General features: G+C 49.1%; 2 protein-coding genes, 1 long non-coding RNA gene and 1 other non-coding gene across 4 annotated transcripts; 2 read left to right on the top strand and 2 right to left on the bottom strand.

Moving 5' to 3' along the window:
• Nucleotides 1–61,874: 61,874 nt before the first annotated feature.
• Nucleotides 61,875–97,192, bottom strand: CD9 (CD9 molecule). Its single transcript, XM_006065777.4, has 8 exons — nt 96,988–97,192; nt 74,919–75,021; nt 66,947–67,044; nt 66,119–66,193; nt 64,703–64,801; nt 64,505–64,594; nt 63,585–63,668; nt 61,875–62,389 (listed from the first exon to the last, which is right to left on the bottom strand). Exons 1-8 carry the CDS (start codon nt 97,051–97,053, stop codon nt 62,324–62,326), a joined length of 681 nt encoding a protein of 226 aa, XP_006065839.1. The 5' UTR covers nt 97,054–97,192; the 3' UTR covers nt 61,875–62,323.
• Nucleotides 80,448–80,520, top strand: TRNAG-CCC. The gene has a single exon. It is a non-coding gene; the product is annotated as a tRNA-Gly (tRNA).
• A 59,728-nt stretch (nt 97,193–156,920) lies between the features above and the next one.
• Nucleotides 156,921–279,278, top strand: VWF (von Willebrand factor). The gene is made up of 52 exons (XM_006065776.4): nt 156,921–157,102; nt 158,943–158,997; nt 160,494–160,658; nt 167,551–167,653; nt 167,929–168,137; nt 168,995–169,116; nt 186,973–187,189; nt 188,875–188,997; nt 189,857–189,968; nt 190,928–190,974; nt 195,271–195,407; nt 195,726–195,864; nt 196,828–196,928; nt 201,628–201,823; nt 202,440–202,655; nt 208,723–208,963; nt 210,496–210,590; nt 213,547–213,707; nt 217,893–217,996; nt 219,040–219,178; nt 222,382–222,516; nt 223,848–223,994; nt 227,257–227,397; nt 227,533–227,646; nt 229,216–229,372; nt 230,135–230,293; nt 230,940–231,075; nt 232,925–234,303; nt 235,819–235,935; nt 236,018–236,158; nt 236,446–236,589; nt 236,857–237,021; nt 238,559–238,602; nt 239,250–239,427; nt 242,753–242,973; nt 244,306–244,498; nt 244,685–245,026; nt 247,994–248,193; nt 255,627–255,729; nt 256,086–256,160; nt 258,560–258,664; nt 260,040–260,245; nt 261,642–261,791; nt 265,035–265,145; nt 267,166–267,346; nt 268,290–268,330; nt 268,811–268,927; nt 274,325–274,423; nt 275,092–275,220; nt 275,737–275,776; nt 278,382–278,479; nt 278,959–279,278. The coding sequence occupies exons 2-52, from the start codon at nt 158,943–158,945 to the stop codon at nt 279,145–279,147; spliced, it is 8,439 nt and encodes a 2,812-aa protein (XP_006065838.4). The 5' UTR covers nt 156,921–157,102; the 3' UTR covers nt 279,148–279,278.
• LOC112584467 lies at nt 186,161–187,686 on the bottom strand. Its single transcript, XR_003108649.2, has 2 exons — nt 187,497–187,686; nt 186,161–186,975 (listed from the first exon to the last, which is right to left on the bottom strand). It is a non-coding gene; the product is annotated as an uncharacterized LOC112584467 (long non-coding RNA).
• Nucleotides 279,279–287,354: the final 8,076 nt, after the last annotated feature.

The raw sequence follows: 287,354 nt of genomic DNA, 5'->3' as shown, positions 1-287,354 counted from the left end.
TCAGCGTTTCCTCAGTCGCGCTCATCTAAAGGCTCCTGGCTCCTTAAGACAACCACTTCACGTAGGTTTTACCTCACATACCAATTCTGATGGATTAATAGTGGAGTCTTCTAGAATATTTTGTCCAGGGCTTCCCTGGTGGCTCAATGATAAAGAATATGCATGCTAATGCAGGAGACATGGGTTTGATCCCTGAGTTGGGAGGATCCCCTGGAGAAGGAAATGGCAAACGACTCCAGTATTCTTGCCTGGAAGATTCCATGGCCAGAGGAGGCTGATGGGCTACAGTCCATGGGGTCGCAGAGCTGGACACATCTGATCACGCAGATGATCTGATCACATCTGAGCACACCGCACGCACCTGTCCCCAGAGGGCCCTGGTCTCCCCTAGTGGCAACCCTTGGAAGTGCAGTTAGATTTTACTTGGTCTGCGGGGCCAGGAGTGGCCAGGCCCCCAAGCCCTGGCCTTTCTCAGTGAGATGGCAGCTGTGTGGTCTCACAACTCCGAGCAGGAAGGCTGCCTAACGTCCTTGGCAGATGGTCCTCGCTGCTGCCCGATGACCGCCAGCAAGGCTGCTGCCCAGGTTGTCCCTTTGTTCCCGCAGCTCTGATCAGTGACCACCCCTTCCTCCAAGTAGTCATTTGATTTCCTTCCTCAGGTCTGCACTGACAGTGGGTGTCCATCTGCTCAGCCCCAGTGACTCAGAAGCACACAGAATGAAGAATTTTAAGCTTCTGGGTCAGTCTTTGCAAAAGTTTTCAAAGTGAGTGTAGCTCACGACCCCCAACCTCGGTCAGCTTCTATGAGCACTATGGCCCTTGTCACAAGTCCAGGCTCACAGCCAGCTCTTCCTTGTGAAATACACAAAATGTATGTGTGCTTTGAGGTTCATTTGCCCAGGGAGATTGACTGTCGGCCCATCTCCTCATGACGCATCTTGCCCAGCCTGGGAAGGTGGGCGGCTCTTTCACTCCTAAAGCAGATGCTAGCACAAGAGTCCTAAATCAGTATTTATAATTTGATTTGACAACCCTGAATTTCAGGAAGTTCTTTCTCATCTCTGACCCAAATACCTCCTGCTCAAGCTTAAAGTAATTTCCTCATGTTCAGGGGAATACCTGTCTCTGTATCATGGGCCCCTTTTAGGATAATTGAGCCACAATTTGGGTCACAGTTTGTGGCTTCCTAGGTGTCGCTAGTGTTAAAGAATCCACCTGCTAGTGCAGGAGACTTAAAAGACCCTGGTTTGATCCCTGGGTCGGGAAAATCTCCTGGAGAAGGAAATGGCAACCCACTCCAGTATTCTTGCCTGGAAAATTCCATAGACAGAAGAGCCTGGCGGGCTACAGTGCATAGAGTCACAAAGAGTTGGACACGACTGAAGCGACTTAGCAAGCACACCCGGGTCATTGTAGCAGCATCCCGAAGCCTTGGATCCACTCCCCATCCTTCAGAGACTTAGATTCTCAGTTTGGGGTCGTGTGGGCAGCCCCTAGGTCTCAAGAACCCTCCTGTGTGCCTGGAACTGTGTTCAGTGGAGACAAGTTAGCTCTCTTCCCTGCATAACCCAGTGGAGTGGGGCTGCCTGTATTAGCCCATTTGATGGATACAAAAACAAATCTCAGGTAAAGCCCCTTGGCCAAGGACATGGAGCCACTATGTGGAGCAGCACATGGAACATCCAACAAGGCTTCAGGGCGGGCATTGGTCCAAGCACTAGCCTCACAGGAGATCTCTGTGAGCATTCTGGAGAGATGTCTTCTCTGACCTAGCCCTCATTTCATCCCCATTTTATGCTTTCCCATATGGCACTTGTGGTAAAGAACCGTCTGCCAATGCAGGAGACTTAAGAGACACAGACTTGATCCTGGGTCAGGAGGACCCCCTGGAGGAGGAAATGGCAACCCACTCCAGTGTTCTTGCCTGGACAATCCCATGGACAGAGACTTGTGGGCTGCAGTCCATGGGGTTGCAGAGAATTGGACACGACCGGGCACACAAGCGTTATGTTCATCTCTACCCTGATTCTGTATTGATCCTTTGCATCTGCCTAGATGACCTTCAGTCATGGCCCCATGCGTTCCTTACTGTCTTTGTTCAAAGACAGGCCCTTCACAAGGGCTTCTGGGGCAGCTGAATTTGACTTCTCCAAGTCTCCATCCTTGTACATAAAATGAGGATAATAATACTAATTTTTGGATCATTATGATAATAACAGCTAACTTTTTATTAAAGCAATTACTAGGTGAAGGCATAATTTAGCACTTGACATATGTCATTTCATTTAATCCTCACCAAAACCCTTCGAGTTAGATATTAACCTTATTATAACAGATGAGGAAACAGGCTTGGAGAGGTTACATAACATGCTCACGAGGACAAAGTTAGCAAGAGGAGAAGCCAGGATTTGAACTCAAGTTGTCTGGCCCCCAAGCCTGTACCTCTCACCTCTCGCCTGTAGAAAACAAATGGGTTACTGTGGGCAAGCCTGTCGTGAGATGGTGAAGGACAGGGAAGCCATGGGGTTGCAAAGAGTCGGGCGTGACTTAGTGACTGAACTGAACTTAACAGAAAGCCTGCCGTGGGGCTAGGAAACCAGAGGAAACTGCCTGCCTAGTTTTCATCTGAAAGGTTGTCTCAGCATTCAGAGAGACAGAAGTCTCATTCCTGAAGCCTTGAGAAGTGATGCTGGCCTTTGCTCAGGGCTGTCCTGTGGCACAGGGCCCTGCAGCTCACCACCAACACTGCTTCCTTAAAAAAAAAAAAAATCGTCTTCACGGGATTTTGCTGTCAGTCTAGGGGTTAAGACTCCACACTTCCACTGCTGGGGAAATGGGTTCAATCCCTGGTTGGGGAACTAAGATCCTGTGTGCTGAGTGGTGCAGCCAAAAATCATCTTCATATATCACCCCATCCCCCAAATATTACTCCTCACATCTGTTCAGCCTCTCCGTTCTGTCTCCCCGAAAGCCCTCTTCCTGATCATCTGTCCCGAAGCTGCATCTTCTTGCCATTAGAAAGCCACTTGCCCTGGTCCTCTGGCAGATTTTTCTGGGAAGCCACTGTGCTCAAAAGCAGGTAGTCAACTCCCATGAGGACGGAAGATGCTTGTCTTGGTATCCGGACTCTGGGTGTGTCCGAGGCTGATGGGAAACCCTAACGGGCTGAGGGGCCAACCAAGAGGGGATTTAGAGAACTACCTTCCTCATGGGCCTCTGTCCCATCCCTCTTTTCCTTCCCCTCCTCCAGTCCCCAGGGGAGGGATGAATGGGGAGTCATTCGACCTTACTGACTCATCCAGTTCTGCACATTCTGCACAACTCAGATTGATTCCTGCCCAACCATCAGACCCCTCCAGTCCCTGCGCCCTCTCCCAGCTTTGGGTCCTGTTGCTTTCGCCACCCCCGCCTCTCGCCCTGCATTCACTGTTACTAAACTTTCCACGGTGGGTGTGCATCTCCTTAACTAGGCTGTGTACTCCTTCAGAGAGGCAGCAACAGCACAGCTGTCTAGCTCAGGTGTGGAGTCAGGCAGCCTTGGTTTGAATCCTAATTCTGACTCTTTGGCTATGTGGCCTGGGCAAGTTATTTAATCTCTGTGTCTCTGACTCTTCGCAACGGAAGCATCTATCTCATATGATTGTATGAGGACCAACCAAAAGTGTTGAAAAAGCAAAAGTGTAAGTCGCTCAGTTGTGTCTGACTCTTTGCAACCTCATGCACTGTAGCCCACCAGGCTCCTCTGTCCATGGGGATTCTCCAGGCAAGAATACTGGAGTGGGTTGCCATACTCTCCCCCAGAGGGTCTTCCCAACCCAGGGATTGAACCCAGACCTCCTGCATTGCAGGCAGATTCTTTACCATCTGAGTCACCAGGGACCAAGTGAGTTAATATTAAAAAGCACTTGGAATGTGACCTGACACTGTATGCTCAATACAAATTTATAATATAAATAAAATGCAGCAATGGACAAATAATTAATTACTGTTGGAATAATTAGGCTTCAGAGCAAATTAACAACAAGAAGAGAAGATACTACAATACTAGTAAGTGCCAGGCTTGCAAAATATGTATTTAACGATTGTTGTTAAATGCATTCTTTATAGGAGAATATTTACATCACAGTGCTGTTAAAAGTTAATCTAACAAGGACACGGTAGGAATAAACAAATGCGCTGAGAAATGACTGACGATTGACCGGCAGGAGATGATCCAGCAAGGAGGAGACATGTATCCAAGTTAAAAAAAAGAAAAAGAATGATTTTCCATTATCCAATACTTTAGGGGCCAAAGTTAGTGAAAAAATTTTCTATAAGTCATTAAATGTTTGTAAAAATATAAAACACTGAAATGCCTCTGATACATGTCCCTTTAATTGAAAGACCTCAAGTAATAGCTCAGTTGGTAAAGAATCCACGTGCAAGGCAAGAGACCTCGGTTCGATTCCTGGCTCGGGAAGAGCCGCTGGAGAAGGGAAAGGCTATCCACGCCAGTATTCTGGCCTGGAGAATTCCATGGACTCTATAGTCTATGGGGTCACAAAGAGTCGGACACGACTGAGTGACTTTCAGTTTTACTTTCTTTAGGATTCAGCTGTTGAAAGTAAATGTGAAACTTCTCACTTCCTCCTCCTGGAAGTCGTGTAAATATGCAGAGGAGAACAGACCCAGACAACACGGCTGAGGGTACCTGCCAAGCTCTTGAAGGCTGAGAACAGCCAGGGCGCAGGTGTGCCTCAGAGCAGAAAGCCTCCATTGCCCAGATGCTCTTTAAGAATCATGAATAGTTTTAAGATAGACGGATAAGGCATGGTGTTGCGCCACTGGTTCATCACCCACATCATGTACAGTACCATCACCCTTGGAATTTCACCTGTTTTGTGCTCAGGGATTCGCCCTCAGGAATCAGGCATTCTTGGACAATGGGGGGCAAATGGAAATGAATAGCATCATGGGGACTTCCCAGTGGTCCAGTGGTTAAGATCCTGTGCTTTCTTGGCAGGGGATTTGGGTTTGATCGGTCTAGGGAGTTCTGCCTGCCTCAAGGTGCGGCCCCCCTGTGATATATCCAAGTCTAGAACACTCCAACGGGGCCCAAGTATGTTTTTATTTATTATTATTTATGGACTCATTTTCTAATAAATCCTCAAAAAAGTTTTTATTGCAGTATGTGCTGTACTTAGTCACTCAGTCGTGTCTTTCTCTTTGTGACCCCATGGACTGTAGCCCACAAGGCTCCTCAGTCCACGGGATTCTCCAAGCAAGAATACTAGAGTGGGTTGCCATGCCCTCTTCCAGGGGATCTTCCTGACCCAGGGATCAGACCTGCATCTCTTATGTCTCCTGCATTGGTGGGTGGATTCTTTACCACTAACGGCACCTGGGAAGCCCCAGTTGCTGGGGTAGAGCAAATTAAATCAGTTATACATATATCCCCTCTTTTTTAGATTTTTTCCCCCATATAGATCATCAACGGAATATTGAGTAGACTTCCCTGTGCTATACGGCACGTTCTTATTATCTATTTTATATACGGTAGTGTGTGCATATCAATTCCAGTCTCTCCACCCCCCTGCCCCTTACTGCCTGATAACCATAGGTTTGTTTTCTGCATCTGTAACTCTATTTCTGTTTTGTAAATAAGTTCATTTGCACCTTTTTAGATTCCACATGTAAGCACTATCATGCTATATTTATCCTTCCCTAAGATAAATATTTATCATGCTATATTTATCTAAGTGAAGTGACTTACTTCACTCTGTGTGACAATCTCTAGGTCCATCCACAAATTATCTTCTTCTTAATGTCACATTGGAGAAAGGCATGACAACCCACTCCAGTATTCTTGCCTGGAGAATTCCACGGACAGAGGAGCCTGGTGGGCCACAATCCATGGGGTCGCAAAGAGGCAGACACACACGACTGAGAGACTAACACTTGTGCCCAAAACAAAAAGATATATGTCACAGAGAAGACATGAAGCTGGGTCACAGGCTTGTGGTGATTCGATTAAAAGAGGACTCATCAAAATTGATATTTTGGTGTCATATTGTTTGGGGTCACAAACCTTTTGCATTCCAAGCATTAATAAAATCAATTCAGTTCAGTTGCTCAGTAGTGTCTGACTCTTTGAGACCCCATGAATCACAGCACACCAGGCCTCCCTGTCCATCACCATCTCCCGGAGTTCACCCAAACTCATGTCCATTGAGTCAGTGATGTCATCCAGCCATCTCATCCTCTGTCGTCCCCTTCTCCTCCTGCCCCCAATCCCTCCCAGCATCAGGGTCTTTTCCAATGAGTCGACTTTTCTCATGAGGTGGCCAAAGTATTGGAGTTTCAGTTTTAGCATCAGTCCTTCCAAAGAACACCCAGGACTGATCTCCTTTAGGATGGACTGATTGGATCTCCTTGCAGTCCAAGGAACTCTCAAGAGTCTTCTCCAACACCACAGTTCAAAAGCTTCAATTATTCGGCGCTCAGCTTTCTTCACAGTCCAACTCTCACATCCATACATGACCATACTAGATGGACCTTTGTTGGCAAAGTAATGTCTCTGCTTTTCAATATGCTATCTAGATTGGTCATAACTTTCCTTCCAAGGAGTAAGCGTCTTTTAATTTCATGGCTGCAGTCACCATCTGCAGTGATTTTGGAGCCCCCCAAAATAAAGTCTGACACTGTTTCCACTGTTTCCCCATCTATTTCCCATGAAGTGATGGGACCGGATGCCATGATCTTCATTTTCTGAATGTTGAGCTTTAAGCCAACTTTTTCATTCTCCTCTTTCACTTTCATCAAGAGGCTTTTTAGTTCCTCTTCACTTTCTGCCATAAGGGTGGTGTCATCTGCATATCTGAGGTTATTGATATTTCTCCCGGCAATATTGATTCCAGCCCAGCATTTCTCATGATGTACTCTGCATATAAGTTAAATAAGCAGGGTGACAATATGCAGCCTTGATGTACTCCTTTCCCAATTTGGAACCAGTCTGTTGTTCCATGTCCAGTTCTAACTGTTGCTTCCTGACCTGCATATAGGTTTCTCAAGAGGCAAGTCAGGTGGTCTGGTATTCCCATCTCTTTCAGAATTTTCCACAGTTTATTGTGATCCACACAGTCAAAGGCTTTGACATAGTCAAGAAAGCAGAAATAGATATTTTTTTCTGGAACTCCCTTCCTTTTTCCATGATCCAGCGGATGTTGGCAATTTGATCTCTGGTTCCTGTGCCTTTCCTAAAACCAGTTTGAACATCTGGAAGTTCACGGTTCACATATTGCTGAAGCCTGGCTTGGAGAATTTTGAGAATTACTTTACTAGCGTGGGAGATGAGTGCAATTGTGCGGTAGCTTGAGCATTCTTTGGCATTGCCTTTCTTTGGGATTGGAAGGAAAACTGACCTTTTCCAGTCCTGTGGCCACTGCTGAGTTTCCCAAATTTGCTGGCATATTGAGTGCAGCACTTTCACAGCATCATCTTTCAGGATTTGAAATAGCGCAACTGGAGTTCCATCACCTCCACTAACTTTGTTCATAGTGATGCTTTCTAAGGCCCATTTGACTTCACATTCCAGGATGTCTGGCTCTAGGTGAGTGATCACACCATTGTGATTATCTGGGTCGTGAGCATTGCAGGCAAATGCTTTAACCTCTGAGCCACCTGGAAAGCTATTAATAATAATAATCAGTAACAAAAGTCTAGGAGGGGTGAGAGGCTGAGGCACACCTGAAGTTTCTCATGTGGTGTGTATTATTTTTTACCTCCTCCCTCCCTTCCCTATTAGACAAAATTATTTTCAGCAATAATCATGAAAAGAAATAATGTCATTTCATATTTGTCCTGACTCAATGAGAAACGTTTAACGTGTGATTTTTCTCTCTTTTTCGCTGTTTAAAAACAGAAAACACCTATTTGTCCTTTAGATCTCAGGCCCCTTAAATGTTGGGGCCTTCTCTGACCCCTGGAAGTGTCCTCCGTAAGTGTCAAAAACCCCATGAAATGTTAGTAGCAAGATGAGGGAAGAACATTTCATAGAGTAAGGACTTCAGGTAGGAAAGTCAAGAGCCCAGACTTTCCAGCGTAGGGAGTTGAGGAACAGAAATAAACTCAGGATGGGGGGCTCAGGGTCAAGTGGATGCTGGCGGTTGTGAGCAGGAACTCCAGAATGGCCCATGGTTTATCTGTGTTTGCTGGCCTTGCCAAATGTCACGGTCTGCTGTTCCAGGAGGTTCTCAGAGACCAATCCAGAAATCCAGGGCCCTGCCCTCCCAGGGTTGCCCAGGCAACCTCTGTTGGTAAAGAGTCCTGTTTACTACCTTCTGACTCATGCTTACCTGTGGTTTCTATGACTGCCACCAACAATGAAGCATAAATCCATTCCTGGAGGGTGGGGTCCGCAGGGTGGGGCTGCCCTCTTCCTTTTTCTGGCTCAGAACCCAGCAGAATTTCCCAGACTATAGCAGAGATAATGGGGGTTGGGGGAGAGTCTTTGTCTATGGAATTTCAAGCGTGGGTGTCCTTGGGAGGGGATTCAGAGAGGCAGGGGGCAGGAGCCGAGCAGGGTAGAGGCACAGGTCTCTGCATTGGGGCCTGGAGTTCATGCAGAAAGAACAGTGTGGCCCCAAGCTTATCAGAAGCCCTCTGTGCCTAAATCGTTATGGAGAGAGAGTCTTCGGGTATAGAAGAGTTAGAGCAATGAGACTTCCCTGATGGTTCAGTGGTTAAGCCTGCCACCAATGCAGGGGGCTTGGGTTCAAACCCTGGGCAGGGAACTAAGATCCCACATGCTGCAGTGTGGTCAAAAAAAAAAAAGCATTAGAGCAAGATTCAGGAGACCTGGGTACTTTCTTCACCAGAGACAAACAGGCTCTGGTCCTCAGGATGGTGGTGGGGATGATAGACTGGATTTATAAACACAAAGCTGGGGGCGGGGTGTGGGAACAGGCTGATGACAGCTGGTAAGGACACACACAAAGGAACCAAAAGAAAGGCAGCCAAAGGGACAGAGGGTCTTTTTAAAAGACCATTTCATACTGACTCACATTGCTATACACCTGAAACGAACACAACATTGCAAATCAACTATACTCCAGTAAAAATTAAAAAACAAAACAAAAAAAACACACCATCTCATCGCACACATTTGCACAGTCCTAGAGGTTACAAAGCACCTGCGTGTCCATTTTCTCATTTGCTTTCCATAGAGCCATGTGAGGAAGCCAGAGCAGGAAATACAGTCTACCCTAGAACGGGGAGACTAAGGCTTATCGAAGTTGACTAACTTAGTCAAGGTCAAAACCAAGACTAAGATCTAGACATCCTGGCTCCCAGTCCAGTGCCCTTGAAAAACCAGTGCTTTTCCAGCTTCAGCATCTACAGACCACTTTAGTGGGTGTCCAGCACACACAAAGTGCCAAAATTTTGGACACATTTAAAAAATGATCACAAACTCTAAAATAGAATAAAAGAACACTTAAAAAGGTAACAAATCAATGAGAAAGATATATACGAAGCCTTCACTAAAGAATTTATATTGAGGTCGATGTCAGACAGTTTGAGTCATGTCTCATGTTTGAGTCATATCCAGCCAGTTTTTTTTGTTGTTCTGTTTCCACTCAATTAGGACAAGTTAAGGAATGAGCTTGAGTGCTTCGTGAGACAGGCCTGGATAACAGATGAAACTTACATTCAGAACTGTGCAGAGCATCCTCAGGGAAGATGGTTTGCTGAACAATTAGGACCAAAGTCTACAAGTTGAAAGACTATTTTAACTGGATGGTGGTTTAGTCACTTAGCTGTGTTCAACTCTTATGACCCTGTAGACTGCAGCCCACCAGTCTCTTCTGTCCACGGGGATTTTCCAGGCAAGAATACTGGAGTGGGTTGTCATTTCCTTTTCCAGGGGATCTTTCCCACCCAGGGATTGAACCCAGGTCTCCTGCATTGCAGGTAGATTCTTTACCTTCTGAGCCATCAGGGAAGGTGGGGGCAATTGGGGATTCCTTATCCAATCCTTGACTTGGCTCAGCTTTGGAAAGTACTTCTTATTCTGAAGGGCTTCCCTGATAGCTCAGTTGGTAAAGAATCTGTCTGCAATGCAGGAGACCCTGGTTTGATTCCTGGGTTGGCAAGATCCCCTGGAGAAGAGAAAGTCTACCCATTCCAGTATTCTGGCCTAGAGAATTGCATGGACTGTACAGTCCATGGGATCGCAAAGAGTCGGGCACAACTGAGCAACTTTCATTTCACTTTCTCATTCTGATGTAGAATTACAAGTTGTGTGTGTGTGTGTTTGTTTACCATTTTATCAAAGTAGTTTTAAAATTCTCCTAATTATATGTTTTTAATTTCTTTTTCAAAGAAATCAAATTTTGGGACATAGTAAAACTTTGATGAGGCAACTGTGCCAGAGTTTTAGCTTTAAGAAATCCTGATGTTTTATGCCAATGTTCAGTTCAGTTCATTCACTCAGTTGTGTCCAACTCTTTGCAACCCCATGAATCTCAGCACGCCAGACCTCCCTGTCCATCACCAACTCCTGGAGTTCGCTCAAACTCATGTCCATCGAGTCAGTGATGCCATCCAGCCATCTCATCCTCTGTCGTCCCCTTTTCCTCCTAACCCCCAATCCCTCCCAGCATCAGGGTCTTTTACACTGAGTCAACTCTTCTCATGAGGTGGCCAAAGTATTGGAGTTTCAGCTTTAGCATCAGTCCTTCCAATGAACATTCAGGACTGATTTACTTTAGGATGGACTGGTTGGATCTCCTTGCAGTCCAAGAGACTCTCAAGAGTCTTCTCCAACACCACAGTTCAAAAGCATCAATTCTTCAGCACTCAGCTTTCTTTATATGCAATTGGAGCAATTCTCTTTATTGGTATTCTTATTTATTGTCATCCCACATTTCATGTTTTTTTTTTTTTTTTTTGGTTGTGAGGCATGTGGGATCTTAGCTCTGTGACCAGGGATCAAACCCATGCCCCCTTACATTGTAAAGCAAAGTCTTAATCACTGGACCACCAGGGAAGTCCCCACATTTCAAAAATTCATATAGTGAAAAGGAAGAAATAAAACTTTTTATTTTCAGATGATATGGTCTTATTTATTTAAAAAAAAAATCCCCTGAAGAACTGATGAAAAAAGAAACCCAAACAAAAAACAAAAACCCAATCCTGATTAGAGATAATAAGTAAGTTCAGCAAACCTGAGGGATATAAGATCAATATAAACATCAGTTTCATTTCTATTTGCCAGCAATGAGCAATCTGAAATGAAGAAAGCAATTCCATTTATAATAGCATCAAAAAGAATAAAATACTTAGGAATAATTTAACCAAATAAGTGCAAGTCTTGTACACTTTGAAACATCGAAAGAAATTAAGGACATTTAGACACATCTAAAAACATCCTTATTCATTGTTTAGAATACTTAATATTATTAAGATGGCAATGCTCACCAAATCAATCTACAGATTCAATGAAATCTCTGTTAATACTGCTTTTCTTTCTTTTTTTTTTTTTTTTCAGAAATGGACAGGCTAATCCTAAATTGCATACAAAATTGCAAGGAACCAGGAATAACCAGTACAGTCTTGAAAACAGAAGGACAAGGTTGAAGGACTCACACTTGCCAATTTTAAAACTTGTGACAAAGCTACAGTAATTAAGACAGTGTGAAATTAGCATAAGGACAGACATAGATGCTGCTGCTGCTGCTGCTGCTGCTAAGTTGCTTCAGTCATGTCCGACTCTGTGCGACCCCATAGACGGCAGCCCACCAGGCTCCCCCGTCCCTGGGATTCTCCAGGCAAGAACAATGGAGCGGGTTGCCATTTCCTTCTCCAATGCATGAAAGTGAAAAGTGAAAGTGAAGTCGCTCAGTCGCGTCTGACTCTTAGCAACCCCATGGACTGTAGCCTACCAGGCTCCTCCGTCCATGGGATTTTCCAGACATAGATGAATGGGATTGAATTGAGAGTCCGGAGACAAACTCATACATTTATGATCAATAAAGGTGCCAAGACGATTAAATGGGGGAAAGATTAGCTTTTTCAACAAAAGATGCTGGTAAAAGTAGATATCCACATACAAAAGAATGAATTTGAACCCTTCCTTCATACCAGAAACAAAACTTAACTCCAGGGACTTTCCTGGTGGTCCAGTGATTAAAGCTTCATCTTCCAATGCAGGAGGTGCAGGTTCCATCCCTTGTTGGGGAGCTAAAAACCCACATATCTTGAGGCCAAAAAACCAAAACAGAAAACAGAAACAGTATTGTATATAATAAATTCAATAAAGACTTTAAAATGGTCTACATTAAAAAAAATCTTTAAAAAAAGAACTGAACTCAAAAGAGATCAAAGACCTAAATGTAAGAGCTAAAACTATAAAACTATAGAAGAAAACATATGGGATTTTGTGTGACCTTTGATTAGGCAATGGATTCTTAGAAATGAGAACAAAAACACAAGCAATCAAGGAGGAAAAAATACAAATCAATTGGACCTCATCAAAAATAAAACTTTTGCAGTCAAAGAACACTAATAAGAACATGTAAATACAGCTCACAGGATGGGAGAAAATATTTGCAAATCATATATAAGATAGGGAGCTAGTGTCCAGACTATGAAAAGAACTCTTACAACTCAATATTAAAAAGATCACCTAGTTAAAAAACTGGGCAAAGGGTTTGAATAGATATTTCTGCAAAGAAGGTAAACAAATGGCCAAAAATCACATGGAAAGATGTTTTTAACATTATTAGTTACTGGGGAAATGTAAATCAAAACGATAATGAGATGCTACTTCACATCCACTAGGATAGTTATAATAATTATAATTCATAATATATAATTATAATATAACAGCATCGACAAGTGTTGATGAGAATGTAGAGAAAGTAGAATCCTCATACATCGCTCCTGGGACTGTAAAATATTTCAGCTGCTGTGGGAAGCAGTTTGGCAGTTCCTCAAGAGGTAAAATACAGAATTACCATCTGACTCAGCAATTTCATTCACGTATCCCTGAGAAAATTGAAAACATTCATTCACACACATGCTTTTGCATGAATGTTCATAGCAGCGTTACTCAAAATAGCCCCAAACCAGAAAGAAGCCAATGTCCATCTACCGATGAATAAATAAACAAACGGGGTCTGTCCGTACAGCAGAATATTATTCAGCTGTAAAGAGGAGTCAAGGACTATTATGTGCCACAACATGCATGAACTTTGAGAATATGGTGCTAAGTGAAGGAAATCAGACAGAAAAGACCACATAGTGTAAGGAGCCATTTATATGGAAATATCCAGAACAGGCAAAGCCATAGAAGATAGAAAGTAGATTAGCAGTTGCCAGTGATTGGGGGAAGAAGAGAATTTAGACTAACAGCTAATAGGTATGGGGTTTCTTTTTAGGGTGATAGGAATGTTCTGGAAATTAGACAGCATTGATGGTTGTACAACAGAGTGAATATACTAAAAATATACACTTCAAAATGGTGAATTTTGGGACTTACCTAGTTGTCCAGTGGTTAGGATTCCACACTTCTATTGCAGGGGCATGCGTTTGATCCCCTGTCAGGGAACTAAGACCCTGTATGCCATGCGATGTGGCCAATAAAAAACCCACTAAATTAAAAAAAAAGTGAATTTTATGCTATGTGAATTGTATCTCAGTAAAAATGCTAAAACAAAACAGAATTGATGTGAACTCCTCTGCCCTCCAGCATCTATGTACTTCCCAGGGCTTGGCAGAAGGAAGCAGGTTCCTGTACTTCTATTTCTATGACCATGTTGAAAAGAATGTATCCTTCGTGACTGCAGCTTGACTCACGATGAAAATGTTTTCTATTTCCTCCAACACTGAATTAGGTTCAGGACACGTATTGAAGACTGCCAATGGTTCTCTGAATTAAGCAGTGTTCAAACCAGTGTTCATGTAATGAGAATAATAACTCACCTTTATTGAGTACTTCCTTAATTGCTGGATGTTTGATCTTCGTGGCAGCACGAGGGATCTTTAGTTGTGACGTGCAAACTCTTAGTTGCGGCATGTGGGATCTAGTTCCTTAAACAGGGATTGAACCCAGGCCCCCTGCACTGGGAGCCCGAGTCTTAGCCACTGCACCACCAGGGAAGTCCCCACCAAGTGTTTTCGATATGCCAGACATTGCTTTATGTGTAGTTCCTCACTAATCTTAAGCACCTCTGTAGCAAACAGGCATTGTTATTACTGTTAACAGCATCATTCCCAGTTTTCAGAGGGAGAAACTGAAACACAGAGTCGGAAAATCCCCTTTGTTAGAATTCCAAGGTATCTTTTTCATTTACCAAATAACCTCTAATAAAACAAAATATTTTCCTCTGGCAGTAGAAAATTTTAGAGATAAGTGGAACAAAAATTCAGTGACTACTTTGCCATCGTCTATGTTTTCCCCTTTCTAAAAGCTATCGCATAGTCTGGATGTGAAAATTTTCACCAGGAGACTTGAATGTTGACATCTGTACCTAATGGCGATTGCTCGTGAACTTGGCGTGCCATTGTTCTATGACATCCAGCAGTGGCATTTCATCAAACTGCTTTCTTGCCAAGTAGTTATATCACTAACTCCACAACTGGTTTGTCTGTCTTTTCTGTTGTGTCTTTTCTGTTCTGTTGCTCTGAAGAGTGAGGGCAACTAGAAGTGATGTGCTCTATTTGGGGGCCTTTTTCTATCTCTATAATGAAATTAAATTTTTATTCTGCGAAATGCTATATTGGGCTTATTCTGGAAAAAAAATCAGTAGGCTTTATCTGTGACCAGTACACAGGTTTTGATGACTGAGCCTTGATTTGACATTTTAGAGTTGATAATGCACTGGTGACAGGGTGAATCATCAACAAAACCCCGTTTCTAGGACTTCCTTGGTGATCCAGTGGTTAAGACTCCATGCTTCCATTCCAGGCTTCCACTGGTTTGGTTCCTGGTCAGAGAACCAAGATCCCACATGCCACATAGTATGGCCAAAAAAAAAAAAAAAAAAGACTCCCAAACCCTCCAGTTTCCAGATAATGTTTATGGCAGTTTCTATTTGCAGTTTCTTTTTTTCTTATTGTGCGAAATAATCGCTCATATTTTCCTTTATCCCAGCCCCTTTGGACATATTATACCCCACTGAATGCTGTTCGCACTTTATGGATGGTATTGTTCTGAGCTGTCAGATCCCTATTATTACCTTCATCGCCGCTTTTATGAGTCAAGGAAGCACTTTTGAGGCATTGGTGATTTTTTTCTAATTTGGGGCTGAACAGCAGGGCAATAGGGACATACAAGGCACATTCTACAAGGTAAACAAAAATGTGCATACAAAAGGAAAATGATTTGCCAGTGTCGACTACTCCCATTGACAAAATATTTAAGAACATGAAATATTTAAGATTGCAATACCTATTAACATAATGAGACGCAGTGATAGCTGTAATCAATGCCACATTTCAAATTTGTAAAAAGTGGTGAACTAGGGTGCTTATTGGGCTTCCCAGGTGGTGCTAGCGGTAAAGAACCCATCTGCCAATTCAGGAGACCTGAGACACAGGTTCAGTCCCTGAGACACAGGCTCAGACCTGAGACACAGGTTCAGTTGGGGAGATCCCCTGGAGGAGGGCACAGCAACCCACTCCAGTATTCTTGCCTGGAGAATCCCATGGACAGAGGAGCCTGGTGGGCTACAGTCCATGGGTCGCAAAGAGTCGGAGACGACTGAAGTGACTTAGCACACACGCAGGGTGCTGATTACCTCTTCCCCTAAAACTACCCCCAGTCTACCTGTGGGCTCAGTGATACAACTTGCCTTGGAAACATTTCAAAGGCACAAGAGATTTTAAGTTCCTCAGAGATAGGCTGTGGGGAAGATGACGGAAGAAAGTAGACAAAGGCCATCCGAGGTGCTGAGAGAGCCTGGTAGCCGGGACTCGGAATCGTGCAATTCTCCCCTTTGGCCTGGGAATCCTATGCAACAGTTCTGTTACCACCAGAGGGCGCTGTAAAACTAGAGTTGGTAGCCTTGAACCTGCTGAGTCGCTTTAGTTATTCCCCAGGCATTATTGATCTTTTTAAACTTTCTTTCTTTCTTTTTTAAGACAAAATCTTCCATGAAATGGTCTAGATGTTCTTTCATTTTGTTCTTTTCTTTCACAGTTCATCCCACAGCCAGCTTAAATCCCTTGAATATCCAAAGATGAGTTATGGCTGTATTGGGTCTTCGTTACTGCAAGGGCTTTTCTCTAGTTGCAGCAAGCTGGAACTACTCTGTAGCTGCAGTGCTCAGGCTTCTCATTGGAGTGGCTTCTCTTGTTGCAGAGCGCCAGCTCTAGAGCACAGGTTCAGTAGCTGTGGTGCACGGCTTAGTTGCTCTGAGGCATGTGGGATCCTCTGGGATCGGGGATCAAACCCATGTCCCTTGCATTGGCAGGTGGATTCTTTAGCACTGAGCCACCAGGGAAGCCCCTGCCCCAGGCATTCTAGACAGCTAACTTCTAGCTTTGTTTTTCTCCCTTATACTCAGGGCTCTTAACCTGGTGACCCTGGTCAGTCATCTAGTCATCAGTGACCATCCAATATTTATGTGTAAAATATGTATGCCTGTGTTTAGCTTCATTATTGTATCTAGAGAAGGCAATGGCACCCCACTCCAGTACTCTTGCCTGGAAAATCCCATGGGCGGAGGAGCCTGGTAGGCTGCCGTCTATGGGTCGCGAAGAGTCGGACACGAAAGAAGCGACTTAGCAGTAGCAGCAGCAGAGAGAAGGTTTTTTTTTTTTTTAAAGCTGTTCTGGGTATTAGTTGCCATTCTTGGGATCTAGTGCCCTGACTAGATGGAACCCAGGCCCCGCTGTATTGGCGCAGAGAGTCTTATTACTCACTGGACCATCAAGGAGGTACCTAGAGGTAGGTCTTCTTATAATTTTTCTTTTTTTGGTTTTATAGTTTTAAATCAAACTCTCAAAGGGATTTGTGAGCTTCCCATCCCCCCAAAGCAACAGCATCTCCTTGAGAGTGCAGAATGCAATGATGTTAGGTACTGTTGACATCTATCAGTAGTAAGCACTTGTTATATGTAATGTAACAGAGGCTGAGTACATGTTCAGTCATGTCTGGCTCTCTGTGGTCCCATGAACTGTAGCCCAACAGACTCCTCTGTCCATGGGGTATTCCAGACAAGAATACTGGAGCAGGTTGCCATATCCTCCTTCAGGGGATCTTCCCAACCCAGGGATTGAACCCGCATCTTCTACATTGCTGGTGGATTCTTTACCCCTGAGCCATTGGGGAAACCCAACATAACAATCTCTAAAATTTCCTTGCAAAATGTCCCCATTTTTCAGAAAACCAAAAAAAGACTTACAAAACCCCCTGAAGTTCAAAGAGATGAAAGTACTTTGCCTCATATCACACAGTTAATAAATGGCAAGGCTGAATTTAATTCCAGGAATGGTTGGCTTGAACTGCACTCTTGCTACACTGAGAAATAAAAGAAGCCAGAGACTCATCTCGTTCACCAGTGAAGACTGAGTGTGTCCAGCACCCTGAGCTGGGTGCTGGGATAGAGGGGGAACAGGACAACCCTGCTTCCAACCTTCTTGGAGCTTAGTGCCTGGAGGTGATGGTGGCGATGGTGGTCATGTCAGCAGGAAACAGGCAATAAACAATAAGCCTGTAATTGCAAATCGAGAAAGGCATTCTGAAGGAAACAACAGGAACAGAGACAAAGAAAAATGGGGAAATTTATAGATAGTTGGAGCTGAAGCTGCAATACTTTAGCCATCTGATGTAAAGAGCAGAATCTTTGGAAAAGACCCTGATGCTGGGAAAGATTGAAGGCAGGAGGAGAAGGGGGCGACAGAGCATGAGATGGTTGGATGGCATCACCGACTCAATGGACAGGAGCTTGAGCAAACCCTGGGAGATGCTGAAGGATAGGGAAGCCTGGTGTGCTGCAGTCCACGGGGTTGCAAAGGGTCGGACACGACTCAGCAAGTGAATAACAGCAACAGATAACTGGGCCGGGGAAACCTGAGCATGCTAGCTCAGAGTAAAGGGTGGAGGTTGCTGTGAGAAGAGGTAGAGACAGAGTCTCTCAGGGAGGGACAAGCCTGGTCTGGGTACACATATGAGAAGCGTCCGACATGGCTGAGCAGGGGACCCAGAGCAGAGGTGAGGGTGACAGAGAAGCAGAAGTCATCCGGGCTTTCTAGACCAGATAAGGAATTCAGATCCTATTCTTAGAGAACTAGGAAGCCATTCTAGGGAAGAAATACCAGCTAATTTGTTTTTTCTTATTTTATTTTTATTTTATATACATATATGTTTTAATTAGAGGATAATTACTTTATAATATTGTGATGGTTTTTGCCATACATCAACATGAATCAGCATTAGAAAAGTGAAAGTGAAGTCGCTCAGTCATGTCTGACTCTTTGCGACCATGGACTGTAGCCGACTAGGCTCCTCTGTCTGTGGGATTTTCCAGGCTAGAGTACTGGAGTGGGTTGCTGTTTCCTTCTCTAGAGGATCTTCCCAACCCAGGGATCAAACCCGGGTCTCCCGAATTGCAGGCAGACGCTTTACCGTCTGAGCCAGCAGGGAAGCCCTGAATCAGCATTAGGTATACATATGTCTCCTCCCTCTTGAGCCCCTCTCCCACCTCCCTCCTCATCCCACCCCTCGAGGCTGTCACAGAGCACAGACTTTGGGCTCCCTGCATCATACATCAAACCCCCACTGGCCATCTGTTTTACATATAGTGATGTATTTGTTTCAGTGCTATTCTCGCAAATCATCTCACCCTCTCCTTCCCCCAGTGTCCAAAATGTCTGTGTCTCCTTTACTACCTTGCAAGTTGGATCGTCAGTACCATCTTTCTAGATTTCATATATATGCATTAATATATGATATTTGTCTTTCTGACTAACTTCACTCTGTATAATAGGTTCCAGTTTCATCCAGCTCAGTAGAACTGACTCGAATGTGTTCCTTTTCATAGCTGAGTAATGTGTGTATGTACTACAACTTCCTTATCCATTCATCTGTTGATGGACATCATGTTCTAGCTGTTGTAAATAGTGCTGCAGTGAACATTGGGGTACAAGTGTCTTTTTCAATTTTGGTTTCCTCAGAGTATATGCCCAGTAGTGGGATTGCTGGGTCATATGGTAGCTTTATTTCTAGTCTTTTAAAGAATCTCCATGCCATTCTCCACAGTGGCTGTATCAATTTGCATTCCCACAGACAGTGTAAGAGGGTTCCCTGTTCTCCACACCCTCTCCAGCATTTATTGTTTGTAGACTTCGATGATGGACATTCTGACCGGTGTGAGATGATACCCCATCGTAATTTTCATTTGCATTTCTCTAATAATGAGAGATGTTTTTAAGTGTAAAAAACTCCCACACAATGCCAAATTTATCATCTGAACCATCTTTTTAGGCTTACAGTTCAATAGTGTTAAGTACCTTCATATAGCTGTGCAATCAATTTCCAAAACTCTTCATTTTGTAAAACGAAAATTATGTACCCATCAAACAACAACCTCCCATGTCGCCCTGCCCCCACCTCCTGCAGCCCTTGGCAACCAGCCTTCGTCTCCTTCTGTCTCTGTGGATGTGACCACTGTAGGGACCTCATGTAGGTGGAATCATACAGTATATGTGTGTGACTGGCTTATTTCTGGTAACATGTCCTCAAGGTTCATCTGTGTTGTAGCCTGAATCAGAATTTTCATCACCGGGGAAGAAGAGGACCCGGATCAGAGGCCACGGTGATGGGTGGGTCTTTCCCATGGATGCTGCCTGGTAGAGTGAGTAGTTTCTGGGAAGAGCAAGCCTGGAGCCAGAAGTCCGGTCTTCAGGGAAGGAGGGGGAGTGGCCAAGAGGCCAGAGGACGACAGTAAGCATTTACCTTTCCTGATACTTTTCCTGTTAGCTGACATGTAAAGGGGTGGGAGGGGGGGATAATCTCTCATTCCCCAATTGTTGTGGAATTAACGTGTTGCTTAAATAAGTGGTCTACAAATTGTCATTATACAATGACCTGAGTCTTCCTTTCCTTCTCTGAGTTTGGGTGCATAATGGCACCTGCCTCCCCCAGGGTGGCTGTGAGTGTGAAATAAACGCATAATCTAAGCACAGAGTTGCTCAGTCGTGTCTGGCTCTTTATGACCCCATGGACTATACAGTCCATGGAATTCTCCAGGCCAGAAAACTGGAATGGGTAGCCTTTCCCTTCTCCAGGGGATCTTCCAAACCCAGGGATAGAACCCAGGTCTCCCACATTGCAGGCAAATTCTTTACCAGCTGAGCCACCAGAAAACTAAGATCATGGCATATGGTCTCATCACTTCATGGCAAATAGATGGGAAAACAACGGAAACAGTGGTAGACTTTATTTTGAGAGGCTCCAAAATCACTGCAGATGGTAACTGCAGCCATGAAATTAAAAGACACTTACTCCTTGGAAGGAAAGTTATGACCAACCTAGATAGCATATTCAAAAGCAGAGACATTACTTTGCCAACAAAGGTCCGACTAGTCAAAGCTATGGTTTTTCCAGTGGTCATGTATGGATGTGAGAGTTGGACCATAAAGAAAGCTGAGCGCAGAAGAACTGATGTGAACTGTGGTGCTGAAGAAGACTCTTGAGGGTCCATTGGACTGCAAGAAGATCAAACCAGTCCATCCTAAAGGAGATCAGTCCTGAATATTCACTGAAAGGACTGACGCTGAAGCTGAAACTCCAATACTTTGGCTACCTGATGTAAAAAACTGACTCATTTGAAAAGACCCTGATGCTGGGAAAGATTGAGGGCAGGAGGAGAAGGGGCGACGGAAGATGAGATGGCTGGATGGCATCACCGACTCAGTGGATATCAGTACAGTTCAGTCGCTCAGTCGTGTCCGACTCTTTGCGACCCCATGAACTGCAGCACTCCAGGCCTCCCTGTCCATCACCAACTCCTGGAGTTCACTCAAACACACGTCCATCGAGTCAGTGATGCCATCCAGCCATCTCATCCTCTGTTGTCCCCTTCTCCTCCTGCCCCCAATTCCTCCCAGCATCAGAGCATTTTCCAATGAGTCAGCTCTTTGCATGAGGTGGCCAAAGTATTGGAGTTTCAGCTTTAGCATCAGTCCTTCCAAAGAACACCCAGGACTGATCTCCTTTAGAATGGACTGATTGGATCTCCTTGCAGTCCAAGGGACTCTCAAGAGTCTTCTCCAATACCACAGTTCAAAAGCATCAATTCTTCGGCACTCAGCTTTCTTCGCAGTCCAACTCTCACATCCATACCTGACTACTGGAAAAACCATAGCCTTGACTAGATGGACTTTTGTTGGCAAAGAAATGTCTCTGCTTTTGAATATGCTATCTAGGTTGGTCATAACTTTCCTTCCAAGGAGTAAGCATCTTTTAATTTCATGGCTGCAGTCACCAGCTGCAGTGATTTTGGAGCCCCCCAAAATAAAGTCTGACACTGTTTCCACTGTTTCCCCATCTATTTTCCATGAAGTGATGAGAACAGATGCCATGATCTTTGTTTTCTGAATGTTGAGCTTAAGCCAACTTTTTCACTCTCCTCTTTCACTTTCATCAAGAGGCTTTTTAGTTCCTCTTCACTTTCTGCCATAAGGGTGGTGTCATCTGCATATCTGGAGTTATTGATATTTCTCCCGGAAATCTTGATTCCAGCTTGTGCTTCTTCCATCCCAGCGTTTCTCATGATGTACTCTGCATATAAGTTAAATAAGCAGGGTGACAATATACAGCCTTGACGGACTCCTTTTCCTATTTGAAACCAGTCTGTTGTTCCATGTCCAGTTCTAACTGTTGCTTCCTGACCTGCATATAGGTTTCTCAAGAGGCAGGTCAGGTGGTCTGGTATTCCCATGCATATAAGTTTGAGTAAATTCCGGGAGTTGGTGATGGATAGGGAGGGCCTGCAGTCCGTGGGGTCGCAAAGAGTGGACACGACTGAGCGGTTGAACTGAACTGAACTGGCACAGAGGGCTTCTGGTGGAGACGCCTAGGGTGAGGAGGGGCGGGGCAGGGGCTGGGAGTGGGCGGGGCGCAGAGCGCAGAGTGGGGAGAAGGGGCCGCAGGGCTTCCCGGTGGCCACGAGGGGGCGCCGCGGGGGCGGAGGGAGCGGGTCTCCGGGCGGGCGGGTGACTCACGGCGGCGGGAGGCAGGGGGGGAAGATGAGTTGCCCGTCCTCCGGCTTCCCGCTCCCGCCGCGCCCCGGCAGCCGCCCGGAGCTGACCCTAGGGAGGGGCCCCGGGGGCGCCGCCCTGCAAGCGGCAGGGCCCGCGCCTCCCAGAAGCGGGGGCGCTCTGGGCCTAGCTCTCGTCGTCTTCTCCTTCGGGGCTGGGGCTTCGGGAGGAGACTCCGCGCGCGACCGGGGCTGATGATCCAGGGCGGCGGGCGCCAGCTTGGGAGCCGCAGAGGCGCTGCCCCCGGGCTCGGGGTGGGCGGTGGTATTTCCTGCGGGGCCGGAGGAGGGGGCTTCCCTGGGGAGCCGCTCCCGCCAGGCCGGTGGGGTCCGCTAGGATGCTCTGGGTGCGGTGGGCTGCAGGCGGCGGCGCAGAGAACCGGGTCACCCCGCCCTGCCGCCAAAGCCGCACGCAGTAAACCTGCCCTGTTCCTTGGCGCGCAGGCTGTTTTCACCTCTTTAACCTGGTGCCCGATGCCCGGTGCCCGGAGAGGGTCTGACTCAGACCTTGGGGGTCAGAGCTGCCCAAGACCTCGCGGAGCCTGGGCCAAGGCCTCGCGTGGGCGATCCAGCCCAGGCAGGGAGGTGGCTTGTCCAAAGGCCCCAGAGGGGAGACCGAGCTCCTGAATCGGGACCTCCTACTCACCAGCCCGTGGAAAGTGCTTAAAACAGTTCCTGGCACCTAGTCAGCCATTATGTATAATAAATAATATATATGCCTAATAGCTCATCTTTGTGGGGTACTTACTGTGTGCCCCTACGTGTTCTTCATGGATTGCTTGATTCTCACAACTGCACTAAGACATGAACACTATTCTTATCCTTATATGGGGGCTTGGGAAACATGCTCAGAGAAGTTAGGTAACTTGCCCAAGATCACACAGCTAGGAAGTAGTGTGTGGGAGTTAAATCCAGACCTCTTGAATTCAGAGGCTGTGTGCATGAGACTGACTTCAAATATTGGTGAGGTGCAGGTGTTAACACAAAAATTAACTAGTCGATCTAAGAAAGAAATGGGAGATTTTTATTGGCGCCAAACTGCGGGGTTATAACCTGAGAACAGCCTCTCAGAAAGCTTTGAGAACTGTTTGGCCTGTTAGGGGCTTCCCTGGTGGCTCAGATGGTAAAGAGTCTGCATGTAATGTGGGAGACCTGGGTTCAATTCCTGGGTGGGGAAGATCCCCTGGAGAAGGAAATGGCAACCCACTCCAGTACTCTTGCCTGGAAAATCCCATGGACAGGAGACCTGGTAGGCTCTAGTTCGTGGGTTGCAAAGAGTTGGACACGACTGAGCGACTTCACTTCACTTGGCCTGTTAGAGGTCAACACGTGGTTGTGTAACAAGGTTTGAGAGAGGGGGCTGTACATTAAATGACAGGTTATTGACAGTTTACATGATCCAGATCCACAGGCGCAAAGCACAGTCATGGATTATCATCTTACAAGATTAAGAAAGAAGTTTATCTCTTAAGGAATTGCGACCCTTTATGAGATTAAGAAAGATCATGATCGAAGAGGAGGTTGGGTTAATGCAGAGACATCACACATGTACGCACACACACATATGCAAAGAGGGGAGGAAGGAACCGAAAACGACAAAGAAAAAACTAATGTTTAAATTATGACTTGCCTTAGAATTTGAATTTTATTTCATCGCAGGACTATGCTGCAGGTGGTTTGCTTCTCAGGGTGTCTGAAGAACAATAGTGTTAAGCTGAGAGCTAGCTAGATGCTAAGGGTGGGGGTCTGGTGAGCTCTGTCCCTCCAACCAGGGGCCCAAGTTCTGCAGTTTCCCAGGTGCCACAGGACAGAAGAGAAGCACTGGGTGTCATCTCATCTGGTCACTGGCTAGCCCTCTGCTCCCTGGTCTCTGGCCCCCACTTCTGGCTCCTTTGGTGGCCCACACTCACTGCTTGGGGGAACATTGCCTTTAGCAGAGTTTCCCAAATACCTGCCAACAGAGAGAGACTGACTTGAGGATGTTAGACACATAGATCCCAGCCCCTGGCAGAGGCAGAGGGGTGATTCTCAGCCTTGATTTTACATTGGTGCTCAGTGGACTTTATGCCTAGGTCCTCCCACCTGGAGATTCTAATTAGAAAGATCTGGGGATCCCCCTGAGTCTTGGGGTGATCCTTGAGTGCAGCTGAGATTGAGCGTGGTTGCTCCAGTGCTTGAGTCCGGAGGGTGGAGGTGGCCTTAGCAATCTCTATGTTTAAGAAGCTGCTCCTGTGATTTTCAGGTTGCTCCCCGGTTTGCCAACCTCTGGTGTAGAACACACTTTCTTCTAATTGTCTTTGAAGACTGCCCCAGATTCTTACAACTGAACTATCTGCCTTATGCGTGTGAACTGCCTCACTGGTTGTCTCAGAAACTTTGCATCAATTCTCCCATGCAAGAAAGGGAGCAGGGTCCCTGCTTAGCTTCTCCTAAGCCCCTACCTTAGTTTATAGGAGTTCTCTCCTTACCAAAGACCAGCATTCTCACCCATCCTGTCAGCTTCATTGCTCAAAAGTTCTGGGCAGGGTGGTGAGCTCCTCTGAGCTGGTGGTCACCTGGAGGCGGAACTCTTGCACCCCGAGGGCTCAGCCCTGTTGACAGCCCAAGGACCTCAGGGACCCTCACGCCCATCCTCTTTCTCCAGGTCTCAGTAGACAGTGTTGTCATGACAAGTGAGCTGGCTCTAGGGACTGCTCCCCCCTTCCTCTGGGATGTGTTTTTAGCCCTCTTTTTTCAGTGTTGTCCTCTGCCCTGGGGGCTTCCCAGATGGCTCAGTGGTAAAGAATCCACTTGCCAATGCGGGGGAGACTCGAGTTGGATCCCTGGGTCTGGAAGATCCCCTGAAAAAGGAAATGGCAACCCACTCCATTATTCTTGTCTGGGAAATTCCATGGGCAGAGGAGCCTGGTGGGCTATAGTCCATGGGGTCATAAAGAGTCTGACATGACTTAGCAACTAAACAACAACAATAAAATAACAACTTCTGCCCTGGAGTAAAGTTACATCTATCATCCCCCAGCTTGATAGCCAACCTGTGAATCTGGCTACTGTGAGTTCTTCTGGTTTCTTGGTGCTCATGTTAGGTGTGAGGCTAGGAGTCTAGGGACCTGTGTTCTGGACTGTGTGCCCCCAGGGCATATTACCACCGCCTGTAATCCTCTGCCCATCACTCCCGGTCCTCTGGCACCCCTGTGCCATCTCAGTCAGATCACCCCCTCCCCGATCTCTGTCCCTGCCTGCGTGCTCCACCCTCCACCCAGAGCTGCCATCCATTGTTCTCCTTGGGAGTGGGTGCATCATGGGAAATCACTGTTTGGGGCCAAGGAGGAAGGAAGGAGGGACGGGACTGGAAGGGGCGGATGATGGAAAAAGTGACTGCCAGCCATTGCCTGGACGTGAGCCTGGAAGGCAGGGCAGGGCGGTTGCCCTGGTGATGATCAGAAAAGCAGGCCACCACTGGTTCCCTGTCCTCGGCATTGAAGGCTACTTGCGTGTCTTTCCTGTCCTCCTCTGATAGCTTTAGGCTGCCTCCTGGGACAGGGTCCAGACCCCTAGATTTAACTCTTGTGCCTCAGGTTCCCAGTCTGGCCAAAGGAAGGTAAAGAGCATGTGCTGAGTATTCCATCTGCCCCTGCAGACCTTCCAGCCTTCTCCACACGCTCTGTGCCCCAGCTGGCTCACCTTTGTGGGCCCCTCCTCCTGGGCTCTCTTGCTCTCTGGCTTTGGGTCAGAAGCCCAGGGGGCCTCACCATCCCTAGCTGGTCTCCCTCAACCCCCACCTACCCCTCTGTGATTAGCCCCTCCCTGGGCACCCCTTTCTCTCCATCTGCTGCTGGGATCCTGGCTGCTGGAGGGATCCTGTTAACAAGGAGGGAGGGATGAAAGAGGCCAGGCACTTCAGGACTCCTTTCTCTGATCAGGCTCTGGCAGGCTGGCTGTGTGGGCGGGGTAGCCTTGAAGGTGTAATCTGAGCTGTACCCAGAAGCCTGCCCTGCCCAGAAATAGCTCGGCTGAAATCCTGAAGTCCAAGGGTCATTCTCTGGATTAAAGAGTTTCTCTGTATTTCTCTATTGCATATAGGGTTATCGTTACCATCTTTCTAAATTCCATATATATGTGTTAGTATACTGTGTTGGTGTTTTCCTTTCTGGCTTACTTCACTCTGTATAATAGGCTCCAGTTTCATCCACCTCATTAGAACTGATTCAAATGTATTCTTTTTAATGGCTGAGTAATATTCCATTGTGTATATGTACCACAGCTTTCTTATCCATTCATCTGCTGATGGACATCTAGGTTGCTTCCATGTCCTGGCTATTATAAACAGCGCAGCGATGAACATTGGGGTACATGTGTCTCTTTAAATTCTGGTTTCCTTAGTGTGTATGCCCAGCAGTGGGATTGCTGGGTCATATGGCAGTTCTATTTCCAGTTTTTTAAGGAATCTCCACACTGTTCTCCATAGTGGCTGTACTAGTTTGCATTCCCACCAACAGATGTATCGAACAGTCTTTTGGACTCTGTGGGAAAAGGTGAGGGTGGGATGATCTGAGAGAATAGCATTGAAAGATGTATATTATCATATGTGAAACAGATCACCAGTCCAGGTTAGATGCTTGAGACAGGTGCTCAAGGCTGGTGCACTGGGATGACCCAGAGGGATGAGATGGGGAGGGAGGTGGGAGGGGGGGTTCAGGATGGGGACCACATGTAAACCCATGGCTGATTCATATCAGTGTATGGCAAAAACCACTGCAATATTGTAAAGTAATTAGCCTCCAACTAAAATTAAAAAAAAAAAAGTTTTTCTGTAAAGATTCCATATTCCCTGGGAAGGTGAGTACATTACTTTCATTCATTTCTCAATGTATTTTGTAATAGTTTTAGCAGATAAGAAGCTTGACCATAAGCTTCAAGATACGAAGACTATCTTCTTTGTGTAGACATGGGTGGCATGGGGTCTGGTGAAAAGTCGGCTTAAAAACAATCTGCTGAATAGATTCATTCCCCATTCAATAAATGTTTCTTGAGCGCCTACTGTGTTCCAGGTGTTCTAGATGCTTGGGATACATTAATGAACAAACAGATAAAGAACCCATTCAGGCAGAGAGATGAACAGTATATTTTATATACATATATATATGTGTGGCGCTTCCTCGGTGGCTCAAAGGTAAAGAATCTGCCTGCAGTGCAGGAGCCGTGGGAGATGCACGTTTGATTTTTGGGTCAGGAAGATCTACTGGAGGAGGTCATGGCAACCCACTCCAGTATTCTTGCCTGGAGAATCCCACGGACAGAGGAGCCTGGTGGGCTACAGTCCATAGCGTTGCAGAGTTGGACACGACTTAAGTGACTTAGCACGCATACATGTATATGTGTGTGTGTGTCCAAAGCCTGCTACCTCCTCTGAAGAACGTCACTGAGCCCCACAGTCCCATCCAGACTTCCTCTGTCCCCTTTGCTATAAGCAGACTGTGCCAAGTTGCTCTTTGTGACCATCATGGACTATAGCTGCCAGGCTCCTCTGTCCATGGCATTCTCCAGGCAAGAATACTGGAGTGAGTTGCCATTCCTTTCTCCAGGGGATCTTCCTGGCCCAGGGATTGAACCCGAGTCTCTTATGTCTCCTGCTTTGGTGGGTGGGTTCTTTACCACTAGCACCACCTGGGCTAAGCAGACCAGTCTCTTCAAGTTTCCTTGGTGTATCTTATTTCAGAGACAGTTGACAAGGAAAGCAGAGGCTTCTAACAAAGGAGATACTTGAGGCTACTAGGGAGTTTTTACGGTTGTATGTTGTATAATAAACCCCACACTGGTGAAACTTAATGCTGTGTAAATGACTGTATTAAAAGCAATCAAGTACTGCTTGATCCAAGAAGGTGACGTAGGAGGTTCCTGAACTCACTTTCTCCTATGAGCACAGCAAATCTATAGCAACATGTGGAGAAATTCCATCAAAAAATCCAGAAATCAGTTGAGTGAATTCTATACATTGGATGAATGTATAGAATTTGTTGAATCCACATCAAAATGAGTAGAAAGGCTGAGACATAAACCCCATCCTACACAGTGCTATGCAGTCAGGAGGGGACTCAACTCCCAGTGTCTCCCTGGGGAGCCAAGGCTTTGGACCTAATATCTTGTGCTCTAGCTTTTAGGACTTCCACTTTTGGGGATGGGCCTGAGACAGGAGATAGATGGGCCCTAGGCTGAACAGTTTCTCCCCTCTGGACAGAAACTCCATGATAGCAGATACTCTATAAGTGCAGGATGATGGAGGCTGGGCCCTGCCCAGATAAGAGATAAAAGGCCACATATTCCTCATTCTTGAAGTTAAGGAGACCTCTTCAGCTGCATATGCCCAGAAAGGCTCCTTGGAGGTTTAAAAGGGAGGGAGTGCCATGTGATATCAACTACCCATAGGCCTCTTCACTAGACTCCATCTTGGCTAAGAGATGAGCATGGACACATGGGAGGACCCTGAAATGTACCAAGTATGGACTCAGAACCAGGCCAATCAAAATGACTGGCCAAAGGAAACCAGGAAGAAATGTCCTATATACGTGATTCAAACTTCCATGAGGGTGCGACTCAGCGACTGTCTCTCTGAGGCTGGACAAGTGGTCACTGACAAGGCCCTGGCTCCTCAGCTTTGCAGAAAAGAATTACCACAAAGACAGAAAGTAGTGAAACAAGTGAAGCACTTATTAGGAGGAGAAGAGTACAGTATGCAAGGATAGACACATGGTCACCACTGTGACCTGGCTTCCATATCTGGCTGGGAACTGAAGCCCTATTTCAAGCCACTGCAGGCTGAGGCCACCTGAGATCAGCCCCCCAAAACACCTAGCTCTGAAAGTCAATGGGGCTTGCATCCATAGGATCCACAAGACTATAGCAAATGAAGAAATAGTTCTTAATGAGCTACCTACATCCAAGCTTAGTGGAGACGGAGCAGACAGAAATGTTCTTTTCTCAGTCTTTTCCTGAAGGAGTCCTATGTGCATAACTTAAAAACTGTTGCTTCAGAGTCTGGCTTCCAATCTGTCTGCATCTAGATTGAGATCAGACAGATATCTTTGACTTTAGGACACTGACAGGTCTCTGCATATCCTCAACTACTGGGAGCCATGGAGAACAAAGAATGCAGCGTGGACGATCACAGAGGCTTGAAAGATAATCAAGAACCAGCCTGTCAAGAGCTGAGCTGAGCTGAATGATAAAGTGCATCTGCTACTTGAGACCAGCCTGTCAAGATTGGGACAGGTGACTTTTTTGTCTATTGCACAGAAAACAACATGGAAAGTAAAGGAAAAAGAAGAAACAGAAGCATATGCTTCAAAAAAGAAAGAAAACAAGATAAAGAAATGGACATAAATTACTTACTAGATAAAGAGTTCAAGATAATGGTCATAAAGATGCTCACTGAGGTCAGGAGAGCAATGCATGAACAAAGTAAGGGTTTCAACAGAGTTAGAAAAATATAAGGAGGTACCAAACAGAAATCACAGAGCTGAAGAATTCAGTTACTGAACTGAAAAATTCAATAACGGGGATCAATAGCAAACTAGATCAAGTGGGAGAAAGGATTAGTGAACTTGAAGACACGATAGTGGAATTCATCCAATTAGAGGAGCAAAGAGAAAAAAAAAAGGGTAAAGATAGCTTGTGAAAGTGAAAGTTGCTCAGTTCTGTCTGACTCTTTGTGATCCCATGGGACCCCATGGGCTATAGTCTATGGAATTCTCCAGGCCAGAATACTGGAGTGGGTAGCCATTCTCTTCTCCAGGGCATCTTCCCAATCCAGAGATAGAATCCAGGCCTCCCACGTTGCAGGTGGATTCTTTACCTGTTGAGCCACCAGGGAAGCCCAAGAATACTGGAGTGGGTAGCCTATCCCTTCTCCAGTGGATCTTCCAGATCCAGGAATCAAACTGGGGTCTTCTGCATTGCAGGTGGATTCTTTACCAGCTGAGCTACCAGGGAAACCCTAAAGATAGCTTGGGAGATGCCATTAAGTGGAGCAATATTCACATTATAGGAGTTCCATGAGGAGAATAGAGGGAGAAAAGGACAGAAAGTTTATTCAAAAAAGTAATGGCTGGGACTTCCCTGGTGGTTCAGTGGTTAAGAATCCATCTGCCAGTGCAGAGGACATGGATTCGAACCCTGGTAAGGGAACTAAGGTCCCACATGTCTCAGAGTGACTAAGTCCACGTGCTGCAACAGCTGAGCCTATGCTCGCTGGTGAGCCCACGTGCCACACCTAAGACCCAACAGAGCCAAATAAATAAGAAAATTTTTTTAAAAGAAGACTCTGAGTTTTCAATGCAGGGATTGTGGATTCAATCTCTAGCTGGGGAAGTTCTGTGTACTATGCACCCGGCCTCCTCCACCAAAAAACCCCAATATGTCATTATGAGAATTAGTATGAAGTTTACTCAGAAAACTAAAAATAGAACTACCATATAATCCAGCAGCCCCACTTCTGGGTGTTTATCCAAAGGAAAGGAAAACAACATCTCAGAGAAATATTAATATATGCAGCCCCATGTTGGTTGCAGCATACTCACAACAGCATGATACAGATACAACCTAAATGTCCCTCAACGGATGAATAGATAAAGAAGATATATACACAATGAAATACTCTTCAGCCATGAGAAAGATGGAAATTCTATGGTTTGTGATGACATGGACAAAACTTGAGGGCTTTATGCTAAATGAAATAAGCCAGACAAAGACAAATATTCCATGTTATCTCTTATAGGTAGAATTTTAGAAAGTTAAACTCATAGGGACAGAATGTAGAAAATTAATTGTCAGGGCCTGGGTGTGTGTGGTGGGGTGGGGGAAATAGGGAGAGGTTGGTAAAAGCTTGCAAACTTTCAGATGAATAAGATCTGAGGATCTAATGTAAACATGGTGCCTTTCAGTTCAGTTCAGTCACCCAGTTGTGTCTGACTCTTTGCGACCCCACAGACTGCAGCACGCCAGGCCTCCCTGTCTATCACCAATACCCAGAGTTTATTCAAACTCATGTCCATTGAGTCGGTGATGCCATCCAACCATCTCATTCTCTGTCGTCCCCTTCTCCTCCCGCCTTCAATCTTTCCCAGCATCAGGGTCTTTTCAAATGAGTCAGTTCTTCGCATCAGGTGGCCAAAGTATTGGAGTTTCAGCTTCAGCATCAGTCCTTCCAATGAATATTCAGGACTGATTTCCTTTAGGATGGACTGGTTGAATCTCCTTGCAGTCCAAGGGACTCTCAAGAGTCTTCTCCAACACCACAGTTCAAAAGCATCAATTCTTTGGTGCTCAGCTTTCTTTATAGTCCAACTCTCACATCCATACGTGACTACTGGAAAAACCATAGCTTTGACTAGATGGACCTTTGTTGGCAAAGTAATGTCTCTGCTTTTTAATAAGCTATGACTTAATGGTGACTTTAGATGATAACGATGCATTGTAAGGCTTCCTTGGTGGCTCAGATGGTAAAGAATCCACCTGCAATGTGGGAGACCTGGGTTCGATCCCTGGGTCAGGAAGATCTCTTGGAGAAAGGAATGGCAACCCACTCCAGTATTCTTGCCTGGAGAATTCCATGAACAGTGGAGCCTGGCGGGCTATAGTCCTTGGGGTCGCAGAGAATCAGACACAACTAAGCAACTAACACTTCACTTCAATGTAGTGTATAATTGCAATTGTCAAGACAGTAGAACTTAAATGTTATTGCAAAGAAAGCCCCTAAAACAAAAGATAGGTATATGAGGTGATGGATATGTTAATAAATTGGATGGGGTAACCCTTTCATAATGCATATGTCCATCAAATAACCACAATATACACCTTAAATATCTTACAATTTTGTATGTCAATTATACTTCATTAACTCTGAAATACAATAAATCAGGTAGCTTCTGTGAGTGTGTGTATCAGCATTTGTAGCTGCAAAATATAAAACTCTTGGTCAGAAAAGTAATTTATTTTAAGATATTTGATCCCCAGGAAACTTCCAGGAATAGCAAAGAGAACAGCTTGCAAGCCACACAGACCTATTACTAGGCCAGCGAAGGCGCCCCCATCCCTAGTCATGGGCAGTGCATCTCATATGGCCAACATGGGTCCCCTAGACACAGGAGCCTCATGTCCTCAAGCGTCAGACGTCCATGCCTCCGTCTCCTCCGTTGCCAGGAGATGTAGCCCTACTGGGGTAGCCGTACCTGCCTTCTCACACTCTTTCTTCATTCACAGTTTTAAACCTCAGTTGGTTGCCTTGGGTGGGTGGAGCTTAGGTCACATGCCTGCTCCCTGGCTTAAAATGAGCCTGGGAAAGCAACTTTTCTGGCTTCTACCGGGTTCTGTCAGTGCGTGTTCTTGGTTTTAGCCAACAGAAACTGACTCTGGTTGACTTAAGTGGAGGGAATTTACTGCAAGAAAGGTAGGAGGAAAGCAGGGGGGGGGAGTCAGTCTTTTAAGAGGCATCTACTATGTGCTTAGTCATTCACATTCTTTCTTTTAATCCTCCTGTCAACCTTGTGAATTAGGTATTGTTACTCCCACTTCATAGATGAAGAAGCTGAGGCTCAGTGACTTTAAGGGACTTGCCTAAGATTGTATAGCTGGTAAGCAGCAGATACAGAAATAAAATCTAGAACGTTTCGATTTAAAATTCCATGCTGCTTCTGGAGTTTATTTTTCTCTTTTTATGTGCATGGATTGCCCCAAAGCTCCAAATATTTTCACCACTGGAGTCCTGGCAGCATCAGCCAGTGGGGTGGCTGCCAGGGGCTGTGGCAGCAGAGGAGACTGGGAGGCGGGGTATGCCTGTGTGGGTCCTTTGTGTCAGGTATTTATAAACCTGGATCTTCTCCCTCACAACAAACATCAGAGGTATTTCTTCTGGCTCTCAGATTCAGGTAAGGTCTCCTCCCCTCTGTTCACAAGAACACTTCCAGCAGAGGCAGTACCCAGAGGTCAGGTGAGGCCAGGACAGCTGGGGGTAAACTATGGCTCCCAGATTATAGGTACCCTGGGGACTTGGGGTGCCATAGAGTCCCTTGGACAGTAAGGAGATCAAACCAATCAATCTTAAAGGAAATCAACCAGGAATATTCATCAGAAGGACCGATGTTGATGCTAAAGCTCCAATCCTTTGGCCACCTGATATGGAGCCGATTCATTGGAGAAGACCCTGATGCTGAGAAAGACTGAAGGCAGGAGGAGCAGGAGGCAACAGAGGATGAGATGGTTGGATGGCATCACTGACTCAATGGACATGAATTTGCGTAAACTCTGGAAGATGGTGAAGGACAAGGAAGCCTGGCATGCTGCAGTTCATGGGATCACAAAGAGTTGGACGCAATTGAACAACTGAACAACAACATGGGACCAAAGGCCCGAAACCTGGTCTGCAGGATTTTGTCCCAAACCACGTTGCCTTGCCTCCTTCGGCCACGAATGGTTGGTTCAGCCTGAGCACTACAGGCTGACCAGGGCCCATGATGGGCTTTGGTGTCAGGGCTGTGGCTATATCAGAGCGCTGGGGATGGGCTGGGCCTTATGGTTGAGGGGCAGAAGCAGGAAGAGGCCCAGAAAGAGCAGAAAAAGAGGCGGCCCACCTGAGAGGTGATCGCACCCTGGGTCCTGGGCACTGTTCCCTTCCTGTTACATGGCTTCCTGTAGGGTGGTCATTCCCAGGGCCTAGAATCCTTCAAGCCTTCTTGCTGTGAATTCCTTACAGTTATATTTTTAGACCTAACGGAGTGAGAGAGATTGTGGTGACCCAATGAGATCAATGAGGAAAGACCCGGATCACACACCCTGATGTGGTCTGCCCACCATATTCTTGTTGGCCGTCCTTGGGAAGCTGTCATTGCCCACACTCGGGTTCCTGGTTCCTGCAGTTCAGAGTCACAGGAATGCCTCAGGACCAGAGCCTGACAAGGGGGTAAGATGTGGACTAGAAGCCCAGGGGGAGAGAGAGAAAGGGCCAGAGGGACCGGGGGTGCACCGTGGCTTCCACTCACGACATCATCACGGAGCTCGGCCACGGGGTGTGTTGTAAATAGTGTGTTCCTCATGGGGCCAAAGCACGGGTTTGTATTTTAACGTGTGTACTGACTCATTTAACTGTTTCAAAATTCAGAAGACACAGAAGGGAGTGCACTGAAAGTCTCCCTCCTTCCCAGCCGGCAGCTCCCCTCCCCTGGCAACCACTGGAGAGTTTTCTCACCCTTCCGGAAAGTTCCACGCACACAGAAGCAAACTCACTCACACGGCGCCCTGATGACACAGATGTTAGCCCACGATTCCCTTTGTCCTGTGCCTGGTTTTCTTCATTGTGAATAAGTGACTAATGTTCTCCTGAGTGAGGGGAGATTAGACGCCATCCTGGAACAGGTAACAGAGCTGCAGTCTGCCTGGAAGGTGGACACAGTGGGCGGCAGCCTGTTCTGGGCAAGCCCTCAGGGAGGTTGTGTGTGTGTGACTGTGTATGTGTGTGAGAGTGTGTATGTGTGTGAGGGTGTGTGTGAGTGTGTATGTGTGTGTGAGTGTGTGTGTGTGAGGGTGTGTGAGTATATGTTTTTGTATGTGTGAGAGTGTGTATGTGTGAGGGTGTGTGACTGTGTATGTGTATGAGGGTGTGTGAGTGTGTATGTGTATGTGTGTATGTGTGTGAGGGTGTATGAGTGTGTATGTGTGTGAGAATGTGTGAGTGTGCATGTGACTATGTATATATGTGTGAGGGTGTATGTGTGTGTGTATGTGTGTGAGAGTATGTATGTATGTGTGAATGTATATGCATGTGAGGGTGTATGTGTGTGTGTGTGTATGTGTGTGAGGATGTGTGAGTGTGTATGTATGTGTGTGTATATGTTTGTGAGGGTGTATGTGTGTGAGTGTGTGTGTGTGTATGTGTGTGAGAGTGTGTTAGGGTTTGTGAATGTGTATGTGTGTGTGTGTGAGAGTATGTATGTATGTGTGAGGCTGTATGTGTGTGAGGGTGTATGTGTGTGAGGGTGTGTGTGTATGTGTGTGAGGGTGTGTGTATGTGTGTGTGTGTGTGTGTGAGGGTGTGTGAGTGTGTATGTATGTGAAAGTGTGTGTGAATGTGTGAGGGTGTGTGTATGTATGTGTGTGAGTGTGTATGTGTGTGTGAGGGTGTGTGTGTGTGTATGTGTGTGAGAATGTGTATGTGTGTGTGTGTGAATGTGTGTATATGTTTGTGAGTGTCTGTGTATGTGTGTGAGTGTGTGTGTGTATGTATGTGAGAGAGTGTGTGAGTGTGTGTGTGTATATGTGTGTGAGGGTGTGTGAGTGTGTATGTATGTGAGAGTGTGTATATGTGTGTGAGGGTGTGTGTGTGTGTATGTGTGTGTGTGAGGGTGTGTGTGTGTGTGTGAGGGTGTGTGTGTGTATATGTGTGTGAGAGTGTGTATGTGTGTATGAGGGTGTGTGAGTGTGTATGTGTATGTGTGTATGTGTGTGAGGGTGTGTGAGTGTGTATGTGTGTGAGGGTGTGTGAGTATGTATGTGTATGTGTGTATGTGTGTGAGGGTGTGTGAGTGTGTGTGTGACTATGTATATATGTGTGAGGGTGTATGTGTGTGAGAGTATGTATGTATGTGTGAATGTATATGTGTGTGAGGGTGTATGTGTGTGAGTGTGTGTGTGTATGTGTGTGAGGATGTGTGAGTGTGTATGTATGTGTGTGTGTATGTGAGGGTGTATGTGTGTGAGGGTGTGTGAGTGTGTATGTATGTGAGAGAGAGTGTGTGTGTGTGTGAGGGTGTATGTATGTGTGTGAGAGTGTGTATGTGTGTGAGAGTGTGTTAGGGTGTGTGAATGTGTATGTGTGTGTGTGTGTGAGAGTATGTATGTATGTGTGAGGGTGTATGTGTGTGAGGGTGTATGTGTGTGAGGGTGTGTGTGTATGTGTGTGAGTGTGTGTGTATGTGTGTGTGTGTGAGGGTGTGTGAGTGTGTATGTATGTGAGAGTGTGTGTGAATGTGTGTGTGAGGGTGTGTGTGTGCGTGTGTATGTATGTGTGTGAGAGTGTGTGTGTGTGTGTGTGAATGTGTGTGTATGTTTGTGAGTGTCTGTGTATGTGTGTGTGTGTGTGAGTGTGTATGTATGTGTGTGAGAATGTGTATGTGTGTGTGTATGTGTGTGAGGGTGTGTGTGTGTGAGTGTGTATGTGTGTGTGAGTGTGTATGTATGTGTGTGAGAATGTGTGTGTGTGTGAATGTGTGTGTTTGTGAGTGTCTGTGTATGTGTGTGTGTGTGAGTGTGTATGTATGTGAGAGAGAGTGTGTGAGTGTGTGTGTATGTGTGTGTGAGGGTGAGTGTGTATGTGAGTGTGTGTGAGTATGTGTGAGAGTGTGTATATGTGTGTGAGGGTGTGTGTGTATATGTGTGTGAGGGTGTGTGTGTGTGTGTGAGAGGGTGTGTGTGTATGTGTGTGTGAGAGTGTGTATGTGTGTGAGAGTGTGTGAGTGTGTCTGTGTGTGAGAGTGTGTGTGTATGTGTGTGAGTGTGTGTGTGTATGTGTGTGAGGGTGTGTGTGTATATGTGTGTGAGGGTGTGTGTGAGGGTGTGTATATGTGTGAGGGTGTGTGTGTGTATGTGTGTGAGAGTGTGTATGTGTGTGAGGGTGTGTGAGTGTGTATGTGTGTGAGAGTGTGTGTGTGCGCGTGTCTCCAGGAAGCCTTTGGGAAAGCCCTAGTGCAGAGCTCCACACTGCACTTGGTTCTAGGTCTGCTGTCTTAACCCTCAGACTGGGTTTCCTCCCGACAAGGGGGAGTGACAAGAATATCCCTTGGGGCTGTTAGGAGGGTGGGACAAGGATGTGCTGGGAAACCATCCTGCCAGGTGAGGGGTTATTCTCAGCTGGTCAGACTGGAAGAGGTTCTCCATTTCCCCGCAAGGGCATCTTGACCTTCTCTGCTGGCCTCCCGCCCACTGCCTCCTTCTCCGGAACCGACATCATCTCACCCTGGGGAGTCAACAGAAGCCTTTGCCCCAGCCTCTCACCCCCCACCTTCCTGCCCACAGATTGGCTTTAGCCCCACCTCACCTCTCTCCCGCCCTCTCTTGGAACCTGAAACATTCTATCTCCGCCCTCTACCCCCACGTCTTCCACCTTCCACTCATTCCTGGTTCCCTTCAGCCCCTATTCCAACATGCTCAGATTTTTCCATCTGGAATAGTAAACTTGGGCTCCCCTGGGGCTCAGATGGTTAGAATCTGCCTGCAATGCAGGAGACCTGCGTTCAAACCCTGGGTGGGGAAGATCCCCTGGAGAAGGGAATGGCTACCCACTCCAGTATTCTTGCTTGGAAAATGCCATGGACAGAGGAGCCTGGCAGGCTACAGTCCATGGGGTTATAAAGAGTTGGATACGACTGAGCGACTAACATTCACTCAGTCATAGCAAACCCTCCCCTGACCCCACATCACCCTAAACTGCTGTTTTTCTTCCCCACTGCAAAGTCAAATTCCTTGAAAGATGAGCTTAGCCTCAAACCATGAACCCTACTCTTTCCTTCACTTCTTAGCCAGTCTCACAATTAAAAAAATTTTTTTGGCCATGCTGCGTAACATGTAGGATCTTAGTTCCCTGACTAGGGACAGAACCCATGCCCTGTGTAGAGGAAGTGTGGACTCCTGAGCACTGAACCACCAGGGAATTCCCCTGTCATATTTTTTAATAGAATATTTATGGAGCTCTACCTGTCAGGTGCTCTTCTAAGCACTTGTATGTAGTGACCCACTGAATACCCGGAACAACAAGTCAAAGAGGTAGGTACTGTTACTAGTCCATTTGACAGATGAGGAAACCAAGGGGGAGAGATTGAGTGTGGTCACGCTGAGTACAGTCCACACCCAGGGAGTGAGTGGTTGCAAAATCAGGCTTTCTGTCTAGCTCTCATGTGCATGGATCCAGGAAGCAGATTCATGCCAGGTCAGCAACCAGCTCTTTGTCCAAACAATGGCACCTGTCAGTGATTGGAACACTTGGCTTGGCTTGGAACACTTTGATTTCTTCAGTCTTGGTGTTCCTCTTTCTCTTCCCCTTTCTTCTCCCTTTCCTTGGGTGAATCCACCCATTCCAGGGGTTGCTGGGTGCTCACTGATCTCCTAAGCTATAATCTGCCAGGCTCCTCCTGTCCATGGGATTTCCCAGGCAAGAATACTAGAGTGTGTTGCCATTTCTTCCTCCAGGGGATCTTCCCAACCCAGGGATAGAACTTGTGTCTCCTGCATTAGCAGGCAGATTCTTTACCACTTAGCCCCCTGGGAAGCCCCTTGATTCCATTAGGGGTTTACAAAGACTCCAGTCCTGCGCTGTTTGCCGCGGTCAGTTAACCACTGGGATCTCAGCTTACAGGTCACTTTCTCAGGAGGCTTCCAAAGACCATCTCTCTGTATGCTCTTTACATCCACATCTGGCACTGTCAGATCGCTTCTTATTCTGGACTGCAATCGTCTATTTCCTGGTTTGAGGGCCCTGTCCCCCACCACGACTGGGGAGTGTGTTTCCTTTTAGATCTGATGGCTCCATGCCTTGCCTGTTGAGAGCACTCCATGAATGTGTGCTGAGTGACATTTCAATGATGCGGATCTGGCTGGAGCTGTGGGAGGGAAAGGAATTGCAAAGTGGTGGTTTGGTTCAAGAGAAATCAAAGAGAGGGAGGTTCAAGAGGGAGGGGACATATGTATACCTATGGCTGATTCATGTTGATGTATGGCAGAAACCAAGGCAGAATTGTTAATAGGAAGTTAGGGACTTTGGGAAAGTCATGCCCACACAGCTATGTTTAAAATGGATATCCAACAAAGACCTATTGTTAAGCACAAAGAACTCTGCTCAATGTCAAGTGCCAGCCTGAATGGGAGGGGGGTTTGGGGGAGAATGGATCCATGTATATGGATGGCTGAGTCCCTTCTCTGTTTACCTGAAACTATCCCAACACTGCTAGTCGGCTATACCCCGATAGAAAATAAAAAGTTGAAAAAATAATGTAAAGCAATTATCCTTAAATGTTAAAAAAAGGTAATTTAAAGAGAGGAGGAATAAAGTAGGAGTTTGGAATGAACGTATACACATATTATACATAAAAGAGAAAACCCAAAGGACCTGCTGAATAGCACAGGAAACTCTACTCAGTATTCTAGAATAACCTGAATGGGGAAAGAATTTGAAAAAGAATATCTATATCTATATCTATATCTATATCTATATATATAACTGAATCTCCGTGCTACACACCTAAAACTGCTGCTGCTGCTGCTAAGTCGCTTCAGTCGTGTCTGACTCTGTGTGACCCCATAGACGGCAGCCCACTAGGCTCCCCCGTCCCTGGGATTCTCCAGGCAAGAACACCGGAGTGGGTTGCCATTTCCTTCTCCAATGCGTGAAAGTGAAAAGTGAAAGTGAAGTTGCTCAGTCGTGACCAACTCTTAGCGACCCCATGGACTGCAGCCTACCAGGCTCCTCCGCCCATGGGATTTTCCTGGCAAGAGCACTGGAGTGGGGTGCCATTGCCTTCTCCAACACCTGAAACTAACACATTGTAAATCCACTATCTTTCAATTAGAGTAAAATAAAATGAATGCGAAAAAAGATAAGAAATATCTAAATAGATGCTGTCCATAGAAATTCACTGAACTGTAGGAAAATAAAGTATGACTAAAAATATGTGTGCCAATTTGGCAAGATTGAAAAAAGAAAGAGAAGAATCAAAAAGAGAAGCACAGAAGCATGGAAATGCACATAGCCGGGCAGGCTTGTCTGGGCCCCGCTTCTCTCATCTTCCCCTCCAAGGGCGGCGGGAAGAGCCTAGGTTCAAATGGGGAGGATCTGTGTTCATGTCCTGCCCCACCACCTGCTGCAGTGTGATCTAGAGAAAGTTCCTCAACCGGTTTGTTTGTTTCTTATTGACAGAAGCCACCCGCACCCACAGGGCAGTGGGCCAGGGTTCTGCTCTTTCTCTGTCCCCAGGTATCCTTGTGCAAATGGCCCCAGTCTCCATACCTCTGTTGTCCAACTTAGAGTTGAGAGCCTGGGCCAGACCCTTTCCAAACACATTCCCATGTTCAAACCCCCTTACCTCTGTGTATACTTAGATTTTACTTCTGAAAGTTCAACCCAGCAAAGAACATTTCTCCCAGAGGAAGGAGGTGATGACATTTTACCTGGCTGTCCTACACCCACAAGATGGCACAGCCCTGCCCACCTGGAGGAGCAGTTATAGAAGCTGTTTATGCAGATGGAACAGCCCGTACCACAGGGCTGCTTGGGAAATACACTGACTCTGGGTGCCTAAACACGAAGAGCTAAGACCCGCAGCTGACAAAAAAAAAAAAAAAAAAACCGCACAGTTTTCATGCAAAGCTTATCTCTTTCAACTTCACAACAGCCCTGGGTGGGGAGGGGTATAGTCTTGAGTAGAGGGTAGGCTGCCAACCTGGAGCCCCAGGAAGAGCTGATGCTGTGGATCAAGTTCAGAGGTTGCCTGCTGCAGAATGTCTTCTTGCTCAGAGAAGGGCAATCTTGCCTTCCACTCAGGTCTTCAACTGATTGAATGAGGGCTGTGTCCCCGCCACATTATGGAGGGCAGTCTCTTCACTCAAGTCCATAGATTTAAGATCTCATCCAAACACAACCCTATAGAAACACCCAGAATAATGTTTGTTTGCATGTCTGGGCACCAGGGTCTAGACACAGTGACATATCACATTAACCATCACAAGGGCTTTTTGTTTAATCCCTACAACCTGGGAGGTAGGTCTTGGGGTCTCCACTGATGATTAGGAAAGGGAGGCTCAGAGCAGTGATGAAGTTGACTCAGGGCTGTAGTGCATACCATCACCAAGGGGCATCTCCCACTACTACACAGAGAGTGCTCCCTGGGTGTTACTCAAAAACCAGCACCCAGGGGCCCAAAGCAGGGACCTATGAGGTCATGATCAGGACCCAATGGAAATGGATAGCCATTTCAGTTTTTCTTCATAACTCTGTTCCTTCTAGGATTGACAAGGGTCTGTGCTTGGGAATCATGAATCAACTAGACAACCCATTGATAATAATAATATCTCCATTTTATTTTGCTTTGATGCCTTATAGTGTTACAGCTTCATAGTGCATTAAAGCTGAGCATCCACAGTGAAGAGGGGAAAAGAGCTCTTTGTGTTGCAGGCTTCCCTGGTGGCTGAGTTACGGTAAAGAATCCGCCTGCCAATGTGGGAGATGAGGAGATGTGGGTTCGATCCCTGGGTCGGGAAGATTCCCCTGGGAAGGAGATGGCAACCCACTCTGGTATTCCTGCCTGGAGAATCCCATGGACGGAGGAGCCTGGCGGGCTATAGTCTGTGGGGTCGCAAAGAGTAGAACACGACTGAGCACACAGGCTTCATGTTATCCTTCATCGGGAGGACTCTGCATGTCAAAAAGCTAAGCACATCAAGACCACTTACACTGCTGGAAATTTTCCCAGTGGAAATAAGGATGAATACTTCCTATTTACGTAACAAGTTTTCCCAGGTTTCATTGGCTTGTGGGTATTAGAGACAGTCACAGTTATGTTAGTTACTAAAGAAAAAAAAAAAGACGAACAGAAGGGAGACACTGGGCAGCTGGGAGTGCACACCTCTCACCATCTAGATAAGATTGCCTCATTTCTTCATACCTTACTGTGGAAAGTCTAGCATCTTCCTCCCCATGCTTCTCTTGGTCAATTGGCCCTGACTTCCTGCTTCAGGCCAACAGCAATCTTATCACCACTCCCCGCGACGTTCCTGTTTGCCAACCTAGCAAGCTTTTCCGTTATTTCAAAATCCACCTCCTCTGCCCCCGCTGAGAGGCATCGGTGCTTGTGGCCGGCTTTCCAGGTGCCTGGCGGGGGTGATGGAGGGAACGCACAGAGTGGGGGCTCCGGCTGGACAGGAGCCCACCTGTTCTTTCCAAACGAACTTCTCGAGGCCTTTCTGCAGCCCAGTTCCGGCTCCTGGTTGCTTGTCCCTCCCTATTTCCTCACCTTCCTTCCTCTGCCTTCTCATCACTATCCTCTTTCTCTCAGAAAAGAACGTTAAATTCCTCCTGGTTTCCTTCATGGGGAAATTCCATCTTTTGTCATCCAGAGTGGTTGTCTTGGCTCCGGGCCTCACCCTGGTTGTCCTGGGAGTGGGCAGAGGCCTTCTGAGAATTCTTCATGAGAGAGGCGGGCCTCCTCCCTTCCCGGTCTGACTCCTCCCGCCACGGGAGCCTGTGCTGCCGCTCCCAGGGCCAGCCAGTTGAGACCAGCACAGGTCCCCATGGATCCCAGCTGGAGGCCCCCTGGGTCTGACCCACATGGCTTTGTGATTCATCCACCCCTGTGGCTTGTCCACAGTGAGTGGGCACCCTGGGCTGATGGCAGAAGGGTCTGGTCTGGAAATTGCCCTTGACTTCCTGGTGTCTGGACAACTCTGTGCTCAGGTGGACACCCAGGACAGTGTTCACAGGATTCATGTCTCCCCCCCGGCCTCTCCCCAACTCACTGGGAATACTCCAGGCTCTTGTATTCAGGGACCTTCCTCTGCCTCGCAGGAATCTACGTACCCAGTTCTCTATGGTGGGTATCGAAGGCTGGACGTCCAGCCCCAGGGAGTTCTGATGCCCAGGCTCTGGAGTCCTCTGCAATCCTGAGATGTTCTATGCTGCTGAAGCAGTTCCCTGTTGCTCAGCTGAACCCTTGGGGTCCTGAAAGCTCATTCATGCAAGTCAAGATGCTCTGTTTCCCTGAATAATGCCTCCAGATGACCCAGCCTTGGGCACACAGGGACACCGCTACTGTTCTCAGAGCCTTCCTTTCTGTGTGACCTGGTAAATTGCATGCTGAGGTGGACAGCCTTGGTTTAAGTGAATTCTTGTGGTCTCTTAGCCAGAGCTTGGACAGGAGAGGATTGAAAAAGGAAAAAAAAAAAGTCAAGCTCAGTGTATTTTCACAATAATTTTTTGTGATAACTTCAGTGCTACCTTTAGAATGGAGCTGGGTCCCCATTTCCCCACTCCCCGCTCAGTGGGATCTCTGATCCTGTACCCTCTGCCTGAACTTGACCCAGGAGCTCTGGGTCCTGTGGCCTGGCCTCAGTTCCAGAAGTCAGCTTGTGCCACTGGCTGGTGTGGGATCACGGAAGATTGAGCTGTGGGAATGACACTGACATGCTGATTTAATGTGACTGTAATTGTCTATCTAGACAGGAGATCAGAAAAAGAATATCTGGGCAGGGGCTTGGCCATCCTGGTGGTGGCCTTGGTGGCAGGACAACCAGACAATGTTTGGCCACCTGATGTGAAGGGCCAACTCAGTAGGAAAGACCCTGAAGGCAGGAGGAGAAGGGGATGACAGAAGATGAGATGGATGGATGGTATCACTGATTCAACGGACGTGAGTTTGAGCAAGGTCCGGGAGTTGGTGATGGACAGGGAAAGCTGGCGAGCTGCAGTCCATGGGGTTGCAAAGAGTCAGACATGACTGAGTAACTGAACAACAACTGCCCTCCAGGAGCCTGTGTTCTCCTCGGGGGAGACAAGTTGGGGTGCTCTGGCTGGGGAAAGAAGGCAAGCAGGTGAAGGGGGTAGACAACAATGAGGAGGCCAGCTGGGGAGTCCTCACTGATAGGATGGCACCTTAAGAGCAGTGAGAAACACGTCTGGGTGTATATGGGGGAGAGTTTCTCAGACAGGAGAACAGGAAGGTGGCTGCCTGCTTGGATTCAGCCACAAGGAAAACCATGAGGACAGAGAGCTCATGGAGACCAGATCGGGCAGACAGCTTGCAAGCCCTTGTAAAGATTGGCTTTCAGGGACTTCTCTGGTGGTCCCGTGGTTAAGAATCTGCTTGGCAATGCAGGAGACATGAGTTCGATCCCTGGTCCAGGAAGATTCCACATGCCTCAGAGCAACTAAGCCTCTGTGGCACAGCTACTTAAGCCTGCGTGCTCTAGAGCCTGTGCACCGCAACTAGAGAGCTGCCCCGGCTCGCCGCAACTGAAGCCCGCGTGTAGCAGTGAAGATCCAGCACAGCCATAAATAAATAAAAAATTTTAAAATAATATAAAAAAAAAGAGACTGGTTTTCCATTCAAGGAAGATACAAAGCCCTTGAGGGGGTTGAGCAGAGGAGTACATGATCTGACTTACCTTTTTCCAAGGATGAAAGTAAAGGTGTTAGTCACTCAGTAGTGTCCGACTCTTTGCAGCCCCATGGACTGTAGCCCACCAGGCTCCCCTGTCCATGGGATTCTCCAGGCAGGAACACTGAGTGGGTTGCCATTCTTCTCCAGGGGATTTTCCCAACCCAGGGATCTAGTCTGGGTCTCCTGCATTGCAAGCAGATTCTTTACCATCTGAGCCACCAGGGTTCATGTTCAGTGCTATATAGTACTTCATCATGTGTATATGTGTGTGTGGGGGAAATAAACAACAATTTACTTGTCCACTCTCCTTCCATAAGCTCCTGGCCTGCTCTTTGCAATAATAAGCTGTTACTAACAGCTGTTACAAACAGTTTTCACATCTCCTAGTGTTCGTGGGTGAGCATTTCCATTGGGTGGGGGTACTTACGAGATGAATCACTGGGATGAACATCATCTTGAACTTCTGACCACGTATTGGATTTCCACCTCCACTTGGATTTCTGACTGGTGGATGTAAAATCTGACTTCTGATTTCCTCACTAGCAAGTCTCGTCCTAAAGTCTCCACGTTATCAGTAAAAGGCAACTCCATACTTTCTGCTGCTCAGGTCAACACCTTCGTGTCCTCCTGACTCTAAACTGTCACCGAATCCTATTAGACTGACTTTACCCTTTCTAATTAGATCCTCCTTGCCTACTACCCTGGTCTAAAGCACCATCATCTCTCACCAGGATTAATCCAATAGTATCTTTTTAAATACAACTCTTTAAAAATTTTTTTATTTATTTTTGGCCACCCTGGGTCTTTGCTGTGTGTAGCCTTTCTCCAGTTGCGGTGAGCAGGGGCTACTCTCCAGTTGCTGTGCTTGGTCTTCTCGTTGCGGTGGCTTCTCTTGTTTTGGAGCACAGGTTCCAGAGCCGTGGCACGCGGGCTTTGTTGCCCCGAAGCTTGTGGAATCTTCCCAGAGCAGGGGTTGAACCCATGTTCCTTGCATGGGCAGGTAGGACTCCCACCACAGGACCACCAGGGAAGACTTAAACTGCATCCTCTTCCTTGCTTTCCCTACAGAGGGAGCTTTTGGAGACCCAGGTCAGGTCAGGACCCTTCCTCTCTCCACACCCTGCGACGGCAGCACCTCCTTCAGAGGAAAACCCTTGGAATGTCCTCGGAATGGCCTATGAGACCATCTGTCTCTTGTTTCCTGTCTGATCTGCTCTCTGTGACTCTCTTGCTCTCGCTGGCTTCTGCTCTGTCCCTGGGACCTGCCGACACCCTGCTGCCTCAGGCCTTTGCACTGGTTTCTATACTAAAATAGCTTCAGTGTTCTGCTTTATTCAGTGTTTATTGTCTGTGTCCCTTAATAAAAAGCGCTTCACAGGCAGGGCGTTTGTATCTCCAGCACCTAGAATGGTGCTTGGCACAATGTGGGTCCTGGGTGGCTGTTTATTGGATGAATCAATGAGCGGATGAACGTTCTGAGCTATGTAACCTAAGCCAGACAAAGAAGAGGTGACGTCAGGAGGGGCGAGAAGTAGGGAGCAGGTGGCAGGGTCAAGGGACAGAAGGCCCTGGGTAGAGTGGGAAGATGGTTGGGTTTGGGGTTCTAGAGGAAGGAGAGACAGGAGGGGATGAGAGGGTGTGTACGTGGGTCGAGTGATGAAGACGCTTTCTGTTCTCCTGCCTCATTGGCTGCTGCTTCTCAGGAAACTTTGCTGGTTCCTCCTCTCTAGACCTGGAGTGAAGTCACGAAAACTTGTAAAATTAAGTTAGTGAAAGTGTTAGTTTCTCAGTCGTGTTTGACTCTTTGCGACCACACAGACTGCAGTCTGCCAGGTTCCTCTGTCCTTGGAATTCTCCAGGCAAGAGTACTGGAGTGAATAGCCATTCCCTTCTCCAGGGGATCTTCCAACCAGGGGTTGGACCTGGGCCTCCTGCATTGCAGGCAGATTCTTTACCATCTCAACCTCTGGTGAAGGTCCCAAACTAAGTTAGTACATCTATTAAAATAAAATAGAACAGAATAGGAAATAGCAGAGCTCAACGTGTGTAGGAAGGGTAAGTGTCATGACAAAGCTTTATTTCACTGAGGTTGTATACATGGTGCACGTGTGTCCTGAGTCACACATAGACAAACAAATTTAAAGCCACTGGTTCTGAGTGTGGGTGAGGAAGTGGAAGAGCTCAGGGGCCAGGCCATTAGAAGGATTTTGTTGTGAATCTTGAAATCATCAATGCTTCCTAGAGGGTAGTGCTAGAGAGGATAGTTTACCAAGGTCAAAACTCTTCAAGAAATGCCCATGGGTCTGAAAGTGGTCTTTCCTCCTTGTCCAAGATTTCTTATTCTAAATCTTTCCAGTGGTCCTCCAGCCCAGAGCAGCTGGTGGCTTCTTGCCCACCAGTGATTCCAACCTGCCTCAGTATCCGAGCAACCTGCCTCCGATGCTGGGTCATGGTCCTGGGCTGGGTTTCCTCACTCATACTTCTCACTCTTTCCAAGTGTGCTCATCAAGAAAACAGAAGCACAATGTTGAAATGGAGTAGGACCCTATGGCTCTTACCACCCGCCACCCCATATCCTCTGCCTGCCTTTTGTCTATGGAAAAACTTTAGCCAAACAATAAGTTTAATCAGAGAAGTGAGAAAATGCAAACACAGGAAAACAATCAAAGGAGACCAAATAACAATAATTAGTCATTAAGCATAGTCAAAGGATCTTAGTTCCTCCTCCAGGTTTATAGATAATATTCTGAGCCATATCCTGTGACCTGTCTTGTAGATACTGAAATCCCCACAGGGTGGAATAATTTAACTACATGATGACCAGGCTGTTGCCATGACATAAGCTGCCACAATTCCGAGAATTGGCCTCAAGGAAATGAAAACAAACTGACTATGGAACTGAAGATTAACTGTACTTAAAACAATCTGGATGATGCTCATCAGACCACTGACGACCAATTTCAAGAGGACAGTCGAGCTGACTATGCTGTTTCTGCACGGAGCCCCCTCCCTCTGTCTATAAAAGCTCTAGCCCCTTGATTGTCAGAACCAGGAGTCACCTTTAGACAGGAGTCTGCTCTCCCCCAACTGCCTCTGGTTGCTGGCATCCAAAACAAAGCAAACTTCCCTTTTGAGTTTGAGTGGTGAGCAGGCCCCACTTTTGGTCACAGTGTCAAGGTCAGTCACCATCTTTGGAGCCCTTCTGTGTGCCCCTCTTGCAACCCCCAAGGCACACATTACCTCTTGTTTTATAGAGGAGGGGTAAGAGTCCAGAGGTTGAGAGGCTTGTCCAAGGTCACTTAGCGTCAGAGGCAGGGTTTGTACTCAGGTCCATCTCACTCCCAGGTGTAGCCGTTGCCAAGCACTTTCCAACCTCCCCTATCAGCTGACTGATCCACTCTCATGGACCATCTCCACAGCATGAGGTTCAGATTTCATGCTTCAGCACAACTACAAAGCACTCATTTCGGGGATGTTGTGTTCTATAGCTCTGACACCAATTCTCCAGCAGCAGCTGGGTGTCCTACAGTTTAGCTCTGTTCTGACACCACCTGCCCAGAGATGGCACCATATTTCACAGGTTGGTGGCTCAATCCCACAAGACTGTCCACCCCACTTCAGATGTCCATGCATGTCCAGGTTGTTACCTGTGCTCTGGCCAACTATACATGAGAGGTTCCCACGATCCCATCGTAGGCCATTAACTTGCTAGAGTGGCTCAGAGAACTCAGGGAACCAGTTTACTTACTAGATTATGGGTTTATTACAAAGGGCATGAAAGGATATGAGTCAACAGCCAGATGAAGAGATGCATGAAGTGAGGCCTCCAAGGCAGGAGCTTTTGTTCCTGGGGAGTCTTGAGGCTAGCACACTACTCATGGATGTGTTATTATGGTTCACCAGGCTGGAAGCTCTCCAAACCCCGCCCTTTCGGGTTTTTATGGAGGCTTCCCTGATGGCTCAGAGGTTAAAGCATCTGCCTGCAATGCGGGAGACCTGGCTTCGATCCCTGGTTCGGGAAGATCCCCTGGAGAAGGAAATGGCAACCCACTCCAGTATTCTTGCCTGGAGAATCCCATGGAGGGAGGAGCCTGGTGGGCTACAGTCCACGGGGTCGCAAAGTCAGACACGACTGAGCGACTTCACTTTCTTTCTTTCATTATGTAAACATAGTTGATTAAAACATCACCCATTGGAAGATTCAACCTCTAACCCATTTCCTCTTCCCAGAGGGTGGGGCTGAACTGTTCAAACTTCCAATCATCTGGTTGTCCTGGCAACCAGCCCCATCTTTAGGTACTTTCCAAAAATCACCTCATTTGAACCTCAGGTGTGGCTGAAAGAAATAGGCTAAGATAGTGACACGTTTATTGTTCTTATCACTGAGGAAATTCCAAGGGTTTTCGGAGCTCTCTGACAGAAACAGGATGAAAATCAAGTACATTTCTTGCTATAATTCACAGTATCACCAGTTCTCCTACAGTGCTGAAGCATAAACTTTAAAATTCTTGAATGGCTGGTCTTCCCTGGTGGTCCAGTGGCTAGGACTCCATGCTTCCAGTGCAGGGGGGGCCAGGTTGAAAATAGCAGTTCTACCTAGTGTGTGTCTACTGTGGGGCGGGCGCCTTAGGTTTGCACCTAGTAGGTGAACCTGGCCTGTGGATGGCAGTGTCAAAGCTGTTGCAGGAAGGGAGACCGCCTTCCAGGGCCTGAAAGCGGACTCTTAACACTCAGAAATGAATTGTCCCAGGAGACACACACGCTGACCAAGCATGACATAAGCAGTAGGGTAAGGGTGCCCAGGAGGACTGCTCTGCCGTGTGGGTCAGCCTCAAGTCTTACGATGATGGGGTTAGTTTCTGGGTTGTCTCTGGCCAATTATTCTGACTCGGAGTACTTCCTGGTGGTGCGAGCATTGTTCAGCTAAGATGGACTAAAGCAAGAAGGATTCTGGGAGGTGGAAGGACATGCGGTGTCTCTTTTTGATCTTTCCTGAATTTTTCCGGTTCGTGGTGGCTTGTTAGTTCCATGTTCCTTATCAGGACCTCCTGTCGTAAAATAACTCATGCAAATGGTGACCGTGGTTCCTGGCCAAGGTGGATGGTTTCAGGCAGTGTGCTTCCCCTAACAAAGTGACCCTCTGTTGTTGGCTCTATTCCTGACCTGTGCTCCATGGGGCAGTTCTCCCTGGCCCTGTGGTGCTGTGTGGCAGCCCCTACACTTCCCTGGTGACTCTCAGGGGAAAGTCTACAGTGACTTCGAGGTACAGAAGGACCTTCATTCCAGAAGGATACGTTCAGTCTCAGATATTAGCCAAGACTTCCAACTGTGAAGTTACGACCATTTTCCTTGGTCCTCGAGGGGTCTGCTCCCGGGAAGGTGTGTGGCCAGCTCACCTCTGCTCTCTCAAGTTCTGCTTCTGAGCTCCCAGTTAGTGAAGGTTCAGAGACGCCACGCCGACAGTCAGATGCATAGGATAAGGTACTCACAGAACCAGGGTCTTGGCAGGTGGCAGAGGCGCCAGCGGCAGTGGGGACTTCGGCCCTCCTCTGAGCTTCGAGGGCCTGGGAACCCTACCTCTGCCCTCTGTCCCCAGCCTTAGGACTGGTAGCTGTTTCCTGTGGTTATTATTTCTGCATTTCCTCATTCTTTTGATTTTTCAGTCCTCCAAAACTTGTTTAACCAATTCCCTATATTAAATTCTCTCTGGTGAATTACCTATTTTGGATTCTGTCTTCTTGACCAGACCGTGGTTGTATATTGGTTATTTAGCGCTTTCCAATCCACCGCAATTGAGAGCAGAGAGCAGATGGCTGTAGGTGTGGAGTACTGGTGACTCAGTGGTAAAGAATCTGCCTACCAATGCAGGGGACGTGGGTTCGATCGCTGGTCTGGGACGATTCCACATGCTGTGGGGTAACAAAACCCATGTGCCACAACTACTGAGGCCTGAGCTCTAGAGCCCGAGAGCTGCAATAAGTAAAAGAAAGCAGATGTAAAATATACTAAATATAACAGCCAGCGATTTATGAAGGAAATGATGAAATATTTGCTTATGTCAGCCAGGGTTGGATAAACTATTACTCTCCCTGGGAGAGAGATTTGTACTTAATTGAAGTGCTGTGACCCTCCTTCTCTGCTTTTGCTTAAACCAAAATGTGCCCAGAATGTCATTCATGGGCCAAACTACTACTGGACAAGAGCTGACTCCAAGTATCAAAACATCCTAAGGCACCCTCACTCTCACCCTGTTACTAAAGCAACCCACAGGTCAGAAGTGTTATCTGTAGGGATGGTTAAGGAGTCAAAAGATAATTGAACGGGGGACTTCCCTGGAGGTCCAGAGGTTAAGAATCCACCTTGCAATGCAGGGGACACAGGTTCCATCCCTGATCAGGGAAATAAGCTCTTATATGCCACGGGGATCTTAGAGAACCCCAAACTAGGGAGTTTGTGTGCTACAACGGAGAGCCCAGGTTCCCTAATGTGGCCAAATAAAATATAAAAAAAACCAAAAACCAAAAAACGGTAACTGAAGGCAAATTACAGCCTGAGAGCTTTTTTTTTTTTTTTTTTTTAAACTATCTGTTCCCTTAACTGGTGTTCTGTAAGATAAACTCAAGAATTTCTCTTAGTTACCAGTTTCTGTTGACCCTTGTGGGGCAGTTTTCTTTTCCAGAACATCATGTAGTTGGAATCACATATTTGATAACCCTTTTTGGATTGGCTTCTTTCACTTGGTAATATGCGTTTAAGTTTCCTCCAGGTCTTTCTGTAGCTTGATAGGCTTTCTTTCTTTCTTTTTATTTGGCTGTGCCTTGTCTTAATTGCAGCATTTGGGCTGTTTAGCTGCAGCATGTGGGATCTTTAGTTGAGGTTATGTAGGATCTAGTTCCCTGACCTGGGACTGAACCCAGGGCACCTGCATTGGGAGGGCAGAGTCTTAACCATTGGAATACCAGGGAAGCCCCTCATTTCTTCTTAATTTTCAAAACTACTCTCTCAAATACATTTTGTCATCTCCAATTTACACAGGAAGAAACTAAGGCCCAGGGCCATGTTAATCAAATGCCAGGGTCAGGTCTTTTTAATGTAGATCTGTTTCAATGTCTCTGGCCAGTGGGGGACCAGAATTTGCCACCTCCAAAAGTGTTTCATTGGCATGTTAATTATTTCAAGCTTGTTATTTTCTAAGAAACTGGAGACCTGAAAGAAATGCTGCAAACCAAAGGAAGGGCCATTCTTTTGTAAGAAACCTTGACATTTGTAAGGGAAATCTCCATTTGTAAGGGTGTCTTTCTCATTGTACCAGGAAGAGAAAGACCAGATCTCCAGAAACTCTTTGGAGAAGCAAAGACTTTAATCCGCATCACAACATTTAATCTTGTTTGCTGAGCTTTTCCCCCCCTGGTCCCCTTCCATAACTGGCTTTCCTCACCCTCAGCACCCTGTTTTACATTCTGTAAGGATGGTATTTGAGGCAAAGTTTAGTTATGTTTTGTGTGTCTCTCCTGCATAGACAAGTTAGAAACTTTTGTTTGATTTTCTCCTGCTAACCTGTCTCATGCCAATTTAATTCTTATATCATCCAGATAAGCCTGGAGGGTAAAGACAAGGTTTTCCTCCCTGACACCCCCTCCCCATGGTTCTGGGGCTTCTCTAGGCCTGCCTGGGCTTTGTGGTCCTGGGCAAGTCCACGTCTCTTTTCTTTGCCAGTTGAGTTCCCCATGTTGAGAATGTAGAATAATCTATGTGTCTCCTTGTAGACTGAAAAAAAAAACCAAAAAACACCACAACGGGCTCAAGAGTGAAGGGATGTATGTATACTTATGACTGATCCATGTATGGCAGAAACCAACACAATATTGTAATTATCCTTCAGTTAAAAATAAAGGGGAAAAAAAGCACAACCAAAAAGTTGAGAATCACGTTTTATTCGGTGGATTTTCTGAGGACTTACACTCAGAAGGCAGCCTCTCAGATATCTCTGAGCAACTGCTCTGAAGAGGTAAGTGAGAAGCCAGGATAGATAAGCTTTTGCAAAAAACAAAAACAAAAACCCAGGTAGTCAGAACTTCAGGCTTCCCTTGTAGTAAATAATCCACTTGTCAATGAAGGAGATGCGGATTTGAGCTCTGGCCTGAGAAGATCCCCTGGAGAAGGAAATGGCAACCCACTCCAGTATTCTTGCGTGGGAAGTCCCACAGACGGAAGAGCCTAGAGGGCTACAGTCCATGTGGTCACAAAGAGTCGGACATGACTTAGCTACCAAAAAACAACAAAGTTGGAATATCAAAGGATCATTGTTAATTAAAGAAAAAACAGTCATCTCGAGCTAATGAATTTAGGAGTTTTCTATGTCTGGGAAGATGCAAGAGTCTGGGCTTATTGAAATCATTGTTTTGATGTGCACCTCAGTTTTCTGGGGCCAAGATCCTGCTTTCTCCATCCTGAATTCCCTCAGGGTGCACAGTTCAGGGCATCTGCAGTGGCTGATGGCTTGTTAGCCTCAATTTTCTTTGTCTACAGATATAGCAGGCAGCATTTTTCATCCACAGCCCCAGATGAGAACTATAACTGGGAGACAGCCTCGCAGCTCAGCGGAACTGCTCTGAAGAGGCAGGGGGCATGAAGCAGGAGATAAGATGGCCCCAGGCTAAACAGCTGTTTTCTCCCTTGTGGACAGAAACTCCAAGATAAAAGATCTTATCTGGGAAAAAGGACCACAAATTCCTCATTCTTGAAGTCAAGGAGACCTTCACATTCACAGAAAGGCTCCTTGATCAAAAAGGGAAATGATGTCAACCTACCCATAAGGCTTTTTGCTAAAATCCATCTTGGCTAAGAGATGCGAGTGCACACATGGTAAGACCCAGAGATAAAGCAAATACAGACTCAGAACCAGGCAAGGCAGAGGACTGGCCAAAGGAAACCTGGAAGAAATGGTCCATAAAAGTGATTCAAACCACCACGAGGGCGTGACTCTCTTAGCCAGCCCGTGAATGTGTCTACACATACTCTTTTCTTCCTAATAAACACTTTACTGGTTTACTACTTTCCACCTCTGTGTGGAAATTCATTTGTACACAGCTAGTGGGCCAGGGCCTTGTCTTTGACCACTGGTTCCTGGTAGTCTAGTGGCCAGGATTTGGTGCTCTCACTGTCTAGGCCTGACCTCAATCTCTGGTTGGGAATCAAAATTTTGCTTCAAGTCACTGCAGGCTGAGGCCACCCAAGATCAGGGAAGTCAGTACATTTATGATTTTATTTGTTTAGTTTTTGTGTAATTAATTGCTTTACAATGTCATGTTAGTTCCTGTTGTAAGATGAAGTGAATCAGCTATTTGCATACAAATATGCTCTCCCTCTTGGAACTCCCTCCCATCTCCACCCCTCATCCCACCTGTTTAGGTCATCACAATGGACTGGAATGGGTGAATTTAATCAGATGACCATTATATCTACTACTGTGGGCAAGAATCCCTTAGAAGAAATGGAATAGCCATCATAGTCAACAAAAGAGTCCGAGATGCAGTACTTAGATGCAATCTCAAAAACAACAGAATGATCTCTGTTTGTTTCCAAGGCAAACCATTCAATAACACAGTAATTCAAGTCTATGCCTTGACCAGTAATGCTGAAGAAGCTGAAGTTGAACGGTTCTATGAAGACCTACAAGACCTTCTAGAACTAACACCCAAAAATGATCGCCTTTTCATTATAGGGGACTGGAATGCAAAGGTAGGAAGTCAAGAAACACCTGGAGTAACAGGCAAATTTGGCCTTGGAGTACAGAATGAAGCAGGGCAAAGGCTAATAGAGCTTTGCCAAGAGAACGCACTGGTCATAGCAAACATCCTCTTCCAACAACACAAGAGAAGACTCTACATATAGACATCACCAGATGGTCAATACTGATATCCGATTGATTATATTCTTTGCAGCTAAAGATGGAGAAGCTCTATACAGTCAGCAAAAACAAGACTGGGAGCTGACTGTGGCTCAGATCATGAACTCCTTATTGCCAAGTTCAGACTTAAATTGAAGAAAGTAGGGAAAACCACTAGACTATTCAGTTATGACCTAAATCAAATCCCTTATGATTATACAGTGGAAGTGAGAAATAGATTCAAGGGATTAGATCTGATAGACAGAATGCCTGAAGAACTATGGATAGAGCTTTGTGACATTCAGGAGGCAGTGATCAAGACCATCTCCAAGAAAAAGAAATGCAAAAAGGCAAAATAGTTGTCTGAGGAGGCCTTACAAATAGCTGTGAAAAGAAGAGAAGTGAAAGGCAAAGGAGAAAAGGAAAGATATATCCATTTGAATGCAGAGTTCCAAGAATAGCAAGGAGAGATAAGAAGGTCTTCCTCAGTGATCAATGCAAAGAAATACAGGAAAACAATAGGATGGGAAAGACTAGAGATCTCTTCAAGCAAATTAGAGATACCAGGGAATATTTCATGCAAAGATGGGCACAATAAAGGGCAGAAATAGTATGGACCTAACAGAAGCAGTCCCTTGGACTACAAGGAGATCCAAACAGTCCATCCTAAAGGAGATCAATCCTGAGTGTTCATTGGAAGGACTGATGTTGAAGCTGAAACTCCTATATTTTGGCCACCTAATGCAAAGAAAGAGCAGACTCATTTGAAAAGACCCTAATGTTGGGAAAGACTGAAGGGAGGAGGAGAAGGGGATGACAGAGGATAAAATGGTTAAATGGCATCACCAACTCAATGGACATGAGTTTGAGTAAACTTCGAGAGTTGGTGATGGACAGGGAGGCCTGGCAGGCTGTGGTTCATGGGGTCACAGAGTTGGACACGACTGAGAGATTGAACTGAACTGAACTGAACAAAAGCAGGGATATTAAGAAGAGGTGGCAAGAATACACAGAAGAGCTATACAAAAAAGATCTTCAAGACCCAGAGAATCATAATGGTGTGATCACTCACCTAGAGCCAGACATCCTGGAATGTGAAGTCAAGTGGGCCTTGGGAAGCATCACTACAAACAAAGCTAGTGGAGGTAATGGAATTCCAGTTGAGCTATTTCAAATCCTAAGAGATGATGCTGTGAAAGTGCTGCACTAAATGTGCCAGCAAATTTGGAAAACTCAGCAGTGGCCACAGGACTGGAAAAGGTCAGCTTTCATTCCAATCCCTAAGAAAGGCAATGCCAAAGAATGCTCAAACTATGACACAATTGAATTCTTCTCACACGCTAGCAAAGTAATGCTCAAAATTCCCCAAGCCATGCTTCAAGAGTACATGAACCATGAACTTCTAGATGTTCAAGCTGGATTTCGAAAAGGCAGAGGAACCAGAGATCAAATTGTAAACATCTGTTGGATCATCGAAAAAGCAAGAGAGCACCAGAAAAACATCTACTTCTGCTTTATTGACTATCCCAAAGCCTTTGACTGTGTGGATCACAATAAACTGTGGAAAATTCTTCAAGAGATGGGAATGCCAGACCACCTGACCTGCCTCTTGAGAAACCTGTATGCAGGTCAGGAAGCAACAATTAGAAGTGGACGTGGAACAACAGACTAGTTTCAAATAGGAAAAGGAGTACCTCAAGGCTGTATATTGTCATCCTGTTTATTTAACTTACATGCAGAGTACATCATGAGAAACACTGGGCTGGAAGAAGCACAAGCTGAAATCAAGATTGCCAGGAGAAATATCATAACCTCAGATATGCAGATGACACCACTCTTATGGCAGGAAGCAAAGAAGAACTAAAGAGTCTCTTGATGAAAGTGAAAAAGTTGGCTTAAGCTCAACATTCAGAAAACTAAGGTCATGGCCTCTGGTCCCATCAGTTCAGTTCAGTTCAGTTCAGTCACTCAGTCCTGTCTGACTCTTTGTGATCCCATGAATTGCAGCACACCAGGCCTCCCTGTCCATCACCAACTCCTGGAGTTCACTGAGACTCACGTCCATCGAGTCAGTGATGCCATCCAGCCATCTCATCCTCTGTCGTCCCCTTCTCCTCCTGCCCCCAATACCTCCCAGTATCAGAGTCTTTTCCAATGAGTCAACTCTTTGCATGAAGTGGCCAAAGTATTGGAGTTTCAGCTGCAGCATCAGTCTTTCCAATGAACACCCAGGACTGATCTCCTTTAGGATGGACTGGTTGGATCTCCTTGCAGTCCAAGGAACTCTCAAGAGTCTTCTCCAACACCACAGTTCAAAAGCATCAATTCTTTGGCACTCAGCTTTCTTCACAGTCCAACTTTCACACCCATACATAACTACTGGAAAAACAGCCTTGACTAGATGGACCTTTGTTGGCAAAGTAATGTCTCTGCTTTTGAATATGCTATCTAGGTTGGTCATAACTTTCCTTCCAAGGAGTAAGCGTCTTTTAATTTCATAGGTGTAGTCACCATCTACAGTGATTTTGGAGCCCCAAAAATAAAGCCTTACACTGTTTCCACTGTTTCCCCATCTATTTCCCATGAAGTGATGGGACCAGATGCCATGATCTTCGTTTTCTGAATGTTGAGCTTTAAGCCAACTTTTTCACTCTCCTCTTTCACTTTCATCAAGAGACTCTTTAGTTCTTCTTTGCTTCCTGCCATAAGAGTGGTGTCATCTGCATATCTGAGGTTATTGATATTTCTCCCAACAATCTTGATTTCAGCTTGTGCTTCTTCCAGCCCAGCGTTTCTCATGTTGTACTCTGCATATAAGTTAAATAAGCAGGGTGACAATATACAGCCTTGAGGTACTCCTTTTCCTATTTGAAACCAGTGTGTTGTTCCACGTCCAGTTCTAACTGTTGCTTCCTGACCTGCATACAGGTTTCTCAAGAGGCAGGTCAGGTGGTCTGGCATTCCCATCTCTTGAAGAATTTTCCACAGTTTATTGTGATCCACACAGTCAAAGGCTTTGGGATAGTCAATAAAGCAGAAATAGATGTTTTTCTGGAACTTTCTTGCTTTTTTGATGATCCAGCGGATGTTGGCAATTTGATCTCTGGTTCCTCTGCCTTTTCTAAATCCAGCTTGAACATCTGGAAGTTCATGGTTAACGTATTGCTGAAGCATGGCTTGGAGAATTTTGAGCATTACTTTACTAGCGTGTGAGATGAGTGCAATTGTGTGGTAGTTTGAGCATTCTTTGGCATTGCCTTTCTTTGGGATTGGAACGAAAACTGACCTTTTCCAGTCCTGTGGCCACTGCTGAGTTTTCCAAATTTGCTGGCATATTGAGTGCAGTACTTTTACAGCATCACCTTCAGGATTTGAAATAGCTCAACTGGAATTCCATCACCTCCATTAGCTTTGTTTGTAGTGATGCTTTTTAAGGCCCGCTTGACTTCACCTTCCAGGATCTCTGGCTCTAGGTGAGTGATCACACCATCGTGATTATCTTGGTCATGAAGATCTTTTTTGTACAGTTTTTCTGTGTATTCTTGCCACCTCCTCTTAATATCTTCTGCTTATATTAGGTCCATAGCATTTCTGTCCTTTATCGAGTCCATCTTTGCCTGAAATGTTCCCTTGGTATCTCTTTTCTGGAAGAGATCTCTAGTTTTTCCCATTCTGTTTTTTTCCTCTAATTCTTTGCATTGATTGCTGAGGAAGGGTTTCTTATGTCTCCTTGCTATTCTTTGGAACTCTGCATTCAGATGGGTATATCTTTCCTTTTCTCCTTTGCTTTTCACTTCTCTTATTTTCACAGCTATTTGTAAGGCCTCCTCAGACAGCCATTTTGCTTTTTTGCATTTCTTTTCCATGGAGATGGTCTTGATCCCTATCTCCTGTACAATGTCACGAACCTCTGTCCATAGTTCATCAGGCACTCTATCTATCAGATCTAGTCCCTTAAATCTATTTCTCACTTCCACTGTATAATCATAAGGGATTTGATTTAGGTCATAACTGAATAGTCTAGTGGTTTTCCCTACTTTCTTCAATTTAAGTCTGAACTTGGCAATAAGGAGTTCATGATCTGAGCCACAGTCAGCTCCCAGTCTTGTTTTTGCTGACTGTATAGAGCTTCTCCATCTTTAGCTGCAAAGAATATAATCAATCTGATTTCGGTGTTGACCATCTGGTGATGTCCATGTGTAAAGTCTTCTTTTGTGTTGTTGGAAAAGGGTTTTTGGTATGACCAGTGCATTCTCTTGGCAAAACTCTATTAGCCTTTGCCCTGCTTCATTCCGTATTCCAAGGCCAAATTTGCCTGGTCCCATCACTTCACGGCAAATAGATGGGGAAGCAATGGAAACAGTGAGAGACTTTGTTTTTTTGGGCTCCAAAATCACTGCAGATGGTGACTGCAGCCATGAAATTAAAAGACACTTACTCCTGGGCAGAAAAGTTATGACCATCCTAGACAGAATTTTAAAAAGCAGGGAGATTACTTAGCCAACAAAGGTCCATCTAGTCAAAGCTAAGGCAGGCTGCGGTCTATGGTGTCGCACAGAGTCAGACACAACTGAAGCAACTTAGCAGCAGCAGCAGCAGCATGGTTTTTCCAGTGGTCATGTATGGATGTGAGATTTGGACTATAAAGAAAGCTGAGTGCCAAAGAATTGATGCTTTTGAACTGTGGTGTTGGAGAAGACTCTTGAGAGTCTCTTGGACTGTAAGGAGATCCAACCAGTCCATCCTAAAGGAAATCAGTCCTGAATATTCATTGGAAGGACTGATTCTGAAACTGAAACTCCAATACTTTGGCCACCTAATTCAAAGAACTGACTCATTTGAAAAGATCCTGATGCTGGCAAAGATCGAAGGTGGGAGAAGGGGACGACAGAGGATGAGATGGTTGGATGGCTTCACCGGCTCAATGGACATGAGTTTGAGTAAATTCTGGGAGTTCGTGATGGACAGAGAGGCCTAGTGTGTTGCAGTCCATGGGGTGGCAAAGAGTTGGACATGACTGAGCCACTGAACAACACAAGGGGTGAGGGGGCAGCTGGCCCTGCCCAGAGTATGTATTTCTTATTCTCAAAGTCTGGAGACCTCCCTGACCACATGTGCACACAGAAACGGTCTTTGGAGGTCAAAGGGGAGTGATGCTAACTAATGCTGGTCTACCCAGAGGCCTTTGTGGTAGAATCCAGCTTGACTGAGAGATGTGTGCATACATATGGGAGGATCCTGAGATATACGAAATATGGACTGTGAACCAGGCAAATAAAAATGATTAGCTAAAGGAAACCTGGAAGAAATACACCAAAAAAGTAATTCAAACTGCCGGGAGGATGCGACTCAGTGACTCGCTCTTCCGTCTGAGTCTGACTGTGTGCCTATCCACACATATTGTATACTTTGTCCTCTTAATAAAATTTTACTTACTTCACAACTTTCTTTTCTGCAAAGCCAAAGGGCCAGGGCTTTTACTGACCACTGGTCTAGTGATAAGGATCTGGTGTGTTTACTGCCAAGACCTGTCCTCAGTCTCGGGCTGGGAACCCAAGCCCTGCTTCAAGGCATTGCAGACCAAGGTCACCCAAAATCATATCAAAGGATTTATTACTTTCTGAAACTAAGGTGAACACTGGGGGTCTTTTTCAAAGTGGGGTCGGTAGCTCAGATGGTAAAGAATCTGTTTGCAATGCAGGAGGGCTGGGTTTGATCCCTGAGCAGGGAAGATGCCCTGGAGAAGGGAATGGCACCCACTCCAGTATTCTTGCCTGGGAAATCCCATGGACAGAGTATAGTTTGTAGGGTCTCGAAGAGTCGGACATGGCTGAAGTGATTTAGCACATTTCCCAAATAGCAAAATCAGGGAAGATTTAAGCTAAGAGTCCATGCACATTGACGAAGAGGCTTGAGCAGAGGAGAGTTCAACATAGAACTGGGGCAAAAGTTGACAGTATTTGTTCTTTCCTATCTGGCTTATTTTGCTTGGCAACACGTCTTCAACGCTCATCCTTACTGCACCCTGTGTTCGAACTTCATTTCTTTTGAAGGCAAAACAATATTGCATTTTAAAGATCTACTGCATTTTTGTGTATCCCTTCATCTGTTGACTGACATTTGGGTTGTTCCCACCTTTTGGTTATTGTGAACAATGCTGCTCTGAACATTGGTGTTCTGAATTCTTATTGTAATGGCTTTCAGGGCCATTTTGATTCTCTTTTTTTTTTTTTTTAAATGTTAAGATAGAGCCCAAACAGAATCAAGAAGTGGAAAATAAAGACAGGATTCCTACGCTTCTGTACTCCCCTGCGCCCAACCTCATGTTGTTTATCTCACTCTGTCATAATTGCCGGCTTGATGCTCTGAACAGCTCGCTAGATTGTGGACTTTCTTACAGAGACTGCTTAACCAGCTCTTGAGGTTGGGCAAGGTCAAATCCCTTAGAAAAGTATTTAATATTCTGCGTCTCTGTTTAAACCCCGATGGGTATATCCTCATGAGGTTGGGTAAGGTCAAATCCCTTAGAAAAGTATTTAATATTCTGAGTCTCTGTTTAAACCCTGATGGGTATATCCTCATGTATCCAACCGACAAACTTTGAGTACCTACTATAGACTAGACAATGGGTCCTGAGGGTACCGCTGCCGCTGCCGCCGCCACCAAGTCACTTCAGTCATGTCCAACTCTGCGACCCCATAGACGGCAGCCCACCAGGCTCTGCCATCCCTGGGATTCTCGAGACAAGAACACTGTTGTGGGTTGCCATTTCCTTCTCCAATGCATGAATGTGAAAAGTGAAAGCAAAGTTGCTCAGTCGTGTCCGACTCTTAGCGACCCCATGGACTGCAGCCCACCAGGCTCCTCCGTCCATGGGATTTTCCAGGCAAGAGTGCTGGAGTGGGGTGCCGTTGCGGCAGGGAGTAAAAGACTCTGCCATCAGGGAGCTCATGTTTATAGTTGTATCCTCCAGACACATTGTGTTGCTGCAAGAAAAGTCCTGGGCTAGGTTCCAGGGTTGATGTGTGAACAATGGTGAGATCTGGACCAAAATTCCTTCATCTCTCCATGTCCTGATGTCTTCACTAGTAAAACAGGGAGACCAACCTTCCCACCTACTTCTCATCCAAGCAGAGCCAGGCCTTCCCTGGTGGTCCAGTGGTTAAGAATCTGCCTTCCAATGCAGGAGACGTGGGTTTCATACCTGGCTGGGGAACTAAGCTCCCACGTACCTCGGGGGAACTAAGCCTGTAGTGAGCTGCAATGAAAGATCTGGCATGCTGAAATTAAGACCCAGTGCAGTCAAGCAAATAAACAAATATTGCAACAAAAGGGACTTCCCTGGTGGACCAGTGGCTTAGATTCTGTGCTCGAAATGCAGAGGGCTCAGGTTCAATCCCTGGTCAAGCAACTAGCTCCCACACGCCACAATTAAGACCTGGCATAGCCAAATAAATAAATAAATATTAAAACAAAACACGAGCAAAGAGCAGGTGAAAGACGCCTGAAAAAATAAGCAGCTCTAAAAAATTAAAAGAGGCAAAACTCCAAAACCAGTTTGGAATGTTGTCATCATCTTTTATTATGTATCAAATTGTCTTTAACATTAAGTTACAACCTGATTAGACTTGATAGATATTTTTATCTATTTAAAGACACAAAAAAATCTCGCTATGTACAATATCTTTTGTCTAGAGTCTAGCAAACAGTACCTTTCATTGCAGGATTTCTGCTTAATATAATAAGCAAAAACAAATGACCAAAAAATATATATATTTATATAAAACCAAAGCAAACCCAAATCCCCAAGTCCCTTAACTACAAACATCAATGTTGAATAAAGCATTAAAAACACAAACATAGAATAACTTTGTTTAGAAATGCAGAATGAATACTAAAGTTAGTGGCAAAGGAAAAAAAAAAAAAACCCATAAAAACAGAACCCCGCGAAAATAACCAGCGGTCTTCACGGGTGAACGTTCCTGCTCAGGGCACAAAGCTTGACTCTAGACCATGTCTCGGTTTCTGCGGATGGCACAACACAGGATCATGCTGAAAACCATGCCGAATATCTGGAAGACAGGAAGAGGTGTGAGGGACTGCCTGACTTTCTGCTGGAAGGTGGAGGGAGAGGGGTAGACGGGAGCCAATGAGGTCACGACAAGCGACAGTGGAGGGGTTCTGGTGGTCCAGTGGTTAAGACGCCACACTTCCACTGCACAAGCCAGCTCCTGTGAACTCTCAGTGTGAGACACACCCAGAGCTAAATGTAATGCTCAAATCCCAACTATTCCAATATCCCTCACCAGACTTTCACTTTCCTCTGTGCCTGTCTATGTTTCATATTCTAGTTTTACTTTTATTTTTCAAAAAAAATTCTTTAAAAAGTTTTTTGGCCACACTACGTGACCTGCGGGATCTTAGTTCCCCAACCAGGGAATGAATGTGTGACCCCTGCAGTGGAAGTGTGGAGGAGTCTTAACCCCCAGACTACCAGGAAGTCCTTATATTTTTGTGCTTTTTACTGAAAGTGGCTTCAAGGCTTTCCTAGATTCAGAGTAGGGGTGCCAATTACCACTAAGAGAGGAAGTGGTTCTCTCTCTTGGAGTCTTTGCAACGGGCAGAGGGCTGTGTTCCCTACTGAATTTCATCACTCCCTAGTGGAGGCTCCCCTGGGGAACCTGATTGGCCCCTGACGGCTTCTGGGGATTGACTGGCAAGAGAGAGATGGTTGGAAACTTTCGGTCCCCTTCTAGTTGTTCACCTTTGGGTGTCTTTCTGACCATAGCAGGAGGTGAGAGAGTTCACATCCATGTTGCTTTTACTGAAACCGCTTTCATAAGACACGGAAAAGCAGCTGCTTTTTGTGAAAACATGTCCTGAAGATTATCTGGGGATCACTAACAGGGTGTCTGGGTGACCTACATCCTTGCTGCTCCAAGTGTGGCCCGTGGACCAAACACAATGGAATCACCTTGCATTTATTCCTGAAACCTTTAAGGTAGTGGGAATGGATTCTGGAGAAACACTGAGTTCAAGTCTCAGATGCTTCACTCCTGACCTCAGAGACTCTGATCAATGTACTTAACCTCTCTCTTTCTCTCTGGAATCTGTAAAACGGGAATATGAATAGTTTCCACCTCATGGGTATGGCAAGGGTTAAATAAGTTGATAAATTCATAAATTAGTGAAAACAGTGGCTGGTCAGAGGAAGAGCTTCATAAATTGTAATTACTAAGGTTTTTTCCCAAAGCCCCTGACACTCACCATCACCACGGCAATCCCAATACCCACGGCACCGATGATGTGGAATTTGCTTCGGAAGATCTCATCGATGGCTTCAGGGCAGGGCTTAGTGGGGAAACCAAGACCCAGATCAACACATAGCCCTACTCCAGGCTCACCCCCTCCCCTCCATGCCACTCATCTGACCCCTGGGGTGCTGTGGTTCCAAAGCGAGGGCTGGGGACTGGCTGATGGATGGAAAGGAGAACCAGGAAAGGGTCCCCCAAGTTTGGGCAAGAAGCTATGGAAGGAAGAGGGGTGAGCCCCTGCTTTGGGATCCGTGTCTTATCTGGCCATAGGGTTTTTATTATTGTTGGTTGCTAAGTTGTGTCCGACTCTTTTCTGACCCCATGGACTGTAGCCCCCCCAGGTTCCTCTGTCCATGAAATTTTCCAGACAAGAATACTGGAATGGGTTGCCATTTCCTTCTCCAGGGGATGTTCCCGACCCAGGGATTAAACTCGTGTCTTCTGCACTGGCAGGCAGATTCTTTACTATTGAGCCACCAGGGAAGCCTGGCCATAGAGTTACTTCCTACTACTATTATGGAAGTTTGTACATTTGCTCCAGCTCACATGCACAAGCTGCTCACAAGTCTAGAAGGCAAGAGTCCAGGCCTGGGAGCACCCGCTGTGCAAGACGGCTGGATGGAGGCCCAGCGGCTGTAGGCAGCTAGAATGCTTTGCTACTTCTCGGGTCTCTGATTTGCTGCTCTGGAGGAATCAGAGACCCAGGGTAGGGGAGAAAGGAGACAGCCACCCTGGGTGCTTCCCACGGGGAAGAGGTGTTTAGGAAGCACCACAGTGCTGTCCTCACAGATCAAGGGGGCTGAAGGCATGTCCGCTTTGGTGGGATTTACCCAGAGCAGCTGGGCAAGGCACAGGGTCTTGTGCTAAGCTTACCTTCGTTTTCAAGCTGTCAATTAAAGTCTTTGAGGGGCAGGTGTCAGTGAAAAATTGTTCTGGCACCCCGGTCAAACCACAGCAGTCCAGCTGCAGAGAGAAGGGCACGACTGGGGGTTAGAGAGACAGATAACGAGGACCGAAGCAGAGATGCACACGAGTTCGGAAGAAAGTCGGGGGGACGGGAAGCTGGTGTACCGCGGTGTGGATGGCCTTCAGCGTCTCCCGCTGGGGCTCGTCCTTGTTCTTCAGCTTGTTGTAGGTGTCCTCGTAAAACTTCTGGACTTCCTTGATCACCTGGGCAGCACAGACAAGAGATGAGCAGGGATGGATTCTTTATGAACAAATGTCACCTGTTCCATTTGCTCACATGCAGCCACAAATTCCCCTGCTCTGAAATGTCACAGGGCAGACGCACCACTGGGATAGCCCCCTCAGGGTTTCTGGGGTCCCCCACCTCCTCCCACATCCTCTAGGAACCCCTCCGGCCATCTCCCCTTCTGCTTGCACCTTTGGTTAGCCCCTGTAGCCCCACTTGGCTCTTTCCCTTCTACCGAGAAAAAGAAAATTAAATTGCCTCAATATAAGGAATTAAAAGCAAAAATCCTACTCCTGATCCAGCTAGTTCTTTTTCCTTGTAGCACAGTGTCTGGTGCAGAGTACATATGGGGTAAGAACTGGCTATTATATTATAATATGAAGGAGATACTTTTATCCTCCTGCACCTGGGCACATCTCCATTTAACAAATGCTTGTCCCCTGCTCCCCACCCCCAAAACCAGAACTGATCAACATCCAGCATTTCCCGTAGCAGCTTTCATAATTAGCCTTTTCTACTTCCATGGCTGCGGCCTTTATCATCTGGATAATTAAATCTTTTTCTCCCCCCCTTCCCCACCTCCCATCCCCACCTCTACTGTCTCTCTTCTTTCGACCCTCCTGATAAATATGACACAACATCCCTCCCTAAAACACTGCTCTGATGGAGCCCCACCCTGGCCCCCCACCCAGCCCACACCCAGCTGTGCTCAGACCCTTTCTTTGCCAGGAAGCCCCTGCCTCCACCAACTTTCCTCCTGACATCCCCTCTCCATCAAGGTTTTGGTCAATGTCTCCCTCTCCACAAAGCCAGAAGAGACACCCCTTGCCTACCTACGCCAGCTTTTCAAATCCCATGGGGTTTCTGGATATAAATGACTTTTGTAACACCAGTCAGTCCTTATCCCACATGAGTGGCAAAGTTCCTTGAAATGGGGAGCACAGCTCATCCATCGAGAGTGTGGCATAGCTCTTGGCTGCTGGTGGCATGTGTTTATAAACTAGGGGAGGGGGCTAGGCCACACAAAACATTATTTTCCTAAGCTGTGTACCAGAGAAGTTGGGGGAGCGCTGTAGAGGTGTGAGAGGCAGACACCAACCCTACCATACTGCCTGAACCCTTCTCTGTGACAGTGCCTGGGAGGCTGGTGCTCACTCCCATCCCCTGCCCTGGGGAGCTCCTGTAAGGGGCACGTTTGATGGCTGAAGGGTGACCCAAGTGACCAGCTGGGATACCCTTCTGCTGCCATCACCCTTACGCCCCTGACCCTTAAGAGGTCTTACGGGAAAACCTACCTCCTCCTTGTGGGAATATCCCCAGATGGCTGCGGCTACTTCAATGGCAAATATCACCAAGAGGAAGCTGAAGAACTGGAAGAGAAAGGGCTGGGGTTAGGGGCAGGCCCAGCCAGCTGGCCGAAACAAGCAGAGGGCATTTTGGAGACCAGGCTTCTGGGGACCTGGCACTGGGGGCTGGAAGGGATGCCTGGAAGGGGCAGGAGGAGGTTCAGAGCTGCCAGCGCTTGGCCAAGGCCAGGAGTGGGGAGAAGCCACAGGGGGAAGGCATCAGAGACCCCAGACTAGTACTTCTTTTTTTTTTTTTCCTCACAAAGCAAGAGACTTGATTGGGAAGCGGTGCCGTGGAGGAGAGCAGGAGGGTAAGGGGACGCAGGAGGACTGCTCTGCCACGTGGCTGGAAGTTTTTGCTTTTAAGGTGACAGGATTAGTTTCCAGGTCAGAACCGGTATTTCTAAAGGTGTTAATGAAGAGGCAGTGAATAAAAAAAAACCTCACTCGCTTATAAAACCCAGAGATTTGAGGAAAGAAGGAAGTGAATACACTCTGGGGTTTGAGGAGAACTGTAACACAAACTTTGAAACAAGAAGAGGAGGTGAAGGTACCTGTGGATTCGGGGAAAAGAGGCAAACGTGGGCCTCGAAAAAGGGATAAACAAAGTCCTGGCATTTAGTTGCCTGAGGGAAGGAAGAGGAGCTAGTGTCTCACCACAGAGCGGAGGAGACACTTGGGGCTAGGGCTCTGGGGCCCGCCCCACCCCGCCCCACCCCCTGGTCTACAGGATCCTGGGAAGGAGGCCAGGGGCGGTGGGCACACAGGGACACTCACCAATCCCAGCATGCACTGGGACTCCTGCACGGCTCCGCAGCAGCCCAGGAAGCCCACCAGCATCATGAGCGCACCGGCTCCGATCAGAATATAGACGCCTGGGGGGATGGGGCAGGGTTAGCGGGAGGCCCAATTGCTTCTTGATCCATCCCCCTTCCTCTCCCACATCCTCACTGGCCTTGCATCCAAGCCCCATCTCCCAGTCAGACTTCTCCGCCTCTATGGGCAAGTCTTCTCTTGCCTCTGTGACCTGCCCATCAAGCCTCCGCTCCCACTTGACCCTCAGCCCTCCAGCAAGGTGCCCACTGCGCCCCCAACCCAGGACAGAGAATATCCATGGGACCCCCATGTTCTACTCAGGACAGACTGGTCCAGTTGATCAGCTGTTTCCAGTTGGGATGGATCCACTCCTGCTAAATTAGACCCTCCGAACTAGGGACTAACTTCCTGGGGACTCTGACAAGCATCTTGCTGACCTCTCTACCTGATGGAAGAGGCTGTCAGAGCAAGGCTTCATCAGGAAGGGGCTGTGCACACGCAGACAACCACGCTCTGGGCAGGCAGCTCGACCAGGTTCCCAAAGGGGATGCCTGATGGCAGGTGGGAGCCAGGCATGTGCAGTTAACAACATCCAAGGGCAAGAGAACCCTGCTTCAGTCCCAACTCTGCTTCTAACTGCTGTGTGATCTTGGGTAAGACACTTTCCCTCCCTGGATCTCAATTTCCTTACAAGTAAAATGAGAAGTTGGTTGCTGCTGCTGCTAAGTCGCTTCAGTTGTGTCTGACTCTGCGACCCCACAGACAGCAGCCCACCAGGCTCCCCCGTCCCTGGGATTCTCCAGGCAAGAGTACTGGAGTGGGGTGCCATTTCCTTCTCCATTGCATGAAAGTGAGAAGTGAAAGTGAAGTCGCTCAGTCGTGTCCGACTCTTAGCGATCCCCATGGACTGCAGCCCACCAGGCTCCTCCGTCCAAGGGATTTTCCAGGCAAGAGTACTGGAGTGGGGTGCCATCACCTTCTCCAGTTGGTTGCTAGGAAATTTCAAAAGATGCCTTATAGCACACCAATGGGATCTTACAGCTGCAATTCAGTCACCCCAGTTTAAGCATGCAAAGAATCCTCCTTGGTAAAGGGAGGTTAAGTGACATGGTTTGTAAACACTCAGGTGTCTGATGGAGAAGGGTGGTGAGAGGCTGTGAGTTCTACAACTCTGGCCTGGGACAGGGAACACAGGCTTGGCCCTGGTCATTCCACACTCCCCCCAGGGAACGCCCAGAATGGCCCAGCATGCGGTTATCTTCTTGAGAAGCACAGTTGTCTTGCAGAGACCATCCTCTTAACCCAGCTTCCCCCTCCATCCCCCATGGCCCCACGGGAAAACTGGCAAAAATGTCCCAGGCCTCCCCAGCTTGCAGGCATGTTCTGTCCACTCCTGAGAGGGGTGACTGTCACATGTGAGAACACCAGCTCTGAAGACCAAATGCCTGGGTTTGAAAACTGGCTCTATGACCCAGGGAAATCCACTTCACTGTCTGTACAACAGCTTTCGATCTGCAATCCAGGGGTGAGAAAAATGCCTGCCTCCAGGACTGCCTTGAGGATCAGGGGATGTGCTCCAAGTGCACACGAGTGCTAGCTACTGTTGATTTTTCTAACTTATATTTTAAAAATTGGTATCTTTTTATTAAGGTATAGATAATGTACAATCAGGGCTTCCCTGGTGGCTCAGACAGTAAAGAATCTGCCTGCAATGCAGGAGACCTGGGTTCAATCCCTGGGTTGGGAAGATCCCCTGGAGAAGGGAATGGAAACCCACTCCAGTATTCTTGCCTGGAGAATCCCCATGGACAGAGGAGCCTGGCAGGCTACAGTCCATGCGGTTGCAAAAGAGTCGGACACAACTGAGCGACTAAACAACAGCAACAAAAGATGTACAATCAACAACTGTCAATCTTAACAATAGGAAGGATGGACGACAATTGTGAATAATCACGACTTTGAGGATGATTTTCACAGGCATCCCTGCTGTCCTCTCCCTGGGACCAGGGAGACTGCCCTGAAGCAGGGATGCTCCCCACAATACACAACAGGATGCTGCGATGAGAACCCTCTCCTGCCGGCAGGTGTCACAGTGATTTCACTGCCCCCATCTGTGCCCTCTGCTCAGCCGGAACCGCGCAGGCAGCAAACCACGCGCAGGCCCGCAGCTGAGGCTCGCCGGCAGCACAGCGCGGAGCGCACACAAGGGAGCGTTTGTGCTCGGCTCGTCCCCCCACATCTGTTGTGATGTCAGGTCACGTGGGCTGGCTGGCAAGCCCTGATGAATATGGGTATTGTTCCCGTGCACGTCCAGCCAGACTGGGCAAGGAGACAGATGCAGCTTGTCCTCGAGTCAAGTCCACCCTTCTAGTCCTCCACCCCGTGGGCCCACAGGCCGGACCGCCCCGCCCACACACAGGGGCCGCGGGAGAAATGGCAGTGCTTTTGGGTCTGGACTCCAAGGTGGGGACCCCAGCAAGCAGGGGCAGTAAACTGGCCCCTGTCTCTCCCTATCGCCTCCTCTTTCCCCATCAGGGCATGACAACGAAGGATGAGGTCACCCCTTTGAGTCCCACTGCAGGGGCTGAATAAATAGGGCATATTAAGAGTTCACACTAGTCAATCCTAAAGGAAATCAACCCTGGATATTCATTGGAAGGACTGATGCTGAAGTTGAAGCTCCAGTACTTTGGCCACCTGATGAAAAGAGCTGATTTGTTGGAAAAGATTCTGATCCTGGGAAAGATTGAAGGCAGGAGGAGAAGGATGAGATGGTTGGATGGCATCATCGACTCATTGGACATGAATTTGGGCAAACTCTTGGAGATAGTGAACAGAGGAGCCTGGCATGCTGTAGTTCATTGAGTTGCAAAAAGTGACTTAGCGACTAAACAACAAAAATGAAGAGATCAAAAGGATTTACAAGTGCATAAAATAGAGTCGAGTGGGGATGATCAGACAATTTTCTTTCTGTCCAGCTCCCAGTCCACAAGCCCGGGTGACCCTGGCAGAAGATGGGGTGCTGGATCGGTGGCCTCAGAGAGCCACTAAAGGCAAAATCATTTCCCATGCAGAGAGAACATTTGTCTAATGGGCCTGACAGTTAATATTAAATATTCATTCCTGGGCTCAGCAAAGATTTTAGTACCAAGGGTCTCGGTTTTCAATCTCACTCAGTTTGCAGATCTCAGGTGTCTCGGCTTCACCCTCTCCGGGTGGGGATGAAGAGGAGCAATTCCCTGGTAGCTATCTATGGGAGTTTTGGCAACAGCCATCAGGCCACAGAGGCTCAGTGGTTAAAAAACCCACCTGCCAATGCAGGACATGGGTTCGATCCCTGGGTCAGGAAGATCCCCTAGAGGAGGACGTGGCAACCCATGGAGGACGTGGAAAATCCCATGAAGAGAGGAGCCTGGCGGGCTACAGTCCATGGGGTCGCAAAGGACACAACTGAGCACACACAATATCAAGTCACAGGGCGGCTCAGCTGTGAGCAGCAAGCCCTGAAGCCCTTGATCTACTGCAGGGCGAGGCTGCTGCTCCAAAAGGCCATCTGGGGCTTCCCCTTTGGACAGGCTCCTTCTAGTCTGCACCCGGAGCTTGTTAGCAGAGGCTGCCGGTGATAAATGACAAAGCATTCCCCTTTATAAAGCAAGTGGATGTTAGCCTTCGGTCTGACTCATGGAAAGTTATTCATCACGGAGCCTTCTCTAGGATTACTGTATTCATTTGCTTAAGAGCTGTTTATTCTGCTTGTTTCAGGCTGACATAGACCTAGTCCAAAAAAAAATTAAAAATAAAAATAAAGCTTCTCATGAAGCAGTAGCATATGCCAGGGTGTCCTTTAGAAAAGAAACCTTCTTTTTTCACCTGTTTACTGGGGCTCTCGGCCTAGGGAAGAGACGGGACAATCAGTCTCCTGTCATCACCCCAAACCCATCATGAAAACAGCGCTCAGCACACCTGTTTGTGTGCAGGACAACACTGGGCAGAGCCTCTGGCCTCCACCTGCTGAGAACACTGTGTGTGTGTGTGTGTGTGTGTGCGCGCGCACACGCGCAAGTGTGCACGTGTTTGTTCAGTCATATGCGACTTTGTGACCCCATGGTCTGTAGCCCACCAGGCTCCTCTGTCCGTGGGATTTCCCACAGAAAGAATACTGGAGTCCGTTGCCATTCCCTTCTCCAGGGGATTGTCCCCATCTAGGGATCGAACCTAGGTCTCCTGCATTGCAGGTGGATTCTTTACCAATTGAGCTACCAGGGAACCCCAAGGACACTTTATCATCTCCAATAGTTCAAGCGGGGGTTCCGAGGAACCCTAAGTCGGCTCCCTAGTGGCTCTCCCTTCATCCCTCTCCATCCCACCATTCATGAGGCCACAGTGAACTCCGGTTGTCAAGCAGGAAGCTCTCTGCCTGGAGAGTTGTGTGTATAGGCCCTGCCAGTGTCAGGATGGGGAAACCAGGTGCAGAGTGACAAAACAAACCACCCCAGACCACGAACTGGACTGGGGAAGCCAGATCAGCCCATCCTGGGGACAGTCCTTGCGGGGTGGACATGCCAAGCCTCTGGTTAGAGCGCCCCAGATGCCCTCATTCGGTTCTGGTTCTGCAAGGGACACCAAGGAGTTAAGAAGGGCAGCTGGCCTGGGACCAAGAAAAAGCCATTCCCAAATTTGTCTGCAGCGGGGATTACAGGTCCTGCTGACAGGCTGATCTCCAGGGCCTGAACTGGAGATCAGGCCCATATAAGGCTGTCAGTTATTCTGGATCCACTAGAGACTGCTCTGAATGTGGCGAAGTCTCTTCTCTCGCTTCTCAGCCTCCTTCTGCATTCTTTCTCAACTTTGAACACTGTGACTCTGCTGGAGAAAAGACATCCCTGGGTCCCTCAGGTTTCCTGAAGGGTGAGTTACGTGGCCAGGCCAGCCTGAGGGTTGCCCTGCAGACAGTCTGTGTCCCAGTGCAAGGATAGTCAGCCCATGATGTCAGGAAGAGTGGCTGGGTGGGGCTGGTGCTCTAGGCTGGAAAAGGGGCTGTGGGTCAAGGCAAAGGCTGACGTCACAGCCCGAGGGGGAAGGGGACACAGAGAATGGAGCCTCCTTGGCCATTCGCCCAGAGATGACAATTGTTCAGTTGCCCACAGCACTCAGTGAAGTACAGGGCCCCGGGCAGACCCGGGTGGTCAGTCGCTGACTGTGTTCTATGTGATGTCACTTGTATCCCCTGCAGGTCCAGGCTTCTCCCAGCAGAACGAAGTCTTCAGAGCTGAGCCCTTGTCCAGAAGAGAATCCAGTGCAGAAGGTTTGTATTTGTCCATCAGAGCTCAGGGGACAGTAGCTGCTGGCCCCTGAGTGAGGACAACTGTGTCTTTCTGGGACATGCCTTCAGACCAGCTCCTGGTCATTTCAGCTAGGACCACAGGCCATCAGAAGGGCCCTGCAATAACCTGGAGGACCTAAGTCCCAGGAGGTCCCCAGACACAGGCCTGGCCCCTCCAGCTGTATGCTTGGCACTGTGCTACCAGCTGCCTGACTTTTCCACCTGGCATCTGCTGGGCTGCTAGCGCTGGGGGCCTGTCTCCCGAGCACAGTTTGGGGTGAACTCAAAAGGCCCAGAGGGGGACTTCTCTGGTGGTCCAGTGGTTAGGACTCTGTACTTTCACTGAGGAAGGCCCCAGTTCAATTCTGGGTTGGGGAACAATGATCCTGCAAGCCTCGCAGGCAGGAAAAAAATATCAACTTAAAAAGAAAAAACAATTAAAAAGTTAAAAAAAAGAGAGCAGATATATGTATATATGTAACTAATATACATATATCACTTTGCTATACCCCTGAAACTAATCAATTCTTCGGCGCTCAGCTTTCTTTATAGTCCAACTCTCACATCCATACATGACCACTGGAAAAACCATAGCCTTGACTAGATGGACCTTTGATGGGAAAGTAATGTCTCTGCTTTTTATGAGCTGAAGAATTGATGCTTTTGAACTGTGGCGTTGGAGAAGACTCTTGAGAATCCCTTGGACTGCAAGGAGATTCAACCAGTCCATCCTAAAGGAGATCAATCCTGGGTGTTCATTGGAAGGACTGATGTTGAAGCTGAAACTCCAATACTTTGGCCACCTGATGCAAAGAGCTGACTCATTGGAAAAGACCCTGATGCTGGGAAAGATTGAGGGCAGGAGGAGAAGGGGACGACAGAGGATGAGATGGTTGGATGGCATCACCGACTCGATGGACATGGGTTTAGGTGGACTCCAGGAGTTGGTGATGGACAGGGAGGCCTGGTGTGCTGCAATTCATGGGGTCGCAAAGAGTTGGATACGACTGAGCAACTGAACTAAAACTAATACAACATTGTAAATCAACTATACAACCCCCCCCACCAAAAAAATACACAAAACAAGCCAGAGTCCTAGATAACAAGACAGACACAATTGTTGGGCATGATGGTGTGAGCCAGGCACCTGCAGAGCATGGGGGTGGGGTTGGGGGGCAGGGGGCTCTCTGGGACATTGCCAACTACTTGCAAATGTCTGTCCCAAGACCCGCTCTCCCCCTGAGAGGGTCCCCAGCTCCCTGTTGTGCCATGACGTGGAGAGCTCAAGGCCTGCCCTCACCCCCCACCCCCACCCTGCAGCCCCACTGCCCAAGCTCAAGGGGTGGCATTCCAGGCCTGCCACAGCCACCAAGAAACTTACCAAAAAACCCCGCTGTTGCTAAAACAAGTCAGGGTGCTATGGAAATCTGCTTTCAAAAACTCTGTGTGTGTAGTTTTTTTAAAAAAACACATGTTGTGTTTTTTCTTCTCTCATTTTCTTTCTGACAATAGGGAGGCACGCCCTAAAAAACCCAACTAGCACCAGCACCAAAAAGCCAAGAAAGGAGGGAAACCGGGCGCCTGCTGGGCCATCAGCTCGAGGCTGGCGCTGGGAGGCGGGTGGGGGTCATGGGCCTCCGGCCACCGCGTTCTTCCTGAAGGTCCGGGTGATAACACTCTTTAGACTGCTTGCTCTTTTTTTTTTTTAAAAATAACTTCTTTGGTGGGTGGAAAGGAAGTGACCAAACTTACACTTTGAGACTGATGACATGACAGTATCTTCCTAAAATAGGGGCTGCTTTTGTTTCTCGCAAATAAAGTGTTTGTTTCCTACCCCCCAGCCAGGCGAGGGGAAAGCTTCAGGTTCTATGAGGCAACTCAGAACCCGGGGAACTGCCGTGGACAGGCCGGGGCTCTCCCGCTCCTGTGAGAGGCGCTTATGCCGGTGTCCCTGCGGGTGACAGCGACAGAATGGTGCCAGAAAAAGATGCCAAAGGACCTATGTGTAGAAAGAAACCTGCTAAATCGATTCATGTTCCAACTGGACGCCTTTGCCCTGAAGCAAAAGCACTTTAGAAAACAAGTAAGACTTAACATGCATAGCCTGTGCCGCAGTGCAGGGGGTCGGAAAAGCTGGTGCCTCTTCTAGTCTCTCACTATCTGACAGTTATCCAGGAGGCAGGACCTCGGGCCTCTTGAGTCCCTGTCTGAACCGTGGGGAGATGTTCCCTCTGCTTCTCCTGGCATCGTGGGTCCCCAGGACCAAGTTTTCTAAATTAAGCAGATGAATGAACCTTCTCAGACATGAAATTCAGAGAGAAATCCAGGGACAAGAACAGAAGCTCTGCAGCCCTTTGGGAGTGGCAGCAGCTTTGGCAGAGCCAATTTCACATCAGAGAATGGTCCAAGTGCCAGGCTCGGTCAGCTTGGAAAAAGAAACCACATCAGTCAAATGCAAATTCATGGGCGCAACTACACAAAAGCAGGGCTGGAAATGGACCGGACTGGCAATGCAGGCCTGAGCAAAGTCCTCCCCTGCCCAAGTACCTAGATCAACACGGACTCTCTCTCTGAAGCTGGATGGAGGGAACAGCAAGGTCCCCCACTCACCTGTGTAGAAGCTGGAATTATTATTTTCTTGCTCGAAGATGCTCTTGGTCTGCGAGTCGAATCGGAGCCATAGTCCGACAGAAAGGACTGCGATCCCGGCAAGCTGCAAGATACACAGGACGTCGGTGTGAGCCTGGCTGCCGGGGACATGGTGGTATCCCAGGGGAGCTGCCCTTGGCCTCTGCCCCTTGCCAGGCACCTGGCGGCAGCAGCAGCCACGCCGGGGTGGGCACAGGGGATCATGCCATTTGCTAAAAATAACAACCAGTGGGGAATAAACAATTCTCTCCCAGCAGTACAGGGATGGTTATTGTGTGGAGAGAATATTATATACAGCAGTGAACATGAACCAGCCGTGATACTACGGGTGCATCTGACCTTGTTACACAAGCAGGGGCCTCCCTGGCAGTCCGGTGGTTCCAGTGCAGGGGACACAGGTTTGATGTCTTGTCGGGGAACTAAGATCCCACGTGTCTCTGGGCAACTAAGCCCACGCACCACAACTACAGAGCCTACCAATGACAGAGCCTATGAGCTCTGGACCCCAAGTGTGACAACAAAGATCCCACATCTCGCACCTACGACCTGACACAGCCAACAATACATAAATATTATAAAACAAAAACACAGAAGAAGCAAAAAGCACCAAATACACACAATAGGATTCCATACAGTTACAAATGACTCTTTAGGGGTGCTTGTAACTCATAACAGAAAAAGAAGAAAGTGACGATGGTAAAGTCAAGTGAGTGGTGGTCAACAGGGAGGGGGGTTTCTGATGAGGCAACAGAAGTGGGGGGGAGGTGGATGGTCTACAGCTCTGGCGATGTTCTAGCTTTGACTTGAGTGGTGGTGGTCCAGATAGTCACCTCACAATTACTCTTTACTCTGTTTTCTGCACCCTTCTGTACATATACCATACAAGAAAAAAAAGAAAAAAAAAAAAAAAATCACCCAAAGAGCAGGCACATCCCTGGCTCTTCAGGCAGCTGTGACTCCTGAGCCATGTCGCCCAGTGAAGCCTCCCCCATATCTGGTCCCTCCCTGTTCACAAAGGGAAGCCTCACAACCTGACCCACCCGACTCTAGGTTTCGCTGGACACATCATTATGAGTGATCCTCATAAACATTAGACAAGAAGCCTTCAAGGGATTGTTCAATCCTACAATTTAGTGAAAAGCTCCCTGCAGTAGGAAATGGCAACCCACTCAGGTACTCTTGCCTGGAAAATTCCATGGACAGAGGAGCCCGGTGGGCTACAGTCCATGGGGTCACAAAGAGTTAGACATGACTAAGCATGCACATGCCCATTTCAGAGGGGGGCAAGTTGAGATACTAGACTTGAAAGGGCAGATTTCCCCAATAAGGAAAGCCTGAGGCATCAATCCTGGCCTCAGGCACTGCTGAACTCGGTGCCAGGAGGAGGCTCCCTGCCCAGCCCCCGCAGCCAACTGAGTTCCCCTCCCCACTGCTGGCCTGTACCAGGGCTTGCCTGGGTGACTCACAGGCTGTGGGTGGTGGCCGGCTGGATAAGGGCATGTGGGCTTGGGGCCAACACCCAGCCCCAGGTTTTACTGGCCCACCCTCTTCAACAGAGACAGGCGCCCTGTGTCAGAGCCCTACTCAGGGAGCTGGGTTCTCTGCTCCAGGGGCCAGGACAGCCTGAGGTGTAGACAGGCTTCTTCTCTCTCTCTCACTCTCTGCTTCTCTCCTTTTCAACATGACTTGGCAGCATCTGGGTATGCTCAGTGGAGCATGGAGATGGCTACAGTGGGAGGGGTGACCCAAGACTTCAGACTGCAGTAGAAACAAAACCTTGTCTATACCCACAGCGGTGTCCACAGTGAGGGTCTGGAATTCCTTAAAATTCTATCTCTTTGGTTCTCCCATCTGGCAAACAGGAGTAGTGAGTCCAGATCCTGTGACTTAGTCTGGGTTCTCCAAACTCTCAGGATTGCCCAGAACAGGGGCCCAGATAGAAAATGTCCACGTACCGGGGACTAATGCCCAAGTCCCTGGCCTACCTATTTAGGGATCTTGGAGTTACAAGAAAGAAGGTAAGACTTCCCCTTCTCCACTCCCAACACAAGGAGGTCCAATCAGGCCCCTGGAAAATGGAAGGCCACTGGCTTCTTTTGGGATGTGAAAGCATTAACCTGAAAAGCCTGGAGGCTGGAGCTCTGAGCACACTTGCAGGTAGTCCTAGACAGTGGTTAGCGCTGAGAACAAACCCGGCCTCCGTATCTCCTCTTGCCCTCATCCTGGCAGGGATGTTGCTGAGAACACCTGGGCCTGAGAGGCCTGTCCTTTCCCATCCTTTCTGCTCTAGGCTGCCTGCTCTTATCCAAGAATTATCCTCCAGTCCTTCTCCCTGTGGATAAATTTACTCATCCACCCCTTATTCTGCCGGGAAAATGAGTCAGCACACACACACACAAAATAAAAACAATCCACTTGAAAGAACTAAGCTACAAAAGACGGTGATGACTACACTGTGCCCAGAAGCTGCACAGGCAGGAGCTGGTCTCCTGGGGAATGATCCCACGCACGGGTAATGACACACAAATGGAACTCCCAGGAGCTGGTCTCCTGGGGAATGATCCCACGCACGGGTAATGACACACAAAGGAAACTCCCATTCTGTAATTTCAAGGACACAGGCACAGGTGGCAAGATGAGAACTGGACCCAGAAGGTCCAACCTGGCCAAGGACAAGGCCAGACACAGGAGACAGTCCGGGGTCCTGCTGTATCTGGACCCCACCCCAAACCTAACATCAAGAGGGAGGAAAAGTAGACTGGTTCTACAGAAGTGGAAAAAGCAGTAATAGATCTCAGTTTCTCCATGCGGTCACAAAGAGTCGGACATGACTGAGTGACTAAGCACAGCACAGGGCCCTGATCCCACTTAATAGTAGCCTCCCTGGGTGTGCAGATAGTGCTGCCCGGAGAGCTCAGAGCATGTCTCAAGAGGGCCCACTTTCTGCTGTGCACAGAGGGTTCCCTAGCCCCCCACCTGGCTTTTACCCCTAGCCATCTGAGTCCTAGGAGAAACCAAATGGGAATGACCAGCAAGAACCAAAAAGAGCTTTACCGTTTAAAAAAGTGTCACCCCAAGGTTCATAGCAGCACTATTTACAACAGCCAAGACAACCCAAGTGTCCAGCAACAGAGGAATGGATAAAGAAGATGTGGTACACGTACACAATGGGATATTATTCAGGCACAAAAAAGAATGAAACAATGCTATTTGCAGCAACATGGATGGATCTAGAAATTATTAAGCTAGGTAAGTAAGTCAGAAAGAGAAAGACAAACACCACATGATGTCACGTATATGTGCAATCTAAAAAAATGATACAAATTAGGAGTTTGGGATTAACATTTACACAGTACTATATATAAAATATATAAACAACAGATCTTACTGAATAGCACAGGGGACTATATTCAATATCCTGTAATAAACCATAATGGAAAAGACTATGAAAAAGAATAGGTATTTATCTGTATCACCGAGTCCCTTTGCTATGCACCACAAACTGACACAGCATTGCAAATCAACAACACTTCAGTTAAAAGGGTGTCAGCCAGTTATGGAAGGACTCCATAAAATTAGGACAGAGGGGTCTGAGGTGGGGGTGGGGCAAGAAATCGATGGTTTCCTCCTGGGTTAACCCACAGCACATGGCAGGAACGTCCACCACGCCGACGCTACGGCTACAGTCTTGCCTCTCCCCGTCATGGCAGGACTCGAGCGCATGGATGCTGGATGCTGACAATTCCCTGCTCACAGCATCTTGGAAAGAGAGCAGCAGCCTGCCTGCCATCACCAACCTGTCTGGCGGGGACGGAAGTACAAAGTACAGGCCTTCCACTCCCAGCCCCAGGCCCCAGTCACCTCGAACAAAAGCCCACGGGACAGATTCTCCCTTTAGGGCAGAAACAGTCCTACATATTTGATAGACTGGGGCAAGAGTACAATTTTTCCCATCATTTTACTGGAGATTTCTTTATTTCTTCAAGAATGTTCACTTTCTTCTTAGAGGATGGGCCAGGAGAGAAACACTGGACAAACCTAACAAAAGACTTGACCAGAATGTCTCAAAACTGTCAGGGTCATGAAGAAGGAGGACAATGAGAACAGACAGACACTGTCACAGACCAGAGGAGACAGAGGAGACTGTACACCCGCCACCTGGTATCTCGGGTGGGATCCTGGAACAGAGAGGTGATGGGACTGGAAAAACAGGTGGAATCTGAGACGTCTCGCTTAATTAAGGGTGATAATGCTGCCTTCAGTGCCGTGACAACCGTACCCTGGAATCTGTAGTATCTTTGCAACTTTTCTGTGGATCAAAAGCTGTTGTAAAACTGTGTGTGTATGTGTGTGTGTGTGTGTATGGTAGGGCCTCTCTTTCGAAACTTCCTGTCTCCTTCAAGAACCTGCTCCATTAATCCACCCCTTTCCTGCCTCTGCTGCCTGTCTCAGCCGCTGTTTCACTTTCTGCCAACACACAGAGGAAGGTCTGTCCTAAAAAATCCATCAGAAAACAAGCCCTCTCTTCCTCCAACCTCATTGCTCCTCCTGGCTGCTCTGTGCTTTAACCCCCGAGTTTGTAGCTAAACCATCTCCGAGTCCTCACTCAGTTAGGAGTCCCTGTAAGGTCCCCTGCTCTCCTCTGACCCCTGTCCTTCATGCAGGATGGTGGCTGTTGAAAGGATCAGACGGCTTGGGTCACCACCAAGTGTGAAGGCTTCTACTCCGTCCTCACACTTTTTGATCTCTGAGCAGTGACACTGTGGAACCCTGCCGCTGCCTCCTCTTCTATTCCTTAGATGGAATCACTCAAGCAAGCCCTTCCTCCTGGACAGCTGCCCTGGCCATCCGGGCCGGCTGCTTCCCCACCAAGATGTCCACCCCAGGAAATGTGACCCCTACTCCACACTGGTCTCCCCAGCATCCTCTCCCCCTCCCTTTCTGTCCACACTTTCCTGGAGGGCAGGGTGACTTCTTAAGTCATTTGAGTAGCTCCCCTGCCCCATCCACACTTGGGACCAAACCAGTCCTTGGTAAATCATTATTCAGAGAGTGAGGGCTGAGCACCAAAGAACCGATGCTTTCAAACTGTGGTGATAAGAGAAGACTCTTGAGAGTCCCTTGGACAGCAAAGAGATCAAACCAGTCAGTGCTAAAGGAAATCAACCTTGAATACTCATTGGAAGGACTGATGCTGAAGCTGAAGATCCAATACTTTGGCCGCTTGGTGCCAAGAGCCGACTCATTGGAAAAGACCCTGATGCTGGAAAAGCTTGAAGGCAGGAGGAGAAGCGGGTGACAGAGGATAAGATGGTTGGATGGCATCACTGACTCAATGGACATTAGTTTGAGCAAACTTCAGGAGATAGTGAAGGACAGGGAAGCCTGGTGTGCTGCAGTTCATGGGGACCCAAAGAGGTGGACATGACTTAGTGACTGAACAACAGGTGAAGGACAACTTCAATGAAAGAGAAGAGAATCTCTGGGACTTCCTTGGTGGTCCAGTGGCTAGGACTCTGTGCTCCCAATGCAGGGGCCCAGGGTTCAATCCCTGGTCAGGGAACTAGATCCCACATACCACAACTAAGATCAGAGATCTCATGTGCCGCAAATAAGACCTGGCTTGGCTAAATAAATAAACAGAAGAAGAAATGAACAAATGAATATTAAAAAGAGAGAGAATCTCTGAGGCCCACCAGAACTTCCTCTCCTGGGTTCTCTTCCCTTGGACAAGCCTCCTTTCCCACTGGCTTGTCATCCAGACTCATTTCCCAACGTCTTACAACAGGAGTCAGAAACTACAAACAACTACTTGCCCAGAATAAACACTGAGAAAGAGTCATAAGGGTATACAATGAGATTTAGGAGCATATCCACATCAGGTCTTTTGGAAAATGAGAGTTTTTATGAAAACGCCATGCCCTGCTGTCCTCAGCATCCAGGGAGGTCCAGCTAGACACTCCGATCCTTGCAGAGCACACAGGTGCCCCAGTCTCTGGGGGTGTGTGCCAGCTCTCCCCCCAGAGACATGAAAGCTGCACCCCACCCCAGGCCCAGGCCCTCGGCGAGTGTTGAAAGCACCAGGCATCCAAGATGCCATGCGGCAATGGGGATCTCAGCGAGTAACCCCCAAAGGGACAGTGCTGGACCCCCAAATCTCCAGTTCCAAGTGGGGAACTGAAAACAAATCCAAACGCAGTGTTGCTCAGAGGCTCCTGGCTGCCCTGGACCCGCTGCCAAGTCTGCAAGACTGCTTGCTTCCAGCCAGAGCCTGAGGAGGGGTGGGCGATCAGAGGCCCAACCCACCAACAGGAACACCTGAAGTCTGAGAGATGGGATGTGAGGAGGAGGAGAAGAGAAGCTGGCTGACTGAAGAGGAGGTTTCATATGTGTGTATGTGCGTGCACGTGTGTATATGCGTGTATGCGGCCTTGCGCCCCATCCCTCAGGTAGAAGGAACCATGTCTCCCCCTGGGACAACCCCCCACTCCGGCCAACACACTGGGTGGGGTCAGCTCCACCTTCTCTCCACATGGTCCCCTCTGTTTTCTGTAATATGAGCTGGCCAGTCACACATTTTTAAAAAAATTACTTGGCTGCACCGGGTCTTAAGCTGCGGCACGAGGGCCCTTCGATCTTCTTTGCGGCATGAAGGATCTTTAGTTGTGGCCCGAGGAATCTAGTTCCCTGACCAGGGATGGTACCTGGTCCTCCACTGCCTTGGGAGTGCAAGATCTTAGCCACTGGACCACCAGGGAAGCCCCTGGTCACATGTTTCTTTTTTAAAGGGCAAAATACTCATGACTCTTTCTCCACCCAGCAGTCCTAGCCCGGGGGGTGCAGGGCAGATCATTCTTCATGAGCCAGATCTCTGGGGCGACCACAGACGGCAGGGGTCCCACCTGCCACCCTGGGAGCGGCTGGAGGCAACAGTGGTGACAGGAGCAGGTGGGGGAGAAGGCAGGGCTTTCTTTCCTTCATCCCACCGTTCTATGAAGCCCTGGCCATTCGGTGACTTCGGTGAGCCTGTGGTCCCTAAGGGATGCGGCAGACTTTTCAGTGAGGGGACAGGTGGTGGGACAGAAAAGGGCAAGAGCAGGGGCCCTGGCTCTGTCCCTGTCACTTGCAGGCCACTGCCAGCCACGGGGCGATGTTAGAGTCACCTGGTGCAACTCTAAGCAAGCCCCTGGCGCAGCTCCACCCGGGGGCGTCTGGGTGCTGCCAGGAGAAGGCACACCTCTGCTGAGAAGGGTGCCTGTGTGACGGCGTGGCCTCGGGGTCTGATTCTGGCGCTGCCTCCAAGGAGCTGTGTGACATTCAGCACTTTCCTTAGCGTCTCTGAACCTCAGAGCTCCCATGTGTAAAAAAGGGGTTTAATACCTTCTTGCCTTTGACCCAGGTTGAAGATGAAGATTAAATTCAGTGATGCATGTAAAACACTCTGAAAACTGAGTTCTAGAGCTAGCTAGAGTCTGTGGGGAGAACAATGACAACAACAATAATAAATGTCCATCGACAGAAGAATGGATAAAGATGTAGTGCCTATATACACAATGGAATATTACTCAGTCATTAAAAGGATGAAATGCCATTTGCAACATGCAGCAACATGGATGGACCTAGAGACTGTCATACTGAGTGAAGTAAGTCAGACAGAGAAGGAGAAATACCATGTGACATCCTTTCTATATGGAATTTCAAAAGAAATCATACAAATGATTACAGAACAAACTCACAGACTTAGATAATAAACTTATGGTTGCCGGAGTGGGGGGAAGGATGGGGAGAAGGGACAGTTAGGGAGTTTGGGATGGGCATGTACACACTGCTTATTTAAAATGGATCACCAGCAAGGACCTACTGAATAGCACAGGGAACTCTGCCCAAAGTTATGTGGCAGCCTGAATGGGATGGGAGTTTGGGAGAGAATGGATACATGTATATGTATGGCTGAGTTCTTTGGCTATTCACCTGAAACTATCCCAACGCTGTTAATTGGCTATACCCCAATACAAAATAAGGAGTTTTTCTTTTTTTAAATAAACCTTGAAAGTGACACGAAGCCAACAGTGGGGAAATGTATGACCTCAGTGGTGTGTCCTTCCCCGATCTGAGAAGGTGGCGAGTGGGCACAGGGCAACTGGGGACAGAGGGGGTCTGTCTCCTGTGAGTCTGAGTGTGGTGGGTGGGGACATGCCTCCCAGAGCTCCACAGGGACCAGCTGGAATCGCGGAGAGAGGTGGGATGGGAAGGGTTAGGGAGATGGTTGGCTGAGAGTGGAGGCCTTTGTCCTTCCTGGGATCCAGGCTGCTTCTGTCCGAGAGCGAAGTCACTCTGCAGAAGGCAGTTATTAAAGGGGCAGATCACAGAGAGAAAAGGGATTTGACCTCTTGACTTTCCTCCTTGGATAAGATTTGTATCAGCCCTGGAATTTTTCTGTTAACTTACTGCGCTTGGGAGACCTTGGCATAGCTGCCCGAGGCACCCAGGGAGCCACAAGAGGCTAACAAGAAGATGCAAGTGGCCCCACCGCCCATGCCTGATGGAAGCCTTGGGAGTGCAGATAAGCGGCTCGGTGTTCACGAGGCCTTTAAAAACCAGTCGGGCCACCTAGGCCTGTGGGCGCCGGCCTCACCCATCTCCATGGCAACCCGGGCTCAGGGCGGCTTGCCAAGCCTCGATGGGCTGATTCACGGTCAGAAGTCTGGGCTGGGTGCTGCTGGCAGGAGCAAACAGCAGCCGGATCCCCACCTCCTCTCTCACCCTCTCCCGGTGCCCACTTCCCCCGAGCTGCTATCTCTGGAAGCACGAAGCCCTTTGGCAACAGCAGAGATCTTGGGGTCCTGCCTTCTCCAGGGCTGCCAGACAAGATAACAAGAACAGAAACCAAATTCCACCCTGATTAAAAAACAAACAAACAAAAAAAAACTGCTATTAACTCGCTTTCTGCAACATTCAAAAGTAAACTGTTAGCTATGGCAGAATGGAAAAGAGGCCAACCAGGGCCTATTATCAACTTTAGTTTTATTAGAGATGATGGAAAAGCCCCAGAGACCACAGTCCTGGAGAATGACCGATCCCTACTTTCTCCTTCTTCGTGCATATGATCATCCCAGGGGCCATTTTGTTCACTTGGGGCTTCTGCTGAGCTGCGGATCTACAGAAACCAGTACCCTCAAAGGCCACTGGGAGACTTCTTTCCAGGCCAGCAGTTCTCAATGTGTGGTCCCCAATCAGCTATAGTGACAAGAGCATCACCTGGGAACTTGTTGGATGTGCAAACTTGCTGTACCCACCCTGGACTTATTTGATTAGAAACCCAAGTAAGATGGGCTTCCCCGATGGCTCAACTGGTAGACAGTCCACCTGCAATGCAGGAGATGCAGGTTCAATCCCCGAGTTGGAAAGATCCCCTGGAGAAGGGAATGGCAACCTACCCCAGTATTCTTGCCTGGAGAATTCCATGGACAGAGGAGCTTGGCGGGCTACAGTCCACAGTCCCTGGAGTTGCAAAGTCAACACGACTGAGTGACTGCGCACAACAACTAAGGTGAAACCCAGAAAACTGTGCTGTTTTTTTGGCCACACCATGTGGCATGTGGGATCTTAGTTCCCAGCAGTGGAAGCACAGTCTTAACCACTGGACCACCAGGGAAGTTCCAGCAAGCTATGTTTTAACAAGCACTCCCAGATGATTCTGCTGCGCACTCGAGTTTGAGAACCACTGCTCTGAGACTTTCATTTAAACATTGAACAACTGGAGGACATGGTAAAGCTCTCTGGGGTGGGGGGCTTCTGAACCCAGAGACCAGCTTTCGAAATGCCAGTGCCAAAATGCACAAAGTCATAGAATGGGGGCCTGAGCCTCCCCTGGGTGCACGGCTACACAGCTGGCACTGGAAAGCCAGGGGTCCCGAGCCCGAGGATCACCTTGGCGGCCACACGGTGACAGGTAAGGGGGAGGATATAGGACAGTAGGCAGGAAGGAAGAGATAAGAAAGATAGATACTGGCTGGACAACACTCTTGAACCCACTGAGCAGGGAAGAAGTCATAGTCCGAACCTGCATTTGGCTTCCCCACATGCCTCCACCCACAGACTCACCCGGTGAACCCTCCTCCCTGAGAGGCCAAAACGACCTGGGTAGCCTTGGCAGAAACATCCCTAATGTCTGCAGCCTGCAATCTCCCTAGGACAGGCTGCACTGTGTATAGAAGGGGTTTTTGTTTGTTGTTTAGTCGGCGACCCTATGGACTGTAGCCCGCCAGGCTCCTCTGTCCATAGAATTTTCCAAGAATACTGGAGTGGGTTGACATTCCTTTCTCCAGGGGATCTTCCCGACCCAGGGATTGAACCCACGTCTCCTGCACCAGCAGGCGGATTCTTCACCACTGGGCCACCAGGGAAGCCCCGTATGGAAGTGAACTCTTCCTCAGATTTTCCTCCAGGACAGATTTCACAAGAGGGGCCCCTGACAACCAGGCCTCCTGATGTGCCCCCAACTGGTACCTCCCTCCCCCGCCTTTCCCAAACTGGGGAAATCTCTGAAATGCGCATTTTGTAGTCAGATGGAAAGATAATTTCTCTATTTCACCTTCTGAAAGGGATGAAGCCTATGGTAACATTTCAGCTTTGAGCAATGCCCTGGGATGCAGGTTGGCAGAACTGAAGGAATAAGACGCTGTTGAACGTGAAAGCTCAGGGCAGCCTCAACCTCTGAAAACTTCTAAGGAGAGGCAGCTTAGGTAATGGCAACTATAGAGGGCTGCAGAAGCTGAGCTCTGGCTAAGATGTCACAATAGGAGTTTTACATTAAATATCCTGTTACTGCTCTCAGTGGCCTTGAATTATTGTAGGAAGATTGCCACATTACCTTCATTCCCCACCTAAGGGAAGTGAGACCTAAGCAGAGTCACTCACTGGCTGTCCCTCCCCCCAGGAATCTGCATTTCTAACAAGTTATTTCCTCCCTTCCCCCAATAATCTCCTGGGTCACAAAAGCCCCCTGCGGCTCAGCTCTGTGTTGCTCTTTTACACAATGTGGCACCTTGAGGTGCTGTCAACAGCAACAAAACCAAAATCCAAGTATCCTCTGTCCTGCTTCCCCCAAGCCAGGACCTGGGGAGACAGACTTCTGCTTTCTGTGGCCAAGTGTGTGTGTGTGTGTGTGTGTGTGTGTGTGCACTCAGCCCTGTCTGGCTCTTTGTGACCCCACGGACTGCAGAGCATCAGGCTCCTCTGTCCATGGGATTTACCAGGCAAGCATACTGCAGTAGGGTGCATTTCCTCCTCCAGGTGATCTTCCTGACCCAGGGACTGAAACTGGGAAGCCCTTCTTATGTGTTATGGCTGTTTCGTGCCCTTAACATGCTTCCCTGATGGCTGAGATGGTAAAGAATTCGCCAGCCATGCAGGAGACTCAGGTTTGATCCCTGGGTCAGGAAGATCCCCTGGAGAATGGAATGGCAACCCATTCCAGTATTCTTGCCTGGAGAATCCCATGAACAGAGGAACCTGGCAGGCCATAGTACATGGGGGTCACAAAGAGTCAGACACGACTTAATAACTAACACAACACACCGAGAAGATCATGGCACCTACCCCACCACCTAGATAATTCAACTTTAAAAACAAAAAATCAAAATTAAAATGTAGTCTAAAGTAACCTTCCCCAGGGTTCCTGAGCACAGGCTCAGCCTGCCTGTGGACCCTTGGCCTCCCTTTCCTGGGATGTTAAAACACCTGAGGGCCTCCTGGGTGGAGGAAGGGAGGTGGCTTAATACCTTCAGCCCGTGGCTGCCACTGTCTTGCTCTGCCGGTCTCTTCTGGGCCAGTTGTGTTTAGATTGCTAACAGGAGAACAGTCCCTGGAGGCACACAGTGAGTGGATTTCTAGGCAAGAAGGGGAACAATGGGAGACTAGAGTCCTACAGTTGGGTCCTGCTGTTCCTGGGTCAGGAAGATCCCCTGGAGATCCTGGAGAAGGAAATGAATATCTACTCCAGTGTTCTTGCCTGGAGAAGCCCATGGACAGAGGAGTCTGGCGGGCTACAGTCCATGGAGTCGCAAAGAATCGGACTGAGCGACTGAGCAGGCATGCACACCCTTCTGAACCTGAGGATGCGGGTGGGACTGCCTTATACCCTTCGAGGTAGTTCCCATCATCCCAGCTTGAGGTGAGGAAACAGGCTCAGAGTGGTACAGTAACTTGCCCACCATCACAGAGCAGACATGCAGTGCCTTGGCGGACAGCTCTCTCCCTGTCGTATGCACAGCATGTGCCAGGCACAGGTCAGCTACTTGACTGCCTGTCTCATCCTTGGTGGAACGGCGGGAGTTTGGTCCCCTCTCTGGGGTATGGTGGAGAATGAAGGACCTATTAAAGTCTTTTCTTAGCACATCTTTATGGGAATTCGGCAGTGACTATGTCTGAACAAGTTCGAGACTTGAGAAATCCTCCCTTCTGAGGACTGAGCCAGCACTTTTAAAAAACCAGAGCCCTGGGATTTTCCTGGTGGTCCAGTGGCTAAGACTCCATGCTCCCACTGCAGGGGGCCCAGGTTTGATCCCTGGTCAGGGAACTAGCTCCCACATGCTGCAAGGAAGAGTTCACAGGTCAAACTAAAAGATCTCATGTGCCATAAAAACCAGTTAAACCCTAGTGCAGCCATATAAATGAAAAGGACAGCAACAACAGAAAATCAGAGCCCTTATTCTGTCTAAGAGGAGAAAAGTTTTCAGTTCCTATGAGGTGCTGGTGTTAAGTGGTTTAGGGCTGAGAGAATGGGAGGGAGGCCTCTGCCCAAGGTGACTTCCCCTTCTAAGCAAGAAATCTCATTTCAAGTTTCCACTGCCTGTTCGCCAGACTTGTAGCAGATGTCAGCCAGCCCATAAATCCATTTTCTGCTGAAAGCAGGCATTCTGATCTTAACCAAAATCATCTGATGTGGGAGATTGTTTTGGGGCTGTTTGGCTTTAAATTCCAAAATACCATTGTGTTTTCCATTGCATATGCCTCACTAAGATGCCTGGTGATCACTCACACACACACACACACACACACACACACATTCTTGCTGACATACTTTAGCCACGCGGACTAGGTTCTCATTTCATCTGTAGAACCAGTTACCACTTGCTTGCACAACCCTGAGTGGTGGGAGATGTGCCTGTCCTATTCCCAGGATGTCCCCTTCATTTTAGTCCCAACAATCAGACAACAAGCTGTCTGCTGTCTGCCATGTTCTTAGTCCCACCCGAAGCACTTCACTTGAATCATTACACTTTCTCCATGAACTCCCCAGGTAGGTAATATAAACTTCGAGTTTTCAGATGAGAAACTTCAGGCACAGAAATTCAGTAGCTTGTTTTGGGATCGAATAGATATCAGAGTTACAACGTGGACCCTGTACAGTCTGATTACACAGCCTAAATTCTCATGTTGCTAAGTCTTGTTGATCCGTTTTGTTAATTTCAGGGCCAGAAGTTTTCAGTGTTGTCTTTTCTCCTTCCTAGTCACGTCTGATTCTATTTCAAAAGTGGCATCTTCTCACCGTAAAGGCCCCAAGAGAGATCCCGTGTATGAACAGAGCATCCACCTTCTCAAGACAGGAAGGGATCTGCCACCCCACCTGGCCTGTAGGTGCCATGGGAGCCTGGCCTCTCCCTAGGGCGGCTGCCCGATGGATGGAGGCTTGATTCCTCTTCCTGACCTCTGGCAGGAAAGCTCTGTCCACGCTCTTGCTGAACTAGCCAGAAACCGAGTGTGGACCCAGCCCTGCTCTGGGAAACAGATTCTCCAGAGTAACCTAGTACATTTCCTTCTTCTCCTAGCTTTGCCACCGTCGCAAGCCTGGCAGGCAGACACTGCTGTAGCTGCCAACCGTCCTTATACCCCTTACAGGCATGGCCCCACGGTAGGACCCAGAGCCTCTGCCTTTCCCCCACAACCCATCCTGCCAGCAGATGCCTGTGTTACAGCCCTGGGCATGGGACCCCAGGAGGCACCTGTGACATGAGGCACAGCTCCCTATCCTAAGGCACAGCTCCCTATCCTAAGGGTTCCTCTCCAGCACTGGAACAGCATCTAAAAGCCTGGTTGAAATGAGTTTTCTGGTCTCTTAAGGGTTACCTGTCTTGGGGAATCAGGGCTATAATGTGATTGAAGTGGGGGAAAGTAGGCTGGTAGAAAGGAGGCTTTAAAAAGTTTGAGCACCAATAGTAAAACAGGATGAAATCCACAGCCCCACATCAGAAGAACGAAGGCACTTATAGTGCATCAGGGTGAGCAGGAGGAAGAGCCTTAGGGGGAGTTTCCTGTGTCTGGAGGGCACATTCTGCTGGGGTGGTTTCCCACCCATCAGCAGGAGACATGGATGTGAGGAGTGCAAGCAAACAGGCACACTGCGATTGTTCATCTAGAAGGGAAGAGTTGTTCTCGACTGGGACCTGTAAATAACTACATCTTAGTCGTTTCAGGCTCTTATAACAAAGTACCGTGGACCTGTGGAAAAGTCCAAGATCAAGGCTCATGAGCTCATCGCCCCAAAGCCCATGCCTCCAAATATCACTGCATTAGACTAGGATTTAACATAGGAATATTAAGAGACACAGTCTATAGCAAACTATCTTTTTAAATAAATGCTTTGGCTGTGCCCCCATGGCATGTGGAATCTGTTCCCCCACCTGGGATCAAACCCATACCCCCTGCAGTAGAAGTGAGGAGTCTTAACCACTAGACAGCTGGAGAAGTCTCTATGGCAAACTACCTCTTAAAAACACCAAACCTCCCAAAGAAGACATCCTGATGGCCAACAGGCACATGAAAAGATGCTCATAGTCACTAATTGCTGCTGCTGCTGCTGCTAAGTCGCTTCAGTCGTGTCCGACTCTGTGTGACCCCATAGACAGCAGCCCACCAGGCTTCCCCGTCCCTGGGATTCGCCAGGCAAGAACACTGGAGTGGGTTGCCATTTCCTTCTCCAACGCATGAAAGTGAGGTCGCTCAGTCGTGTCTGAGTCTTAGCGACCCCATGGACTGCAGCCTACCAGGCTCCTTCGTCCATGGGATTTTCCAGGCAAGAGTACTGAAGTGGGGTGCCATTGCCTTCTCCATACTAATTGTTAGGGAAATGCAAATTAAAACCACAGTGAGATATATTACACCTGTCAGAAAGGCTATTATCCAAAGGTCAACAAGTAACAGGTGTTGACGAGGATGTGGAGAAAGGGATCCTTGTGCAGCCTTGGTGGGCATGTAAACTGGTGCAGCCAGTATTGAGGTTCCTCAGAAGATTAAAAATGGAAGTGATCCAGCAATTTCACTTGCAGTTACATATTTGAGGAATATGAAAACACTAATTTGAAAAGTTACATGCACCCTGATGTTCACTGCAGCATTATTTACTATTGTAAACAGCTATTGCCAAGATATGGTAACAATGTAAATGTAAATGGATAAAGCAGACGTGGTGTATACACACACACACACACACACACACACACACACACATACACAACAGAATATTATTAAGCCATAAAGAAAAGACAGAAATTGCACCATTTGTGACAACACGGATGGAAGTGGAAGGTATTATGTTAGGTGCAATCTGAAAAACAACACAAATGAACAAACCAAACCCACAGACACAGAGAACAGATGGGTGGCTGCCAGAGGGGAAGAAGGCTGGGGGATGGGGCGTGAAATAGGCGAAGGAGATCCAGACGTACAAAATCTTCAGTTATAAAATATAAGTCATTTATTATTTGTGACATATAGCATGGCAACTGTAGTCAGTGATACTGTTTTGCAAATTTGAAAGTCGCTCTCATTTCAAGAAAAAGATACATGAACACTGATGTTCACCGCGGCACTATTTACAATAGCCGAGGCATGGAAACAGCCTAATTGTAAATGGATAAAATGATGTAGTATATATTCAAGAAAAAAGAATGCTGTGACTTTGGTGACAGATGGTACCTGGACTTACTCTGGTGCTTTTTTCAGGGTATACAAATGTCAAATCATTATGATTTTGGAGGAAGGTCTTACTGATTTCATGGGATTTCCTCCCCCCCATTGCACCCACCCCAAAAAATTCAGACCTGCCAGTCAAAGATGACAGCATGCAGTATTTAAAAACTATCCAGAAGTCAGTGTTTTTTTGGTGGCGGGGAAGAATTACTGGATGGATGTAATTAAAATAAAATTATCTCATCTGGACACAGGATGTTGCTTTCCACAGCTGCCTGCCATCGTCTGACGGAAAACGAACATGTCCCTGGACCAGTGTTACTTTTTCCACGGAATGAAGCAGGCAAGTATCTGCAGTTAGACTTGGAAAACATAAATTCAAAAAAAAAAAAAAAGTATTGTTTAGCGCTTTTGATCTCCTGAATTCCCTTAGTTGCAAAGGATGATCTCTGGGTGAACCCGGGTCCGACAGTCTCTTCCCCAGATTTTCAAGTCCCCAAACAATGAAATCAGTGCTCTTCTGTAGGTTAGAGGGAATGATGGTTTCTGCAAGAATGGTTGAAAAGACCTGCGACGGCTCCCAATAAAGTTCCCCTGATCCTACTCTGGGGGAGGCGGGAACACAGAATATAAACATGCAGCTTTGAGAAACTTTTCCACGCTCCTCTGTCCAGACTATCCACCAAGGAGGCTACAGGATCACAGAAGCCATGGTGACCTGTGACTTCAGGTCCCTCACCTCACAGCCAGAGGTACCCAAGAAAGCCAATCAAGGCTTGGGTTCTTCAGTAGAAAAGGTGCTTGTGTTAAGTCCCAGGGGTATAATACAAGCCCAAGACTGTGCAACGGATGCCAAAAGGCGGGCCTCCTTGCAAAATGGAATTGAACAGGAAAACAAGACACATCAAACACGGACACACAGTTCTGTGTGTAAGAGGGAAGATTCGCCTTGGACACAAAAAGGAAAAGCGTGAGAACACTGATGGGTGAGGTCTAAAACCGCAGAAGGCTTCATTTAGCAGAGTAAGCATTCCGGTGAGGACAGCCCTCCGAAGGGCTGTTTATCAAAATGGTTCTGCACCAGCAGTGGTTTCGTTTGAGCACAAAGAGGAAGGTCTGGAATGGTGCTGTGGGCCACTTTGAAAAAAAAGAATAGTGTGTGCCTGTGTAGGAATCCCGCCTCTCGCCCCAGGGCCCCCATCAGGAGTCAGACCTGTAGTTGATAACCACTGGAGGGCAAAGTGGAGGGGGTAAAAGCCATCAGGAGCCAGGCAGGGAGAAGTCCTATTTTCCTGAGCAGAGGCAGACACCTGGCCTCCCCTCCCCTCTCCCCTAACCTGCCAGGCTCTGTGCAAACACAGCCGGCTCTTGCCGGGCTCCGGCTGTCCAGGTGCCAAAGGGTGGAAGCCATTTCATGCAAGAGCCCAGCGGCCTGCCGAACCCAGCACTGAGCAAACAGCCTCTGGGAGGAAGCCGCAGGTTAGGTAGGAGGGGCATCAGCCAGCGCCACCCCTGCTGGTCCATCCCCCACCCAGACCCCGAATCCCGGCGCCTCTGCAGTTTGATTTCCAGAGGTGGGGCCACCCATGACATGGAGTCAGTGTCCTGAAGTGGGGATCGCAGAGGTGGGTGGAGGAACGAGGCTGGCGGTGACGCAGGAAGAGGAGAAGGAGGAGGAGGGTAAGTCCGGACGTGTGTGGATGAGGGGTGTGCACCTGGCTACCTCTCTGGTTTCAACTTCCATACTTCTCAGGCAGTGGCTCCCACCCTCCCTACCTCCTTTCCCCTCAGGAATGATAAGAGCCACAGCTGGAAGCTTACTCTGCACCCAGGACTAAGCTCCTGGGCCAAGTGCATCACAAGCACGTGCTCCTGTAACCCATAGCCACCCCGGGGGGTGGGGGCAGGCGCCAGCTCCACGTGATGATGGGGAAATCGAACCCAGAGCTGCTGGTGCTCTGACCACTGGGCAGCACTGCCATGAAACGCTCACCCAGGGGGAGACCTCACCCAGGAGGAGTGGAGGCAACTCCAGGGTTAACAGGAAAGAGAGGCAAGACTCAGGTCCCAGAAATAAAGGTCAAATGAAGCCACTCTCTGAGCCAAGCCTGGGTACCCACTATACACTTCCATTTCCGGACTCCTATTTTGGGTTGTGTGGGAATGTCCTTCGCTGTAGGTCACAGGGGGTGGGGTTGGTTTCTTAGGCTGACCTTTTGGGACCATTTGCTCCCACTCACTGGTCTTACAGATGAGGAAGCTGAGCTATGGAGTTCAAAAGTGACCTGCTTGGTTACTGTATAGCACAGGGAACTAGAGTCACTATCTTCTAATAAGCTATAATGGAAAATTACTTCAAAAATAATAAATGTGTATGTGTATAACTGAATCATCTTGCTGCGTGCCTGAAGCATTGTAAGTCAACTATATTTCAATACAATGTATATATTAAGAAGAAAAAAAGTGACCTGCTCAGGACTTCGCTAGTGGTCCAGTGGTTAAGACTGTGCTCCCAATGCAGGGGGCATGGGTTTGAGCCCTTGTCAAGGAACTAGATTCCACATACCGCAGCTAAATAAAACACACGCACACACACACACACACACACACACACGGCATGCTCAAAGTGGGCTGAGGGCAGAGCTGACTAACACCCAGGTCCCTGAACTCTGGTTTCCACGGAGCCTGTCTTAGGCCCAGGAGATACTGTTTCTCGAGAAAGAGAAATTCCCTGCTCTTCCCATCAGTGAGGGAGGAGTCAGGGATGAGGTGGGGGGACACAGTGAGCAAAGGGCAGAGGGAGGTGAAGGTAGAATGGGAAAGCCTGGCCTGGCCCAGCTCTGGTTCCCCACTAAACAGCTGAGGCTGCCACTCTAGCATCACAACAGGTTTCCCCTCTCAATCTTCTCTGAAGGGTGGGTGGGCAAGCAGGTCAAAGGAAACCCAGAAACAACTGAAACGGAACTGGGAAGTTAAGAGTCCTGGGGCCACTGGAAGGACAGAATGACTGCTGACTTGGCTGCAGGCACCAGGGGCCTTACTTCTGGGGGTGAAGGGCAGGTGGTGCAGGCTGTGGTGTCACCGAGGGTTCCTCGGGAATGAGAATGGGGGCCAGGGAAGAGGTACACCCTTCCTCCTTGATTGCCCCTGCCACTGAGGTGGGCCTCTCCTCTCTGGATCCCTGCTGGACCACCCCTCTCAGCATCCCCTGGCCATGAGGTATGGGTGACTCCTACCCTCCCAACTCCTGCTCTTCAAGGCCCATATCAGGTCCCAAACACTGAATTTATAAATTCTGAGTCTCAAGAGAGAAAGGGAAGTGATGACATCATAACGATCCAAGCAAGCAGTTCCCTCAGGTCACAGCTTCCCTTAAAAATCATTTTTTGAGGGCTTGTTGCCACCCTCCTGTCATTCTTATCCAGCTGGGTATGGTGGCTAGCGGTGACATAAAGTGCATTGGGTACACTACAGCCCACCAGACCTGTTTTCAAACTTACCTCTGATGCTCTCCAGCCACCTGACCCTGGCCAAGTTACGGAACCTCTCTGGGGACTGGTTTCCTGGTCATTGATAAAAATGGGGATAATGCTTTCTGCTCTGACGGTATTGTGGAACTTGGAAAAGGACTTTGCAGGCTGTACTGTGCTGCACAAGGGATCACAGTGTTCCTTTACTCCATCACCTCCTAGGAGATGAGGGCTTCATCTCTATAGGGACCTTAATACAGGAGTACTGAACAAATGGGCTTCCCTGGTGACTTAGTGGTAAAGAATCCTCATGCCAATGCAAGAGATGTGGGTTTGATCACTGGGTCGGGAAGATCCCCTAGAGAAGGAAATGGCAATCCACTCTAGTATTCTTGTCGGGGAAATCCCACGGACAGAGGAGCCTGGTGGGCTACAGTCCATGGGGTCACAAAAGAGCTGGACACAACTTAGTGACGAAACAACAACAACAACTTAACAATAGTTGATTCCGATTCATGCAGCTACTGCTTACCCCCCACACCACCTGTTACCAGGTCCCCTTGCTGGTTTTGCGATGGAGACGGAAAAGGACAGGACCGAAAGGATCTAGGGGCCGAGGTATTGGCTTGGTTCCTGTGACGCTGATCGGATCAGCCCAGTTCCGGTTCCCACTTCTTTACTGTGAAGAAGTTGGACAGGATGACCTCAAAAGTCATTTCTAATTCCACACCCAACCGGTCCCAGAATGAGTCATTTCTGTTTCAGGTGACACTGCCCATCAGCAGCACTGAGTCCAGGTGGGGGCAGCTCTGGACTTGGGTGGGGTGGCAGACTGGAGGCTGCCGGAGAGATCTGGGAGTCTCCCACCAGGCTCTGCCAGGCTCCTCTGTCCATGGCATTCTCTAGGCAAGAATACTGGAGTGGCTTGCCATGCCCTCCTCTTCCAGGGGATTTTCCCGACCCAGGGATCGAACCCATGTCTCTTGCATCTCCTGGACTGGCAGGTGGGTTCTTTACCACTAGCGCCACCTGGGAAGCCAAGGAGTCACCAGGGGACTAGCAGGGGAGAGAAGGTGCTAGAGGGAAACTCCTTAAATGACTAGGGTGGGGCAAGGCGGGGCTAGCCGGCCTTCCACATTCTTTTCTGGTGCCTCAGTTGGGGTGAGGAGGAAGCCAGGCTGGCAGCTAGCTGGCTGACTGGTGGGAACAGCAGGAGGGTCTCCCTAGAGCAGGCCCTGGGCTGGGCAGGACACATCTATGCTCCACCCTCACTAGGGCAGGTGTTTGGTGTGATGACTTGAGCAAGGGCAGGTCCGTTTCATACCCCATCAGCTCCAGGGAGAGGAGTAAATCTTGGGAGGCTTTTCCCTGGGGCTCATGGGGAAACAGATCCGAGTGAATAAGTACAGTTTTGTTACAAGCCTCCTGTGGCATGCCCCTGCTTCTATAGCCATCTCTCTCTGGAGAGTGGCACAGGGTCTGCCTTTCCAAATGCCTTCCTGATGGCAAAGGGGCAAAAATCGTCCACCTGTGAGCGGGGGAAGTGGCCCTGGAATTAGGACACCAAGTCCCCTACCCCTTGCCTCGGTCTCTGGGTGGCCCCTTAATCCCCCTAGGGAGGGCTCCGAGGGGCCTCTCCCCTTCCCCCCTGCCCGGCTCAGGCTGCCGTAGGCTGAGAGGCTGCCAGTGGCCGGCAGCGGGAGTCTTGGAACTCCCAGGCCTGCGTCCTCCCCAGGTGACAGTCCGCTCCCGGCGGCCCCACCCGGCTTCTGGGTGGGCTGGCGAGGGAGGAGGTAGGGCGGCCACCTGATCCCTCCCGTAAATAGAGAAACACGGGACTCATCCCACACGGGCGCCGATAAGCATCGGCCCCAACTCTCCCCAACAGTCCCGGAGTTCTCTCCAGTCCAGATACTTATCACCCTTTGGGGAAAAAGAAAATCAAGACAAGCTAGTCTTTCAGGTAGTTTTGAGGGAGCTCGGACTTTCTCACGCCGGCTCAGAATCAGTCTGAGAGCTGGGGGGTGCAGGAGGGACCCCGACTTTCATTCACGAATGGGGTCCCGGGACGCCGACACCCGCGGTCGGGGCGTCCCTTCCCCTCCCGTGCAAACGTGCCAACAACTCTTGGCTGAGCGCCCCCGGCGAGACATTAGTCCCTTTTCGCGTCCGCATCCTTCCCCACCTCGCGGCCCCGGATACTCGGAGGACCCCGCCCGGGTCACGAGCCGCACAGTCCGCCACAGCCCCCCACGATTAGGGCCTTAAGTCCCCAGCAGAGGGGTGCTCTGATTCTTCCTCCTGCACTCGGAGGGGCTCGGGGTGGGAGCAGACACCAACTCCACCCGCAGCTCATCAGGGCCGCGCGTCAGCCGCCCGCCTCGCTTCGGACGCGCCCCGGACCAACCCGTCCGCCCCGCCCGTCTCGGCTCGGGCCGAGGAGTTAGCTGGAGGCCGCAGCGCCCTCTCCTCCCCGCCAGAAGTCTTCCCCGCGCAGGCGGGGCGGGTGCCCTGCAACCCCGATTGCGGAATGAGTGCGCCGGGCGGACAGGTGGCCCCCGAGAGGCGCGCGCGGCAGTCGCACTCACCCAGAAGATGAAGTTAAATCCGAAGAGCAGGTATTTGATGCACTTGGTGCCTCCTTTGACCGGCATGATGCGAGTTAAAGTGGTCTGGGTTGGACTGATGTGAAACGGGGCCGCGTGAGGCCGGGACGGGTGGGACCAGGCTGTGGACTGAAGTGCGCGCGGCTGCTGGCTGGCCTCGGGGCTGCACTTTTAAAAAGTGCCACTCCTCGGGCGCGCGCCGCCGCGGTGCGCATGTGCCGGGCCCCGCCCACACCCGCAGGCCCCGCCCCCGGCCCACCTGCCACGCCCCGCCCAGGTCCCGGGGCCCGCGGCTCCTCCCGCCTCTGGCTCGGTGCTCCCCACCTAGTCGGCCGGACCTGACTTCCCGCCTTGGCTTCCCTTTCCTCCCAACCGTCCTGGGGTCTTTCCAGGCCGTCATCCCTGGCCGATTTCATCCTGGAATTATGTGAAGGCCTCACCCCTTTCGGTTCTCTCCTGGATTCTGCCCCTCCCGAGCCCTCTACCCTAGGGAGAACTTCCCCAGTGGGTGGTGAGGGCAGAGGCCCCTTACCTAAGGTGGCCCGCAGAATGAGGGCTTTTCTTGCTTGGGGCCCGATTTGAAGAGAAACTGTTTCTGTCTCCCTGGGGCGGCTCCTTGCACACTTTCACTCTGAAGCACACTCTTCACTCGGCACACGGAGGCTTGCCTTCTGGATGGGAGGATTGGTAGGGGCTTATGGAAGTAATCCTGAAATACCATCAATGAATAGTAATAGGTCAAGAGCTGGACACTGTGGGATTGCTTCCTGGATTTGTGGTTCAGATGCCCCAGAGAAGAGAAGGGCTGTAGCCTGGCTTCTGTTCTTGCCTCTTCTCATCACCCTCCTTCTTGCCCTTGACACTGCCCACTGCCACATCTTTGAGCTCCTGTGCCAGAGTTCTTAGGGTGTTTCTCCTCTGCTCCAACATGTCCAGCAAATGACAAATGTTGGCTAGGATGTGGAGAAAAGGGAACTCTCCTAGATTGTTGTGCTGTGCTTAGTCGCTCAGTTGTATCCAACTCTTTGCGACCCCATGGACTGCAGCCCATAGGCGCCTCTGTCCGTGGGATTATCCAGGCAAGAATACTGGCATGGGTTGCCATGCTCTCCTCCAGGGGATCTTCCCAACCCAGGGATTGAACCCAGGTGTCCCGCATTGCAGGCAGATTCTTTACCATCTGAGCCACCGGGGAAGTCCCCAAAACTGTTGCGGGGGAATACAAATTGATACAACCACTATGGAAAGCAGTATGGAGGTTCTTTAAAAAATTAAAAATATAACTATGCAGCAATTGCACTCCTGGGTATTTGTCCAAAGAAAATGAAAACACTACTTGGAAATATATTTGCACCCCTATGTTCATTGTAACATTATTTCTAGCAGCCAAGATATGGAAACAACAGAAGTGGTCCATCAATAGATGAATGGATAAAGAAAAAAATATATATATATATGGTGAAATATTACCCATAAAAAGAAGGAAAACTTGCAACCACATAGATGAACCTAGAGGGTATTTTGCTAAGTGAAATAAATCAGAGAGAGAAAGACAAATGGAGCCTAAAAAAAAAAAAAAAGTGTAACTAAACAGAAACAGAGATATACGTACAGAGATACCAGCAGTTGGTTGCCAAGTGGAGGTGGGTAGGGGGAGGAGAGAAATAGGTGAGGGAGATTAGGAGGTACAAACTCTCAGTTACAAAATAAATGAGTCATGGGTATGAAACAGTGTAGGGAATATAGTCAATAATTATGTGATATCTTTGGACAGTGACAGATAATAACTAGACTTACTGTGGTGATCATTTCACAATGTATAGAAATATCAAATCACTATGTTATGTATGTATCAGGAACTGACACGATGTTGTAGGTCAGTTATACTTCAAAAACAAGCAAACAAGCTCAGAGATAGAGATTAGATTTGTGGTTACCAGAGGTGGAGGTGCGGAGGTAGGAGAAGGGGAGTTGGATGAAAGTGATCAAAAGGAACAAACTTCCAGTTGTAAGATAAATAAGTACTAGGGATTTAATGTACAATATGATAAATATAATCAACAGTGCTGTAAGTTATAAGGAAAACTGTTAAGAAAACAAATCCTAAGAGTTCTCAGGACAACAAAAAACATGTGAATATTTTTCTGTTTCTTTCATGTATGTGTATGAGGCATGGATATTCACTAGACCCATTGTGGTAATCATTTCATGATGTACATGGGTCAAATCATTATGTCATACACCTTAAATGTATACAGTGCTGTACGTCAATTATATCTCTGTTAACTAAAAAAGATGCACAATGTGAGAGTTGCGAGTTAAGTTTTATTTGGGGCAAAATGAGGACTGCAGCCCAGGAGGCAGCACCGCAGATAGCTCTGAGAGACTGCTCCAAAGGGGCAGTGGGAGGACACTCAATATATAAGATTTTGGTGAAGGGGGAGTTCGATACCATCAAGCACTCATTTTACAAAAGGTTTTCTGCTAGGCACGAGGATTTGATGTCATCATGAAGGGATTTAGTGCTTTTCTAGATATGAGAAGATGGCAAGGATTGGAATCATAAAATTTGTTCCTGAAAATATCCAACTATATAAAAACCAGTTCCACCAGGTTCCCTGGAGCACAGAGTGCCTCACTCTCCACCCTGAACCCCCTCGGGGTGTTTAAGGTCAGCAGCTGCGGCAGTGCAGGGTTCAATCTCTGCAGGCAGATGGCAAATGCCCTTGCTGTTCAGTCATTGGCAATGCTCTTGGCAAGTGCCAGTTTGTAGTTGACATCTCAAAGAAACTGGAGGAAAAAATACTTTCCGCAGCGCTCCTACATTCAATGACTTAAGTCAAAATTCCTTATTCTGCCCTCCACAGCACCCCAGCCCTGCATGGGGCATGTGGTGTGTCCCCTCTGGCTGGCTAACCGTCCCCTCTTCACTTGTAAAAATTCCATGCCTCCTTAAACATTCCTTTCCTGGTTCTCACCAAAGGCTAAGGAGATTCCCCCTACTTTTAAAAACCCCAAACCCTTTCACATTTTTTTTTTCAAAATGAAGTTTCCTTTTTTTTTTTTTTTAATGACAAAAGCAAAACCTCCTTGATTACCAAAACATCAGAAAATACCAATAGGCAAAAAGAACATAACTCAAAATAACACCCACCCGAAACAGGGTGTATTACCACTTTGAAATTATATTTTGCTCTGTTTATTATCACTGTTACATTTGTCTCATCAATTTGTTCATTCAGGCCAAAATGTGGTTTCAGTATCCAGGTGCATGAGGGTATATTCTTAGAGCAGTAGGGGACTGAGCCTGTTACATGACCGTAAGGAGTGAGGCTTGAAGGCCAGGGGAGCTCAAAGCAGACTTTTGACCCAAACAGGGAAGCAGGCTGCAGAGTGCCTTGAAAAGTGGTTGTAATCAAGGGAGAATTGGGCAAAGTTAGGGCAGGGGCTGTCTGGAGTCTGGGCTGGAGCTCACAGTAGTGGGGAGGTGTGTGGGGAAGTGAGGTGGGCATCTAGCTAGAGGTGCCTCCTGGCACTGGACTCTGCCTTCGGGGGTGAGGGATCACTGGCGGACTTAAGCGAGGGGAACCTGTATTTTGGGTAGTTGGGTGGTGGGGGAGCAGGAGGGGCAGGCAGAAGGCTGCTTGACTCTAAGGACCATTGTCTGTGTCTCCAGACCTTGGCTCAGAGCGCTGGGGGCTTAGACTGTGACTCAGACGGTAAAGAATCTGCCTGCAAAGCAGGAGACCCGGGTTTGATTCCTGGGTCAGAAAGATCCCCTGAAGAAGGGAAAGGCAACCCACTCCAGTATTCTTGCCTGGAGCACTGCATGGACAGAGGAGCCTGACGGGCTGCCATCCAAGGGGTCGCAAAGAGTCAGACACCACTGAGCGACTAACACTGAAAGGCGAGAACATTTGCGGCCGGGGAGTGAGGCAGCTAGAGACGGAGGTGATCTGGGGACCCATGGAGGTACATCAGGAGGATGTGGGTTCAGGTCAGAGACCCAGGGGTGAACTGAGGTGGGACAGCAGAGTGGAGGCTGGAGAGAAGGCGGCAAACAGGGAGAGGGGATGCGTGTGTGAGAGGGCAGCCAGGGGAGGTCAGAGTCAGGGCAGCTCCTTCACTTCTTCTTCTGGTGTTTCTGGGGGGCCTGCTGTGTGTCCTGGACACAGCGGATGCTGAGAGGACAACGCCCTCTGTCTCACCTGGAAGAATCACAGTGCAGGCCAGACTAAGCCCCAGGAGTCTTTGTTCGGGGTGTAACTGAGCAGGACCCTATGGGGTCTTCCCCAGGACAGGCCTCCCCCATATCCTCTGCTTTAACTCCTCTCTGAAGTACCCTGTTGTTGCTGTTTAGTTACTAAATCACATCTGACTCTTTGTGACCTCATGGAGTGTAGCCCACCAAGCTCCTCTGTCCATGGAATTCTCCAGGCAAGAATCCTGGAGTAGGTTGCCATTTCCTTCTCCAGGGGATCTTCCTGACCCAGGGATTGAACCTGCATCTTCTGCTTGGCCAGCAGATACTTTACCACTGAGCCAGTTGGGAAGCCCTCTAAAGTATCTGAAGTATCTGAAGCACATTTTCCGAGTTGTTTCAGAGATGTGAAAACTCCTCATCGAAAGGAAGATGTTAACTACCTGATGACCAAGAGCACATAGCCCCAGGCCTCCTGAAGCCTAAGGACTGATAACGTTCACCCCTGTGACTCCGCCTGCTGCCTCACCTTCAGCCCATCAGAGAATTGTGTACAAGCTGATCACATACCCTGTGACCCCTCCCACTTCCCCCACCTGGTTTGTAAAAATGCTTTGCCTAAACCCTTTGGAGAGCCTGGGGTTTTTCAGGGCACACGGCACCCGTCTCCTTGCATGGCCCTACAATAAATCTTTCTTTGCTCCAAACTCTGACATTTCAGTTTATCTGGCCTCCCTGTGTGCCAGGCGCACGAACTTGTGCTAGTAGAGGGGAGATTTGGCCTAGGGACTCACAGGGGCTGGGGTGTGTCCTCAGGTCTGCCTGGGAACGAAGAGGCTTCCAACCTCTGTGCGGACACGGCAGCCTACTTTGGAAGGCGGGCCAGTAGACAAGGTGGGGAGTGGTGGGGTGGGGGTGGGGGGGCAGGGAGGAATTCCAGGTAGAGGGAACCACATGCAAAGGCACAGGGAAGGAAACCACAGGTCGCTGCTGGGGAATCGCCACAGTGGGTGAGATAGGGAAGGAAGGAGGAAGGGAAGGAGAGGCAGAGAAAACAGAATTTCCTTAACGTTGCCAGGAGCGGCCACGCATAGGAGTTTCCCCTCTGTCGCTGCCGCTCACCCACTGGGTCTGAGGACGGTTTGGTCCAGCCACGTGTAGGGCAGGCTTGAAGGAAGACAGGAAACCAGACAAGAGCTCATGTGCTCAGCCAGAGCCCACCTGTCTTTCGAGAACAGGTCTAAGGAGAGGAAAGATTTTATCTTTTTAATATACCCCTCACCCTGGCCTGGACTTCCCTGGTGGCTCAGCAGTCAGGAATCTGCTTGCAATGCAGGAAACTTGGGTCTGATCCCTGCACTGGGAAGATCCCCTGGAGAAGGAAATGGCAACCTACTCCAGTATTCTTGCCTGGAGAATCCCATGGGCAGAGGAGCCTGGTAAGCTACAGTCCGTGAGGTTGCAAAAGAGTCGGACACGACTTAACCACCAAAGGACAGCTCCCTGAACCATTCTCCCTCCCTTGCTCACAAGCCCAGATGGGAGGAGCTCAGGAAACATTTAGTTTCTAACCTTCTTAGGGTGATTCGGAACCCTGACTGTTTTATTCACCTGCCACAGGAGTGCCCAGGAAATGTTGGCAAAGGTTACTATTACTGTTATTATTTGTACTATTACTGTTATCATTTGCCCTCAAGAAACCGTGGTAGGGGCCATGGTGAAACATCAAATTACTTAAAATCAAGGGGGTCCTTAGAATGTGAATGAGGCGATCCGAGTTCTGTTCTGGGTCCGACTCTTAGGATGATATCCAATGAACCACCTCAGGCTCCTCACCTGCACAATAACATTTTTTAATGTCTTTTTTTTTTTTTTAATTGTAGTTAAAGTCACATAACATGTGCTCAGTCACTCAGTTACATTCAATTCTTTTGTAACCCCATGGACAATAACCCGCCAGGCTCCTCTGTCTATGGGACTTTCCAGGTGAGAATACTGGAGTAGGTTGCCATTTCCTCTTCCAGAGGTCACATAATATAAAACACACCATTTTAATCATATTTCACTGTACAGTTCAGTGGCATTAAGTACATTCACACAGTCATGCAGCTCTCACTATCATCCGTCTCCCAAATCTTTCAGCTTCCTAAACCTGAAACTCTGTCCGCATGAAATGCTAAGTCCCCATCCCCACCACCCTCAGCCCCTGGCAACTACCAATGTACTTTCTGACTTGATGTATTTGACTGTTCTAGGTACCTCATAAGGATCCTAGGATCCTCATGGTGGATTCACTCCAATATTCTTGCCTGGAAAATCCCATGGACAGAGGAGCCTGACGGACCACAGCCCATGGGATTGAAAAGAGATGGAACAACTTAGTGACTGAAGAAGAACAACAACAAAGTATATTGAAATGCATTTTTAGGATTAAGTTAATATATGTCCTATAAACAGATTATATCTTCTTTTTTCTCCTCCCTGTGCTATATGTAGGCTCTCACCAGCCATCCACTTCATACATAGTAGCTGTACCATGACTTTTTGAATTTGGAGATGGCCCATCTCCTCCATTCACGGGTTCCATTCCTGGATGGGAAAGATCCCCTGGAGGAGAGCATGGCTACTCACTCCAGTATTTTTGCCTGGAGAATCCCATGGACAGAGGAGCCTGGCGGGCTACAGTCCACGGCGTGGAACAGAGTCCGACATTACTGAGCACGCACCTTTAGCCTTTAGCTCCATTCCCGGTGGCACGAGTCCCTGTTCCAGAGTGTGTTTGTGACGGGTGTTTTGTCCTACAGGCAACCGGGAAATGGAGCGATGGAAAAAACATGGTTTGCTTTAACTGGAAGGGGAAAATCTGGGTAAGCCCCTGAGTCAGAGATCACATGGAGGCAGCGAGGTCTTCCAGGCTCTGCGGTGAAGGGTGAAGGAGTGGGAAGACTTCCTCCCCTCCCTCAGAGAATCCTGTTTCTGGAAAAACCCTGCTCCTGGAGCTGAGGGTCCACTTTGGCTCTTGTGCCCCACCTACTGGTAAGACATGAACACAGGGCTGGGGCGACGAAGACGGGCCACGCCCATCTGCGTGGGGGTGTTTTCACCTCCCGATGCAGAAGGCGGCAGGAGGACCCACTCTCAAGGGCCATTAAGGCCTCCCAGCCGCCACACCAGTGGCCATTTCTCCTTGCTGTGACCCCGCTGACCAGCCCTTCCTTCTAGACACCTCCCCCTCACTGTCCCAGGTGCTGCACCATCTTGGTTCACTATTTTCCCTTCTAGAAACGTCTTTGCTGTTCCTTGGGCTTCCCTGGTGGCTCCGTGGTAAAGAATCTGCCTGCAATGCAGGAGACACTGGAGGGTTGGATCCCTGGGTTGGGAAGATGCCCTGGAGTAGGAAATGGCAACCCACTCCAGTGTTCTTGCCTGGAAAATCCCATCGATAGAGGAGCCTGTCAGGTTACAGTCCATGGGACACAAAAGAGTTGAACACGGCTGACTGCCACACACACACACACGTGTGTGTCCATGCTTTGGTGGTGAACTCCTTTAAACACACTTGCATTTGGTTGATTTCTGTGTTCTCCAAGCATCCAGTTCCTCGATGGCCTGGAGGAACCCTCTGCAAACATGTGGAAAAGCTGCAAGGGAGTGAGTCTTCCTCCTGGCCTGTGTTCTCTACTCCCCTCTCTTCCTGGACTTGCATAGCCCCCTTTTTCTCCCTCCATTTTTCTTTTGAGTTGACCTCTCCCTAGGTTCATCTTGATAATCCTGGGCCTGTTGGCCATTTCTACTCTAATGTCCCTCTAGACGCCCCCTATTTCAAATCCTAAAAGATGGTGCTGTGAAAGTGCTGCACTCAATATGCCAGCAAATTTGGAAAACTCAGCAGTGGCCACAGGACTGGAAAAGGCCAGTATTCATTCCAATAGAAAAGAAAGATAACGCCAAAGAATGCTCAAACTACCACACAATTGCCCTCATCTCACACACTAGTAAAATAATGCTCAAAATTCTCCAAGCCAGGCTTCAACAATATGTGAACTGCGAATCTCCAGATGTTCAAGCTGGTTTTAGAAAAGGCAGAGGAACCAGAGATCAAATTGCCAACATCCGCTGGATCATCGAAAAAGCAAGAGAGTTCCAGAAAAACATCTATTTCTGCTTTATTGACTATGCCATAGCCTTTGACTGTGTGGATCACAATAAACTGTGGGAAATTCTGGAAGAGATGGGAATACCAGACCACCTGACCTGCCTCTTGAGAAATCTCTATGCAGGTCAGGAAGCAACAGTTAGAACTGGACATGGAACAACAGACTGATTCCAAAGAGGAAAAAGAGTATGTCAAGGCTGCATATTGTCACCCTGCTTATTTAACTTATATGCAGAGTACATCATGAGAAACGCTGGGCTGGAAGAAGCACAAGCTGGAATCAAGATTGCCGGGAGAAATATCAATCACCTCAGATATGCAGATGACACCACCCTTATGGCAGAAAGTGAAGAAGAACTAAAGAGCCTCTTGATGAAAGTGAAAGAGGAGAGTGAAAAAGTTGGCTTAAAGCTCAACATTCAGAAAACGAAGATCATGGCATCTGGTCCCATCACTTCATGGGCAATAGATGGGGAAACAGTGGAAACAGTGGCCAACTTTATTCTATTGGGGCTCCAAAATCACTGCAGATGGTGACTGCAGCCATGAAATTAAAAGACGCTTACTCCTTGGAAGGAAAGTTATGACCAACCTAGACAGCATATTAAAAAGCAGACACGTTACTTTGCTAACAAAGGTGCAACTAGTCAAGGCTATGGTTTTTCCAATAGTCATGTATGGATGTGAGAGTTGGACTATAAAGAAGGCTGAGCGCCGAAGAATTGATGCTTTTGAACTGTGGTGTTGGAGAAGACTCTTGAGAGTCCCTTGGACTGCAAGGAGATCCAACCAGTCTATCCTAAAGGAGCTCAGTCCTGAGTGTTCATTGGTAGGACTGATGCTGAAGCTGAAACTCCAATACTTTGACCACCTGATGCAAAGAGCTGACTCATTTGAAAAGACCCCAATGCCTGGAAAGATTGAAGGCGGGAGGAGAAGGGGACAACAGAGGATGAGATGGATGGTTGGATGGCATCACTGACTCTATGGGCATGAGTTTGAGTAAACTCTGGGAGTTGGTGATGGACAGGGAGGCCTGGTGTGCTGCAGTCCATGGAGTCACAAAGAGTTGGACATGACTGGGGGACTGAACTGAACTGAGATAGCTCCACCTCCTAACCCCCCAAATCTGTGAAGATATCACCTTCCACGTCAAAAGGGATTTTGCACATATGATTATGTTAGGATCTTGAGGTTGAGGAGGCTATCCTGGAGTGTGCTTGTGGGCCCAGTGTACTCCTAAGAGTCCTTAGAGGAAGAGGCAGGAGGGTCAGAACCAGAGAAGGAGGCAAGCAGAGATGGGAGGGACATGGGGCCACAAGCCAAGGAATGCAGGCAACGATGGAAATTGGAAACAGCAACGAAGAAGATTCTCCCTTAGAGCTGCCAGAGGCAACAAGTAGAGCCTCACTGTCCCGTTTTAGGCTTCTGACCTGCAGAGTTCTAAAGTGATATGTGCTAAAAAAACAAATGTTTGTTTATTTGGCTGTGCTGTGTCTTAGTTGTGTACACAAGATCTTCTTTGGGGTGTGCAGGATCTTTTTCACTTGAGTCAAGCAAACTCTTAGCTGTGGCTTGTAGGATCTAGTTCCCTGACCAGAGTTAGAAACTGAGCCCCGCTGTGTTGAGAGCATGGAGTCTTAACCAGTGGGCCATCAGGGAAGTCCCAGTATGTGCTGTTTTAAGCCACTATATCTGCAGTAGTTTGTCACAGAAGCAACGGAAAGCTAAAAGACTTGTCTCAAAATAAACATCAAGATCAGACTTTGTAATCTCTGAGGGTCTCCCTGTACAAGAGGATGACTTCCTTTCTCCTTGTCCCTCTCCCCTGACCCCCGTTCTCCTCCCAGTCAGCTCCAATCCTTGCCCCCCAACGCAAGACTCCTGTGCCCTGACTACATCTGCTCACTGATGCTGTTCCTGGGTTCTTTGTGTGTGGGTTCAGACACATGTGGGCAGATGAAATATAGTTAAGATGAACCTGAACATAAGAAGCTGTGGCCCCCTGGGGCCCGTGGGGAGGGAGATGAGAGGGGACATCACCTTGGAGTGTCGCTTGCAGAAAGATGGAATCTGGACCTCATGGTGTCCCCCAAGAGGTCACTGTAACCTGATCTGTGTCAATGTCCAGCACCCATTCCCTCTTCTGGCATCTTATCTGCTTTAGCCTTTTTGTACAATTATACTTTTCTTTTTGTCTTTTTTCCTTCTCTCTCTCTCTTTTTTTTTTTTGGCAAATTAATATACAGATACAAAAGCAACAAATATAGATTCACAGCATTTATAAGAAATCATTCAAGTAGCATTGTAAATAAATTTTTTAAACAAAATTTCAGGGAAAATACATATTTGCACAAGTGATCTTGTACAACACACATCAGCCGTCAACAGCTATGTCCTCAGTCGGGAAGCTGTCACTTGACCTGGACAGATAACAGTGTCTTGATGTCGATGAGTTAGAATTGAAGGAAAAAGTGAAGGCAAAAGTGTTAGCTGCCCAGTCGTGTCTGGCTCTCTGTGACTCCATATTCCGTAGCCCGCCAGGCTCCTCTGTCCATGCGATTTCCCAGGCAAGAGTCCTGGAGTGGGTAGCCATTTCCTTTTCCAGGTCTCTCTTTCTTAATAATTCTTCTATTCTGGAATAATTTTAGGTTTATACAGAAAAGTTGCAAAGATAGTACAACTTCCCCCTAATGTTCACATCCTTTTAAAAATTTATTGATTTATATATTTGTGGCTGCCCTGGGCCTTTGTTGCTGCCCTTGGGCTTTCTCTTGTTGCAGCGAGCGGGGGTTACTCTTTAGTTGAGGTGCACAGGCTTCTCATTGCGGTGGCTTCTCTTGTTGTGGAGCACGGGCTCTGGGGTGTGTTGGCTTCAGTAGGTGTAGCCTGTAAGCTCTAGAGCACAGGCTCAGTAGTTATAGCACTTGGGCTTAGTTGCTCTGCAGCATATGGGATCAAACCGTGTCCTCTACATTGGTAGGTGGATTCCCAAGTACTGGACCACCAAGAAAGCAGTAAGGTTCACATTTTTTTTTTTTTAATCATGATTTGTCAAAACTAAGAAGTTAATATTGATACAGTACTAGTAACTAAACTGTATATTTTATTCAGATTTCACCCATTTTTCCACTAACATTCTTTTTCTTTCCCAGAGTCCAATCCAACACCCCATAGGGATTTAACATTTTGCATTCCTTTTAATTCTGTGAATGAACTGGCCTCCCTCCTGCCTTTCTACCTTTGACCCTGTCATTTACTTTGTTCCCAATTCCCACTGAAGTCCTATTTGTCCTGCTACAACCCCTCTTGCAGGCAGGGATACTGTGGGGAGGATGGTAGGAGAGGGTTAGGGGATCTGGCTGTAATATTAAATGGGGAGAATTTCCACTGCCCCTTCCATACTCAGGATCTCATTTGACTCTCATTTGGTTTTTTATTTATTTATTTTTAATTGAAGGATAATTGCTTTATAGCATTGCATTGGTTTCTACCAAACATCAACTTGAATCAGCCATAGGTTTACTCATGTCCCCTTCCACTTGAACATCCCTCCCACCTCCGTCTAGGCTGTTATCCAGCCCCGGTTTGAGTTCCCTGAGTCATACATCAAACTCCCATTGGCTATCTATTTTACATATAGTAATGTAAGCATCCATGTTACTTTCTGCATACCTCCTACCCTCTCCTTCTCCCCTGCCACCCCAGCCGTTCTCCTTTGGTTTTGATGTAAGAAAGAAAGAAAGTGAAGTTGCTCAGTCATATCCGACTCTTTGTGACCCCATGGACTGTAGCCTACCAGGCTTCTCCATCCATGGGATTTTCCAGGCAAGAATACTGGAGTGGGTTGCCATTTCCTTCTCCAGGGAATCTTCCCAACCCAGGGATCGAACCCAGGTCTCCCACATTGCAGGCAGACGCTTTGCGCTCTGAGCTACCAGGGAAGCCCTGGTTTTGATGTAACCTTTATGCAAATCCAAGCTAGTGTGTATTATTGCTCACTCCCTGCTCCCCACTACTCAAGAGCTTGCATCTACAGGTGAGCTTTTCAGGATCGCGCAGGTGGCTGGAAGCAGAACTGGAACAGAGCCCAGGTATCTGACCTCTGGGAGTTTCATCGGCTCCTCTGTTGTGGGTGATGATCCACCCCCACGTTCCTGTGCTGTCTGGTCTAGGGGTGCTTTGGTGTAATACTTGGCTTGGTTTGGTGGGCGGAGGGTTTCCTGTGGTTTCGCAGCGGCTGCACATTTAGATAAAACTGCATTATCCTTGGCCTCAGAGACTTTCTTTAGGCTGTTCCAGCTTACGTTGTCACTGGTGCCCCGCCAACCCTTCCACCCACCTCTGCCAAGCAGTCCGGGAAACCCCCCCAGAATGCCAGAACCTTGGGCTCCCTAACTCTACCCACCTCCATCCTCCCATCGTCCTCTGTGTCCCCCAGTCCCCTGCTTTTTTGTCTTCCTTTCACCCTCCTTCCTCTCCTTCCCTCCTTTCTTTCTCTCCTGCCCTGCATGGCACATGGGGATTTTACTTCCCCGACCAGGGGTTGAACCCGGACCCCCTGCAATGGAAGCCCAGTCTTAACCACTGAATCACCAGGGAAGTCCTTAACCATGTTTTCATAATCTGTACAAAAGGAACAAAATACTCACTTCCAGGATCACTGTGGGACCCTATGGGAAGCATCTCTGCACAGTGCACAACCACTAAATACTGCCTCCCTTCTGGGACTGCGGACTGCGGGCCACTCTTGGGTTCCTTAATGGCTCGTTGGGGCGGAGGTTTGGAGGTGGGGGAGGGGACAGTCAGGCCAGCCTGGGGGGTGGGCCTGCAGCAACTGCCCTGAGCCTTTGTCCGGCTGCGGGACAGGCTCGGTCCTCCCTTGCCCAGACTCTGGGCTTCTCTGGGCTGGGAAGAAGAGAGCAGTCTCCTTTTTGGGGGCAGCGTCATCCTCTCTCAAGGCTGAGACTGACACCCGGCGACCCCTCCCCACTTTCCTGGCCTCACTGTGCCTGGTGGTGCCAACACTCTCCTCTGCTCACACGGTCCCACAGATGCTAACTCTTCTGCTCAGCTAGAAATACCTCTTATTTTTAGCTCTGGCCCTCGTCCATCCCACTGCACCCCTCCCTGCCTGGGCTTGTCCAGATCTGCAAGTCGTTTTCCCCAGTCCTGAGAACCGCAGGAATGTTCCCGGCACTACACTTACATGGGCCCTGCTCGAACTTCTCTCTCTCTCTCTGCCCCATTTGCTTGCACACAGTCTATTTCTGCCACAGACACTCTCCAAAGTGTCTCCCAACGCCGCCTCCTCTCCTGTTCCCCGCCCCTGCCGCTCCCTCCAGAAGAGAGGAACAGCCCTAGGAAAAACCCTCACAGCTGGAAGGGACAAGGCAAGATGGCAATGAGTTTATGCAGCCTAAACACACACACACCACACACACAGACACACACACCACATATACACAGACCACACACACACACACCACACACACACACACACCACATATACACACACCACACACACATCACACACACCACATGTACACACACCACACACACACACCACATGTACACACACCACACACACACACCACACACCACATGTACACACACCACACACACACATACACACACAACACACACACACCACACACACACATACACACACACCACACACCACATATACACACACCACACACACACATACACACACCACACACACCACACACCACATATACACACACCACACACACACATACACACACCACACACACACCACACACCACATATACACACACCACACACACATACACACACCACATATACACACACCACACACACCACACACACATACACACACCACACACACACACACCACACACACACCACACACACACCACATATACACACACCACACACACATCACACACACACCACACACACACACCACATGTACACACACCACACACACACCCCACATGTACACACACCACACACACACATACACACACCACACACACACCACATATACACACACCACACACACACCACACACACACACACCACACACCACATATACACACAGCACACACACACATACACACACCACACACACATACACACACCACAAACACACACACCACACACACATACACACACCACACACACATACACCACACACACACCACACACACACACACCACACACACCACACACAGCACACACACATACACACACCACACACACACACCACACACACACCACACACACACACATACACCACACACACACACCACACACACATCACATACACCACACACACACATGCACCACACATGCACCACACACACATACACACACCACACACACACCACACACCACATATACACACAGCACACACACACACATACACCACACACACACACCACACACACACACACCATACACACACACACACACCACACACACATACACCACACACACATACACACACCACACACACATCACACACACACACACGCACCACACACACACACATACACCACACACACACACACCACACACACATCACATACACCACACACACATCACACACATACACATGCACCACACACACATCACACACACATGCCATATACCACACACACACACCCCACACATCACACACACCACACACACATGCCATATACCACACACACACACCACACATCACACACACCACACACACATCACACACACACACACACACACACACACACACACACAATGTTCTGCTTTCCATGGCATGAGGTTGGCTGTGGCTGGATCAGCTCGGTTTTCTGAGGTGGTTAACCAAGAGTTTACAACACTTCCCTCCTCGATTTAAATTCAAGATGAGCAAACAAGCACTCCCTTTGGAGACAAAGAGAGCTGACACTGATGCAAAACAGCAGGCTTCGGAACCAAGGCGGGTGGTGGGTGTTTCCCTGAGCCTGCCAGAGGACACTTTTCCATCTTGAGGCTGAGTTTCAAGCTTTTTTTTCTCTTCTAAATTGGTATTTATTTATTTGGCTGTGCCAGGTCTTAGTTGCGGCAGGCAGGCTCTAGTTCTCCCACCATGAATGGAACCCAGGTGCCCTGCATTGGGAGCACAGAGTCTTAGCCACTGGACCACCAGGGAAGTTCCTCTAAGCATCATTAGCATGTCTAATGGAATTATTAGCATTTCTCTAAGCACTGTCAACATAGCCCTGGCCCCACTTCTGATTCTAGACAGGGAACTCCTTGAAGACATGGCACATTTTGTTCTCAACCTTTATCATTTCTAGTCCCTCAGGGTAAAACCACAATTCCTCAGGGCCTGTGATATATGAAGCTCATACCACATGGCGTGTCTGGTCCCCTCTCTCCCTTCCCCAAAACATACGCCCAGACTCTAGGATACTTCTTGAAACTGTCCGGCACACTGTGCCTCCTGCCTTGGTCTTGCTGTTCCCTCAGCCTCGATCCCCTCCCTGAAGATACTTCCTTCTCTGAGCCTCGCTCTAAAGGACGCTTATCAGCTTCTCCCCTTGACGTGTGGTCCAGCCCAGCCCATGCATCCTTGTCAGCTGTCCTGTGTTGTCCCTTCATTGCATTTCTCAGCAGCTGATATGGGGTATGTTGATTTTTCTGGTCTCTGTCTCCATCCACTTGAATGTAAACTTCGCAGGGACCTTGGCTGATCCTTCTGTTTCCCACTACACCTCCAGGGCCTAGATCATGCCCATGTGGGTGTTAATACTTATTTGTTGAAATGGAAACGAAGGCTCAGTACATATGGATGAATGAGTGACCTACATCAGAAGCCTCTCAGGACAGCTGGGCCCTTGGATGAAAGACTGTCCAGGGAGGGAGAGTGAGGGGAGCACGTGGTCTCCCCTGGCCCCTGGAGGGTGGGTGGCCGCCTGCTAGCCAGGCAGGACACATAGAGTATGGAGGGCTGGTGTGTGGAGGTGGGCACTCCCCTGGAGGTTGTGCTGGGTGTGTCCAGATGTGAGGGGTCTCTGGTCAGCAGCCAGCCATTGCTGCCCTTCCCTTCCTGGCCAGTGAGTCAGCCTGCCGGGAAACACACTAGGGAAGTGGCCCTGTCAGAAGTACAATGGGGCCAGGGGTCAACAAAATGAGAACCTGCTCACCCACCTCGCCCTCTGCCGGTCAGAAGGAGCCGGCCCACCCTCACCTCCTTCTCAGACTGCTGGCCCCAGAAAGTGGGGGAATGCATGCCTGGTGTTTAAGCCCCCAGCCTGTGGGCCTCTGTGACGAACCCAGGAAACAAAGGCGGGACCTTCTGACTGCTGATGCCCGTCTCCTGGTCCCTTGATTTCTGGAGCTCAGGCTGGAAGGGGAGGGAGAGCTGCCTATGAGAACTCTCCCGCTTCAGGCTCTCTTCATCTATTGTCCTGTTTCCCCTCTCCATCCCCTTCTCCCCATCTCATCACAGGGATTGCTTCCTGTTTCAGTATTTGTCACCTGCACCAGACTGTAGGTCCTTTGTGCTCACTTGATTCTGTGTCCTCAGTGCCTGGCACCTGGAGGTGCTCAGCACACTTTGGTAAATGAATGAATATATGAAGGAAGCAGTGAATTTCATCCCCTTGGGCTGATTAAGAGGCTCTGACAAAAGTCTGTGCTTATAATTTCAAATTGTGGTGCTCAAGAAGACTCTTGAGAGTCCTTCAGACTACAAGGAGATCAAACCAGTCAATCCTAAAAGAGATCAGTCCTGAATATTCATTGGAAGGACTGATGCTAAAGCTGAAGCTCCAATACCTTGGCCACCCGATGTGAAGAACTGACTCTTTGGGAAAGTCTCTGATGCTGGGAGAGACTAAAGGCAAAAGGAGAAGTGGACAGCAGAGGATGAGATGGTTAGATAGCATCACCAATAGAATGGACATGAATCTGAGCAAATTCGGGAGACAGTGAAAGACAGGGAAGCCTGGTGTGCTACAGTCCATGGGGTCGCAAAGAATCAGACAGGATTTAACGACTGAACAACTGCAAATAATAATAAGCAGGGGCAGCAGAGTCCCCCTCAAAACCCCCCAGTAGAGAGTCATGTGGGATATTCTGGAGAAAGCCCTGCAGAGGCTGCCCGAATAGCCCTGGAGCCCTGGGGGCAGGGCAGGGAGCCCGATAGATGACAGGTCCACACAACTCACACCTAGCACTAGTCCAGCAATAGAAAGGCCAATAAGAAAGTCTTCTCTTAGTCTATGAGTCTGAGCCTGGAACTGGATTGGGAGAGTAAAACGTGGGGGGATATTGGAGTACGTGTTCCTCTTTCTCTTACCTCTGCCCATCCTGCTTCTCTGTTGTGGACCCAAAACAGGGTAGGGAATGAGAAGGAAACAAGTCTCCTCCTATCACTCATAGATGCAGTGACTATTGAAGGGCCGACTATGTGTCTGATAGTGAGATTGGGTCCAGGATGGAGAGATGAGTAAACTCAGTCCCCAGGCAGCTCACAGCTGGACAGGGAGATGGTCAAGTAAATGGTCCTAGAACAAGGTCACGGCGGCTCTGATGGGCTCTGTGTAGTGCTGTGCGAAGAGAGGAAATACTCTGAGTGAGGGACTTGGTCCAGTCTGCATGGAGGAGGGGCCACCAGAAAAAGGCTTCCATGATTGCTGCATAGCAAGCTGTAAAATCTGTATATTTCCAATTCAAATTCAGGACTGTAACGTTTAAAAAAAAATTGTATTTATTTTTTTTTTAATTAATTTTTTTATTGAAGTATAGTTGCTTTTTGATGTTATGTTAGTTTACTATTGTGAAAGTTTTACTCAGCTTCCCCTGTCTTGAAAATACTTAAGTATCCTTGGAGATTATGATTTTTTGTTTGTTTGTTTTGATTTTCGGTTGCACTGAGAGGCTTGTGGGATCTTAGTTTGCTGACCAGGGATTCAACCCATGACCCCTGCAGTGGAAGTGCAGAGTCCTAGCCACTGGACTGCCAGGGAAATTCCAAGATTGTGGTTTAGACACTGATAGGGAGAAATTGTTATCTGGTGGAGGAGGTTCAGAGAAATCAGAGACAAAACCGCTGGACTCAGATGAGTTCAGTGACTGTTTAATTCATTTTTACACACATGCACAGAAGCTCCAATGCTTTGGCCATCTGATGTGAAGAGCCAACTCATTGGGAAAGACCCTGATGCTGGGAGAGATTGAAAGCAGCAGGAGAAGGGGGAGACAGAGGATGAGATGGTTGGATGACATCACTGACTCAATGGACATGAGTTTGAGCAAGCTCTGGGAGATAGTGAAGGACAGGGAAGCCTGGTGTGCTGCAGTGCACGGGGTGACAAAGAGTCAGACACAACTTAGTGACTGAACAACAGTCAGCCCACCTAGCCTCCTTTGGATAAAATGGTATCTTGAATTTCCTTCAAGATTCTCCCTCCCCACCCTCTGCCCTTTTGTTTTGGGTGAGATTGACCCATCTCTATAACTCATCCCCACTGACCAAAGCTCTGTTGGTCACCAAAACCACGGCAATGAGTCTGGGGCAGTGGGGTTGGGCTTCAAGTAGAGCAGAGAGACTTCAGCTGAGGTTTCCAGCGGGGAGACGCAGGGTTTCATCCCTGATGGGCTTGAACCTGCACACATTAAACACTGGGACCACTGTCTCACCTTGTTATCATCACAGGTGGCCTGAGGGGACGGCAGCTGAGAAATGGAAAGAAACCAGGCTTTTGAGGAGTATAAGCCCCCAGGGCAGCCTACACTGGAAGGCATCCCAGCCAGACTCCTGGATTTCACTTAAGTGAGCTCCCCTTTGGTCTCTGTTTCTCCTTTATTTATTTAGTTTTTGGTCACTTGCAGCTGAGAGAGTCCTACATGAAGCAGTGGTCACCGTCAAATTCTGTCTCATCTTCTAGCTCTCCTCGGGGATGGCGCCTCAGATAGAAAGCATGATGGTATTCAATCAGAGCATTGTGAGTTAACACTTCTGTCTTGGACCCCTGTTTGTAAAACAAACTTTAGTTATTCTTATATTTTACTCTCCTTGAGGGCAAAAACTGAGATGGTTTTGTTTGCTTTGTAGAACCACAGAGACTTGCCAAAGTCCCTCAAAGAGACTGCCTATTCTTTGTATTTATTCTCTCCATACAGTGAAGGAGGACAGAGGCTCAGAGATGAAGTGTCCAGCCCAGGCAGGCGTGGATGCAGGAATCTAGTGTCCGGGCTCAGCTGAGGCCAGCGGTGAAGCCTCTTGGCTCTAAAATGAGGAAATAAGTACTGGCCTGGGACCAGCTCTGTCATTGACCTGCTGGGTGACTTGAGGTCACGTCAGCCCTTGGGCCTCAGTTTCCACATCATTCAAATGGGGCCACAACCCTCATCTGCAGGAACCAGCATGTTCTGTGTACAAGTTTTCTCAAGAGCACACAGAGTCTCACAGTGCCCCTGCTGCTTCTTAGGGAGTGAGAAAGCTGGGGGGCTGGAGGGCTCCCCCAGCCTCTCCATCCACCTGGGACCTTTGATTCCCAGTGTGCGAAGTGTTGCAGACACACCTTAACTGGCCCAGGGCAGGCCTCTGTCCCCACCCACCACTCCACTCCGGTCTGAACAGCAAGTGCCCTCCAGGGTTGCTCATGGACAGACATGGCCCAGAAACGCCAAGGGGTGCGCTCAGGGCCCTGCTGGCCTGGCCACTCTGAGGTGGCCTTGCTGCTGTAGGCTGGCTGATGGGGGCGCTGGAGGCCCAGGTTCCCTGCCGTTTCTTTGGCGGTAGTGCTGTGATGGGTCCTAGGGGAGGGGGGACCTGAAGGGGAGCCGCAATCACTGTGTGTTTTGCTGGACCTGCGCCCTGAGTGGCTCTTCCGGCCATTGTGCTCAGGATGCTTTTGTAGCCTTTTTGTAGACGCAGCGACACCCTGTATGTACTTCCCCGCATTCCAAGGAGGCCCACAGATGTGGTCACTTATGGGAGGTCTCCCAGACCCTCCTTCCTCCCCCTCATCTGAACTCCATCCTCTTCATGGTGTTGTAGCCACACGTTCCGGGAAACAAACTCACTCAGAAGGACGATGCAGATAGTGAAGTGCAGTTTATTACATCAGCGGGCCCAAGGCAGAGTCTCCTCTTAGCCAAGGACCCCAACCAGCATTTGTGAAAACCTTATATACCCTAAGTGTATGTGCCCAAACTCACCTCCCCAAATTCCCTGAAACTAGTCTGAACAAAGCAAAAGAAAGATACAATCAAAGTTAACCGGTGATTCATAAGCCTTAAGCCTAGGTAGTTAACAGCGGACAATTATCAATAGGTCATACCCCAATAAGCATAATAGAATTTATGATTTTATTTGGTTACACAGATAATTAGGGTATTCTTTTAGGCAATGGAGAGTCTAGATATGAGCCCTGGGGTTCTTCCATCTGGGGGGTCTGGTTCTTCCATCTGGCGGGTCTGGTTTTCCAGTTGGTATGTCATTTCCATAGATACTGGACATATAGCTCAAAGTCCACAGTCCGGCCCAAGATGGAGTCCTGCTTTCAAGATGGAGCCTGTTCTGTCTGTTTCCTCCTTCAATGGAAGAGGCTTCCGGCCACCCAGCTCTCCCCATGACCGGCAGCCATGCTCCAGAAGTCCTTAGATCTTGATCACACAGCAGATCAACAGCACAGGGAATGTTTTCTGACTTAGATACTGCTTAAGAGCTTTACACACTAACCAACAGTTTCATGAAATAGATGCCCTAGTTATCAGTTCACTTCAGTCGCTCAGTCGTGTCCGACTCTTTGCGACCCCCTTTCTCCTCCTGCCTTCAATCTTTCCCAGCATCTGGGTCTTTCCAAATGAGTCAGTTCTTTGCATCAGGTGGCCAAAGTATTGGACTTTCAGCTTCAGCATCAGTCCTTCCAGTGAATATTCTGGACTGATGTCCTTTCGGATGGATTGTTTGGATCTCCTTGCAGTCCAAAGGATTCTTAAGAGTCTTCGCCAACACCACAGTTCAAAAGCATCAATTCTTCTTCAGTGCTCAGCTTTCTTTATCAGTTCTTCTCATAAATATGAAGGAAACGGAAGCTTAGAGGGGTCCAGTAACCAGCCCCCCACCCCCAACCCAGGACACAGCAGCAGTGAGTGGCAGAGCCAGTTCTCAGAGTTCATGTGTCTGAGGCAAGAGCCTGTGTTCTCAGCTGCCCGTTTCCCTGTCCTCTAGTTAAGCCTGGTACTTTGTGCTTCAGAGGTGAGTAAAGATGAAGTAGAGTTCATGAGTCATTTTTTATAATAAACTTTTAATTTTGGATTCGCAGAATTACTGCGAATACTACAGAGATAGTATAGAGAATTCCGATATAATCAACACCCAGTTTCCCTGATTATTGACACCTTATGTTAATATGATATACACGTTGCTATTGATGAAGCCATATAAGTACATTGTCAGGTCTATCCCAGGCAAGAATATTGGAGTGGGTTGCCATTTCCTTCTCGGATAGTTTATTCAGAGTTCTTTATTTTTATTGTTATTTTTTTAACTTTACTTTTTTCACGTGATCACTTTTTTCTACCAAATAATCTGCATTTTACTTTTTCAATTTAATTTAATTTTTTATTTTATTTTTGGCCACACAGGATGTGCGATCTTAGTATGGAAGGGAAGATGCTGGGGGGGCAGGTGCAAGGGCTCAAGTGGTGTCCCGGAGGAGACTGTAGGGACACCTAAATGTCCTTCCCTTGGTGTGTTTACTTATTTATTTTTGGCCGCACCTGTGGCATTTGGCATCTTAGTTCCTTGACCAGTGATCAAACCTGCATCCCCTGAACTGGAAGCTCGGAATCTTAATCACTGGACTGCAGGGAAGTCCTAAGAGTTCTTTTTTTTTTTTTTTTTTTTTAATCTAATGTTCCTTTTCTGTTACAGGATCTCATCTTGGACCACACATTACATTTAGTCATCCTGTCTCCTTTGGCTTTGAGAATGTTAATGTCCTCGGTAGGGAGGCCAGAGGTCCCCAAGCGGCAGGAGGAAATAAAACTGCAAGTGGCAGACTTCTTTTTTTTCCTCTTCTAATCCTGTGTTGTAATGGAACACCTGTATTCCACCTGAATTTAACTTTATCTCAAATCTTGAGCTAACCACTGTGCTTTTCTTATGGATATGTTTTCTTAAGCTATGTTAATGAACTATGTATTTGCTAGGAAATCTGCCTTTCTTCAAGATTCAAGTCAATTGTTTTATGGCCTGGGGATGCTATCTCAGGATGCATGTTGTGGGTGAGGGGCCTGGTGCAACTCTCAGTTTTGAGACATTTCCTTTCTCTAATTAGGAGCTTGCTAAAAGGCAACCCACTGCAGTATTCTTGCCTGGAGAGTCCCATGAACTGTAACCTGTCAGGCTCCTCTGTCTATGGGGTTGCAAGAGTTGGACATAACTTACCAACTCAACCACCAATAGGTATATAAGTGAAGTCACTCAGTCGTGTCCGACTCTTTGCGACCCCATGGACTGTAGCCTACCAGGCTCCTCTGTCCATGGGATTTTCCAGGCAATAGTACTGGAGTGGATTGCCATTTCCTTCTCCAGGGGATCTTCCCAACCCAGGGATCGAACCCAGGTCTCCTGCCTTGTAGACAGACGCTTTACCGTCTGAGCCACCTGGAAGGTAGGGATCACCTAGCAAGGGGACACTCTTTCTGTCCCCTTCTGATGTCTATGTCAGAAACTTCCTCTATCTCTTTTATACTTTAATAAAACTTTATTACCCAAAAAACTCTGAGAGATCAAGCTTCATCACTGGCTCCGGATTGAATTCCTCTCCTCCAGAGGCCATGAATCCCGGCATTGTTCACAGCTTGTTCAGTCAGTTCAGTCGTTCAGTCTTGTCTGACTCTTTGCGACCCCATGAACAGCAGCACATCAGGCTTCTCTGTATATCACCAACTCCCGGAGCTTGCTCAAGTTCATATCCATTGAGTCGGTGACGCCATCCAACCATCTCATCTTCTGTTGTCCCCTTCTCCTCTTGCACTCTATCTTTCCCAGCATCAGGGTCTTTTCAGATGAGTCAGTTCTTCCCATCAGGTGGCCAAAGTATTGGAGTTTCAGCTTCAGCATCAGTCCTTCCAATGAATATTCAAGACTGATTTCCTTTAGGATTGACTGATTGGATCTCCTTGCAGTCCAAGGGAATCTCAAGAGTCTTCCCCAACACCACAGTCCAAAAGCATCAATTCTTTGGCACTCAGCTTTCCTTATGGTCCAACTCTTACATCCATACATGACTACTGGAAAAACCATAGCTTTGACTAGACAGACTTATGTTGGCAAAGTAATGTCTCTGCTTTTGAATATGCTGTCTAGGTTGGTCATAACTTTCCTTCCAAGGAGTAAGCGTCTTTTAATTTCATGGCTGCAGTCACCAGCTGCAGTAATTTTGAAGCCCCCCAGTAGGAAAAGGAATACGTCAAGGCTGTATATTGTCACCCTGCTTATTTAACTTATATGCAGAGTACATCATGAGAAACGCTGGGCTGGAGGAAGCACAAGCTGGAATCAAGATTGCCGAGAGAAATATCAATAACTTCAGGTATGCAGATGACACCACCCTTATGGCAGAAATTGAAGAAGAACTAAAGAGCCTCTTGATGAAAGTGAAAGAGGAGAGTGAAAAAGTTGGCTTAAAGCTCAACATTCAGAAAACTAAGATCATGGTCCCATCACTTCATGGGCAATAGATGGGGAAACAGTGGAAACAGTGGCCGACTTTATTTTTCTGGGCTCCAAAATCACTTCCCTGGGGGAAGTGTCAGATGGTCAGGATAGGAGCCCTTTCCTTGTCCTCCCATTACACACTCAGCACAACCACCACTGTCCCCATTGGCAACAGAATGCATCCTGTGCAGGAGCCCAGGGACTCTGTGCTCAGGACTTGGTCCCAGTTACAACTGTTATTAAAAAGCAGAGACATTACTTTGCCAACAAAGGTCCATCTAGTCAAGGCTATGGTTTTTCAAGTAGTCATGTATGGATGGATGTGAGAGTTGGACTATAAAGAAAGCTGAGCACCGAAGAATTGATGCTTTTGAACTGTGGTATTGGAGAAGACTCTTGAGAGTCCCTTGGACTGCAAGGAGATCCAACCAGTCCATCCTAAAAGAGATCAGTCCTGAGCATTCATTGGAAGGACTGATGTTGAAGCTCAAACTCCAATACTTTGGCCACCTGATGCAAAGAGCTGACTCATTTGAAAAGACCCTGATGCTGGGAAAGATAGAGTGCAAGAGGAGAAGGGGACGACAGAGGATGAGATGGTTGGATGGCATCACCAACTCAATGGATATGAGTTTGAGTAAACTCTGGGAGTTCGTGATGGACAGGGAGGCCTGGTGTGCTGTGATTCATGGGGTTGCAGAGAGTCCGACACGACTGAGCGACTGAGCTGAACTGAACAACTGTTTTCATTTTTTACAACCCTGGGGCATGGGTTCTGTTCCTGCCTTGATTTTACAGATGGAGAGACAGAGCTTTCCAGAGGTTAAATAACACACCCAAGGTCACACACCAGGGACCCCTGTGTGACCTTTTGTGTCTGGGGGATTGGCTCCCACAGTGGGGTCAATCCTGGTCAGAGGTGGGCACCTTTTTCTGGAAAAAGTAACTATTTTAGGCTTTGTGGGTGACATAGAGTCTTCTGTCCTCCTCCTCCTTCTCTCTTCCTTCCACCCTTACAGATGTACAAACCTTTCTCAGCTGGTGAGCCGTGCACAGACAGGCCACTGGCTGGACTGGGCCTTCAGGCCCTAGTTTACTGACCCCTGCTATTAGGCGAACAGAGATGCAAATTGCTGCAGAATGGTACCTTTTCAGTTTACAGAGCCAATCTCAGACCCACTCAGAGACTTCTGGCCTGGGAAGGAGGCAGGGTGACCTGTCTGTTCCTGGTGGACACCAGGTTTTCCGGAGATCCAGTGGGGTGTGGGCACCAGGACCCACAATCAGCTACTTGCCCCCTTTTGCCAGGTTGCCTTGGTGTCTGGTGCTGGGTGGGAGGTGCTGGATCAGAGCGGGAGAGAAGGCCTAGTGTGGGGTCATGGTGGGATGCTGCCGACAGAGTGAGGAGTGCCCCAGCCTGGCAGGAAACTGGGAAACCTCTTTGTTCCTCAGGGGTCTCTGGCTGGCCCAGTCAAAGAGGTTTGGGAAAGGAAGCTCTGGTGTAGAAACAGGAGATGCTGTTTGTGTGCGTGGGGCTGGCCTGCACGAGCCCCTGCAGATGCAGTATGGGAAGAGCTGTGGTCCTGGATCTGAGCGGCAAAGAAAGGGTTAACCCAGGTGCTCACGTGGGTTCAAGTCCTGACACCAGTGCTGACCCACTCTGTGACCCGTCCAGATCTTCAGCCTCTCCGGCACTTGCTTCCTCATCTATAAAGTGGAAACAGCAACATCCATTTCAGCAGGCTTACAAGGTAACTCTATTCATCCAACGCTTCCAATCCAATGGTTGATCTTCACTATTGGCGGATTCCTGATTTTCAAACTTGCCTGTTTGTAATCCCTTGAATCCGTACTCAAAGTACTTTACTTTGAGGTCTTTGGAGCATGTGTGCAGAGCGGTGACTAGTGTGAGCTGTCAGAAAGTCACATTCGCAGCTGAATAAGGAGACGCTAAGTCTGCTTGGCTCCCCTCTTCGTGGTCTGTTTCGTGCCACGTCTTTCTCACGTTTGTGCTTTCCGTTGGTGATTTCGCTGTTTAAAATGATCCTTAATTTAAAAAAAAAAGAATAAAAGAAACTCCCTAATGGGTACCTAAGGGCTTCCCAGGTGGCAACAGTGGTAAGGAACCTGCCTGCCAATGCAGGGATGTAAGGAATGCAGGTTCAATCCCTTTGCTGGGAAGATTCCCTGGAGGAGGAAATGGCAACCCATTCTAGTATATTCCTGTCTGGAGAGTCCCCACGGACAGAGGAGCCTGGCGGGCTGCAGTCCGTAGTGTCGCACAGAGTCGGACGGCGACTGAATCGACTCAGCACACAGGCAGATATTCTCTGACTCGGCCCTTGTACAGGCCTCTGCTCTCATGTCGCCTCATCAGAGAGGCCCTCCTGACTCCCGCCCATAAATACCGCTCGCCCCATCGCTTGCTTCCCTTATCCTGTGTCCTCTTCCTACTGCTGTCAGCATTTGAGTTATGCTTGTTCCCCTGTGTCTTCATCAGCTTGGGCTGCTCTAACAAATGCCCACAGACTGGGTAGCTTAAACAACAGACATTCATTTCTCATAGTATTGGAGGCTGGGAGTCCAGGGTCAAGGTGCTGGGAGATTCAGCTGTCTTCCTCTCTTCTCATTGGACCCTCACAGGGCCTTCCTGGGAGCAGGCAGGCTGAGAAATCTCCCCGCTCCTCCACTTATTATCAGTGCACTAATCCCATCATGAGGGTCCCACCCTGTGACCCATTCTGGTTCTAATTACCTCTCAAAGGCTCCACCTTCAAACATCATTACCTGGGGTTTTACCAGGTAAAAGTTAGGGTTTACCGTATGAATGTTGGGGTTCCCCAGGTGGCACAGTGATAAAGACCATGCCTGACAATGCAGGAGGCTTGGGTTTGATCCCTGGGTTAGGAAGATCCTCCGGAGAAGGAAATGGCAACCCACTCCAGGTGTTCTTGCCTGGAGAATTCCATGGACAGAGGTGCCTGGAGGGTTACAGTCTATGGGGTCACAAAGAGTTGGACATGACTGAGTGACTGAGCACGCACACATATGAATGTTAGGGGGATATAAATGCTTGTTCATCAGCTTCCTCCCTCACCAAGTATAAGCTCTTGGAATGGTCTGTCTGACTCTTAGGGTCTCCATCACCTGCAATAATGCCAGCACACAGTAGGACTCAGCTGAGGTTCCCTGGATGGGGAGTAGAGAGTACTGATGGGTGGGTGGCAATAATAGCAGAACAGAGTAGCCTCTGCCTGGGCTTCAGGGAAGGTAAGGTGGATCTGAGCCCTGGAGAGGGGGATGGAGGGAGCAGGTGGGAGGGAGGGAGCAGGCAGGCAGGGGCTGGAGGGAGAGCCAATTTTATTAATCATGGAACTTTGCCTGGGTGGTCAGAGGAGTAAGGCAAGGGAGGGGGGAGAGAGGGTGCAGGCAACGGGGGAGGGGCAGGAGGCAGGGGGGCAGTGGGCTGGGCCAGGGGGTGGGGCCAAGGGCACTGTCTTTTCCATGTGACTGGCGCTGAGTCCCGGAATCTGCTGGGCGCCCGCTGTCTGCTTCCAGGCCCGGTCATTTGTTTACTTGGCCAGTACTTTGGGCTGCCTTGGGCTTTTCTTGCTGAACTCCAGGGCAGGAGTTAAATAAATACTGGCTTCCAGATACGGGAACCAAAATCATGCAGGAAATGAAGCGGGGGAGAGGGCGAGAACCAGTCCTGGGCTTCCCCTGCTAGGGGCCCCCAGGAGTGCATTCACGCCTGCCTGGCGCGTTTATTCCCAGCTCCCGTGGGAAATGAAGTGGGGCATCCTGTGTTTCCCAGTGGAAGCTTCTTGGTTTTCTTTATAGCAACCGATAGTTCGTTCATAGACCTGAAAGAAGTGAAGTGAAAATCTCTCAGTCGTGTCCTACTCTTTGTAACCCCAGAGGCTCCTCTGTCCACGGAATTCTCCAGGCAAGAATACTAGAGTGGGAAGTCGTTCTGTTCTCGGGGGGATCTTCCCAACCCAGAGATCAAACCCTGGTCTCCTGCATTGCAGGCAGATTCTTTACCATCTGAGCTTCCAGGGAAGCCCTGTTAAGCACTACCTGCCACTAACAGCGGAAGAAGGCAATGGCACCCCACTCCAGTACTCTTGCCTGGAAAATCCCATGGGCGGAGGAGCCTGGTAGGCTGCAGTCCATGGGGTCGCTAAGAGTCTGACACAACTGAGCTACTTCACTTTCACTTTTCACTTTCATGCATTGGAGAAGGATATGGCAACCCACTCCAGCATTCTTGCCTGGAGAATCCCAGGGACGGGGGAGCCTGGTGGGCTGCCGTCTACGGGGTCGCACAGAGTTGGACACGACTGAAGCGACTTAGCAGCAGCAGCAGCCATTAACAGACTAAGGATCTAATCTTCATAGCAGCCCTGTTCTGTGATTCTGCTCTCTGAGCATGGTGAGCTGTTAAAAGATTAACAGCTGGCTTTCACAGCCTCCACCAAGGCTGCATTTTCATGCTACTGATGTGATGTTACTGAAACCAGGTTTGTTTACCCAACTCTCTGCAAACCAAGCACCGAGACATGGGGGTTGATAGCAGAGAAAGAGTTTATTCTCAAGGCAGCCAAGCCAGGAGAATAAGTCTCAGATTTGCCTCCCCAAAGGTGAGCGGCTTGGGATATTTATGGGATAAAGAAGCACCATGATCTTAGGTGTTGGGGAAAGGGGATTGAAGTTAGGGAAAAGGTAGGGTATTTGGTATTCTGTATAGGCAAATATGGGCTTCCCTGGTGGCTCAGTGGTAAAGAAGACACCTGCCCATGCAGGAGACACAGGAGATAAGGGTTTGATCCCTGGATTGGCAAGATCCCGTAGAGGAGGAGATAGCAACCTACTTTAGTGTTCTTGCCTGGAGAATCCCATGAACAGAGGAGCCTGGTGGGCGACACAGTTCATGGGGTCGCAATGAGTTGGACGCGGCTTAGTGACCGAACCACAAAAAAACGTAGGTGTATCTGGGTTATGTGCTTCTGCATGGGATGCATGTTCAAAAGTGGAGGTGCTTTAGCATGATCTGAGGGTGGGGTTTTCGGCCTTCTGACGTCAATATGTCATTCACTGGACATTTGTGCTAGTCCAGTTTTAGGGTCAGTGGGGTCAGTGGTCCCAACCAGTCTTAGCCGTCTTGAACTGGACAAGAACTGACTTCAAGTTTCTGAAAAACAACCTAAGTTTCCGTTACTATAACAACCCATACGTCAGAGGTACTCTCTAATAGGGGTGGTTAAGGAGTCTAGCGATATCTAGGCTATGTGAAACTTGGAGGGTAGGCAATTAAAGAAAGAAAACACAACTAAATCGAGCTTAATCAGTAAAGTCAGGTTACAAACAGAAGGATTTTAACAAGCTGTTCCCTTACCTGCTGTTCTGTAAGACAAGCTCAAGAACTTCTGCTGGTCACCAGTTTCTGTTAACCTGTGGTCTCAGTGTCACTGAGTGCAAAATTGGGAAGAGTTGTGTAGCACCACACCACTGTATAGAATTCCCTCTGTACAGATACATGTTGATATGTACCTACTACTTTAGCACCAAAGAATTGATGCTTTTGAACTGTTGGTGTTGGGGAAGACTCTTGAGAGTCCCTTGGACTGCAAGGAGATCAGACCAGTCAATCCTAAAGGAAAGCAACCTGAATATTCATTGGAAGGACAGATGCTGAAGTTGAAACTCTGACACTTTGGCCACCTGATGCGAAGAACTGACTCATTGGAAAAGATCCTGATGCTGGGAAAGATTGAAGGCAGGAGGAGAAGGGGATGACAGAGGATGAGATGGTTAGATAGCATCACTAACTCAATGAACATGAATTTTAGCAAACTCGGGGAGATAGTGATGGACAGGGCAGCCTATCGTGCGGCAGTGCATGGGGTCACAAATAGTCGGACAAGACTTAGCAATTGAACAACAATATACAGCTCCAACTAACACAACATTGTACAGACAATTATACTCCAATAAAAAATAAAATAAAATGTTGCTAGTACTTAAAAAAAGAGTCTGTGCTGTGCTGAGTCACTCAGTCATGTCCAACTGTTTATGACTCAGTGGACTGTAGCCTGCCAGGCTCCTCTGTCCATGGGGATTCCTCAGGCAAGAATACTGGAGTGGGTTGTCATGCCCTCCTCCAGGGGATTTTCCCAACCCAGGGATTGAACTCAGGTCTCCCACATTGCAGGTGAATTCTTTACTGTCTGAGCTACCAGGGAAGCCCAAGAATACTAGAATGGGTAGCCTGTTTCTTCTCCAGGGGATCTTCCCAACCCATGAATCGAACCAGGGTCTCCTACATTGCAGCCAGATTCTTTACCAGTTGAGCCACCAGGGAAGCCCAAAAAAGAGTATAGATAATGGCAAAATGCAGAATAATTAGGAAATGATGTTTCCAGTATTTGTTATCTCTGCTTTAAATAAAATTTATTTAATTATGACTACTTACTAACAGATTGACAAAATTCTTAAAAGTATAGCAATCGGCTCTTGAGAGCCAGGATGAGCTGGTTCCAGTTATCACTGCCTGGGAGTTTGTGCAAGACACAAAATCTTAGGCCCCACTCCAGACCTACTAAATCAGAATATGATTTCTAACACTTTTAACAATGTCCTCAGGTAATTTGTATACATGTTAGTGTTTGAGAAAGGTGACCATAGAGGTAACCACTGTTTTCTGATTTTGTTTATATCTTTTAGATCTTTTTCACAACACAGATGCATATATTTAAAAAATATCTTATTATTCTTATTGCTATTTTATTTATTTTTATTTTTTGGCTGTTCCAAGAGTCACGTGAGATCTTAGTTCCCTGACCAGGGATTGAACTCATGCCCCCTGCATTGGAAGCTTGGGGTCTTAACCACTGGACCAACAGGAAGTCCTGGATGCATATATTTTTTAAATGATGTTTTTCTGGCTTTCTCTTTGGACAATTTAAAAAAGATTCTATTTATAAGAGCAGTTTTAGGTCCACAGCAAAATCAGGCAGAAAGTATGGAGTTTTTCTGTATACCTCCTGTCCCCACACATGTACAACCTCCCCCAATATCAGCATCCCCAGCAGAAGGTACTTTTGTTACAACTAATGAATATACATTGACACACCAGTAATCACCGAGAGTCCACAATTTACATTAGGGTTCACTTGGTGTTGTACATTCTGTGGGTGTCAACAATGTGGAGTCTTAACCACAGGCCTGCCAGGGAAATCCCTAGATCTTATATTCAGTTACCTTGCCAACATTTCTATTATTTTTAATATTTTTGTAGATACTTTTGGGACCATTATATCATATGTTATTAATGATAGCTTATTTCTGATCTTTTTGACTCTGTTTTTCTTTCTTTTAAAAATTATTTATTTATTTGGCTGCACTGATCTTGGTTCCAGCAGGCATGCAGGATCTAGCTCCTTAATCAGGGATTGAGCCCAGTCCCCCAGCATTGGGAATGTGGAGTCTTACTCACTGGGCCACTGGGCAAGTCCCTATTTTTAATGTCTTGTTGCATTTTCTAGAATTTCCAATGTGATTTAAACAGAAGTGGTAGGATTGGGCATCATTGTCTTGTCTTTCATCTGAAGAGGACTGATGCTACATCCTTACATTTCCTTTAGAATAGGGTTTAAAAAAAATTGAAATATAGTTGATCTACAATGCTATATTAGTTTCAGGTGTACAGCATAGTGATTCGACTTTTTAAAGATTATATTCCGCTTAAAGTTATCATAGAATATTGATCATATTTCCTGCGCTCTATATCAGATCCTCCTGTCTTGTTTATTTTACGTCTAGTAGTTCGTGCCTCTTAATATCCGTCTCCATCTCGCCCTTTCCCCCACTCTTCTCCCCACTGGTTATCACTAGCTTCTTGTGTCTGTGAGTCTCTTTCTGTTTTGTTATAGTTAATTTGTTTCATTTTTTAGATTCAGAGTATAAGTGAAAACAGGCAGTATTTGTCTCTCTCTGACTTACTTCACCAAGCATAACACCCTTTAGGTTCATCCACGTTGTTGCACATGGTAACCCATAGGTTTTTATTACTTAATCTTAGTTATATTAAGGTATTTTCTTCTATTTCTGGTTTGCTAAGAGTTTTTATGAATCAGTAAATTTGTCAGGTGAGATGCTCAGAATTTTATCTTTTAATTTGTTAATGTGGCATGTGATAACGGTACATTTTCTAATGTTAAACCATTCAAATTTCTGGGATAAATAAAACTTGGTCATGATATATTATCTTTTTTAACATATGATTGTATTCAGTTGCTAATATTTTGTTTAGAACTTTTTACTTTTACTTGTTACTCTATAAGAATTTAGGCTTCAATCAGAGGCCTTTAAATTGGAAAATATTGCCTCATTACAGCTACATTAAGATATGACTAATACGATTGTGAAATGGGATGTTAATGGCCTATAATACAGATGAAAATTTAAAGAAATGGCTCATTTAAAATGTCCAGTAGAAAAGAAACAAAATTGTGAGCTGCTTACTTTGCTTAATAGTGTTTGGGTTTTTACCAGTTTACGAAATGGTTATACTGATATATTTAACACATATAAAATTGTTATACATATATAATTAACACAGTAAGGATAATTTTGGGGCTTCCCAGCTGGTGCAGTGGTAAAGAATCTGCCTGCCGATGCAGGAGACACGGGTTTGATCCCTGGGTCGGGAAGATCCTCTGGAGTAGGAAATGGCAACCCACTCCAGTATTCTTGCCTGGGAAATCCCATGGACAGAGGAGCCTGGTGAGCTACAGTCCATGGGGCTGCAGAGTCGGACACAACTGAGCGCATGCACATGTACAGGTGTGTTCGTGATTAAGTTTGGCAGGGATTTTTTCTTATATTGTTCATGTCTGGTTTGGGGATCAAGGCTATATTAGATTCATAGTCTCAATTAGGGATAATGTTCCTTGTGCAAGAGTCTGCTGCTGAGTCTCTAATACTTACTCTGGACTTCTTTTTTTAACAACAGAACTCCAGGTTTTAGCTGGACACACAGTTAAAGATGATATTTTCCAGCCTGTCTCACACTCCTCCACGTGATTAAATTTGGTGAGTGTCCGCTCATCAGCACCATATTAAGTCGACTCTTTATGGACCCAAATCCTGAAATTTATGATTCCTACTTTAAGAAATAGGTCCCCGAGGGTTTTTATTTCTAATTGTGACTAGTTTCATTAAAACTAAAAACATGATCTAGTATATAGACTTCATATATATTTATATTTATACATCCGTGTAGAATTAGAAAAATATATTCATTGCTCCTTGATCTATACTTGCAGCTTCTCTAGACACCTTAAGTAGAAAGAAAATTAATTGTTGAAGTCATTAAACCAGCCACTATTTGCATGAAAGAATGTCACTTATGAACCATTTTCAGTTTTTAAAAAGATCTTTAAAATTTTTTTCTTCACTTTTAAGAAAGCTGGCTCCTAAACGTATAAACCAACACAATTTTCATATTAAACCGAAAATATTCCAAAATTTACATGCATTATAACCAGGACCATGGAGAGAAGCTAACCAAATGCAGAGGAATCCTTTTCAGCTTCTACAAAGAATTATGACCTCTTGTTTTTCCTGAAACTCAACTCTCTTGGTGTGTCTGATTTTCTCCACTTTTGATAGAGAAGTAGCTACAAAGAAATGTTTCTCTACTCTTAAAAAAAAACAATAAAGTAAGTGGAATGATAAATGGCAACTGATAACAGACCTCGTTGTTGGAGACAATAAAGCAGGTGGAAGGGACTGGCAATTTCTAGAGGACATGCCCATCCAGAAAGGGAAGCCCCTGGTCCCCTGTTAATTGTCCATGAGAATGTGGTCCAGTCTTCCTGCTGATCCTCCAAGTGAACCGGAAGTCCACATTTTAATGTAAGAAATCCTGAGATGTTAATATTGGCTCAAAATTTAAAAACAGACAAACACACACACATACACAGTTATACACACACACACACACACACACACATCTGACTACTTATGGAAAAGAGAGGGCCATAGAAATTCTGAAACTTTCTCAAGGTGGAGGACTAAGTAGGTGCAAACTCTGACCTCCCAGACTCTGAAACTTCTTCCATTTCTGAGACTCTGTGAGGAAGTAGATGCAGCTATTAATTCCAGTCAAAGGCACAATTATATCCTACCACTTGCAGGCTGCAAAGGGCAGTGTCCCAAGTGTCCCAAGGCTTTCTCTTCCAGCAAGAAGCTCCATCTTTGGTGAATGGCTTCAGGGAGGGTGGTGGCAGCTTGCTCAAGGCCCATGATTTAGGACATGTTTACGTTTTCCATGCAAATTATAGCAGGTAAATTCGGTCACATTTTTTTAGAAAGAGGGAGGCTGGAAATTTAGGAGAAAAGAATTTGTCCTTGAGCATTTTTGGAAAAAGAAAGAGAGATGTGCTTTTTCCTAAATCAACAAACATTGTATAATGTGGGCGAGGCCATCTCGAATAGAGAATGGTTGTGTTTCAGGAAGCCATAAAGATAAGGGGAAAGTTCCCGTGGTTCCCAAATGAGTGAGCAAAACCTTCCCATAAGAGGATGTCACTGGCCCAGGGACATTTTCTGTGTTTCAAAGCCGACATCTGGAAGTGGGGAGTAACTGAATTAAAGGCCGGGTTGCTCGGTCCAGCCAAACCATGTCATCCCAAAGGCTTTTCCCACTAAGGAAGTCTGAGCTCAAAGAAGTCCAGCCTGTGTTTCATGGTATAAAGCAGGGAGAATATAGCCGGAGATTCAGGGATGCATCGGCACTTTCAGGACGCTCCCTGGGAGAGTGTTAGAGAAGGAAGGTCTTCCAGCTTCGTGACCTGGAGTCTCCGCCTTGATTTTGAGGGCAGGGCCCTAGGAAGGCTCAGCTTGGACTGGATACAGGGGTGCAGTGGTAACGCAGGGCAGAGAACACGGGACCACGACACAACAGCAGGGGTGAGCACGGGCTTTTCCACATCCTCCCTGGGTAGCTTCTCAAGTCACTTTCCAGAGCACGCACTTCTTCCCCTGCAGGCTGGGACTCTGCCGGCTCTTGCTAACACCTGGTGGTGGGGAAAGTGCCCTGAAAACAGAAAGGATTCACGTCACATCTGGTACCTTCTTACCACTGCAGCCTGTGCTGCATGCATCCCTGTGTTCTGTGTTCCAGCCACGCAAACCATCTTTTGGGTTCTTCATAGGTAGCTTCCTCTGGCCGCTGGGCCTTTGCACATGTTGATTCCAAGACCCGAAGTGCTTCTCCCATCTTTTTCTTGATTTTAATCTATTTATTCTAGAACTCAGCTCAGTTGGCACCCCTTCCCCCATCAATTTAGGTTGGAATCCTCTGTTGCAGGTATATATCCATAGTACCACTATCTTATCACCATTTGTAGCTATATGATTTGTTGAAATCTATGTCATTCTTGTCACTAGACTGTAAGCTACTTGAGAGCAGAGGATGCTCATCTTTGCATCCCCAGACCCAGCCCAGATATCTGATACATATTAGAACTGCAGAATGGTTCCAGGAGTGTAGGCAGTGGGAGTTCTGGATTTAGGTACCTGGATTTGTTGTTGATGCTCAGTTGCTCAGTCATGTCTGACATTTTGCTACCCCATGGACTGCAGTGAGCCAGGCTTCCCTGTCCTTCACCATCTCCTGGAGTTTGCTCAAACTCATGTCCATTGAGTTGGTGATGCCATCCAGCCATCTCATCCTCTGTTGCCCCTTTCTCCTCCTGCCCTCAATCTCTCCCAGCATCAGGGTCTTTTCCAGTGAGTTGGCTTTTTACATCAGATGGCTAAGTATTGGAGTTTCAGCTTCAGCTTCAGTCCTTCCAAAGAACATTCAAGGTTGATTCCCTTTAGGATTCACTGGTTTGATCTCCTTACTGTCCAACGGACTCTCAAGATTCTTCTCTAGCACCACAATTTGAAAGCATCATTTCTTCAGTGCTCAGCATTCTTTATGGTCCAACTCTCACATCTGTATATGACTACTGGAAAAACCATAGCTTTGACTATATGGGCCTTTGTTGGCAAAATAATATCTCTGCTTTTTAATATACTGTGTAGGTTTGTCATAGCTTTCCTTCCAAGGAGCAAACAACTTTTAACTTCATGGCTGCAGTCACCATCCACAATGATTTTGGAGCCCAAGAATATAAAATCTGTCACTTGTTCCATGAACTGATGGACTGGATGCCATGATCTTAATTTTTTGAATGTTGAGTTTTAAGCTGGTTTTTTCACTCTCCTCTTTCACCCTCATCAAGAGGCTCTTTAGTTCCTCTTCACTTTCTGCCATAAAAGTGGTTTCATCTGCATATCTGAAGTTGTTAATATTTCTCCCTGCAATCTTCATTCCAGCTTGTAATTCATCTAGCCCAGCTTGTTGCAGGATGTACTCTGCATAGAAATTAAATAAGCAGGGTGACAATATATAGCCCTGATGAACTCCTTTCCCAATTTTGAACCAGTCTGTTGTTTCATGTCTGGTTCTAACTGTTGCTTCTTGACCTGCATATGGGTCTCTCAGGAGACAGGTAAGGCGGTCTAGTATTCCCGTCTGTTTAAGAATTTTCCTCAGTTTGCTGTGATCCACACAGTCAAAGGCTTTAGCGTCGTCAGCGGAGCTGGTCCCTGGGATAGGATTCTCAGAGTGAGGATCAGACAGTGTCACCTCCAAATAAGCTCTGTGTTCACATCTTTTCTTTCCCTCCCATTACGTCACACTATACCCCATCATGTGATGTCACACTAACATCTGTATATATTGCTTACATCAAATTATGTCATCTAGTTAATAGTGGTAGGTGGGCGTGCGGGCTTCCCAGGTGATACTAGAGGTAAAGAACCTGCTGGCCAATGCAGGAGATGCAAAAGGTGTGGGTTCGATCCTTGGGTTGGGAAGATCCCATGGGGGCGCCCTTGTGTGAGAGGCAAGCAGATCTGGTCCGAAGCAGCCAGTTGGAGCAGAAAGTGGGTTTCAGAACAAGGAGTTCGAAATTAATTAGATGCTGCCTTGTCTGGAACACTGCTTCAGAGACTTGAATTATTAATAAAAATTCTAGGAAGCCCAGTATCTTTTCAGGACCTTTATCCAATTAAGGGAAGATAAATTCCAAGCATGCTTCCAGGCACCATTATTGTTTTTCATTTTTCATTTTGAAAACTTTATATTGATATAATATTCATAGAGAAAGTACTCAGATTATAAGCACCCATTTCAATATTTATTCACAGATGAAGCACCCCCTCTCATCACCAGGACCCAGGTTAAGAAATAGGACATCACCAGAACTCCAAAAGCTCCTCTCATGCACCTTTCTAGCCATTCCCCTCACCGCCCCCACCAAGGGAACACTCTTCTGACATCTCACAGCACAGATCTGCCATTTTTTGTATTCTGTGCAAATGGGGTTTCCAGCAAGTACTTTCCTGAGTCAAACTTCTTTCACTCAGCGCTATATTTGTGAGGCTCATCTCTACTGGTATGTGCGGTTATAGATCGTTCTCACTGCTGAGCGATAACCACCATGCGAGCGCACCACAGGTTATTTATCCATTCAACTGTGGGTGTACATTTAGGTGGTTTCCAGCTTGGGACTATTACAAACAGAAGCATTGCTAAGTTGGGTTCACTGTAAAGGAGTGTACAAAGTAAATCCAACTTTTTTGGTAAAACTGTTCTCTTTTAGGATTTTTCTTTCCATTCCTCCCACTTCCCACCCTATCTCCTCCTCGGAAAACAAGAATCTGACTGGAATAAGAAAGCGCCTCTCCTTTTCCTTGGAGTTCCCAGTTCGTTCTTCTTCCTCCTTCTCAGATCTGCAACTTCACCTGTAAGTTAAATCCTCAATAACCTTCTGTGCTTATTCTCCCCTCTCCCTGTTTTTCCTAGCATTAAAAATGTGAAGTGAAGTGACGTGAAAGACGCTCAGTTGTGTCTGACTCTCTGTGACCCCATGGCTCCTCTGTCCATGGAATTCTCCAGGCAAGACTACTGAAGTGGGTTACCATTTCCTCTTCCAGGGGTTTTTCCCCACCCAGGGATCGAACCCTAGTCTCCTGCATTTCAGGAGGATTCTTTACCATCTGAGCCACCAGGAAAGCCCCTAAGAATGTAAACACCCCTTTTAAAGACATTACATCCTATTGTAAACACATTGCCACAAAAAGTGGAAGCGTAAGTAAGAAAGTGACAACCTCCTGCCATCTAGAGATAACAGTGCAAAAGATGTTAGTGGTTTTCTCTCCAATGTTTTCTTCTACATCAATTTCACGTAGTTGAGATCATCTCCTTTCACTTAAGATTATACCACAAGTATTTCCCTGTGTCATGTGTAACTGTTCTTCACCCCTGTTTCTCCAGGCTACGTGATAATCCATCCCGTGTATTTGCCAAAAGTTCTTTGACTCATCTCCAAAACTGGGACGTTGTGGGTGCTTGAGCTTTCATTTGATGATCAGAAACAATGCTGCAGTGATTATCTAGGAGGCAGATCTCTGTCCGCATTGTAGACGATTTCCTTAAGCTAGTTCCTAGAAGTGGAATTTACTGGACCAAGGATATGAACACTTTAAAGAAGTCAGGTACCTCACATATTGTCCATCTGCTATCTTTATAGTATTGAAAGGTGCTATTTTTTAACTTATGATTTGGCTGCTCTGGGTCTTCATTGCTGAGCATGGGCTTTCTCTAGTTGTGCCGAGCGAGGGCTGCTCTCTCATTGTGGTACACTGGCTTCTCACTGTGGCGGTTTCTCTTGTGGAGCACGGGCTCCAGGGCACACAAGCTTCAGCAGTGTGGCACACAGCCTTGGTTGCCCACGATGTGGAATCTTCCAGGACCAGGCGTCGAACTTGTGTCGCCTGCATTGGCAGATGGATTCTTAACCACTGGACACCAGGGGAGTCTGGAGAAAGACTTTAAAGTCAGTTTATGTGTTTTGAAGCTATTTTACCAGATGCATGCATACAAATTTAGAATCTGAATTTTCTGTCTGTGAAATTAGAACCGCTGCCCCTAGGATAGTGGGTCAAACATCCTATGGAGTTACTAGGACCAGTAACGCCACAAGATAGAGTGGACTGAGCCCTCTCTAATGCTGTGGCTATAATAATGTGGTGTCATAGTTACTGAGAACATGAGAAGATTAGCCTGAAGTTGTGCGTTCTTTTGATAGTGGGCATTCCGTTACTCTGAAGGCAGTCACGAAGGCAGGAAGTGAGCATACCGCTTCGCCCACAGAAGTCCCTGGAGGAGAGGAAGTGGAGGAGGATGGCTTCCCTCTAGTAGAGGCGTTAGCTGTGTACTTGGGAGCTGGTAGCCTGGCTTGAGAAATTTGGCTTGTTTGCTTATTTGGTGTAAACTTACAAGAAAGCTCTCTTTCCTGTGGAGTTGACATAGGAGAAGAGATGCTACAATGATGTAAGGAAAAGACAAAGATGAGCCCTGCTGGGAAATCTTGAAGTTCTCTTGCATTTGTGTTAGCTCCACCCTGGAGAACTTACACTCCCCAGGCAGGCAGAGATCAACTCATCCATCCCCCTGTCTCAGGGTAGCACTGCCCCAAGTACCTCCAACAGTCACATCTTCCCATGTGTGCTTCTCCTCTGGTTGTTTATCTCCCCAGCTTAGTTCTTCAGGCTCTTATGCCTAGGCCCTCAGGGATCCCTCTTCCTTGAGCTCATAGCACATCCTCTTTTCTGGACCCCAATTCAGCAGTGCTGCCTGGAATTGCCTCCCATGAGAGCAGAGTGCTCTGTTCATGTGAGTTTCCTATCATTGCTCAGACAAATTGCCACCAACTTGGTGGTTTAACACAATAGAAGTTTGTTATCTTACAGTCCTGGTTAGAAGTCTGAAAGTATGAAATTTCCTTGATGGTCTAGTGGCTAAGATTCTGTACTCCCAATGCAGGGAGCCCGGGTTCGATTCCTAGTCAGGGAACTAGATCCTATATGCTGCAACTAGGAGTTTGAATCTTCAATTAAAAATCCCTCATGCTTCAACCAAGATCCAGTGTAACCAAATAAATTAATAAATTTTTTTTTCCTTCTTTTTTTTTTAAATTTTATTTTATTTTTTAAACTTTACATAATTGTATTAGTTTTGCCAAATATCAAAATGAATCCACCACAGGTATACATGTGTTCCCCATCCTGAACCCTCCTCCCTCCTCCCTCCGCATTCCATCCCTCTGGGTCGTCCCAGTGCACCAGCCCCAAGCATCCAGTATCGTGCATCGAAGAAGGCTGAAATGAGTCCCAGTCAGGGTGGGCAGAATTGTGTTGCTTCTGCAGGTTCCAGAGGAGCAGGTGTCACCTGCCTTTTCTGGCTTCTCCAGCCTCCCTCATCCCTCGGCTGCTCATCCCTCGAACCTCTGCTTCTGCGAACACCTTCCCTGACTCTAATCCTCTTACCTTTCATGTAAGGACCCTTGTGATTTGATTGGGTTCCCTGGACAATCCAGATTAACCCCCCATCTCAATATCTTTATTTTATTTTGTATTTATTTATTTGGTTGTGTCGAGTCTTAATGGGGGCATGCAGGATCTTTAGTTGCTGTATGTGGGATCTACTGGCCTGGCCAGGGCTCGAACCCAGGGCCCCTGCATTAGGATCCTGGAGTCTTTGCCACTAGACCACCAAGGAAGTCCCTCAATATCTTTAATGAATCACATTTGCAGAGTCCCCCTTTTGCCTTGTAGGGTGACTTTCACAGGTTTTGGGGACTAGAATGAGGACATCTTTGGGTATTTATATGGGTGGCTGTACCTGTCCTTTCTCAAGCCCATGGCCCTTTTCAGATCCTCACTGTACCTATTTTGGAAGAGTCTGTCAGCCTCCTGACCAGTCTCCCTTAGCCATCCAGCCTCTCTACAATCCCCATCTACCACATCCAGAGTGTCTGGCCCAGAGCCTAAGGGATGCACACAGGCCCTTAACCCTAACTCAAGGTCCTTGACAAACTGTCTTACTGCCTTTTCTGATCTTCTCTCCTGTTAGTTTCATTTACATGCATTAACTATCAGCCTATTTGGCATTTTGTTTATTCTAACACACCCACAACTTTCCTGCTTCTATGCTTTTACTTCTTTCTTTGCATCTGAAAGGCCCTCTGCCCTCATTTTTATCTTTCACAATCCTATTTAGCCTCATCATCAAAAGCTTTAAAATGTGGATGACTGTTGACCCAGAAATTCCAGGGGCAGGAATTTCATACTATGGAAATAACCCCAAGGGCTGTGCATAGACACAGCTTCAAAGATAAACATTGCAGCACTGCTTAAAAAAAGTTTTTTTTTTTTTAATGGAGTATAGTTGACTTACACTGATGTGTTAGTTTCAGGTGTATAGCAAAGTGATTCAGTTGTATACATGTGTGAGTGTATGTATATATATATATAAAAGAATATATGTGTATGTATATATATTCTTTTAAAGATTCTTTTCCATTACTGGTTATTACAAGATCTTGAATGCAGCAGCATTGTGAATAAAAAGAAAAAAGTAGAACCAACCTCAATATACATGCAATGATATGTAAATAGAGCTGGTTGAATTTGTGGAATATCATAAAGTGAGATATGTAGTGAACAAAAGCCAAAAACCCCAAATATTAATGCATTGAAGAACGCTTTTGATATATTCAAAAGTCAAAATGGCAGACTATAAAATCCCCTGTATAAGAAAATTTTATTTAAAAATTATATTGCGTATATATTAAAAAGATAAGAAAGCAGCATTGTAAACTGTTGATGGTGGTTGTTTCTGGGTAGTAGGATTATGGGTGACTTTTATTTTCTTATTTTGATTTATTCATACTTTCCTTTCCTACTGTGAACACATGTTACTTTTATAATGTTAAAGAGGTAGGGACTCCCCTGGTGGTCCAGCAGCTAAGATTCCCAGCTCTTAATGCAGGGATGTGGGCGGGGGTGGGAGGGTGGAGGTTGGGGGCGGGGGTAGGTTCCATATATTCCACATGCCACAACTAAATCCTGATGTAGCCAAATAAATAGATAAATATTTAATAAAAAATAATCAGAAATATTAAAAAAAATAATTCTACCCACCCTGCCCAGCTCAAGTCAACCCTGCCTCTTCCTGAGGCCTTTCGTGGCCACCTTCCTGGAGGAAGGTGAGGGCTCTGTCCCTTGACCCTCTCACCCCCCATTATCAGTATTTAGGAAGATGTTACAGAGTAGCGTCTAGGAGTGGGGTTCCATCTCCTCGGTGTGAGGCTGCCCTGGGCGAGGGGCGAGCTCAACACACCACTCAACACACACAGGGATTTGAAGTGGCACTTTTGCCAAGGGTCCTCCCTTCATGCCCAGAAGCTGGATGTCATCTGGGAAGCCAGGCTGTTTCCAAAATTCCATTCCTATTTTCATGGAACTGGTGGTCTGATTAGGGAAATAAGGCAACAGAACACCATATGTTTATTGTTGTTCAGTCACTCTGTTGTGTCTGACTCTTTGCAACCCCATGGATTGCAGCATGTCAGGCTTTCCTGTCCTTCGTATCCTGGAGCTTGCTCTAACTCATGTCCGTGGAGTCGGTGATATCATCCAATCATCTTGTACTCTGTCGTCCACTTCTTCTCCTGCCTTCAATCTTTCCCAGCATCAGGGTCTTTTCTTAATAAGTCAGCTCTTCGCATGAGGTGGCCAAAGTATTGGAGCTTCAGCTTCATCAGTAGTCTACAATGAATATTTAGGATTGATTTCCTTTAGGATAGACTGAGTAGATCTCCTTACAGTCCAAGGGACTCTCAAGAGTCTTCTCCAACACCACAGTTCAAAAGCATCAGTTCTTCGGCATTTAGCCTTCTGTATGGCCCAGCTCTCACATGCATGTGTGATTACTGGAAAAACCATAGCTTTGACCATATGGACCTTTGTTCGCAAAGAAATGTCTCTGCTATGTTTATAGGAAAACACAAAAATTGCTGACTGATACCTTGTGGGTCTCACTATGAACAAAGCTAGCTAGTGGAGGTGATGGAATTCCAGTTGAGCTATTTCAAATCCTGAAAGATGATGCTGTGGAAGTGCTGCACTCAATATGCCAGCAAATTTGGAAAACTCAGCAGTGGCCACAGGACTGGAAAAGGTCAGTTTTCATTCCAATCCCAAAGAAAGGCAATTCCAAAGAATGCTCAAACTACCACACAATTGCACTCATCTCACACGCTAGTAAAGTAATGCTTAAAAGTCTCCAAGCCAGGCTTCAGCAATATGTGAACCATGAACTTCCAGATGTTCAAGCTGGTTTTAGAAAAGGCAGAGGAACCAGAGATCAAATTGCCAACATCCACTGGATCATGGAAAAAGCAAGAGAGTTCCAGAAAAACATCTATTTCTGTTTTATTGACTATGCCATAGCCTTTGACTGTGTGGATCACAATGAACTGTGGAAAATTCTTCATGATATGGGAATACCAGACCACCTGACCTGCCTCTTGAGAAACCTGTATGCAGGTCAGGAAGCAACAGTTAGAACTGGACATGGAACAACAGACTGGTTCCAAATTGGGAAAGGATATATTGTCAAGTATACAGGACTATACAGTCAAGGCTGTATATTGTCACCCTGCTTATTTAACTGATATGCAGTTCCCATATCATGAGAAACGCTGGGCTGGAGGAAGCACAAGCTGGAATCAAGATTGCCAGGAGAAATATCAATAACCTCAGATATGCAGATGACACCACCCTTATGGCAGAAAGTGAAAAAGAACTAAAGAGTCCCTTGATGAAAGTGAAAGAGGAGAGTGAAAAAGTTGGCTTAAAGCTCAACATTCAGAAAACAAAGACCATGGCATCTGGTCCCATCACTTCATGGGTAATAGATGGGGAAACAGTGGAAACAGTGGCTGACTTTATTTTTCTGGGCTCCAAAATCACTGCAGATGGTGACTGCAGCCATGAAATTAAAAGAGGCTTACTCCTTGGAAGGAAAGTTATGACCAACCTAGACAGCATATTCAAAAGCAGAGACATTACTTTGTCAACAAAGGTCCATCTAGTCAAGGCTATGGTTTTTCCAGTGCTTATGTACGGATGTGAGAGTTGGACTGTGAAGAAAGCTGAGCGCTGAAGAATTGATGCTTTTGAACTGGGGTGTTGGAGAAGACTCTTGAGAGTCCCTTGGACTGCAAGGAGATCCAACCAGTCCATCCTAGAGGAGGTCAGTCCTGGGTGTTCATTGGTAGGACTGATGTTGAAGCTGAAACTCCAGTGCTTTGGCCACCTGATGTGAAGAGCTGACTCATTTGAAAAGACCCTGATGCTGGGAAAGATTGAGGGCAGGAGGAGAAGGGGATGACAGAGGATGAGATGATTAGATGGCATCACTGACTTGATGGACATGGGTTTGGGTGGACTCTGGGAGTCGGTGATGGACAAGGAGGCCTGGAGTGCTGTGGTTCATGGGGTTGCAAAGAGTCGGACATGACTGAGCGACTGAACTGAACTGAACCTTGTGGGTCCTTGTCAAGTGAGTGGTGAGAGGGCAGAGGATGGAGAGGTTGCCATGGGTGGGGGCAGAAGAGATGCGCTTCGAGCTGGCGGCACCTCCATCATGTCAATGCAGTTAGGCCCAAGATTGTTTGTCAATGTGACCTAAGCACTCAGGTAGCTCAGGGCTGCTATGGGTGACAGTCTACAGCTTTCATGTCAAATTGCATTCTTTTATTCATTTTATCTGATTTTATTTTGTAGGCCACCTTGGGGCATGCAGGATATCTTATTCCCTGACCAGGAATCGAACCTATGCTCCCCTGCAGTGGAAGTGTTAACTGCACATTGCATTTAATATGTAAAATATTTATTGAAACTGCAAGGTTTAAGCTGTCAAATGTGAAACTTGATGACTTGGCCTCTGACTTGGGAGTTTCCTGAAGAAAAGGGCCCTGTGGTGACAGTAGGAGTCAAGGTTGATCACCTTGCAGCCCTGAGCCCTCTGCCCATAGCACCTCTGCTGTGGCTAGTGGTTGACACAGCTCCCTTCTTATTGATGATGGCTCAGCAGGTAAAGAATTTGCCTGCATTGCAAGAGACACAGGAGACATCAGTTTGATCCCTGGGTTGGGAATATCCCCTGGTGAAGGAAATGGAAACCCACTCCAGTATTCTTGCCTGGGATATCACATGGACAGAGGAGCCTGTTGGGCTTCAGTCCTTGGGGTTGCAAAGAGTCGGACATGACTGATTACATGGCACCGGAGGAGACCTCTTATCAGATGGGGAGTCCCAGCTGTATTTATCTACGTTCCCCTGTTTTTAGGGGAAATATTAGTGTCTCAGTGGTAAAGACTTCACCTGCCAATTCAGGAGGCTCGGATTTGATCCCTGGGTCAGGAAGATCCCCTGGAGGAGAATATGGCAACCCACTCTAGTATTCTTGCCTGGGAGAGCCCATGAACAGAGAAGCCTGGCTACTATTCATGGGGTTGCAAAGAGTCAGACACGACTTAGCAACTAAACAACAACAAAAAGTGTTACTATTCCAGTCAGGAGTGTTACACCCTGAAAAAATAGAAATTACAGTGTCATTTAGAAATAGTCCTGGAGAGTCATACCAGTTACGGCTGCTGAATGACAAATGGGTGTGTGACTGGGTCTGATGTCACTGTCCCCTGGCAGAGCAACCCCATGACTTTCCCTTTGCAACTTCCCCTGACCTAGGGGTGAGTGCTTTTTTTTAACCTCAGTGTTGACAAATTGGAGAGCAGCTGACAACTCTCTCAGATTTTGAGCAATCGTTTCCGTGTGATATCAGTCTTGGAGATCCTTTTTAATATTTTATGCTAATTAAACATTGCAGGGAGTTCAACTAGCATTTACAGAACACTTATTATGATCCATGCTCAGAGCCACACACTTTCAAAGATACAGAGATGGGTAAGGTGTGGTCCTTCTTGTAGGAGAGCAAAGAGGAGAGGCAATTTAAAGAGGAAAATACGCAGAGGGATGGTATGGGGAGGGAGGAGGGAGGAGGGTTCAGGATGGGGAACACATGTATACCTGTGGTGGATTCATTTCGATATTTGGCAAAACCAATACAATATTGTAAAGTTTAAAAATAAAATAAAATTAAAATTGCAAAAAAAAAAAAAAAAAGAGGAAAATACGTGGCAAGATGGGTTCCCTTAGAGATATCAGGGTGGTTGAAAGACAAGGAAGTGGTTTCTAGACAGGTCAGTGGGGCATGAGGGAGCGAAGGAAGGAGGAATGACTTCCAGAATAGTTACACTTGTAGGAGAGAAAAACACGAACTTTGCATCAGAAAGATATGGGTTCAGAACTGGCTATAATGGGGTGGTCCTGTGCAAGTTACTTGGCCCATTTGAGCCTCAGCATCCTCGTCTCTGGGATGATTGGTTGTTAGGAGGTGTAGTGGGTTGAATGGTGCCCCCTCCTCCAAACATATGTCCACATTCTCACCCCCAGGACCTGTGGGTATGACCTTATTTGGAAAAAGGGTCTTTGCAGATATACTTAAGGAAATCAAGATGAGAGTGCCTTAGATTACCTATGTAGGCTCTTGTGACATGTGTCCTTTTAAGAAACACAGAGGGGAGACAGAGAGCAAGAAGGAGAGACCATGTGAAGACAGAGGCAGAGACTGGAGCGATGTGGCCACAAGCCGAGAAAGGTCTGGAGCCCCTGGAGGCTGGAAGAGACAGGAAACTCCTTCTCTGTCTTATAGCCATTGGAGGAGCTTGGCCTTGTTGCTGTCTTTTTTTTTTTTTTCCCCGCCACTTTGCAGCATGTGGGATCTTAGTTCCCCAACCAGGGTTCAAACCCTCACTCCCTGTATTGGAAGCACTGTGTCCTAACCACTGGACTGCCAGGGAAGTCCCCCGTTGTCATCTTGATTTCAGACTCTTACAGAACTTTGAGTGAGTACATTTCTGGGGTTTGAAGCCACTCCATCTGTGACAGTTTGTTACGGGAGCCCCAGGAAACTATATAGGAGGACTGAGTGAAAGAATGCAGGGAAAGCATGCTATTTTTGTTCAGTTGCTAAGTCATGTCCAACTCACCCCATGGGCTACAGCCTGCCAGACTTCCCTGTCCTTCACTGTCTCCTGAAATTTGCTCAAACTTGTATCCATTGAGTCTGTGATGCTATATTAACCATCTCATCCTCTGCCGCCCTCTTCTCTTGCCCTCAATCTTTCCCAGCATCAACATCTTTTCCAATGACTCAGCTCTTTGTGGGAAGGGTAATTAGCAGAAGGGAGGAGACAGGGAGAGAGAGGGCCCTCTGGTTGGTGGAGTCCTGTGAGTGAGCATAGGAGGTGTCAGGGGAGGGAGACAAATGGGCCATGAGTGGGGTGCACAGTGAGATTGGGTGGTGATGTGCATGGGGGCCCAGGAGGCAGTTAAGTGTGTTGGTCGTGAGGCCCAGAAGGAGGAAGATCCATAGAAAAAGAAGTGGAGGGGTCCCCGGGCCCACCCTGCTGCCTTGCTCCACCTGGCTAACACTATTTTCGTGTTCTTATTGGAGTTAAAGCAGTGGCCTGGGGGGCCAGTGGCTGCCAGACCCAGAGGTCCTGCCAACAGGCCCTGGAAGTTGCTGGTCTGCTTGCCTTTATTCATTGATTTTTGGCCAGTTGGCAAGACATATGGGATCTTAGTTCCCTGACCAAGGATAGAACCCACATTCCCTGTGTTGGAAGCACAGAGCCTTAACCACTGGACTGCTGGGAAAGTCCTTAGACGACTGGTCTTTAAAGGAGTCATGTGAGCTTGGGAAGGAAGGAGCAGCAAGAGGAGGGGACTTAAGATTTGAGGTCAGTGTTTTCTGAGCCCTCCATAATCCTCCTGGATTCTTGGGTCACCTTGATTGTGAAGAAGGTTAGATTTTATCTGACTTAAATAAATTAAAGGGATGTGATGCATCTTGCCAATGCAAGTTGTGGATAAGATTCACATTCCACAGGACAGATTTGAAGATGAATGTTTAAAACGTTTGTAATGTTTTTTGACTGTATGGATCACAATAAACTGTGGAAAATTCTTAAAGAGATGGAAATACCAGATAACCTGACCTGCCTCTTGAGAAACCTATATGCAGGTCAGGAAGCAACAGTTAGAACTGGACATGGAACAACAGACTGGTTCCAAATAGGAAAAGGAGTACGTCAAGGCTATATATTGTCACCCTGCTTATTTAACTTATATGCAGAGTACATCATGAGAAACGCTGGGCTGGAGGAAGCACAAGCTGGAATCGAGATTGCCAGGAGAAATATCAATAACCTCAGATATGTAGATGACACCACCCTTATGGCAGAAAGTGAAGAGGAACTAAAAAGCCTCTTGATGAAAGTGAAAATGGAGAGTGAAAAAGTTGGCTTAAAGCTCAACATTCAGAAAACGAAGATCATGGCATCTGGTCCCGTCACTTCATGGGCAATAGATGGGGAAACAGTGGAAACAGTGGCCGACTTTATTTTTGGGGGGCTTCAAAATCACTGCAGATGGTGACTGCAGCCATGAAATTAAAAGATGCTTACTCCTTGGAAGGAAAGTTATGACCAACCTAGACAGCATATTCAAAAGCAGAGACATTACTTTGTCAACAAAGGTCCGTCTAGTCAAGGCTATGGTTTTTCCAGTCGTCATATACAGATGTGAGAGTTGGACCATAAAGAATGCTGAGCACTGAAGAAATGATGCTTTCAAATTGTGGTGTTGGAGAAGACTCTTTAGAGTCCCTTGGACTGCAAGGAGATCCAATCAGTCCATCCTAAAGGAGATCAGTCCTGGGTGTTCATTGGAAGGACTGATGCTGAGGCTGAAACTCCAATACTTTGGCCACCTCATGCGACGAGTTGACTCATTGGAAAAGACCCTGATCCTGTGAGGGATTGGAGACAGGAGAAGAAAGGGACGACAGAAGATGAGATGGCTAGATGGCATCACCTACTTGATGGACATGAGTTTGGGTAAACTCCGGGAGTTGGTGATGGACAGGGAGGCCTGGCGTGCTGCGATTCATGGGGTCGCAGAGAGTCAGACATGACTGAGCGACTGAACTGAACTGAACTGAATGTTTTTTGGAGGCTACCCAAGATACTGGAGACAGTGTTGCCTCCAAGAAGAGAACTAGGAAGCTGGTAGGGTGACCAACTGTCCCAGTTTGCTGAGAACTGTCCCAGTTTTAGTAATGAAATTCCATGTCCCCAGAGTCCCTCTGTTCAGGGCAAACTGGGACCGCTGGTTGCTCACTTGGAAGGAAGGGAGATTTGACTTTTCACTGTGTTTCCTTTCAAACACTGTGTTTTTTGCTGCCCTGGGAGGCATGTGGAACTTCCCCCGCCAGGAATTGAACTAATGTCCCTGTGGTGGAAGCATGGAATCTTAACCACCGGACCGCCAGGGAAGTCCTCACTCTGCTTGTACCTTTACTCTGCACCTGTGATAGCTAACACTCCCCTGTCCCCAAAACATCAAACAACCCCCAAAACTCTTGTAACATAAAAAGTCACCGTAATAAACAAAGGTAAATGAAGAACTGAGAAAAAAGTTCACATATTAGTGTGAGGAAAAAATTATTCTAATTTCTGAAGCGCTTTTACAAATCAATAGGAAAAGATTAACATCTCTGTTGAAAATGAGCTAAAGACACTAGCCAGAAATTCACAAAAGAAGAAACACAAATGGGCAATGTTAGAAAACGTCCCCCAATAATTAATGGGATGAATATTCAAAAATAATCTTTTACCAGTTTCTGCCAGTTACATTACCAAGTAATAATAAAAAAAGAATAATTGTCTTAGCTCAGGCTGTGGTAACAAAATATCGTAGACTGGATGGCTTAAGCAACAGACATTTATTTTGGTGGTCTGGAGGCTGAAAGTCCAAGATCAAGGCACTGGCAGACTCAGTTCTTGGTGAGAGCCTGCTTGCTGGCTTGTGGATGGCTCCCTTCTCCCTGCGTCCTCACTTGATGGATAGAGAAAACTCTGGTGACTCTTACCCTTTTTATAAGGGCACTAATTCCATCATGGGGGCCCATCCCTACACCTCATCTAACCCTAATTAACCTTGAAAGATCTCATCTTCTTGTACCATTACATTGGGAGTTAGGGCTTCAACAAATAATTTGGGGAAGATACAAGCATTCAGTCTGTAACTAATAAAATTCCATGGAAGGGTGAATCGATACAATTCTTGACAGGATGTATGTAAGTCTTAACAAGTTTTTTTGACTTTTAACCCAGTGATTTCTTTCACATCTAGGTACTTGTTTTAAGGCAATAGAACTTGTGTGTGAAAATGGGTTGTAAGGGTGCTGGTCCCTCTGCTGTTTGTGACAGCAAAGCCAAGATGCCAAGGTCACTGGCTTCAGGGCTTTGTCTTGTAAGGGAAAATTTCAACTGTCCCAAAACTAGAGAGGCTGATATAAAGATATCCATGTTATAGTTATCTGTTTTTAAAATTTATGTTTTATTGAAGTATAGTTGAATTACAATGCTATGTTAATTACTGCTGTACAGCAAAGTGATATATTCTTTTCCATTATGGTTTATCATAGGATATTAAATATAGTTCCTTGTGCTATACAGTAGGACCTTGTTGTTTATTCTATTTATCAGTTTGCATCTGCTAATCCCAAATTACCAATCCAATCTCCCGCCTTCCACCCCTTTGGCAACCACAACTCTATTCTCTATATCCCTGATTCTGTTTGTTTCATACATATGTTCATTTATGTCATAGTTTAGACCACATGTAAACGTTATCATATGGCATTTGTCTCTTTCTGACTTATTTCACTCAGTATGGTAATCTCTAGTTGCATGCATGTTGCTGTAAATGCCATTATTTTGTTCTTTTCTATGGCTGAGTAGTATTCTATTATATATATGTACCACATCTTCCTTATCCATTCATATGTTGATGGAAATTTAGGTTGCATCCATATCTCAGGATGTTCCAGCCATCTTAATGTGTTTTCATACTTGTCTCATATATTCAAAATCATTAAGCAAATAAAACATACACAAAGAGGTATAGCCCATCATGTACTACTCTCTGGATCCCATCTTCTGTCTTCCTCCCTAAAGGTGGTCACCACCATGAATTTAGTGGTGTTCAACCATGCATGTTGACTTTTCCTGCAATTAAATATATTTATAGGCAATAATATATTGCTTTGGGGCTTCCCTGGTGGCTCAGATGGTAAAGAATCTGCCTGCAGTGCAAGAAACCTGGGTTTGATCCCTGGGTGGGACTGATCCTCTGGAGAAGGGAATGACACACTCCAGCATTCATGCCTGGAGAAACCCATGGACAGAGGAGCCTGGTGGGCTACAGTCCATGAGATTGCAAAGAGTCAGATACGACCGACCGACTAACACTTTCCTGTTTTATTTTCCACGTTCTTTATTTTGCTTCACGGAAATGCTATTGAGCTGCAGAAATGCTCTAACACTTGCTTTTATTTTCTGCTCAGCATTATTTTGGGGATTTATTCTTGTTGGTAGATGTAGCCTTGATTATTTTTGACTGTTGTTTCGTACAAATGTACTAGCGTTTATTCATTCATGCTGTTGAAGTGTATTTAGGTGTTTACACGCTTGTGAACTACATTCACTGTTGCCGTGAACACGCTGTGCACGTTGCTTTGTGGATGTAGGTGAAAGTTTCTCCAGCGAATATGCCTAAAAGTGCATGTGCTGGGCCATGGGAAGAACATCTTTAATAGCTCTTTCCATATTTTCCTCCAAAGTGATATACCACTTGTCCGAGCCAGAGCAAATAGTTCCAATAGCCCCGCATCCTGGCCAATCTGATGGGAAGATAACTGTGTGGTTTTATTTTGGATTTCCCTGGTGACCAGTGGGGTTGAGTGATTTTTCATGTGTGTACTGGCCAAAGGGGCTTTTTCCTTTATTGTGAATTGCTTTTCTATCTCTTATCTGATGCTACTGGATAGTTTGTCTGTACCTTACATTTTTTAAAAATTAAGATATTAATAAAATTTAAAAAGTAGAAAGAAAGGGAATTCCCTGGCAATACAGTAGTTAGGGCTCGGTGCTCTCACTGCCGGAGCCTGGGTTCAGTCCTTGAGAAGCGAACTAAGAGCCCACCAAGCTTCACGATATGTGCCCTGCCCCAAAAGATATAAATGCCACATAACATTATATTGGTTTCAGGTGTACAATATATGATTTGACATGTGCATATATCGTGAAACGATCACCTCTGTCTTGTTGACATGTTAACATCTATCACCACAACTTTTTATCTTGTGATGAGAACTTTTAAGATCCAGTCTCTTAACAACTTTCAAATATGCAATACAGTATTACTAACTAAAGTCTTTCAGTGTCCTATCTTTTTGCCTTTTCATCCCGTTCATGGGGTTCTCAAGGCAAGAACACTGAAGTGGCTTGCCATTCCCTTCTCCAGTGGACCACATTTTGTCAGAATTCTCCACTATGACCGGTCCGTCTTGGGTGGCCCTACACGGCATGGCTCATAGTTGCATTGAGTTAGACAAGTTAGACACGACTGAGCGACTGAACGGAACTGAACTATAGTCACCGAGTTGTACAATACATCTCATGATTTACGTATTTTATAGCTGGAAGTTTGTGCTTTTTGACTCCCTTCACCTGTTTTGCCTATCTCCTACCCTCTGCCTCTGACAACCACCAATCTCTTTTCAGTTTCTATGAGCTTAGTTTCTTCTTTTGTTGTTTGTGTTTTAGATTTCACACATCAGTCAGTTCGGTCCCTCAGTCGTGTCTGACTCTTTGTGACTCCATGAACCACAGCATGCCAGGCTTCCCTGTCCATCACCAACTCCCGGAGTCCACCCAAACTCATGTCCATTGAGTCAGTGATGCCATCTAACCATCTCATCCTCTTTCATCCCCTTCTCCTCCTACCTTGAATCTTTCCCAACATCAGGGTCTTTTCAAATGAGTCAGCTCTTCGCTTCAGGTAGCCAGAACATTGGAGTTTCAGCTTCAACATCAGTCCTTCCAATGAACACCCAGGACTGACCTCCTTTACGATGGACTGTTTGGATTTCCTTGCAGTCCAAGGGACTCTCAAGAGTCTTCTCCAACACCACAGTTCAAAAGCATCAATTCTTCAGCGCTCAGCTTTCTTCACAGTCCAAATCTCACATCCATACTTGACCACTGGAAAAATCATAGCCTTGACTAGACGACCTTTGTTGACAAAGTAATGTCTCTACTTTTTTATATACTGTTTAGGTTGGTCATAACTTTCCTTTCAAGGAGTGTCTTTTAATTTCATGACTGCAGTCATCATCTGCAGTGATTTTGGAGCCCCCCAAATGAAGTCAGCCACCGTTTCCACTGTTTCCCCATCTATTTCCCATGAAGTGATGGGACCAGATGCCATGATCTTCGTTTTCTGAATGTTGAGCTTTAAGCCAACTTTTTCACTCTCCTCTTTCACTTTCATCAAGATGTTCTTTAGTTCTTCTTCACTTTCTGCCATAAGGGTGGTGTCATCTGCATATCTGAGGTTATTGATATTTCTCCTGGCAATCTTGATTCCAGCTTGTGCTTCCTCCAGCCCAGCGTTTCTCATGATGTACTCTTCATACAAGTTAAATAAGCAGGGTGACGATATACAGCCTTGACGTACTCCTTTTCCTATTTGGAACCAGTCTGCTGTTCCATGTCCAGTTCTAACTGTTCCTTCCTGACCTGCATACAGGTTTCTCAAGAGGCAGGTCAGATGGTCTGATACTCCCATCTCTTTCAGAATTTTCCACAGTTTATTGTGATCCACACAGTCAAAAACTTTGGCATAGTCAATAAAGCAGAAACATGTTTTTCTGGAACTATCTTTTCTGAAACTCTTTTTCGATGATCCAGTGGATGTTGGCAATTTGATCTCTGGTTCCTCTGCCTTTTCTAAAACCAGCTTGAACATCTGGAAGTTCACGGTTCATGTATTGTTGAAGCCTGGCTTGGAGAATTTTGAGCATTACTTTACTAGTGTGTGAGATGAGTGCAATTGTGCGGTAGTTTGAGCATTCTTTGGCATTGCCTTTCCTGGGATTGAAACGAAAACTGACCTTTTCCAGTCCCGTGGCCACTGCTGAGTTTTCCAAATTTGCTGACATATTGAGTGCAGCACTTTCAGAACATCATCTTTCAGGATTTGAAATAGCTCAACTGGAATTCTATCACCTCCACTAGCTTTGTTCGTAGTGAAACTTTCTAAGGTCCCCTTGACTTCACATTCCAGGATGTCTGGCTCTAGGTGAGTAATCACACCATCATGATTTCACATATAAGTGAGATCATTTGGTATCTGTCTTTCTCTGATTTGTTAGCATAATGCCCACAAGTTTCATTCATGTTGTTGCAAATGGCAAGACTGCCTTCTTTTTATGGCTAAATAATATTCCATTGTATAAATACCACATTTTGTATATCCATTCATCACTTTAAAGATTTACATTTTATAGTTATATAGAAACATTATAGATTTTAAAGATTTTTTGTTGTTGTTCAGTCACTGAGTCATGTCCGACTCTTTGTAACCCCATGGACTGCAGCATGCCAGGCTTCCCTGTCCTTCACCATCTCCCAGACTGTACTCAAACTCATGTCCATTGAATTGGTGATGCCATCCAACCATCTCATCCTCAGTTGTCCCCCTTTCCTCCTGCCTTCAATCTTTCTCAGCATCAGGGTCTTTCCCAATGAGTCAGCTCTTTGCATCAGGTGCCCAAAGTATTGGAGCTTCAGCTTCAGCATCAGTCCTTCCAATGAATATTTAGGACTGATTTCCTTGACAATTGACTGGTTTGATCTCCTTGCAGTCCAAGGGACTCTCAAAAGTCTTCCCCAACATCACAGTTCAAAAGCATCAGTTCTTTGGTGCTCAACCTTCTTTATGGTTCAACTTTCACATTCGTACTTTGTTTTAGTAAACTTTTGAACTCTGATAAAATTCTCTTATGTAGAATTCTGTGGAATTTTTTCTATGTGCAAAGTCATATCTTTAAATAATAACTATTTTGTTTTTTCTTTTTGAAGCCATGTGCCTTATATTTCCTTTTCTTTCTCTTTTTCTGTACCAACCTGGACACCTGATCCAATGTTGGCTAGCAGAGATGTTATTGGGCATTTTTGGCTTGTTCTGATTTTTAAAGGGAAAGTGGTTCATATTTTATCGTAATTGTGAGGTTTGCTCTATTACTCAGAACAAGGATATTCCCTTTTCTGTGGGTTACAAAGATGTTTTGCGTGCCTGTTTTCCTAAGAGGATGTTGTTGATTTTTACCCAAAGCTTTTTCTGCTTTGCCTTATAATTCAATAATTTTTCTTTGTACATTTTGAGCAAATATTATGAAGTGCACATAATTATAGCTTCTTGGTACACCCATCTTTGTGTCATCTTTGTATCCGCTTTGTCTCTAATAATGACTTTTATCTTTTTTTTTTCGCTCAGTCACGTCCGACTCTTTGTGACCCCATGGACTGTAGCCTACCACATTCATCCGTCCATGGGATTTTCCAGGCAAGAGTACTGGAGTGGGTTGCCATCTCCTTCTCCAGGCTTTTTTCTTAAGGTCTGTTTTGTCTGATAGTAGTATCATCAGCTTTCTCTTGGTTACTATTTGAATTTTCCTTTTTTTCTTGCAGTCTTTGTGTCTTTATGTTTCAGGCTTAGCTCTTGAAAATTGCTAGATATGTGTCAGCCAGTCTGATCATCTGTTTCATTTAACTGTTGATGAGCAATGTCTGGATTTTTTTCTGTTTTATTTTATGGTATCTGTCCTGCTGTTTCTATTTTTTCTCCTGGGTCAGTCTTGCTGTCTTTATTTCTAGTTCCCCTCTCCCATGTTGGTTTGGAAAATGTACATTCAATTCTATTCTTTTAACATCCTCTCTTAAAATTTGACTGTGCATTTTAGCCTCCACAAAGTCTACAGTTATCACCTCTTTCTTCTGAGCTATACAAGGACCTTTCTACACTTTCACTCCCATCACCCACTCTCCAACTTAGGTGCTATTACCATCTGATGTTTTGATTCTGTCTTACTTTTGAACTCTCCAGTTTATCGTTATTATTCTTATTGTTTTATGCAATCACTGCTTGCTCCTATTACTCCCATATTTACCAATTTTGTTTTATGAAATTTTACTTATTTATTTATTTTTGGCTGTGATGGGTCTTAGTTGCTGCATGCAGGCTTTCTCTAGTTGTGGCAAGTGGGGGCTATTCTCTAGTTGTGGTGTTTGGACCTCTCGTTGCGGTGGCTTCTCTTGTTACAGAGCACAGTCTCTAGGCACAGGGGCTTCAGTAGGTGTGGCTTAGTTGTGGCACAGGCTTAGCTGCTCTGTGGCTTGTGGGATCTTCCTGGACCAGGGATCAAACCCATGTTCCCTGCATTGGCAGGTGGATTCTTACCCATTGAGCCACCAGGGAAATCCTATATTTTTCAATTTATCTTTTCGTCTGGTATTTTCTTTGTGGGTTTAATTTTCTTCTTCCTGAAGTACCTTTTTTAGTAGTTCTTTCAGAAAGGACTGTTAATAATAAACATGCTACCATTTTTTCTGGAAAAAGAAGTCTTTACTTTCTGCCAACTTCCAAATGATAATTTAACAGCCTAGTTAAACTTCTCCCATATCCCCCTGAACTTAACCTTCATGTGCTTCTTCTAGACTCCAGGGTCTGTACCTCTATGCCCTGGAGACGGAGTATTGGGGAGGTAATGTGCCCAGGAGCAACCCTTGACAGTTAAGGACCAGTGTGGGGTATTTTAGAAATATCCCCATTTTCTTGACCCAAGAAAGGGATAGTTCTGAAGTATGTGTCTTACCCTTTGTCCTAGACTTTCCTCAAGGGATTAAGCTCAGTTGCCCACGTAGTAACTGGCTTAGTAAACATCTATTATTGGCTTCCCTCCATTCCTTGTGTTCCCACTTGCCTTCCAGTGTTTTCTGCTCTCCCAAATACATTACCTGCACTAAAATTCTCAGGGCCTGCTTTGGGATGGGGTGGGGTGGGGTGGCATTCAAGTTAAGGCACTGCCCTTGGGAATCTACACTGAAGGATATTTTCTCAGCACTTAAAACTTTATTCATTTATTTGGCTGTGCCAAGCTTAGTTGCAGTATGTGGGATCTTAAGTGGCAGCATGTGGGATCTAGTTCCCGGACCAGGGATTGAACCTTCTCTCCCTGCAATAGGAGCAGGGAGTCTTAGCCACTGAACCACTAGAGAAGTCCCTCAGCACTTCTCTTTGGAACTTCTCCTATCATTTTTTGCCTCTTTATCTCTTTGAACAATTTCTTCAACTTTATCTTTCAGTCAATTTGTCTTCCAAAATGTCTGGTGTTTGTATTTGAATTTTTTTAATTAATTGACTATTTGCATTTCTAAGTCCTTTATCAAATCTTCCTGCTTTTTTCTCATGGTGTCTATCTGTTTTCAGTTCCTGCTCTTCATAATGCTTTGAAACTCTTATTTTCCCCTCTCTCTCTGATCATTTAATTATCTGAAGTTCTTGGGGATCTAATCCTGCTTTTGATTGTTAGGGCTTCTTCTTGCCCATGACGGACTGTGTTCCTAAGTGTTGTAAAATTTGTGATTTTGAATTCATCCTCTAGAGAGCTTTATCTGTATTATGTGTGACCTGAGAAGAAGGTTTATCTTTTCAGATACATTTGTGTTTGTTTCTACCAAGACTCACATATGTGTCAGTTTCTCAGTTCTGGAGTTCCTGGACCATGTCATCATGTCAGTCTTAACTTGAAATCTGCAGGACTGTGGGCCCATAGCTACAAATTCTAAAGAGACTTAATTTTCCCACCACCAACCAACACAGATGGAGACAGACAAATTCCTTATCTTTTATGTTGGTGGCTGTATTTCTTTTTTCCTATGTACCCTTTGGAAGGTAGTTCCCTTCCAGGGTTTCAGCCGAGTGCATGGGTCTTGTTCCAGCTTTCCGCCTGAGCCAGACCTGAAGCCTCATTTCCTGTTCTCATGAGGCTCAGCCTTGAGGTGCCCGGGCTCACCAGCCTTGTGGACTTGAGCTGCTTCCTGTGGACTTGAGTCCCTCTTCCTCTTTGATCCTTGGAGGTAGTCATCATCTTCCTTCCAGTTTGGCTGTGCATTTAAAGAACATTTGTTGTATTTGACACAACATTTCAAGATATTTTGTAGGGAATGGATTTTCAGGTCATCTAGCTAAAAACAAGTTGGAAATGGAAGTCCTTGAGTACCTTTTCTGCTGGATTGTGCTAATTCTGCCTCTTCTACCATTTCTTCCTTGGGAGCCTTCATCTTCCTCTCCTGGGCAGTAAAGGGGGTGGTGGAGTGTGAGGTGTGCAGGAGGGGAGGAGGAGGTTGCAAACAGATGGCTTCCCAGACTCTTAGAGTAGGTACCGTGGCCTGAGAAGCAGTGGATGGGCTTCCTCACTGAGATGCCTCTTAGGCTACCTGTTGCAGAGCCTGGGGTCCCAGCATGAGAGGCCCCGTGCTCCTCTGTTTTATTGGCTACCTCTTCAAGCAAGAATTAATTTAGCAGGTAATTGAAAACTAGGCTCGGGGGAACTGGAGTTTGGGAAGAAGAATTGGTGTGTGTCTGTATGTGGTATGTATGTGGTGCGTGTGTGTGTATGTATGTGGAGTGTGTGTGGTGTATGTGTGTGTGTGTGGTGTGTATGATACATGTGTAGTATGTGTGTGTGTTATGTGTATGTGTGTGGTGTGTATGTGTGTGAATGTGTTGTGTGTATATGTGTGGGTATATATATGTACTGTTCAGTTCAGTTCAGTCACTCAGCTGTGTCCGACTCTGCGACCCCATGGACTGCAGCATGCCAGGCCTCCCTGTCCATCACCCACTCCTGGAGTTTACCCAAACTCATTCAGTCGGTGATGCCATCCAACCATCTCATCTTCTGTAGTCCCTTTCTCCTCCTGCCCTCAGTCTTTCTCAGCATTAGGGTTTTTTCAAATGAGTCAGCCCTTCGCATCAGGTGGCCAAAGTATTGGAGTTTCAGCTTCAACATCAGTCCTTCCAATGAACACCCAGGACTGATCTCCTTTAGGATGGACTGGTTGGATCTCCTTGCAGTCCGAGGGACTCCATATGTGTATGTATATATGTAGTGTGTGTGTAGACATGTGCTATGTGTGTGTGGTGTGTATGTGATGTGTGTGTGTAAGGTCAGGGAGGAGTCAGGGCACCAGGTGGGTTTGGAAGCATCTTTGGGAAGAAGACAGCCTCCAACCATCCAGCCATCATCTCAGAAAGGCCAGGACCAGTGACCAGGCCCCTTACCTGTAAAGCATCCATTCTCTGTCCAGGACCCAGCCTGGTGGCCCTCGTGGGGGCCGGGACCCAATCTCTCACACCTTGCAGGGCAGGAAGCATCAGCTCTCTCCTTCCTCTAAACACAGTTGCTCAGCTGGCTCAGGTGGAGGTGTTTCTCCAACCTACCCTAGAGTCTGGCCCTGGAGATCGGATCCAGAAGCTCTGTTGCTCTGGCCTGGGTTCCTCCCCAGCCTGGGCCGGCCTGTCTGGGACAGCCAGCCTCCCTGGTCCTCTGGTTTGTGGGGCGCTGCCTATGGAAGGATCAGGGCCTATGCGGGGGCCCTGGAGGGCCAGGAGGCTCATTGGGGCAGAGGCTAAGAGGCCTCCCACCAAACTGTTCAAAGCCTTATCGCCTCGGAGGTGTTTCTAGTACCATTTCCGTCCATTGTTTCCTCTGGGTCATTAGGAGGAGGCCTGTCTCCTGTTGTGGCTACTCACAGCTACTGTGCTGGGAAAAGAGGGGGGCGGGCGGGCTGACCGCAGACGTCACGATTTGGGCTTTATCACCCCTCGGCCACAGGGTGTCCGCGGCCTGGGGATCACTCACCAGCAAGACTATCCAAAGCCGCAGAAGTTCCTGGAGAGCATGGCCTAGGGCTGGCGGCAGCACTGTGGAGGCAGAGTTTCCTTGGAGACACCTGCACCCCCTTCCACAGGGAAGGTACGGGCTTTGGGAGGAGGGTTGGCTCACTGTGCAATGAGATGCAAGACAGAACCCCCACCCCTCGCCCTGGGGACCTGGGGTTCTCCTTCTGGGGACTAGTGTGCCGGGGTGATTCACAGCCAAGGACCCTCCTAATGCTGTCTTCTCCACCTGCCTCTGGGGATTCTGTGTCTGCTTCTGCTCCTGCCAGGGCTTTACTGCTTGTAGTGCTTCACCAGACAGGAAGAGACAAGCCCTACTCTCACCTCTGGGTACCTTCCGGAAGCAGCCTGATGTACCTGTGTATATGGCTGAGACCAAGGCTTGGACATATTGGACATCAGAGTGTTCCTTCCCCAGAAGAATTATATATGGATGGGGTTTACCTCTCCCTTGTTTGGTCAGATAGGACAGTGGTTGGGAAAGGATCCCCCCCACCCCTGCCTCCCCCTGCCCAGTGAATGCCAGATGACAGAAAAGTGTTAAGTTACTCAGTTGTGTTCAACTCTTTGTGACCGCGTGGACTGTAGCCCACCAGGCTCCTCTGTCCATGGGATTGTCCAGGCAAGAATACCAGAGTGGGTTGCCATTTCCTTCTCCAGGGGAGAATCCAGGAATCCCTGGATTCCTGACCCAGGGATCCAACGGGGGTCTCCCACATTGCAGGCAGACTCTTTACCATCTGAGCCATTAGGGAAGGCCAAATAAGAGACCCTGAACTTAATTTAGCTGCTTTTCCAGAGGAGACAGCTATGGCTGTAGCCCTGAGGGACTCGGGGTATGCTCAGCCAGCCAAGGTCAGTGGTCCCTTTCTTGAAGAGGGGGAGTCACACCTCTGGGAACCTTACCAGCCACCCAGGGCTGCTGGACTCCTGTCCACTTACCAGATCAACTCAGCGGATTTTTCCTGAACACCTTCTGGGTGCTGGGCATTGTGCTAGGTGCTGGGGTAGGGATGAGAGAGGGAGTTCATGTACCTTGTGGGTGTCTACGTGTGTGCTAAGTCGCTTCAGTCGTATCCAACTCTTTGCAGCCCCATGGACTATAGCCTGCCAGGCTCCTCTGTCCGTGAGGATTCTCCAGGCAAGAATACTGGAGTGAGTTGCCATTCCCTCCTCTAGGGGATCTTTCCAACCCAGGGATCGAACTTGTGTCTCTTATGTCTCCTGCATTGGTGGGTTCATTACCACTAGCACCACCTGGGAAGCTCACTTTGTGAGTGACTGCCCAGTAAGTCTGGTTCCTGAAGGTTCTTGAAGCCTGGTGCCTGTGGTAGGAATGGAAGTGTGAGACAGTTCCTCTTCTCCAGTTTGCTGCCAAGTGTGGAAGGATGATGAGGAGGAGGGAATGAGCTGCTGAAGGATCAGGGAATGATGGGGGTCAGGCTGGCGGGGGGCGAGGAGGGCAAGGCAGAGCTTTCCTCTCGGTGTGCCACAGGGACCCCTGTTTGGGGAAGGGTGCCTGGCGTTCTGACCCAGTGATTATTACTCTTGAGCCTGACCTGCTTTTTTGGGGACCAGCAGTCTATGTTTAGGTCTTTCCCAGTGGCTCAGCTGTGAAGAATCCACCTGCAGTGCAGGAGATGCCGGTTCGATCCCTGGGTGGGGAAGATCCCCTGGAAGAGGAAATGGCTATCCACTCCAATATTCTTGCCTGGAGAAATCCATGGACAGAGGAAGCTGGCAGGCTACAGTCCATGGGGTCCCAAAGAGTTGGACACGACTGAGAGACTGAGCACAGTCTATGTTTAAGGGGGAAATGAGGGTCATTCTTTTCTCTTGCTTAAAAAATTCTCCCCACATCACGTGTGGCCAGTAGCACAGACCAGCAGCTGCTCACCTCTCCCACTTCTCCACAGATGTTTCCCACCAGGCTCGCGAGGCTGCTGCTGGCTGTGGCCCTCACTTTGCCAGGTAGGTCCCACGGAGCTGCCACTCTTCAATTCTGCCTCGGGCCATTGGGAACCACCCCCTGCCAGGGGCCAGCAGGTGTGTCTAGAGCACACCTGTGTGCCCAGCCCTGCGTTCGGCTCCTGCTGGGGCTGCGGAGTCCCTGGGTGCCTGGTTAATTTCTCTTATGAAGGTTCTGCAGAGCCCACCGCTCCCGATGTGTGTTTCTCAAGGAGTTGGTGCCTGCAAGTGTCTTCTCTGATTGGGGAATTAAGAAGCACCAGGGCTACACAGGACAGTCCTTTAGGTTGGAGGATGGGGAAAAGGAACCCAAGACTTGGGTAGATTATTAGTTTTTGAGTGGATGGTGGGGCTCATTTATTTGTGCATCTGTACATCCCATAGTAGCGATGAAGAAGCCAAGGGTCAGAGAGGAAAAACAACTGCTCTAAAGTCACATAGAACCAAGATCAGAGGTCAGTTCTTCTGGGTCTCAGGCCAGCTCTCCTCCACTGTAGACACTGCCTTTCTTCCCTCACTGAGATGCTGAGTCTATGAATGGCAAAAGGGACCCTTTTCTGATCCTGGTCTCACCCTTGTCTCCACTTAGATCACTAGGTCAGCAGCACCCAACCAGCTGCCCACAGGGGCAGATGTACTTTTGTCACCCCTCTGCATCTTCCTGTTAACTGTAACCCTGACCCTAGTAGGAGGGTCCTGGGCCAGAGGATGAGAAAACTTGGAGACTGACTGCTGTGATTTCCTACCTGCCAACACATTCGCATACGCATGTACACTACGAGGTGAAGTTGGCAAGTGTCAGCATATGATCTCGCAGGGGCTAACATTTCATAGGTTCTATGGGTCAGGCACACTGCTCTATTGATCTACTTAGAATTTAATATATTCAAGATATACCAGTAGATTAAAGGACACTCACTACAATCCATGTACACATCAGAAAACTGGAAAATGTTAGAACCTATACCAAATTCATTTCAATGCAAGGTACAATACAGCCCACCAAAAATCACGTTTTGGAAGTATGGCATGGTAAATTCTTCATAATATATTGGGAAATAAACAGGTTATAAGTCCTTTGCTCAGTCAGTTTGCTGACATATTTGCAAAAAACTGTAATTGTTTATACACAGTAAGATAGAAATAAAAGGCAAACACTAAAATGTCAACTCTAGTTACTGCTGAATGTTGGTTGCAGATGATTTTAACCTCCTTTATTATTCTTCAATAATATTTTCCATATTTTCTCTAAGGAGCATGCAGTATGCATTTCAAATCATCTGTCATTAAAATGAATCGATTTCCTGAAAAGCAGTTCTTCCATTATTGGGGAGTCCCGGGTCATTCTTGGGGGCTGAAAGCAACAGTTCTAGTGTCGTTTAAGATGGAAAGTCCTTCCCCGTAGCCTGATTTCTGACGGCTGCAGCCTTATTTCTCCTGGGCTGCAGTGGTTTGAGCTGGTGGTACCTGCTGTACTCAGATGTGGCCTTTCTCTCCAGGGGCCCTTTGTGGAGAAGGGGCTCTTGGCAAGTCATCGATGGCCCGGTGCAGCCTCTTTGGAGCTGACTTCATCAACACCTTTGATGAGACCATGTACAGCTTCGCGGGAGACTGCAGTTACCTCCTGGCAGGGGATTGCAAGACACACTCCTTCTCAATCGTAGGTGAGTCCTTGCCCTAATGGGAGGGCTTCAGAGCAAGGGGGTGGGCAGGAGTGGGGGCAGCCTAGCTCAGCCTTAGCAGGTGAGGGTGTCGGGTTGGGCGTTGTTGAGGTTTCTCATTCTTACGACTGTGCCGAGCCAAGATCATGGTGGGGAACGGCCTCTCCACGACTTAGGGATTCCCTTGACTTCTTCCTGGGTCTCTTCCTGTGGAAGCCTCGTGGATGGAGAGAGTCTTCGTGCTTCTCCAGTGTTTGAGTCCATTGCTCTGGGTCCAGGCAATGCTCAGGAAGCCCTGAAGCATCAAGAGAAATGATGACCCAGAAAGTGGTTTGTAACAGCCCAAGCATGTAGAAAAGGGAAGGAAGGTTACCTGTTTCTGCCGGAGGTCAGAGTATCAGCTGATGTGGAACATCTCCTGTGTTCCTGGCAAAGGGCTGGTACCATGCCCGTGTTATCTCTGCTCCCCCGAGGCAGCTCTGAGATGTTGGGGGCAGGCAGTCACCCCGGTTTCACGCATGAAGAGTTGAAGCCCAAGGAGGTCGATGATCCTCCCAAGGGCTGACAGATAAGATAGTGAGAGCAGGCTTTTGATCCTGGGCTTGTCAGGAAGAAGGACCTTGCTCCTGTATTAAGGAGAGAGGGCACTGTCCGGGGCTGGGAGTGGGGCAGGAGGCAGCGATGGAATATTGCAGTTTGGTGAACTTCACACTCTAACAGTTCACGAGATGTGTGTGGTATGTAAGAGGGATCATGTGAAACCCAGCAAAGGCAGAGTCCTTAGCTGTGGTGGGACGGGGCAGGTGGAGAGGGAGATGGCAACAGACTTACCCACACTGTCACAGCAAAATTTTTGTGGCAATTGTTATCAAGACAGTGAGGAAGACTCTACACAGGGAGGGGGGCGGGCACTGCAATGGGGGTTTTGCAGTAGAGGAAAGAATATAACAAGGATGAGTGGGGATTTATAGACAAGAAGCCAGGTGTGGGTGGCTGGATAGAAATTTTTAAAAATATTTATTTACATTACTTATTTATTCAGCTGCGTTGGGTCTTGGTTGTGGCCTGCGGGGCCTTCGTTGTGGTATGCAGATTTCTCTCTAGTTATGGCACTCAGGCTTAGTTGCTCCATGGCATGTGGGATCTTAGTTCCCTGATCAGGGGTTAAACCCGTGTCCCCTCCATTGGGAAGTGGATTCTTCACCACTGGACCAACAGGGAAGTCCCAGGATGGGAAATTACCAAGAGGAAACGTCAGGGGTCTCGGGGAGTCTGACTAAATCAACTTGACAGGGTTCTTGCTGATGGCAGGCCAGGGTGATGCAATGTGCCGAGTGGGTTATGAGGAATATAATTGGATATTGAAGGCAGGGGATTCTTGCTAAACTAACCTACAGGATTCTTGCTAAGACTGGACCAAGTAGGCTAAGGATAGAGTCTAGGTGGAGACCTAACCAAGCAGAGGGCTCAGAAAAGCCTGACTCAGGTGTGGCCAAGGAGACTTGGTCAAGGAGACTTGGTCAAGGAGAGCATCTTGGTCAACACCCAGACCTCACATGAGATGCAGGCTCAGGGCTCTTGTGGTGTTAACTCCATCAGTTGGGGCGACGCCTGCAGCACCTGTGTGCCAGCACTGGGCGAGGCTTGGCTTGGCTTGGCTGCTGAGTGAACTGACAGCTGGCCCTAGCTCTGGGCTCTCCTGCTTCATTTTTTTTTTAATTAGTTAATTAATTTTTGGCTGTACTACACTGCATGTCAGCTTCCCTGGCAGCTCAGATGGTAAAGAATCTGCCTGCCATTCAGGAGACTAGGTTTGATCCCTGGGTTGGGAAGATCCCCTGGAGAAGGGTGACTGCACCCATGAAATTAAAAGATGCTCCTTGGAAGGAAAGCTATGGCAAACCTAGACAGTATATTACAAAGCAGAGACATCACTTTGCCGACCAGGGTCCATTTAGGGAAAGCTATGACTTTTCCAGTAGTCATGTATGGATGTGAGAGTTGGACCTAAAGATGGCTGAGCACCAAAGAACTGATGCTTTTGAACTCTGGTGCTGGAGAAGACTCTTGAGAGTCCCTTGGACTGCAAGGAGATCAAACAAGTCAATCCTAAAGGAAATCAACCCTGAATATTCATTGGAAGGACTGATGCCGAAGCTGAAGCGCCAATATTTTGACCACCAGATGCCAAGAGCCATCTCTTTCGAAAAGACCCTGATCCTGAGAAAGATTGAGGGAAGGAGACGAAAAGGTTGATAGAGGATGAGATGGTTGGATGGCATCGCCGACTCAATGGACATGAGTTTGAGCAAGCTCTGCGAGACAGTGAAGGACAGGGAAGCCTGGCGTGCTGTAGTCCATGGGCTCACAAAGAATCGGACACAACTTAGCGACTGAAAAACAACAACACGGATTCTAGTTCCCCAGCCAGGGATCGAACCCTCGCCCCCTGCAGTGGAAGGGCAGAGTCCCAGCCACTGGACCATCAGGGATGTCCCTTGGGTTCTCCAGCTTCTCTGGCTGGAGCCCTTGGGCCCTGGGCCCTTGGGCCCTGCTTCTGCTGGAAAACCTATCCCAGTGGTCTGAACTTCACTGGAATGCCGTTTTGCCTACTGCTCCATGAATCCCTCAAGCTCAAGGACTGCATCACACTCATCTTTGTTTCTTTAGCTCCCTGGGGTCTCTGTCAACACCAAAGTGTGGGGTGGTGCACAAAGCATGGTTCTCTATTGTATACAAGAGCAGTTTTCACGAACAGCAAGGTGTGCAAGGCCTTGGGGAGGGGGTTTGCTCGGGCAGACAGGACAGGGAAGGTGTCCCGTGTAGTGGGGACAGCAGGAACACAGGGGAGAGTCTGAAAGGGGTATGTTTGGTGCCATGCAGCCCAGTGAGGGGATCAGTGGTCCCCATCAGGCTCACCTGGAGGCTGGTTAAAACACATTATTGGGGTCCCCTAGCCTTGGCCCAGGGTGTCTATGCCACTGGATCCAGAGTGTGGCTTGAGATATTCAACCCTAGTAAGTTCCCGGATGCTCCTGGGGGTTTGGGACCCAACTTTGAGAAGCACAGGCCTGGAGAGGGGGGTGCAAGACGGGGTGGTGAGGGCAGCTGATGGGGCTGGAACTTGCTGTCTGATGGTGGAGTTTGTTTCTCAATTCAGCAGGCAATGAGGGGCTAGCGCAGAGTCTCCGCAGGGAGGGCCAGGAGGAAATCAGTTCTTAGCCAAGATGGTCCTGGAAGGGAGAGAGGCAGGAGGCACGGTGACCTTGGCCATGGTCACCAGGCAGCTGGTGAGAAGGACTGGAGGCGTCCCTAGGGCATGACGAATTGAGGAGGTCATCCTGGACGCTGAACTCTGGGCACCTACCTTGCTTCAGAGGCAGGAGCGGAGAGAAAACACCCTGTCGCCTTCCCTGGGAAGCTGAAGGCCCAGGTCCTTCCTCCTCAAGTAGTCCCAGTGTTTATCTCAGTGGATTTCTCCACTTTGAAAGTCATGGTGCACTTGTTTTATTTTAAAGTGTCCATGTGTGAGATGGTACAGCATTTGTCTTTCTCTATCTGCCATATTTCACTTAGTACAGCGCCCTTCAGTTCCACCCATGTTGTCGTAAGTGCACTGTGAGCACTTGGGGGCTTGTCTCTCAAGGTCAAGGTAACGCTGACCTCCCCTCCATACATCTATGCAGGTGGTGTCAGAAGTCTGGCCTCCCTGGCCATCCTTCTTTGGGTTTCAGGGGCCAGGAGGAATGGACGGGCTGAGTTAGGCCTCTCTAATTCAGAGCATCACCGTGGGATACCCTGTCTGTGTTCTTCTTTTCTGATATCAACTTGCTCTTGTCGAGTGTCAGTTTTCTGGCAGGTAATTGGCCTAAGTCAGGCTATGAATCAATCACATTTCAATGACGATTGGTTTAATTCTCACCCCAAATTGTGCTGCTATTATATACCATTGGAGAAAATGGGCGGCTACGTTGTCTGTTTTGGGTGGTGAGGGTGGGGTGCTGGCAGGACACGGGTAACCTGAGGAACTGGGCCGGGTAGGGTGGGCTGGCATAATTGCTCCGGGGAAGAGGGGGCGCCGGGTCAGGGGAAGGGACCTGGCAGCCCTGGATGCTGCCCTTCAGTCCTGCAGGCACCGCTGGGTCCTCCCCCACGCCTGTGCTCCATTGTTCTCCGATGACATCCTGTTTCCTCACTTCCAAATCACGAATTCCCGTTCCTCTCCTGCGGACCTTGTCCACATCCTGGGTAAAGTGTTTGTGTCTGAGCATGCAGGGCCACCTGGTGCAAAGGGGAGGCTCTTTGACCTGGTGCTGGCTCCCGGCCAGCAGGCTCCATCTAGGGACTCACGTCAAGGCTCCTAGCTGGCCAGCACGGGGACCTGGGAGAGATCTCGGGAGTCCTGGTTGCCCCCACACTGGGATCTGGCTCCCATAGCAGCCCCAAGAGCCATGGACAATCTACATGGTTCTGAATGAGCTCCCAGCCTGAGACTCTTGTCTCTACCTCAGGCGTCGTGGCCAGGTCAGATCAATCACTGCTGTGCAGCTTTAGGCTGATGTCCACCTGCATCAGAGTCGCAGGGTGGAGGAAAGCGTGTTTGTTAGAGATGCAGATCAGTGAGTCCCACACTAGGAAGGCAGAGACAGCACTCGGGTTGAACTTGGCTTCCTGGGGTGCTCCTCACTCACCCAGGGGAGGTCTTGCTCCCTCACTTAGATCCTCAGTCCCTGAGTTCAAGAGGCCAGAAAGGAGGGTATAGCAGGAGCTTCTCTGGCTCATCCCTGAGATGGACACCTTGCCCTCCCTCTGGCAAGCACAGGAAGTGCAGACCCGCTGGTCTGTAGGGCGTGGGAGTGTTCCCTGGCACTGGGCTCGCTGGCGGTTTCTAATGGCTCGTCTTTCTAATGGCTGCCCATCATCAGGGTCCTTCCCGAGTTCTGCCAGGAGAGTAGGAAGCAAATAAAGAACAGGGCTGATGGAGAGTTCTCCCCTGCATTAGCGGTTCACAGTCCTGATGCTCCATTAAGAAGTTTGTGTGACAAAGGGAGGTTTGGACTTGGAGTCAGAAAGCCCGGGTGGTTAGTGGTGTAAACTAGTATTTCTCAACTTGGGTGATTTTCCCCCCAGAGGACATGGAGCCTGGAGGCATTTGGGGTTGTCACAACTGGGGGTGGATGCTAGTGGCATCTGACGGGCAGAAGCCAAGGATGCTGCTAATGACCTACATGCACAGAGTGGCCCCCACAGCAAAGAAGTATCTGGCCCCCAGTGTCAACAGCACTGAGGTGAAGAAAACCTGTGGTACACTTGGGCCTCAGTCTCTCCATCTGTAAAATGGAGTCAGTCTAGGTCAACGTTTCACAAACTGAGTCAAAAACTATGGGTCATAAAATGAATATTATCGTTGTCGCCAGCATTAAAAAAATTTAAACAGAAAAGAATAGAAGGCATCAGAAATTACCAGAGCTCGTGGCTCTGGTAAGGGTAGGGGTGTCGTGGGAAATGTGTGTGTGTGCACACTGGATCATGAAGTCATTGGTATTTTTACTCCACTTTCTGGGCAAAAACTTTTTAAAAATTTATTTTCTCAGACAGTAAAGGATCTGCCTGCAAAGCAGGAGACCCAGGTTCGATCCCTGGGTTAAGAAGACCCCCTGGAGAAGGGAATGACAACCCACTCCAGTATTCTTGCCTGGAGAATGCCATGGACAGAGGAGCCTGGCAGGCTATAGTCCATGCGGTCGCAAATGAGTTGGACAAGACCGAGTGACTAATACTTTCATGTTTTTTGAATTACCATGTTGTGTTTATTACTGCTGTACAACAAAGTGACTCAGTTATACATGTATATATATATATATATACACACACACATTCTTTTTCATATTCTTTTCCATTATGTTACTCATAGGATATTGAATATGGTTCCCCATTCTATACAGTAGGACCTTGTTGCTTATTCATCCTGGGAATCCCAAACTTCCGATCCAACCTCCCCCTCCCCCTTCCCTTGCCAATCACCAGTCTGTTCTCTGTGTCCTTGATTCTGTTTCGTAGGTGTGTTCATTTGCGTCATAGTTTAGATTCCCCGTATAAGTGAGATCATATGGTATTTGTCTTTCTCTTCCTGACTTATTTCACTTAGCATGATACTCTCTAGGTCCAGCCATGTTGAGGCAGATGGCATTGTATTCGTTTTCATGGCTGAGTAGTGTTCCATTGTGTGTGTATATCTTCCTTGTCCATTCCTCTGCTGGTGGGCATTTGGTTGGTTCCACGTCTTGATTATTGTGAACAGTGCTGTTGAGAACATAGGGGTGCATGTATCTTTTTGAACTACAGTTTTATCTGGATATACGCCTATGGGTGGCATCACTGGATCGTATGGAAACTCTATTTTGAGTTTTTTGAGTAATTGCCATACTATTTTCCATAGCAGCTGCACCAATTTACAATCCCACCAACAGTGTAGGAGGGTTCCCTTTCTAAGAGTCTATTTTAAATAACACATCCCAGAGTTCATGTCACCAATAACTCACATGGTGGCTTTGATTCACTGCTTTACACTGTATTTGACTCATGCTTAATTTTACCTTTATACTTTGATTGTAAACTCCCAGAAGGAAGGAGTCAGGATTTTACATTTTCCTTTAAAGGAATAGACTATTAGAGGGTCTTGTATACAGAAGGCACTCAATAAATATTTCTAGATGTATGGAAAGATGAGTGAGCATATGAGATTTTGGGGGAGATTTCTGTTGCCCATTTGTTAATTCTTTTGGGGGGAGTTTCCCACTGAGATAAGATTACAGAGATGATGGTTATAAATAAATGCATTCACTTTTTTGGGTAATAATTGCTACCCAGTTTAAATAATTCTTTTCTTTTTCAGGGGACTTCCAAGGTGGTAGAAGAGTGGGTCTCTCTGTGTACCTCGGGGAATTTTTTGACATCCATGTGTTTGTCAACGGTACCGTGCTGCAGGGGGGCCAGCAGTAAGTCGGAGCCCAGAAAGTTCAAATTAGAAGAGGCCCTGAGAATCCCCCTTGTACTTGCCCTCATTTTTGCAGAAAAAGGAGTGGGGCCCAGAGAGAGAAAGTACATGTGCCCAGAGGAGGTGGGAAAGGTGGGTGAGAGTGGGGAATCCTGACTCCGAGACCAGGATCCCAGCCTCTGCATGGCAGTCTGAACCCTGCAGAACACGATCAGGTTGATGGGTGGAGGAACTCCCAGAAAATGGCCCCTTCCTGAGCTCCTCCTGTCTCCCCAGCGTCTCCATGCCCTATGCCACCAGAGGGCTGTACCTGGAGACCCAGGCCGGGCACCACAAGCTGTCCAGCGAGTCTTATGGCTTTGTGGCCAGGATCGACGGCAGCGGGAACTTCCAAATCCTGCTGTCGGACAGACACTTCAACAAGACCTGTGGGCTGTGCGGTGACTTTAACATCTTCGCCGAAGATGACTTCAGGACTCAAGAAGGTAAGATTTTCTGGGACAGCGTTCCCCGAGGCTGTGGTTGTGTTACCCTGCTCACCAACCTATGCTGGGACTCCTCCCCTGGTGTTCTACCTTCCCTGAATCCTCACCTCAGTTTATCTCATGAACTTTATCTCTTAGCATTCCACCTCAAGGCCTAGATCTGTCCTCAAGTCAGATCTTGGGGATCCTCAGACCTGACTTGGTTCAACTTTGAATTCCCCACATGGTAGATGTTTGATAAATGCTGGATGATCTGAACAGGTCCTCCTGTGCCACTGTGATGGAACTTCACACATGAAATCTATAAAAGGTGGTCCTCTGCCAGTTTATGTGTACATGTGCATGTGTGTACGTGTGCATGTGTGCATGTGTGTACATGCGCATGTATGTGTGTGTGTGTGTGTTCATGAGAAATAGGAAGTATAATGATATGGACTATGTGAAAACCACTGCTAATCCTCATTTTTCTTCTGAAAATTTCAATTACATAAACATTTATGTGGGCTTCCCTGGTGGCTCAGAAAAGAATCCTGGTGGCAAAGAACCTGCCAGCCAATGCAAGAGACATGGGTTTGATCCCTGGCTCGGGAAGATCCCCTGGAAGAGGAAATGGCAACCCACTCCAGTATTCTTGCCTGGAAAATTCCCAAGCACAGAGGAGCCTAGCGGGCTACAGTCTGTGGGGTCACAAAGAGTCGGACATGACTGAGTAACTAAATAACATCAAAACCCCTGCTGCACAGGGCTGTGTTCAAATCTAAACAAAGTTGATTCAGATGCCTACAGATCCGGAGTTTTCACCCAGCAGTCCCAGGTCTCATGACCGTAGCTCCATCCTCCTGAACCTTTCTCTACAGGAACCCTGACCTCAGATCCCTACGACTTTGCAAACTCCTGGGCCCTGAGCAGTGAGGAGCAGCGGTGCCCTCGGGTGTCCCCTCCCAGCAGCTCCTGCAACGTCTCCTCCGAGCTGCAGAAGGTGGGTCACCTAGGCTGGGCGTGATCTGGGTGGTGCGGGGCTTTAGGAGTCAAGAGGCAGAATGAGGTCCCATCCCAGGTCCTCCATCCTGGGGAGGACGGGGTCCACCTTGGAGGGTCCCTCTGGCTGCTCTGTGTCCCATGTGCCCCTTTCCTCTGGAAAACCAACTGTGGTTCGAGTTGGGCTGACCCTAATCTTGTTAATAATACTGTCCTGGGCCTGGAACTCTAGAGATGGGCCTGGTCCAATGAGTCGGTACAGGGAGTTACTATACTTTCCTGTTTTACATTCCAATGCCCCCTCAGCCCCAAATATCCCCATTGTCACCTGCTACCTGTCTGAAATTCTGCTGTGGAAAACCATTTTTAAAAAATATTTATTTTTGGGTGCTCTGGGTCTTTGTTGCTCTGCACGGGCTTTTTCTGGTTGTGTTACATGACCTATTCAATGTGGTGGCTCCTCTTGTTGCAGAGCATGGGCTCTAGGGCGTGCAGGTGTCAGTAGCTGCAGCTCGAAGGCTGAGTTGCTCCGACCAGGAATCGAACCCGCATCCCCTGCGTTGGCATGTGGATTCTTATTCATTGTGCCACCAAGGAAGTCTAGAAAACCATATCTTTTTAAGGGCCCGATAAGTGGTTGTTATAAAGCACAAATAGAGGGCAAGGACCTGAAGTCTCACCAGCAATCAGCAGGGAGGGGGTTACTTTATATTTGGGTGGGGGAGGGGAGAACCTGGGGGAAGGGGAGACACTGTGGGGAGGGGAGGGGCAGGGCCTGCTACCAGCCACCAGCTTGGATGTTGTCAGAGTTTCCTGAGGCTGGAGTGGCAGACTGTCTCAAACTCACTGACTTACAGCTACGGATATATATTCTTACAGTACCAGAAGGCAGAAGGCTGAATTTGGTTTCAAGGTGTCTGCAGAGCTGGGTCCCTCCAGAGGTCTAGGGGAGAGCCCCCTTGTCTCTTCCAGCTCTTTGGGTGTGGGGCTCCTTGGCTTGTGGCCCCATCCCTTCACTCGTTCCCTCTGTGGTCACGTGGCTTCCTTGTCCACATGCTTCCATTTGAGTCTCAGCTCCGGTGGTGACTCCGCCCATCCCTCCCCCAGTTCTTAGCAGCTCCTTCCTCTTCAGGGCTACCCTTTATGATCCCATTTGGGGAGAAGGGGTCCAGGTGGGAGTGATCTGCAGGACGCACCTTGCCTCCGCCTTCTGTAGGTGGAGACAAGATGGTCTCTGTGCTTCTGTGTGGGGGGTGTTGGGATGCTTTAGGTAGGAAAGACCTCCCTCAATGGAGGACCTCCTCTTCTCAGGGGTCAGGCTGCCAGGGCTGAGGGAGGAGGGAGCAGCATGGCTCTGGGGTGCAGCTGGGCTCTTGTCAACATGCAGTGCCCTGAACAGGCTGCGCTCAGAGACTTCGCCGCTGTCTGGGGAATGAGATCCTTGTAAGTCAGGTTCCTGGAAAGTGGAGGTTTGTGAGCAGGGAGTGGCTCTCAGGGTGTGAGAGAGGCAGGGCTGTGCAGGGGGAGAAGCTGAATGCTGTGTAGTTCCAATCAAGGCCTCAGCCGGCCCTTCAAGGAGTTCTGAAAGCTGGGTGGCCCCATGGGGCTAGGGGCCCACACTGACCAGTCGGTCAGTGGATGGAGGCTGCCTCTGGACCAGGAGGCAGGACGGCTCCCCTAGATTGAGGGTGGTGCCTGCAGAGTGACTCGGCTATGAGCCCCCAGCAGCCAACACGCTCAGCTTCTGGTGGGTGAGTCCTGCTCCGAAGGGCGTCTGCATTACACCCAACGTCCCCTGTAGAGCTTGGCTACCTGACAGCATCACCTCCCTGCCTCCCATCCAGGGAGCATGCACGATGTTCCAACCTACCATCATGCAGGGAGAGGGTGACCTCTGCTTATCCCCAGAACCACTGCCATGATGGGACTTGACAGGCCAAGTAAGCCCCTCCTCTGGGACTGTGTGGTTGTGCAGAGCGATGAGGGAAACCAGAGCTGGGTGGAGGGGGGTGCGATTAAGGAGCTGCCCTGAGTCATCAGCGAGCACTGCAGAGTCAGAGTCCACACCCTGCCCTGCCCCATCCTCTGCTGTTCTGGCTGTACCACCTCAGGCCACCCAAGTGATGATTCCAGACTTGTTTTCCTTCAGGAGTCTGGCTCCATGAATCTTGCTGCCTTCAGCTCTAAAACTCTTTGATTGTGTGTTTCTCTGGGTTGAGCTAAAGAGAGAGTTGATAATAGAGCTTCCCTGGTGGCTCAGATGCCTCCAATGCAGGAGACCTGGGTTTGATCCCTGGGTCGGGAAGATCCCCTGGAGGAGGGCATGGCAACCCACTCCAGTGTTCTTGTCTGGGAAATCCCTATGGACAGAGGAACTTGGAGGGCTACAGTCCATGAGGTCACAAAGAGTTGGACACAACTGAAGTGACTAACACTTTCACTCAGTAAATATTCAGTGGATGGATGGATGCAAATTAGGTGGGGTCATTTATCCAGGGAATGGGCCACCCCACAGTCATAACCGAGGATTTTTCATTTGTAGAACAAATCTGCACATAAGTGGAGAAATTCTAGCCTACTCTTATTCCAGAAGTTAAATAAAACACACCACACCACGCACACACACACACCCCCTTACCTTAGCATGAGAAAGCTTCATTATTACTCAGTCTTTCCACTTTCAAGGAACAGTTTATCTTCCGAACCAAGGAGTATGTCAGGCGCAGGAAAATGCTCTGGGTCATGTTCATTTCAGCTGCCTACGCTATAACCACAATCTCTAATGTATCAACAAGTCCATTCCTAACGCCTCTTTTCCTTGGGTTTCCAATGTTTCAGTGGTGCTAGGTTTTCCCAGCTAGGCCCTAAACATCTCTGTCACCTAGAACACAGCACAGCACTGGCAGCTGACAGAGACGGACTGAGTTCCAAACCCCGGGAGGAGAGGGTATTGTCTTGGGAAAGGGGATAGTTCCCTCTTCTTTTCAGGAAAACTTTGAAAAAGCAGACACTTGCCCTTGTAGCCCTTCCAGCTTTCCTATCCCTGGACCGTTTACCAGATTGGTAACTCTGGGCAGGACACTTGCCTTCTCCAAGCCTCAGTTTCCACATATGTAAAATAAACAACAGACAAGTGCCTGCTCCACGTATCCTTATAAAAGGATACGTGTGGAGTGCTTAGCGCTCAGCTCAATTGGCTGAGCTGTTATTGTTATTATTATTTTTGAGTCTGCATTTGCCCCTGGGGTGGCCGCACTTTGAGAGCAGGAGTCGGGGAAGCAGGCCAAACACACATAGCACTTGAAGTGTTAAGCTCAAACTTCCTTCTTTCTCTCCTCCTCTCCCCCCAGCTATAACCCCATTCTTTCTGGGGGAATTGAGCACAGCGTGGGGTTAGAAGGAGAGTGAGGCGCAGAGGCACCCGGACACGGAGGGTGGGGAACAGGCAGAAGCCAGCTTTTCTTCTGGGGCTGCTTGTAACCCAGGGGAATTTGGGGCTGAGGGGACTCCAGAAGCCCTGAGCAGCAAGGAGCTGAGGAGAAGGGGTTTTACCATCTCTTTCTTTTGTTTCCAAACTTCCACTTCCACCGATGGTTGTGGTTAGCTGTCTTCCGCCCTTTCCAGTGTTCTCTAGGCAGGGGTAGGATTGAGTGTGTGACGGGGGATTAAGGGGGTGGGGGGTGGGGGAGTTAATTAGTGAGTTAGGTGGGCAGCTCATGGGCACCTCTGACACCCAGGGCATGGGCTTTGTCTCACTTTAGTTTGCAAAACACAGGCATCATAGAGTAAGCTCAAGATAAATGCTCCCACCCTCGGGGTACAAAGGAATACTCTCGTGTACACCTAAGAAGTGGGAGGTGAAGAGTGGATTTCCAAATGGGGAAACCTGATACAGAGGCCCGAGTGGAGGAGGGAGCCTGGCACTCTGTCTCCTGGAGACAGAGGTGGGGAGGTGGGGGCAGAGAATCCACAGAGGCCCTGTTTGTCTCCCCTGGGTCTTTGGGGGCTCCAACTGTACACTCGCTACTCACTTTGTCTCCTGGGTGCGTTAAGGTTCTTACTAACCAGTGTCCTGGGACCAGTTTAAGAAACTGGTTACTAATTTCTCAGAGCTGGGCCAAGGCCCCCGAACACTCACACCTCCCAAGGCACAAGTTCCTCCTGAACTCCAGTTTCAGGCTGTTTACCTGAGAAGAGGGGGCGGGGCTTCATCATCCAATCAGGCTGTGTTTGTCCACGAGCGGGGTGCCCTCATTGGCTGGAAAACACATCTCCAGGAGGTGATACCTGCGATCTCGAATTGTCCACAGCCTGTTGGGTCTCGCTGGGTCCCTGGGTTCAGTCAGAAGTCGGGGCTGGTAAATCCCTTTACAAGAGTCTGCCACTGTGGCTCCAAGAGCCATATTCAGTGGCCAAGTGTTCGGTGGGGGAGACGGTGTTGATCCAGCCGCCAGGGGCTCTCTGTCTTTCCGAGGTGGCAGCAAGAAGTCAGCTCGTTGAGAGTCAGGTCATATTACTTATACCCGGGGGAATGAATGTTTCCTTGTTATGCCAACAAAACCGGAGCCTCTCTACTGGGACGCATAATGGCTTGTTTGATTGCACAAAGATTTGCAGTACTATTTAGCTTCTCCGAGGGCAGGGCTGCTGGCGTCTGGGGCTTAGGGTGCAGACCTAGTAATAAAAAGTGCCAAACTATAGATATTCAAATAATTGGTATTCATTTGCAGGTAACTCCACTGCACAGTGAACGTTTTAGAAAGATCCTTAGGTCACTTAAAAAAAAAAAATTCTGACAGCCTAGGTAATGTCAGCGTGGGTTGAACCTTACACAGGGATCTTAGTTTTTATCCTGGAATCCTGTCTGCAGTGTGAAGCCCAGAGCTCCGGGAGGCCGGGTGGGGGATGCTGCTGGTCTATGCGATGTTCTTTCTAATTAGAAAAAGACACCCTTTTTTTGAGACACTTTACCATCACCTGCTGGGAAAGTGCTGTTTTAAGGAATTTAAGGAGCGTTAGTCGCTTAGTCGTGTCCGAGTGGTTGTGACCCCATGGGCTGTAGCCTGCCGGACTCATCTGTCCGTGGAATTCCCCAGGCAAGAATACCGGAATGGGTTGACATTCTTTTCTCTAGGGGATCTTCCTGACCCAGGGATCAAATCTGGGTCTCCTGCATTGCAGGCAGATTCTTTACCATCTTGAGCCACAAGGGATGCCCCCTCAGTGGCGCTGAATACTGGGGAAGTAAGATCCCTGCAGTCTGCTTTCTCCAAATCTTACTCAGGACTTCACGTCCAGTGGTGCTCCTATCAGTCACCTAAAAGTCCCAGATTGCCTGTTTTCCTCTGGTTCCGATTTTAGTGTTTTGTGTGTGTGTGAGTGAACACAATCCTTATTTCTTTTGTTCTGTTGCTGTTCGTGTCTGCACATCTTCTCCTCCTTGCCTCCTCTGAAGAGCCCACTGTTCACCTGTAAAGCCTCTTCCCCTAAGAAGTCACCTGTCTGCGCTGGAGCTAACATTTGTAAACACTCATGTTTACTTTGAATGACCATAACAGTTCCCCGCATGGCACAAAGAGGCACACAAAATACCCGTTCTGTTGGGAACAATGCAATTCACTCTTCACAGCCTCATGAAATATTGCCCACACCTTTTATTTGCAAAGTGCGTACCCAGGTCTTTCTCCTATTTCTGTCCACAGCTGCCCTGGGAGGAAGTTCACAGACCTGGAGGGAGGTGACCTCGTCGGGGAGGGATTCAGTGCCCTGGCAGAGCTGAGGGCTTACTGGCCACGTCCACTCCTGGCATCCTTGCTTCCTCTCCTGGCCTCCTGCATTCATGGCCTAGAATAGACTTTTCTTGGAGATTGGGATGAATTTTGTTACGTTTGTTTGTTTGGTAGAATAGTTGGATTCTTAGAGAAAGCAACTGTGCCTGGAGAGTCTGGTTCAGGGAAGGTCAATGTATCTCAAGAAGAGATCCTTGTAATCCAGGAACCCTGGAGGAGTTAGTTATCAGGGACCTGACCTGGCTCTGCAGAGGGGGCCCACCCACTGGGTCCCAGTGATGAGTAGATCTGAGTTGGGTTTTGAACACAAGTATGCACGCATATACACGCCTATTTATATACACATATACACACACGCACTCATATACACACACAATACACATATACACCTATATATACACATGCATACACACATACAGTACACACACACATACACACGAATACATATATACACACATATGCAATACACACAAAGACACACATATACACATAGGCACACACATACACAACACACGCCTATAAACACACACATATGTACACATATGCACACACATACACACATACATATATGCATACACACATGTACACACACACACACACATTCCCCTTTCTGTGGTATGAGAACTGCTCTCTCAAGTCATCCAGAGGTTAAGGAGTGAGGATTTATTTTGGGGACTTTGCCAAAATCCAAGAATCCGTGGTTTCTAGAGCTTTGCTGTGTCCTCACGTAGTTGCACCCCTGTTCTGCAGCTCAGTCTCCCCTCTGAAGACCAGCAAAGCTCTGCCCGATACCGACCACTGAGGAAATAAGCACCCTTTCCCTTTCCAGCAAATCCCCTTACCCATCTGAGTGCAAGGGAGGCAGGAGGGGCAGGGAGCCCGTGGGCTGGTGGTGGTGGTGGGACAGTGACCCTGGCCATTCTGCCTTTGGAAGTCTAGCTTCATGGCAGAGTTCAGGGGCTGCCACTGGGTTTCAAGTTTTCCCTTAAATTGTGTGTGTGTGTTCACTTGCTCAGTCGTGTCTGACTCTCTGCAACCCCATGAACTGTGCCCGCCAGGCTCTTCTGTCCATGGAATTTCCCAGGCAAGAATACTGGAGTGGGTTGTCATTTCCTCCTCCAGGGGATCTTCCCCACCCAGGGATTGAACCTGAGTCTCCTGGGTCTTCTGCATTGCAGATGAATTCTTTACTGCTGAGCCACACCAGGGAAGCTTCCCTTAAATTAAGCAGATGCAAATGCATCCCTAACCCAGCACATTTCCTCCCACATTCCAAGATCTGGTTCAAAAGATCCCATGAAACTGGCTGATAGATTTCCACTAAACGGATGCTTTAGTTTAGTGGAAAACTAAAGTTTAGTTTACACATAGGCACATACATACACACAATATACACCTATACATACACATATGCACTTACACACACACACATACACACACACACATGTATATACACATAGACACACAAACACATTCCCGAGACTTTCCCCAAGTGGTTTTCTTTCCCTTCCTCCCCTCCTGGCGAGGATAGGAAGCTGCAGGTGCCTGATGGCACGTATTTACTGAGATTTTTTTATTGACGTTGTATTTGCAATCTCACTCAGGGACAAGACACATAAGAGACAGTGAACAACCATGAAAGTGGACCATGTGAATGCCATCCGGAGTTAGTTAAGGGGCATGTGGTACAACAGTTCTTATCACAGAGCTGATGACCCTTTCTGACTGGGAGCAGGGTGGGTGGAGCTGTTCCAGACCCAGAGCTTGGACAAACCCCAAACTGGGAAACCGGGGCTGATGCCAAGCTTTTGTCCTCCCGGCCAGCTGGTCCTGCCCTGACCCCTTCTCAGATGCTGCCCAGGAGCACAGTGGGTGGGATGGGTCCTTTGGAGGGTTCTGTAGCCATCTCCCTTGGCACTGGGGACTTCAGGGACATATCCAGTTATCCTACTTCTCATGAAGGCTGTATTCTGACTATCTCAGAGAGAGCAATCTCCAGCTTCACAGAAAGCATCCGTTTAGTGGAAATCTATGAGCCAGTTTCATGGGGTCTTTTGAGCCAGATCTTGGAATGTGGGAGGGAATCCCAAGCCAGGCAGAAGTTATAAATAGAATCAGCAACCCTCCCCCACTCATCCTTGCAGGCTGAGCAATAAGAAACTGGGACCTTCCCTGGGGGTGAATTCCTGAACCCACGGCTTTGGACCACTTCAGGTCTAGGCGCCTCCAGACCTCCCCAGGGGGCAGCTGCTGAACACCCACTTCAAGGCTGGCCTGAACAATCTTGCACTTTATCTGTTAGTCTCCTCTTTGTTCACTCCAGACCTAGGAATGCCCCCCACCCCTGCTCCTTTGTCAACTGTTCCAGAACCAACAGAAGAGCTGAGCTCCAGATCTCTCACTCCTGTTTTTTATCTCCTCGATCCCCACCGCCCCCACCCCGTCTGCCCTTGAGGAGATGAACTTTTCTCTCCCTCTCCCTCCAACTGGCTTGGCATCTCCAGGGAGGAGGCCTGGTGCTTTTTAATGAACTGAAAATGTGATTAAGTTGGACTCCAATTGGGTCTGCACACCCACCCAGGCAGGGTGAGGTCATGGCTTGATGGACTGGGGCTGGCGCGCTCTCGCCAGCCTCTGGCACCACAGACGAGAGATGCAGGAAGACAGAAGTAGCTAATGCTGGGCATCGGAGCCAGGGAGATGCTGGAAGTGAATTATCTGACCCTCTTTGGTCTCCCTGCCAGAATGGTTTAGCAGAGAGCTGAGGAGAAGCCATCTTCGAGCTGTTTGGCTAATACTGACAGCAGGCAATGACAACAGTTACAAGCAGTCGATTGCACTCCCTGAGTTATGTCATTTAGGTTTATTTTGCAGGAAAGTTGAAGGCAGGCATTGCTGTCTCATTTAGGACTAGGTCCTGCTGTGCCAGGATAGCTAAAGTAGAAACAGCTTCCATGGTAGAGCAGTGTATTTCTCTCTCACTGAGAAGGAGTACGGAGTGGGATGTCCAGTACTGATGCCATGGTGTTGGGTAAAGGGTCCTTCGGTCTCGTTTCCCTGTTGTCCTCAGCCTCATGGCCCAAAATGGCAGCTTAAGCATCAGACATCATGACCACATTCCAGTCATAGAAAGAGAAGGGTTGAAAGAAGCACCCCTTCCTTTGGGGGCTGCTTCTTGGGAGTCACACACGACCTTCCTGCTTATGTTGGGGTTAGCGAGGGGAGCAAAGCTTAGTCTTATGACCACTCCCAGCTGCAAGGGAGGCTGAAAAATCAAATCTTTGTTCTCAGTGGCTCTGTGCCCAGCAGTTTTCTGAATAAGAAAGAAGGGAGGAATGGATCCGGACAACTTTCCATCTCTTCCACAATCTCCCTCTTTTAAGGGTGAGGAAATAAAGGTACCAAGAGGGGAGATGATCTTCCTGAAGTCACACATTTTGTGAGCGATGGGGTTGGTCTTTCTAAAACCTGTGCTATATCCACTGGGCTACATTGTTTTCTGATCTGACTGATAGGAAACAAGGCGGGGAGTGGGGGGCATTGGGGTCGTGGAAAACCAGGTGAACTGTGGCTAAGTGGCAGGTGCCTGGCCTGTGGCGTGAAATCAGGGTTTGAGTTCAGCGCAGTGACTCCTTCACCAGTATAGCTGTTGGCAAACTAAATTGACTGAGGACTGCTTTACACTCTTAAAGATAATTGAGGATCCCAAAGAGTCTGCTTTTTAAAAAATAATATATGTTTTTTTAACATGTGCTGGGTTTTAGTTGTGGAATGTGGGATCTTCGATCTTCATTTCAGCGTGTGGGGCCTTTAGTTGCAGAATTTAAACTCTTGGTTGTGGCACACGGGATCTAGTTCCATAACCAGGGACTGAACCCAGGCCCCCTGCATTGGGAGCACAGAGTCTTAGCCGCTGGACCACTAGGGAAGTACCAGAGTGTGTGTTTATATGGCTTATGCCTGTCAATATTTACCCTGCTGCTGCTGCTGTTGCTGCTAAGTCGCTTCAGTCGTGTCCGACTCTGTGTGACCCCATAGACAGCAGCCCGCCAGGTTCCCCCATCCCTGGGATTCTCCAGGCAAGAACACTGGAGTGGGGTGCCATTTCCTTCTCCAATGCATGAAAGTGAAAAGTGAAAGTGAAGTTGCTCAGTTGTGTCCGACTCTTCACGACCCCATGGACTGCAGCCTTCCAGGCTCCTCTGTCCATGGGATTTTCCAGGCAAGAGTACTGGAGTGGGTTGCCATTGCCATCTCCGAATATTTACCCTATTAGATATCGAAAAGAAAAACTGTAAACATATACATTTATTTAAAACTAAGACATGATATTTAACATGAATGTGTGTTTGCTCAGTTGCTAAGTCATGTCTGACTCTTGCGATCTCATGGACTGTAGCCTGCCAGGTTCCTCCGTCCATGGGATTTCCCAGGCAAGGATACTGGAGTGGCTTGCCATTTCCTTCTCCAATTTAACACGAATACTATCTTTTTAATAAAAATGACTATAAATTCCAAACAAACAAAAAAAACGCTGGGAGGAGGATGGTGTTGTCTCACAGTTCTACAAACTTCGTCACTGTCTGGCTTGAGAGAAAGCAGCTGGTTCTTACATTTGCGTCTGTAGCCGGCCTGTTGTGAGTCCACACATCATGTAGTCTCTGGAAAATTCCACTGTGCTTTACAAAAGAATGAGAGCATAAAGGTCAGATGACATCTTAGTGTTATTACGAAACTAGTTTTGATCTTGAGGATTCCTGCAAGGTTCTTGGGAATTTGCTGGGGGTCCCTGGACCACACTTTGAGAACTGCTGACCTATTGAATTCTTTATTTTCTCCTGCCTCAGTTTCTAAATCAGAAAGGCTGTATTTAGCCTCTGAGGTTTGGGTTCTTTAAAAAAAATTTTTTAAACTTTATTTAAAAATTATTTACTTGTTTTTCACTTGGCTGTCCTGGATCTCAGTTGCAGCATGGGGGATCTAGTTCCCTGACCAGGGATCAAACTTGGGCCCCTGCATTGGGAGCATGGAGTCTTAGCCTCTGGACCACGAGGGAAGTCTCGAGGTTTGTGTTCTTTGAAGGGGTCTTCAGGCCTCTGTGTGGGAGTGGGTGACCTGCGGGTCTCTGAAACAACTTTATTTGTTGGGTTACAGAGAGCACAGACCACCATGGAGGGGAGAGGGGTGTGGTCTGTCTGTCTTTAAAGCAGTAGAAGGGTGGAGACTCTGCAGGTCCATCAGCTCAGGGCTCTATAGGTCAGTGGCCTTGGGTGAGTGATGAGCAGTCAGAGGAAGCTGCCCACTCCTTGAGTCCCCCTGGCCCACCCAACACTGCCGGGCATGACTGTGTCCACTCCCTCGGGCGAGGAGACATATGGAGACACACCTATGTCATGGATGGCTTGGGTTCCATGAGGACACATGGTAACAGGCTTGGGAACCCAGGCCTGCTCACTAAATCCTACAGTGGATGGAGTGCCCTGGAATGAATCAGAGAAAGACACCTCCTAGTGCTTTACTCGGGGAGTAACAAAGAGAGGGTCTGGAGGACCAGCTTGGGAGAAAACAGCAGCTGTTTCAAGGAGAGTCCACAAGGTTGGGACCATGACAAGGATCAGAATTAGCTGCTAGGAGAAGCCCAGGCACTGACCTATTGGAGCAGCTTCCCAGGGGCAGCTGTGCCTTTCCTGGGGCATCTGTTAGCAACGCAGGGTTTGGCTTGACCGTAATTACTCTGTCTCCTGCTACCTGAATTTGGCCGTCGGCCTTGTCTGGTGTGGCCTGAAACATAAGTCCTATGTGGTGTCCAGAGCCTGGTTCAGACTGTACCTCCTTCCCTGGCATCTCGGCAGCAGCTTTCTTCTTGCTGTGATTGGCCACACCCTTGGGAAAACACATTTACACTGAGACCAGGTCTTCAGGCCATTATATAAACCTTCCCCATGGAAATACTTGGTGCAGGTAGATTGAAAACTCCCTGAGAACTGGAGGATATGACTCTCTCATTGCCGTTGTTGTGACTGTTGATTTAGCTCTTTTGTACAGCCTGGTATGCATGTCTTGCGCTTCCCTGGTGGCTCAGATGATAAAGAATTGGTCTGCAATGTGGGAGACCTGGGTTCGATCCCTGGGTCAGGAAGATCCCCTGGAGAAAGGAATGGCTACCCACTCCAGTATTCTTGCCTGGAGAATCCCATGGACGGTGGAGCCTGGCGTGCTACAGTCTATGGGGTCGACAAGAGTCAGACACGACTGATCAACTAACACTTTCACTTTCATGCCTTGGGAACACTTTAATGATTTGGGAATACAGCTCCTGTCTTTGAAAAGCCTGCAGGGAAATGGGGAGATGACCCCGGAAATGGAGACCAGAGTAGATGCACCCAGGAGCCTATGGGAACATCGAACTAGCTTTCTATTGTGGGTCTTGCCTGGCACAGCGCCTGGACATAGTAGATGTGCAAGAAATTGAAGGAGACATTGGGATGTGTTCAGGAAACTATCAGTAATGCAGGACATGGGGAGGGGGAGGGGTGAGTGAGAGAAGGAGGCTGGGCTCAGGCCATGGAAGGCCAGGCCTCCCTGCCTCCCTCATATGCTGGGACTTGGCCCTCCAAGTGGGGATGGGACCTAGACTTGCCTTTTCTATTGACCACACAACTAAATGCTTGCTGAGTGACAATATGGTCACCTCCTACTGGTCCCTGTCTCTCCATGGCTCTCAGAGGACACAACAGTTCCATCTTGGACTTGTATCCATGGAAGTATCCTGCCTGGGGCCTGGCCTGGCCTGGCCTGGCAGGGGTGCTCAGCTACTCAGGAACTTGTGTCCTCCTGACCCACCCAACACTGCCACTCATGGCTATGTCCAGTTCCCATGGACAAGGAGACAGGCAAAGCACACCTATATCACAGATAACTTGGGTTCCATGAGGGCATGTGGTAATAGGCATGAAAACCCAGGCCTGCTCACCAAACCCTACAGTGGATGGAGCGCGCTGGGACGAATCAGGCTGTGTGCCCTGGGACGAATCAGGATGTAGGTGATGGATCAGGGGATCCTGGAAGGAGCAGATGGCAGGCCAGGTGTGCCACTGTGCTACCATTGTGGGGTAAGGCCAGCTGGGCTTTAAAGTCTGGCAGGCATCTGGAAATCCTCCCTGACCTTCACACTGTGGTCACTCTCGTGACCAAGCTCAGGCCAGGGCTGACCAGAGGACAGCTTGTTCCTTTTCTCTGAGAAAGAAAGCCTAGGCAGGTTTTGGATGCAGATGGTCGAGGCCTCAGGAACTGTTCTAAGGGAGGTGGCCGTGTCCGCAGAAATCCACTCCCTCCTGCAGGCAAGTGATCAGAACCCACCCTTCTTGCTAAGGCTTTCTGAAAACCATTTACTACCTCCAGGGACCTCCCAGGAAATGTGCTGGAGTACTGTTCCCACTTTTCCTTCCAGCAGGGATGAAGGTGGGCCAGCTGGAGATGAGCCACGCTGGACCCTGCTCTCCTACCCTGGGCTCTGAAAGGGGGAGGGGATGCCTGGACTCCTGGGTTTCTCCCTTCCTCTGATTGGTTCTGTGTCCGCCGAGGGGCCTGGTCCCTGTGCCTGGGAGCTGGTCATGTGGTGCAGGGACTGCTCGAAGCCACGGTCCTACAGCCCAGGCAATGGGAGCCAGCACTAGAAAACCCCATGGAGTTGCCTTTGTTTTTTTTTTTCCCTCTGGTTCCAAATTGTGTGTGTGGCAAGAGGTAGGCAAGTGCCTAAGCTCCTGCCCCTACCCCAAGGGTGCCCTCAACTGCCCTGTAAGAGACCAGTAACCTCCTCCACATTTTAAAAAAATTTTATGTGAACCTTTTTTTAAAGAGCTTCTCTGGTGGCTCATACAGTAAAGGATCCGCTTGCAATGCGGGAGACCTGGGTTTGATCCCTGGGTGGGGAAGATCGCCTGGAGGAGGGCATGGCAACCCACTCCAGTGTTCTTGCCTGGCGCATCCCTGTGGACAGAGGAGCCTGGCAGGCTGCAGTCCATGGGGTCGCAAAGAGTCAGACATGACTGAGCGACTAAAGCATAGCACGTTAAAAAAAAATGTCTTTATTGAATTTGTCACAATATTGACGTTAAAAGATGCTTACTCCTTGGAAGGAAAGTTATGACCAACCTAGACAGCATATTAAAAAGCAGAGACATTACTTTGTCAACAAAGGTCGGTCTAGTCAAGGCTATGGTTTTTCCAGTGGTCACGTATGGATGTGAGAGTTGGACTATAAGAAAGCTGAGCGCCGAAGAATTGGTGCTTTTGAACTGTGGTGTTGGAGAAGACTCTTGAGAGTTCCTTGGACTGCAAGGAGATCCAAGCAGTCCATCCTAAAGGAGATCAGTCCTGGGTGTTCATTGGAAGGACTGATGTTGAAACTGAAACTCCAATACTTTGGCCACCTGATGCGAAGAGCTGACTCATTTGAAAAGACCCTGATGCTGGGAAAGATTGAGGGCAGGAGGAGAAGGGGATGGCAGAGGATGAGATGGTTGGATGGCATCACTGACTCAGTGGACATGGGTTTGGGTAGACTCCGGGAGTTGGTGATGGACAGGGAAGCCTGGCGTGCTGGGGTTCATGGGGTTGCAAAGAGTCGGACACGACTGAGCGACTGAACTGAACTGACTGCTTGTTTTATGTTTTGGTGTTTTGGCTGTGAGGCTTAGGGGAACTTAGTTCTGCAACCAGGGATGGAACCTGCACCCCCTGCCTTGGAAGGTGAAGTCTTAACCCCTGGACCACGAGGGAAGATCCTGAGTGGCATTTCTGATGGGCCAGGCAGTGGGACAGGATGGAAAGAATCAGACACAAGCCTCAGCCTCCTTCCTGGAGTCTCAGGTGCCAGTGATGATGGAGATTCTTAGACCTGTCTACTAGAAAGAAAAGTGGGGTCCTCCCCCAGCCACCCCAACTGGAAAGACACCCACCTTGTTCTGGAGGACTGTGACTGTCCCAAAGAAAAGATCAATAACAGCAGCCCTCTGTTGACCAGGGAACCCCCAAGATACTAGTGAATTGAGTGTTGCCTTGGCAACCATTCACCCCTGTACAGCCCAGGTAGATGGAGATGCGAAAAGGGACAAAGATATCCTTCTGTCCTGCTGGTGACCTGTTCACTAGTCTGAAGAGATGCCTGATGGCAGTACGGACAGTGGAAGGGCTCTCTCTGGTGGCCAGGATATCAATGTCAGTGACAATGATGATGGTGAAATGGGGTCACCATTTCTTACCTCTGGCGTGCATTATTCCATCCAATCTTCACTTTCGTCCTTTCGGATTGTCGTTCAGTCGCTAAGTCACATCCGACTCTTTGTGACCCCACGGACTGCAGCACGTCAGACTCCCCTGTCCTCCACTATCTCCTGGAGTTTGTCCATTGAGTCCATGATGCCATCCAACCATCTCATCCTCTGTCGCCCCCTTCTCCTCATGCCCTCAATCTTTCCCAGCATCAGGGTCTTTTCTAATGAGTCAGCTCTTATGAGTTATCAGGTGGCCAAAGTATTGGAGCTTCAGCTTTAGCATCAGTCCTTCCAATGAATATTCAGGATTGATTTCCTTTAGGATTGACTAGTTTGATCTCCTTGCTGTCCAAGGGACTCTTAAGAATCTTCTTCGACACCACAATTCGAAAGCATCAGTTCCTCAGCGCTCAGCCTTCTGTATGGTCCAACTCTCACATCTGTACATGACTACTGGAAAAAACATAGCTCTGACTTATGTCTTTTCATGGTCCAAGTCATAGTTTGGTGCAGTCATAGTTTGACATAATCTTTTCAAATAGGCACTGTTATTATTGCCTCCACAGAGGAGGTGGGGTTAGGTAAGCAGCTAGGGTCACACAGCCAGCACAGGGAAGAGAAAGAGCTGGGCCCGGGGCTGTGATGACATACCAGATCCAGGGAAAGGCTCTTGCTGGTGTTGTCTTCAGAAACCTCAGTTTCCCCCATCTGAAGCACTCAGGTGGTAAAGGAAAGGCGCATGTCATCACCTCAGGAAGACAGGCCCAAGGCGGCCATCTTTGTTCATCAGTCACTTGCTCCATGTGTCCACCTGTGAGGCAGTGTCTGCAGCTGGAGTCTCGTTTTACTCCAGGACGCCCTTTTCCATGGAAGAATGAGCTTTGTCCCCATCCCCACCACCAGACTGGGGCAAAGCTGGACTTAAGCTGCTGCTTTTTCTCTGCCATGTGAGGGTGCGGGGGAGAGCTCAGGAGGGTAGGGTCATGGAGGGAGGGAGGCTGTTCTCAGCCACAGCTCTCAGTTTGCAGAGCTGCTAATCGTCCTTGCACAAGCCTGCTTGCTGCAGCTTTGCAATTTAGCAGTCCATGTGACTGCTGCTTTTCTCAGATGCAGAGGGAGCCAGTTACGCCCAACTGCTTGTGCCAGCTGGCCTTGGAGCTCCCTGGGTCCTCCCAGGGGCCTGTGGCGATTAGGGCCCTGTTTCTGATGGCAAACTGTGCAAGTCAGGCAAGGGCAGGGCACTGTGGACAGGATACACATTTCCTCGAGACCACCACGTGACAATGGGGCTCCCCCCAGGGGGCTCTCCCCAGTGGTAAGAAGCACTGGGTCAGATTTCTATTCCTCTAGAGACCACGGGGCTAGCTCCTTGGTCAGAACCAGCCTTGTCCTGATTGACCTTGTACACTTAGAGCAGATTGGAGTTCTCTCTCCTGAAAACTGGTCACTTGTTTGCTTTTTTCACCATCCCCTTTATGAATGCCGATTTGCTCTGATTGACCCTCTAGGATTCAGCTCGCTCTTCTTGTACTTCCTTCATTTTAGCTGAAGTCCTTCCATCAACAGCTGGCTTCCCTCACTCTGAGAACATGCCTGTACAGGAAGGAAATTGTGTACCCTGCGTGCATCAGCTATAGCAACAATACTGCCTCATGTCAAATTGAAGACAAAGTGCGATATTGATTTTAAGATGTGCTCTGATTTCAGAAATGTTAAATTGTGAAAAACAAAAACATGAGTTTAAAAATTACCAACGCATGTTTTTTTTTCATGATTTAACATCTCTGATATGGCACTAGTGGTAAAGAACCTGCTTGCCAATGCAGGTAGACCTAAGAGACGTGGGTTCGATCCCTGGGTGGGGAAGATCCCCTGGAGGAGGAAATGGCAACCCACTCTAGTATTCTTCCCTGGAGAATCCCATGGACAGTGGAGCCTGGCAGGCTGTAGTCCATAGGGTTGCACAGAGTCAGACATGACCGAAGAGACTTGGCATGCATGTTATTGAGAAAAATTACCAAAATGCAGAATGTGAAGATGCTCACAAATACAACTTACAGGGAGGGGTGTTTATACTAACGTGTCCAGGAGTCATTAGTGAGAACAGTTCCAAACCTGCTTGTGTTATGGGGTTTAGGTTGTCAACAAAGTTATAAAACCTAGGAAAATCCCTCAACTGGCAGCACCCCTGGGACACTCTGTAGAGTCCTGGCATGTTTTTGCTGATGGGAACTGGTCCAGTCTGGTCCATCCCAGGAACCATCTTGGAAATGTTTGCTCAGCTTCATCCCGGACACGTGGAGTTTAAGTCTCTGGGGATGAAGCCTGGAGGGTCTGTTTTGTAAACCTCATCTCTGATGGAGGAACCAAGCTCAGGGAGGGGAGGTGACCAGGTGGGTGCGGATCAGATGCCTGGCCTTCCTCACTGGGATCCTCACAGCCTCCCGTGGATTTCCACAAGAACTTCAAGTTCTGCTCCTTTCACTCACAGAATCTCTTTACCCTTCCCCTTCAGAGGACACTGTCTGCCCCTGCAGGCCAGGCCCCTGGCATCTGCATTTCCAGGGCTCAGTTCACAAGGCTGCCCTGGCCTGGGGGCGCCCCACCAAACAGGGGTCCGACAGAGTTCCACCAACTGCTGGACTGCTTCGTCTGATAGGCGTGGACAAGCACCTCCTGGGTGTGAGAGAGCGGTCTTGGATTTCCGGGCGTGGCGGGTCTCCAAGCCCCGAGGTCAGGGGACACCCGGCCGTGTGGGTGGCAGCCTTCCTAGGTGGCCTTTCCTTCCCGCAGGGCCTGTGGGAGAAGTGCCAGCTTCTGAAGACGGCCTCCGTGTTCGCCCGCTGCCACGCCCTGGTGGACCCCGAGCCTTTCGTGGCCCTGTGTGAGCGGATGCTGTGCGCATGCGCCCAGGGGCTGCGGTGCCCCTGCCCTGTGCTCCTGGAGTACGCCCGCGCCTGCGCCCAGCAGGGGATGCTGCTGTACGGCTGGGCGGACCACAGCTCTTGCCGTGAGTCTGCGCGGGGACCCCACCTCCCGCCGGGTTGGGCGGGGCCCGTCCTGGGTGTCCCACCCCAAGTAGCGGGTGCTGACCGAGGCCCCGGTTCCCGCTCGGCTCCTGCCCCCTGTTCCCGGCTCACAGAGCGAGTCCCCTCCCTAGGGCGTCAAGGAGGTTTGAAAGGTTTGAAAGGTCCCCCTGGCAAAGTCCCCATATCTCCTGCCTCTGTTGTCACGCCCGGCCTCCCCGCTTCCTCGTGGACTCAAAAGCTGTTCCCCAGCTCTGCCGGGGGTCTCATCCGTTCAAGTCTGAAACTGACCTGGAGCAGGGCGGTGATCTCGGCATCCTGGCAGGCTTTTCTCAAGTCCCTGACTGTCATTGCCTCCCTTCTCTCCTCTGGCTGGTACTATCCATCCCTCCCCCGCACCGTCGTCTAATCTCACCGGGTCACTAGTCATCGTGATAGTTCCCACTCCCAAATTATCGTGAAGAACTAGGAGCAGCTGCAGTCACTTACAGGCAACCTCCTCCTCCTTCCCCCGCCCTGCCCCCGCAGGCTTCCCGTAGATCACACTGGCTGATGGTGCAGGGCAGGCAGCCCGAATGTTTACACACACACACACACACACACACACACACACACACACACGCCTTTCTGTGTGTGTTTCCAGCTTCTAAGTTAGAGCTTTTCATCTTTGCTGTGGGGGTGTGAGAAGGGTGGTTGTTGACAGCTGAGTTGGCCTCTGGAAGGGGGAGTGGCTGTCTTTTCAGGTCTTTGAGGTAGGAGGGGCAGATGACCGAGGTATCTTGGAGGAGAGGCGGTTTGGGATGCTAGGTCCTTCTGGTTCTTCCGCCTGAGCATCAGTCAGCGGCCAGTAGAGAGACAAAGGAGAGCCGTCCTTATCCATGAAGTGCTGGGTCCAGTGGGAACTGCGCTCCAAGTGCAGTCCTGCCACTCAGTGGACATAGATAGGAATGACCATCTCCTAGCCTGGAAGATGCTGTGCGCCCATTTCTGGGTGGGGTGTCTGATTGAACCCAATCTCTTTCTTTTTTCAAAAAAATTTTTTGATGTGGACCATTTTTAAAATCTTTATTGAATTTGTTACAATATTCCTTCTGTTTTATTTTATTTTGGCCATGTGAGATCTTAGCTCCCTGACCAGGGATCAAACCTACACCCCCTGCATTGGAAGGCGAAGCCCTAATCATTGGACACCAGGGAAATCCCAAGCCCAAGTTCTTGAGGAAGAGGAGCCCTCAGAAGAGGGATAGGATGGAAGACACCATTTCTGGCTTGTGTGGCCTTGGGGGCCTTGCATTTTCAGCCTGGAGGCATTTGGCAGCCCCCGGAGAGCGGTTTAGGAGAAAAGGACAGAGCAGAGAAGCAAACGAGTGGCCAGTTGTTTGTGGCAATCAGGTGTCTGAGGGGGAGCATGGTGGTGCCAGGTGACCCTGCTGAGTCTTAACCAGGCCCCACAAGGTGGAAGATGCCCCTTCAGGGCAGGAGTGGTCAGCGGATCGCCTGGGAGGTGACATTGACCACTGGGGTGCCACTGAAGTGGAGATGGCCCGTGGGGCACTGAAGACAGAGGGGCCAGACAAGGGGGCCTCAAGGGCTCTGAGCACCTCTTGGCCTGTGAGATGTTTCCTGGAGGGGATTGGCTCCAGGGAGACTCCTGGGTTTTCCGTTTCAGGACCAGACTGCCCCGCGGGCATGGAGTACAAGGAGTGTGTGTCCCCATGCCACAGGACCTGCCGGAGCCTGAGTATCACCGAAGTGTGTCGGGAGCAGTGTGTGGATGGCTGCAGCTGCCCTGGTAACAGACGTCCCACTTTATTTACAAACCTGAGACCTCGCCAGTGCCCTTGGCTCGGAGAAGCCGGATGAAGGCTGCTTGTGTTTATTCCCCATCGCTAAATTCAGAGGCCCTTTATTTACTTTTTTAAAAGTCTTTGTACAGAGTGGCCAGAATTAAGTTGGCATTTATTTTTAATTTATGTTTTCCATATCCACGAAAGCGCATGTGTGCCTGGGGAGTAGGGTGATCTGGGCTCCAACAGTGACTTTGTTTGGGGGAGAGGGTGGCTCATGGCTCTATCTGAGCTGCAGTGTTTTCTCAGTTAAGAGTCAGGGAGTGGTCTGGGAGAAGGACAGTCTAAACTCTCTCCTGGGTTGGCCATGTGAGCTCAGCTGAAAAAGTCTCTTCCAGGAGAGATCTTGTGAGCTTTGGTGAAAAGTCCTGGTTAATTACTGAGAGTGAGTGCTGTGTGTTTTCCACTCGCGACTTGCGTACTGGAAGACTTTGAATGAAACATTTGCCTCCATGTCTTTGAGACGGACATGGAGACAAACAATCTTCCCCCACCTCTGTGCAAGATAGAAAAGAAATTCTTTGAGCTTTCTGGGAGAAGCCTTCAGCCTAGACTCATGGCTTCCTTTCTGGAAGGCCTTGAACAAAACTCTTTCCCCCATTGCTTCATCACTAGAGTGGAGATAAATAGCCCCCACCCCCCCACCCCCTCACTTTGCAAACTGAAAGATCAGCTTCATAGAATGAGTCCTTTGAGCTTTCTGCAAGAAGCCCTGAGCAGATGACCACCCCAGGGCTTCTGTGGTTGCGAGATGAGTCATGATGGTGACAAGGCTGAGTCTTTGTCTTGATGCCCTTGACCCAGAGGGACAGCTCCTGGATGAAGGCCGCTGTGTGGAAAGTACCGAGTGTCCCTGTGTGCATGCTGGAAAGCCATACCCTCCAGGCGCCTCCCTCTCACGAGACTGCAACACCTGGTAACTGGGGCTGACCAGTGCAGGTTTGGGGAGCTGCCAGGGGCTGGGGAGGGGCCGCTGGGCCAGCAGGGGCATTCGGGGCACCGGCAGGTGGAGCAGGACCAGGCCTGGGCTGGGGGTGGTTTGGGAAAGGCCGTGGAGGTTGACGATGAGGAGCAAGGGTTACATACAGATCTGCCTGGAGGAGCGGGGTTGGGGGGAAGGCCGCTTCACGGGCAAACAGTGTCTCTAGCCACACTGCCAGCCATGCTTTAATAAGCGACTCTTTCTCCCTGTTGCCTTTGCTTCTCTCAAGCCATTTCTTCCAGAAGCCCCTCTGGGTGTCCCCGCCCCCGCACACAGGGGAGGGGAACACCTCAAGACCTTGTCCCTGGCTGCCTTTCCCTCCTGGGCTGTCTTCCAGGAGTCTCCAGGGCTGCCGAGCACGGGTCAGGGCGTTTCCCCGTCAGAGTCCACTGTTTCTGTCTTCCACCAGCAATATGTGTGTGTATGTGTGTGCATTTTGTATATGTGTGTTTATATGTGTATGTGTGTGTATTGTGTTTATATATATGTGTATGGGTGTGCATGTGTGTGCACATGTGTTTGTGTGTCTGTGCATGTATGTGTGTTCATGTGTATGTATGTGTGTGTTTGTGTATGTGCATGTGCGTGTGTGTGTGTGTGTGTTGAGAGGGTAGCAATTCAACTGCTTCGTGCCTGGGTGGACTCGCTTGGTTTCCCTCTTCTGTCTGTCTGTCAGGGTTTGCTCCCTTGCCTCGGCATTGTCTCCATGATTCCTCTGCGGCTGAAGCCCCACTGGGTGCACCTTCCCCTCCTGAAGCCCCCTCTGATTTGGGTGACTTTCTGGTCCCATACCCCTCCTTGGGGGCTGTGGGGTGGCGGTGCCCTCTCCAAATCCGTTCATGGATGCCTGCCTCTGCAGACCCACCCATAACCTGTGCTTCTCTCTCCACCAGCATCTGCCGAAACAGCCAGTGGGTCTGCAGCAATGAGGACTGTCCAGGTAGGGAGCTTCCCCCCACACCCACTGCCCTCCTCCCGGTGGAGAGGTGCAGCCTCCCTTACCAGACGGGGAGGACCACGTAGCCAGGCAGCCTCTCCTCACCTGGATATGCAGGCTGGATGCAACCCCTGTTCACAGCTGCAGCACCAGCTGTGCTAAACTGTTCCTTTCCGGCCAGCCAAGGGAGGCCCCCGGCAGTGAAGCGAGAGACTGCAGCTGGGCAAAGCTTTCACCCTATTTCCTGTCACCTGTTTGCTCAGAGGATTACGGTTGCGTGAGCTGTGAAACTTGCAAGGTCATGGATGACTAAACAAAGATGACGCAGATTCCTTGGAAAATTAAGAGGAAGAAGGGCTTGATGGTTCTTTAAAGTTGACGTGAGAAATTTCTGGAATTTTCCAGAATGCCTGAGCCAAAGACCTTGGCAGGATCCAAGGGCTTCACAGGTGTCTCAGTAAAAGAATCTGAGGCAGGTAAAGAATCTGCCTGCAATGCAGGAGCCACAGGAGACTTGGGTTTGATCCCTGGGTTGGGAAGATCCCTTGGGGGAGGAAATGGCAACCCACTCCAGTATTCTTGGCTGGAGAATCCTATGGACAGAGGAGCCTGGTGGGCTACAGTCCATGGGGTTGCAAAGAGTCGGACATGTTTGAGCAACTGAGCGCAGCACCACAAGAGCTAGAGAAACCAGGCCACCCAGTGATTTCTCCTACCCTGTCTCCACCCTGGAAAATCCATTTAGGAAAAGTTTGAATATAATCTCTGCCTTTTACTTTCTCCTCTGTTTAGCCCCAACTCCATCTATGGCAGATTTTGTCTGCTCAGATCTCCCTCTGCCTCCTCCCCTCCAGCTGCCCCCCTCCATGACCCTGGCTCTTCTCCTGATGCGTCTCCCCTTTCGGTCAGTTACATGACGTTTTCTATTCGTTATGAGGCAGGTGCAATTTATTCTCATTTTACAAAAGAGGAAACAGGTTCAGAGAGGTCAAGTAACTCACCCAGAGTCACACAGCTTCTATAATATAGAGACAAACTCACAACTCACAGACTCAAACTCACAACTGCCTGACCTCTGTTTCGTACTTGCTGTGTGGGTTGACTTCCCCAGTGGCTCAGACAGTATGAATTTGCCTGCAGTTCAGGAGACCTGTGTTCAATCCCTGGATTGGGAAGGTCTCCTGGAGAAGGGAATGGCAACCTACTCCAGTATTCTTGCCTGGAGAATTCCATGGACAGAAGAGCCTGGTGGGCTACAGTCCACGGGGTCGCAAAGAGTCAAACATGACTGAGTGACTAACACACACACACATACACACACACACACACACACACACGTGTCCAGGACCCCCATGAAATCAAGCTAATTGGAAGTTGCAGGAGACGACCCAAACCTTTATTGCCCACCGGCTGCATCCAGTGGTGGCCAGAGGCATGTCCAGCTGCCTTTTGCTGACCAAGTGGCTGGGAATGTTTTGGGCGTGCTCTTGGCAGAACTTGGTCTTCTCTGGAACCTGTGGGCAGGGCTCGGGTAAGCGTCACTGTGTAGCCCATCCTTTTGGCTCCTCCTCCAGCCTCCCGGGCTCACGGCTGTCCAGCATGGCTGTGTTCCCGGGTTTCCTGTGAGGCAGCCCTATCCCTCAGTTGTACCAAGGAGATAAGCTAAATACAATATTCAGACTTCTGATTCCCGGGAAACTTAAGGATGTCCATCAGGGGAGGTCAGAGCAGGAAATCAGATAGGAGTAGATTCAGGCCCCAAGGTTTTGCTTTTGAATGCTTGCAGATTCTCTCATTGACCTTTCTTTTCCTGGGCATTGTCAGAGATAAGGCAAGTCCAACTTCTTACTCAGATTGGAGTCCTCTTGAGAAAACAGAGAGAGGCTGGGGGAAGCATTCCCACCCATTTCCCTGTGACGGGGTCAAGAGCTGTGATACACAGGGCTGTGTCACTTTGTAGAAAGATGACAGCATCTGAAAAATCCCTTTCAAAAAGGCTTTTTCAGGACTTCCCTGACGGTCCAGTGGTTAGGAATCTGCCTTGTAATGCAGGGGGTGTGTGTTTGATCCCTGGTCGAGGAAGTAAGATCCCACATGCCGCGGAGCAACTAAGGCCACGCATCGCAGCTAAGACTTGATGAAGCCAAATAAACAAGTATCTTTTTTAAAAAGGCTTTCTCGTGACACCTGTGGATTTGGAATTCCAGCTTGGCTGCGATCAGCTGGGGTGACCCTTGCCCACCCTTGCCCCTAATCATTGCCCCGTTATGCTCTGACTTCCACAAAGACTGACCCCTTGTTCATGCCCTTCTTGGGGGGCAGTGCAGTGGGAAGTCATGTTTTGTTTCTGCTCACTGCTCTGAGACCATGAGTTCGTGTTTTCCCCACAACAGCCCATTCTCTGACTTACTGGACGCCACCTGGGTGCCCCACACTTCACTGCATTTCTGAGCCTAACTACTCAGGGTTAGTGCAGAACCTGGAGGTGAAGGTCTGCAACCAAGCGCCCCTACTTCTGATGCCAGCCATGGTAACTGCTAGAATGGCTCACAGAACTTGGGCAAACACTACACTTACTATTACCAGCTTATTACAAAAAAAAAAATATGAAGGATACAAACGCTAGATGAAGAGGTACACAGGGCAAGCTCTGGAAGGGTCCTGAGCCCAGGAACTTCTTTCCCCGTGGAACGGGAGTCACCACCTCCTGAGTGTAGATAAGCTCACCAATCCGGAAGCCCTCCCAACTCTGTTGTTTATTTTATTTTATTAAAAAAAAATATTGATTTATTTGGCTGTACTGGGTCTTAGTTGTGGCATGCGGGATCTAGTTCCCTGACCAGGAATGGAACCTGGGCCCCCTGCACTGGGAGATTGGAGTTTTAGCCACTGGACTGCCAGGGAAGTCTCTGATTAAGGGTTTTAATGGAGGTTTGGGGGCTACTTGCCCTCCCCCTGACTTCCAAGGGCAGGGCCACACCTGGACCCCAAGTTGGGGTCCCACCCCATGCCCGCTGTGCCTTTCAGTGCAGATATAGGCATGAGGTGGTAGTCAGGGGCTGATAAGCCTAGTCTTTGACAGGTGGGCAGCTGGCACCCTCCCCCCCCACCCCCGCCTTAGGCCTTTGGCGGCTCCTGACTGTGTGACAGGCCCAGCATCAGCCCCTGGAGACGGAACTGGCTGTAGGGCCCACTTAGGGGGAACTTGGGGTGCAGAGCAGATCGGTGCCATGGAGGACAAGTCTTTGCTGTTTGCAGGCTGGGGGTGACAGGGCCGGGAAGGAGGGCTCCCACTTTGTGGAACAGCCATGGCATGTGTCTCTGGTTATTTCTCTGTAGAGGAGAAGGTGGAGAGGGGACGTGGAGAGGGGGGCTGGGAAGGACTCCGGATACCGCCTGGGCTTCAGTGGGGCCATTGTGGGCCCCAAGATGGGGATGCCCTGAATGGGGCGGGGCCAGCAGGCATCACTGGAGATGATGGCAGAGCCCCCTTCCCCCCCGCAGATGGTCTGTGGTCCAGGGTGTGTTGGGTCTGCACCACAGGCTGCTCCGGGGCCTGGGGAGGACAGAGTAGTGGTTGGATCCAGGGCAAGTTGAGGGCTGGGGCTGCAGGGTGATGCTGGGGAGTCCTCGCTGCCACCCCCAGCTGTGTCAGCCTGGCTGGGGAGCTGGCTCGGGCGGTGGTGAGATAGTGGGCAGATGGCGTCCTGGGCCCCCATTTGCCTCGCTGAAGTCCCAGCAGGGGTTTGCCCATGAGGAGGCCTGAGAGCTGCCCCTTGGCTGGGCAGGGGGTGAGGACAACATGCTGGCCCCTGGACTGCTGGCCCCCTCATTGCTCTGGGCTGGCTTTCTGCCCTCTTGCCCTCAGGGACTCTCCTGGTGGGGGGGAGCCCCCGTGATAACAGTGCAGAGAAAGGCTTCTGACCCCAGCAGAGCAGAACCCAGGGAGGCAGTAGGGAGGGCTGGGAGCCGCAGTGAACCCAGAACCCAGAGCTAGAACTAACCCTGGCTTCTGACCCAGCCCCACCCCCAGCGTCATCACCCCCCACAGCCCAGCCCCCTGGGTGTGAATCCCTGGGTGTGACTTCACTCCCTGGGTGTGACTTCACTCCCTGAGGCTCAGGACTGACCCACTGGGCCTTGACCTCCCAGGGCCAGAGGAGTGGGGCCTGAGTAGAGTCCTCCTGTGGGGGCCCTTTCTAGATCGTGGTGGGGAGAAACCCAGGAAGTGCCCACCGCTGGGATACCCCCCAGGGGACTCACTGGGACACCCCCTCTCCCCTCCCCCTGTCTTCCCAGGAGAGTGTCTCATCACAGGACAATCCCACTTCAAGAGCTTTGACGACAGGCACTTCACCTTCAGCGGGGTCTGCCAGTACCTGCTGGCCCAGGACTGCCAGGACCACTCCTTCTCCGTCGTCATAGAGACTGTCCAGGTGAGCCCGCCAGGCAGCCTGGCGGTGCCCACGGGGATGAGGGCCAAGGTGACCCCACGTGTACTTCTTTCTTCTGGACCACCCAGCAAAGGGGAGGACAGATAGGGCACCCAGGGCTCCTTGAGGATCCAGGTCCCTGATTCCCTTTGGGACAACAGGCCCAAGGAACAAGGACAAGCAGGGCCTAGAGTTTTGAGGAGGGAGTGGTTCTGAGTGAGCAAAACTGAGGCTGCCTGGTTGGGGTCTTTCCCTGAGTGCGTGGGCTGGGGGCTGGGCTGGGGGTGGTGGTGACGCCCCTCTGCACGCCCCTCCTGGCAGTGTGCCGACGACCCTGATGCGGTCTGCACCCGCTCCGTCACCGTCCGCCTGCCCAGCCCGCACCACGGCCTCCTGAAGCTGAAACACGGGGGTGGAGTCGCCCTGGACGGCCAGGATGTCCAGATTCCCCTCCTGCAAGGTGGGCGCCCTCCACCCCTGGAGCCCCCCACCCAGCTCGCCCTCAGCGCCCCCACCCCTCACTGCTGCCTCTTCTGTGAGAATGTGAAGGAGTGCTATTGTTGGAGGACAGGCTGGTGTCCTGAATTTATGCTGCAAGAAAGGAAGGCTTCCTGGAGGAGGAGGACGAGCTGAATGACGGCAGAGTGGCTGGTGATGGGTCAGACCCCAAGACATCATGGGGCAAAGCCAGATGACCCTGTGACCTCTGAGAAAAGCTCCCTGCTCAGTGACTTTGCCAGACGGAAATGTACCATTACACACAGCATGATTCCAACCTTCACTCTTAAAGGGGCTTCCGTACCCCTCCCCTCTTCTTTATGACCATTGGGTACCCCATGGCTCAGCATCCCCATATTGCACAGAGTGGGTGAACTTGGGCCAGTGGGTCCACAGTTTGTCCTTGTGTGCTTAATGCTGTGTGTCTCCCATGAGATGCTGTGTTCCCTAGGATAAGAGGTATGCCTCCTACGTCGTCTCCAGAGAAAACTGCAGTTTTAGCTTTGCTCACAGCATTGCTCAGCAGTGAGGACTGGGTCACTCAGCCTGGAAGCTGAGTGCCATGTGCCACAGCCCAGGGGTTAGAGGTTCAGTGGAAAACCCATCCCTGCTCAGGGCACGTGCATAAGCTAAGGATGCAGTAACCTCTACTGCCCCCTCGTGGCATTATGGGAAATGGCAGGCTACCGGAGGAATGCAGAGGCACCTTCTACGTGGAGCCCAGTTTGCACTGCCCCACCCTGATCCACCTTTCCTCTGAGACCCTCTGTAAGCCTCATGGCCACCCCCCAGCTGCCCCTTAATTCAATGCTTTCATTGCCACAGTCCTTTGTGACAAAGCCCACCTCTCTCTACAACCCATCTGCCTGCCGCCCTCTGCCCTGGCCGCATCCCAAGCCTGAATCCCGACCTTGCTTGGTTCCAGGTGACCTCCGCATCCAGCACACTGTGACGGCCTCCCTGCACCTCAGCTTCGGGGAGGACCTGCAGATAGACTGGGACGGCCGCGGGAGGCTGCTGCTGAAGGTAGGCGCCCTCCTGGCAGCCGGGCCGCACAAAGCCCCTGTTGTGCTCTAATGGGAGAGCTCGAGGGCGGGAGGGGAATTCCTTTCTCCCCCCACCCGCCCTGAGCCCCCAGAGTGAGGAACAGGCCTCTCTTGTGTATGAGAGGCTGGTGATTGCTGTCTGGATGCCCCTTGTTCACCCTGGGAGTTCCTGGGTGCTGGGCTCTGGTCCTCCGAGGGTTTCCAGCCTGGGTGGGCTCCCTGCAGAGCTGGGTTGGGGGCAGTGGTGGGCAGCTGGTTTACTGCTAAGGCTCCTAACTGCAACAAAGCTTGTGGTCAGAGGGTGTTCCCTGGGGCGCCTGCTGTGGGACTCACAGCGAAGACCTGGGTCATGTGCCTACTACCTGTGAAGGATTGTTCTGGGAGCTGCCAGATCCAAACGCCCTCACCCCCAATCCAGGGACTTGGCAGCCTGGGGGTCACTTCCAACTGCTCTCTGTTCTTAGAGTCACTCTTGGATAGGGATCTGTATGTTTCACAGGGCTGGCTTCCAGATCTGTGTTTTCCTCTGAAAAGTACTGTCACTGCTTTTTCATAAACAAAGCAAGCAAGACTCATGGGAACCAGGAGACGTGCCCAGGACTGCAACCCGAGCAGCTCCCCGGGCAGGGTCACCACTACTAGGCTGGGGCTTCTCACTCTGACGTCTTTAGATGCCTTTGCACTCTTAAATTTTACTGAAGATGCCAAGATCTTCTATGGGGGTTGTATCTATTGATGTATTCTATCGCTTCCCTGGTGGCTCACAAAGTAAAGAACTGGCCTGCAATGTGAGAGACCTGGGTTTGATCCCTGGTTTGGGAAGATCCCCTGGAGAAGGAAATGACAACCCACTCCAGTATTCTTGCCTGGGAAATCCCATGGATAGAGGAGCCTGGTGAACTGCAGTCCATGGGGTCGCAGAGTCAGACACGACTGAACAATGAACACTTTCACTTATCTAGTGACATTTACCAGATTAAAAATTAAATCAGAGACCCTTGTTAATTCGTTAAAAAATACCAATAGTGAAGTCACTACATATTAATGTAAAGATTAAAAAATCTGTTTTCCGAAACAAAGTTAAGGAGTGAGAATACCAATGTTTTATGTGTCTGCAAATTTCTTTAATGGCTGTCTTGACAGAAGACAGTTGGAATCCTGTTGACTTCTGCAGTGTCATGTAGGCCCTGAAAAACTCCAGTGCACACTCACAGAGAATGAGAGGGAAAAAGTCATGGGAAAATAGTTTTGGCCGCATGGACCTCTTGAAAGGGCCTCCGGGACCACCCCGTCCCACAGATCCCAAGACCGCACTTTGAGAACCCTTGCCCTGGATATATTAAAATCCTTGGAGGGTCCCCTTTGGCTTCTGGGGGGCCAGTGTTCCCCAGGCCGTGGTATGATCCCGTGGTGGGCATCTGGGGTGTCCCTGAGGACCTCTTGGTGCCCTCCATCCTTGTGATGTCATATTCTTTCTCTTCAAGTCCCTAAGAGTTCCAAATCAACACCTTTTTTTTTTCTTTTATAAAAAAATAAAGCTGTGACCACTAAGACTATAGAGCATGAAAATCTCGAGCCTTCCCTGGTGGTCCTGTGGCTAAAACTCTGTGGTCCCAATACAGGAGGCCCAGGTTCAATCCCCGGTCAGTGAACTAGATCCTACATGCTACAGATAAGACCTGGAGCAGCCAAATAAATAAATAATAAATCAGTAAAGGGCTTCCATGGTGGTTCAGTAGTAAAAAGTAAGTAGTAAGGAATCTGCCTGTCAATGCGGGAGACGCAAGGGACATTGGTTCAATCCCTGGGTTGGGAAGATCCCCTCGAGTAGGAAATGGCAACCCACTCCAGTATTCTTGCCTGGAGAATCCCATGGACAGAGGAGCCTGGCAGGCTACAGTCCATGGGGTCACCAAGAGTTGGGTATGATTGAGTGATGGCACGCACATAGAGAAATAAATAAAAAATAAAAGTTGCCTTCACCCAACAACTTAAAAAAGAAGAACATGAAAATCTTAGAGATCTTATCAAACCCTCAGGTACAGTTGGAAATAAAGATACCCTCATTTCTGGAGCAGGACAGTGCCTCACAGTCATTTGGTTACAGAGTGAGCAGAACTCAGGTCTCCCACATCCCGGTCACCAAGGCAGGCAGCCCCGTTAACTCCCCCACTTTCTCAGGCACTTCCCTCTGCACAGGGAGGGTGCTCTTGATCCGTGAGACGCCCCGCCACCCTGCTTCAGCAGGCCCATGGTGCCTTGTCTTGGGCGGCTGACCTCTTCCCTGCAAGCTCCTCTGTCTTCTGTCTCCTCTGAGGAGAGAAGGCGGACTTGCTTCTGTGGAGAGGGGGTGCAGGGTTATCTCTGGGGCTGGGCTTGGTGGGTTTGACGAAAGAGAAGAGGCCTTCACTGGTCAAGACTACAGGGCAGCTGACTCCGGGGCCTGGGGAATATCCTAGTGTTTTGGTGTGTGTGAGGGAGCGCATTCCAATGCTGACCCCGGGTTTGTGGGGACCGCCGAGTGGAGGACAGCGGCTGGTGTCAGGACGCCTGGGAGCGGCGGCTGGGGACCCCCGCTCCCCACCAAGGCAGTGGGATGAGGTGGGGTGAGAGAGAAGCTGCCAGTGGCTCCCTGGGTGCGCTATGAATCCCGCCGTGCAGGCAGCGGGGCTGGGCCGGCTGTGAGGCAGGCCCAGCTTGGCCTTAAGGCGGAGGAGAAAGGGTTCTGACAGTTTTCACTTGGTCAGAAGTGCCCCTGAGGTTTATTCCAAACAGTAAATAGCCGGCGCATTCTCCCCAAGTCCCCGATCCTGGACAGTGTAGGCCTGGCTTCCACGGACACGTCTACCCTCCTAACCCTTTGCTGAGCCAGCCTCCGAGACTGGCCCCAGGGACAGAAGGAGACAGTCGTAGAGAGCGGGGGATGGTAGAGAAGGCAAGCCTGGTGGGTGAACAGGGGGAGCCTGAGGGCCTCGGGGCCTGAGAACCAGGAGGGAAGAGAGACGGTGCTGGGATGTGGGTGAGGGGACAGGCACCTCCCTAGCTTTGCTGGGGCTGGCGTCCAGAGGAGCGCCTGGCTCACTCACCAATCCGTCTGGACACTGTCCAGCCGTTAACTGTCTGAGCACACCGCTGAGGTTGCCGCAGTGACACAAAACAGGCCCGAATCCTGGCTTCGTTTAGTTTAAATTCTAATGGAGGGGAACTGACAATAAGCAGAACCGACAAAGAAACTGTGTCTCATATTAGGAGGCGATACATCCAGGGGGAGGAGAGATACAGCAGAGGAACGCCAGGGAGTGCCAGGTGGGGAGGACCGACATGTTCAGTGGGAGGTCAAGGAAGGGCGGGTGCCTGGCGTGCCAACGCTTGCTGTTTGCCAAGCAAACAAGGAAACGTTACTCCATCTTCCTTTTTCTGAATGATATTAACTTGGGTCCATTATACATATGTATGAGTCCGAAACCCTCACTAGATTGTTGATCCTGAGTCTTGTCGAGTTGGAGCTGGAAGCTGGAAGGGGCTCCAAGAGATGACCCTGTAGAGCCAGCCCGTCCGGGTGTCAGAACACAGGAGGTCCTGAAGCCACAATTGAAGTCTGGGGCTTCCCAGATGGCTCTAGTGGTAAAGAACCCTCCTGCCATTGCAGGAGACATAGGAGACTGGGGTTCAATCCCTGGGGCTGGAAGATCCCCTGGAGGAGGGCACGGCAGCTCACTCCAGTATTCTTGCCTGAAGAATCCCATGGACAGAGGAGTCCGGCGGGCTACAGTCCACGGGGTCACAAAGAGTCAGACACGACTGAAGCGACTTAGCACTCATGCAAATTGCAGAGCAGAGGTCAGGGCCACCAGTGGGTCTAGGCCTCTGCTCCAGTTTGAACTAAGATCCCCCCCAAAAGAGATGGGCAGATGACTCCAGCTGTACCATGGACCCCCACGTCACCCGTGAACGCACACCCCAGGCTCAGAAGCATCGAGAATGAGCACATGCCAGTGGCCTGCATCCCTCCTGGTCCCCTCGCAGGCTGCCCCTGGGTCCTCGCTGATCCCCACCGCCCATCTCTTTGGATCATGACCGCAACCCCTGGGGTCCTCTTGGACTCATGGCCTTTTTTCCTCAAAGATGCCCAGTGACTGAGTCAAAATCTAGACGCTAGGAAGGAGTATTTTTTGTGTGTGTGTGTCACTCAGTGTATGTTGTGAGAAAACTCGGGCCATAAACGCTCAGCCTGCTTCTCCCACGTGTGTGACAGAGATAAGTGTGCAAGAAAGGGGGGGCTAGTTTTGCGCTGTGTTTTCCCGGCCATGTCCTCTGATGGCCAGGGTGGCAGAGCTCCGCCCATTGCTGGGCCCAACTCTGTGACCTCAAGTGAGTTGCTATTCCTCTCTGGGTCTCAGTGTCTGGTCTTTAAGTGAGGGGATCATCCCTGAATTGCTTCCTAGAGGACAGGTCTTTGGTTCTAAAGATTCAAGAGCGGGATGAACTACTGGTAACTGGTTAACAGATACTGCACTTCGGGTTTTTAGTTTCTTTTGCAGCCTAGGGCTTAGCTGTGGTGTATTAAATTCATATTTATTCCTCTCTTCCCGGGGACCTTTTTTGATGAAAACCATCTCATGAGGGCAGGGAAGCTGTGGCTGCTGGGGCGGCTGCTCCACATGGTCTGTCCCCCGCAGCTGTCCCCTGTCTATGCGGGGAGGACGTGCGGGCTGTGCGGGAATTACAACGGCAACCAGAGGGACGACTTCCTGACGCCCGCGGGCCTGGTCGAGCCCCTGGTGGAGCACTTCGGAAACTCCTGGAAGCTGCGTGCAGACTGTGAGGACTTGCAGGAGCAGCCCAGTGACCCCTGCAGCCTCAACCCGCGCCTGAGTACGTGAGCCCCGAGATCCCCGAATCCCAGTGCATTCCAGGGATGGAGCACCCACCGCGGGGGAGGGGGCCCCCAAACCCTTGAGATCCCCCTTGTTCCAGTTTCCTGAACACTGTGCCCGTGGTGAGGGGGTTGGAGCCGGTGGGTCTTTCTTTTCATCCTCAGCATTTGATTATCTCGATCATTTATTCTTCAAAGTCTCTTTATTGAGCACCCTCTGTGGGCCACACCCTGGGAAAGAAAAGAACAGTCCACACTTCTTCCCCTGGACCTTCTCAGTCTGTCTGAGCAGCAATTACATTACCGGAAGATAGATGCAGGGGGTGGCCATCCGCAGATTGGTCTGCCCCAGCATCTGGGGCCTACATCAACCGCGCCCTCTTTCCCAACTCATCAGGGAACAGTTTCTCCCTGGGAAATGCAGTTGATTGTGTATTGAAGCCAATCAAAAAAGAATATTGGCTGCGGAAGAAAAATCGCCATGGTTCCCAGACCAGAGAGAAGCTGTTTTTGCTGTTGGCTCAGCCTAGGGGTGGCGAGTTCGGGGATTTTGGTCTTGGGGTCTGAGTGCTCGAGCCCATGCGCGGTCGGGACACGCCCCTCCTTTCCCCACAGCCAAGTTCGCAGACCAGGCCTGCGCCATCCTGATGTCCCCTAAGTTCGAGACCTGCCACAGCGCCGTGAGCCCGCTGCCCTACCTGCGCAACTGCCGCTATGACGTGTGCGCCTGCTCAGACGGCAGAGACTGCCTGTGCGATGCGGTGGCCAACTACGCCGCGGCCTGCGCTGGGAGGGGCGTGCATGTCGGGTGGCGGGAGCCCAGCTTCTGTGGTGAGTGTCCTCCCCGTCTGCTGCCCCTCCAGGCCAGCCAGCGGGATCCGCTGGGATGCCTTCTGCTCTGGGCCAGGTCAGAGCACTGTCTCTGCTTTACTGCCACTGGGGAAGGAGCCCAGGGCATCTTCTCCCATCCCTCACCCCTCCCATTTCCTGGAAGGACAGGGCAGTGGGGACTGGGGTCCCTGCCTGGCAGAGATTTCTGAGGCTGCTGCTACCTGGTGTGGGATACATGTAGGGTAGGGGTGAGGAGCGAGTGGGTCCCAGATGCCCATGGGTTCCTGCATACCTGGAGGGTCTGATGAAGCAATGGGGGAAAGGCAGGTACCAGTCCTCTGCTTGTATGTGTGTGTGCTAAGTCACTTCTGGGTTCAGTCCCTGGGTTGGGAAGATCCCCTGGAGAAGGGAAAGGCTACCCACTCCAGTATCCTGGTCTGGAGAATTCCATGGCCTGTATAGTCCATGGGGTTGCTCAGACATGACTGAGCGACTTTCACTTTCACTTCTTTAAGTCACTTCTGTTGTGTCTGACTCTTTGCAGTACTTTGCATGAGTATCTGGCCTCAGAGATGTGTAACTGGGAAAAGGAGTATTTTAATAACTTTCTGAGATAACTGTGGATATATTCTTTGATCCTTCTCCTCATGTGTGCTCAGTCATGTCCAACTCTTTACGATCCTATGGACTATATAGCTCGCCAGACTCCTCCGTCCATGGAATTTTCTGGGCAAGGATGCTGGAGTGGGTTGCCAATTCCTCCTGCAGGGGATCTTCTTGACCCAGGGATCGAACCTGCATCTCCTATGTTTCCTGCATTGGCAGGAGGAGTCTACCACTGGCTCCACCTAGGAAGCCCATCCTCTGCTTTTAACTTCAGGTAAACCTCGGAGCAATCCCTGCCCACAGCTCCAACACTGTGTGAAGTCGTGTAAAGTAGAATAAAGTCATTGTCCCCAGACGATCTGAGAGCCTCTCTGGCACTGTTAAAGGCCTGGCATCTGAGCTCATGTGTGCCCCGCACTCTGGTCCCTGGTTGGTTGTTACTGTTGCTCTGGGCACATTTGCCCGGTGCCCTGCGTGGCCAGGCAGTCACAGTGCTGTAGGGCCTGGACCTTCTTGTTTGAGGCAGAGATGGAAACTGCCTCCCTGACTAGGTTCCTGTCACACTGAGCAAGAGCATAGTTAGATTAAGGCAGGGGCAACCAAAGAAGGCTTCCTGGAGGTGGGGAAGTCCCTGGGTGGGGAATATCCCCTGAAGGAGGGCATGGAAACCCACTCCAGTATTCGTGCCTGGAGAATCCCATGGACAGAAGAGCCTGGTGGGCTACAGTCCATGGGGTCGTGCCTGGAGAATCCCATGGACAGAAGAGCCTGGTGGGCTACAGTCCATGGGGTCGCAAAGAGTCGGACACAACTGAAGTGACTTAGCATGTACACGCATGCCCTTGACAAGGCTTTAAAAAAGGCACTTTCTTGATGGAGAAAAGTTGTTTCTGATGGTGGAATAATAATAGGGATGTAGAAGTGAAGACATTGAAGGAGGATATGGTCTAGTGGACACTGATTTATAGGGTGAAGTAGATGTATTTGGAGACATAAATGTTGGTGGTTCTGATAGAAACAGGAAAATAGGAACTACAGAAGACAGTAAAAGGACTTAACAACACATATTTGAAGAGGAATTTAGGTTTAGGGGCTCTAGAAGTGTCATTATTTGGGATTAAATGAGCCAAGTTTAAGCGACCTTATAAAAATGAGTTTAAGTGTGATCTGATTTTAAGCGACCTTACAAAAAAGGGAAACAGACACAAAGTGAGCATGAAGAGGAAGAAGTGTTTGGGTGTGTGCAGTTGTGCCCCCATCCCGCTGTCCCTGGGGTGTCACAGGGTCACAGGCCAGCAGCCAGGAGAACTGAGGCTGAGACCTCACTGGCAACTTGCTTTGAGCCCTTCACTTCACCCTCCAAACCCTTATCAGCGTTTGCTGTTTAGAAATTGGGAGACATGATCTGGAGTAAGTGGTGTCTGCTTGTGAATATGTTTTTAAAACAGTTTGGTGTTCTTTCGTGAGCTCCAAAGAGCTCCAGTACCACAGTTGTTTATGTCTCAGGGCAGAAAAGAACTCAGCGAGAGGCCAAGTGGTAGATAAGAAGTGATTTATTAGAATAGGACACTTGTGAGGTTGTACAAGTGGGTGGGTGAGAAATGCCACATCCTGAGAACTTACTGGGCTACAGTTTTATAATCAGAGGAGAAGTGGGGAGGGGGGAGAAGACCTCTGTCCTTCTTGAGTAGACGTCCTGCTTCCATCATCAGCTCCTCGTCCAGGTTGAGCAGGTGAGTTTTCTTGTTCTTACATGGGCAAGCTGGGTCCACAAATTATTGTTTCAGTGGGTGCAGAGAGCATGTCCTAGGGATCATTAACTTACTGAGCTTACTGGGCAGGATGTGGGTTTCATGCCATCGTTGTTTTATTGTTTGGAGACTTGTCTCCTGTTTCTGTCTCATGGTTTTGTTGCTAAGCAAGCCTGCTTGGTTCTGTGGTTAAGCAAACCTGCTTTCTGAGTCACCGTTAACTTACAGGGTCTCCCATGTTTTTTCTACCCACAGTCCCCCAGTGGCATTAACTACTGTATCACCTCCTTTGTCCCTTCACTGTGTCCCTGTCTCCTTGATTGTCTGCCGATATTAGACACTACGCATTATCCCTGTGCTGAACCGCCCGAAGGATTTCCTCCTTTAGGACATTCCCCCAGAATGCCGAGGGCTTACCCAAATAGTCTTTAAACTCTTAGGAGTGGCTGTTCTTAACCCCCACCGAGAACAGAACAAAAAGGGGATGGGCCAACTCCACAGCAATAGGCGCTGACCTTTGGTTAGAGTTTCCTGGCTCTCAAGGCTTCTTGATATGGCAGGAAGTGCAGGTGGTGGGAAGACCCCATCCCTGGAGACTTTAAAATAAAAATTTATTTATCTAGGCTATGTCAGTCTTTTAAAAAATATTTATTTGGTTGCTTTGGGATCTTCTTAGTCTCAGGCAGGATCTTTAACCACAGTGCGTGGATTTTTCAGTTGGGGCACATGGGCTCAGTGGACCATTGAGATTTGTAACCACTGGACTACCAGGGCAGAACCTGTCCCTGAAGACTTTTAAGGACAAGAGGGATCTGTCTCTATGAGCTGAACCAGAGAAAACCAGCCAGGTGGCCTTGGCTCTGAGGCCTGAGGAAGGGGGGGCAGGATGCTTGGGTTCCTCCTCCATCCTGCACCTCATTTTCCCTTCCTGAGAAATGAGCAGAATCCCTAAACAACTACCTCTGTCCCCAAGAATAGGCCATACCCACTGGGGACTCTCATGGAGCAAGACCCGATTGTGTAGCTGCTTTACAAGGTGCTATCAGGAGAGTCCTGAGAAGCACAAGATTTTTTTTTTCCCCTTGGAAATTGGTTGTGTTTCCTTTGGAAAGACAAGACCCCAGGCTCCTGGCAGGCAGGGACCAAGTCTTACCATCTCTGCATCCCCCAGACTAGCACAGCCCCTCCCATGCCCCATGCCATGGACACACAGTCAACGCGTGTTAAACAGATGATATTACTTCTGGGGAAGAAAAAGTGAAAGTGAAAGTGAAGTCGCTCAGACGTGTCCAACTCTTTGCAACCCCATGAACTGTAGCCTACCAGGCTCCTCCCTCCATGGGATTCTCTGGGGAAGAAGGAGACATTTAACACGGCTGAGGCGGCTTCTCGGAGGAAAAAGCCTTCTCAGCTCTAGCTCCTTCTGATGGGATGAAATGTGCCCTTATAGTCATAGGTTCAGTGGATTGGGATGCCCATCTTTAGAACCCAACCTGTTCCATCTTAGGGCTTCCCAGTGGTACAGCGGTAAAGAATCCACCTGCCAATGCAGGAGACACAAGAGATGCAGGTTTGATTCCTGGATCGGGAAAATCCCCTTGCAGAAGGAAATGGCAACCCATTCCAGTATTCTTGACTGGGAAATCCCATGGACAGAGGAGCCTGGTGGGCTGTGGTCCATGGGGTCACAAAGAGTTGGGCACAACTGAGTGAATCACGTATGCACGTCCCATCTATATCCACCTTTGCTCTAAATATTCATCTGATGACCCAGTGTCTCTGCTGGTTTGGAAAAAAGTCTGTGTCTAACATGGTTAGAGCCCCTCCCCTCCCAGCTTCCCTCAAACACCACGCCCACCCGGGACAGTTGTAGGTGGGGAGGCACCCCGGCTTGGACATTTCTGAGGTTCACGACCAGGCTTTCCCTCTACAGCTTCCCTGGGACACAGCCAGCAGGTTTCTGCTGGAGAAATGGCTTCTAACAGGGAGCAACAGGTTCTATGATCCTGGGAGGAGTGTCCTCAGGGTGAGCTTCTTATTTCTTGGATGACAGCTGATCTGCAATGGGAAAGCATCTTGAAGGAGCCAAGTGCCTCCCTCAACACCAACCTCCCTCCCCCGCCACCAGTCAAGAATTCCATCATAGGGGAGCTTGTGAGAGGACCGTGAGCTCAGTGGGCTGAATCCTGGCTGGGACCTGTCAGTGCTGGGGCTGCTTAGGTTTGGAGCCTGCAGAGCTCCGGCGGCGTTTCCCCTTTGTCATGAAGGCAGGAAAGCGGCAGACAGTCGCCACCTGCCAGGCATGACTCGAAACTCCCTTAGCTTTCACAGCCACCCAGCTGGATGGTCAGGACACTGCTGACTAGAAGCACGGCTGGGACTTGAACCCGGAAACTTGGTGTTCAGCGCCCACTCTCTTAGCTGTTTTACATTTCTATGTGGGAGAAGGCCAGGAAGGGCAAGGGCTATGGGGAGGTGGGTGCTGCCCGCCTGAGTGCCCCAGCTCTTTGTGACTGGCATGTCCCCAAAGCCTGGCTCTTAGGGGACTGTTTTCTTTTAGAGCATAATGGTTAAGAGCATGAGCTTTGGGGCTGTCACAGAGAGCTGGGTTCAAATCCTGCCTCAAGGACTTCCCTGGTTGTCCAGCGGCTAAGACTCAGTGCTCCCAATGCAGGGAGCCTGGATTCGATCCCTGATCTGGGAACTAGATCCCATATGTTGTAACTAATACCCAATGTAGCAAAAAAAAAAAAAAAAAAAAAAAAATCCTGCCTCAGCCTCTTCCTGGTAGGCAGGTCCCTGATGGGTCACTAAGCTTAAATTTCAGGTTTCTTACCTCTGGTGGTGGGATTGTGAGGTCTCACTCATTGAGAGGCACCAAAGGCGTAAAACCCCCGGGAAGAGCAGGGTATCCAGTAGGTACTCAGTTAAGGGAGTGTCATTGTTTTTATCATCAAGGGATAAATGCCCTCGCCCATCCCTGCCAGGTCTTTTTTTAATTGTTGTCATTCAGTCACTCAGCTGTGTCCAACTCTTTGTAATCCCGTGGATTGCAGCAAGCCAGGCTGCCCTGTCCTTCACCATCTCCTGGAGTTTGCTCAGACTCATGTCCATCAAGTCAGTGATGCCATCCAACCATCTCATCCTCTGTCGTCCCCTTCTCCTCCTGCCCTCAATCTTTCCCAGCATCAGGGTCTTTTCCAATGAGGCAGCTCTTTGCATTAGGTGGCCAAAGTATTGGAACTTCAGCATCAATCCTTCCAATGAGTGTTCAGGGTTGATATTTACAGCCCTAAAATCTACCAGGATTTCTACTCTGTCCCAGGGTCTGAGAATTGAAAGATGACCAAAGCACAGTCCCCCTAGTTAAACAGAGGAGAAAGCGTGTACTTCCGTAATTAGAACAGTCATTTGTGGGGATCCTTGGTGGTCCAGTGGTTAAGACTGTGCACTTTCACTGAAGAGGGTTTCAACGCTGATCGGGGAATGAAGATCCCGTATGTGGCCAAAAAATAGAAAAAAAAAAAAAAGAACAGACAGTTGTGAGCATAAAAACACACTTTTGCTCCCGGTGGGAAGATAAGGCGGTGACCATGCAGATATAACTGGGGGTCTCAGAGGCAGCGGGTGGGACTGCTAGTCCTAGAACCACAGTCCTGCTGATCGTAACGTTTCTGCTGAGTCTGTCCCTACCCCGCCCTCTCCCCCAGCGCTGAGCTGCCCACACGGGCAGGTGTACCAGCAGTGTGGGACCCCCTGCAACCTCACCTGCCGCTCACTCTCCCACCCGGACGAGGAATGCACCGAGGTCTGTCTGGAGGGCTGCTTCTGCCCGCCGGGGCTCTTCCTGGACGAGACAGGGTCCTGTGTGCCCAAGGCCCAGTGCCCCTGTTACTACGACGGTGAGATCTTCCAACCCGAAGACATGTTCTCGGACCATCACACCATGTGGTGAGTCAAGCAGCGGGACTGGGGACCCCGGGAATGGCAGGGCCGGGAAATGGTCCTCTGAGTCCTCCATTTCATGGATGGTACACTGAGGCCCATGGGCAGGCAGGAAGTGCCCCCCCAGCGTTGCACAGTGAGTTGGGAGCTAAGCTGGGATATCACCCAGGCCTTCTGTCTGCCTTCCTGTGCCCGGCACTGGAGCTTCAGGCTGGCGGTGGGACTAAGTGGTGAGCAGTAAGCCAGCTGTCACTCGTGGAGTCCCACTCCCTGCATGAGGTGTCAGTTTCCCTTTTCTAGAACAGGAGATGAGAGTGCTCCCTGCCAGCCTCCCCTTCAGCCTCCCGTCAGTGTCCTCAGAACAAAGCATTTGAACCAGAAGAACACTGACCATAGTAGCATCACCTCCAGAGCACATCACTGTCCCCACTTGCTTCATGCTTTTCTTGGGTGGAAAAAAAAATCGAGATCACACCTACTTCCTGCTGTCCTTCACCCAGGCCCTTGGGCGTGGTCAGTGTCAGCAGGGCATCACAGTCACAGAAAAAATTTGTAACAGAACATTTACAAACACCTCCTTGGCACCGGTTCTGTCCTGGGTGCTAGGCTAGAGATGGTGACCTAAAGATGAACTGGACACAGAGTGGGCCTCAAAGCTGACCATCTACAAGGGAAACCAGCTGAAATGTCCTGGTGATGGAAAATTTCAGACATTGGAGTGGGGAGAATAGTATCGGGAGCCCTAATGCATCCAGCCTCGGCTTCCCTGATTATGACCTCTGCCGTTCTGGTTTTTAAAAAATTTTAGAAAAAGTTTTGTTTATTGAGATATAATTCACACACAATAAAATTTCTCCTCTTCGGTATACAGAGCTATAGGTGTTTACAAGTGTGTACATCAGCTAACTACTGTCACACTCGAGATACAGAATGTTTTCATCACCCCCAAAATTCTTCCATGCCCTATTTTACTCAATCCTTTACTCACCCTCTGGGCTTCCCTGGTGGCTCTGATGGTAAAGAGTCTGCCTGAAGTGTGGGAGACCAGGGTTCGATCCCTGGGTTGGGAAGATCCCCTGGAGGAGGAAATGGCAACCCACTCCAGTATTCTTGTCTGGAGAATTCCATGGACAGAGGAGCTTGGGGGGCGACAGTCCATGGGGTAACAAAGGGTCAGACACGACTGAGCGACTGGGCTGTAATATTCAAGGTGTTTCTCTCTGAGACCTTGCAACAACACTGTTAGGCAGGCAGGCCTGGCTTTTTCAGTACGAATTTGAGGCTTAGAGATATGATCGCTTTCCCAAGCCACCCAGCAACTGGCCGAAACCCAGGGACTCCTGAACTCTTCGTGTTACCTGGAGAAGAGGCCATTGAGTTTGGCGATCAGAAGGTCCTGGTGGCCCTCTTGTTTTGTAGTGTGGTGAGCAGCTGCGTTTCACATGGATGATGGGATGGGAGCCCGGCTGGAGTGGGCAGAGCACCTTGTGGGAGGCGGGGAGTCCTTCTAAGTGAGGCTGTGACCTTTGTTTCTGCAGCTACTGCGAAGATGGCTTCATGCACTGCTCCACGAGTGGAGCCCCAGGGAGCCTGCTGCCTGAAGCAGTCCTCAGCAGCCCCCTGTCCCACCGCAGTGAGTACTGCTCGCCATGAGCTCCCCACTTCCTCTGCTCAGAGAGCGTGGGCGAGGGGGCTGGCTGCATTCAGGCATGTGTTTGGGTGGGTGACCTCCAGGCCTTTGCATGTGGACATCCCAAGTATTGAGGCAGGAGGAGTTTAATTTTGTGATGAGGAAAGGCTGAATTGCCTGTAGGATGGACCAGCGAGATCTCGCTTCTGCCCACGGGGACCTTAACCCAGGGAGCAGCTGTGGGTGTGTTGGCCACTTTGACTGTGGTCAACACTGCCCTCCTCCAATGGCCTCTCTACCGAGGGACATGCTGACCAGGACACCTCTTTAGAAAGCTTCTCAGATGGATTTGAGAGAGCAGTTTGAACCTGGTGCCTTTAGTGTGAAGGTTGTAATTGATGCTGTGCTGTTTAGGGTTGAGACACAGGAGAGAGAAGAGGCCGACCTGGGGCTGGTCAGCCATATTCACATTTATGGAGCAGGGACCTCATGGGATTCCAGATGGATTGTCATCCTTGTGTAGAAAGGATCCCCCTAGGAGGAGGAAGTGGGATGCCTTTAGGCAAATTGTTCTTCAGTTGCTGAGTCGTTTTGTCTCTTTGCTACCCCATGCACCACACCAGGCTCCTCTGTCTTCCACCATCTCCTGGAGTTTGCTCAAATTCTTGTCCATTGAATCAGTCATGCTATCTAACCATCTCGTCCTCTGTTGCCCCCTCCTCCTCCTGCCCTCAATCAAGCATCAGGGTCTTTTCCAATGAGTTGGCTCTTGGCATCAGGTTGCCAAAGTATTGGAGTGTCAGCTTTAGCATCAGTCCTTCCAATGAATATTCAAGATTAATTTCCTTTAGGATTGACTAGTTTGATCTCTCTGCTGTCCAGGGGACTCTCAAGAGTCTTCTGCAGCACCATAATTCAAAAGCATCAGTTCTTTGGTGCTCAGCCTTCTTTATGGGCCAACTCTCACATCCATATATGACTACTGGAAAAACCATAGCTTTGACTAGACGAACCTTTGTTGGCTAAGTGATGTCTCTGCTTTTTAATATGCAGTCTTATATGGGCTATTTTTTAGCCTCTTCTTCCTGCCTCTCACTTTACCCAAGACCCTCCCTCTGACCCAGCTCTGTGACCATGTTTGTTTTTCGAGGGCCCTGGTGGGGAGTTTGCCCCCTCTCTCTGCATGGCTGGCTGGTTGTGGAGCATCTCAGCCTATAGCTGGGGCAGGATCCGAAACATGCGGGCAGCTCACCAGCTGTCAGAAGTTAGGACCTTGTCTTAGTCTGTTCAGGCTGCGTAACAAAATACTGCAGACTGTGGGCTTGTAAACAGCAGATCCTTACTTCTCACATTCCTGGAGGGTGGAGATTCGAGAGCAGGGTGCCCACATGGTCAGGTGAGAACCTGATTCTGGGTCCTCACTGTGTCCTCACGTGGTGGAAGGGGTGAGGGAGCCCCATGGCGTATTTCCTTAGGGTGCTAACCCCATTCATGAGGGATGATTGGTCACCCACCCTCATAACCAATCTCCTCCCCCAGCCCTTGCCTTCTAACCTCTTAACCTTTGGGGGTTAGGATTGCAGCATGTGAATTTTGGGGGACACAACCATTCAGTCCATAGCAGACCCCAAGGTCACTGCATCCCTCTGCCTCTTTCTTCCTCCCACTCTCTCTCATTGGAGCATTTCCCCCACAACTTCACCCCTCTCAGCTACATTCTGCCTCTTAGGTCTTTCATGTCTCTCTTGCCCAGAGTTGTCTGCTTGTCTAGTCACTGGAGGGTATCTTTTTTCAGTCAGGGAACTCCTAGAATTTCATGTGATTTGGAAAAATCATTTAACCTCTTAGGGTTTTAGTTTCCTAACAGACATTTCCATATAAAAATGAGGCTGGAAATTCTGACTTTCTTACCCCTACGAGGTAGTAAATGCTCTATATGTAAGATAAAAATGCAATCCAGGGCATCAGGGTTTTTGAAAGACAGGCGCTGTATCAGTCATCTGCTGCCATCATTTATTCAATCTGGCACCCCACTCCAGTACTCTTGCTGGAAAATCCCATGGATGGAGGAGCCTGGTGGGCTGCAGTCCATGGGGTCGCTAAGAGTCGGACATGACTGAGCGACTTCACTTTCACTTTTCACTTTCATGCATTGGAGAAGGAAATGGCAACCCACTCCAGTGTTCTTGCCTGGAGAATCCCAGGGACGGGGGAGCCTGGTGAGCTGCTGTCTATGGGGTCGCACAGAGTCGGACACGACTGAAGCAACTTAGCAGCAGCAGCAGCAGCAGTGATACTAATTGTCAGGAAATGTATCAGTGAACAAAGCAGGTATCGCGTCCCCCTCCTTTCATGGAGCAGATATTTTAGTCTGTGGGTGGGGTGGGTGTGAACAGTCAACAAAGAAGTAAAATAAATGGTGCATTGGATGGTGATGTCAGGCGGCGATCAGGTGGAGAGTGACAAAGCGGGGGTGGGGGACAGGTAGGAGGGTCCTGGGATGGAATGTTCCAGGTTTAAATGAAGGGGCTGGGATGGTTGGGGGCCGGGCAGAGGAGGACATGTGAGCAAAGCCCCCTTTAAAGTTCCTGTGATTAAGCTAATTTTAGGAATGATTGTGTTGGGGCAAAGGTTCCTTTTTAGCACCTGGCTAAATCCTGGCTCTGGACGTTTCTGCGGTGTGTCCTGATTCAGTGTAGTGGGCAGCAGCAGGGTCGGGGGATGAGGAACATGGGCCATCGGAGGGGTGCTGAGCTCAGCAGAAGTGCCTTCAGTGTGGGCAAAGGTCAGAGGTCAGATGGGTAGATGAAACTGCTGCCCAGGGCCTGGCTGGAGGTCAGGCAGTGCCGTGTACAGCCTGAGCCTCTGGGGTGGAGTGACTGCAGGCAGGGGATGAAGTACAGGGTAGACGGCAAACCTAGTCAACCCTCCGCTGATCTGTGGTTTTCCTGACTCCAAGGCAAAAGGAGCCTGTCCTGCCGGCCCCCCATGGTCAAGCTGGTGTGCCCTGCTGACAACCCTAGGGCCGAAGGGCTCGAATGCACCAAGACCTGCCAGAACTATGACCTGGAATGCATGAGCACGGGCTGCGTGTCCGGCTGCCTCTGCCCCCCGGGCATGGTGAGAACCCAGATTTTGTTGTTGTTGTTGTTTTTTTTTTCCCATGAAAGATCAACAAAAATGAGGGCATTGCTCTAGAAAAGTTCCCAAGCCTTTTTGTGCAAAAATTCTTGAATGGACCACCTGCATTTAAATTATACCATTACCTGTGTCCACCACGAGGTGGCAGCAAACCACAGTCCAGGGCCCGTCTCTCGCCCTCCAGCCAGGGCTGGACAGTCTCCAGGCAGAGCCCTAGACTCAAGCTTTCAACACTTCCTGCCACACTGGAGGAGACCAAGGAGAGAAAAGACACAGAACCATTCAAGGATACACAATTGTGTAGTGGAAATCCTGGTCTCCTGTCTCCCGGCCCCAGGTGTACCACTGTCTGCGAGATGCTCACTTACCTCTGAAGTCTAGTGGCCACATCTTCCAAACTGGTACCCAGCTCTGCTGGCACCAGGGAACCTCTTGGCAGAGGGGAAGTGTGTTCATTTCCCTGGTCCTTTGAGGCCCGATTTTCTCGCTGGCCCACTGGGAAGCCTGAAAAGACTTTGGCGCTGTTTTTATTTGGTTTTGTTTTAAATTAATTTTTATTGGTGTATTTGGATTTACAATGTGGTATTAGTTTCTGCTGTGCAGCAAAGTGAATCAGATATACATGTATCCACTCTTTTTAAGATTCTTTTTCCCATATAGCTCATTACAGAGTATCGAGTAGAGTTCTCTGTGCTGTACAGTAGGTTCTTATTCGTTATCAATTTTATGTTTAGTTGTGAGTATATGTCAATCGCAACCTCCTGATTTATTTTTTCTCTCCCTTTCCCTCTTGGTTGGGGCTGCTTCTTGAAAGCTAGAGCTTGGGCTCAGGGGCCCATCCACAGAGAGCCTCACAGGAGGGCATTGCAAATCCTATGAAATGTAATCTTAAAAGGTTCCAGAAAGCCCTCCTGTCTCAAAGATATCTCCTATACTTCCTATGGTTTGTCACCTTATCAGATTTACTAAAATATGATAGGTATGAAGTTAGTTTGGTTAACAAAAAAGAACTTTAAAAAAGCTTCTCTTATAAATCCTCATAGGAAGTCATTCACGCTTTAGTGAGAGTTAGTTCATCAGATTCTTTCCTGGTAGCAAACATGCATTGAGCTGGAAATACTAGCAGGGAGGACATAGCGCAGTTGGAAGGCAAAAAAAAAAAGATTTTGGAGAATGGGTCAGTGTGGAGTGGTGAAGGTGGGTTTTTTTTCAGAGAAAAGTGACAAAACCAAATTTTTTCTACTTCATAATTTTTCTTCGGGCTGATTGAAACCCAGGACCAAGTTCTCAGCACAAACCTTTCTTGTTCAAGATGTCATGAGTTGATGAACAAACGTGACTACTATTTCTGCCTGTTCTCTTCTGAAGTCCTAAAAGGACAATCGTTACTTTTATTGTATCATCCTTCTCGTGTCCCAGTGTCCAAGAGACTGACTTGCACAAAATTCACCTGGGGCTGCAGCGCTGGCCCACGCTCCATGGGGGCCAGGCCTCATCTACGTCCTCATCACGCTCCATGGGGGCCAGGCCTCATCTACGTCCTCATCACGCTCCATGGGGGCCAGGCCTCATCTACGTCCTCATCACGCTCCATGGGGGCCAGGCCTCATCTACGTCCTCATCACGCTCCATGGGGGCCAGGCCTCATCTACGTCCTCATCACGCTCCATGGGGGCCAGGCCTCATCTACGTCCTCATCACGCTCCATGCGGGCCAGGCCTCATCTACGTCCCGCCCATCTTCTGCATTGTGTCTTCATCTTTCTATCTCTGTGGATTTTTTTTTTTTTAATGCTTTAGGACTCTGGGTGATTCAGCTGGGCTGGTGGCGTTAAAGTTGAGAGCCTCCTGATGGGAAACCTTGCCTCACATATACATAGGCACACACACATATATACACACATACACACAGAGGTACACGTGCATATAGACACACTTACACTCACATGTATAAACACACACAAAGGCACCCACACATATACAAGACACACACACATACACACACAGAGGCAAGCACACATATACACATATGCACAGATACACACAGGCACACACATATAATACAGGCACACAGCCATACACAAACATGCACCTACCCACACATACACATAGGCATGCACACATATACACACACAGGCACACACACACATAGACACATATGTACACTCGTGTATATTAACACACACACATGCACTCACATATACACAGAGGCATGCACACACACATACACATATGCACAGATACACACAGGCACACACATATATACAGGCACACACCCATACACACACATGCACCTACCCACACATACACATAGTATGCACACATGTACACACAGGCACACACATATATACAGGCACACACCCATACACACACATGCACCTACCCACACATACACATAGTATGCACACATGTACACACATACACACACAGGCACACACACATAGACACATATGTACACTCATGTATATTAACACACACATGCACTCACACATATACACACATGCACCCACATATACACACAGGCATGCACACATATATACACATGCATGCACACACAGAAGCACACAGGCAAACACACATATATATAGGCACACACAGGCACACAGCCATACACACACATGTGCCTACCCACACATACACATAGGCACACACGTATACACACAGCCACAACACAAATATAGACACATGGGCACTCACTTATATCAACACACATATACACCCACACATATGCACACATACACCCACACACACACAGGCACACAGCCACATACATGTGCCCACACACACACGCGGGCACTCACACACACAAATGCACACGTGCATACACAAGGAACACACACATATACACATGCACACAAATGCATGCATATACACTAGCACATGCACACAAACACACATACATGAATGCACATATATACATATTCACACACATAATTTCAGTCTATGATCCCTGACATGAAAGCCTTATGTTCAGCCCAAGACCGCCCTGTCCCAGGGCTCCAAGCCTAGGGGTCCCAGGCTTGTCTGTGGAGCAGTGGGGTCATGTGGATGCTGGGGCACCCATATCAGAAGCTTCTCACCCTTGGGTGGCTTTGGAACCAGAGTGCTGTGGGTCCTTCTCTCAAGGTCATGCAGAGCGGGAGTCCAGGGCTGCCTCCTGGACTGCTGGGATGGAAGCAGATCCCTGTGTGGGGTCAGAGGGGCTTGGCTAGCTCTTCCTGAGCCCACCGGGGCCAGTGGCTCTTCTCAGTTCTCCCCCGCCCCCTCGGCAGCATCCGTGAGGAGTATAACTTGTCATGTGGTAACTCCTCGGCTGGTGGAGGGCGGGGAGGAGGGCAGGTGCGTCAGACCCTCAGGAGGAGACTCATGGGACTTGAAAACCCCCAGCTTCTGGTTCTGGTCCATCCCTACCTGTGGCCAGTATTCTGCTTTTACCTCCAGGACATTAAGTACATTGTTAACTGATTACTTCATTTCATTAAATCTATTGTCCAGTTTCTTCAATTATAGAACATAATAAATGCTCAGTGAAGAGCAATCAGAAGAAAATTTAAAAACCACAAAAAGAAAATCAAACTCCCTTATCCCAACCCCTCAGAGGCAACTTCTAAATTCCCTTCCAGACAGTTTTTGAAGTGTATATATATATTTTTTTCATAATTGAGACTATATGTATATACAGTTTTTTATCTCTTGTTTTAAAAATTAACAGAATAAGTAGTTCTCAAAACTTTTAAGATTTTGATATTTCCATTGGCCAGTATCACCTGGAGATTCCTCAATGGGCTTAATCATTTTCCTATTGTTGAACACTTAATTGCTCCCACTTTTTTTTGAGTGGTAAATAATTACACATTAATCTTTGCCCATAACTCTGTTACCTTTAGAGAAATCCCCTGGAAGAATTACTTGGTCTAAGGAGATGCATGTGTCAGGGGCTTTTGACATGTGTTACCGGAGTCTCCACTGGGTCCCAGGACCCCTGCCTACAGCAGTGTGTGAGGGCAGAGGGGGTCAGAGCGTCTCCAGCTGAGCCAGGAGGACCGTGTGGATGACAGCCGAGCAGGGTCTCCAGCCCTGGTCTGGGCGTGGACTCCCTGGGTCGCCTCTGGCTGTGGCTGTTCACTCACTGTGGCCCCAAGACTTTCCCTTCGCTTTCCCTCAGGTCCGGCATGAGAACAGGTGTGTGGCCCTGGAAAGGTGCCCCTGCTTCCACCAGGGCAGAGAGTATGCCCCCGGAGACAGGGTGAAGGTCGATTGCAACAGCTGGTGAGGCTGGGAGTGGTTCTGGGGGTCCTGGGGGCAGGTCGGGGAGGGGTTTGGTCACTTGCCCGCTCCCCACTCCTGGGAACGTGACTGCACTTGTCCTTTTCCCTCTGCCTCTGTTTCTCCATCTGTCAAATGGGAGAATCTTTTTCATCCCCTGGGCTCGCCCTGGATGGATGCTCTCTGGAAAGCAGTGTTTCCCTGCAGGGAGAGGGGCAGGGGGAATATAAGGGCCGTGTCCATCACTGCACGTGCAACCAAACTGCCCCAGGGCACGAGGCCGGGGTCCTTCTGTGGCTTTATCCTGGTCCCCCTCCTCCAGGCATATTGTGAGGGTGCCTGCCTGGAAAGGGACCGTCCTTCACCCAGTCCCTGACTCTGCTCATCACCCCGCCTTTCTTTGGGGCCTGCAGAGCTTTAGGGATGGGCCAAGGGGCCAGGCAGGAAGGGGCTGGAGGCCTGAGCATCCCACTGCTGACGCCCAGAGTGGACTTCCTGATGTTGGTTCTGGTATGGAGTGGGGAGATGGGGGTGTGGGCAGCTGGCAAGTCCCTGTGGATTTATGCACATTGCTGCCCACACAGACCCTCTCCCAGCAGAAGTTCATGGCTGGTCACCATTTCTCTGACTCAGAACTTGCCTGCTCTTCTGTCCTGTGTGTTCCCTTAGCCTCAGAGGGGTTTTTGGCCTTGGGGTCCATTGTATAGAGACCCAATGGCTCTTCCCAGGTAATGTCCCGGGAGACTGGGCTTCAGCACGTTCGGAGCAGGTGGTGATAGTGTCACCTCGGACATCTGGGGCTCTTCTTTGGTCGTTTCCCCCTTGTGATGAGTGGGTGGCGTGGCTTCCCTGTCCTCCTGGGCCCTGTGCCCTAAAAACATGGGGGTTCATGACTGCAGAGCCCCGTGAGGTCCGATCTGCAGGCCCTGAAGCCACCTACCAGTTCCCAAGGCTTCCTGGGGGTGGGTGGCATCCTGGCTGCCCTGATGCCGGACCTGCCCCTATATCCGGTGGCCTCACCCTCACCCCCCATCTCCTGTCCCCAGCGTCTGTCAGGACCGGAAGTGGAACTGTACGGACCACGTGTGTGATGCTAGCTGCTCTGCCCTGGGCCTGGCTCACTACTTCACCTTTGATGGGCTCAAGTACCTGTTCCCGGGGGAGTGCCAGTACGTCCTGGTGCAGGTGAGACCCGGGCAGGGGGTCCCAGGCTAGAGCTGCTTGTGGAAACAGCTCTGGGGGCTGGTTTCTAATGGAGTGACTTCCCAGCCCCTGGAGAGGCGGGGCCTCAAGACCCCGGTGACTGCCGACTTGCCTCAACTCCCTGGACGCCTCCAGGGATGGACGGAAACTCATTGGTCGACTGGCCTTGGTGTGGAGCAGGCTCCCGTCACCCCAATTCCAGCACAAGGGAATGAGAGAAGGGCTTTTTTCCTCCTGGCAGACACAGCTTGGTCAGGGGACCAACCATGGCGAGTGGAGTCGGGGCTGGATTTTGGCCCCGGCACCCTCTCTGCCAGCGTCCTTGTGCGGTGGACAGCCCACTGGGGATGGCAGAAATGACCCCTGGAGTTTCCTTCCCTTTCTGTGATTTTGTTCCATTCTATCTATTCTGTTCTGTTGTCTTCTACAGCATGTCTCCTACTTACGAATGAGTGCTATTCTGAGAGCACTCTATTCTGAGAGTTCTGTTCGTTCGTAAATCCAGTTTGTTCACAAGTCCACCTAAGTTAGCCTAGGTACCCAACTAACACAGGTGGCTATATTTTGTACTGTACTGTAACAGGTTTATAATACTTTTCACACAAATAATACACACACAAAAAACAAATACAAAAATAAATAAAACATTTTTAATCTCACAGTGCAGTACCTTGGAAAGTACAATAGTACTTTACAAAAAAGTAAAATAGTACAAAAGTACAACAGCCCAACAGCTGGCATACAGGGGCTGGCATCGAGTGACCAGGCAAGAAGAGTTACTGACTGGAGGAGGGAGAGGAGCGGGGGAGATGGTGGAGCTGAAGGGCCAGCAGCGATGGGAGATGGAGGGCAAGCTGCCCGTTCACTCACACCTGACGTGATGGTTCCTCGCTAGAACACAAGTTGCACGTTTGCAGCTTTGAAAGTTGGCCACCTGAAAGTTCATATGTAGGGCGCTCCTATTCTATTCTATCCTGTCATATCCTTTCTTATTCTATCCTATTCACTGTTTTCATTTCCAACCCAGTGCAGCTCAGAGTGGGGAGGGGGTGTAGGGTAGAGCAGGTCCTACTGCCTGCAGGGTGGGAAGCAGCCCCAGGGGATCCTAGCTGTGGACTCAGGGCCGCTCTGCCCCCTCTCCTGGTGGGTGGACTCCTGGGCGTTTCTCTTGCTGGTTGACACCGATGTGGGTGAGCAAGGTGGGCTGGGCTCTTTATTCATGACAATGAGGAGGCTGGACTCTGCAGCTTAAACAAATTGAGGTCTGTTCATCTCCCCTCTCCCGAGCCGGGGCGGAGGGGCTCGGTGTGGTCTGGAGGGAAGACCACAGACCCACAGGAGCCTCAGCCCCAGAGTCAGGGCTGCAGGGAGTCGGGCATCGAGCGAGATGGAGCGTGACACCTGCCTGGCATGGGGGGAAGGAGCCCCCTGCCTCTGTCCCCTGCCCCAGATTGGCCCCAGAGAGGTGGGTGGCATGCTGGCAGATGGGCATGCACCCCATGAAATGGTTTTACGCACACCCAGGTGCCCTCTGGGGCTTCCCCACAGGTCGTATGTGGAAGCCCACCTTTGTTACCTGTGTGCCCTCCAGCTTTGGTAGCAAAAGAAGGGGTGACCCCAGCTCCGGGGCTCCACCCTCAGTCAGGTTCCGATCTGGGCACCCAGAAAGCACGACAGTTCAGTGCAGTGAGAGGAACTGGTCAGACCCCCTGCCCTGGCTCTGCCTGCCCAGTGAAGCTGCCCAGGTGGGCAGTCGTGCCCCCACAGAGCTGTGCCCCTCGGGGGGCTACTAGTCCTGCCCCACAGCCAGTGCTGATGTCCCCTCCATGCTCTTCCTGGGTCCCCTCCCTGACCCCCCTTCCTCTTTTGGGAGGTGTTGTCAGGACTAAACCCTCCCCTTCAGAAAAATCTCAGCTGTGACACAGCTCTTCTACCTTTGTTCCCTCTTACAACTTTCACAATCCCATTAACCCAACACTAACCCGTTTAACCCGGCAATCCCACTAACCCAACACAAACGCATTAACCTGACGACCCCATTAGCCTGAGACAAACCCGTTTAACCTAAGAGTCCCGTCAGGTTGGCTAATTCCATCTTACAGAGGGGCACGTCCTACGTGTGGTATGTATGTATGTGTGTATGTGTGTCTATGTATGTGCAGAGTGTGTATTGCATGTGTTATCTATGTATGTACATGTGGGAGTATGTGTGTATATGAATGTGTCTGTATATGTGTGTTTGTGTGTGTATGTGTGTACTTCTGTGTATATGCATGTGTGTGACTGTGTATGAATGTGTACTCTGTGTTATGCATGTGTGTATATGTGTCTTTGTGTGTATATGAATGCATGCCTATATGTGTGTACGCGTGTGCATGTGTGTATATGTGCATGTATGTATGAGCGAAAGTGTGTATTCTATATATGTTATATGTGTGTCTTTGTGTGTATATGAATGTGTGTCTGTTTATGTATATGTGTATGTGTGTGTATGTGTGCAAGTGTGTATTGTATGTGTGTGCTGTGTGTGTGTGTGTATGAGTGTGTGAGTCAGAGGTAAGTGACCTACTCAACATCATCCCAGACGTGGCAGAAACAAGCCCGCACCTAGCTTTTCTAAGTTGAGTGGTCTTCCCCATCACACCACAGTGACAGCCACGACGGGAGGTGTTTGCCAGAAGCGTGTCCCATTCTGCTGCTTTTCTGTGCAGACCCCAGCGAGGACCAGTGCCTTCTAGAGGTGGCAGCTCAGCTGGTGTTGCTGGGTCTGGCGGTCTTTGGTTACAGTCCTGGCCAGCCACCCGCTGGAGCTTGGATCTACCAAGTGTCGCATGCCTGACGGTGTGGGTCCCTGCTGAGGCTGGCCCAACAGGCTCCGGGGCGGGGTGGGGGATCAGCAGGCTGATGTGTCCACCTTCTGCTGTCTCCCTTCTTCCTCCCTCCTGCCCCTCAGCCCTTCTCCCTGCCTGACTGTAGGCACTTGCTCATGGCTGATGGCTGAGGATGGCAGTCTTGTGAGTGTCGTCTGGCTCATGAACACACAAGCGCACACACATGTGCATGTGGTCATGGCAGCCTCCTGTAACACTCCCTTCAAAGGCCTGGGAGCACCGACCACGGGTCTGCTGGTCTGGGGAGGGGTGGAAGGATCGTGTTTCTCTCCTGACATCCACCCCTTTCCCCAGGACCACTGTGGTAGTGACCCCGGCACCTTCCGGGTCCTGGTGGGGAATGAGGGGTGCAGCGTCCCCTCCCTGAAGTGCAGGAAGCGCATCACCATCCTGGTGGAAGGAGGAGAAATAGAGCTGTTTGACGGGGAGGTGAGTATGGGCTGGTCCCCCACCCTCAGGGCCCCCATTAGCTGATGGGGAGCAGTTCCCAGCATTAGTTCAGGACACATGCGGGTGGAGCACGATGCTGCTGGTGGAGAGACCTCACCACGTCCTGCGAGGGGGGCAGGTGCAGATGGTGACGGATTTAGTAAAAGGAAGTGCAGACACGTGTGGAGGAGGGTGTGTAACTGTATTTGCACCAGTGTAGGAAGAGCCAGGGCTGACTTGGGGGGTAGTGGAGGGTGGGAGGACTTTCATATGGGAATACGTGTGTACACACACACATGTTATATGTCTACAGTCATGTTATTACAATACACACATAGACATATGCACATATAAACATGCATTATACACATACAAATATACACACTTGTGTACACACACATATGTATATATTATATACCATAGTTATATGAATTATATATATACACATGTACACACACACATACACACATATATTCTACACACACATACATATGTATTATGTACCCATGGCTATATGTATTATATACATATATACACACATAAACACATGTATTATACAAATATTTATTATAAGCACACATACACACATATACATACATATTATATACCCACAGCTGTTTGTTTTATATATACAAACGTATACACACATTTACATGCATGTATACATATATATTACATACCCACAGTTATATGTATTATACACACAAATGGATGCAACACATATAAATATATTATACACACATATATATTATATATTCAAATGTATACACACATATACATACAAATGTATACACATATGTACATACACATAAATATTGTATCCCATGCACGTATATAATGTGTACAAAAGTATACACACATACATACACATGTATACGTAAGTACCCACATTTATATATATAATATATACAAATGTCTGCACACATATATACACATACATTATACATGCAAATATTTTATACATACATATATATTAAGTCTCACATTTATATGTATTATATATATAAATGAATACACACATACATACATGCATTATTCACACAAATATATACACACACATATACAGGCATACGTTATATATACACACATACAGGTATATACACATATATTGGAGAAGGCAATGGCAACCCACTCCAGTGTTCGTGCCTGGAGAATCCCAAGGACAGAGGAGCCTGGTGGGCTGCCGTCTGTGGGGTTGCACAGAGTCAGACATGACTGAAGCGACTTAGCAGCAGCAGCAGCAGAAGCATACACATATACAAGCATACATTATATATATACATGTATACACACATATATGCTATCCCTTACTGTCCTGGTCTCTTGCTCAGGTGAACGTGAAGACGCCCATGAAGGATGAGACGCACTTTGAGGTGGTGGAGTCTGGCCGGTACATCACTGTGCTGCTGGGCAAGGCCCTCTCTGTGGTCTGGGACGGGCACCTGGCTGTCTCCGTGTTCCTTAAGCGGACGTACCAGGTGGGTGGCCTTTCTCCACTTCCTCCCTCTTCTGTCTGCTTGCATCTTCAGCTCCCTGAGCAGCATCTGGGATCCCCACCCCCAGTCTCAGGGGGAAGGTGGGTGGTCACCTGGTTCAGCCTCCTCCCAACACTTTAAGACTCAAGGATTAGAGTTCACCTCAGCTGTTTCCCGAGACAGTTGCCCGTGGGCAGGATGGAGGGTCCTGGACCCTGCAAACAGTCCCTTGACTGGCAGTAGGTATTTTTAAGGTTTCCTAACCTAAGGAGCAAAACCCATCATGCACAATGTGACTATAACACCTCAGAACATTCTGGGTGCACCTCCCATGGAGCCCAGGCCAGCACCTGCCAAGGGCTGTGGTGAGATGGCTCATCAGCTGCTTGGGGGGAAGCTCGTGATGTCTGGCCAGGTCTTGACGGTTTGCTGGGACTTCGTTTCCTCCACGCATGTATGTGATGAATGCTCTGTCTGCCCTGGTGGCAGGACCCACTTTCCCAGCATTCTGATGGCTCATTCTCAGCTCATACCTGAGTGAGGCTGCTCCTTGCGACCCCATGCTGTTTCTGGAGAGCATCAGCAATGCACTCATTCCATTATTCAACAAATGTTTACTAAACTCCTGTTACGTGTCAAGCACTGTTCTAGGTACTCTGGGTATGGGGAAAATAACTTACTCTTGATACAGTGAGGGGAGACTCTGTCCTTGCCTTTCCTGGCTTCAGGAGGCTGCCTGCACCCCTTGGCTGCGGTCCCATCCTCCACCTTCAAAGCCAGCAGCACAGCATCTTCTGGATGAGATGAGCATCCCTCTGTCTCATCGCCTTTCTCATTCTGACTTCTCCTGCACCCTGTGATCACTCTGAGCTCACCCAGGTGACTCAGGACAGTCTTCCTGTCTCAAGATCCTTGACCTAACACACCTGCAAAGTTCCCTTAGCCGTGTACAGTGACATATTCCTGGTTCTGGGGATTAGGACGTGGACATCTCTGGGGCCGGCTGTCGTTTTGCCTACCACAACCCTGCCTGCTTGCTTCATCGCTCAGTTGTGTTTGACTCTTTGCGATCTCATGGACTGCAGCCCACCAGGCTCCTCTGTCCATGGGATTCTCCAGGCAAGAATACTAAAGTGGGTTGCCATGCCCGCCTCCAGGGGATGTCCTGACCCAGGGATCGAACCTGCATCTCCTGTGTCTCCTGCACTGCAGGCAGATTCCTTACTCTCTGAGCCATCGGGGAAGCCTGATGGAGGTCATATTCTAGTGGGGATATTATGTGTTTTATATTTAAAAGATTATATATATATTTTTAAAATATATTTTTATTTATTTTTTGGCTGCTCCGAGTCTTAATTGCAGCCTGTAAACACTCTTTAGTTGCAGCATGTGGGATCTAGTTCCTTGACCAAGGATCAAACCCACACCCGCTGCATTGGGAGCATGGAGTCTTAGCCACTGGACCACCAGGGAAGTCCCTATTATGTTTTTTTATTATTATTTATTTATTTGGCTGTGTTGCATCTTAGTTGTGTCATGGGAGATCTTCCATTGCAGGGCAGGGACTCTCTAGTGGTGCTCGGGTTCAGTTCAGTTGCTCCACGGCATGTGGGATGTTAGCTCCCCGACCAGGGATCAAACCCACATCCTCTGCATTACAAGGCTGATTCTAGACCAGTGGGCCGCTAAGTATTTTAGATGGGTTGGTCTGATGAGACTCGTCTCAGAAAGTGTGAGAAGAGTCTTTGGGGAAGAGGGAAGGGAGTCATGTAAATATCCTGACTTTAGGCAGATGGTAAATGTCCTGAGTTTACGCAGATGGCACAGCAGGTGCAAAGTCCCTGAAGTAGATGGTGTTTGTGTTGAACAAGCAGACCAGGGTGGCTAGAGAGGAGGGGCTTGAGGTGATTGGTGGTCAGTAAGGACAGGGACCAGGCAGGGCCATACACAGGGGCTGTCAGGCCACGTAAAAATCTTTGTCCTTTTGCCCACCTATGAGAACATTTTTCTTACATGTTTCCTAGCAAAACAGAATAAATCACCTCTCTTTGTTTCAAGGCAGGACTTCAAAAAGGTTCTAAAAGCATCACCTTTTCTTTTCCAGGCTGATTTTGTCCACTTAAAAAAATTTTTTTTCGGCCATACATCGCAGCTTATGAAATCTTAGTTCCCTGACCAGGGATTGAACCTACACCCCCTGCATTGAAAGGCAGAGTCTTAACCACAGGACTGCTGGAGAAGTCTTTGTCCAGTGGTTTTTATGTGATGGTTTTCATCTATTCATTCATTAGTTGGTCAGGATTTGTTGTATACTGCACCCCCTGATAGGTGAACATGGAGAGAAGTAAGATATTATGTCAGCGCTGGTAGCATTTAGTATACAGCAGAATCCTGGCCTTCCCTGGTGGCTCAGATGGTAAAGAATCTGCCTGTAATGCAGGAGAACTGGTTTAGATCCCTGGGTCAGGATGATCCACTGGAGAAGGAAATGGCAACCCACTCCAGTATTCTTGCCTGGAGAATTCCATGGACAGAGGAACCTGGTGGGCTATAGCCCACGGGGTCACAAAGACTTGGACACAACTGAGTGACTAACACACAGAGGATCCTGGCCAGCTTGCTCTGAACAGGCTGCAGTTGTCCAGGGAAGGCAAGCAACTGTCCACAGTCAAGTGGGACTAGAGGGCTCCTTCCTCAGACCTCTCACACTCTCATTGATGTAATGCTGAACCAGCTTCTCTTCTGCTCAGACCCTTACTGGGGCGGCTGACGGTTTATACTGCAGGGATCAAGGCCCTGGCTGCTTAACTGGCCCTCCGAGGGACCTGGGTGTGCTGCTTCTCTCTGTGAATGATCTTGGCTTCCTTAACCTTAACATGGGGTCATTTATGTTCATACTGAGAAGGGGGAGACAGAGGATGAGATGGTTGGATGGCATCACTGACTCAATGGACATGAGTTTGAGCAAATTTATGGAGATGGTGAAGGACAGGGAGGCCAGTCCATGGGGTCAGAGAGTCGGACACAACTGAGTGACTGAACAATTACAGCATGGGGGTCAGTGCAGAAGCAGGGAAAGGGCCTTGGCAGGGTTGGGGCTTTGCTGACCACCCTGGTCTGCCTCTGGGCTGCCCTCCCATCCCCTTCCCTCCTCCTCTTCCTCAGGCGAGTCTGCCTCCCGTGCTGCCCGGAACTCTCCTCCTCCTGACTCAGCCAGTTTGCTCCGAGGTTTGCAAAGTTCACACTCCCCCTACTTGTCCCCCAGGAGCGGGTGTGCGGCCTGTGTGGGAATTTCGATGGCGTCCAGAACAATGACCTCACCAGCAGCAGCCTCCAAGTGGAGGAAGACCCCGTGGACTTTGGGAATTCCTGGAAAGTGAGCCCGCAGTGCGCTGACACCCAGAAAGTAGGTTGGGGTCCCCACTGCTGTGCGAAGTGGGTGGTGTGGCCTGCAGGGGGCGGGGCTTGGGGAGAGGGCCACTTGTTTGCTTCTGGGTTGCCTGTTCTGGGTCCAACTATATTCTCCCTCTTGGTTCCCCAGGTGCGGCTGGACTCGGCTCCTACCATCTGCCACGACAACGTCATGAAGCAGACCATGGTGGATTCCTCCTGCAGGGTCCTCACCAGTGATATTTTCCGAGAGTGCAACAGGCTGGTGAGGGCAGTGGGGGGCCTGGGAGACAGGCACTTCTAACCGTGGATGTTTCCAGGAGCTTTAGAAATGATCTGTAGTTGCTCACCTCTTGTGGCTTCAGTCTAAGAAACAGAAGGAATAATTGATGGCTTATCAGGAAAGCAATGCTTGGCAAAGCCTTTTTCTTCTGTGCAATGGTTGGCTCTCTGTGCATCCTGGCTGAGCTGCCCTTCTGGCCTCAGTCTTGGGGCTTGTCCCCCACAGGTTACCTTATCTCTAACCTCAGAATGGTGGGTTCCCTTCTCCTGCCCCTGCTGTGTTTCTGGCCCCAGACATCCCACCCGTGCCCTGGGCTCCCAGGTCTTGTCTTATAGAAACTCTTCTGGTCTTACAGCCAGATTAAAAAAAAATTTTTTTTTGGCTGCTCTGCGTGGCATGTGGGATCTTAGTTCCCTGACCAGAGAATGAACCGGTGCGCCCTGCATTGGGAGTGCAGAATCCCAACTACTGGACCACCAAGGAAATCCCCTTAAAGCCAGATTTTGAGCCTGCATTTTATGGCTTCTTTTGATGTCTTTAACTCACGTGGTGATGAGGAATTTCTCCGCAAAAGGTTCAGTGTAGGTTTCTGTCTCTGTCTGAATGTATATATGCGCACGTGTGTATCTGTGGGTACGTGTGTATTTGTGTATGTATGTACACATGTAGGGGCAGTCACAGACAGGTGCCCAGGCCTGCTGCTTCGTCGTGTCGCCCTCGTGGGAGTGGCTGAACACCTGTGTTTCATCTCTTCCTGTCCAGCCAGTGAATTTTAGTCCCTCAGGACCCAGAAGGATAGGTAGGATCCCCTGGTTTGGTGGAGACCCCGGGCGCCTGAGCAGGAAGTGGGGAAGCAGTGAGAGGGTCAAAGAAACCAAGGCTGTGGGGCACAGTGAGCTGCTTAATGTCCGGTTCATTCCAACCGCAACTCCCCCGAGCAAGGCTGGTGTGTGGGGGTCAGGTGTGCGGCAGGTGGAAAGTGGGAGGTGGTTAGGGCTTGAATGTAGACGGCAGGTGGGCTTCCCCTAGGGTAGGTTTGGGGTCGGAGTCCAGGAGCACTGGGCTAGCCAAGGTCCAGCACGTCAGCCTATAGCATCTTAGCGGGACAGTATGGGTGGTCCTGATGGCTTTTTGGTTTTCTTGGTCTCTCTGCTGAGTGGAGGCCAGGAAAGAGTGTGTGTGTGTGTGTTGTGTTTATGTAAAGCACCCAGACTCCCATGAGGGTGGGAGTGGGTTATAGGGATGGATGATGGCTCATCAGGTGCCTGGAGCAGATGGGTTGAAAGGAATGTTCTTCTGAAAAATTCTCAGGCACATCTCATCTATGAGAGGCTGGCAAGCCTGCCTTTTCCCCCCTTTTCTGGAATCCAGATGAGAACATAGGATTTCTGCCTTTTTACCCACCCCCTCCTGGAGACTATGGCCTCACATCTCTCCTTCTGCTCTGGAGCCGCTGTCCCTACTCTGATCAACGGCACATTCCTGCCTGGCCGAGGGCCAGAGTCCCCAAGCGCAGCCCTGGGTCACAGCCGCCCGCGCCCCCCCTTGCAGGTGAACCCCGAGCCGTACCTGGATGTTTGCATCTATGACAGCTGTTCTTGCGAGTCCATTGGGGACTGCGCCTGCTTCTGTGACTCCATCGCTGCCTACGCCCACGAGTGTGCCCAGCACGGCGAGGTGGTGACCTGGAGGACAGCCACACTGTGCCGTGAGTCCCGCGGTCCCTCGCGATCCTGGCCATGCCCCCTCCCCTCACACAGCTGGACCGTGAGACCCTGGGGGTGGACGCCTTGGTGGGGGAGAAAGACCCACTTGGGGGTGAAAGCCGAGGTGGAGGGGTCAGGACACACGTGTGCATGAGGAGGGTCAGGATTGAATAGAGCAACAGGGAGAGCCTCTTCTAGAGAAATTCTGGGAGAAGAAGAGGGAGCGGTGATGAAGAGAAGAAAGAGGTCAGTGTGCCTGTAATTAGACTCGATCACATTTACCATCACAAGTGCTTCCTTGGTGGCTCTGACGGTAAAGAATCCTCCTGCAGTGCAGGATACCCGGATTTAATCCCTGGGTCGGGATGCTCCCCTGGAGAAGGGAATGACAACCCACTCCAGTCTTCCTGCCTGGAGAATCCCATGGACAAAGAAGCCTGGCAGGCTACAGTCCACGGGGTTGCAAAGAGTCGGACACGACTGAGCCGTTGTGATCGAGCAGCTCAGATACTTATGTCACCTCTTCCTCCCTGTGTTGAGCGACTGAACATTTTTATAAGGAAAACAGATTCAGAACCACTGGGTTCCTGGTTGGGGGGCTCTCAAAGCCCAGATGCATCGGACGTGGGTGACTGTGTATTTCCCCAGCACCATTGTCTCCTCCCCCGGGCCGTCACCCTCCTGGGTCTCCCGCCATCTGTCCATGGCTGCATGGGGTTGCCCGGGGCCTTGATAACCATCTGCCTGTTTGGGGGTCTGCACAGCCCAGAATTGTGAGGAGCGGAACCTGAAGGAGAGTGGGTACCAATGCGAGTGGCGCTACAACAGCTGTGCTCCGGCCTGTCCAGTCACGTGCCAGCACCCGGAGCCCCTGGCCTGCCCCGTGCAGTGCGTGGAGGGCTGCCACGCACACTGCCCGCCTGGTGAGGCCCTGGCCCCGTGTGGGGATGGAGTGGAGGGTGGGGCTGGTCCTCAGGAAAGTGCCGCCCCGTCCTGCTTCGTCTCAGCCTCGCCCAAGGGCCCTTCTGTCCCCAGCCCCATCACCCTATGTCCTGTTTCTACGTCCTTCCACCAGAGCCAGGCCAGCTGAGATTTTTGCCAAGCTGAGCTCCCGTGTGATGCTTCTGGGGGTCAATTGATGGGTTTATCATCTGGAGCAGCACTTTCTGATAGAACTTTTTGCAATGCCGGGAGAGTTCAACTCAGATGTGGTTCATTGTGTCTAAGGAATTGAATGTTCAGTTTTGTTGATGTTACTTAATTTACATTCAAATGTAAGCAGCACTGGTGCTTAGTAGCTACAGCAGTGGGTAGCACAGGTTGAGAGTTATCAGGTATCTTCTTTGGTGGAGGAACAAAAAGACCCCTGGTGATGTCCTGGGATTTGGAGGAGGCAAGGTAGGAGAAGGAACCCCCCTCCCAATTTTGTAGGTGAAAGAATGCTCCCTAAGTGATTTGGTGGCCCTCGGGGGAGGCAGGCAGAGCTGGGACAGGCCCTCTGGTGCCAGGAGAGTCTTCCTTGCAGGCAAGGTGGGCACTTTGGCTCCTAATGAGAGGCTTGTCATGCAGGGAAAATCCTGGACGAGCTTTTGCAGACCTGCGTCAACCCCGAGGACTGCCCTGTGTGCCAGGTGGAGGGCCGGCGCTTAGCCTCCGGGAAGAAAGTGACCCTGAACCCTGGGGACCCTGAGCATTGCCAGATCTGGTAACACAGCACCCCCTACCCTGCCCCTGGTTGTCTGAATGATCAGCCTTACTGTCAAACCTGGGGGCCTGCTCGGAAGTGTCCGTTTGGGGAAGGACGTCTTGTTCTTGTTCGGTTTGCCTCTCTGTCTTTGAGGACAGACTAGATTTCTTCCCCAGGAAACACCTCTTAGGAGATTTAGGTTTTTATCTCTTGTTGCTGAAGGAAGGGCCTGGCCTCTTCTTGTCCCTGGAGGTGGCATCTAGTCTGGGGACAGGCATCTATGGATAGCAGATTTCTTGTTTACTGGACGTTGGGATGCAGGTGGGGGGGAAAGTGAGGTGGAGTCCCTGACCCTGTAGCAGGGCTCATACACTGCGGGCCACCGCCAAGGTGGCCAGGATGAGGCTCTCATAACTGGAGGGAGGCATGGGTCACTCCCCCTACCGATTGTAGGGGCCCCCTACTGCCCCATTGCCTGATTGCCTCTGGCAGCTGGCCCTGGGGAGGTGAGGACCTGAAGCCCTGCTCCTAAGTCGAGAATTTGTGTTCCAACTTTGATATGCTCAGCACCACTCCTTATGGGATCCTAAACTCGAAAACTTAAACTCGCTGAGGAAGAAAGGGACCATTGCCACGGCTGCGAGGGCCAGACCCCGACTGCTTTCTGCCCGGGTGAATTTTCTAGCAAACACAGAAAACTCGAGAGTCTGTCACTCATGCTTTATCAACCAAGGATGGAGGCCCTAAATCACGTGGAGTATGAGGAAGTAGGAGTCGACTTTCTGCTAAGACCTTGCCTGCCCCCTGGCTGTGCCAAGGAGTAGGGGTTCTGAGCCGCAGGCACATGGGGAGGGCAGTGACCTGGGTACACGCTGCAGCTGCAAGCCCGTGTGGAGAGCGGTTCTGGAGCAGGCTGGGGACACTGCTGGGAGGCACTCCACAGGGATACTCCGGGGCTCAGGGCACTGCTGTCCCCCCACTCTATTGCGATGCTGAGAGCAAGTGGCCACAATGGCTGAGAGTGCCTGCAGAACAAGGTTCTAGCCTGAATGGGTCTCCACCACAGGCAGCTTCTCCTGTGGTCTGGCAGACCCTGCCACTTTCCAGGACCCTGGTGAAAGGGAGAGAAGTGACCAGGGGACTGGAAACTTGCCATGGTGGGGTGATAAGTTGTGTGGGGGCTTGGGGCTGGGTGTGGGCATAGCCAGATCCTGGCATGTGATGGGCATAAACCGTCTGTCCATTGTGGGAAAGAATGAATGAGTTAATGTTGTTCCCCATCTAGCATCTTGGAGACCCGAGAACACCACCCCCAGTACTTCATTCTGCCAGATAAAGCTGGGATTTCAAACCTTTATTCATCTCTCCAAAATGATTTTACTCCAGTTTTCCTTTCTTCCTTAAAGCCCAACATGTTAAACATGCTACGGAGTTACGCAGCTTAGACTCTGTTTAATAAATACTGAAAAACATTTATCTTCAGCAGAGCATTTACAAGTCCTGGTCAGCATCAACATTACAGAGCAGTGTTTGTCTTTGGAGATATTTGGGAGAAGGCTTGGATTATAATTAAATATTTATGTTGCTAGAGGCATAGGTTGAAAATCAATCAAATTTGAATGGCTGTGTGGACTGCCGAGAAAGAAGAAAGATTCATTTTTAGGTCCTAGGTTGGGTAGAAGCTTTGGTTTTTAAGGGACTCACAACTCAAGGGAAGTGTGTATGTGTATATGTGTGTGCATGTGTGTATGTATGTATGTGTACATGTGTATGTGTATATTTATGCGTGTATATGTGTGCATGTGTATATATATGTGTGTGTGTGTGTGCTTCTTTCTGAACCATTTTGGTCTCTCCCCTCCTGCAGTCACTGTGATGGTGTCAGCCTCACTTGTGAAGCCTGCAGGGAGCCAGGAGGTCCGCCCCCCACTGAAGGCCCGGTCACCCCCACAACCCCATACGTGGAGGACATCCCGGAGCCGCCGCTGCACGACTTCTTCTGCAGCAAACTCCTGGACCTGGTCTTCCTGCTGGATGGCTCCTCCAAGCTGTCCGAGGCTGACTTCGAGACGTTGAAGGCATTCGTGGTGGGCATGATGGAGCGTCTGCACATTTCCCAGAAACGCATCCGTGTGGCCGTGGTGGAGTACCATGATGGCTCCCATGCCTACCTCGCGCTGCAAGACCGGAAACGGCCATCTGAGCTGCGGCGCATTGCTGGGCAGGTGAAGTACGCGGGCAGCGAGGTGGCTTCCACCAGCGAGGTCTTGAAGTACACGCTCTTCCAGATCTTCGGCAGGATTGACCGGCCTGAGGCCTCTCGCGTGGCCCTGCTGCTTACCGCCAGCCAGGAGCCCCCCAGGCTGGCCCGGAACTTGGTCCGCTACGTCCAGGGCCTGAAGAAGAAGAAGGTCTCCGTGGTCCCCGTGGGCATCGGGCCCCACGCCAGCCTCAAGCAGATCCGCCTCATCGAGAAGCAGGCATCTGAGAACAAAGCCTTTGTGCTAAGTGGCGTGCACGAGCTGGAGCAGCGGATGGACGAGATTGTCAGCTACCTCTGCGACCTCGCCCTCGAGGTGTCTGCCCCGACCCTGACGCAACGTCCCCTCACCGCACAGGTCACTGTGGCACCGCAGCTCCTGGGTCCTTCGCCGCCGGGACCCAAGAGGAGCTCTGTGGTCCTGGATGTGGCATTCCTCCTGGAAGGCTCGGACGAAGTGGGCGAGGCCAACTTCAACAGGAGCGCAGAGTTTGTGGAGGAGGTGATCCGACGCATGGACGTGGGCCGGGATGGCATCCACGTCACAGTGTTGCAGTACTCATATGTGGTGACTGTGGAGCACTCCTTCAGGGAGCCACAGTCCAAGGACGTGGTCCTGCAGCGACTCCGTGAAGTCCGCTACCGGGGTGGCAACCAGACAAACACGGGGCTGGCCCTGCAGTACCTGTCGGAGCATAGCTTCTCCGCCAGCCAGGGGGACCGGGAGCAGGCGCCCAACCTGGTCTACATGGTGACAGGAAGCCCGGCCTCGGACAAGATCCAGCGGATGCCTGGAGACATCCAGCTGGTGCCCATCGGCGTGGGCCCCCGCGTGGATGTGCAGGAGCTGGAGAGGGTCAGCTGGCCCCAGACCCCCATCTTCATCCAGGACTTCGAGAGGCTCCCCCGAGAAGCTCCAGATCTGGTGCTGCAGCGGTGCTGCTCCGAAGACGGCCCGCACCTCCCCACCCTCGCCCCTGCCCCAGGTATGTGGGGGCTTGGCGTTGGAGCGAGGACTTGGGGGGCTAGGGGCTGCCTTGGTGAAGATGTCGTTCTCAGGCTCCAATCTGTCTCTCTGCTCTGTGTTTTCTGTCACGTCTTGCCTTCAGGGAGAGGCATCTGTGGTCTTTTGAGGGGGAAGGATCTTTTCTTATGGGCTTCTGTGGTGGCTCAAACGGTAAAGATTCTGCAGAAACCAGATTCCATCACTGGGTTGGGGAGATCCCTAGAGAAGGGGCATGGCCACCCACTCCAGTATTCTTGCCTGGAGAATCCCTTGAGCAGAGATGCCTGGCAGGCTACAGTCATAGGGTTGCAAAGAGTCAGACAGAACTGAGTGACCCAGCATGCATACATCTGTAAGATGTGGATAATAATAGTGCTTACTTGTAAAATGCTTAGAATGGTACCTAGCACATAGCAAGCACTCAAAAATGGTTTATCTCCCCTGCTATTATTACTACCTTCTTAACTGATACTAACGACTGATCAGTTTCTAGTTCTTCTTTATTTACTTATTTATTTCTGGCTGTGCTGGGTCTTTGTTGCTGCACTCAGGCTTTTCTCTAGTTGTGGTGAGTGGGGGCTACTCTGTGTTGTAGTGCAAGGGCTTCTCATTGTGGCAGTTTCTCTTGTTGTGGATCATGGGCTCTAGGGCGCTTGGGCTTCAGTAGTTGTGGTTCCCCAGCTCTAGAGTGCAGGCTGAACAGTTGCGATGCACGGGCTTAGTTGCTCCATGCATGTGGGATCTTCCCGGACGAGAGATGGAACCCGTGTCTCCTGCTTTGGTAGGTGGGCTCTTTACCACGGAGTCCCTGGGGAAGCCCAATCCCTAGTTCTAGAGTATCTTTATTTGGAGTGTTTGGACTCATTCCAGAACCACTAGCCTTCTTTCATTGTCTATGCCTTTGTTTCTTGGTTTTTATCTGGGCTACCGATTTATCTAAACTCTTGTGATCTCTCAGTAATGGCTTCATCCAATCTCAGAATGGCATTTAGGGCAGAGTTTGTTTCCTCACGGTGATCATGACCCTGGTCCCAACCATCAACATGAGCTTTAGGCCTTTGCAATAGAATCACCTTCTAGCTCCTCACATGCCACCTGAGACCCACGGACACACAAGTCCACCTTCCAGGGGTGCTTTGCTCTGCTTCCTTTGCCATCCGCCTGTTTTCTGCTCCAGTCTATTGTTCGATTCCAGAAGAGCTGCAGCCCCCGAAACGGAGGGACAGGATGCCTCTGCCTCTTGCTGCCGCCTGTGGTGTTTAAACTGCCTTTGGGCGGTGTTGGCATCCCCCAACATCTCCACACCTGGGGTCTCGCAGCCCCCTTGCCTGCTGCCTGGCACCAGCTGCCACACCCATGCAGGACTGGGGGACATGCTTCCCTTATGTGGCGCCTCCCAGTCCAGCGCCCTGCACACACAGTCCAGTGAGTGTCTGCTTCAGGAGCTTGGGGCCTGTCCCCCGCTGCCCTTGGCCACTCCCTCCTGTCTCTGCAGACTGCAGCCAGCCCCTGGATGTAGTTCTTCTCCTGGATGGCTCCTCCAACTCTCCAGCCTCTTACTTTGATGAAATGAAGAGTTTCGTCAAGGCTTTCATCTCAAAAGCCAACCTAGGTGAGTGAGGCGTCCGAAGCAGGGTGTTGTGGGGGCTCCCCGCTGATCCAGAGCGTGACTCCTGCACCCCATCTCCCGCCAGGCCCTCAGCTCACTCAGGTGTCGGTCCTGCAGTACGGAAGCATCACCAACATCGACGTGTCCTGGAACGTGCACATGGACAAGGCCCACCTGCTGAGCCTTGTGGACCCCATGCAGCGCGAGGGAGGCCCCAGCCAAGTCGGTAAAGTGGGTGCGGGCTGGGGGGCAGGGGCCACGTGCAGCCCCCGCGCCTGGCACAAGTGACCGAGTGACCCCGGCTGGCCATTGCTCCTTGGCCTTAGTTTCCTTTTCTGTAAACTGAGGGCTGAGACATTCTTCCTCCTCTCACCCGTATGTGAGCCTCTCCGAGTCTCTGAGTCATTCCGTCTCAGTGATCCGAGGCTCCATCGGGAGACGGGGTGCTCAGCTGGCCTCAGGACCCCCATCCCTGAGTCAGGACTGATTGTGGGGCCCACTGTCTGTTCCCAGGGGAGGCGCTGTCCTTCGCGGTGCGCTACATCACGTCCCAAGTCCACGGGGCCAGGCCCGGTGCCTCCAAGGTGGTGGTGATCCTGGTCACAGGCTCCTCCATGGACTCAGTGGAGGCGGCCGCTGCTGCTGCCAGATCCAACCGTGAGTGTCCAGGGTTCAGCCCTGTGAGCCGGGGGTGGGCGTGGAGTGCTGGGTGAGGGGAATGATGTAGCATCTTCGTATCTCCCTGGAGAACAGCTCATTTTTTTTTTTTTTGTAGTTTTTAAAAAATTTATTTCTAATTGGAGGATAATTGCTTAAAAATATTGAGGCTCTACAAGTGGCTGGGTGAAGCTTCAGGCCAGACTACTCTGAACCCACTCGACCAGAGGTGGGCACAGACCCTTTCTCGTTCCTCTGTAACCGCAGGAGTGGCCGTGTTCCCCATCGGGATTGGGGACCAGTATGATGCAGCCCAGCTGAGGGTCTTGGCGGGTCCGGGGGCCAGCTCCAACGTGGCAGAGCTCCAGCGGATCGAAGACCTCCCCAGCATGGTTGCCCTTGGCAACTCCTTCTTCCAGAGGCTATGCTCTGGTGAGTCTTGTGATGTCTCTCTTATCCCCTCAAAATAGAAGCAAAAGCAGTGAAACCCATCTCGACACTACAAGGTTCCCATACATGAGATTTGGCCTTGAATTAAGACTGCTTTATAGGCCATGATCTATAAATTTCTGCTTGTGGGAGATTGTAAGACAAACCTCCAAGGGGCTGCCAGAAAGTTCTCTGTGTATATACTTCCTTCCCTCCTTACTGTCCTTGCTCACTATGGATGGGGCTTCTGGACAAAGAAACGGAAGGCAGAGGCAGGGAACCCTAACATCCACAGGTCATGGACCTCTTCTCCAGGCCCTGCACTCATGCTCAGCATGGGTGTAAAAGACTTCAGAAAAGCAACACAGATTTACCGTATAGCATGGAGATTTACATTCAAGATCTTGAAATAATCTATGATGGAATGTAATCTAAAAAAATATAGCAATCCCTTTGTGGTATACTTGAAACTGACACAGTATTGTCTATCAACTATACTTCAATAAAAAAGAAAATAAAAAGATTAAAAAAAGAAATACAGTAACATAGAATTTAACATCAAAGCACCATAGTTTAAATTGATTTAGGGTTAGAAGCTTTTTGTTTTTACCATTGCTGTTCAGTCACCAAGTCGTGTCTGACTCTCTGCAACCCCATGAACTGCAGCACGTCAGACTTCCCTGTCCTTCACTATCTCCCGGAGTTTGCTCAAGTTCATGTCCATTGAATCGTGATGCCATCCAATTGTCTCACCCTCTGTCGTCTCCTTTTCTTCCTACTTCAATCTTTCCCAGCATCAAGGTCTTTTCCAATGAGTCAGCTCTTTGTATCAGGTGGTCAAAGTATTGGAGCTTCAGCTTCAACATCAGTCCTTCCAATGAATATTCAGGTTGATTTCCTTTAGGATTGACTGGGTTGATCTCCTTTTTTTCCGCACGCATGATATTTTTTAAACTTGTTTTTTTTGTATTTTCCTAATATAATTAGATGTGAGTCCAAACCTACTAGGAGTTATTGCCCTGTCTTGCTAGATGATAGCTCTCTTGGTAGGAATTTTGAAGATCTCTTTCAAGGTTTCAGGATCTTGTCTCATTTCCCTCTTCTTACTAGGCACTGATATATTAATATCAATACATAGAAAAGAGGACAAGAAGATGTCGATTGTAGTTGTTGCCATGTTATTACTGTTGTATCACTATAATGACTAACAACCACGAAGCTTATGGAATTCTCTGGCGATCCAGTGGTTAGGACTGTACGCTCCCACTGCTGGGAGCATGGACTCGCTCCCCTGGTCAGGGAACTAAGATCCTGCAAGCCATAAGGCAAAGCCAAAAAAAAATAAAACACCCCACAATGTTTGCCTGAAGAACCACAGGATGACTGCTTTCTAATCTCCCATACCCGAACCCTCACTGCTCATTTCACTCACATTCTTTTCAGTCATTCCAGCTTCAAGGACCAGCCAGGTAGCTGAGCGGATGGCTCACAATTTCTGGGTGGTGGGTGGGGACAGAGGTCTGACTTGTGTCTGTTTCAGGGTTCCTCAGTGTTTGCGTGGATGAGGACGGGAATGAGAGGAGGGTAAGTTCCTTTCTGTTGGCTTTGAAGGAAAGATCAGGAATGTATATTTGGAGTCCTCGACCCCCTGGTTAACATTTCCTCCTTTGGTCTGGGTCCAATAGCTTTTTTTTTTTTTTTTTTTAATTGGAGGCTTCCTTGGGGGCTCAGTGGTAAAAAATCTGTCTGCCAAGGCAGGAGACACAGGTTCAATCCCTGATCTGGGCAGATCCCATATGCCGCGGAGCAACCAAGCCCGTGGGCCGTAACTATTGAGCCTGTGCTCTAGAGCCCGGGAGCCGCAGCTACTGAAGCCCGCACACCCTAGAGCCTGTGCTCCACCACAGGAGACGTCACCGCAATGAGACCCACGCACGGCAACTAGACAGTGGCCCCCACTCGCCACAACTAGAGAAAGCCCACACAGCAGCCAAGACCTAGCATGAAATAAATAATAATAAAAGCCTAAAAAAGTAAATAAAAAATTAAAAAATTTTGGTTGGGGATGGGAGTGGATCCACCTGTAAATCTTATGTTCTGTCTCCTGTCTCCTTGCCATTCAGGCCCAAGTTGTAGTTTTTATATCTCCTGAGGGCGGGAGGGTTAGTTGCCTAGTGGATGTTGAAGTGCCTCACTCCAGTCCCTGCCCAAACGTGGTTCTTTCTCTGCAGCCTGGGGACGTCTGGACCTTGCTGGATCAGTGCCACACGGTGACTTGCCTGCCAGATGGCCAGACCTTGCTGAAGAGCCACCGGGTCAACTGCGATCAGGGACCACAGCCATCATGCCCCGACGGCCAGACCCCGCTCAGGATGGAGGAAGCCTGTGGCTGCCGCTGGGCCTGCCCCTGTGAGTCCTTTGCTTCCTCAGCCTGGGCAGTGTTCAGGGTCTGGTGCCTTTTGCTTGTCTGTGCCAAGAGGTAGACCAGAAGGCCATCTCCTGGCCCTACCACCCATGTTCCCTCACTCTCCTGTCCTTGGGACATGTTTCCATCCCATTCCAGGGCTCCCCATCTCCTTCCTGTGCCTTTTGGAGGGCACATCCCCAGATAATGCATAACCAGAGGGAGGAATTGATTTTCTGAGGTCAGTACTCAGCCTCTTGCTCAGTTGCTCAGTCGTGTCTGACTCTTTGTGATCCCATGGACCGTAGCCCTCCAGGCTCCTCTGTCCATGGGATTCTCCAGGCAAGAATACTGGTTAGATGCCTGCTCCTGGGTAATAAATAAGACTTTGAACTTGAGTTAGAGCTGAAAAGCCTCCCTGATCCCAGCATGGACTGCCTGCCTCTGAGGATGGTGGGGCTGGAAGTGGATTCTGAAGTTCTTACATGATTGGTGCTTCCGTGGGAGGGCCCTGTGTTCTGGCCTGACAGGTGTTTAAGGCAGCTGCTCTTTCTTGCCAGCTCTCCCGAGTTTTCCTTTGATATCAGTTGTGTATTCTATATTCTTTGCCTGCCCACTGCTTCATCCTGCCATCCTTCTGGTTTGCTTTGTTTTGTTATTTTCATTTATTTGTTTTTGAATTCAACCCCTCACACAGGCTCTCTCTTTGTCTCTCTTTAGGTGTCCTCCTTACCATATAGAAGTTTGAGCACTTTTAGAGCAACCCTGGGCCTTCATTCCTTTGTGGACCGTATACAAAATACACACAAAGTAGTTTCAGATTTGCTACCAAGGAAGTTCCCTGGCGGTTCAGTCGTTAAGATGCCATGCTTCTAATGCAGGGGATGTGGGTTTGATCCCTGGTTGGGGATCAAAATCCCACAAGCCACGCAGCCAAAAAAAAAAAACCCATAAAAACAGAACTGCTAACCAATATCTTTATGAAAACCAAATATACTAACTAGAATATACATTCGTGCAGGGCTTCCCGGGTAGCTCAGCTGGTAAAGAATCTGCCTGCAATGCAGGAGACCCCAGTTCGATTCCTGGGTTGGAAAGATCCCCTGGAGAAGGGATAGGCTACACCCTCCAGTATGCTTGGGCTTCCTTGGTGGCTCAGCTGGCAAAGAATCCGCCTGCAATGTAGGAGACCTGGGTTCGATCGCTGGGTTGGGAAGATCCCCTGGAGAAGGGAAAGGATACCCAATCCAGTATTCAGGCCTGGAGAATTCCATAGTCCATGAGGTCGCAAAGAGTCAGACATGACTGAGCGACTTTCACTTTGGGTACAGAGTACATTTTTCACCAAAGTTATTTAGGTTAGTTTCCCCCTTCCCTGCTGTGTACTCACATTATTCATTACCATTCATTTGATTTTGTACCTGTTTGTGTTCCGTCTTGAATTTTCCTCTCCACCATCCTAGCTGATTCTATCTGTTTGCCTTCTGTGTGTGAGGCATTCATGTGGTTCTCAGTGTCAGAAGTCTATAGAAAGATATGCCCAGAAGTCTCCCTGTTGGTTCAAAGAGAGCAGAGCAGATAGGAGAGGATCACAGAAGTTAAGTCATTTAGGTGGCAGAGCTACTCCCACTAACTGCCAGCTTAACACCATTTCACTGAAACAGCTCATCCCAGGTGGGCAAAGCCACTCCCACTAACCTGCCAGCTTAATGCCATTTCTTTATCTTGGGACTTACTACGTTCTTGTGGCAGCTGGGGCTGGACTGCTTAAGAGTTGGCCACAGGGACTTCCCTGGTGGTCCAGTGGCTTAGGCTCCACATTCCCAATGCAGGGCCCTGGGTTTGATTCCTGATTGGAGAACTAGATCCCACATGCTGCAACTGAAAGATTCTGCATGTGGCAACTAAGACCAGATAGATATTTTCTTTTAAAAAAAGACTTTACGGTACCCCCGCTGGGGTGTCTGGGAACACTTACAGCGTGGATGTCAGTGGGGTGGTAGCATTCAGGACTGTTGCTTGGATGTGACCGGCTGCCCAGGACGTGGGGAACTTTGAGTAGAAGAGCATCTGGGAGCCAATCAGCCCTGAACAATGGTGTATCATTTGCCAGGGTCTGTGCTGCCTTGGTATATGGGTCACTCTTGCTGTGGAGGTCTCCTGGGCCTGGCAGAGAGCAAGGGTGGTGTTAGTGAGTCCTTGCTGACCCCCTGGATCTGCCTCTCAGTTCTTGGTTTCCATTTCTTCACAACCATAGATGTGATCATGGTTTGTTGACCATGGAAGGCTAATTTCCAACTTTACTGAGGTCCGAGATTAGTTTTCAGATCATGTATGACTCTGGTCCATCAGTTCAGTTAAGTCACTCAGTCATGTCTGACTCTTTGCAACCCATGGACTGCAGCATGCCAGGCTTCCCTGTCCATCACCAACTCCCAGAACTTGCTCAAACTCACATCCATCGAGTTGGTGAGGCCATCTAACCAGCTCGTCCTCTGTCGCCCCCTTCTCCTCCTGCCTTCAATCTTTCCCAGGATCAGGGTCTTTTCCAGTGAGTCAGTTCTTCGAATCAGGTGGCCAAAGTATTGGAGCTTCAGCTTCAGCATGGGTCCTTCCAATGAATATTCAGGACTGATTTCCTTTATTCATGGACTGTGGTCCATTGGGGGGATTTTTATGGAATCATCTGACATAGTTGCAAGATGATCAGTCTTCCCAAGTGGTGTTTTAATAGAAACCCTGAGAGTTTGCTGATGGTGTGGACGGACAAGTGGCAGACGAGATCGTGTCGAGACCCCACCGTTTGTTTTGGCTTCAGGAATATTTCTCTTTCAGGGTCTCTTAAGGGATCATGTCAACGTGGCCATGTGTACCATTAGTCACTTGGTAGCTGAAAAGACACATGTGCCTTTAGGGGAACTTCCTTTCCAGTGAGGTCATGAGCTCATGGTTTACTTAGCTTGTTGTGGTTTCAACGTGTCCTAACACCCCTGGAACCTCAGTTTGTTTCCTGGGCCAAGACATCCTTGTGGGGGAGAGCATTAACTTTGCACGTTTACATTTTTTGGAAGTATGACTCTATAATTTGCCACATTTTAATGGAATCCTCATCCTTCTAAATCTTTCCTAGGAACATATTTAATGGCCAAGGGTTGCCTAAGGTGCTCTACCTTTCAGAATCAGTTTCCTAGTCTGTAAAAAGGAAGAAATTTGCCTCTGTGGCTTCAAAAAGCCCACCCAACTCCCAGCTCTGGATATCTGCATGCGGCTGCTTCTTTGCACGGGTGGGAGTCCGCTCAGGTCATACCCGTCCTTTGCTTTCTCGCCCAGGTGTGTGCACAGGCAGCTCCACTCGGCACATCGTGACCTTTGATGGACAGAATTTCAAGCTGACCGGCAACTGCTCATATGTTCTGTTTCACAACAAGGAGCAGGACTTGGAGGTGATTCTCCATAATGGATTCTGCAGCGCTGGGGCGAGGCAGGCCTGCATGAAATCTGTGGAGGTGAAGCAGCACGGCCTCTCAGTTGAGCTCCACAGCAACATGGAGGTAAGAGGTGCTTTCTGTGGTCCTGTGGCAGGGCCCTTGGGGATGCCACATGGACCCGGTAGCAGCTGGTTTTAGCTGGTGCTCCTGTGCAGAGACTTGACCTTCTGCCTGATTAGAAGGGTGCCATCTCTGTAGAAGGGGCTTATGGCATCTCCCTTTTGGTGTGATTTCTTGTTGTTCTGGGCCCAGATTCAGAATAAAGGGTCTATTTTCTTTCTTTCTTTTAAGAAATATTTCTTTATCTGACTTCGCCAAACTCTTAGTTGTGGCATGTGGGATTTTAGTTCCCTGACCAGGGATCGAACCTAGGCCCCTGCATTGGGAGCATGGAGTCTTAGCCACTGGACCCCCAGGGAAGTCCCAGAGAGGCTCTGATGTCAGTAGCATTACATTGCCAATGGGGTGCCAGTTTTTTGCACTAGTAGAAGATTGGGGTTGACACCAGGCTGTTTGTCCAGCAGGCATTTTGTGCCCTGTACCTAGGGTAGGGCCTGCCAACCTTCTGAAGGAAAATATTTAGGGCCTAGATGAAAGCCTTTGAAAATATTTAGGGCCCAAGCAAAATGTGTGGCCCCAAAACTCAAAAAGAAAACTGCAAAACTAATCAAAATAAATGTTTGATTACATGTTTACAAGAGGTTGTATCATGCAACTTCTTTACATGTTCTTTTGGAAATCATAAATATTTCATTACATGAAAGCAACTTAAGGGGTAGACCTTCTCTTGCAAGACTTCTTAAACATGCACAGTGATTGCTGAAAAAAATAATCACAGCTCATCATATATTGAATGAGTAGCTCATAGCCAAATGTTTAAAATTCAAAAGGATAAAAAGCCTTCCAAATTTTTTACAGCAAAAATATAGTCATCATGGGAGGTGAGTATATTTTAACAGGTTTGATGTGATATATTGTGGAGCCTCTGTAGATCTGGTGACCAAAATAAAATAAAGATTAAAGTGTTCCTATTAGATGCTCCTGGAGATAGGGCACCAATGAGTTGGCAAATGGCAACTTCCCCAGCCTGTCTTGAGGAGTCAGTCTTCCCTGTTGAGTACAGATGGACTCAAGGTTTCCTTTAACCCCTGAGCTTTTGGGCTCCAGATGCCTGGCTGGCTGTTCACCTTTGTAAGAGTGCACTCTCCTGCCAAGCTCTGTAGAGCCCCTTTATCTTAGAAGAGCTGCCGGCCAGTGCCCAGGTTTGTGAATAACAGTGGAGTTGAGTGGGATGAATGTGTAGGGACTCTCATGAACTGTGGAAAAAGACTACGAGCGAAATCCTAGGATTCCTCGTTGCCATGACTACTGATGGGGCTTTTCTCCTTTGGGCAGGTGATGGTGAATGGGAGACTGGTCTCTGTCCCTTATCTGGGTGGGGACATGGAGGTCAGAGTCTATGGTACCATCATGTTTGAGGTCAGATTCAACCTTCTGGGCCACATCCTCTCCTTCACCCCACAAAACAACGAGTTCCAGCTGCAGCTGAGCCCCAAGATCTCTGCCTCCAAGACGTACGGTCTCTGTGGTAAGACTGTTGTCTGCTTCTTCCCTGAGATGTACGCCCTCCTTGCTCTAATCTCAGGGGCCCTGGCTACTGCCATTTCTGGGTCCGGTAGTGGGCTCAGATGCTGGCAGGGGTGGAGAATGGCCAAGCCTCCAGCATCGGGAGCTGGCTTTGGGCTCTCAGCCATGTCTCTCCTGGTTTCTCTAGGGTTCTGTGATGAGAACGGGGCCAATGACTTCATGCTGAGGGATGGCACGGTCACTGCAGACTGGAAGACACTGGTCCGGGAGTGGACGGTGCAGCAGCCGGGGCAGATGTGCCCGCTGGGCCCCGAGGAGCCGTGCCCCATCTCCCAGGGCTCCCACTGCCAGACCCTCCTCTCTGAGCTATTTGCCGAGTGCCACAAGGTCCTTGCTCCGGCCACATTTCACGCCATGTGCCAGCAGGACAGTTGCCAGCAGAAGCAAGTATGCGAAGCCATTGCCTCTTATGCCCACCTCTGCCGGACCAAGGGGGTGTGTGTCGACTGGAGGAGCCCCGATTTCTGTGGTGAGTCTCCACTGCTGCTAAGTTGCTTCAGTCAGGTCCAACTCTATGTAACCCCATAGATGGCCTCCTACCAGGCTCCTCTGTCCCTGGGATTCTCCAGGCAAGAACACTGGAGTGGGTTGCCATTTGCTTCTCCAATGCATGAAAGTGAAAAGTGAAAGTGAAGTCACTCAGTCATGCCCCACTCTTAGTGACCCCATGGACTGCAGCCCACCAGGCTCCTCTGTCCATGGGATTTTCCAGGCAAGAGTACTGGAGTGGGGTGCCATTGCCTTCTCTGGGTGAGTCTCCACAGGCTCCCCCAAATGCTATGAAGAATGACAAATGGGAAGCCTGCTCAACCTCTCTGAAACCTCATATTTTTAAAATCTGGGCCATGGAGATCAAAATCTCCACCTTTCCTGTTCCCTAGGATTCCATTCAGGGTCAAGTAAGATGGTAGATGTACAGGTAATTTGAACATAGGATTTCTATGTAATGAGTTTCTAGGCAAATGAAAGCATGGTCCTTTCTATCAGTATTTCTGCAGTTCCTGCACATGTGACTTTAATGTATTAGACACATTGGATGGCATCACCAACTCAATGGACATGAGTTTCAGCAAACTCCGGGAGAGAGTGAAGGACAGGGAAGCCTGGCATGCTGCAGTCCATGGGATCAGAAAGAGTCGGACACAACTTAGCGACTGAACAATAATAAGACACATCTAGACCCCAGCAAAATACAGAATAAGCAGTCACCTTGAACTTGGACTTGCACCAGGCTTTAGCAAAGGTTCCCAGAGCAAGCCACGCCTGGGCAGGGTTTAGAAGTGTGAGTGGAATTGTACCATTCGAATACCAAGAAGCTTCTTCATTAGAGATACCATGGGCTTGCTAGTGTAGACACCTTCCCATGGTCAGCTTCCTTACCTGGACTTGGCACATGTTTATTTATTTATTTTTTTGAGGGAAATGAATGTGTGCAAGCATCTCGGAGTCTCCGAGTTTAATGCTGTCTCAGCTTTAACTGGGGCTGGAGGACTTGGGCATCCTAGCCCCAGCTCATCTGGGTGATCAGCTATTTCCTTAGTCTTTCTGGACCTCAGCTTCTGCATCTTGAAATGATAGTTGGACTAGATGACTAGATAACTTGACATGGTTTGGTGTCATTTGTGTGTGTGTGGGGGGCTGGCACCGAAGAGCTCCTACACCAAGTCCTCTGTGTCTCAGCACAGAAGGAATTCACCGAGAGGCACAGTGATAGATAAGAAGTGACTTATTAGAACAGGACACATATGAGGTTTTAGAAGCAGGTGGGCAAGGGGGTGCCCCACCCCCAAGAACTTACTGGGCTCCAGTTTTATAATCAAAGGAGAAGAGGGGAGGCGGGGTGAGGGGGAGACCTTCCCTGTCTTCTTGAGTAGACGTCATGCTTCTATCATCAGCTCCTCCTCCAGGTTAAGCAGGGTTTTCTTGTTCTTACCTGGTCAAGCTGGTCCACAGATTGTTTTTCATATGTGCAGAGAGCATGTCCTAGGGATCATAAACTTACTGAGCTCACTGGGCAGGATGTGGGGCTCATGTCACCACTGTTTTATTATTTGGGGACATGTCTCATGTTTCTGTCTCATGGTTTTGTTGCTAAGCAAGCCTGCTTGGTTTTGTGGTTAAGCAAACCTGCTTTCTGAGTCATCATTAACTTACAGGGGTCTCTGATATCCCCACTTACAGTCCTCTAGTGGGATTAACTGTTTCATCACCTACTTTGTTCCTTTACACTGTCCCTATCAAACCCCTAGGTGTGTTGGGGCTCTGGTTTTATGAGTCCCTCTGGCTGATACTGCCTCCTTTCAACCTGCCTGCCAATCAAGGGAAAAATGTTAGATTCTGAGTTACTGATTGCACCTTCTCTATTTATTAATTGTTGTACCTCCTGGCAATTTGTTGTGCATTTGGGCTTCCCAGGTGGCGCTAGTGGTAAAGAGCCTGCCTGCCAATGCAGGAGATGCAAGAGATGCGGGTTGGATCCCTGGGTGGGGAAGATCCCCTGGAAGAGAGCATGGCAACCCACTCCAGTATTCTTACCTGGAGAATCCCATGGACAGAGGAGCCTGGCAGGCTACAGTCCACGGGGTTGCAAAGAATCAGACACAACTGAAACAACTTAGCACGCATGCATGAGGAAAGTCTTTGGTGGTCTAAATCCTTGAAATCTTCTCTACCACATGCCTTGGCACCGTGAAAATGTGAGGAAGGGGTTGGGCAGGACCAGAGTGGGAGAAGTGGGTCACTTTGTAGCTTCTCTCCCAGAACATCCCTCTGTAGCTGTAGGTTCCTTTTTTTTTTTTTTAAGTTGAAGAGAATTTTTAAAGCGTTAAATATACCCATATTAAAAAAATAACCACAGAATTTCCTAAGGATCACAGGTTCACATCATCAGGTGGGGTTAAATTTGGCTGCAAGCGAGGAAGAAGTAAAATTCTCTGTCATACAGCAGATCAGAGGCGGGTGGCTTCAGCTCTTTCCAGATCTCAAAGTGGGTTCTAGTTCTCTGCTCCGTCCTTGCATGGGTTCGCTTCTTTTCTCGTGCTTTAAGATGGAGCTCTGGCCATCACACCCAGGTTCCAAGCAGCAGGATGAAGGGAAGGAAGGAGAAGGGCCAGAGGCACAGCTGTCTTTCAAAAAAAGATTCCTAGAAGCTGCATAAGAGTCTACACTTGCTCTAATAGTTCATTGGTCAGAATGTAGTCATGTGACTACACTTAGTTGCAAGGGATGCTGGGAAATGTAGTCTTTATTCTGGGTGGTCATGTGCCCAGCTTCAAAGTCTTATTTCTATGGAAGATGGTAAGAGTGAAAATTGGTGGAAACTGGCTAGTTTCCATCCCAGCAAACTTGTCGGATGATCCAGCCGCCTTGAATCAGCGGTACGTGCTTCCCTCTGGTTGCTGTGGCCCCTGAGAATCATCTCCTTCTCTCTCTGCAGCTGTGTCCTGCCCGCCCTCCCTGGTCTACAACCACTGTGAGAGTGGCTGCCCCCGGCAGTGTGAGGGCAACTCGAGCTCCTGTGGGGACCATCCCTTGGAAGGCTGCTTCTGCCCTCCGCACCAAGTGATGCTGGAAGGCAGCTGTGTCCCTGAGGAGGCCTGTACCCAGTGCGTCGGTGACGATGGCATCCGGCACCAGGTAGGAGCCACCCCTCCCCAAGGGGGCTGCTTCTCACTGGCTCAGTGGTGGAAGCATTGACCCGTGATTGGCCCCTTCCAACCTTGGCAGCAGGGCTCGGCTATTCCAGGCATCGCTGAGGGATGGGGAAGCAGCATGGCATAAAGACTCGGAGTCGGATGCACCTTGGTTCAAATTCCAGTCTCTTGTGGGTTAGCTGTGTGATTAAACACCAGAGTGTAACAACCCATTATTACTACTAGTACTATTTTTTAAAAAACATTTTTTGATGTCTTTATTCAATTTGTTGCATTACTGTTTCTGTTTTTTGGCCACAAGACATGTGGGGGTCTTAGTTTCTTGACCAGGAGTCAAACCTGCACTCCTTGCATTGGAAGGCAAAGTCTTTACCATTGGACCACCAGGGAAGTTCCTATTAGCAGTATTTTTTATGATTATATTCACATAAGTAGAATGCTGGGAAAAGAATGGGATGGGAAAAGAATACTTTATATAGTGATGTCTACCATTATTAAGGGGTTCCCTGATGGCTCAGACAGTAAAGAATCTGCCTCCAATGCAGGACACCCAGGTTCAATCCCTGGGTTGGTAAGATCCCCTGGAGAAGGGAATGGCTATCCACTCCAGTATTCTTGCCTGGAGAATTCCATGGTCAGAGGAGCCTGGTGGGCTACAGTCCATGGGGTCACAAAGAGTTGGACACGACTGAGTGACTTAACTTTTTCACTTTTCACCATTTTTAAGATATATTATGTGCCTTGCATTGTACTAAGCACTCTGTATTTATGTTTGAACATTCCAAGATGTGTTTTGCAGTCAGGGTTTTGACAGTTACTGTCAGTAAGAGGGGATGAAAATATACTAACTAAGCAAGTTAGACAGTTTCTTTATTGCTGGATTCTTTAGAGCTTTTGATGTGCTGATATCCATTGCCAGGTTTTGCTTCTCAGACTTATTAGACCATGGAATTGTACTGGGTTAGCCAAAAAGTTCGTTCCTGTTCTTCCATAATGTGTTGTGAAAAAACCCTAATGAACCTTCTGGCTAATCCAATGTGTGTGGTGGAGTGTGTGTGTGTGTGTATGTAGCATCCCCTTGGACTAGGGTATGTGTGTGTGTGTATAGTATCTCCTTGGACTAGAGTGTGTGCATGTGTGTGTGTGTACAGCATCCCCTTGGACTAGGGTCCCACAGAACACACTTCGCTATCTTACATCATCTTATAAATACTCATGAAACCTCTTTGAGAAAATGAAAGTTTAGTGAACTTGGTCCTCTGCCCACGGATGCAGTTTGTAGGTGATGGGTTGGGAGCTGGAGTCAATATCTGAAGCTCCGCCTGACTCCCTAGAGCTTGCTCTTTCTGATATATGAAGTTACCCTTTGGCTAGGTCTCCTTTAAGCTGAGTTGCTTGGAAGTCATTGAGTCATCAATTCCTTTAGCCTTTTAGGAGTCATTATTTTGAAAGGCGATTTACTTACCAACACTTTGGCCTCGGATGGCAGTCACTTCTCTCCAGAGTTGCCCATGTGTATATTGTAGTCCCTGGGGCAGTGTGTATTGGTGGGCATGGGTATGGTTCTGCCCTTCATTCTGGCAGCGATACCACAGAGCATGCTAGAGGGGAGCTTGTTTGGCTTCTAGAGAAGGAGGATGTGCTGTATCACCTTTGGCCACACTCAAGGCCTAACATCTCCATCATCACCGGGGAAGACCTTCATGACTAAGGGAACCTGGTTGATGACTTAACTAGTCACAACTAGAAGAATGTATGTGAAGCTAGCTAACCAACTGGAGAATGACGGGAATGGTATATCCATGATTACATGCTTCTGTCCCTGACATTGTAAGCCAGGAAATGGACCGTTTCACTTGGTTCTCCCTGCAAACTCCATAGGGTAATGATTACACATCTCATTGAATGGATGACGGAACTGTGGCTCAGATGGCAAGCGGTGGTTTAAAAAGACCCTATTCGCTACACCAGGTCAACCCTTAGTGTCCTACGTTTGCCACAGATCTCACTGGAACTGTGAGCTAAACTCTGAGCTCACCGGGTGTCCACGTAAGCCTGTGTCCATTAGGCTAGTACTTGGATGGTTCCAGTGGCTCCGTTTTGTTGTTGGGTTTTATCCTAGTTGAACCTGTTTTGGTTTTACAGTGTAGTCGATAAACCAAGAGGGAAGCCCAGCAACTCTCTACTGCCATATTCCAACTTGCTAAATTAAGTGACCGTCTGTACCATAAGTGAAAGTGTTCATTGCTCAGTCGTGTCTGACTCTTTGTAATCCCATGGATGGTAGCCACCAGGCTCCTCTGTCCATGGAATTCTCCAGGCAATGGTGGAGTGGGTTGTCATTCTCTTCTCCAGGGTATCTTCCCAGATATTCCCCCAAAGAGTTGACAAAACCTTACATTGCTCTCCCTGACTTGCACGGTCCTAGGCTCCTACTGGGCACAGATGACATGTACCAGTGCCCTGGTGGCTCAGACGGTAAAGCGCCTACCTGCAATGTGGGAGACCTGGGTTCAATCCCTGGGTCAGGAAGATCTCCTGGAGAAGGAAATGGCAACCCACTCCAGTACTCTTGCTTGGAAAGTCCTATGGATGGAAGAGCCTGGTAGGCTACAGTCTATGGGGTTGCAAAGAGTTGGATACGACTGAGCAACTTCACTTTGCTGTTGGTGGCAGGTATTCTCAGAGGGAGGCAGAAATGGTCTCTACTCCCTTCCTTGGCATCCTGGGATTGGAAGGAATGTCAAGTTTGTTTTTCTAGTTCCATGAGTCAGATGTCTGTAGGATCCTGAAAGCAGGAGGCTTGTGAATTTTATCTTAGGGTCCTCAGCTCCTTCCCTACTCCTTCTCTCTGACCCCATTTCCCCTTTTCACTGCTCCTGACCTTTCAGTCCAACACATTGGAATATGTATCCAAGTCATATGAAGCGGGCGTTCAAACAGTGTGGTACTTTGATGTAGAAACGGTCTTAAAAATATATTTTAAAACCAAGCAACATAAAATCAGTTAATAAAACACTATGAAGGGAACACAGCCAGTGTTAGTTATTTCGGAAAATATAGTTTAAATGGATAAAAAAAATTATCCAGCCACCTGCAATGTCATTACTCTCATAGCAGAGAAAGAATAAAAATCTAATATGAAGAACATTCCCATTAAATGAATTCTCTTTAAACTGAAAACTAAAGCCTAGAAAACTTTTCTTTGGGGAAATAATTCAGGGTAGAAATCCCTCGTGCTAATGTCGGAAGGGCAAAATATTTACCAGTTTCCATAGCTCTTGTTTATGTTACAAATGCACTCTGCCTTTATAGCGGGCTCCGGAGGAATCCCGTGGACAGAGGAGCCTGGAGAGCTATAGTCCATGGGGTCGCAAAGACTCGGACATGACTAAGCACAGACACACACACACACACACACACACACACACTGGAGGAATCCAGAGCCCCCGTGGGTGGGTTGTCCTCCCATCAGTTTTGGGGTTCCCCCCACCCCACTGTGCTGGGCAAGCACTGCTCTATCCCCTCTAGGACTGCCTCCATCACCTTGTCAGTCCACCCTGAGCCCGGTTCCCTCCCTGATCTCTGGTGTCAGTTCATTTGCATCTTTCCTCAAATCCTGGCTGGGTTGGAAGGTGCTTGTGACTTGCTGAGTCCCTGGGTTCTGAAGACTTCCGTTTCCCCTTGCTGTACTCTCTGCAGGCTATTCTTCTGTAATCTTTATTTAATCTTTAATGCCAGCCATCTGGCTTACCTGTTCTGTCCAGGTAACAGTACTGTACCAGCTCTGGAACCTGGGGACTGAGACAGGGCTGCCGTGTTAGGAGTCATCAGGAGTCGGCTTGTCCTGATGCAGGAGTGCCCTCTGCTGGTCAGTTGGCTGCATAACCCTCCAGGTGTGTGGCCTCAGGGCCTTTTCAAAGCTCGGCCTTGGAGGCCTAAAAGGGCTTTTTCAGGAACCATAGATTCTCTGGCCTGAAGAGCTTCTTGGGACAATGGAAATCCCTGGAAAAGGAGGTTAACACCTGATTTTGGTCATCTATTGTGATGTTTCCCAGGAGAGTTGAAAATTGTGTTACTCATTCTTAAGTTTAAGATGTCTGGAGTTCATTTTTAAAAAGAGAGAAAAAACTAATAAGTAAATATATATCTCCCTTCTTTTATTTTTAATTAATTTTTATTGGAGTATAGTTGCTTCTTTTGTGGGCTTCCCTGGTGGCTCAAACGGTAGAGAATCCATCTGGATGGTGGGAGACCTGGGTTGAATCCCTGGGATGGGAAGATCTCTTGGAGGAGGGCATGGCAGCCCTCTCCAGTATTCTTGCCTGGAGAATCCCCATGGACAGAGGAGCCTGGCAGACTATAGTCCATGGAGTCGCAAAGAGTCGGACACGACTGAGCAACTAAGCACAGCACAGCACAGTTTCTGCTATACAGCAAAGCGAATCAGCTATACATATACATATAAAATCCCCTCTTTTTTGGATTTCCTTCCCATTTAGGTCACCACAGAGCACTGAGTAGAGTTCCCTGTGCTATATAGTAGGTTCTCACTGGATATCTATTTTATACATAGTAGTGTATATAGGTCAATCCCAGTCTCCCAATTCATCCCACCCCCTTTCCCCCTTTGGTGTCCATACATTTCTTCTCTGCGTCTGTGTCTGCATCTCTGTTTTGCAAATAAGATCATCTCTCTATATAATCTCCTTTCTTATCTCATCACTTTTGTTACGTAAATGTCTAAATATCCCTCAATTTACGGTTTTCTTGGCATCATTATCAGTGTAAAAGAGCAGGAAGCGCCTGGACAGAGAGATGCCCTGGGAGACGTGAGTCACCCCCTCTCTCCTCCACTCTGCCTAGCCTCCCGTGTCCTGTGTCCTGGGCCTCTGAGGTCAGCGCCCTCTGCCCCTCCTGGGTCTTCACAGCCCCTGGGAGGAGCTGGAACTGTGGCTGCTGCACTCTCTGTTCTGCCTCCTGGTCCTCATCCTGCCTTCTGCGCCTGCCTTGCTGGCACCAGGCTGGTCCCTGTTGAACTTTGAGGCGGGACCTGCTCACAAAGCCTCAGGGCTGCTCCTTGTCCTCCAAGTTCAGCACAGTCTCCCATGGTGGACAGACTCCCAGGAGGTGAGACCTCTCTGCAGCCCCTAATCCTAGTGAACTCTTTTTTCTGCACTCCCGGGGCTCTTGGATTTTTTTATTTTAAAAATCAGCTCTATTGAGAGTTCCCAGACAGTAAACAGCACCAAAGGTAAACGCACAGTGTGATGAGTTTTGACAAGTGCCTGCACCTGTAAAGCCATCATCATAATCAAAATAATGAAATTCCCATCACCTCCAAAAGTTTCCTGAGCCTCCTTTTTAATACACCCGTACCCCCCACCTCTCATCCCCAGGCAACCACTGGACTGGTCTCCTTTCTGTCATTGTAGATTCGTTTATATTTTCTGGAATTTTATATAAACGGATTCATGCAATATTTACTCCCCTTTTGCCTGGCTTCTTTCACTCAGCATAATATTCTTGAGATCCATCCGTGCTGTGTGTTTCATTGTTTGCTTTTACGGCTGAGTAGGATTCTGTGATGTGAATGCATCACAATTGAGAGATCTCATTCAGCTTTTCATGGGCGAGTCCTATTTCCTCGGCTTGACCATCAGCCATTCGAGGGCTGGGACAGAGTGTCTAGCGCTCATCACTCCCCCAGCCCTGCAGCGGGCTGGCTGAGCTTGGCAGTTGTGGTCTGGAGAGAGAGCAGATGTCCAGGGCTAGGATGCTGAGTCCACCTGGTCAAGCTCCTGCTCTGTGCCTTGGTGTCGCCACTGGTCATCGTAGACGATGGTGATCCTCACCACTGGTCTGTGCAGACGATGGTCATCCTCACTGGATAAGGTTATTAGAAGGCACATTCAGTGAGTCAGTGTGGAACCTTTGGGGAATTATCCTGAACATACTTCATGCTACTTGTTCCTAGGAAGGGGGCTTCCCCAATGTCTCAGCAGTAAAGAATTCACCTGCAGTGCGGGAGATGTAAGAGATGCAGGTTCAATCCCTGGGTCGGGAAGATCCCCTGGAAAAGGAAATGGCAACCCACTCCAGTATTCTTGTCTGAAAAATCCCATAGAGAGAGTAGCCTGGCATGCTATAGTCCAAAGGGTCTCAAAGAATTGGACACAACTGAGCGACTGAGCATGCATGCTCATTACTGGGAGGCAGCTAAGCACCGTGTTGCCAAGTAGATTCTGGGTCCAGATCCTAACTCCATGCTGTGACCATGTGACCTGGGCAGGTGCCTCTGCTGTCTCCTTGGACGAGTGGGGATGACAATAAGGATGTCCTGGCTGTGGGGCTTCGGTGAGGATTAAATGAGGATTAAATGAGTAGTTTACATAAAGCCCTAAACTGTGCCACGTGGCACTGGCCCCTCAGATGTGCGCTCTTACATGTGTGCAGTGAGCAGACGGTGCCCAGGGAGGCCTCCGAGGTTTAATCCCACAGGAGGAAGGCAGCTGGGGGAGGGGTTACCTGGAGCTCTCCCATGTCCTTCCTCTCAGTGGCTGATACTGATTGTGGACCGTGGAAGCAGATGGGATAAGTAAGACTTTCCCGACCTGGGAACTTCTTAGTGGCCTTTTAGCTGCTGGATAAGAATGCATTTTATTTGGGAGCGATTTCACTGGAATTTTCCTGCATGGCTGAGTCTGAAGGGAGCCATTCTTGGCTCTGCGGTCTGTGCTGTTCACAGCCCTCAACTCCTAGCATAGTCCTGGGAGGCAGGCTTGGGGGGCGTCCTCACCTTGCAGGGGAGGAAGCCAGGCATCAGCACCCAGGGGTGAAGCCTACGTAGAAGTGGGGGATCCCCTGATTCAAAGCCCTTGTGCAGCGGGGGTACCTCTAGCCCTAAGGTCACTGCGTTAGCCCCCAGGTGACCCTTCATCTAGAAACTGCAGCCTGGTCTCCAAAGTCACTCCCAGACCCAACCACGTGGCAGTTCTGAGTTTTGCTGTCCCCGTTTCCATTCTTCCTGCCGCATAGTCTGAAGTCTGGTCCAGAAACAAAGGAAACCCTTCTTAGGCTGCAGTCTAGCTTCTTCTCTGGCTTGGGGCGCGGCCAGGGGCTGACACCAGAGTCCCTGTTTCCTTGCCTTGCTTCATTTTAGCACCGCCATCAGTAGGGCTGCAGGAAAGCTCCATGTTTTCGGACACCTGTGGTTTGCCCCTCCCCCGAGTGTGCAAAGTGACGTGGGCAGCCCCGTGGGCTCCTCCTTCTCAGGATCCCCTGGCATCTGTCTGTCCCCCTGGCTCATCTGCGTGGCTCTGACCCTGGGGCCCCACCTGGGGAGAGAGAGCCAGGGATGGGGACGCCCGACTTCCACGAACTCCTGGACTCTCTCTGAACCTCGTTGTCCCTCAGCTCCTGGAAACGTGGGTCCCGGACCATCAGCCCTGCCAGATCTGCACGTGCCTCAGCGGGCGGAAGGTCAACTGCAAGACACAGCCCTGCCCCTCGGCCGCAGGTGAGGCTCCCTCCACACCCGCCCCCCCGCCACCGTCTCCAGAGCCGGGGGGCCAGATCCATACATGGATTACCTGTGCCAGCCCCCCCCCTTGCCTCTTGGGGCTGGAGTCCCCTCTCTGCACGTGGGTAGAACTCTCGGGTTGGCGGGCCGGGGAGGCCTCTCCTGCTTTCCCCACCTTGACTCTCAGCCCTGGTGTCCTGAGGGCGCATCTGAGCAGGGTGACAGGACGTGCCGGGGAGACTCATTTGTCGATCGGCCGGCTGGTTGCCATGGCGCAGCGTCTGCAGGGGGCGAGGGGTGGTGGGGGGTACCATTGTCTCTTCCTCTGACCTCTGTGGCCTCTTGTTCCCCAGTGCCCACGTGCGGCCCATGTGAGGTGGCCCGGCTCCGGCAGAGCACACAGCAGTGCTGTCCCGAGTACGAGTGTGGTACGTGTCACCCTTTCTCCAGGTCCGACCCCAGCCCAGCCCCGGAGGGCGAGGTGGTGGTGCTGAAGGGGACGGTGGGAGGGGCCGGGGGTGGATTTTCTAAAACCTGGAAAGAGTAGCCTCTGGAAAAGAGGATTTGCTTCCTAGAAAGATTCTGCAGTGACTTACCAAATGTAAGGTTTGAGAGCATTAAGAAAGAATAGGGTTCAGTGTTCGCAGAGGCCTTTTTTGCAGCAGCCAAGATATGGAAGCCACCTAAGTGCCCATCAATAGATGAGTGGATAGGGACCTCCTTGGCGGTCCAGTGGTTAAGACTCCATCCTTCCACTGCAGAGGCCACGGGTTCAGTCCTTGGTTGGGGAACTAAAATCCATGTGCCATGTGGCCAAAAAAACAGGAAAAAAAAACCCAAAACAAACAGATGAATGCATAAAGATGTGGTACATACATGCAATGGAATACTACTCAGCCATAAAAAGAAGAAAATTTACCTAGAGGGCATGATGCTAAGTGAAGTGGGTCAGACAGAGAAAGACAAATACTGTGTGATACCACATATATGTGGAATCTAAAAACTGCAACCAGCTAGTGAATATAGCAAAAAAGACACAGACTCACAGATATAGCGAGCAAGCTAGTGGTTGCCAGTGGGGAGAGGGGAGAGGGAGGGGTAAAATGGGGCGATTAAGAGACACAAACTACTGTGTGCACAGTAGATGAGCTACAAGGACGTGTTATACAGCACAGGGAATATAGCCAGTATTTTATGATAACTATAAGTGGAGTATAACCTTTAAAAATTGTGAGTATGCCAGGGTAACTGGCATAGTTATGCCAGAGTAACTGTAGAGAAGGCCACACATGGATGGGCATCTTGATTTCAGCACGTTATGTGTCAGAGGGTTTTGTTATAGGATTGCAAACTACATTGTGAATAATGGGTGGAATGACAGTGTAATTAAATGAATCCAGAGCGGATGGAATTCTGGTTAATATGACAGGAAATCTCTGGTGCGCTGTCCTCATCCTGTCTGAGGTGTTTTTTAGCTGTACAGGCAAAGACATAAAACACAGGCTTGTGAAATTTTCAGCAATAAAATCTTTGAGGGAGAGCAGGTAGATCAAGGCAGCGGGAGGACCTTGAAAAGAAATCACGAGACTTTGCTTTATGCTGATGAAATTTATCAAGGACAAACAGAAGCCCCGTCAGGAGATCTGACTGGAGAACAGTTTATTAAACTGTTGGGACCCCATGCCAGTCGTCTTGGGTTGTTAGCAGTAGAGGGAACAGGTGGTCATTTAGTTCAAGGCTTTCATTTATGGACAGTACAAAGCTTCTTCAATGTGCTGGGCTCTTTGCCGCCATTATTTCGAGACAGCCTTAGACCGGCCCTGTGTGGTGGACGTCCCACCTTACAGAAGGTGATCCTGAGGTCTAGAGGGTTCAAGAGACTTGGCCTAGATCTGGAGTCCCTGCAGATGATGAGAGTAATTAACATGAGTTTGTCCTATAGCTTGGGTCTATCTGTTATCTATCTATTGATCATCTGTCTATTATGTATATATTTATTTATCATCACCTCCCCCTACCCCCTCCTTGTCTCTGTATCTCCATCTTTAACTTCATCTCCATCTCCACCTGCATCTCCATCTCTGCCTGCATCTCCATCTCTACCTGCACCTCCATCTCTACCTGCACCTCCATCTCCGCCTGAATCTCCATCTCTACCTGCATCTCCATCTCTGCCTGAATCTCCATCTCTACCTGTATCTCCATCTGAACCTGCATCTCCATCTCCACCTGCATCCATCTCAGCCTGCACCTCCATCTCTGCCTGCTACTCCATCTCTACCTGCACCTCCATCTCTACCTGCATCTCCATCTCTGCCTGAATCTCCATCTCTACCTGCACCTCCATCTCTACCTGCATCTCCATCTCTGCCTGAATCTCCATCTCTACCTGTATCTCCATCTGAACCTGCATCTCCATCTCCACCTGCATCTCCATCTCTACCTGCATCTCCATCTCCGCCTGAATCTCCATCTATACCTGCATCTCCATCTCTACCTGCATCTCCATCTCTGCCTGCATCTCCATCTCTACCTGTATTTCCATCTGAACCTGCATCTCCATCTCTACCTGTATCTCCATCTCTACCTGCATCTCCATCTCTGTCTGAATCTCCATCTGAACCTGCATCTCCATCTCCACCTGCATCTTCATCTCTATCTTCATCTCCAGCTCCCCCTCTGTCTCCGTCTCTAGCTCTACCTTTATCTCATTGCCATCATGTGTGTAAACAGTGGAGGTCTCATGTGTAGAAAGGTAGGGAACCACTCAGTAGCACAGGAGTGGCCTCGCTGGACCTTGAGGGCCCATCCCTCCTCTGGCCCTCAGTGTGTGACCTGGTGAGCTGTGACGTGCCCCCGGTGCCTAACTGCGAAGACGGCCTCCAGCCGGTGCTGGCCAATCCTGGCGAGTGCAGACCCAGCTTCACCTGTGGTGAGTCCTCCCTCCGGGGGTGAGGAGGGGGCCGTGCAATCACTGTCCCCTGGCCTGGAAGGTGTCCTGTATTCTAGTGAGCTGAGTCTGGGCTTGGGGTGTGTCTGGAACAGAAGGATCAAGGTCACACCTGGACTGAATCCTCTAAGACTCCTCCCAGCCACAGGCGGTGATGGGGGAGCAGGCGTGGGCACAGCTGCAGGCATCCCCCTCTTGGGTTTATTAGGAGGCAGTTGGACCTGAGGTGAAGAAGTCTCCATATCTCATTTTTATTTACTCCCACCCTCCCATAGACCATGGAGGGGAAGGAATGTACCCTTGGTTTGTCCTCCTCGCTGGATCTTTGTTGTTGTTCAGTCGCTGTTGTGTCTGGCTCTTTGTGACCCCATGGACTGCAGCATGCCAGGCTCCTCTGTCCTCTGTCTCCCAGAGTTTGCTCAAATTCATGTCCATTGAGTTGGTGATCCTAGCAAACCATCTCGTCCTCTGTTGTCCCCCTCTCCTCCTGCCTTCAATCTTTCCCAGTATCAGGCTCTTTTCCAATGGCTCTTTGCATCAAGTGGCCAAAGTATTGGAGCTTATTCCCAAATAAATTTATAGATTTTTCACTTCCTGTATGTTTATCTATTTAAATTCTAAGTACTACCAATTTAAGCCTAGGATTGGACTAAAGAAAGTCCTGGACATGTTAAGAAACCACATTCTGTGTTAAGCTACTGAGTATACCCACCTAAAGTCAATACCTACTTACAGTCCTGTTGATTTGGAATCTCACTTCAGTTCATAGATGGAAACCCTTGAGGGTGAGAGAACATTTTATATCTGGAAGAAGCTGGGGACAGGCAAAGACATGGGGTAGGATTTGGCTTTGATGAAATGACACTGTGGATTTGCTGTCATTTTCATTCATCATTGTTGAAGGACCTAAAACTGTAGGGTATTTATTATTCCAGGTACTGAGATGGGAATAAGATCTCATAAGCCACCAGCCTGTAAAAATGCTAACCAGCGCCTGTGTGCCTGGGGTACCTGGGTCTTAGAGATTCTGCATCTGTCCTCTCTGAGTATCTGCAGATGAAAGAACCCCACCCCTTCCAGAGGTGCCTGGGAGGGTGATGGACTGGACACCCAGCAGCCTTCTCTTCCTCTCTTAAAATAGCATCACATTTCCCCTTTGGATTAGTGTCTTTACTGTCCTGCAGACTAACTAACTGCTTTGCGGTGTGATTGACTGTCCCAGGGCTCCTGAGTGGGGCTCACGTGTGTTTCTGACTTCAGTGGGGCTAGAGTTCCCAGGGACCTTGCATCCTAGCTGAATGCTGAGTGCAGGGCTCAGCGTGGCAGGACCAGGGCACCACTTTGTGCTGCCCCTCAGCCTGCAGGAAGGAGGACTGCCCGAAGGTGTCCCCACCCTCCTGCCCCCCGCACCGGATGCCCGCCCTTCGGAAGACCCGCTGCTGTGACGAGTACGAGTGCGCTTGCAGCTGCGCCAACTCCACGGTGAGCTGCCCGCTGGGGTACCTGGCCTCCACCGTCACCAACGACTGCGGCTGCACCACCACCACCTGCCTCCCCGACAAGGTAAGGCTGCCCGGCTCTGGCTGGGATGATGGCCAGACACGTGCTTCTCATGGAAGACGTGCCCTCCTGCCCGGATGAGTGCGGTGTGGCCTGGTGGGGGGGCATCAGCATTCTCTCTTAGCCTGATTCTTGTTATCTCAGGGGGTACTCACAGACTACCGTGTCTCAGCATGGCTGCGTGCTAAGGTTACAGACGTGGTGTAAGATACGGTCCTGCCTTTAAAGAGGTCCTGTACAGAAGCTGGAAGACTGAGTGGGTATAGTGAAAGTGTTGGTTGCTCAGTCACGTCTGACTCTTTGTGGCCCCATGAGCTACTGTAGCCCGCCAGGCTCCTCTGTCCATGGGATTCTCCAGGCAAGGATACTGGAGTGGGTAGCCATTCCCTTCTCCAGGGGATCTTTCCCGACCCAGGGATCAAACCCAGGTCTCCTGCATTGCAGGCAGATTCTTTAGAGCAAGTTTAGGAAAATGGTTTTAACCTATTTGTACTGTTACGATGTGAGTGAACATAGACAGCTGTTTGGAGCTTTGGAGGACACACTTGGGATTATTTAAAAAGTGTCTTTAAGCCTCATGATCAAAGAGTTTCCTTGAGCATCTCATGCCGAGAAAATAAAGTCTGAGCGTGTGTATCACATGCACCCCAGGCTTAACTGTTCTAATCCTAGCCAGCCGCTGGGATCTCATCTCCCATGCTCCTTCCATAGTCTACAGTTCTTCCAAACAGGATCCTGTGCCTCAAACACAGCTCGCACTCTGTGCCCGAGCCTTCGTTTCATCCATTCCTTGTCCTTTGCGGGCCTCAAGAGAGCACTCGTTCATAGCCCCTGCCCAGCCGTCCCTCGCTTTCAGCCACTCCTCATGGGACAGAAGGCTATTCATGGGTGGGTTCCGAGTCCAAGGACATCACTAAGTCTGAGAAGTAGGGTACAGCTTTCCGAGGGACACAGGAAGGAGTTTAATGCAGCGAAGGTAGCGGTGATAGTGAGTCAGGTCAGCCAGTGTATTATATCCCCACCCGGGGCCATGAAAGACTCGAAGGGGGCCAGTCCAGGGGTGGGCTTTCCTAAGTTAGATGGGCAGGGGTGGGAAGGGGCCAGACTCTAGTGTGGGCAGAGACCATGCTGTTTCACTTACTGCTGTAGTCTCAGCACCCAGGGTAGCTTCCAACACGTAGATCCTCCGTCCATGGGATTTTCCAGGCAAGACTACTGGAGTGGGTTGCCATTTTCTTCTCCAGGGGATCTTCCCGACCCAGGGATTGAACCCGAGTCTACCGGCGTTATAGGCAGACGCTTTACCGTCTCAGCCACCAGGGAAGGTCCCAGCAGATGCCCACTCACCTCTCATTTAGATTAACCGAGTGAATTCACTCAGGAAACCTTGCGTCTACAGGTGTGCGTCCACCGAGGCACCATCTACCCCGTGGGCCGGTTCTGGGAGGAGGGCTGTGATGCCTGCACGTGCACGGACCTGGAGGATGCTGTGATGGGCCTGCGCGTGGTCCAGTGCTCCCAGAAACCCTGCGCCGACAGCTGCCGGCCGGTAAGCGGGAGCAGCGCGGGGCGGTCGGGACGGGGATCCCAGGAACGGGCAAGGAAGTCCCTTTAGGACCCTCTGGTTCAAGGCTAGAGGGGAGGGGCCAGGAGGGGAGTGGGGCCGGGTAACGGAAAGAGGCATGAGGCGAGCATGGCTCTGTCATCCTTCCGTGACCAGTTCTCAGCTGACGGTCATCTTAGCCACGTGGTCTTGAGGCCAGAGGGCTGGGGAGTCGGTTTAAGCAGAGAGGTGAATTAATAGCCTAGAAAACAGGGCTTGGTTTTTTTTCCTGTTGGTGTAACATCATAGGTTTCTACATAGGTTGGTGATTTTTCAGATCAGGTTTATAATTTGAAGTACAGAAGTCGAGCTGTGTTTATAATTTGAGGTAAAGAAGTCGAGCTATGTTTATAATTTGAGGTATAACTGGGAGTTGGAACCCTCCCCCCAATTCAGTGTTTAATTCTTTTTGTGGTGGCCTGCCCACTAACTACTTGGGGATGCTCTATTCTTGCCCAGTGAAGACTGATCAGACTCTAGAGAAAGGGGAACCACAGTCTGCCGGGGGAATTGTGGGTTGAATTCTTCTTGCTGGTTTAAAGCGTTTATTGTTAGCACAAGTTCACGTGCCCAGTGCACAGGGAGGCCAAACAAACCGAAACATCGGAGTTTGAGGAAGAGAAAGGTTTATTGCAGGGCTGTGTAAGGAGATAGGCCGCTCTTGCCCTAAACATCCCCAAGATCTCCTAAGGGTTTCGGCCAAGTATTTCTAAAAGCCAGGTGAGGGAGGGGGTCACAAGGGATGTGATCAGCTTGCACAGTTCTCCGATGGGCTGAGCGAAGGAGCAGGTGGTGTCATAAGGGTGAACATGACCAGTCGTTAGGCCACAGGAGGCCTGGGACTGTGTGCTCATGGTCAACAAGGGGTGAACTTCTTCTGTTTGGTGGGGAGTTGTCACATTTGCAAAACAACTCAGAAAATGTGCATCAAATATTGTTACCTAGGTACTTCAGAGAGGAGCTACAGCAGAGGATGTGAGGGAGGCCTGTCTGTAGAAGACCCCACATGGTCCTGCTCAGTTACATTATTATTATTGCTTTAGTCTCAGTAGAGCATGTTGATCAAAGAAGTGGAGCTAGGACAGATCTGTACCAACAGCAGTGAAGAGAAGGCTCTTGATGCTTTTTCAGAAGTGTGTGTGTGGTTTGCTGATGGAGGGGAGGGCCTGAGAGTGAATCCAGAAGTGGGGACGTCCATTCAGTTCCCCCACGGCTCTCCCTGATTTGCTGGTGCCATGGAGGAGCAGGCCTGCCAGGCCCCTGGGAGAGGATGATGCTGTGGGATCCAGGGGTGCCTCTGGGGAGCGCCCATTCGTCTCCATCTCCTCCCACAGGCCACAGGAGGCAGCGGGAGTAACGTGCTATCAGGTGAAGAGAATGCTGCTAGAGGTCGTTTTTATACAATTGGTCCCCAGTATGTTTTGTGTTTTGGTAGGGAGGTTTGTTTGTTTGTTTTGACTGTGATGGGTCTTTGTTGCAGTGCGTGGGATTTCTCTAGTTTCAGCAAGTGGGGGCTGCTCTCCAGTTGCGGTGCGCGGGCTTCTCATTGGGGTGGCTTCTCGTTGTGGAGCACGCGCGCTAGGGCATACGGGCTTCAGTAGCTGCAGTAGGCGGGCTCAGTAGTTGTGGCTCATGGGCTTCGTTGTCCCTCGGCATGTAGAATCTTCGCAGACCAGGGATCGAACCCGGGTCCCCTGCATTGGCAGGTGGATTCCCAGCCACTGGACCGCCAGGGAAATCTAAGCCATTAGGTCTTATTCATCCTCATGATTCTCCTCCAGAAGGAAGAAGAGGCAGAGCTGTTCTTCCCACTTGTTAGAAAGCAGAGGGGTGAAGTTGGCTGAAAGCAGAGGGATGTCGTGGTGCAGGTCATCCAAAGCCAGCAGACAGGGGCGAGTCCTGACTCCTGGCCTGGGGCTGTGCTGACGCTGGTATAGCTGGCAACAGGGTGGATTTCCTTTAGGACTGACTGGTTTGACCTCCAGCTGCAGGATAACTAATGAGATCTCAGCTGTTAAGACTGAGAACAGCTTGCCAAGCACCACTGTGACGTGGGTTGGGTGTCGGCAGGTCCCATGGAGATGGTCCTCAGGCTCCCAGGTCCCCTGGAGAGGCTGTAACTGGGGTGTGGCTGAGTGTCAAGCACGTCCTGTGACTCGGTACTGCTTGTGAGTGTGCAGGGGGAGCAGAGCCGGGGCGGTACCCACGCCCGTCCCGAACACCCTTCTCTCCGAGATGCCGCTTAGTCCTGGGTTCCGGCCCCTCCTCCCCTGGGACAGCCTCGCACATTACCGTTTTGTCTGTTCTTTGTACATTGCTCCCGTGTTCTCGGTGGAGGGTTTCAATCCAAGACCCCCATGCTTTGGCCAGATTGGAGGACCTCCAAGAGGAAGATGGGTTGGCAGACTTCCACCTTGCAGGATGCTGGTCTCCCTGGCCAGCTTTCTGGGGACGGTTGGTCTCATCTCATGGTGCCCCATAAACTACTAGGTCAGTGTCAAGTGGTGACCTGGGGAAGCCCAGCTCTGTAGGTTACTGAGAGGTCCTGGGGTCAAGGCGCTCATCTCGTGCAGGTAACTTGCTCTGTTAGTGCAGAGCCCAGACTCCAGGCATCCTGAATGTTCTCCCCTGGTCTAGACTTGGGCCGTGATAAATGTTGGGTCAGCTGGCAGCTGCTGCATGAACTCTGAACGTCTTTAAAACCCCCTTGGACTGCCTCTTGGGGCTTCCCTAGTAGCGCCATAGTAAAGAATCCCCCTGCCAGTGCAGGAGATGCAGGTTCGATCTCTGGTCCAGGAAGATCCCCTGGAGAAGGAAATGGCTACCCACTCCATTATTCTTGCCTGGAGAATTCCATGGACCGAGGAGCCTGGTGGGCTACCTCCATGGCCTCTCAAATAGTCAGACACAACTGAGCAACTGAACAACAAGGACTGGCTCCTGGTCCGAAGTGGACGCTTGTGGAGGGCAGGGTTGTATCTGGATGGATGGTGTGAGAGCCGTAGTGATTCAGTGGGTGGTGCTTCCTGACCACTTAGTGCAATCGTGGGGCCGGAGGAGCACAGAGATGAGGACGTCCGGTCCGGCTGTCCTCTGCAAGCCCCGGAGCTCCGAACACCTGTGGGGGGACCAGAGCACTTGCGTCTTTGCTGCCAGCTGTCCTGACACTCCGTCCTTGTGTGTTTTCAGGGCTTCACCTACGTCCTCCGCGAGGGCGAGTGCTGTGGAAGGTGCCTGCCGTCGGCCTGCGAGGTGGTGACCGGCTCCCCGCGGGGGGACTCCCAGTCCCAGTGGAAGAGTGTAGGTCTGGGCCAGGGTGCGTGGGCAGGGGGCTGGGGGCCGGGCCAGCCTCATCCGGGGTCCAGGGCTGGCCTTGGTTTCGATAAAGCAGATGCTCACTCCCTACCATTTGCTCTCCCTATGGCGAGTTTAATGTAGCTGTTGGTTTATCCAGATGTCAGTTGGGGAACTAGTTAAGGCTGCTCAGATCTGGGGAGGAGCCCAGTGCCCTCTCTATGAGTTCTGTGAGCTCCTGGGGGTGGGGGTTATGTTCTCCTGTTCACCTGTGAACCTGAGGACCCTGATGGTTGGTGCAGGTCTGTGTGATGGCCCAGGCAGGGTCCTCTGACCTTGTCACTGATTTCCGTTGGAGAAATTTACAATCCAGAGACGCAAACAGTGTTTCTGTCCCCAGACCCTGCAAGCTACTTCTGCAGCTCTGGCGTGGCCCTTGACCATGCCAGTGGCCCCCTCTCCCCTCCCCTATCGTCTCCTGTCTGGCCTCCCACCCCCAGATCCCCCTCCCTGAACCAGAGCAGCCTAGCTTCTCCTTTGTGGCCAGAGGCCCTCACTTCGGCTCTGGAGCCATTTTCTGAAACACAGAAGATCCCTCCCTGGGAGTCTTAGCTCAGACGCAGCGATGTGAACAGACCTTTCCACTCTGGCTGATATGGATAAAGTGGGGGTGCTGAGCCCTGGGATCCTCAGGAGGCAGGTGTGGGGTGGGTGTGAGGTCCCTTCTCAGTCCTCCAGGGAGACCAAAACACACTCTGTTTAGAAGGAGCGCAAAGGGTTAACTGTCCTGCCCTGGCCATGCGCATCTCCTGCCCTGGCCCACTGGCCTCTTCCTCCTTGGTGGTGACAGAGGGGCTTGCTGAGTTCCCCATCAGAGGGTCCCACCTCCCTCTTCTAGTCCTGGTCCCTGGGGATGTCCTTGCTCCATCCCTCCTCCCGCCCTGTCAGGCTGCCTGCTCCCCATCACCCCAGAATCAGGCTGGTTTTGCGAATCCTCCCCAGGGTCAGATGCTGCTGTGTCCTGGTGGCGGGGGGAGCTGGCAACTGGTACCTTTGAGGCTCAGTACCCCTCTCTCCCAGTCACTCATCTGCCTCCAGGGTTCACTCAGCTCTGACATCAGTGTTTACAGAAGAGTCTCCCTTCCCCAGTTCAAGTCTCCCTCTGACCTGTAAGACTTGGGGGTCAGAAGTGGCTCTGGAACATGAGGGACCAGTGGGAGTGGGTGGGGACGGGTCTTCTTAATGCATATGATGTCCAGGGCTCAGTGGGTTATTGATCAGAGTCGAGTGTGGCCTGCCGCGGGAAGGTGTGTTCAGGGTGAGTCAGAAAGGGGTCAAGACAGAGGCTGCAGTCGGGGCACTCTGCTCCTCCTCTGAAAAGAGAAGAAAGGAAACCGGGCCCGAAAGAAGCTGCCGGGCCTGGAGCATGCCGACTGGGCACCCCTGCTCGTGCATCTGGGAGACACTCACACAGACCAGTCAGAAACTCCGGGGGACTTTCTGAACCATGTTCTGGACACTCGGTGCTCCTGGATGGTGGAGCCAGCCCGAGGGGACAGGCCACCCACTGCAGCCTGGAGGCCTGGGGACAGATTGCAGGGCCAAGGGCCAGACGCCAGCATCCCATCCTCAGAGGGAGGCCGTGTGAGGCTGGGCGATGGGCTGGTTCCCCCAACCCCTGCGTTGCCCCTCTGCTGTCTCCCCACGCAGCTGTTCCTGGTTGCTCAGCTCCCAGGCGGGCTGAGGGTGGAGGGAGCACCCTCTGTCCTCAGATGCTTCCTCTGGTGGCTCAAGACTGTCTTGGGAGCACACGTGGCTCTGAGCTGGGCTCTTGGTTGGGGGGACTTTGACCCAGACTCACCGAAGGACCTGGACGAGCTGTCATTCCCTCCAGGGGCCTCCCCCATGGGCAGGGCTTAGCTGTGGAGCCAGGCTCACCTCCTGGGCCTACTCCAGCTCCTGAGGGGACCACCCACTCCCAGTGGGACCTCGGGCCCTGTGACCCATTTGGGTGCTCTGCCCACAGGTTGGCTCTCACTGGGCCTCCCCTGAGAACCCCTGTCTCATCCACGAGTGTGTCCGAGTTGAGGAGGAGGTCTTCGTGCAGCAGAGGAACGTCTCCTGCCCGCAGCTGGACGTCCCCGTCTGCCCCTTGGGTTTCCAGCTGCGCTGTCAGACCTTGGGCTGTTGCCCCATGTGTCGCTGCGGTAAGACATGCCACCAGGCCAGCCTCCAGGTCTCCCAACCCTCCAAAAAGGCTCAGGAGGGCTCCTGAATCCCTGCCTTTGGAGCAGCTTAGGGAAATGGGCAGGATCAAATCTTCCTGTCCATTCCTAATGTTTTGGGGAGAAAGCAAATGAGAGGAGAGAAGCAGGACAGTTCCTGAAGGTCATCACTGAGCTCGGTGCTGGCTTTGTACCGTGTCTCATGTCATCCCTTGACGATCACAGTGAGTACTGTGATACCGCCATTTGCTCACCTGAGTGGTAGAACTGGGATTGGATCCAGGCTTCTCTGATTCTACAAATACCTTCTCCATCGTTCTTCTGGAGAAGGTATTCCAGCTGTCCATCTCCTAACCCCACCAACCAAGCAACCAAGCAACCAGTCAACCAAGCAACCAAGCAACCAATCAACCAAACAACCAATCAACCAACCAACCATCAACCAAGCAACCAATCAACCAAACAACCAATCAACCAACCAACCATCAACCAAGCAACCAACAAACCAAGCACTCAACCAATCAGCCAAACAACCAATAGCAGCAGCAATAGCAAACAACTCTCACCACCTGCTACCCTGAATTCTTTGTGTGATTTTATCATGGGACTTAGTTTCCAAAGCAGATTTTCATTCCTTCACAAGAACAGCACCCTCTCTCTTGCCCCGTCAATGTGAATCACTTAAACAAGCACCCTCCCCTCCAGGGCTCCAGGGGGCTGGAGGGTGGGGAGCAGGCAGCTGCCCATCCTTGGGGGGCCTGGGGTCAGTGTGGCCACATGGGCAAGAGGACCCACAGTGCCTTGTGGGGGTGGAGGGAAGGACTGGAAGGTGGAGGGGGGAGACCCAGCCCAGTGGAGCGGCCGGGTTGCAGGTCTCCAGCAGGTGTGTTCCGATCACTCATGCCCTGCGCCTGTCTCTCCCCAGAGCCCGTGCAGGCTTGCGTGCTCAACGGCACCATCATCGGGGTGAGCTGATGCGTTCTCCCCAGGGGGGCAGGGACAGGGGCTGTGTGGAGGGTGGGCAGCATCTGAAAGTGCAAATGACAGGGCCCGGGGTGACCTGCTCCACCCACACTTCCCTTGCTCCTAGGACTTCCCAGGCATCCTGGAGTGGAAGCCCCAACTCTCTGGGGCCTGGGTCCCGCCTTCGCTTTCTAGCGCTCAGCTCCCAGTCCCTCAGCCCCCAGGCACGGGAGATGTCATTCTGTCCCTCCTCCCTCTGCCCCAGGGAAAGCCCTCACTCTCACCACTGCTATCCTTGAGGGGGGAGGGTGGGGGAAGGAGTGGCCTCTGGGGACCGGAGGAGAATTGGGGTGATGATGGCTCCTAGCAGCTTTGAGCAGCTGGGCCCCACACTTAAGACAGATGGCTCATGGGGCTGAGGGCAGTCGGGGGTTGGGGGACCGGGGTGCCAGGAGGCCTGACCCTGGTCCCCCCTGGTTCCAGCCCGGGAAGACTGTGATGGTTGACGCATGCATGACCTGCCGCTGCATCGTCCAGGCAGGGGTCACCTCTGGATTCAAGCTGGAGTGCAGGAAGACCACCTGCCAGGCCTGCCCTGCGGTAAGAGGGGCTGCGGCTGGGGGGACCGGGGGGTCAGCTGGGCACTTTTAGGACCCAGGCAATGGGACCTCACTAGGATCTTTAAATAAAAACTTTCATGATTTTCTGATTCTGTCCAGTATCTGACAACTGTCAGGAAGGGACTAAAAGTCACCTACCCAGATTGCATCTCTCAGAAATAATTATAATTTAGTTTTGTACATTTTAAACATTCTTTTAGTGTATTTGCAAGGCTGAGATCATATTCACAATTCTGTATTCTTTTTTAGGCAACATTTTAAGTAACATCATTACTGATCTTTGAAAGCATTAAAAATCAGTCAAATATTTATCTGACAGTTACCAGTTAGCCCACGATTATTTATCAGACACTTGCTACGTGCAGATTTCTACACAACGTTCTCTGGAGTGGACCTGCCTCAAAGTATACTTTTATTATTGCACATTGTTGTCCGACTCTTTGTGACCCCATGGACTGCACCCCGCCAGGCTCCTCTGTCCATGGGATTTCCCAGGCAAGAATACTGGAGTGGGCTGCCGTTTCCTTCTCCAGGGGATCTTCCTGACCCAGGGATCGAACCCAGATCTCCAGCATTGCAGGCAGAGTGTGTACCACTGAGTCGCAAGGGAAGCCCTGTTGGACACTGGGGTGGTCTAAAATAGTTCACTCCGTTTCTGCCAGGTCACGATGATGGTGTTTGCTTTGAATACCTCCGCAGGTGGGATCAGGGACGTGGAATCCTCATTTCTAGTGGAGTAGAGGAGAGTGTGCACTTCACTGGTCTAATCACGACTCTTAGCAAACCCCTCCTCCCCCACACAGAGCTGCAGCAGTGCTGAGGAGGATGCCCTGGCTTCTTCCGCAGGCTGCCCCCTGCATCTGGGGCTCCTGCTGCCCTAGAAAATACAGTTGGTCAGATGAGTTTGTTGTGAGCTGGATGCACAGAATACATAATGTAACCACTCTTTTAGGTGGTGGAGCAGTGGGTAGGGGCTGGACGGTTCCTGGAGAGGAGTCTCTCATCAGAGGAGCAGTGCAGTGGTCAGAGGGGAGGGGCTATGGGGCGAGGGATGAGGAACACTGGAGCCCGTGCGGTCAGCACTCTTGAGGACAGGGTGTGTTCTGCACCTGGGCACTGTGTGAGGCTTCAAGGAGGGGCTTAATAACATACATGGGGAATGAAGGGAATAGGATACACATTGTTTCTGATACAATGGCTCAAGGAGAACATCCTTGCCTCAGTTAGGAAGAAGGGACCGAAATATGTGTTTTTACTTTTTTAAAATTTAAAATCCCGGTTGTTTTAGGGTTTCCAACGCAAGTGTGTGTGTGTGTGTGTGTGTGTGTGTGTGTGTGTGTGACAACTCCCCTGATACATTTGGACTGAGCGACTTCACTTTCACTTTTCACTTTCATGCATTGGAGAAGGAAATGGCAACCCACTCCAGTGTTCTTGCCTGGAGAATCCCAGGGCTGCCGTCTGTGGGGTCGCACAGAGTCGGACACGACTGAAGTGACTTAGCAGCAGCAGCAGCATAGGAAGGAATGATGCTGTCTGAAGTCTGTGGCACCCCTTCACCTGAATGTCGTTGGAATTACAATCAATGCCAGGAGAGAGAGGTTCGCACCCACTGTCCTGCAGGAAGTGGTCAAGGGGATGAGCACGCTCTTTACTTGCGCCCTCTGGTGGTCAGAGGATGGCACAGTCACCTCCTCTGTATCCATAGATACCCAGTTTTTTGTTTTTTGTTTTTTTTTAGATACCCAGTTTTAGAATCCAGTCTAGACATAGGTTTCTAAATATTTTTAAATCCACAGCTCACTTTGGTCTGTGTACTCCTCCTCTTCTCCAAAATTGCATCTCCCCAGGGCAGTGCGGGCTTCCCTGGTGGCTCAGATGGTAAAGAATCCGCCTCCCAGTGCAGGAGATAGCGGTTTTAATCCTTGGATGGGGAAGATCCCCTGGAGAAGGCAGTGGCAACCCGTGTTCTTGCCTGGAGAATCCCATGAACAGAGGAGCCTGGAAGGCCACAGTCCATAGGGTCGCAAAGAGGCAGACACAACTGAGCGACCAAGCAAATCACACACACACACACACACACACACACACACACACAGGGCAGTAAACTCACTTCCTCCCCCTTGAGATCCCAGAGAGTAGCTCTGCGGTGTGTCTTTCAGCCTTTGCTGAGCTCTGCCTCATATGCCCCTTCTCGCTCAGCATCCTTCCCTGGACCTCCGGGAGGCCTCCTGCACGTGGGGAGCTGTGCTGGGTCAAGTTTAGGTCAGCCTGGTTGAACTGCAAATGTCAGATGGGACTGTTAGCATCACCAGAAACATGGGCCCTCTGTCTCCTCCAGGGGAGACGATGCTTATGCCTCAAGGGGCCCAGCAGCCGATGGTCTGTGTTGGTGGTTTTGCTGGTAGAGACAAAGGAAGGCAAGGGGAAGAGACATGACCCTGACCGGGAACACTGAGAAGGCCTCCCGGAGGAGCATGACCTTCGATTGACCTTCAGCAGTGACCACCCAGGAGTGGGAATGGGGACAGATTGGCAGATCAGCAAGAGTAAGGGCAGTGGCTTTTCAAAAAATAAAAGTAGTTTCTCTTTTTTAAAGGCTTTTAAAAATAGTTCTACTAGATATTGCAATTATTTTTAAAAGTAGATAAATTAAGGCTTTTAGTTGGAGTTTCAACATCAAACTCTCAAAAATTACTGGAATGAATAGACAGAGAAGTAGAAGGATACAGTAGACCTGAAAAGCGCTATGAACCAATTCAACATAATTAAGTTTTATGCAATTTTCACACAACAGCAGGATACAAAATTCTGTTCAAGTTCCCATAGACTATAAACCAGGAGACACTGGAACATATCCAGGGACATAAAACAAGGTGCAAAAATTTCATGGTCTAAAGGTATTGAAATCATACAGACTCTGTTCTCTTAACACTGTGGAATTATGTTAGAAATCAATATCAAAGGAGACTTGAAAATAACCCACACAGTTTCAAGTGCAAGGTTTAAAATATTTTATTATCACTGTGCGAATGTGCTAAATTGCTTCAGTTGTGTTTGACTCTTTGCGACCTCATGGACTGTAGCCCGCCAGGCTCCTCTGTCCATGGGATTCTCCAGGCAAGAATACTGGAGTGGGTTGCCATGCCCTCCTCCAGGGGATCTTCCCGACCCAGGGGTTGAACCTGTGTGTCTTATGTCTCCCGCATTGGCAGGCGGGTTTTCTTTACAACTAGTGCCACCTGGGAAGCCCATATTCACTATTCATTATCAGTTGTAAACCAGGCATAGGACCGATGTTAATAAATGTATTCACAAGAGAAAAAAGTTTAAAAAGAGGGTGAGAAAAGGAAAATAGAGTAAGGGCAGTGGGGAGATAGGACTGGGGTCCTCGAGTGGCCGACACAGTTTGTGAAAAGGGCAGGGAGACACCTGTGAGAAGAGCCTGGGGGGCATCCCTGGACAGGGGAGCAGGGCTCATTGGCTGCTCTGACCTGTGAGTTCTGTGGTTGGTGGGACGCCTGGCCCTTCCTGATTGGATGCTCCAGCGAAAGCCCGGTCCGCTCTGCCCTCCTCCTGGTCCACCTGCTGGCTGTGCAGTGGGTGTCCGGTCAGCAGTGGCCGGAAGCCCAGCGGCGCTCAGACACGCCTGTCACCCGTGCAGCTGTGTTCTCGCCTCTCAGGGTCTCTTCTCTCTCCTGCGGGTGAGGTCAGCCTGCTCCCTCCCCTCCCCTCCCTCCTTCCCCAGTCCACTGCTCCTCTGAAATCACTGCCCTCTCCTCTCATCTCCCACCCCGTCCTCCACCTCCTCCTGTCCCTTTTCCCTCCCACAACGCCCCCCATCTTTCCTTGTCCTTGGCTTCACCATGCGCTTGGCCCCTCTGGGGTGAGGATGGAGCCTCCACAGCCTCATCTCTTCATTTTGCAACCCCCTCCTCCATTGTCCCCCATCCCTCATGTCTCCTGTAAAGATTTTGGGCTGAGTAGAGGGTATTTCCTAGTCTCTTCTAGCACTCACTAGAAAATGCCCCAATCCAGGCTCCTATGAAATCCTGTCTGACGTCAACCCCATTTTATTTCCTCGTTCTGATAATAACCAGTTGCATGCATTCATGCTGTTTTTCCCATCTCTCTCTTCCTCTCCCATTCATCACAGTCCACACCTTCAGGAATCATGTGATTTTGAAAACACAGCTAAAGCTCACCCCATGGCCTCAAACGTCAGCAGTGTCCTTCCAAGCATGTGTGTGTAGCCGGGGCCCATCCAGTCGCCCTGTTCTGCTGGAAGCTCAGTCCTCACTGGCTTTCTCTACAGCCTCCCTGATGGGTTCAGTGCACACTCACAGACTCCTCACCTCCTTGCTGGTTAGGACCCTTCAGTCTCTGTGCAATCAACATAGGAGCCCTGTGAGACATCCAGGTCTTCTGCCTGGGACTCCAGACTGACCTGCTAGAGATTCACAGCAGAAAAACCTCAGGACCCCAAGGAATGAATCTCTAAGTGGTCATTAATAAATGTAGCAAAATGAAAAAATGACACCGTCATTGGCTTTCACATAGCTAAATGTATTCTTTTAAAGTTTTACTAAGTTTTGTTCTTCCTGTTTTTTTTTTTTTTTTCTTTTGGCATGATGTGAAAGTGTTAGTTGTTCAGTCGTGTCCGACTCTTTGCGACCCCATGGAGTGTAGCCCACCAGGCTCCTCTGTCCATGGAATGCGCCAGGCGAGAATATTGGAGTGGGTTGCCATTCCCTTCTCCAAGGGATCTTCCTGACCCAGGGACGTGGTTCTCCCGCATGGCAGGCAGATTCTTTGCTGTCTGAGCCACCAGGGAAGCCCCTTTTGGCATGGTGGGGAAAGGTGAAAGAGCTTTAATTTTAATGCAATGATGAGACAACTGATGATATCGCTTTTTGCTTCTTATTTGCTTAACATGTTTGAAAATTCTTTGCAAAAATAAAAAGTTGGTTACCCTGTGTGGTCTCCCAGATTTGGGGGCAATTTTGTAAAACCGTGAAATCCTGTGGTCTGGAAGCTACAGCCTTTTCCCCTACCGTAAAGGTAAGGGATGGAGGCAGGAAGACAGTTTCCGCTGTGACAAAGTCCAGTGGCGGATGATGAGTGCGTGGACTAGGTGATGACAGAGGACCTTGGAATGACAAGCAGAGGATGAGTTCAAGATTCGTTTTTTGGCAAGATCTGGTGATGTGTGGGTGAGGGGCGAGGCAGGGGATGAGCAAAAGAGAGCAGGGATGAGGATGACCCCTAGATTTCTGGTTGGAGCGGCTGGGTATGATGAAATCATTTACAGTGGGCTTACTTATGAGCGGGGTCTTCGGGGAAGGTTCACAGAGGCTGCATTTTCTCCTGGTTCCAGGGTTACGTGGAAGAGAAGCTCCCGGGCGAATGCTGTGGGAGATGCCTGCCTACGGCGTGCACCATTCAGCTACGAGGCGGACAGATCCTGATGCTGAAGGTGGGGGCAAGTGGAAGTCAAGACTGTCCCCTCAGATCACCGTTTGCTTCCCTGCTTGGGGATCTTTTCTTCAAGAAAGAGGGGGCCAAGTTTGGGTCAATATTGACTTCTTTTCATACCTATTTCTGATTTTTTATAAAGAAAAGATGGATAATCTTTAGAAGGTATAGGATTTTCTCTTTGATTTAGTTATTTTATCACTTTCCTCGATAAGGGGATAGTTGGTGTGGGCCCCCATGATTGAGAGTTGGTCGACCTCTAAGATTTTCTCCAGCCTTGATTATCTCTGAGACTGGGTAGGCGGTCAGGTGCCAGAGATGCCGATCTGTGAAAGTTAGGATGGGCTGGTGAGACAGGCACCTAGTTCACTCATCTCTCCGTCAGAGGCACTCATCTCTAGTTCAGCTATTGATTGGCCAGTTTACCTCCACAGTGTCTTAATTCTTTTTGCTGTTATGTGGTCAGAAGAGTTTAGGGATTCCCTGCCTTCATACAGCTTTGTTCCCAGTAAACAGGTTGCAAAACTGGACTGCACCTGCCTCATTCTTGTTCTATGGTCTCCCACGTTGTCTCAACAACTCCAGGGAGTCAAGGTCACTATTTGAAGTGGCTTTGAAACCCAAGCTGCCTTCAGATGTGCTCAGCGCACGTCTTCTCTTTCCTTTCAGCGTGATGAGACACTCCAGGATGGCTGTGATAGTCACTTCTGCAAAGTCAACAAGAGAGGAGAGTTCATTTGGGAGAAGAGGGTCATGAGCTGCCCGCCCTTCAATGAACACAAATGCCTGGCTGAGGGGGTGAGCCGTCGGAGCTCGGGCCCTGCTTTCCTCTCGACTGGTTCCATCTTTGACTGAAAAAAGAAGGTTCTTCTGAATGGCAGTCCAGCTCTGCCATGATTCCCAGTGTTCAAGGAGAACCCCAGCCTAGTTTAAAAATCAACAAAATTACAAAATCAAAGCCTGATAGAGAGATGAAACTCTCTCTATGATGCTCTAAGAAAATACCTCCCCTTGGGGGAGATTGGATCTGTGATCCTTGAATGGGGAGGTGAGAGGCCAAACTAATTGATGGTCCCCCCTGGGAATGGCAGTCCTGGAGACTCTCAACTGGAAGAGAATTCAGAATAATCAGGACCGTTTCAGCCTGACCGGGCAGGGTGGTCAGTCTGCTCACCTTTGTGATGGGACAGTCCATTCACTTCTGGGGACTTGGGCTCAGGGCTGTGAGTCCAGAGGCAGGACTTGGCCTGGAATGACAGAAAGTGTCTGCTATGTACTATTTGTGCCTAACTCGGGACTTTGCTGTTTTCTTAGGGGGAAATCATGAAAATTCCTGGCACATGCTGTGACACATGTAAGTACGTTACCAATAGACTGTCCCTGGAAACCCATCAGATTAAGTCCAGGGGATGTTCCTCAAAGTGAACTTTATTCTAGAAAGATAACGCAGTCATTGCATTCCATTCTGCAGGGGATTGCCACCCTGCCTCGCATGTCCTTGGACTGCCCCCTACTCAAGCCCCCTTTCAGATGCCTGTAAACCAGTCTCTTCTTCCTTCTTCCAGACTCCTGGCAATCATTAGCCTCTTACTTGCCTTTCTCCTCACCGGGTCTTGGGTTGGTCACAGTCCTATCACAAGAGAATGTCATCTCTCTGCCAGTGAAGCTCCTTGAAGACAAGGCACCTTGATTTATGATCTCAACAGATGAGACACTCAATACACCTCTGTTCTTTGAGTATCCCAGAGAGAAGGGGAAGCAAGAAGCTGGCTGTGGGGCTGCAGAGAAACACAGTCTTCTTAAGGATTGATAAGGCTGGTCTCATTAACCAGTTTTATTAATCTCCTCTCCTTCACTCTTGCCTGTTCTTTTTTAAAAGTAATTTTACTTTCGGCTGCACTGTGTCTTCATTGCGGTGGCCAGGCTTTCTCTAGTTGTGGAGGGCTGGGGCTACCTTTAGTTGCGGTGTACAAGCTTCTCATTGTGGTGGCTTCTCTTGTTGCTGAGCATGGGCTCTCGAGCGCACTTGCTCCGTAGTCATGGTGCATGGGCTTAGACGCCCCGAGGCATGTGGGATCTTCCTGGACTAGGGATCGAGCCTGTATCCCCTGTGTTGGCAGGCAGATTCTTTGCCACTGGGCCACCAGGGAAGTCCTTGGCTTTTCCTGACCTTGCACTGTGTTGCACGGGTTGGTCCCCCAGTAGTTACCGCAGCAGCTTTGGAGACGGAGCTCCAGTCTGCTCATCAGAAAGCATCTCACCGCATGTTCTTGTTTCCATGAGCACATGTACTTCTCAGAATCCCAAAGTTAGTGCTGTATACTCTGGGTATAGAATTACTTGCCTGGACTAATATTCTTTGTTTTTTAGTTTAGTTACTTAGCTTTTTTTGTTTGTTTGTTTGTTTGTTTTTGGATTCCTGGATCCATGTTCCCATGTTTATTTGGAGGTAGAGAAAGCAAAGAGTTGCTCAGTTGTGTCTGACTGTTTGCAACCCCATGGACTATAGCCCACCAGGCTCCGCTGTCCATGTAATTCTCTAGGCAAGAATACTGGAGTGGGTAGCCATTCCCTTCTCTAGGGGATCTTTCTGACCCAGGGATCGAACCTGGTTTCCTGCATTGCAGGCGGATTCTTTACCATCTGAGCCACCAGGGAAGCCCCTGGGGAAAAGAAAGAAAGAGTGAAAACATGAATACCTTCAGTAGTCAGTCATTTGTTCTTCTCCTGATGGCTCACTCTGACAGTCCCTGGACTTGCTGTAACCAAGCTGCAGACTGAGGGGACACGCTCTGAGAGCATATCTCTCTGTGATTCCTGTCTGCATGGCTGAGATCAGGAAACCATCCAGGAAGAGACGCATTTTTCTCTAGGTGTGCTGCAGGGGCAATCTGGCCAAGGCTGTTATCTGCAAAACTAGCAATGAGGCCGGAGAAGGCACTGGCACCCCACTCCAGTATTCTCGCCTGGAAAATCCCACGGACGGAGGAGCCTGGTAGGCTGCAGTCCATGGGGTCCCTAAGAGTCGGACACGACTGAGCAACTTCACTTTCACTTTTCACTTTCATGCATTGGAGAAGGAAATGGCAACCCACTCCAGTGTTCTTGCCTGGAGAATCCCAGGGACGGGGGAGCCTGGTGGGCTGCCGTCTATGGGGTCGCACAGAGTTGGACACGACTGAAGCGACTTAGCAGTAGCAGCAGCAATGAGGCCAAACGGAGGCTTCAGTGCTTTCAGGAGACGGGAACCCTCCATAAAGAAAATAAGCCAGGCTCGGGGATTTAAATCTACTGTGTGTTGGCTTCAATATGTTTTCCTCATTCACCCTCTTAATGTGGTTGGCAGGCTTTTGCTTTCAAATGAAATTATTTGGAAATTGGGAGTCTGGCTAATATGTATTTAAAGTTGAATTAGATTTGGAGCCATCCAGGAATGGAAAACTCCCAGTGTTTGGACAGGCAATGGTGAGCTGACACTGAATCCTAGAATTATCAGTGGTGCAGGGAGAGATTCAAAGCTGAATTCTGTTAACCCCTGTGTGGTAAGGAAACCCATGCCTGCAACCAGGAGATGGCTATACTCAAAGCAAAAGATTCCATAGGGGCCGCAAGGATCTTCTCAGTGCCCAGGGAGACAATGACATTTGTAGGGATGGACAGATATTAATTGTATTTATTGGATACTCATTGCCTGTTCACTTCTGGGTATAGTATAAGCAGGCTTCCCCGGTGGGAATCCGCCTGCAATGCTGGAGACAGAGGAGACGCAGTTTCGATCCCTGGGTGGGGAAAATCCTCTGGAGAAGAAACTGGCAACCCTATCCACTATTCTTGCCTGGAAAACTCCATGAACAGAGGAGCCTGGCAGGCTGTAGTCCATGGGGTCACAGAGTTGGACACAACTGAGCAACTCAGCACACATGCAGGATAACAGGTCCCATCTCTCACTTGCCCTGTAGGTGAGGAGCCTGAGTGCAAGGACATCACAGCCAGGGTGAAGTCCATCAAGGTGGGAGACTGCAAATCTGAAGACGAAGTGGACATTCACTACTGCCAAGTAAGGGGTCCTCTGTTCAGAGGACAGGTCTCTTCATTCGAACACCTCTCTTTAGATACATTGTGAAAAGATCTGGGAAGTTCACAGGGAGGAGATGTGAAAGAAACTAGGAACATTTTTTCCCTTTTGAAAGCAAATGTTTTATTGAAGTTAACTGAGAACTTTTGACCCCAGAAGATTAAGAAAAATCAGCAATGATTCAAAGCTTCCTTTGAAGAGAATGGAGGGTTACTTATGGAACACGGGAGCTGCCCTCCCCGGAGATCCATCAAACATGCATAGCAATTGCAGCTACAGGGCTGGGTGTGAGAGTTCCAGTTAGGGGAGGCCTTTCAGACACACTGCCTGGCTGGCCTGGGTTCCTCTGGCCGAGGCCAGGCCTGGAGGAGGGCAGGTGCAGGAAGCGGGCTGCCCCAGAGCCCTCCCCACCCTGGGACTCTCTATCACCTGCGTCGCTGCCTCTCTCTTTCCCGCTGCAGGGAAGATGCACCAGCAAAGCCCTGTACTCCATCGAAACGGACGACGTGCAGGACCAGTGTTCCTGCTGCTCGCCCACGCGCACGGAGCCCCTGTCAGTGCCCCTGCGCTGCACCAACGGCTCCATCATCCACCACGTGATCCTCAACGCCCTGCAATGCCAGTGCTCCTCCAGGAAATGCAGGCCGTGACGCGCTGCCCGCCCGCCACGGACACGCGCTGCCTCCCGCTAGGCTCGGCGCGAGCCCTGTTCTGCGCATGCGCACTCTACTCCCGGACCTTCCCGGGTGCACAATAAAGGCCAATCTATCCTCTCGTCAAAGGCTGGTGGTTCATCCAGGTTGAGATGGCTGGGCTGCTCTGAGCCGGGTGCTGAGGTGGGGGCTGGGGAGTGGAGAGGGAGCCCAGGCTTTCACACCAGATCCTTTTCACCCCAGAGAGAGACTGTACTCAGTGCAGGCCCTGGACAATGAAGCTGGAAGGGATTTAGACATCATCTCATCCACTGCCGTCTCAGGCCCCTTCACCGAGGATGAAGGTAGCTCAGAGAGCTTGAGTGACTTGCCCAAGGTCACACAGCCGCTGGGTGGCAAGGCCAGGTTCAGAACCCAAGGACCTGGACACCTGGGCAAGAACCCTCGGGCTGATCCACCAGAGCCACATGAATCTAGTCCTGACAGATTCAGCCTTGTTCTCACCGGAACCAGGGAGGGCTGCATTTTTAGGCCTTTCTGCTTCTGCTGGATAAGAACCTCCAGGGAAGATAACGTTGGAGGCAAATGGCATGAGTTGCGTTGAGTTGTGTTGGTGGGGAGTTTTAGCCAGGTAGAGGGAAGGAGGAATGGAGAGAAGTTTTATATAAGTGCTCAATAATTCAAAGGCTGTCGTCCTCTATCCATCATCACCCCACTTCCAACTTTGAGTAGTCTCTAAGGTCTCTGTGGGAAAGCAGATCCGGGGCCAGAGAACTATTAATAGCTGTCTCTCTCCTGACTGATCGCCTGATGCTCCACCCCGGGACCGAGGTGCTGTTGGTGGCGTGGGGCTCCGAGAAACCCAGTGGGAGGCTGCTTCTTCAACAGGGGGTGCCAATTTCCCAGTGCTCCCATAGCCCGAGTTCTCCTCGTATTTACTGACAGGACGATTCACTACCAAGGAAAAAGCTAAACTTGAAAAATTGCATGTTTTGATTTTAAAAAAACATCAGGGAGCAGGGTAAATAGGATGCTGAAGGAGAAACATAGTGGGATGTGAACCAGGAGCTCTCCCACTCTGCACGCGTTCCAAGGTGGATCTGCCTCTGGTCCCAGCTCTTGCTGTTCAGTTGCTCAGTTGTGTCTGACCCTTTGTGACCCCATGGACTGCAGCACGCCAGGCTTCCCTGTCCTTCACCATCACCTGGAGTTTGCTCAAACTCATGTCCATTGAGTTGGTGATGCCATCCAACCATCTCACCCTCTGTCACCTCCTTCTCCTCCTGCCCTCAATCCTTCCCAGCATCAGGGTCTTTTCTAATGAGTTGGCTCCGCATCAGGTGGCCTAAGTATTGAAGTTTCAGCTTCAGCATCAGTCCTTCCAAAGAATATTCAGGGTTGATTTCCTTTAGGATTGACTGGTTTGATCTTCTTGCGGTCCAAGGGACTCTCAAGAGTCTTCTCCCAGGACTCTCTGTTTTGTCACCCTCAGACCAGATGGGACAGTACCCCAAAGTGAGAGTCTTAGGAAGAGTCTCAGGGAGTATGTGCAGAGAGAGAAGAGATGAACCAAGGTAGAAATGTTTCCAGTCCTCCTGGCATTGGAAACACATAGGGAAGGGTTCCCAGAAGTGAGTGAAGGGCGTGTCTGGGAGAGAAAGGAGCCAGGATCCAAGTGTTAGAGCACAGACTCTGGAGTGAGCTCAGCCCTCAGAGATATGGGGCCTGACCTTTACACTGCAGTCTCCTCATCTGTGAAATGGGTACACAGGCAGTAAAACATAGAACGGTTATTAGAACTCATTCCTTTGGGGAAGGCTCTGAGAAGGGTGCTGAGGGAGTGGATGTCTGTATCCATATCAGCCTTGATTATTCCTGGCAAGCCAAGACATAGCCCGCCAGGGATGGGCTGGGGTGGGCACATGCTGTTTCTGGTTTTCCTTCTGCGCAGCTCCTGACTCCCTTTACTGTCTCAGGTTCATCATCAACTGATATAATGTACAAAGTAGGGAGGGGCTTCCCCAATAGCTCAGCAATAAAGAATCCACCTTCAGTGAAGGAGACGTAGGTTTGATCCCTGGGTCAAGAGGATCACCTGGAGGAGGAAATGGCAACCCACTCCAATATTCTTGCCTGAAAAGTCCCATGGATCAAGGAGCCTGAGGGACTATAGTCCATGGGATTCCAAAAGAGTAGGACATGACTTCATGACTGAACATGCGTGCATAAAGTGGGGAGCAGTCCCACCAGCCCATCTTATCAGCATGGGAGATGGGAAAGTCTGTGGTCATACAGAGCCAACTTGACATATGTGTTAACATAATACCTTTTCATTTTCTGGGTCCCTGATATTAATGCACTCGCTTACCTTAGGGGCATCTTGGAATTGTAGATTTCATCATGCAGAATGGCCCTTTGGAGGTCTTCTTTTCCATCCCCCTGCCCATGGCTAGTACCAAAGCCATTCCAGAGAGATTGAGCTCCTCTTTCTTCCTAGGATCGGGCTTTCAACATCTGTTTTCTCAACTGGTCCCAAGGTCTCCCTGGGAAGCTTTTCTAAAACCTGCCCCTCCCCTTACCACTTGCAGCCCCTCTTCCTGTCCCTGGGGCGAGATTCCTCCACTTCAGCTCCTTTTAGTCTCTAGAAAGGTGGGGGACAGTTGGTGGCGGGTAGAGTGCAGGCAGGTGTGCGGGGAAGCACCCACCCCCACCCAGGCGATCAGCGACAGGGCGGCGGGAAGCAGGGTTTCTGGGCGGGATTAGAAACTAATCAGGCAGACGGTTCAAGAGATAATCCTGCTGAATGCTCACACCCGAACCAGGTTAGGAGGCAGCGCCCGGGGCAGGGAGAGCCGCAGTCTTACGGTCTGGCCCCTCAGCTTCATTAACCCGAGCGTGACCCAGACTCAACCCACTGGCGGGAACGCGCTTCTTTCTTCACATGGCACGACTAGCGGCCGGTGCGCCCTGGGCGCAGCAGCCTGAGGAAGCCGGGTGGCCCAGCGAGGGATGGGGGAGGAGACAGCAGCAGCAGGCAGGGGCGGGCACGTCCAGACGGAGCTGAGCCGAGATGGAATTAGCCCGGCGGCTGAATAAGCCAGTGCAGACGCCAGCGCAGCCGCGGGACAGTCGGGGTTTCGGGTCCAGTGCGCCCGCTCCATGGCCACCACCTCGGGGCTGCATGGTGAGTCTCCCTTGCATGGGCCTGGTCTTGAGCATCCAGAATCTTGTAGAACGGAGAGGGAGCTGGGAGTGAAGGAGAGGGCATCTCTATTCCTACCCTTGAGATTGGTGACCCCGGGTGAACCCGGAGGGGGCTTCGCAGAGCAGATCCCTGTCTGCTGGCTAGACAGGCAGACATAATTTCAGTCTATGATCCCTGACATGAAAGCCCTTTGTTCAGCCCAAGACCACCCTGTCCTGGGACTCCAAGCTCAGGGGTCCCACGCTTGTCTGTGGAGCAACGGGTGCCCCTGGATGCTGGGGCACCCAGACCAGCAACTTCTCACCCTGGGGTGGCTCTCACCTTCGGAAGGCGAGGGACACCTGAGCGGTTTCCTGGACACTCATGTCCTACAAGGAGAAAAGAGGTAGGACAAGAGTCAGGGGATTGGTGCAGCAGCTTTTTGTTGACGAATTACCAATTCCAATCTCTTTATCTTCTCCTTCTTATAAGTCAGGGGGTGTTTAGCACATCTGAATGGATGAGCAAACAGCTGAGGTTTAATTCAGAAACAGTCTGCTGAGGACAGAGGTTCAGACTCACCCCCTGCAACTTGGCTTTAGCCTCTTGGAGCATCCTCACAATTTCAGGAAGTCTCCCACAGCCCTTATCCACCCCAGGAAGGGCATTTGCACCGTGGGAAGCACAGGCGTGTCTTTCTCTGGGAGCTTATTTAAGAGGAAAAGCAAATTGAGGCAGCGTTTAGGGGAGCAGGGCATGACCCTTCTGCATCTTCAGGTGATACTGAATACACACGTGTGTTTGGTGGGTTTGACCCTGCCTAGAAGGGGATTCTGTCTGGAGTCTTGTTTCCAGTGATTCATGAGAGAGGTGTGGAGTGGCAGGGGCCAGGGAAGGTGCTCACTTCACTGGCATGAACAGTGGGCACAGGGGACTGGAAGGCGGGTGTGAATCTGGGACTGCATGAGCACATGTGGAGAGACACTCCGGGACCGCGTGAATGCTGGTCTAGGGCAGAAGTTTCTGCCGAGCAAGGTTAAATCTCAGCCCCAAAGGCAGACGGCAGGTGAGGGAGGATCTTGGACAAGAGGGGGCTCCTCCAGAAGATGACAAGACAACTTGTCTGGGCTTTGCTCTTGGGATTGGACATCAGAAACCTGCCCCAGCTGCCGGGCATCCAGGGCCCAATCGCCCCTTCACTGTGGCCTGCCAGGCGCCATCATTTTGGGAGCCAGGAACCTAAGCAGGTCCTTTCTGGGCACCTGGGCTGCTCTCTGAGTTGCTTCTAGGTGGACCCTAGGCCTCTTTGCTGGCTGATGGAGGGGGCTGTGTGATCAGGGAGATGGGTTCCAAACACCAGACTCAGGCTCTGTCTGGTCCAGCTTCTCTGTCTCTTCTCTGCCCACTTCCACTGTGGGGCAGGACTGGGGTAGGGGGCCAGAGACACTGAGGGCTATAAGGAGCTTGTGTTTCATTTTCTCTAATGAGGACCTAATTTCCTGTTAATCCACCCATCTCGTGGACCCTTCAACTGGCTGAGAGCAGCCTGGCGTTCCTAGAGCACACGAAGAACAGAAACTTGACCACTAGAGACGAGAATCTGGCCTCTAGCTACAAAGTAGAATCCATCTATATTTGTGATCAGGTTGCTGGGGAGGAGGAGTTTGAAAAAAGATTGCCTTCAAAGAAGGAACCAGGCACGTGGACACCTGGAGAATGATCAAGAACGGCATACATGTATGCTAAGTTGCTTCAGTCATGTCTGACTCTTTGAGACCTTATGGATCATAACCTGCCAGGCTCTGTTGTCCATGGGATTCTTTGGGCAAGAATACTGGAGTGAGTTGCCATGCCTTCCTCCAGGAGATCTGCCTGACCCAGGATTGAACCCGTGTCTCCTGTGGCTCCTGCACTGCAGGCAGATTCTTTATTGCTGAGCCACCAGGGAAGCCCTCAAACAACAGCTGCTGCTGCTAAGTCACTTCAGTCGTGTCCTACTCTATGCGACCCCATAGACGGCAGCCCACCCGGCTCTGCCGTCCCTGGGATTCTCCAGGCAAGAACACTGGAGTGGGTTGCCATTTCCTTCTCCATTGCATGAAAGTGAAAAGGGAAAGTGAAGTCGCTCAGTCGCGTCCGACTCGTAGCGACCCCATGGACTGCAGCCTACCAGGCTCCTCCATCCATGGGATTTTCTAGGCAAGAGTACTGGAGTGGCTTGCCATTGCCTTCTCCACAAGCAACAGCAGTAGAGATGAAAGACCCTGGGGCAGCAATGTGCTTGGGCTGTCCGAAAAGTCAGGGGGGAAACCCGGTGCCTGGAGGGTGAGGGAGAGGGTGAGCCAGATCACATGGAGTCTTGGGGCTCAGGCTGTATGTTTTTGACTTTCAAAGAGAAAGGGGAGACATATTTAGACACTGTGCATACATATACCGCACTTCACTTCCCAACAGCCTTGGGGTCAATATGAAATCCATGTCATTGAAGAGGAACCTGAGGTTCAGAGAGATTAGGAAATATCCATTACATTGGGTTCACCAGTGAATCATCAGTAAAGGATAAAGTTGGAATTCCAACTCACTTCCCTACCACCTCACCTTGTTGCTCTCATTGTGTTCTTCAGAAGCCATTAGAAGGAAGTGTAGATGTTGGCAAGGAAGGGGTGGGTGGAGGGGTGGGTGGAAGTGGGGCATTTAGGGAGATATTCATTTTGCAAGGCTGATAGTTGATGCTGTGTTCATATTCCAGGCATGGCTTGCCTTCCAGTCTAGAGTCATCAGGGTTAGTTTATCTAGTGGGATCAAACCTAAGAAGGTCAGGTGTCATCACTGAACTCCTGCGTGCCACTGTGGTTCACACTGGGGATGTGCTTTAGTGAGCACTGGTTGCCTGAATTCCACGTTGATGGTTTACAGGCACGTGGGAGACTGACCCACTGCCTGCAGAGAACTTGCCCAGTGTCTGATGGATTCTGGTAATCCCGGCTCACGATCACGTCTATGGATCCGCACACCACGCACCTGTGGGGGCAGCGCACACCGGTTCCTGCACACTTGTGGAGCCAGTCAGTGCTCAGTGCTGGAGCTGCAAGGACCAACAGGGCACGCGCACACTGGACCGTCAGGACCTTACATTCTCCACTCTTGGTGCCCTAAGGTCACCACTGCGCTCATTGTTGGACAAGAAAGGAGGAGGCAGGGTCAAGAACAGGCTTGTTCAGACCACACCAATGAAATTAACCACATCCATACTTCACAGTCTCCCTGGTGGCCCAGACTGTAAAGATTCCGCCTGCAATGCAGAAGACCTGGGATCGATCCCTGGGTTAGGAACATCCCCTGGCTAAGGGAATGGCAACTCACTCCAGTATTCTTGCCTGGGAAATCCCATGGACAGAGGAGCCTGGCGAGCTACAGTCCATGGGGTTGCACAGAGTCGGACATGACTGAAGCAAATAATACTTTCACACTTCGTAGTATTAATACATTTCAAGAAGTACTAGAAGTCTTTCTTTGGCTTGTACAGACAATCCCGCCCTCTCTCCAGAAACTCTAAGCAAATAATTTATAAGTCCATCTGGCTGACAGTTCTCCATCTATGTTAACTTGCACTGAAACTACAAAAGGAGGACAGTTCTTTCAAGGAGCCGGGTGAGACCCTCCCCCCACTGTGTAGCAAACACAAATATAAAGCATGCCACCCTTGCATCTTCTCCTTTTTTAAAAAAATATTTCCTTTTGTTTTGTAGAGTATTTTTATTTATTCTATGCTCCCGACCAGGCACTGAACCTGTGGCCTGTGCAGTGGGAATTCAGAGTCTTAACCACTGGACCCCCAGGGCAGTCCCACCCTCACATCTTCTGACTGGTTCACTGATTTCTAGAAAAATGGGAAAACTCACACTTTTCTAGCAATCACTGATGCCTGTTATTCATCATAAACTAATTAAAAATAGCTTTAAGAATTTAAAAGTAATGATACGTGCCCCTTGAAAATAATTAAATAGAAAAAAATACCGGTTTTTAATATTTTGGTAATGATTCTTGACCCTAACTCCTTTCTAATTCATTTTTTATTTTTTTCCTATATCAGTAACTACTTCTATTTCTTATTTATTAACCTTCAAACAAATTGCAAGAAAGGAAACCTAGATACCATAAAACTTAAGGGAAAATGAGCAAATGCCAAAGAATGAAAGATTGGGAACATATTATTATATCAGCCAAAGCTAGATAAGAATAGGTACTGTAATTAAGCAAAAACTTACTTATAAACCTCCTGACAGGCAGATCAGAAAAGAGATAATAAGTTACATGGGTCCCATTGCCTAGGAAAATGAGACTAGTTCATCAACATTAAACTTTAAGAAGAATGTCACAGTGGCATTTGTGTGATATATAAGACACTGCCCGGCATAAAGAGCTGTAGTTTCATTAGTAGCTTTTTAGAAAGCTATTATTTTTCATGTGGGCATTTATTTTATTTTGTCTGTCTTTATTTTAAAACAGGTGTTTCTGTTTTATACTTTTCTGGTCCGTTCTACTCTATTATACTGAAAAAAACATGCTGTTTTCAAACCATTAGATAACCGACTATCTTTCAAATCATCAGATAACGAACCTCTAACTTGAGAAATAGTGGCCTATGGGCTTCCCAGGTAGCTCAGTGGTAAAGAATCCACCTGCCAGTGCTGGAGATGCAGGTTCGATCCCAGGGTTGGGAAGATCCCCCAGAATAGGAAATGGCAACCAATTCCAGTATTCTTGCCTGGAAAATCCCATGGACAGAGGAGCCTGGCGGCTACAGTCCATATGGTCGCAAAGGGTTGGACATGACTGAGTGACTGAGCACCGATGCACAATGGCTTGTAGCATATAGAAAATTTAGTGGCTAATAGTCCATTTTGACCAGTGACTTACAATCTCTTCTCCTCGCCTTCGTAAGAAAGGAATACAAGACTCTCCCCTCAGGAACAGTTCTTATCCAGTGCCTATCTGTTGTCACTTCCCTTCATCGTGA

This window comes from Bubalus bubalis, chromosome 4, assembly GCF_019923935.1.
Source record: "Bubalus bubalis isolate 160015118507 breed Murrah chromosome 4, NDDB_SH_1, whole genome shotgun sequence".
NCBI classification, from domain to species: Eukaryota; Metazoa; Chordata; class Mammalia; order Artiodactyla; family Bovidae; genus Bubalus; species Bubalus bubalis.
Note: the sequence above shows the minus strand (reverse complement) of the source record. Positions and strands in the feature narration are given on the sequence as shown.

What these genes read in the sequence shown, in the direction of transcription:
- CD9 (XM_006065777.4), bottom strand. Translation starts at nt 97,053, where the DNA reads ATGCCGGTCAAAGGAGGCACCAAGTGCATCAAATACCTGCTCTTCGGA. An exon ending in GATATTCCCACAAGGAGGAG is followed by an intron (nt 64,802 to 66,118) that starts GTAGGTTTTCCC and finishes TGTGCTGCCCAG; the next exon opens with GTGATCAAGGAAGTCCAGAA. An exon ending in TGAAGGCCATCCACACCGCG is followed by an intron (nt 64,595 to 64,702) that starts GTACACCAGCTT and finishes TTCTCTCTGCAG; the next exon opens with CTGGACTGCTGTGGTTTGAC.
- VWF (XM_006065776.4), top strand. Translation starts at nt 158,943, where the DNA reads ATGTTTCCCACCAGGCTCGCGAGGCTGCTGCTGGCTGTGGCCCTCACT. An exon ending in TTGCCCCATGTGTCGCTGCG is followed by an intron (nt 267,347 to 268,289) that starts GTAAGACATGCC and finishes GTCTCTCCCCAG; the next exon opens with AGCCCGTGCAGGCTTGCGTG. An exon ending in ACAAATGCCTGGCTGAGGGG is followed by an intron (nt 275,221 to 275,736) that starts GTGAGCCGTCGG and finishes CTGTTTTCTTAG; the next exon opens with GGGGAAATCATGAAAATTCC.